The sequence below is a fragment of the Malaclemys terrapin genome, chromosome 2, assembly GCF_027887155.1.
Source record: "Malaclemys terrapin pileata isolate rMalTer1 chromosome 2, rMalTer1.hap1, whole genome shotgun sequence".
NCBI classification, from domain to species: domain Eukaryota; kingdom Metazoa; phylum Chordata; order Testudines; family Emydidae; genus Malaclemys; species Malaclemys terrapin.
In genome coordinates, this window is record NC_071506.1 from 134,025,163 (window position 1) to 134,313,520 (window position 288,358).

Consider the following 288,358-nt stretch of genomic DNA (forward strand, 5'->3'; position numbering starts at 1 on the left):
CAATCTGCACTGGCGGGTGGAATGGGCAGGATAATAACCCCTTTTAATTCTCATTTCCATGCGTCTGTTGCTTGAGTTCATGGGTGGATTTTGTGATGCTATGATAAGGTGCATGTCAAACACTTAAATAAGCCAAATATGAGAGGTAATGCTCCACCTTTCAACAGCTGCATTTTGCACTGAAGAATGACAGCATCAAGCAGTGATATAAAAGGTTTTTGTTGTTTTTTTTGCTGTCGCCAAAAAGAATGAAATGGAGTTTGCAATTACCTCATCTGGGGGTTTCATGCAGCATAGTTATATTCTGGACACTTCTCAGTGGATTTCTCCAGCCAGAGATGACTGGGGTGTAGAACAGCTATTGGTGTTGGGTGAGGTCCAAGGCCATGGCAGATTTGCACTGATGTATTTCTCACTTGCTACAAAGCAATTTAAACCCTATCACAGCTGCTTGGAATAGCAGCCATACTCAGGTGTGAAGATATACACATGGGTGATCGTGATCGCTGGTGTATTTTATTTCAAGTCAATATTGTTGCAAAACATATGTGTTGGCAGAGAAGCAAATGATATGTGAATGCAGATCTATCGATATAGAGAGAGCTAGAGAGAGGTAGAGATATATAGATATAAGCCATTTTAACTTCCTAGGAAACGTGCATGTAAACTGGAGACAAACATGCAAGTAGAATGATCAATATTAACAGTTAGGCCTAGAGCCTCAGCTGGTGTAAAATGACAGCTTGATTGACACATCTTTTCTTACTTGCTGTGACAAAGTGGGGGAGTTTCTTGTTTGTCTTGTTTTCGGTGGGGTTTCAATGGTTTGCATGCAGAGGGGGTGGGACTCAGTTTCCCTGGTGTTACTGGTTTAACGAGGTGAGGGGAGAAGGGAGTTTGTTGTTACAGAGGACTGGAGAGGGAACGTGGGACCCCAGCCAATGGCCTGCAGGATGGATACCCCAGCAACCGGACCCAGAGACCCAGCTCAGGAATCACAGCAGTTCTGGCCAGTGGGAGGACAATGACCTGCAGAGTGAGGAGCCAGTGACCTAACCAGCCGGTTCCAGCCAGAGGACAGAAGCAAGGAGAGGAGGCCCCGGTTTACGTCCCTGTTTACCTGGAGAGAAGACAATGGACAGAGGCAGAGCTTGGGGCTGGGGATCTCAGAAGCCCATCTGGGAAGCAGGGGGGCTCTGGGCTGGAGAGGGGGAGCAGGCAGAGCCCACATGGAGGCAGAGAGTCTGGGATGTGCTGGGCTGAGGGAGGCCAGGCCTGAGGCCCTGAGTTTTTCCTGTGCTGTGTTCAACTCTCAATAAAGCCTCCTGTTTTATGCTGGCTGAGAGTCACTCTGGTCTAGAGAACAGGGTTGCATCAATCCCTTCGGGGGTGGAGGCCCCGGGGGTCCAGAGCAAGTGGACTCCCTGAGGGGGCCCACGGCAAAGACAGACATGCGAAGGCTCAGAGATGCAGCTCCAGGAGGTGGAGGGGCCTGACCCCGAGAGAGAGAGTGGACCCCTGAGAAGGGCTGTCACACTGAAAGGGGCACCCCCCCACGGACCGCACGGGGCCAAGAGTGGGCATGATCTGTGAGTCCGTGACACTTGCTCTACCTCTATACTACAGTAACAGCTCCACTAGTGAAAATCAGCCCAGACTGTTGCATTTAATCAGCTGGATGTCATCAGACATCTCTCCATCTAGCACTCATGCTGAGACAGTTAATTTACAGATAAAGCCATGGAGGGATTATCATTCTAAAGTGAGAGCTGTGCTGTTGATTTAAAACACCAACAAGGTTTTACAGCACTAACAGAGTTTGTCTTAATCCACAGTTCTTGTCAACATACTGGGTCCATGTACCTAATGCCACCAAAGTGACAGAGTAGATGTGAACAGGAAATGTGCATAGGACATCTGACTGCTGCAGAGTGATCTTAAGTATGCATTTCACTTCGCTGTCAAAGTAAGAGGCCGCTGATCCATCACTTTATGAATTGTAAATCCAGTCATGACCTACCTTTCAGTTGTGTACTTTGACTTTGAGTGCTTTAAAGTTTGGACTGGAGAAGGCCGTTCCACCTTTGGAAAAACTGGGTTATGAGGTATTTTCAAATCCTAGGATTGCAGCATTCAGTCCCTGGGTTTCAATTTCAATGTGAGGGGTGTGTGTGTGTGTGTGTGTGTGTGTGTTTAGGATCAAGCTCTGCGGCCCAGATCTTTAACGAGAGTTAGGTGCTAAACTCTCATTGAGATTAATGGGAGCTAGGTGCCTAAATACCTTTGAGGTTCTGAGCCTTAATGCCTTGAAACAAGAAGGGGTGTCAAGAGGAGACTTATTTAGCTTATTATTATAAAGAAATGTTATCGGCATTATAAGCGATCCCAGGATCAGAGTAAAATGGATTCTCACCTCCCAGGGATCTACCAGGCTGTAGACCCTGGGATTTGCAGAAACCCGAGAACAGAGCTCCCAAAAGAAAGTGCAGCGTTCCTAACTCTATTCTATTAGGGAGCCTAGAGCCAGCTGGCACCAGTTCAGACGGGCTAGCTAAGAAACAAGCATGGCCAGGGAATCTGGAGCATAGGCTTATTTAGCAAATTCTCTAGGCACCCTCCAGCAACTGAGCTGCTGTGGCTGTAGGCACCTAGGTTAAATCTGCCCTCCCTCAGTGGAATGCCTCCAAGTATGGAGGAGGAGGAAACACCATATCTCCTCCCCAAGAGGGTGTAATTGACCCTATTTTGTATCAGCAGAAGTAAACTACGCCTCCTATGTTTAACATCTTATAGGATAAAATGTTACCACTGTTAACCACGTGCTATTCCCCGTCAGCATTACCGTCCCACACAATGACGTTAATGACAGGGTATTATACTCTCTGTGATACCCATGAAATGGCATTAGTGGCTTATTGCCTGTCATGGTGTTCAGAAGAATAATCCAGCACACTTACATTAGCTGTATACTGTATTACAGGAAAATATTTCATTTGGTTTCTTGGCCAACCCCACTGCAAACCCCTGGAATTTAAACACAGTCTTCAGAAATAGGATCAAAACTTGTGGCCACTGGATCTAATCAAGCCCCTGTCTTCTAGAATGTAAATTATATTTATTATTATTTTATATACTCTTCTTTCTTGTCACTTCCCTATATGGGGTCAGTGACTTTTACTATTTTTATATATTGATTATTATTTCTACTATTTACTAAAGCTGTTCAGAGTTGCGCACACACCCTGGCTGGTTCTTTAAAGTGTTGTTTAGAGCCTTCCATAATTGCACACCTAGAAAGAATATAAAAGTGATACTCTGATAGTAGACAGCCTTTTGCTCCTAGGGGACTGTCTCAAACCTAGTACCAGCCAGTAATGATAGGAATTCATTCCCAGCTCGACTCTTTGGTAGCATTCATGAAATATTCCTGCTATCTGCCCATGGCACACAATAGCTTAGTTTCCAGAGGGCCGTATTATTTTAGTTTAATTCAGGGGTAACTGGGTGAGATTTAATGGCCTGTGTTATACAGGAGCTCAGACTAGACAATCCCTTCTGGCTTTGAACTCTAGGAAAAAGTTCTAGGGGATCACTGTTCAGTTCCAAGTGGACAACTGTCTGTATCACAAAAGCTATCAATACAGTTTGACAGGCTTGTCTGAAGTATCAGCAGAGAGAATAAGGACGAACTGGGCCACAGAGACAAGCCCCTTTCTCACTAAAGAAGGTATGGCCTTGTGAGTAATGCAGGAGAAAAGGCTTTGTTCCTGCCTCTGCCACAGACATCTTGTATGATGTTGGACAAGTCACTTCCCCTTCTAGGACAGAGTCTCAGCTGATGTAAATTGGCTAGCTCCATGAAAGTCACCAGCAACGAAGGATCAGCCCTTCCCTGCCTCAGTTCCTTATCCACAAGATACTAACAATAAAGCATCTTTTCCTCCATTCTATGTCTATTTAAATTGTAGGCTCTTAAAAGCAGGTGCTGTCTTTTATTCTTTATGTATACTGCATCTAGCACAATGAAGCCTTGATGGCGGTTAGGGCCTCTAGGTATTAATGCAGTATAAATAATAATAAACTTGTAGAGTTGGTCCGTCTAGATCAGTTAAGACACAATGACAGCATAAGGAAAATCACACTGCTGCATCTGTTATTCCTATAAAGGAAGACTTCATTTTCCAAGGCTGTCAGTAAAGCACATTTTATGAGTAGTAAAATTCCCCCCCCCCCTTTTTTTTTTTTTTGGAGCATCTGAGGAAGTGGGTATTCACCCATGAAAGTTTATGCTCCAATACATCTGTTAGTCTTTAAGGTGCCACAGGACTCTTCGTTGCTTGTTTCTCTCAGTGACACAATGAGTGGAGCTGAAGGGAGCAGAATGAAGTACATGCCCTGTTCTCCTCCTTAGCCCTGTGCCCTGTGATCAGCCACTGTGTACCGAGAAAAGTGCATTGCAGATGACCCTGCACCTGGCTGGGCTGCTTCTGGGGAGGAACGTAGATTTCCTGGCTGCCTGGTGCTATTCACGCCTCGCAGCAGCCTGCACTGAATGCCCTGGCACAGGGGGAGAGGGAAAAGCTGGGTGCCCAGCAGCTCATCCCGAGTCACAGCTGCCTGGAAGGCTGCAGTCATGGGCCATGTTTCCCTCCTCTGCCTGTGCCTGCTATGCCTCCTGCCTGGGAGTCACTGTGATAGAGCTGCCTTCCCTGATGCAAGGGAGGGAGGAGAGCTGCAGTCCCTGGGCTTGGAATGAGGCAGGGCAACCCCCGGGGACATGGAGATGGCTGCATGTGGAATAGAAGGAGAAGGTGAAAGCTGTAGCCCTGGGCAGCGCCACTTGCCTGTGCATAATAAGGGAGGGTGTAGATGAAGAGAGACAACCCCTGTGATTGGGGGTGAGGTGGAGTGGGCTACAGCCCTTCCCCCCACACACACACACATGCCTGTGCATAATGCAGGGGCAATCTCTGTGCATTAAGGGGTGGACCTGGAGGGACCTACACCTCCCTTGCATCACAGGAGGTGTAAGGAGATGGAGAGAACTCTAGTCCCTGGGCATGGATGGGGAGGGCAGTTAGAGTGGGTTACAGCCCAGTGGGCAGCATCCTCTGCTTGTGACCCAGGGGGCTGTAGATGCAGAGAGAGCTGAGGGTGCCATCCTGAATGGTACCTCCTGCCCAGTCATCATGGTTTATGTGACTGGGGAGGGGGTTGGTCAGGAGGTGAGGATTGAGCAGCTGCCCCTGTGACAGGACTTAGGGGGGAGTGGGGAAGCATCACTCAGCTCTCCTGTGCCCTCCTCCCCGTCTGAAGCTGCTGCTGCTTGCTGCTGCAATGAGACCAGTTGCTGGCAAAAGTTCAACACTGCACCAACTTCCAAAGGAAAAGGGGGAGGGAGGAGGAGAGGTCCGCATAGAGGAGGAGCAACTGTGTCCCACGCTGCCCCTGGCCAGGAGCCCAGCTGCTGCAAGGGAGACGGGAGTGGGAGACAGCAAGCCTGCCCTGTTACCATTCAATGCCAACCCTGTCCCTTTGCACGGGGCTTGTGAACTTGGGGTCTCGATGCCTTTCTCACCTGCCCCAAGGAGCAAAATTCCCCTTGTGGTACCAAAGCTCATCCAGAGACGTTTCCCCCTTAGAACTGGTTTTATCCAAGAGATGAGGGATTTGGCTTCCACTTTAAGAGCTTTTGGCCCAAACGGTGTCTCTGCCCCAGGATTGCCAGCCCCCCATCTCTTGTGCCCAGTAACACCGGGTCATCTGATTCCTTGAGATACCCTGAGGATGGGGAGGGGGGTGGGGACCGTGCATATAAAGTAATTTAAAAAAGAGAGGAGAGGCAAGGGTTAAAAACCACAAAACCAGCAAGAGAAATAGAGAGAGGATGGAAAAATGTAACAGGCAGGGGGTCAAACCAGACATTGCAGGAAATAGGTGAAGGGGTAAGGAACAAACAGGGGGACCTTATACAAATCTTGTACCCCTTCTCCTTAGTTTCCTTTTGGCCCGGTTCTGCAACTCTTATGCTGAGCAGTGCTAACTGGTATGAGCAGCCCTGTTGAAATCAAGTAAGCGTTAGTCCCATGAGTAAGGGTTGAAGAAACTGGGTCTGCTCCTGTAATGGGAGTGGAGGGCCCTCAGCACCATGCAGGATCAAGCACACCATCTGTAACTGGCCTACTCACATTGTAAAGCACTGTGGGACATGAAGTTGTCTGCAAAGTTTCTCCTGGCCCACACTGGGCTGCTCTCTAAATAGGTGATGATCCCTTTCCCCACACAAGCCCCCTAAAATGTGCCTTACTTCTGGAGGGACTGGTTTGAATCTATCCATTGATGGGGCCCCCACTGGGCATCCCTTAATTGGTGAGTGCTTACATTCTAATCTATAAATGTTCTTATACCACGCTTCGTGTCAGAGTAGTCCCGCTGGCATCTGTCAGGAGTGCAGGCTGCTGCCCTGGCCTTCCCACTGTGGTCCTCACTTCTTGGGAATGAGAGCCCTGGAGTCTTCTCTGCTTCTCTCTGTGAGTAGGAGCTGGCTATGTGAGGGTAGGACAGGCTAGCTTTTCTGCAGTGCTCAGTTGTTAGTAGCCGGGGGAGTGTAGTGGTATCTTTGGGTAGTAACCTGGTATGGGGGCGTGTGGCAGCTTTGCTGCTGCTCTCAGGGGGCCAGGGCTGGATTAAGTTTGATGGGGGTCTGCAGCTGTTATAGTTCTGGAGGCCCCTCTGTGCATATTCAATTATTTCCCCGGGCTCTTTTATTGCCACCCCTGGCCGATGCCATAAATTACCTTAGTTATACCCATTCCCAGTTTTAAATGTGAGAGACCCATCCTAAAGCTGGATGGCAGTTAAACAAACAAACAAAAGCATTTTAATGTTGGCACATAACGAAGTAATGCACATAGTGATGCTAATTACCTAAGTGCCTGAGTATGGAATATATGTTTGGGGGGCCCTCAAAATATGAGGGCCCAGGCTACAGCCCCTAGAGCCCCTGCATTAATCTGGCCCTGGTGGGATGTGGTGGCTCCTTTGGTGGTCTCAGTGAGTAATGGCTGGGGAAGGGGAATGTGGCAGCCTCTCTTGTGCTGTGTGGCTGGGACAGAGTGCGTCCAGTTCTCTGGGGCTCCCAGTAAGTACTAGGGCATGGCAGGGGGTTGGGGGGGTAGGCATCAGTGTCTCTCCTTCAGCTCTCAGTAGGTGGAGATGGGGCAGTGGCTTGTGCAGACTCAGTCAGGGAAAATCGGTGGTGTCCTAGGATGCTCCCTCTTTGCCGCAGAATGATGCTGAGTCACTTCTGCAGCATCAGCTCCTCCCTTTGAGCTCCCCAGCCCTTCCTCCCCTCCAGCACTGAGGCTGATGGAAACAGCTCAGCTCCCTCTCTCCCCGCCCCCAGCTTTCTAACTCTCCTCTGCTGGGTGCCAGCTGAAGCAGCCTTTGCTTGAAAAGAAATTATTGCAGTAGCCACCATGAGGAGATGCTGAATCTATTCCCCCTTTGGTAACAGATCTTCCAGTTCCTCTAGGGAGCAGCAGTAATAGCTGATGAATCCAGTATGTGCTGCAGCAATTTTCTCCGTTAAAGAAGACCTCCTGGGCACTTAATCAGCAATGATCATGCAGCTTCAGGCAGGCAGTTCCTGGAAGAAAGGTTGGGAGGGGGGAGAAACCTGATTTCTTGTTTGTGCAGGAATAGGCAGCATTAAAACCCTGTGTTCTGTACTAAGGCTGCTACACAACCTCTCCCTCCTTAGGGATTGCTGCAGAGACATCTCAATAAAGTTATGCGTTGCACGCAACACACAGCTTTGGAGAGATGTTCCTGGGGAGAAGAGAAAGTGATACAAGAATCTAAATGCAGGATTGTGTCAGTTTCATGAGAGTTTGGGTTTGGGGTGGAACAGTTGCCGCATAAATATTGATGGATGACCGGGGGATGGGGTGGGGGGAAGTTCCAGCAGGGGGGGGAAGTTCCACTAGCTTTCTGTTCTTGTTTGTCCTTTCAGACTATTAATGGCATGTTTATGTCTGTGATAACAGATCTGAATGGAAGAAAGTTATTTATACGACACACTGGTCCCTATTCTCCCCAAAATCCAAGCACGATTAGAGCATTTTTTACTGTGAGTGGATCATTCATTGCCTTATATATATCTTACATCTCCATTATTTACTATCTTATAGCTGTACCTTCCATATTTTATTACAGACAGGGCTGGTAGCATCCCCTATTTTTAACGTTGCCCGACCCTTCCCCTTATGAAACCTGGTTTTCAATTGTTGATAATTTTGCCAAATTTTTAACCACTCAGGCTGAAATTTTACATGCCAGTTGTTTGTCTAAGGTTTGAATTTATTTGTGTATTTATTTTGGAAAATTTCAGCCAAAATAGTTCTTGTGTTTCTGAGAATGATTCTGGGCAAAAACACATTGTTTTGCTCATATTAAAAAAAAAATCTGGCCCCCTTTTCTTTGAAAATCTCTTGCATCCCCATTCTTTGGAACTGAGAATTGAAATGCAGCAGGGTGATCGCATTTGTGTCAGGTAGGTGCCTTTTGCCATCACCATAATTAACTATGAAATTCCAGGGAAATAATTAAATGCTTTGAGTGTTGTTTTTTTTAATTGTAGAGTGAACTAGTCAAATCCAATCTCACGATCTCCTTATTTCAGAGATTTTCAACAACTCAAAGGACCAAAATTGGTTAGACAAGTGATAATCTTGTTTCACTAAAGTAAAATATTCAGATGCATCAAGACAATACTATGCTGGTTTTGGGAGCTTCTTGGGGCAGGGACTTGTAGTACAATGGTGCCCTGATTTCTGATTCTGACCTCTGGGCATTATTACTATAATCTACTATTGTTACTACTACTAATAATAGTGTCACCCTTGGAGACTGGTTACCAGACTATGAGCCAGAATTTTCAAAACTGCTCAGCCCCTATAATCAGGGCCAGCTTTTCAGCAGAGTTCAGCTCTCCTTTAGCCATCTAACTAATTGGCCAGATTTTTGAAAGTACTCAGCACATTGGCTGCTGGGATTTTTTGAGAATCTGCCCGTAAGTGTCACAATGAGAATTTTCTGGGTGATGAGCTCTTTTGAAAATTGGTTCTGGGTGCTTGAAAATCTGGCCTTAGATGAAACATTGATAAGACATATCCCGGTGGGTAAAAACTCCCACTTCCTCAGCATATTTTAAAGAAACTCCTTGCCTATACACTGGGCCTTTCATGCCTCCTTTTGTAGATTTCTTTTTAGCTCAAACCATGTTTAGTTTGATTCCTTTATGACTATGCAGGTGTTAAATAATGAATGCATCATTTTCCTTTTGGGAAGACAGTTTTTATCAGTACCCAGAATGGGGGATTCATTTTGGCCAAGTTCTGCAGTGTTTATAAGTATCTATCAGTCTTCCTGTGTATAGCAGCTATCGATCATGTCTTTGTGGGAATAGTCCTTATAGGGATTACTCAAGGAATAGTCCTTCCAGGGATGAACAAGACTTTGCAGGATTTTGCCCTATCCGTTTATCTATCTGTCCCTCCCACTCGATCATTAAGCTATCTGAGCACAGTAAACTGCACTAGAACATTTGGTGCGAATGTCTATGAATCTTTTCTATTAGCTAATGGGCAGATCATTTCCAATGCACTTTGTCTTGCTGCAAATGGAGCATTAAGGCCTTGGCTCTTTTTAAGTATAGTAATTTATCAAAGAAATAGAATCAAAACTGAAAGAAAAGACTGCAAGGACTCTGTCCTGGTATTTCATTTTAGCATGTGGCTCCTTCGTTTGAATAAAACAGTAATAAAACATTGTCCTTATCTGGAGCCTTTCATCAGAAGATCTCAAAGCACATACCAAATATTACTGTTACAGTTATAGTCCTCTAGTATTGTCTGATGGGGAACTGAGGCACAGAGCGATTACGGGCCAGATGTTCGAGTGCTCAGTACCCACAATCAGGGCCAGATTTTCAAGAGCTCAATTCCCATTTAAGCTCCTAAGTAAGGGCAGAGTGTCAAAAGAGCCCAGTGCCTCCCAGCAAGCCCCGATTGGGACATTTATGGACAGATTTTCAAAAGAATCAGCATCCAATGTGCACCCAAAATGCTGGGCTCTGTTTCAAAATTTGGCTCTTATTTAGGTGCCTACATGGGAGCTGAGCTCTTTGGAAAATCAGGCCCCAATTGTGTTTGCTGAGCACTTAGAAAAACCTGGCCTGAATGGTGCAAGGTGACACCAAAAGTCTATGGGGGAAACAAGAACTGAAACTGGGTCTTGTGAGTTCTATACCCCATGCTTTACAGCGAAACCTATCATTTTTCAGGCCTTCTGAAAATAGGTGCATAGTGTTGCTCTCATGGAAATCAATGGGGGTGTGACTGGGTGGAGCAGCCCTGCACTGGTACTGCAGGGGTTAACCCTTCCTTCCTAGCAGAGGAAGCCACGCCCCTGAGGCTCTGCTGGGCATGCTCCAACTGGAGAACATGTATAAAAGCCTGCAGAGCTGCTCAGTCTGGGTGGCCTGCTGGAGGGGAAGGAGGGTTCCTAGGAGGAACAGCCTGCGTTCCAGGATCCGGAAGCCAGCCACGCGGGATGTGCCCCGACAGAGTACGTCACAGCAGGGGAACAGACCGGAGGATCCCTCGACATGGAGGACCTGGAGGTTATGGTAGGAAGTGACCCAGGGGAACTCTAGAGGAAAACGGCATTAGAGCCACACAGAGGCTCGGCATGTTTCGGGTGGATCCCCGCCGAGCCGGTGGCAAGGGGAACTTGCTACTACCAGGGTCCTGGGTCAGGACCCGGTGGAGAGGGTGGGTCTGTGTCCCCCTCCCCTCCCAGCCACCTCCCCCCATCCAGGCTGGGGGGAGTGGCCCAGCATGGGAATCATACGGACTCTGGTTGCTAGGCTGCATTACCCTGCCAGTGAGGGGTGATTATATGAACTCTGGCTGCTAGGCCACACTACCCTGCCTGAGAGAGGTGATTATATGGCCGTTGGGCCACACTGCCCTGGCGCTGGGGCGACTTCCATGGACTCTGGCCATTGAGCCACACTGCCCTGATGCTTGAAGTGAGCCACATGGACTCTGGCTGCTAGGCCACACTACCCCGCTTATGAGGAGGATTATATGGGCTCTGGCCACTGGGCCGCAGCGCTCTGACACTGGGAGAGATTTATATGGACTCCGGCCATTAAAGCACACTACCCTGACTAAGGGGTGATTGCGTGGAGGGAGGCCATTAGGCTGCATCGGGCCGCCCAGAGAGAGGCGAGCATGTGAACTTAGGAGTGGTGAGGTTCCAACACCGCATTTCCCTCCCGCCCCAAAGGGGCAGTAAGGGGCCAGGCCCGCCACAGGGGTTTGTCATCAATTTCAATGGGAGACATGAGACTGGGACGAGGACTTCCTTGTGTAGTCTCTTATGCAAATAAATTTGATTAATTAACCTTGCCCTTAGGAATTTGGTGGTTGCTCAAGTTTCTTTTAACAAGCTGCATCTTTATTGCAAGGGACAATCAACAATACACTATTGACCAAAAGCAGCCATAGCAATAACTTGCTTGTTGTCATCTGCAAAGATTATCGAGCAAAACATACCTTTTATCTCTGCCAGCCACTGCTCTGGGTACGTAAACCATCCCCATCAAAGGAACAATTTTCTCAACAAGGAACAGAATTGGACTTGTCATCCCATGCATAATAGGAATGAGCATATACCATGTGATCCCTGTAATAACTAGTAGTGCCCTGTTGTGGTCTGATTTCTTTTCCCTATGGGCGCCCCATCCTCTCTAGTGAGTATGGGATTTGCATCATGTGTATAACATATGATCAGTATGGTTCAATGCATGTTCTTGTCAAAGCAGCGCATGTTCTATGAATAGGTTAGGCACATATGTGCTCTGCATTGGGAAGAAATATATCAGTTCATACAGATCCTGAGCCAGATCCTCCATGACCACTGTACAGCACTGATATATTCTGCCCCTAAATGAGGTTCCACCACTGTGGGAGAATTAGCTCAATATAAGGGGGAATCTCCACTGATGTAAAGCCCATGTAAGCCTGCTGGAGGAAAAGGAGCATGGCTGGAAGGAAGAGAATATGGCCAGAATGCCCACGAGCTATGCTGGTCCATTTTTGGCCACACCATCTTAGCATAAGTTAAAACAGCCTTTAGACTGTGCCTAGGGGCTAGAAGAAGTGAGTGGAAGACAGGCCTTCTGGGTTGAACCTCCAGATTTGGGAGGGAGTCTTATGTGAGAACCACTAAAGAGCAGGAGACTGGAAGATAGGACCAGAAAATACCTGCAAGAGTCTCTAGTTTTTCTTCTGCATTGCTCATGCAGTATGCTCTTCTCTCCCCCACAAAACCTATACACAGCAAAACCAGAGCATAGCTCAAGAGTTCATGTGCTTAATGAACGAAGGGAGCCTTCAGAGGATTTGCATGTTACAGTGATTGCTTGCCTTAATTTTCACAGAACAGCTCTCCCTTCCTTTAGCAGTTTCATTTCTTTGTTTTCCCATTTTATGCATTCATTTAGCAAAGCACATGAGATGAGAACTTATTACTGGTGGGTGAGAGAGACAAGCTTTTGAGCTCCGAAACTTGTTTCTCTCAAAAGAAGTTGATCCAAATAAAAGGTAGTACCTCACCCACCTTCTCTCTCTAATATCCTGGGACCAACATGGCTACAACGACACTGCGTAAAACTTATCTTTTTTTAGGCTATGAGTTGAGGAATCTGTGTTTGCTAATGATGTTCTGCCACCCATCAAATGCTCTGAAACGCCAAGGTTCGTGAGCCCAAGACACATCCTTAAGTAACATTTGTATTTCTGAGCGGAAGGTGCACATGCAGAACAGTCTGTTCTAAGACTTGGTACAGTGAGTTTTTCTGTTCCTAAATGCTGGATCAAAGGCACGTTTGGGGGGGGGGGGGAATTGCTTAACCCAGGTCGTGATCCTGTTTTCCTCACACACTAAAAAATAATGGGAAGGAAAAGTCCCATTTGAAGTAATTTAAGATAAAGGAAAATAAATGACTGTAGCTTGTATAATCAGCTGCTGCCCCTTGGGGGTCTAAATGCAGCAGCAGCTTTTGCAAGGTTTGCAAAATATCCCGGGTAGGGGAGGGCAGGGTCCTGTCCTTAATGCTATGGTTCTTTGGAGGTTTGGTGGTGATTTATGGGCCAGCTCCTCAGATGGTGTAAGTGACTTCAGCGATGCTACACCGATTTGGAGATCTGGCTTTATATCCCCGTTTGGAGAGAATGCAAGAATCTCACATGAAGGCGATGAGGATCTTGCATGTAAGAGCTGTAGAAGTGTCCATAATAAAGCATGATGCTTTCATGAAATCTTGAGCAACTGATTCTTTTATCTCCCATGTGTGCTCCTTGCACCTTGGCTTATGTGAGTCATAGGGATTTCAGAGGATGGAACCTCACATGATTACATTCAATGGATTGAAATATCTCACTTACTTTGGATTCTGCTACCTTGGTATTGTTATGCTAGCCCCCTTCATTCAGGAGCCCGGAAAGCCCCTCAAGGTAATTTCCTTTAAAAATTTTGGGACAGATCCTCATCTGGCATAGGTGGACATAGCTGCATTGATGTAAACAGCCCTACTTCCATTTACATCAGCTGAGGATCTGGCCCATAATGTTTCAATACAAGATCAATTAAGATAAATCACGTGACTTTGTAGCCCAAGCACATAGCCACTTTCTGACAACACGGACTAAGGTCCTTATGACTCATACTGGTGGAAACTCTTCAAAGCTTAATGACATTTTTGGGCAGACAAGGAGGGAACATATTAAATTGCCATGAAATCCCCCCCCCCTTATATTTTTTGACCAGCTCAAATCATGCAGAGATGAGACAGAGCTATCAAGTTCCTTCTCACGTGGTGTCTGTCTGTCGCTTTCACTTATGTGTATAGATATGAAAGCTGTATATTTCTAATGTGTTCCTACCCCCATGAGCTTTTTAGTGGCTCTTACCTTCCCTGGTAGCTTCCCACTCCTTAAAGAGCATAAAACTCATTGGATCTATCTAGAAAAGATGATGGTCTGAATTAATTTCCATTGCAATGGGGACTTGTCTATACAAGGAAGTTAGTGCTTAGTAAGCGAGAGTGTGAACTGAAAGCACACTAGCTACTCTGCATATTAACTCACCATGTGGACACTTTCAGTGCCCTCAGACGCTTTAGCTAAATACACTTCCAAAATGCATTAAGTTAATGCACACAAAGGCTAGTGTGCACCAGCTATTGAGAACTTTTTCCCCATGTAGACTAGCCCTTAGCCTCTACACTGCAACTAAGAACCCATGGCTGGCCCGTGCCAGCTGACTTGGGCTCCCGGGGCTGTTTAATTGAGGTGTAGAAGTTTGGCCTGGGCTGTATGATCCTGCGAGGTGGATGGGCTCCAGAGATTGGGCTGCAACCCAAGTGTGAACGTCTACCCAGCAATTAAACCAGGTATCTAACTACCGTGTAGACATAACCTCTGTGCCTTGCCATCAGTAAAATGGGGATAATGGCACCTGGAGGGGGCGGTGGGGTGATGAAATGAAGGCCAGATAACCACCTAAGAAAGATAGAAGTCAATGGAAAGGACTCCACTGACTTCTTTGGCTTTGGATCAGGCCCTTCCGCAGCTGTGGGAGGAGAGGCAGACCAGTAACTGACGACTTTTTCCAAAATCCGGGGTTATTTCCAGGGTTCTGTATTTATCTTTCCTTTCCCAAAAAAAAAAAAAAAAAAGGAGCTTTATTTACATTTCCAGTCCCCCAGACATCCATTTTCATACTTGGACAGGAAAGAGGAGATAAAACCCACCTGAGGTGCAATTCACCCTTCTTCCTGCTCTCAGGCAGAATCATAAAATAATCTGCTGTCTGGCTTGCCATAATAAGATGTTCAGCAGAGAAAGACCCAGAGTTAAATGAAATTTAATCTGTATTTAGATTTATGCTGGGTTACTTGGGCTTGCAAAATACTCAACTCCTCACCCTCTGTCATTGCAACCCATACACCAGAGCCCCACTCAACCGGGATTATGTTTGAAAATTGTGGATGTTTGGGTCTGACGGGTTTAATTACAAGGCTCCTTCTGTATGAGGTAACTCTAGGGAATCATTCCTGCTCTCCCTCATGTCAGTGGGGTTTTTGGATTGAGAATGGATCCCAGGTGTTATGTGTGCTAAAGCATTTTGCAGGATGCAAATGGAGGAGTTTGTGGTGAATTTCAGTGGATCCTAGGGACCGAATGCAGCTGCCTTATAGAAAAGGAAGTTGTGTATCAAAGCCTTGGCAAAATGCACATGCTGCAGTAGAAGAGGTTGGTGCCCTGTTCTGTAGGATGCGAAACACCACTGACTCCTTAGCAACATCCACAGCCAGACCTTTAATAGGTTTTCAATGTGCATTGTTTCTTAGAAGTATAATGGCCACCATTTAGGATTGAACTCATGGAGCTAAGAGCACACAGCATGACTTAACAGATTTAATCCCCTGTTGGGCATAATAGCAGACTCATAGCCTCTGTAGATCAGGCACCCCTGAACAGGGGTTACACAGTTTCATCCTTAGGGCCAGCTCTTCTCCAGGAGGATGTGTTGGGGACAATTCATTATCAGACACAGTTGGGGAGGAACTCGGGGCAGAGAGGGGAGAGACTAGGAGGGAAGGGGTCTAGGGCGTGTGCGCGCTCGCTCTCTCTCTCTCTCTCTCTCTCTCTCTGGGAAAGGAACTATGAAGAAACTATAGGACTGGAGCTAGCCTTCTGGTGGGCCCTGAAGTAGGGGTGAGGCTGCAGAGAGGTAGCTCTAGTCTATGTGTTAGTGTTAAGGAAGAAGAACATCGATATGAGGAGAGCCCAGAGGGACTAAAAGTTCTTGCCTGGGGCAAGCAGAAGTAGCTTAAGTTACCTTTAGCTTCCTTTGGGGAGTTTTGAGTTCTGCTGGGGAGAAGCCAGGAACCTCCGTTCTCTGACAGAAGAGAGGGATTGAAGAAGAGCCCAGGAGAGGTGGAAGAGACCCTATTGATGTCCAGGGTGGTGCTGACTGCCCTTTACTTGGGACTTTGGTACTGTGGAATAGATGAGATGGCATGTGACCTGGCTGGAGGGCTGAGTCACCAGAAGAGCCAGACCACCACAGGGCGTGACTGGCTGTCAGAAGGGAGGCATCTGAGAGGAAGGTCCTTAAGTGCTGTGCCCAGCCAGGAGAGGGTGCTCCGGCTTGTAAATCACTCTCCTCCTGGGGGTGTGGACTGAGGGAAGGTCGAGTGGTACCAACACTGGCCACGTTGGACTAGCTGCTGTCACACATCTCTGCTAGATCAGAGTAAGGAAGGCAGGGGATAATGAGAAGGAGCAAATGGCTGGTGGAGAGGGGTCTCTGGAGCAGTACCGCTTGGGAGGGAAGGAGGCGTTACCAGGTGAGCCTATGGCACTGGTTGGGGTAAGAGCTGTGAGGTGAGTTGTTAGGGTGGGTACCGCTTACCATTGGTTTAAACAGCTAAAAATGGTACCTTATGCTACAACTCATAAGTCAGCTAGAAAATGTGCCTGCCAACACGTTAACACACACACAAACACACACAAGCTGATGTTTGTGTGGTTATTTTGTCCAATTCATCCTCCATTGCTGTGCTTTGAACCCTTCAAAGCAGCAGGAGCTGTGGGGGGCTTTGAAAAATGTTCCCTCCTAAATCTTTCACAATCAGACTCTTCCAGCAATTAGTTCATCTTCTCCAGGATCCCATGCATGGAAGTTGCTGCATTGTTGTTGTTTGTAGTTGGTTGGTGGGGTTTTATTTATTTACTTTGTTTGCTAACCCTACATCTAAGCAAACTACAGAGAAAAGGGAATTGTGTTGCAGATTTGCTGCTTTTCCTGGTAACCTGCTGTGAATTATTTATGCCGTCTCTTTGTCGTCCTGAAGGCTTCCCTTAAGGGAAAGGCATGAGTCTGCAGTTTCACTTATAGGCCTTGGTAGCATGGAGTGTGAAAAAGATGCATCAGCAGGGAGCAGAGTTAGTTACCACAGTCATTCTGAGGATAGGCTGCCCACCTCATGAGATACCTTGTATATTAAAATTCAGACCAGACTGTAGTGAGAGGAAAATGGCTGTAGTAGATCAGAGTGATTAGTTATTGGCTGAAAAGCACCCTGTTCTCCTGATTATACTTGTGTAAACCTGGTGTAACTGACTGAATAGCTGGGCAAGGCATTGATTCAGGCCTTGATTCAATAAGGTACTTAGGCATGTGCCTAAATAAACAGTAATACTTAGTACTTGATGAAGGAGGTCAGTATCATTCCCTTCATTTTACAAATGGGGAAACTGAGGTGCAGAGGTTTTTTTGGAAGGTTGCCCAGGAATAGCACTCTGCTCCCCTGGTCCAGTGCTCTATCCACTAGGCCACACTGCAATCCTGTTTTCAGTGGCACTGCTCACATATTTGCGGTTAGGTGTATGTTTAAGTATCTTGCTGAAATAGCTTCCGAACATCCCTGCTGCATCTTCCACCAGCTAGGTTCTTTGGGGCCTACTATGCCACTTCGAGCTGCCCCCCAAAGCAGGACAGCAGTGGAAGTCCCATACAGGAATGTCTACCCATATATTTAGAATAACGCCTCTTCTCTGTCTGCTGTACGATGTATCTTGCTAGCTACCTTTTCTGCCTTTTCCTGTGTACTTTAGCTTTTAATCTTTACAAACATTGGTGTCTGCAGAGACCCGGCCACTTTGTGTCTAGGTCATTAAGGCTATCACGTGTGCTCTGTGCTTGTGTAACACTGACAGACCCCGGTTGTTGGCGGGTGGGATCGAACATGGGATCTCTGGAGCTAAATGTATGAGCTAAAAGCCATATAGCCATTAGCTAAGGCTGTAGAGCAGACACATTAATCTCTCTCTAAGTGGTCTTGGTGCCACGAGATGGGACAGAGGGTTACACTTGCTCATGGCAACTTTCCTTTTGTTCTTGTCTTTGTTCTCTAACTCTAAGATGAAGACTGTTCTTCAAACACAGATGGATACTTGTGGTCAGAAGCATAACAAGTGTTCTGGTAATAATGATCAGACTGTACATTAACAAGAAAATTTGCCTCAGCTTCTCCTATGGCCACCACTTCTGTAGTATCTGAGCACTGCACAAGTAATGTATTTATCCTCACAACAGCCGTGTGAGGTAGGGAAGTGCTGCTATCCCCATTGTATAGATGGGGGAACTGGGTCACGGAGAGGCTTAGGTCAGATTTACAAAGGTGCTGAGGTACCTATCAGTGCCAGGTGAATTTAGTGAGTGAAGCCCCTCCCTCCCTTTGGCTTTCAAAGAGAACTAGGCACGTAACCTGCTTAGGTGCTTTTGTAAATCTCTCAGGATATCTACATCTTTAGGCACCTAAATACCTTCGTGGCTCTGGCCCTAAGTGACTACCTCATGGTGCCTGTGGGAGTGGTCCGTTCCCTACTGTCTCCCCAATCAAAGGCCTGGTCCCCACTAACCCCCCACTTCGGACTAAGGTATGCAAATTCAGCTACGTTAATAACGTAGTTGAATTCGAAGTACCTTAGTCCGAACTTACCGTGGGTCCAGACGCGGCAGGGAGGCTCCTCCGTCAATGCTGCGTACTCCTCTCGCCGAGCTGGAGTACCGGCATCGACGGCGAGCACTTCCGGGATTGATTTATCGCGTCTAAACCAGACGCTATAAATCGATCCCAGAACATCGATTGCCTGCCGCCAGACCCTCCGGTAAGTGTAGACGTACCCTTAGCCTCACAGCTTAACTACTAGACTTTCCTACCTTCTGAGGTGGAGACTTCCCAGTCACAAAAGGAACCAGTCTAGTACTGGCCTAATAGTTACACTGCCTGTATGACATATTTTGTTATGTATCTGTCTTTTAATGCCTGGATAAATGGTGCTAGTTGTGCATACTGCAGTGGTTTGAGCATTGGCCTGCTAAACCTGGGGTTGTGAGTTCAGTCCTTGAGGGGACCACTTAGGGATCTGAGGCAAAATCAGTACTTGGTCCTGTTAGTGAAGGCAGGGGACTGGACTCGATGACCTTTCAAGGTCCCTTCCAGTTCTAGGAGATAGGATATCTCCATTTATTTATTGTATTTAACAACTGACTCCAACGTCTGTGTATCTATGCTGGTATATTTGCTAGGTCAGTTACCAGTTTGTCATAAAAGTAAATCTTGTAGCTTCTCTGATATGCACCGCTGCGGCCACACTTTTTAAATTCAATCGAGGCAAGGGTATAGACACAATCTCTATTAAATCCTCTCCTTATAAGGAGATGATGGATGTCTGTGGCCATTACCTAATGCCATATGCTACCCTCAGTCATGTCCTCGGTACAATGTAAATTGCAAACAAAGGAGTAGTCAGGCACTGTTATCCTTTGTTCAAACAGACCAGCAGATTAGCATTGGGATGGGGGTGGGGGAGGGGAGAGAGAGATGATACAGGGCTATTGTGCCATAGAATCATGCAGTCAAACATCTTTCTCTTTAGCGGTTCATGCTACAAAGTATCCTGCTATGAAGTCAGACCATGTGTGGTGAGCCTAATCCTGCTCCCACTGAAGCCAGTGGTAACTTTGCTATTCATTTCAATAAAAGCAGCATCAGGCCCAATAACACTTTATCTGTGGTATTTTGCAAGCAGCCACTGCTGTAGTATCTAGCTATCGCTGCTGCTGTTCCTTCAGGATATGCAAAGCCAGCAATAACAATATAACTTCACACTAAACTTTGGGTCTGTACATACTACTATCCCTATTTTACAGATAGGTAAACTGAGGCACATCTCAATGATACTAAGGAATAGAACCCAGACATGCTGACTTTCAGTTCCTTGCTCCAACTACTAGCTGCTATTTCCTCCTGGAGGTGGCAATAGAATTTAGGGGCCCTGATTCCCTGTCCCACCTGCTCTAACTACTGGACACCACTCTCCACCCAGCCTCAAGTAGAGAACACAGGGGTCCTAATTACTAGGCCCCTGCTGTACTTTCTTGAGTATCCTGTTTCTCTGAAGAAAAGAAGCTTTGTTTTCTGTGACACAGACGTACACCACCATCCCAATATAGAATTTTATTTGGATGACCCTGCTCTGCATATTTATTTGAAAGAAACATTCAGTGCCTAGCACAATGTTGGTCCATGATTGGAGCTCTTGGGCGCTACCCTACAATAAATAATAAACAATAGCAGTAAAGAGAGAGGCTCTCTAATAATTCATTATCTACAATCTTTCTAAACTTGCAATTGCATTTAATATGGAAATCCATGCTGATTAGTCACTGAGCCCAATTTGATTAGCAGTGTGTTTGCCCAGAAAGCTTTCTTTTTTTCCTTCTATTACATTATTTCTGCCTGCCTCAGAGTGTGCTCATTGATTAGCAGTCCTGCTCAGAGCAAACGAATGAAAATTACGACAGAAAATGTAGATGTCTTGCAACTAATCAACAGGCTGGCTTCCAAATGTCGGCAGGTCATATTGCAAGGGCAACTGTTGCTCTGGGTTCAGCAGATGTGGCTGCAAACTGTACTCTTGAGCCCGAATGTGATTTTAAAAATAAAACTAGCCCTCTCGCACTCACATGTCCTGGATTAAAACAGTCTGCCCGTTCAGTCTCTCACTAGGATGCAATTGTTTAACTGCTCGTTTCTATAGCGGGAGGCTGGGCCATGTCTACACTAGCACTTATGTTGGCAAAACTTTTGTCACTCACTGTGAAAATACCCGCCGAGCAACATAAGTTTTGCCGGCATAAGTGCTCATGTGCACGGTGCTCAGGGCCGGCTCCAGGCACCAGTTTAACAAGCAGGTGCTTGGGGCGGCCAAGGGAGAGGGGCGGCATGTACGGCAATTTGGGGGCAGCAGGTCCCTCACTCCCTCTAGGAGCGAAGGACCTGCCGCCAAACTGCCGCCGCCGATCGTGGCTTCCCCCCCCCCCCAATTGCCACCGCCAGTCGCGATTGTGATCGGTGCTATGTCGGTGGGAGAGCGTCATGGAGCTGAGCCCAATTTGATTAGCAATAGATGGCGATTGGAGACGGCATAACCCGGCTACACAAGCGCTCTGACAGTGGCACAGCTGTATCGATGCCGCTGTAAGCTTGTAAGAGTAAACATGGCCTAGGATATCTCCTCACTATTCCGTTCCCTGTGTAAGTGAAAGAAACTAGGCATCTGAAGCCTCTGCTACCCATTCTTGATTAATTTCACTGGGCCGAGTTTGCATACGCTAGCAAAGCAATTAACTCTCATTCTTTCTCCTAGTTCCTCTCCTGCAGAAGCTAGCTGCAGGTGATATTGATTCAATGCAATCTTCACGGAAATGGGCAATTTAGTGAATAGTGGTTCTCTTGATATGTCATAAACGAGCTATTTCCTCTTGCTGCATTTACACAGGGGTACTTGTTACTCTAGATGGAATATCTTTATAATATGGGCATTATGATACTGCCTAGAAGTCCCAACTGATATTAGGACCCTATTGTGGTAGGTGTTGAATAGACATATAATCAGTCAATGCCCCAAAGAGCTTACCATCTAAAGTGATGAAATACAGAAAGCAGGGAAGTAGATTTTTCCCAAGATCACACAGCAATTTGATGGTAGAGTCAAAATAAAAAGTCGTGTCTTGTGGCCCATTTGTGTCCTATCCACTAGACTGCACTGTCTTCCTCATTACCTAGGGAGGTGGTGGAGTCTCCTTCCTTGAAGATTTTTAAGGCCCGGCTTGACAAAGCCCTGGCTGGGATGATTTAGTTGGGAATTGGTCCTGCTTTGAGCAGGGGGTTGGACTAGATGACCTCTTGAGGTCCCTTCCAACCCTGATATTCTATGATTGCAATTCACCCAAACGAAAAAGGAATGTATCCAAACCAGAAACAGATTCAGTTTCCAATTCTGGTCTCACTTACATTGGTTTAACTCCAAGGACTTCGGTGGAGTTTTTCTTGGTACAAGTCTTCATCTGAAGAGACTGGGAGCCTTTTCATTGACTTTCAGTGTGCTTTGAATCAGGTCATCACAACAACCTGCTTCACTGAAGTCAATGGGAGCTTTACCATTGATTCCAACAGCACAAGATCTGGCCCTGAGTGAGTGGAAAATCAGGCCAACGGTGTGAAGGCTTCTAAACCAAGATATGTTGTTAGTCCTGGGTAGCCCCCTGGATATTTAAATAACTGGTAATTCTGTTTGAAATGTTTTGTATTCAGTATATTGTTCCAATACTTGTTGATGCTCTTCATGGATCAGTGCATGTGGGGGAGTTTCACACGTACTTCTCCCTAGCTAATATTTACAGTATTTGTTCCTATATATGTGATAAGCCTTTTTTTATACTTCTGATGAAATGTCAAATGGCAGCAGGAATGAGGCTAGGAAACTTTACTTGAGTCCTGGAATCCTTTTCTAGAATCAAATTTTGAAGAAGCAGTTACTATGATCAAATCTTACCTGCTTGCTTATTGCTCGGTGAGTCAATGGATGTTTTGTATGGATAGATGCTAACAAGATTTACCCAGCTATCTTTCCCAAGATCATCTTATCTAACCTGCTACCAATATTCAAAAGCAGAACAGTCAGTGTCTGTGAGGCTTATAGCAATGAACAATGACCACAAAACATGACATACTTGAGCAGGGGTAGATAACAGCAAGTTGATTGTCCTTAAGTATCTAAGATATATCGGCAAGCCAAAAAACCCTTTAATCTACTGAAAATAACCTCTTCTTCTCTCCAGCTTATGATGTCAATGGCTCAGCCAATCCGGGTGTTGCTCATGTACCAGGCTGGAGTGATTGCAGGGTTCGGAGTGTTTGAGTGGATGACTAGCAACCAGGTACTCCTGAGTTGTATGCCAAGCTCTGACACAACTTCCTCTGGAGCCTTGGGCAAGTCACTTAGCCCCAAGGTTTGTCAGTTTTCCCCAACTGTACCAAGTAACTTGACTTGGGTTCTTCATGAGAGAAAAGAATCCTCTCTCCTAGGAGGCATACCCTACTTCAGCCTAATGGCACTTCTAAGGACATGCCTACATTTGAAGGGAAAGATGTGATCCTAGCATAGGTAGGCATACCTATGCTGGCTTTCATCTAGGTAGCACAGGTAGGGTGCAGTAGCAGGGGCCAGAGTATGTACCGGGATCCCCGATGGACTTGTACAAGCTCACATTGCCCCATCTTTGCTCTATAGTTACTCATACTAGCTAGATTAAAGATGGCATGGTTAGGTATACCTGTGCTATATTTGCATCTTCGCTTTTGTAGTGAAAATATACAGAAGCCACTAGGTGGAGAGAGGGAAAAACAGGAAGATCCATGAAGCAGGGAATGCTCCTACTCCTACACTTCCCCCATGGAGCTGGGCTCTGTACCATGTGTGCTTACCCCCACATGGCCTCCATAAATCCTGCTCTTCCCCTTGTGCAGCAGAATCCCAATAGCTCCCCTGCCATAGGACCCTCTCCACTCAAGAAAGGGGGCAGTGTTTTGCCCCCTACTTCAGATTATCCCCTTCTGTTACCAGTCCTCCAATATATTCCATGGATTCTGTGCACTACAGACCCATCTCCTCTCTTTATCATTAGTTAATCTATCCCTGAACACTTTCAATCCAATAATGTAATACCATGCAATTGGTCTGCATTTTTGATGACCATAAGTGAGAAAATGCCCCTCGCATATCAGAAGCTGGGGGGGGGTGGTGTACAGAATCTACAATAAATTACCAGCAAAAGTTATGGCAGATAAATAATTTTGTCTGTGACCAAATAGTGAAGATAGCTGGAACCTTTCTATAATGCCACTGTCTTTGGGGTTTCTTGCTAGCCTGATTTTAAAACACTTTAAATGAACTATACCTTAGATTCACTGGTCTTGGTCAGAACATCTGTGCATCATCCTTCTTTGACATGGCACTTAATCACATACGGGGGATTAACAGACTTTCCAGTTGATGTGCCACCACAAATCACGGCTCCTGAACTTTAGTTAAGGATTGTAGATGTAAGTAAGAGTTCCTGAGAAACGAGCTTAGAAAGCCAATCACATTTTGCAGCTTGAAAAGATGACTGCACAGTACATTGTAGATTTGTGGCTAAAGTCTTGGAAATGACTAAAGGTCAAAATTTTCAGTAGACTCTGATCGTGATTGCCCAACTTGAGATGGGGGGGGGGGTGAGGGGAGGAGCAGTTTTTTAACCACTAATCTACATTCCCAGAGCCAAGAATGGAACCCAGGAGTTCAGACTTGCAGGTTCCCTGCTCTGACCACTATATGTGTTTTTTTTTGTTTGTTTTTGTTTTTTTTTTTTAGGAGGGGCTACATCCTGTTCTACTCAGCTAGTGCTGAATGATTGGTGCTTCTGAAGATCAGGCTCAGGGTGTCTCAAGCTGGCTGCCTAGGAATGGAATCACCCCAAATTAGAAGCCACTTTTGAAAACAGTGGCTTTATCAGCCTCTGGGATTTATGTCAGACCCCAAATTAAGGGGTCTCAAACTGAGTACCCATAGCTAGCATAAGGTTGGGGGCATTGTGGAAACAGACTGGATGGTGGGAAGAAAGCCTTCTCTGGTCTAGGCTTGTCCAACCCTCTTCGTCAGAGGGAAAGCCCCTGTGATGTTGAGCCTTTGAGAAAGGGATAAAGGGAGATGAAATAGCTTAGCATCTCTGCCTCTTAAAATAAGAGTCTATGCATACAAAGTACTTGCCTCCTTGTTTATGCTCCATTCAATGCTCTACGGTGTCAGATGTTTTTCCTTTTCATTCTTCCCTCCCCAGTCATAAATCCCTGAAGGCCTAATCCCAGTTCCCTGCTCAAACTAGTAGACAGACCAGGAGTTGCCTGCAATGAGATCCTTGGGTCATCTGGCAAAGGTACAGATGGGGAAACTGAAGAGAGGGCTTGCATTCATTTTTCCTTTCCCACAGGTTCAGATTCCAATGTGAATACAAAATAATGCCTACACCCCATAATGTTCTTGTGTCATGCTTATGCCCAAAGGGTCCCTGTTGCTTGTGTTTGCAACCCTATTTTGACCACTCTCTCTTTTATATATTTTTAATTGCTTCAAGAAATAATTTGATATGTTATTGGGGAGTTCCTGCAATGAAGGCAGTATCAATTCTGTCTGCATGGCACAGCTACCCATTCAGCAGCTAATAAACTCCATAGGCCTCTCCCAGAATGCACCCAAGTAAAGGCTGAAGGCCAGATTCTTTGCTGCACCTCTCAGGAAAGGTGAGAACAGAGGTGGCTTAGCTCCAGGGCTGGCTACAGCTTTTTTGCCACCCCAAGCGGTGAGGGGGAAAAAAAAATAAAATAAAGCTGCAATCGGCGGCAGCTCTACTGCACCACTTCATTCTGCGGCAGCAATTTGGCGGCTGGTCCTTCCCTCCGAGAGGGACTGAGGGACCCGCTGCCGAATTGCCGCCACAGACCCGGACATGCCGCCCCTTTCCATTGGCCACCCCAAGCACCTGCTTCCTGAGCTGGTGCCTGGAGCTGGCCCTGCTTAGCTCCTACCAAATTCTGGACTGGCTCCTGGGGCTGCTCTAACTTACGCTGCCTGCAACAGCTCCCTGTGGAGCCACCAGGCAGCCAAGAGTAGCTGAGCTGCCAAACATTGTCCATGCTCCCTCATGTCCTAACTGTGGGGCTGTGAGTGGAGGGAGGTGTAGAGCCAGTAAATGCTCAGAGATCCACAGTCAGTGGGAGAGAAGTCTGGCAATGAGAGATCCCAGTCAGGGCCCCAGTGTGGTGGGAAAGGTACACATGTGTAGTAATAATGGAGATATCCCATCTCCTAGAACTGGAAGGGACCTTGAAAGGTCATCGAGTCCAGCCCCCTGCCTTCCTTAGCAGGACCAAGTACTGATTTTGCCCCAGATCCCCAAGTGGCCCCCTCAAGGATTGAACTCACAACCCTGGGTTTAGCAGGCCAATGCTCAAACCACTGAGCTATCCCTCCCCCTAATGAAGACAGCCTGGGCCCCAAAAAGCTTAGTCTAAACACTGGTGGGTTGGGTGAAGCTCGCACTGTCATGTCTGCATTGTATCAGCTCTTTGAAGCAGGAGGATCCAGGAGTCTAGACTGCCACGCTGGCAATCTCACAAAAACTTCTCTCTGCAGTAAGCACTTCCTATCTGAGAAGCTGCCGACTGAAATATCTCCTGGCCTTATCTATGGAAACTGTTTTGCTTTGAAACATAAAAGAATCCTGAATCTATCCAGCCCCCACATGTCCCAGTGGTTTCAGCTTAGGCATTGCGTCAATGATGTCTGTTTTCTTTTCCAACTCAGTGTTGAAGTTTGCTCCGAAGGGTTAAGCTTGCTGTTTGTCGACAGCATTGCAGCAAAGGGGATGAGGTATGTCTGAAGGGCAGAAATGATGTACTGCATCTTTAACAGGCCATGTCCAGCCCATTTGCTGCAGTCTCTACTGCAGTGAGGTTTTACGTAGGACTTGCACAGTGCAGTAGCTATAGCTGCTCTGTTAAGTCTCCCCATATACAGATTGCTGGAGAGAACTTTACCCAGAAATTCATGCTCTCCAAACTGTGACATAATGCTGGAATGGTCATTGGTCTGAAACAGTTAGTCTATCCAACTAAGGGATGCTCTTCATAGGGCGTATCACCAATCCATCCAATTAACCCCCAGTTTAGTTAGTGATTGCTCCACTTAGTCAAACTTTTGCAGGGGTACTGATGCTGTAAGTGTCACTGAGCAAAAAGGATCCCTTGTTCAGCTGTATACGTAGAGGGTTAGCTGGAGTTTTCAGTACTATATGGAACGACTATGATTTTTAGTCACTTTGTATAGTCATCAGACACACTGTGCTATGGCACTGCTGAATCCATTTTGCAAAAATTCCATTGAGCTCGTGTGAGCTGTTGAAGTTCCTTGCCATTGTTGTTAATCTCTCTAAGCTGCTGGTCATGGAAGACAGCAGTTTTTCACATTTAGTGCAGTAGTTGCTGAAATGTTTAAAAAACAGAGCGTTTGGATCTCTTTTCTCTGCTAACACAGCATAACTGAAGTGCTAGTGTTGCTTTACTAGGCAGGTGATGGTTCAATACCAGATGCATCCCTATTGATTACTTGTTAGCATGGTTCTTCAAGGTCTTCACTGGTTCCAGGAGTTTAGTGGTTTTTTAATGTACAAACATGTATCTGGAATTACAGTACCAGTTATAAATCTTGTAAAACTGTGCGTTCACTCTGCACTCCGGAGCTGTCCAAAAATCACACCGCTCTGTTTGTTTTAAGTAGCAAGAACCTAAAGTTTTCTCAAAGCAGCTTGTAGTTTATTACTTCACTGAGATGTGGCCTTATTAAAAGAAATGCTCTAATGCACCAAAATGCACGTAACCTTTCATTGGGGGATTTTTTTTTAACAGCTGTTTTGTTCATAATATACAACCCAGGGCTTGGGTTTGTGCCCACTGAGCGGAAGCTGATAGCAAATCTCACATTAACCTCACAGATTGTAGGACTGGGCCTTGATTGTAGATTTAGTAGCACCATTTACATGATTATGACCCTGACTCTGCCCAGCATGTGGAACCCCACTGAAATCAATAGGGCTCCATGGTGGTGTGAGGGTCCACCTCTATAGGGCTGTTTGCAAGTTTGGGTCAATGATCATATCAGGGCAGAAGCCATGTGCCCACTGTACTTTTGGACCTATATATAAATAAAACAGCAAGAATTCTGTGTCCTTCTATGTCACTAGAATTCCAAGCCCCATTTAGACTTCAAATCAAATGTTAGACTTGTAGGGGAAAGCAAAAGGAACTATAAAAAATATTATTTCATACAGGATTTTACAACCTATATACTCGCAGAGCCAGGCTTCAAAACTTCTTGAGTGATGTTAACTCTAGTATAAAGCAAACAGACCTAGGTGACATGGTTTGTTATCTTGAGTGAACAGTTCATACTGGTGCTGATTCGTCTGTTATGTTTGTAGTCCGCTGTATGAACTCTACTGCCATCAAGTGTCAGTCCATAGCAAGAGTGCAATTCCTGGTAGCGTCCACAAACAGATTTAAATTTTATTAGAGAATATTTAAAAAATAAATGATACAGAAAATTTGAAGCATCAGTTATTGGTCATTGGGGGTAACATACAGAGTATAGGAGGGATGTTAGTGTTTTGGGGTTGGGCAGCACACATTGTATATACTGACTGCAATGTCTACTTTGAATGACACCCTTGTTTCAAAGGCTACGGGGAGCAGCAGCATTGGGGACGTCCAAAAGCAAAACTAATTTAATCTACCCCGGAACATGAAAATCAGAAGCCTTGTAATCGGGATTTTCAACATAGATTCTGCAAGAACCTTAAACCTCTCCCTAACTGGGTAGTTAAAAATATCTGGCCACACCCTTGTCTGTGAATCAGCCCAACTCTACTGACTGCAGTGGATAAAATTGTTCGCTAACATTAAACTTTGTAGCCACACTGATTTACACCAGATGAAGATCTGGCTTTGTATCCTGGGCACCTTCTTTGTCTCGTAACCACAAGATTCAGTAATAGATTCTTCAGCAGGATTTTGAGATGTGACCTAAAAGCAAATATCAGATTTAAAACAACAACCCAAAACACCACAGCTACAAATCCCTGGTGCTTCTTCAAAAGAGAAATTATGGACCCTGCACTTAAAAAAATAATCAAAGAACAATAGCATCACTCCTCCTCCACCACTCCCTAAAAATCAATTCAGAAAAAGTCTAACTGCTTTCGGGCCAAATTTACATCAGCTGAGGATCTGGTCTAGAGACTTTGAATTACTTTAGAACTCATTCTCTTGGTCCCCAAAATGCTAGTTCTGCAGGTGAGGGATGAAGGAAAGTAAAGGACAGAGGACACTCTCTCTCTTGTGGGATGGAACTGTGGCTGCTTGAAGGTTATGATGACTGACAATGCCCTTTTCATCTCAGAGAAGCGATCGTGCCAAAGCAGCAGTAATTAGAGCGGAAGCAGCCTATCTGCCGGGTCTCCTGCATTTCCTTATCTGGTTGTTTTTGTCTCTTCTCACAGGGAGAGGAGGATCAGAGAATTCTAGCAATTAGAGGCTCATACTCATTACTCAGTGAATGGGAGAAAGGGCTGTAATATGGGCAATGGGAGTCAAAGCCTCAAATGGTGTAAATCAGCATAGCTCCAGTGACTTGAAGAGTTTGCACCAGCTGAGGATCTGGTCCTACATCAAGTGCCCAAACTCTTAACGTGCTGAACATCCTCAACTCCTTTTTGCAGTTGATTCTCCTTTCACTTACACTAGCAACTGTATAGTTCTCCATGTTCCTCCTTCTAACATGAGAATAAGCGAGTGGGGGCAGATCAGACTTGTTGATTGCAATGGGAGTAGTTTGCAAGAATTGCTCAGCCCCTTTTAGGAGTGGGTGCCTCACCCAATGCAGAATTATTCCTTACAGCACATACTCTCTAGCCACGGTGCTTGTCTCAAATGATGGGGCTTCCATCACTTTCCATTGTCTAATAGATTATGTCCCTCTCTACTGCCTGATTTTTTTTTTTTAATCTCATCAGTGTTTCCTTGACTGTAGCCCTGATTCATTGCTGCTTTACCCCAATGGGGGCACACAGGCAAAAAAGCTGGAACAACTGAGTGGTGACTCAGGTCCTGTGAATTTTCCTCTTCTACCTTAAAGGAAAGAGCTAAAAGCTCCTCCGCCCAGGCAGGCTGATCATGTGCCTCCTCGGCAGATTTGCCCCTTCCCTGCAATGCTGAAATCCAGCCATGAGTAAAGGGAAACATAGAACCGCCTGTGGTACACTGCAGCACTATGCTGAGCTGGGGGATTTGATCCGGGGGCCCCATCCTGCTCTAGTTGAAATCAGGAGGAATTTAGCCACCAAATTAAACAGTAATCAGGCCATTAATTGGTGTCTAGATTTAAATGTGCCACCCTAAAAAAGATTCAAAGACGGGAGAGTGTTAGTCCAGTGCTAGGCTGATTTACATCAGCTGAGGATCAGTGGAGCTCTGTTGCTTGCCATCTGAGGATCCGGCCTTCTATTTTGTTCTTTCCAATGCAGAGTTTGGTCCACTAATTAGATTTTAAAAAATAGTCTCCTCTAATTGTTTCACAGCCCAGTTTGCACAACTCTAAATGACCCAAAGTGTAAGGCAGCAGAGAACCAGGCCCATATAGATCATAGTTTAGTAGGTGATGCTGTCTGTATTAAAAGCTCTTCCACGTGTGAAATTACACTAATTGTTTTCACACAGCTTGAATAGTAAAAGGCTGCAGAAAATGACACCACATGTCCTGTCTCTATCTCCGACTGAGGAGGCAGTAAATCGTGTATAACAGACCAAATAACTTCATTAAAAGTGAGTGAAATGTTTTTGTTCATCTTTGCTGCAGAAGGTTTAGAGGAAGCCCTGGCCCTCCGTGAAGCATCTCTTTGCAGCAACTCACTATTCTGTGGGCCAGATCCTCAGCTCCTGCAACTTGGCACAGCCCCATTGATTTTAAAATGGAGCTCTGTTGATTTACACCAGCTGAGGATCTGGCCTTTTGGTTTTAAGGACCATCAGTGGCACAGTGCCTCTGCCATAAAATGGTCCAGGGATTTGCTCTCTGCAGTGAAGAAGGTTTTGGTCCTCCTAAGATGAGACTGTTCTCAGTGAGCATGGAAAGTCCTTTGTTTTCCTTGTTGATCTTAGAGTGACACCTAGGGTGTACAACATGTAATAGCTAGCTCTGCTAAACTTTGGCTGCTGAAACAGCCTTGTGGAAGTGCTTTGAATAAAGTGTATTTAAGCCACTGGGACCGACCAATCCACCGACTCTTGTGTTTTAACAAGTCTCATCTTAGACTTTTGATGTATTAGTCATTACTTCCCTTGAATCATATTTACTCTCTCCAATACAAACCTCCATGTTTACACAATAGGATTTTTCCACCCTCAATACTGCTCGACAAGCTCAATTTCTCTGAAGGGATGAAAAAGCTATCGGGGGCCCAACAGAGGCAGCATAAAGAGGCTTTAAAGGAGAAAGAAATGCCCCTTCTGCAGGGGGCCTATATAATCACTGTTGAACTGGTGTAAGGTTTCTCCACCAGCCCTTCTCCCAGCCACTGGTACAAGCGCCAAGAGGAAGATGGGGAGAGGGTGTGGCTGGAGTGTCACATGAGGGGCCTTGTGAAGAAAAGCATAAGTTAGAGCAGCTTCAAGGCTGCTCTAACTTACCCAAGGGGAAACAAGGTAGGCCCAGACTATGGGGATCACAAAGGTGTCTTAGAGTCACCTTTGCCCTACATCCCCAGCCCTTCCTCAAGGGCAGAAATGGAGGAACAGAGAATCAGGCTCACTATTTTTGGTAACCTTTACAGAGGAAAAACTACTCACTCATAGAATGCACATGTTGCATCATGTGACTGTCAGGCAGGCTAGAATCAGCTCTGTTTCCTGCTGGGGGGTGTGTGTGTGTGTGGGCAGGGGAGAATCAGGATTGAGAAGGATCTCTAAACTCTTATTTTCAGGATCACTTGTGGGGAGAGCCCATGGAGAAGATATGCTCCCTCTCAGGAAATGAGACACTATAGGGAAGTTTCTTTAAAAGTGAAAGCTTTCTCCATATCTGAGAGACTTTACTTACACAACACACTGAAAGCTGAAAACTGTTTTTTATCAGCTTCACTGGATGCTTCTAATGGCATCCTATTAAAAGTGGTTAGTGTCATTATTTTTTTCTCATCTGCAGTTCTCCTCTACATATTACAAAGAAATACAAAATAAATAGTCTTTTTTTCCTTTTGCCCCTCTAGAAAGAAAGGGAAATAAGTAAAATGTGTGCGGGGGAGGAGGGAAGGTGGGAATCTAAAGAAAATAATAGAAAGAAAGCATTAAAAACATAAGTGAAATCTTTCAGCCTATATATGTATTATTCATGTGCTCACTTGTTCCTGTGCAAATAAAGATTGTTTCATAAAAAGCACAGGACCCTACTTTTATAAATTACAGGAACAGCACATCATAAATCTTTGTCCTTTCATCTGAAGATCTCAAAGTTCTTCATCTGTGGATTAACGCAGACAACAACCCCACAAAATAGGTAGACTATTACTGTATTAGTCCTATTTTGTAGATGAGGAAACTGAGGCATGGAGCTGCTCTGTAGCACGTTTTCAGAAGCAGCCACTGATTCTGGGTGCACCACCATTAGTTGCCTGACTTGAGACAACTTGGGCTTCATTGTCAGAGGACCTGGGCGTCTGCAGAACCCATTGACCTTCAGCTCGAGATGTGGAGTGCTCAGCACTGTTTAAAACGTTGGGTCCCTTAAGGTTTCTCAAGGTAGGCACCCAAAAGCAGTGGCCAGTTTTGAAAATGTTGGATACTGTGTCCCGTGGAGAGTGAGTGATAGAACCAAGCCTAGAACTCAAGAGTCCTGAATCCAGTCCAGCATGCTAATCTTTAGGTATACAAAGTGAAATTCATCCCTGGTTTTAACACCCATAATTTCAATGGAGTTACACCAGGGTGACTTTGGTCCACTACCTCTGTATGATGTAGTGCTCAGTGCTGCAGCCATGTGAGTTTAGCCGATTACTTCAACAGAAGCTCAACTCCACACCTCAGGTGGAAAATTAAAAACTCCCAAGGGAATGCAGCTCAGCAGTCCTGCTTCTAACATACTCACTTCTGCTGGACGTATGATGGCCAGTTAACTGACATGGAGAATCGGTGGCTTAATGAAACTCCAGCAAGATGTACTCTACAGAATCAAGAGGAGACTCATCCAGAATAAAAAACAAAGGTAATAAAGCAGCAGCAGCAGAGGCTGGATGAATTGCTGAAGAAGATAAGCATGGCCTTACTGGGTCAGACCAATGGTCCATCTAGCCCAGGATCCTGTCTTCCAGCAGTGGCCAATGCCGGGTGCTTCAGAGGGAATGAACAGAACCGGGCAATTTTGATTGAACCAGTATCTGCTTCTGCAGTTGGAGGTTTAGGGACACCAAGAACATGGTGTTGCATCCCTGGCCATCTTGGCTAATAGACACTGATGGGCCTATCCTCTATGAACTCATCTACATTCTTTTTTTGAAGCCAGCTATACTTTTGGCCTTCAACATCCCATGGCAACAAGATCCACAGGTTGACTGTGAATTGTGTGAAGACGTACTTCCTTTTGTTTGTTTTTAAAGCTGCTGCCTATTAATTTCATTGGGTGACCTCTAGTTCTTGTTACATGAAGGGGTAAATAACACTTATTCACTTTCTCTGCATGAGTCATGATTTTTTAGACCTTTAGCATATCCCTCTGATTAGTCTCTTTCCAAGCTGAACAGTCCCAGTCTTTTTAATCTCTCAACATTTAGAAGCTGTTCATACCTCTAATCATTTTTGTTGCCCTTCTCTATACCTTTTCCAATTCTAATATCTCTTTTTGAGATAGGGCTACCAGAACTGCACTTAGTATTCAAGGTGTGGGCATACCAGGGATTGATACAGGGGCATTATGATATTTTTCTGTTTCACTATCTACCCTTTTCCTAATGGTTCCTAACATTGTTACCTTTTTTGACTGCTGCACATCGAGCAGATGTTTTCCCAAGATTGATCTAAATGACAAATGTAATTTCATGAACATGGGCCCAAAAATATTGCTGATTTCTTTGTTAAAATGTTGCCTGATTCTGCTGACCCTAACCTTGTGTAAATCAGGAGTCACTCCATTGAAGTTGCTGGAGTTACACTGATGTAAAACCAGTGTGAGAGCAGAATGAGGTCCAATGTAAAGTAGTTAGGAAATGAGTGTTCCTGGGGGTGCCTGGTACTGTTAAGTACCAACTCCCTCTCTGGACCAAGCTATTCCCAGTTCCCCAACATCTAGGGTAATGGTTGGGCCATTTTATATACGCTAAGGGTCATGGGCCTACTTGACTTGCTTATGCCAATGTCTTACAGGATACAGGCCTGTAGGTTCCTTGCGTTACTGCTAAGTAAAATAAAAGACGAGGCTAGCTGTATGGGCTACGCTATTATCTTCTTCTCTTTTGCTGTTTAGTGCTTTCCATCTCAAATTTAAACAAGCATTTTCTCAAAAAAACATGCTCTTAGGTTTTTGCTTATAGCATCAGGTAATAGAATATCTCAGTTTGGCTGTATGCCTTGATACTTCCTATTTTTAAGGAGAGAGGAGTCTGACCCATAAAACTTGTGGCCAGAAACTTCAAAGCTGAGATTTCAATTAATTTTACAGTCCATTTTCTGACCTCATTTAAATGGATGTGAATGCAGAAGTCTTGACTTACATTGATGTAAATGAGCTCAAAACACTACCTCAAGATTCTGAGTTTGATTCTCCTCTTACCTACACTGGTTGATGTCAGGAGTAACTCGACAAAAGACACTAGAATGACACGCATGCAAAACCCATATAAGATCAGAATCAGGCCATTTCAATTTTGTATGCACCTGAAACTGCCCCTCCTCACCATCCAAAAAAAAAAAGTTCCCTCCAGACTTTTGCCACACATTAAAAGTACTTTATGAAGAGAGACTACAGCAATTGTCCTTTGTTACAAGATACGTTCTTTTTCCCCACATCTACTTAGGCCATAGCTACTTAACACAGTAGTCCCCAAATTTTTGGGGAGTGGAGTGGCCCCCTTACCCCAGTCCACAGCCCCCTTACCCCCAAACTGGGGCCAGGAGCAGGGCCATGGCTCCAGGGCAAGGTGGGAGACGCACACAGGGGAAGGGTCCAAGGTTAGGGGCTGGGGCCGGGGCCAGGAAGAGAGCTGTGGCCGGGGGCTGAGGCTGGGGGTCGGAGCGGAGCTGCAGCCAGGCCACGGTGGGGGCCGGCAGCCAGGTGCGGAGCCAGGAGCTGAGGCTGTGGCTGGGGGTGGGCCAGAGCAGAGCTGGGGATGAGATGGGACTGGGTGGCGCTCCCTCCCCACCCCCATGAGGGCTAGCCTGGGCCTGCTGCACCCCGCCCCCCCAACATTCCTCTCTGCCCCCATAGGGGGACATGTCCCACAGTTTGGGGACCTCTGACTTAACAGGTGTAGTCCGCTCTCAAATGTCCTAACTGCCAGAATCAGATATTTGAAGATGGAAATCTGTAATGGAGACTTCCCAGGGGAGGGGAGAGAGGGAGTGGCTTTAAAAAAAAAAAAGGAATTATTGATTGCACTCCACTCAATGCAACTGTGACATCTACAAATTGTTGCTAAGAATGAGCGGAGGCTCATTTCCAGCCTTAGAAACATTGATTAAATCTGACCACATTACTCCCCTAGTGAGGACGCTTTCGGGAACAGGCTCTTCTAGCATTCAACATGAAAAAGATACATTAAATATAAAAGTCAATATTCCAGATTCAGCTTTGATGGACGGGCACCACAGGCATTGCAAGAGAGGGTCACACTAATATGCACTCTGCCGGTAACCAGTGATTCTTAATGAAGACATCTGACATTGCTTCCTATTTTTAATTCTTTCATATGATATAATGAGAGCAGAGAAAGCTGCTATCATTTGAACAAAAAGTGTGACTCTGGATCCTACAAGCTGCCTTTTGGTGATTTTTGTTACAGAGGTACAGGAGCCCCATTTTGCTAGGTGCTGTACAATATTTAGTAAAGGGCAGTCGATGACTCAAAGAGCTACAGTCTAAATAGTCAAGATGCACAAAGGATAGAAGGGAAACTGAAGCATGATGAGATGAAGTGACATGGTCACTTAGCAGGTCAGTGGCAGAGTCAGGAATGGAAGCCAGTTCTCCTGAATCTCAGTCCACGTTACAGGGTGGTAGTGTTACAATCCAAAGACAGGACAGTTTGAATTTAGGTGCAAATTTGTGGGGCTATATCTGGGTGGACTAAATGGCTTTTCCAAGGTGAGCTCTTTTACAGGCTGGCAGCATTTGCCTAAAATGCACTGTGCTGTTAGCAGTATTTATTCTGCCAGGGAACGTTCAATGAGTTTTGCTGTCTCGCGGAGGCAGATGCCTCCTTACATCATCCAGATATAAGGGAGCTGGGAGTGGCTCTCTCATGAGAGAGAGGATCTAGAATGTGGGCTGAACAATGCAGAGAGAGGAGCCTGAGGAGCAGCTAACACTGGTCTGATCTGATTGTTACATTATGTTATTGTTATTAAAGACAAGAAGGGGTGAATTTTTGACCCTACACAAAAAGAACAGAGTACTTGTGGCACCTTAGAGACTAACAAATTTATTTGAGCATAAGCTTTTGTGGGCTACAGCCCACTTCTTCGGATGCATAGAATGGAACATGTATTGAGGAGAGAGAGAGATATATAGAGAGAGATACACATACAGAGAGCATGAAAAGGTGGGAGTTGTCTTACCAACTCTGAGAGGCCAATTAAGTAAGAGAAAAAACTTTTGAAGTGATAATCAAGATAGCCCAGTACAGACAGTTTGATAGGAAGTGTGAGAATACTTACATGGGGAGATGGATTCAATGTTTGTAATGGCTCAGCCATTCCCAGTCTCTATTCAAGCCTAAGCTGATTGTATCTAGTTTGCATATCAATTGAAGTTCAGCAGTTTCTCGCTGGAGTCTGTTTTTGAAGCTTTTCTGTTGCAAAATTGCCACCCTCAGGTCTGTTACTGAGTGACCAGATAGGTTAAAGTGTTTTCCTACTGGTTTTTGAATGTTATGATTCCTGATGTCAGATTTGTGTCCATTTATTCTTTTGAGTAGAGACTGTCCGGTTTGGCCAATGTACATGGCAGAGGGGCATTGCTGGCACATGATGGCATATATCACATTGGTAGATGTGCAGGTGAACGAACCCCTGATGGCATGGCTGATGTGATTAGGTCCTATGATGATGTCACTTGAATAGATATGTGGACAGAGTTGGCATCAGGCTTTGTTGCAAGGATAGGTTCCTGGATCAGTGTTTTTGTTCAGTGGTGTGTGGTTGCTGGTGAGTATTTGCTTCAGGCTGGGAGGTTGTCTGTAAGTGAGGACAGGTCTGTCTCCCAAGATCTGTGAGAGTGAGGGATCATCTTTCAGGATAGGTTGTAGATCTTGATGATGCGCTGGAGAGGTTTTAGTTGGGGGCTGAAGGTGATAGCTAGTGGTATTCTGTTATTTTCTTTGTTGGGCCTGTGTTGTAGGAGGTGACTTCTGGGTACTCGTCTGGCTCTGTCAATCTGTTTTTTCACTTCAGCAGGTGGGTATTGTAGTTTTAAGAATGCTTAATAGAGATCTTGTAGGTGCTTGCCTCTGTCTGAGGGATTGGAGCAAATGCGGTTGTATCTTAGAGCTTGGTTGTAGACAATGGATCTTGTGGTGTGTCCTGGATGGAAGCTGGAGGCTTGTAGATAAGTATAGCAGTCAGTAGGTTTCCGGTATAGGGTGGTATTTATGTGACCATCGCTTATCAGCACTGTAGTGTCCAGGAAATGGACCGCTTGTGTGGATTGATCTAGGCTGAGGTTAATGGTGGGATGGAAATTATTGAAATCATGGTGGAATTCCTCAAGGGCTTCTTTTCCATGGGTCCAGATGATGATGATGTCATCAATGTAGCACAAGTAGAGTAGGGGCGTTAGGGGAAGAGAGCTAAGGAAGTGTTGTTCTAAGTCAGCCATAAAAATGTTGGCATAGTGTGGAGCCATGTGGGTACCCATAGCAATGCCGCTGACTTGAAGATATATATTGTCCCCAAATGTGAAATAGTTGTGAGTGAGGACAAAGTCACAAAGTTCAGCCACCAGGTTAGCTGTGACATTATCGGGGATACTGTTCCTGATAGCTTGTAGTCCATCTTTGTGTGGAATATTGGCTTCTACATCCATAGTGGCCAGGATGTGTTTTCTGGAAGATCACCGATGGATTGTAGTTTCCTCAGGAAGTCAGTGGTGTCTCGAAGATAGCTGGGAGTGCTGGTAGCTTAGAGCCCGAGGAGAGAGTCCACATAGCCAGACAATCCTGATATCAGGGTGTCAATGCCTGAGATGATGATGGCGTCCAGGATTTCCAGGTTTATGGATCTTGGGTAGCAAATAGAATACCTCTGGTTGGGGTTCTAGGCATGTGTCTGTACAGATTTGTTCCTGTGCTTTGTCAGGGAGTTTTTTTAGCAGATGGTATAGTTTCTTTAGGTAATCCTCAGTGGGATCAGAGGATAATGGCCTATAGAATGTGGTGTTAGAGAGCTGCCTCTTGGTCATATTCCAATTTATTCATGATGACGACAGCACCTCCTTTGTCAGCCTTTCTGATTATCATGTCAGTTGTTCCTGAGGCTGTAGATGGCATTGTGTTCAGCATGGCTGAGGTTATGGGGCAAGTGATGTTGATTTTCCACAATTTCAACCTTTGCACGTTGACGGAAGCAATCTATGTAGAAGTCTAGTCTGTTGTTTCAACCATCTGGAGGAGTCCACGCAGAATCCTTTTTTTTTTTTTTTTTTTTTTTTTTTTTTTTTTTTTTTTTGTAGTGCTGGTAGGGAGGATTCTGTGGGTTAGTATGCTGTTCAGGAGTATGTTGGAAATAGTCTTTGAGTTGGAGATGTTGAAAGTAGGATTCTAGGTCACCGCAGAACTGTATCATGTTCGTGGAATCCTAGAAATGTAGGGCTGGAAGGAACCTTGAGAAGTCATCAAGTCCAGGACCAAGTTAACCCAGGGTCACACCAAAGATGAACTGGGGCCTTTGAATGTAGCAGGGCTAAGGTGAAATTCTGGCCCTATAAAGTCAATGGCAAAACTCCTGTTAACTTCAATAGGGGCAGGATTTCATCCATATTCATTCACGAAGGGGAAGTCATGCCTGACTAACCTAATTGCCTTCTATGATGAGATAACTGGCTCTGTGGATGAGGGGAAAGCAGTGGATGTGTTATTCCTTGACTTTAGCAAAGCTTTTGATACGGTCTCCCACAGTATTCTTGCCGCCAAGTTAAAGAAGTATGGGCTGGATGAATGGACTGTAAGGTGGATAGAAAGCTGGCTAGATCGTCAGGCTCAACGGGTAGTGATCAATGGCTCCATGTCTAGTTGGCAGCCGGTTTCAAGCGGAGTGCCCCAAGGGTCGGTCCTGGGGCCAGTTTTGTTTAATATCTTTATTAATGATCTGGAGGATGGTGTGGACTGCACTCTCAGCAAGTTTGCAGATGACACTAAACTAGGAGGCGTGGTAGATACACTAGAGGGTAGGGATCGGATACAGAGGGACCTAGACAAATTAGAGGATTGGGCCGAAAAAAACCTGATGAGGTTCAACAAGGACAAGTGCAGAGTCCTGCACTTAGGACGGAAGAATCCCATGCACTGCTACAGACTAGGGACCGAATGGCTAGGTAGCAGTTCTGCAGAAAAGGACCTAGGAGTCACAGTGGACGAGAAGCTGGATGAGTCAACAGTGTGCTCTTGTTGCCAAGAAGGCTAACGGCATTTTGGGCTGTATAAGTAGGGGCATTGCCAGCAGATCGAGGAACGTGATCGTTCCCCTTTATTCGACATTGGTGAGGCCTCATCTGGAATACTGTGTCCAGTTTTGGGCCCCACACTACAAGAAGGATGTGGAAAAATTGGAAAGAGTCCAGTGAAGGGCAACAAAAATGATTAGGGGTCTGGAGCACATGACTTATGAGGAGAGGCTGAGGGAACTGGGATTGTTTAGTCTCCAGAAGAGAAGAATGAGGGGGGGATTTGATAGCAGCCTTCAACTACCTGAAGGGGGGTTCCAAAGAGGATGGAGCTCGGCTGTTCTCAGTGGTGGCAGATGACAGAACAAGGAGCAATGGTCTCAAGTTGCAGTGGGGGAGGTCCAGGTTGGATATCAGGAAAAACTATTTCACTAGGAGGGTGGTGAAACACTGGAATGCGTTACCTAGGGAGGTGGTGGAGTCTCCTTCCTTGGAGGTTTTTAAGGCCCGGCTTGACAAAGCCCTGGCTGGGATGATTTAGCTGGGAATTGGTCCTGCTTTGAGCAGGGGGTTGGACTAGATGACCTCTTGAGGTCCCTTCCAACTCTGATATTCTATGATTCATATTCTCTTATTGGGTGCTTGCAGAATAATTTTCTTCTGCATTTATTTATTCATACATATTAAAGCTAACTTCCATCAGTGGCCTTTTTGCTGTTTCACTTTTTGTGCATACAGAATGTTTATGTAATTAATAGTCTTTATCCTTTCTATTCCTTTGCAATCAAATGTCTCTAGAGCTGGGTGAAGTACGACACAACAGCACCATTAATTTCCTGATGAAAGAATAAACCTTGTTAACTAAGCTCTATTGTACCTCACTCGTTATAAAACCAGTTTTATTTCCCATAGTGAATGGACTAATGGAGGACGATATAAAATAATAAATCCCCTAATAAGTTGCCACTCAATATTGTTTTAGCCATGATAAATTGCTACCAGACATTTATCTGCACTCTAGTTATTCAGTGAGATAGGACGGGGTACCCAGGTATTTTCACAGTGTGAACTGTAATTTAACATAGACACCATCTTTTAGACACCACCTCTCCCATTCAGAATCATGCAGAACACTAGTCCTTCCATTCACGATTGGACAACATCCCTCGGGCTGCTACAACAGTTGCTTACATGGAAAAGTAATATTAGAAAATGAGTTAATGTGGTTTTGAGACACCTTAGCAGTTGGAAATTAGGGGAAAACAGAGCCATGTGACCAGCCAGCTCTCCATAGACTAATAATCAGGTGAAAAGACCCTATTCCCAACTAGCAGTTGTTATGGCCACTTTACCATAAACCAACAGTAACTGGAAACAGAGCCTAAATAAACCCGGCAACCATTAGCATTTTCTTTCTTTAGACTGTATATGTGATCTTTCTTAAGATTGCACCAAGTTTCAATCAAAGCAGACTTTTACCTATACAGGTATAGTGGGGAAATGAAATCTAGTTTTTAGAGCAGGGAATGGGATATCACAATTCTTGAGTTCTGTTCCAGGCCCTACAATATCCTTTACCCTGATTATTAAGGATGATTAATTATATTTTAATCCCCAGCTCAAAGGAGTTTGCAAGGCCATGCTAACCCTAGACCATTTTTCCTCTCCAAATGTGGGTTCACCTTTAAGAATCTGAGGATGGTAAGACCAGGATTTGATCCATTAAACGTAAATAGCAAAGAAGGAGATTTAGTGGAATTATGCCAATTGATACAAGTGGAGGATCTGGCCCCTTCAGTAGGATACTAATATTAATTAATAGTAAGTCAGGCTTTCAGCAGTACCTATTTCATAAGATGAAATGCTACATTTGCTGTTGGCCCAGGGGAACCTTTGTCATTGTATGTGGCAGCAGTAAATGGACTTGAGTAAATTTTAAAAGGAATTTTACAAGTGAGCTCTTTGAGCTGTCTAGCACTTGAGGGGTTGATTTCTCACTTTGTCTCACTTCAGTAATATTGGGTTTTTGGGCTTATGGGAGTGGGGCATCAGCTTTATGACGCTGAATTAGTGCAAATGAGTAATGGGGTATATTGTGCTGGGATTTGCAGCAGAAAAGATATGGAAGTCTCTTGTCAGAGTTAACGATACTGGGTTGCATCCTGCATTTCTTCCTCAGGCAAAACTAACACTGATGCTTGTGCCCTGCATACAGATCTAATTGCAGGACTGGAGCTTCAGTTTGCACTGATGGAAGTTGTGCTTGAATAAGGAGAGAGCTTGTCATCTGGATACAGCAGAGGTCAGAAATGAAGTTTCTGAGCTCTTTCCCTGATGTGGAGAGAGGAAAAAAAAGTGAAGCTTTAAAATTTTAATCAACTCATGAATGGAAATATAAAGCTGTTCAAAAGGCTAGTGCCAACAAATTAATCATTCAGAACCTGTTCATCTGAGTTAAAATACCCCAAAGCTGAGATGTTCAAAGTTGCCTTAAGAGTCTGGACTCCCAATTCCAATTAAATAAAAGGGAATTGGATTCTAACTCCTCTAGTCAGATCTGGAAACCCCTACCTACCCCCCTAAAGTAAGTAATGATAACTACCATTCATTTCTAGGATGTCTGTTGAGGAAGAGGGACAAAACTCTACCACAAACTATGTGTCCTATTCACCACCATGTTATATCTATATCTGCATTGAAGATGAGAGTTACACCCACATAAAATAGATTAATGCAATGGTGAATCCGCCTTGTTATTCTTTAGAAACATTGAAAGCTCTTTTTTAAACATATTGGATAGATTTTCCGCCTGATCCTTGAAGCTCTTACTCATATGAGTAATCCCATTAAACTTGATGTGACTACTCAGTTGAGTAATGACTAAGGCCCAGTCCTTCCATTGAACTCATTGGAAGTTAAGAGCCTAAATACCATTGATGATCTGAGCCTAGCTTCCTGAGCAAAAGCTACAGGATCAGGCATTTATTTCTGGTATACTTCAAAGCCTTAGATTTCAAAGCCAGTTAGGGATGTGGAAGCCTAATACCCATTCATTTGGGGAACTGATCATCCAAATACCTTTGAAAATCTTTCTTTTTTGCCACTTCAGTCAAGATGGCAACAGCCCAGGGGACGAATGGGTCTATTGCATGACACTCTGGCTTGCATTTTGTTTGTATAAACATGAAACTATATTAATGTAGTAATAATATGTGAAAATAAAACTGTACTATGCAATTGTTCTTAAGTGTCATTGATTTAGTTAGACAAAGGGTAACACTTTCAAAAATATCTAAGTGGCTTAAGCATTTAAGTCCCATTGACTTGTAGTTAGACTTAGGCTCATAAGGGACAGATTATTTTTAAGTATTTAGATGCCTATAGATACATGATTTCAATGGGAGTTAGGTGCCTACCCATTTCGGAAAATTGCATTGTGCCTATTGGCATCTTTAGGTACCTAAATACCTTTTTAAAACCTTGCCCTGGGTGCCTAAGTCACTTTTGAAAATATGATTTTTGGCTCTTCAGTCACTTGGATGCTTTTGAAAATTTGCCCCAAAGTAACTAAATTTTAAACTTTTTTAAAAACACCTTCCCCGCTGCTCACTTTATTGTCTGTCTTTATTTGACCACAATTTCACCTTTAGAATGAGTTCCTCAGTCTCCCCATGCAATGAGCATTAGTGAAAATTTTCTCTCCAGTCCTGTTCAAAGAGGTTTATGTCCTTAAGAAGCAATCAACCAATCAACCCATAATACAAGAACTAGGGGTCACCAAATGAAATTAATAGGCAGCAGGTTTAAAACAAATAAAAGGAAGTTCTCCTTCACACAGCGCACAGTCAACTTGTGGAACTCCTTACCTGAGGAGGTTGTGAAGGCTAGGACTATAACAGCGTTTAAAAGAGAACTGGATAAATTCATGGTGGTTAAGTCCATTAATGGCTATTAGCCAGGATGGGTAAGGAATGGTGTCCCTAGTCTCTGTTTGGCAGAGGGTGGAGATGGATGGCAGGAGAGAGATCACTTGATCATTACCTGTTAGGTTCACTCCCTCTGGGGCACCTGGCATTGGTCACTGTCGGTAGACAGGATACTGGGCTAGATGGACCTTTGGTCTGACCCAGTACGGCCGTTCTTATGTTCTTAATCTCTCCCATATATATAAAACAAGAAACCAATGAACATCCATTCCTCTTAATCCTTGTGTCACTGAGCTGTGCAATAGGGCTGCAGGTTTACACAAAGGTACTGCTGGTTTCTTCCACTGCATTCCTTCCTTCTATCAAAGCAGGCACACACAGGAAACTCTGAAATATAATCCCAAGAGACTGGCACCTTTACAAGGCATAATGTGATGCATTGTAGGTTACAGGGGTCATTAGTTATAATTCAGCTACTAAACTATTGCTCTGTGAACTTGCCATATATGCACTTGCAATTGTGTGTAAATCAAAAGACTGGATTACAGTGCATTTCAAATTTGGTGGTGTAGGTCCTCGGTTTAGCTAAAACAGATGTCTGTCCTTTCCCAGAGCTGAGCAGATGCTGAATTTTCTATGAGCAAGGGCTCAAATTGTTTTTTATGTGTGATACTGTGCAATGCTGCAAGACTAATACACCATATCTTATCGAGTTGAATTCCTTAGCAAAATTGTATACCTCTGCTCATATTTCCTTCTTTATTCTAGATACATTGCTGCTTCTAAGACTTATGTTTCAAGTTTACTGTAGTGAAATAAAGCTATATTTTATGGTGAAAGAATTAGCACCAGCCGCAGTATAAATCTGGGTTTAAATTACCAACCCCCCTTCAATGATGCCATCAAAGAAAATGACTCAAAATACCACCGGGAGGGATAGGGGAAGAAAAGAGAGAACAGCAGTTAAGGAAATTAAAATGGTAAGCCGTAAAATATATATCTTGAGTTCAGATTTAGACTGTTTTAAAAAAAAAAAAAGATTTTTGTTGTCGAAGAAAACACTATCTGAGAGAGAACTGTTGTGGAAACTTTAGCTAGGAACTCATAATGGTATGAAACAAGATTTGATGGTTACACTTTAAAAAAACAAAAAAAGCACACAGAGAGAAAGGACAGTCTTGTGATTAAGGCACTAGCCTGGGACTTAGGAGAACTGACTTCAGTTCCTAGCTGTGCTACAGACTTTGTGTGTCCTAGGGCAACAAGTCACTTAGACTCTCTATAATACATCCTTCTGGTTGATTATTATGCAAAATGGGGCTTTGCACCTTGCAAAATGGGGCCATGATCCCAGTCAGGATCTCCAGGTACTATTGTCAAATGACAAATAATTTAAGAACTAGAATCTAATAATAAAAAAATAATAGTTAAAGTTGATTTTTTCATGTGAAAAATCAAAATGGCAACAGCTAAACTCATATGTATAAGATATTATGCATGGAATGTAGTAACTAAGAGAGCCTGTATCATTATGTTTAGAAAAATAAATGTGAAATCAAGAGAGTTTGGAGACTCCACTCAGTGGATGTTGAGTGTTCTCAGTCCCCCCAGGAGGTGATCAGGAACTCGCAGGATCAGGGCCTTTATGGTATGAAGAATGCCTGGGAATCAAGATATTAACGGGCTAGAAATTGCAAACCAGATGCCTCTTTTAGACTTCTTCCTTTGTGTCTCGTGACCACTATTTGTCAACCAACTGCAATGTTGCAGTGAACTTCCACCTAGCTATTGTTGAAGTTTCCCTTCACTGTATCTGCACTTTGTGTAGGTCTGCTTAGGTCACCAAAACTTAAGCACGTATTCTGCCACCAATGGACTTAGAGGAAGGACCCTTCCTTCTTGTGATCCACAATAGATGATCTTGGGGATTTAAGAATCAGACACTGGCGGCTTCTTTTATCACGTAAAGAGAAACTCTTAACATAATAGGGTGCACAAATGTCCAGCCCTTGTTTTGCTATTCTTTTATTGGCAGAAGGCTGTTTTTATGGCAGGTTTGGATGATATAACCTGCCTTTGGTATCAACAAACTTCTAAAAAATAGATTCCCTTGAAGAAAAGATCACCTATCCAGACAGAAACTATGTCCAAATGGTCAGCAGGGTGATCTCCTAGTACAAATGGTGGGAAGACGTCTGTGATTTTCTTGGGATTGCTATTTACGTTAAATTATAGGACCTAGGGAAAAATGAGCATTGTCATTAAATGCCTGTTTTCTCTTCCTGCTATAAAATCCCAATGCAAATGAATGTGTAACTATCTTGGCACTATACAAATACTATAAGATTTATATAGACCCCTTGATCTATATATTCAGGTGAGATCAAATTTGCAGTAAGGGCGGTTTAGGTTGGACATTAGGAAAAACTTCCTAACTGTCAGGGCGGTTAAGCACTGGAATAAATTGCCTAGGGAGGTTGTGGAATCTCCATCACTGGAGATTTTTAAGAGCAGGTTGGACAAACACCTGTCAGGGATGGTCTAGATAATGCATAGTCCTGCTGTAAGTGCAGAGGACTGGACTAGATGACCTCTTGAGGTCCCTTCCAGTTCTATGAGTCTATGGATAGCTAGCTAGAACTATAGGCACAGGATAGAGCTGGGCAGAGAGGTAAGAGCTAACTAGAGCTATATATGCAGGTGAGATCTAGATATATCCATACACTCTGAATAGGTCTATATACACAGATGAGAGCTAGATACATGGATAGATAAGATAGGCATAGATTCACTCCCCACAGGCAATAAGGAGAGCAAAATGTTGTCGTTTAAAAAATGGGATCAGATAACCATTTGGAGGGTAAATGATTGAGAGCTTTAAACAGCTAACTACAAAGACAATATTTATCTCTATGAGCTTTCTGTTTTTTCCATCCCAAAGTGTCAAATATTTCTATGAACAAGAATAATTTCTTCATAAAAAATAAGACACCGTGGCCTTTTTATGACCAAAGAAAGCATACGTATGAAATCAGAAGATGCAAACCCACTAAATTATTACTGAGGAAATAGAAATGTTGGTTTCCTCTGTCCAAGAAAACAACCTCTATGTGAGCAGATATGCCAGGAAAACCTTGCAAAATATGCTTTGGATGCTGGCATCCTTGCAAATCTTCTGTGAACACACAATCTCCAGTACCAAGTTACTAAAGGGAGAGATGGGAAATCCATTTCTATGAGAATCTAGTCATCTCAGCTCAATGAGATTTTCATACTATGGCAACTAAGAAAAGCAAGAGGGGATTCAGACTAGGCCAAACCCCGGAGCTCCCTATGCACAAAGGGGCTTTAACCTGTAGGATGCTATACCACTGCCTGCCTTGGAAAAGATCCCAGAAGTATATTCCCCTACCTCCACGCATAAGGGAGCATTGAGGTTCTGATTCAAAGCCTGTTGAAGTCAATGGGATTCTTCCCGTAGACTTCAGTGGGCTTTAGATCAGGCCCCACATGCAGATCTGGGACAAAATCAATGGGTCTCTTCATTCCATGGATCCATTGGGCCAAAATCCAGCTACATGATAGGGGCTGTGAGCTTGTCTTCACTGAAGTTTTAGCTTGAGATATAACTCAACTGTTGCCCCTAACCCAGTTCCTGTCCACACATGCAAATCTCTAGTTTGCCTTAGGTTGTGCTTTAAACTTGAGCTGGCTGACCCAGGCGGGAGTGTGGGGTGAAGCTCGAGTGCTGCTAGTGCTCAGGCTAGTAATCCAGTGGGGTTGCAGCTACTCTGTGCTGCTAATACAATGGCTCTGTGGTGCTTCAGTATTAGAATCCTAGATGATTAGGGTTGGAAGAGATCTCAGGAGATCATCTAGTTCAGTCCCCTGCTCGAAGCAGGACCAACACCAACTAAATCATCCTCTAAGATAGACTCATAGATGTTTTGGAGGTAACTCCGGCTAACAATGAGATAAAGACAAGCCTTGTATCTGCTGCTCCAGCCCTTCTATGTTTTGAGTTCAACCTAATCACTCGGTGCTCAGCATTATTATTTAGTATTCTATGATGGTAGCACTGTGGTGGGCACTAAGGAAACACAGAGCAATCCCTGCTTCAGATAACTTGTGGTCCAAAAGACTGGGATCAGATAGGGGGAGAAGCTGGGCTTTGAAGGAGTCAGACCCTGGTAGAATGAAAGATTAATAGCTGTGGAAATTGTGGAAAAAGACCAAATGAAAGGTAAATACATCCTCAGCTGTAGAAAACAGGGGAGCTCCATTGACTCCAATGGAGCTACGCTGATGTACACCAGCTCAGGATCGGGCCGACTAGGTTTCCTTTGGGTATGTTTGACCATAATCTTTAGTGCTAATTTAACATTTCAGTAGAGACAACAGGCCACTAAATGATTTAACAGCATCTGAGATGGTTCTAAATTAACTGTGAAATCATGAGTTTCTTTAAACGGATGATACCAAAAGACAATATTGCCTGAAACCTAATGCAAGTGGGAGCTAAATCGCACTAGAGAAACATCTCTATAGCACTTTGATAATGCATGGTGCATCTGTTTTAGCAGCTTACTGGAGAGAGAAATTAGCACTGGTGTTCCAATGAGGTTCAGTATAAAGTAGCATTATTCTATAATTGTAGATTTCTGTCATGGGGTAGTAAAATGACCGGTAAAATGGATGTAACAATACCTTTATAAAGTGCTTGGAGATCCACAGATATGAGCTAAGTATTATTATATAAAGCAAATATGTACAGTAGAACATGTTGAAACACTGGTTTCTAATGTTCATTTTGCACAGGTCTGTTCGTATATTGCATTGTGTCAGCTTTTTATTATCTCTATCGCCACATTGTCAGGCCTAAGTCAGCTCCTGGCCTTCTCCGTCAAATACCTGTGAACCTCCAAAATGGCAGCCCGTGAATTAAAATTAAGGCAGGTTCAGCTGGTAACTTTAATGAGTGGATTCCATATGCTAGAATCAAAGCAACCAGAGATTTAAAAGAGCTGTTAGATCATCTAGACCATTCCCCACCCCTGCCAGTGCAGTTTGTTCCCTGCGGTATATTCCTTAGAGCTGTGCCAACATTAAATGACTCAAGTATTAGAGCTTCATCACTTTTTCTGGTAAGATTCCTTTTCAGCCTCTAATTGTAGAACACTGAGACATTAGCTTTCTAATTTAGCTGGTATCATATTAATTCCTAGCATCTGCTGTCCATGTTATTCTTTTCACCATGACCATTTCATAGTGCCATTACCCCCTCCAATGAAAGGATAGCCAAGCTCTGCCACATGGAGTGCTTATTATGCTCTGCATTTACAGTGAGACATACAGTGCTCCCAGCCTGTAAACTGGAATTTGATCTGACCTTACTGTGCTAGGTGTTGTACTAGCACAGAATAAGAGACAACCCCTGACCTGAAGAGTTTACAACCTAAATTCACAAGGTAGACAAAGGAAGCATTCTTTATACCTATTTTACAGATGTGGAACTGAGTGGTCAAGTGTCTCTCCCAAGGTCACATAAGAAGTTTGTGGCAGATTGAGGAACTAAACCCAGGTCTCTAGAGTCTGAGTCCCATGCCTTAGCCATAAAACCATCCTTTTTCTCTTCTGTTTCAGATCCTTTACTATTATAACTACTAGGTCTTGCACAATGATGTCAAACTTGTGGTTATTGTTGGAGCTGCTGCTAAGGCTTCCATAAACCTCTGAACAAATCTCCAAAAACCAAGGAGGCAGATGGAAAAGAGGAGAGACAGGAGAAGCCATGTAGATTGACAATGTCCAGCTCTGTTCTGCTAGCCTCTTGATCAGTTAACTTTTCTGTGGCCCAGTTTACCTGTCTGTATAATAGGTATAATAATATGAACTTGTCTTTAATGTTTGGGAAGAGCTTTGAAATCCTCAGAGGAAAGATCTCGTGGGCTAGATCCTGGTCATTTTTCTGTCTGCTTTGTATCACTTTGGCAATAAAAATCAGACTAAAAACCATCTTCACCAGCGCCTGTGTATTTCCTTGGCATGGAGGAATCCCCAGGATGCTTAGGGCTAGTGTAGCAACTCCTGTAACACCCCTTGCCATAGCATGGGGTTACAAGGATACAGGGGTTATGGGGCCAGAGGGAACTACTAAGTACAAACAATCCTTACCTATCATGACAGCCTTTTGGGAGGAGAGCTGCTACCAGCCAGTGCTCCTTAAAGAAGCCACGACACTGCCAATTGTGCACTTAAAGTACAGACTGTAAGGGGCTTTGTATTATATGGGCAACTATACCCACCCACCCCCCAAAAGTCTGGATTTTTCACACTTGTGCTGCTCTTTCCAATAGAAATTAAAAGATTAAAAAAACCTTAATATAAAAAACTGTTTTACATATACTTAAATTATGTAAATTCAGTAGAGTTCATAAGATACTAATTACAAAAATGTTTTTTGTATTGCTCTTCATGCTCAAACTCTTAGAATATTGTCATTACATCACCAAAACTGATATACATGTAGTACTTGCATAATTAACTGAATAGGAATCTGTTGTAACAATATCCTTGTTGAAATCATTTATTTCCATCCAACAGTGCCTGGTTGGAACCTGTGTAATTTTTTGTTTAATTCTTTATATATCTCATGCACCCTAGAATGTCACTTCAATGTTTGTCCATTGAATGGCATTTGCCTTTTCCTTCAGAGCTTTTGTTTTTTGCTCTGTTTTGTGACCCCTGAGACACTATCCGTTTCTGAAACTCTCTCTCTCCTGTTAGTTTCACTATATCCATTTGTTGTCCCACTTTGTTCTTCAGAAAACTCCTGTTATCTGGTCACCCTAGGGGGAGGTAGGTAAATAGTGAAATCTAAGGAATATTCTGTACATAGTATTAGTATCTTGCTGTTAGGAAGGAAAGACTGCAGTTGTGTTTATTCTTTAGCAAGACAAGCTGGGTGAGGTAACATCTTTTATTGGACCAACTTCTGTTGGTGAAAGAGACAAACTTTTGAGCTATATGGAGCTCTACTTCATATCTCTAATACCTTGGGAGACCAACAGGGTTACAACAACACTGCAAACAATGGAAGATATTTATTCTTTAGGATTTGTAGTTCTTAATTCTAACACAGTGGGGCACTAGAATCACACTCCTTCTGCCTTTTGGTTAAACTACAACAGTGCATTAGCTCAAGGGAGATAGCGCTATAGAGGCATTCCAAGGTATTGTACAGAGAGTTCTTTCCAAGGATTGGGATATTGTAAAAATTATGGGTTTAGACGAGGGCAGCGGTTGGCTTAATGGTTCAAAATGTTTAGAAATATGCTGCTCTTTCCAATAGAAATTAAAAGATTAAAAAAGCACGTAAATTTCCAGCGTGTATGAAAAGGCAACAGAAATAGCTGGCCACATTCTTCACTGACTTAGATTGACTACAATGTAATTGACTGGGAAGTAAATCCCCACAGAATTCAACCTTGACTTTTTATAATTTATATTTTAAAAAATCAGACTATCATAACAGTTGTTAGTCTTTTTTTTTTTTTTTTTTTTTAATATAAGTAATACAAAATTTGCCTTTTCGTATATGCTGGAAATTTACATGCTTTTTTATCTTTTAATTTCTATTGGAAAGAGCAGCACATTTCTAAACATTTTGAACCATTGAAGCCAACCACTGCCCTCATCTAAACCCATAATTTTACAGTATTCCAACCCTTGGAAAGAACTCTGTACAATACCTTGGTATCTATACAATACAAGTAGGTATCATTGTCCCCAGGCCCACGAGCGGCCATGAGTTGTCCATAGTCACAAAGCAAGTCAATGACTGAGCTGGGAGTAAACCCATGGCTCCCTGTCTCCTTTGTAGCTGGGCTATCTTGCAGGCAATGAGTTCCAGCCCTGCAATCAAACATTCAGGTAACGGAGATCTGACATACTGCCCACAACATTTACTATATCTGCCTTTTAGCTCAGTGATCCACTGGAAGAGAACAGTTTTGCTCCTGTAGAGAGGATCTTCTTGTTTCCAGAAGACAATGATTATAAAATTCCCCCTCAGCAAAAAAAAAAAAAAGAAAGCAAGAAAAATTAAAGTTGCACAGAAACTTTGAAAATCTGTCTGGAAAGGGTGCTGCGTATTAAGCTAGGTAAGTGTCTTTCTTGGGGACCATTAGGCCCTATTCAGAGGTGATGTAAATTCTATTATCTAAATACTTATATGGCCCCATCACAATAGTAACTGAAGAGCTTCAATATCTTTGAGGATCTGGGCCTACCTTTGATTGAAATCAATGGAAGTTAGGAACCTAAATTCCTTTGAGGAGCTGGGCCTGAATAGCTCAGAACCATTAATGAATATATGTTCACAACACCCCTGTAAGACAGACAGAGACTATTAATCCCCAGTTTTACAGGTGGGGAACTGAGACACAGAGAGATTGGGGGCTAGTTGTGGTTAAGGGGAGTTACAAAGGATCAACACCTCTTAAAATCAAACTCTAAAGTGCCTTGGGCTATGATCACACTGGGAACCAGGAGCTGAATGTAAATCTCCTTAGTCCCAATCCAGTATCTGACCATCCTTCTACATTGCTAAATTTAGTGTAGGTGGGCCAAATTTATCTCTGGTGTGACTTCAATCAGAATTTAGCTTACAGTTCTGTTGAGAGAATAGACTCCAGCTCACTCTTCCATAGCTATCTTGGTTAAACAGTGATATAACTTTTAAAAAAATTGAGCAGATATGACTAAAGACCCACAGGGAGCAAATGCATGAAGGAGATGTTACTTAAACAGAGTCACTTTTCTAAGCCAAAAAAACACCCTGAGAGGAAGGAGATCCATCTGAGACTGTTCACTGCGTACAGCATGGATGCTGATGAATCCTTACATTTAATGAAAAATTCACCAACTTTTCCTATTTCAGTAATAAAAACACCAATGCTAGTTACTGTTTATTAATCAGTTGTGTTTTGCTTTTGGTTTTCCACTTGCTGCCCAAATTTTTCCTTACCCCCATTGGAACACAGGGGCAGAATCTTAAACACCTTGAAAAAAGTTATCATTAAAATGTTTGACACCAGCATACACCCAAAGTTACCTAACACCCATGACGCTAGGTAGCAGTAGAGGGTTGAACATACTACACTTTGCGGGTCATTTAAAAAAAAAAAATCAGCTCCCACTTCGGCACCTAAGTAAGGGCCAGACTTTCAAAAGATCTCAGCACCCAGGCATATAGCCAGCATGCTGAGCTACATTGAAAATCTGGACACTTGGTTTGGTGCCTTTTTTGATAAGCTGAGCCCAACTGTGGGAACCGAGCCCTTTTCAAAATGGAGCCCTTGTTGTCTACAAGATATTTCTCTCTCCCTCTTCTGTTCTCTGACAGTACAGAAAGTCACTTCAAAGATAAAAGTGTAGTCTGTGTGATAAGAAACAGGGCCGCCTTACTCAGAAAGAAACAGACATTATCCACTATCTAAGTATATCCTAGGGAGGGGCATTGAAACTGAGTTGAATGTTTGCTCAAATGTAACACACTGCATCAGCGAGAAGAATGGTTAGCTTGAAGCATTGATCAAGGTTGTCTACTACTACAAGCACTTTTGGCCAGATTCTTGGTCCAGCACAGGAAAGCAAGAGTAAGACTGGCCTCCAGGAGCAATTGACAATTGCTCTTTCTCAGAACGGGGGATGTCAGGGGGTGGGGAAGACTGCTCTAAATTACACCAGGGGACATTTTGGATACCGGACAGAGCAGAAAGATCTGGAGTTAACGTTATTATTATTATCCCTTATCCCACTTTTGTCAGCTGCTTCAAGTCCAAGTCTAGCATGGTTGAGCATCTGACCGCATTGGCAAAGGATCTCAAAGCATTTTACAAAATGAAGCTTCCTAAGGTGGGATGGGTGAATCTTATGGAGTTCAAGGATTTGCAAAACCCTTCTACCTGCTCAGATTAGTTATGTACAGTAGGAGAAGGAAAGGTGTTCTACACACTTGATCTTCATCCATTCTCATAATTTCATACAATGCTCACATCCCATGGTAATGGACATGATCTTGTAAAGTGCTGTGCATTTCTGTGAGGATCTGGTCTGATGAATCTTTTAGGGCCAGAAACTATATGCTTTTAGGGACAAGGATATTGTCTTCTTACATATGCCATATGTCAACCACCTAGCACATAGTTGAGTTGGTGTTTATATAAAGAATAAATTATTTAACTAGTTCTGACTTGCATATCTTTTTTTCCTGTAATGTAAACCCTTGTCTCTTGCGCCAGCCATTAAACACACTCCATCTCCAAGCCCCTGGTAGGAGTTAGAACTAGTTCCATCTCTAAGCGTCAAACCATACTGCCTCTGACATTCATTGTTTTAGATGTGTTTGTCAGTGTAAAGGTATGGCCATCACAAAAATACTGTCAGCAGCTCTTGGAAACAAATGCAAGACATCTTTTTAGTGAAGAGCTTGGGTTTTCTAAAAGAAACTGGGTGTAACCTTGCAACACTTCACCACAGGATGACTAACTTACTGTGCATGTAAGAAACCCTTCAGCTACATATTTTTGACACAGTGGACCAGGTTTATTTAAAGATACAGTACAGCATACAGTGTTAGCAAGGACTGCAATAGTAAAAATGGTTCTTTATGCCTGAAATTGAGCTTCTGTCAAGCAGCGAATAAGCCATGTCTTGGGAGAAGAGGAAAGATATTATTTATTACAGTAGGACCTACAGGTCCCATTCAAGGTCAGGACCCTACTATGCAAGGCATAACCTGAGTAGTGGTGGGAGTGGCTAGCCGCTAGGCATATATACCCATGCAAGACCATAGGTACATATTCAGAGCAGCTCTCCTATCCCAGTGCTAGCTGGATGGGAGTTATTGCCAGGATGTCTCCTTGAGCTGGGAATCACACCCCCAGCTCCAAGGGTAAATGCACTATAAAGGTACATCCGCACTAGCCATTGTCCATGTGCGTGGTTGTGCCATAGCCTCCCATTGTCCACATTTATGTTATTTAAGAGAATGAGTTTCTTGGGTCCGTTTGAAATCCTGCACCCCACCCCCCCTATGATTTTCCACACTACAAATAAATGGTGGGCCTTTTTCAGCAGAAGCAGATAACCAGGTTTGGGGGATAAGTTTCAAACTAGCACAGATCTATGTGCAGGAGCAGGGCCTACACACAATGTAAAAAATAAATTGTGTGTTGAGCATTTGAAATTGGCTCATAGAAGGTCCCAAGTCTGTCCTAGCTGAAGTCAAAGGAGTTTTGCCATTCGCTTTAAGGGGAGCCTATAATTCTAGTTTTATTGTGCCTGCAAAAATGTGCTCTTGCAATTGTTTTTTCTACTGTTGGTAATAGTTTTATTGCAATGCTTTATTGATATCTGTTAAACTGAAGGGACTTTTAATTTAATTAAAATAGAAACTAAATAACGCTGCTAATGCTTGGAAACGTTCCCCCCATGGACTTGTTTCTCCGAGTAGGGTAAAAGGAGGGACTGGTAAGGGGCTCTTTCCCCACTGGCCTCTGCTTTTTTCAAAATCGTCTTCTCCGGTCTGTGGCTTGGCTCCCGTTTCCCAACTGCAGATCAACATCTTGCAAACGAATAAGGAGGGGAAAACGCTTCAGAGCCTCTGGAATAGATTCAGGCTGCGGTCATCACAGGGTTAACAGAGCTTGTCAGAAACAAATCTGTGCCTTGCTGGAAAGTTGCCCAAGTCTGGAGGGGACGGGTGTGTGTGTGTAGATCTGAGTAGGTGCCCGGAGGCTAGTGGGAGAGAGATGTAGCTCCGAGCCTAAGGAAAGGGGGTGTAGATCCGAGCCCGGGTTGGGTGCGGGGTGCTAGATCCGAGCCCGGGGTCAGAGGGTGCTAGATCCGAGATTGGGCTGGGTGGGTGGGTAGTGCCCAGGGAAAGGGGATGCTAGATCCGAGCCAAAGCTAGGTAGGGGTGCAAGATCCGCGTCCGAGCCCGGGGGAAGCGAGGGCTAGATCCGAGCCCGGGCTGGGGTGTGTGTGTGCTAGATCCGATCCCTGGGGCAGCGGGTGCTGGACCCGAGCCCGGCTCGGTGCGGCGCTCAGGGCTGAGGGGAGGGCGCGGAGCAGGTGATCGCTCCCGGGGCGGGGAGAGTCGCTGGGGCCGGGGGAGGCGGGGAGTTGTCCGGCTGCCGGGAAGTTCGCTGTAGAGCGGCGGGAGCGGAGCGGGGCCCCTAACATGGCGGAGCAGCCCGGGGCGTCCAGCCCGAGACAGCAGCGCCGGGGGCCGGGGGCAGAGGAGCTGCCGCTGCCGCGCTGAGCAGCCGCCGGGGGAGCGCCCGGCCGCCCGCCGCCAGCATGGCCCGCTGGATCCCCACCAAGCGGGAGAAGTACGGGGTCGGTGAGTCCCGGAGCCGCCCGGCGGCGGGGCACGCTGGGGAGACCCCCTGTGCGCCCCACTGCACCCCCTGCGCCCCACTGCATCCGCCACCCAAACACTCCCCACTGCCCAAACACTCCACCCTGCCCCTGTGCACCCCCTGCCCCACTGCGTCCCCCGCCCTACTGCACCCCTCTGCCCAAACACTCCACCCTGCCCCTGTCACCCACTACGCCCCTGCCCCACTGCACCCCCCTGCTGCAAACATTCCCCACTGCACCCCTGCCCAAACACTCCCCACTGCACCCCCTGCCCCACTGCACCCCCTGCCCAAACATTCTCCCCACCCCCTGCCCCACCCCACCCAAACATTCCTCTTCTGTCCCACTACGCCCCTGAGTCAAACATTCCCTCCCTGACCCTCTGCACCCCACTGCGCCCTCTACCCAAACACTCCCCCTGTCCCACTACACCCCCACCCAAATATTCCCCTTCTGCCTCACTGCACCCCCCACCCAAACACTCCCCCTGCCCCACTGCACCCGTGATCCAAACACTCTCCCGCTGCCCCACTGCATCCCCTGCCCCACTGAAACCCTCCACCCAAACATTCCCCATTGCGCCCCCTGCCCAAACACTCCCCCCTGCACCCGCTGCCCCTGGGGCCTCCCCTAGTGCTCTGTCCTTGGTGTATTGCCCCACTGAAACCCCCCACCCAAATACTCCTGCTCTACCCCACTGAAACCCCCAACCCAAACACTCTCGCTCTACCCCACTGAAACCCCCAACCCAAACATTCCCCCTCCGCCTCACTGCACTGCCCCTGGGGCTCCCCCAGTGCTCTGTCACGTGCCCTACTGTGCCCCCCCCTGCACTGCCCCCTGAGGCTCCCCCACCCCCAGTGCTCTGTCCTCGTGCCCTACTGCAATCCCACTGCACCCCTCCCCCCCCCACACACTGCCCCTGGGGCCTCCCCTAGTGCTCTGTCTTCATGCCCTACTGCAACCCCTCTACCCCACTATACCACCCTTCACTGCCCCCTGGGACTCCCCCACCCCCAGTGCTCTGTCCTCGTGCCCCACTGCAATCCTTCAGCCCCACTGCACCCCCGGCACTGCCCCTGGGGCTCCCCCACCCCCAGTGCTCTATCCTTGCTGTATTGCTCCTGCCTCACTGCACCCCCACAACCTAGCATTCCCCTCCGCCCCACCCAAACACTCCCCCTCCACCTCACTGCAACGACTCTGCCCCATTGCAATCCTCTTCCAACCCAAACACTCCCCCTCTGCCCCACTGCAACCCCCCACCCAAACACTCCCCCTCTGCCCCATTGCAACCCCTCTGCTGTCCCCTTCCAACCCTAACACTCCCTGACCACCCCACTGCAATCCCCAGCCCAAATTCCTTCTCTCACCCTGTTCAGGGCCTTTTGATTTCACCCCATCCACCCCCTCTAAATTCCCTCTTTGAATTCTTCTGACTGCATTTGAATTCCCTTCTCGGTACTCTTTGATTCCTACCCCACTTTGTCTTTGCCTGGAGGTTTCAGCTGCTCATATTCCCTGGGACTTTATTTAACTTCAAGCCCTTGGAGTTGGAAGGGGTAATCTGGCTCCAGTTTGGTTCTGTACTGCTCTGGTTATTGCAATAATGCACGTGTGTCTGCTGCCTTAGGACTGGCCCTGTTTTGGGGGGTAATGTTGACTTGATTCTGCCTCTAGGGCTGTCTCCAAAGGCTATCAGGATGGGGAATAGGGTGACCAGATAGCAAGTGTGAAAAATCGGGATGGGGGTGGGGGGTAATAGGAGCCTATATAGGAAAAAGCTTCAAATATCAGGACTGTCCCTATAAAATCTGGACATCTGGTCACCCTAATGGGGAAGGACGGGAGAGACAGCTGCAGTGACTGTGTTGCAGTGTCCAGCTTCCCTGCCCTCATGGGTTATAGGGAAGGGAATGGGGTACTGAGGACAGAGTATGGCTGTGCCGTGTTCTGGGGAGAGGAAGCTTTTGAGTGTGTTAAAGGGAAGTGGATACTGGGGAAGTGGGAGTGAAGAGATGAGCTGCAAAAGCTGAGGTTGTATCTGTTACCATCTGCCCTGCCTGTTTGCTGGCATTTAAAAATAATCATGAAATAATGATTTACTACTTCTTAGGACAAGCTTAGCACCTGCTGTGATGGTTCGTGAGTTCCCCCTTTTTGTGTGTGTGTGGAGAACGTGATAAATTGAAAGCCACAACTTTTGAGCCGGTGTAGAAAATACCCTTTAGAAAACAAAAGAGCGGCAGGCAGGAAACCACTAATGACACAAACCACCCTTCAAAGTTTGTTTGAGCAAGAGGGCGCTGCTTTTCCCCTGGGAAACTTGTTGAAGTGGGGGAAGGTTTTAAATTGGATGTTTGAAAAGTGCTAAGCACAGCTGCTGTTGGGATGCTGTTTGGCATAGTTCCGCCCACCAGGTAAAAGTGATCAAGGCCCTGATCCTGCGCTGATTTGCATGGGATATGGCATGCGCACTCACAAAAAGTCCCCATTGACTTCGAAAGGGCTCCACATGCGTGCTGGGGCTGGCCCACTGCACGATGAGGGCTGCAGCGTGGTTTTATGGCTTAACAAAGTTATTAAATGCAGCACTGTATTATCTAGCGTCTCCCTTGGTAACTTTTAGGGCGTGTAACATTTGCGCACCCTGAACTTTGTTTCTTTGTGTGCTGGCGATGACTTGGGCTCTCTCGTATGTCGGTATATTACATGGGTGGTGCGGAAGATCATGTCTGTGGATTACCAGGGTTGCTCTGAGTGCTGCCATCTGGCAGAATGTACAATAACTGGTATAATGATGCCTGGTTAACAAAATAATCCTCACCTAAACTGTTGGGACTAGATGGTGAGTTTAGGCACACTCCTGAGCAAGGCATGGCATGAGAGCTGCACTTCAGAAACAGCCTCGGGAGGTAGCGTGACTCAGACGCAATTCTTTCATGTTTCAGGGGTTAGTAATTTGCTGCTGCTGCTCTATGTTTCCCCAGAAGGCCGAGCTCACTGGCCTGTGAGTAGGTGGAGGGGAGCCTAGGTTTTGCCCATTCCTTGATCTCCTGACATAGGAGGAGTAAGCAGGTGCGCAGTGCACTTATTTCTGTGCCCAGACAGGTGTATGGGGGGAGAGGGGGGAAGGATTCTTATTTCCCCTTTACTTGGGCATGGAGTCCATAGAGTTCTGGCTTTTTTGTCTATTTCACTAGCACATTTAATAGGGTTAATTCATCCTTTCTTTAACAAGCTGATGTTTGATGCTTATACTTGGCATGAAGTAGTCCTAGTTCTCACTTTCAGATCTGGCTGGCTAATGGATTACAGAGGTGCATGTCAAGTGCTTTCCTCCTAGGCCCCAATCCTGCGCTTGCAGAACATGTTTAATTTTACTAATGGGATGTTTCATCCTAGGTGCTGACTTCGTGGGTGCTTGAGAGCTGGAGCACCCACAGAAAAAAATTAGTGGGTGCTTAGCACCGACCAGCAGCTAGCTAGCTCCCCCCTTTTACCCCCCCAACTCCTCCCACCTGCTGGTGGCCCCACCAATGAACTCCTCCTCCTCCCTGCCAGCACCTCCTGCCTGCCGTGATCAGCTGTTCCGCGGGGAGGGGGAGGAACGGAGAAGGGGCACGCTGGGGGAGGGGGTGGAACTGGGCAGGAAGAGGAAGGGCAGAGCAGAGGTGGGAAGGGGTGGGGCCTTGGGAGAAGGGGTGGAGTGTGGTGGGGCCTTGGGCTGAGTGGGGGTTGAGCACCTGCTGGGAAAGGAAGAAGCTGGCGCCTGTGTGTGTTGTGGTAGTAAAGATAAGCAGGTTTGCAAAATCTGGGCCTTTCATAATAAATGCTTAAGAGATTTTCTTTAATGCTTGTGATGGCACAAGCTGGAAGAGCTGGGAGAAGGGGCATTTAACTTTTTCTCCCACCAATATGCTCCCTGAGGATCCCAACCTTGAGGAGTCCCCTCTTATTGAGAGGATACTTTAATCAGGGCCAGCTCCAAGGTTTTGGCCGCCCCAAGCAGCCAAACCACAAAAAAAAAGCCGCGATTGCGATCTGCGGCGGAAGGTCCTTCGCTCCGAGCAGGAGTGAGGGACCGTCCGCTGAATTGCCGCCGAACAGCTGGACGTGCCGCCCCTCTCCGAAGTGGCCGCCCCAAGCACCTACTTGGTAAGCTGGTGCCTGGAGCCGGCCCTGACTTTAATACCCTTGGTAAGGCTGCCAACAAGGGTGCCTATTAGTGCTAATTATGCTGGCATTTGTGATGAGGAACTGAGCTGAGACCACCAGTTCACATCATTTAGGCTATTAGACAGTAACTATTTTCATTCACTACTTGTCCGGGCCATGTTCCAGCTGGTGGCTAAGCGAATGGATCAAAGTTGTGTGTGGTTGGGTTTTTTTTATTATTTTTTTTGGAGGATAGAATAGAAACATTATGGCTGGTAGAAAATAATCTGTGTTTTTGAAATTACCATAATGACGTTTGAGTGTATATCAAATGGGGTTCTGCACGTTTTAACAGCATTGTGAAGAGTTCCCCAAAAAGTAACAGTTGTGATCCAGTGTCATCCTTTGATTTTTGCAAATTTCAGTACACAAAGATTTGTTTCCTGGACTGTTGTGACCAGTCTCCTCTAGTGGTTTGGCAGAATAACCTCTTCTCTTTGGACTCGGGCTGTGAAGAGAGTGTCATTTGCAAAGTGTGTTTTAATGAGTGTATCTGTATTATGCAAATATGCAATGAGATTAGTTTGTTTGAAGTTGTATGGAAAGGAGTTGCCATTGACTCCCTGGGATTCTTAATGTAATGCGTTCATCATCTGATTGATTTAAAATGATTAATTTGTGACAAAGAAAGCCCCTAGCAGTATTCCTTTCTCTGCTGGCTCCTTTTATTAATCTTTGATCTATTAGTTCCACTAGATTTTGCCTACATTTACGTAGAGTGTTACCAGTCTGAGGTTCCTTAACTCGTCATTTTCTCTGGTACATCAAGCTTTTTGTTGAATAGGGGGTTTTAATTGGGGCTGTTAAGCGATTAAAAAAATTAATTGTGATTAATCGCACTGTTAAACAATAATAGAATACTATTTATTTAAATATTTTTGGGTGTTTTCTACATTTTCAAATATATTGATTTCAATTACAACACAGAATACAAAATGTACAGTGCTCACTTTATATTTATTTTTGATAAATATTTGCGCTGTAAAAAACAAAAGAAATAGTATTTTTCAATTTGCCTCATACAAGTACTGTAGTGCAATCTCTTCAACTTTCATGTTAAACTTACAAATGTAGAATTATGTACAAAAAATAACTGCATTCAAAAATAAAACAATGTAAAACTTTAAAGCCTACAAATCCACTCAGTCCTACTTCTTGTTTAGCCAGTCACTCAGACAAACAAGTTTGTTTACATTTGCAGGAGATACTGCTGCCCACTTCTTGTTTACAATGTCACCTGAAAGTGAGAACAGATGTTCTCATGGCACTGTTGTAGCTGGCGTTGCAAGATCTTTACATGCCAGATGCGCTAAAGATTCATATGTCCCTTCATGCTTCAACCACCATTCCAGAGGATGTGTCCATGATGATGGGTTCTACTCGATAATGACAAAGTAGTGCAGACCAACGCATGTTCATTTTCATCATCTGAGTCAGATGCCACCAGCAGAAGGTTGATTTTCTTTTTTTGATGGTTTGGGTTCTATAGTTTCCTCATTGGAGTGTTGCTCTTTTAAGACTTCTGAAAGCATGCTCCACACCTCGTCCCGCTCAGATTTTGGAAGGCACTTCAGATGCTTAAACCTTGGGTCGAGTGCTGTAGCTATCTTTAGAAATCTCACATTGGTACCTTCTTAGTGTTTTGTCAAATCTGCAGTGAAAGTGTTCTTAAAACGAACAACATGTACTGGGTCATCATCTGAGACTGCTATAATATGAAATACATGTCAGAATGTGGGTAAAACAGAGCAAGAGACATACTATTCTGCCACCAAGGAGTTCAGTCAAAATTTAATTAATGCATTATTTTTTTAACGAGTGTCATCAGCGTGGAAGCATGTCCTCTGGAATGGTAGCCGAACCACAAAGGGGCATACGAATGTTTTGCATATCTGGCACGTAAATACCTTGCAATGCCGGCTACAGAAGTGCCATGCGAATGCCTGTTCTCACTCTCAGGTGACATTGTAAATAAGAAGCCGACAGCATTATCACCCGTAAATGTAAACAAACTTGTTTGTCTTAGCGATTGGCTGAACAAGAAGTAGGACTGAGTGGACTTGTAGGCGCTAAAGTTTTACATTGTTTTGTTACATAACTGCACTCAAAAGCAAAACAATCTACATTTGTAAGTTGCACTTGTATGAGGTGAATTGAAAAATACTATTTCTTTTGTTGTTTTTACAGTGCAAATATTTGTAATAAAATAATAATATAAAGTGAGCAGTGTACACTTTGTATTCTGTATGGTAATTGAAATCAATGTATTTGAAAATGTAGAATAACATCCCAAAATAGTTAATAAATTTCAAGTGCTATTCTGTTTAACAATGTGATTAAAACTGCGATTAATTGCGATTAATTTTTTAATCATGTTTAATTTTTTTGAGTTAATCGCTGTAATTAATCAACAGCCCTCATTTTAATATCCTCAGTGCTGTCTCAAGAATCCAATTAAAGGGCCATGCTTGAGTTGCATCCATCCTTCCCATATTGCAGTAGGTGAGTCAATAGTATTGTTATGGACTCTCATTACCTGCGTAGAAACGAACTGTTCATTGTAGTGATTGAACTATAGTGATTGCTTTAAGAGTTAAGAGACAGTATGGGTCTGCATTTGGCCTTCAATGTCAGTATTTCACTTGGGTTGCAGAAAGGTTTTTCTTTAAATTGTCACACTATTTTCTTTCATTAATCATCTTTTACTTCTTGCAGTGACCCCGAGGTGATTGCTTAGTGATTTCGACACCAGGTCTGAAGTATGTTATCTAGACTCCCTGGTCCAAAGTACGTTCAGATCCCACCAGGTCATATTTAGAGGGATGAAGGGATGAGATCTGTAAATCTAGAATTATGCAGTTTACTGTGAGTGTGTATTAAACCCGTTTACAATTAATGTCTTGCAGGTGAGATTGTATTAACTGGGGGAGGGGGGGGCCCTCTTTCTGTTCTGCAGAGACTTCTTTGTCACTAAAGATTGTGAGTGTAAAAATTAGCATCTGTGCTAGTACCCCTGGCCAAAGCTTCCCCTTTCCTGTTCCCTACAACTATTTGATTATCTCAGTGAATGAGTTGGTGTCCTCCGGTGAGATTTGAGTGGACAGGTCTCCATATCACAAAATCACCAGCACATTAGGTACTAATAACCCCCTTCCTGGCACTGTTCTCTTGGGACCAAGCTGCCATTGCAGTAAGGGTGCATTACCGTAATTGTTTAATTCCACTCTCCCAAATCTGGCGTATCAGAAAAAATCGATTATGAAAAGAACTCTGAGATTGTAAATGAGCTCTTACTTATCTGCAGTAAACGGATTGTTTTTGTCATATGCCAAAAAGCATGACATATTTGTTGCCTTTGCAGTTATTTTTGCAGCAATGACGCATGAGTAACTTTACCAGTGAGAACAATGTCTCACATAAATGTCATGTTTTATCATTTCTTCTTGTCTAACTACTCAAAAGGTATAGGGCTGATATGCATATGGCTCATCATAATGGATATGTAGCTTTTCACTTCAAGGTCATCAGTTTGAATCCAGCTCATACTAGTAACTGTATTATCTGATGGCTTAGGCCCCAGTCATGCACAGACTTCTGCATGTGCTTAACTTTACACATGTGAGTAGTTCTATTGAAACTACTCGCATGCTTAAAGTTAAGCACATGCATGAGTCTGTGCAGGATCGGTGCTTCTGTGGTCTGTGTGAAATGAGTTGGTGGGTCTCAGAAGAGACAACCTGCATTAAGGCTTCTTTACCGTGTTATCACAACAGAAGGGCTATGATACCTTGATGGAACTTGAGTTTTAATTTTTTATAATTTTGTCACAAAATATCATTGTTTTTAAGCATTGTTAAAGATTTTAATCAATTTAAATTTTCACAGTTGTGAGTTTGAAGCATTTTTAAAAAATGTATTTTAATCTTTCACAATCATGGGAAATTATGGGGAGGTCAGACAATAATTCTTTAATGACAGTAGACACTGAGATTCAAAAAGTTAAAGCTTTATTAGAACACATGTCATTATCACATGTCAAAATATCCTAAGTAAATATTCCTCAATCAAACTCTAATAAGTTCTCAAGCAGCATTTTTCTTACTTTGCCTCTCTGTAAATTTCAGTTATCGATAGAAATATTTTTCATCAGTTTGTGTGTGTTCAGTGAAATCAACATTTACCAATGAAAATCTAATCCTTCAGAGCCTAATTATACCTTTGGGTAGGTAGCAGCCTTCAGTCTCCTGGGCTGTCAATCTAGCATCTTCAATTTTGATGTCTTCTTTTTAAATAGATATACCTTTGTAAAATGACAAATGATTACTTTTAATTGTTATCGGTGACCTATTAAACTTGCAATATTCTTACCTTCTAGAGGAGCCAGGGCTTGGACCTATGCTTCTTACAGAAGAGCAGGATTCATAATGCGGAATTACCATGTAGGCATTTGAGTTGCAATCAGTTGCATCATGTTATAGGAATGGCAGTAATTTTTCAAATGTAAACCCATGCCTGCCAACTACATTCATGATTTATGGGACCAGAAATGCACAGGGACAGAGGGTAAGAGAGCGCAGCAGAATGAGGTTTCATTCATTTTTATTTTAAGCAACATTTTGAGTTGTGATTACTTCTGATACGGATGGTCATCATGATTGGGCTATTGCTCAAACTGCATCTGGTTTCTGAAGAGTGGTCGGTGAGTGTGTGTTGTGCTTTGCATAAACCTGCACTATCATAGCATGTCCTGCTTTATTGTTAAAACTGTTCCACATTACTAAAAGTATCCCATCACTGAGGCTTTATTATTAGACAACAAAGTTCACTTTAGTTTTCAAGATTTGTTTAAACTTGTTGCATGCTTATAATAGATACTGGAATGTGCTAAGTGAAGGCCCCAATTCTGCAGCCGGATGCATGGCTGGGGCTTTAAATTGATATAAGGATCAGGCCATATGGATCCAACTGCAGGAGTGCATTCTAGGGGCTGATCATGCCATCCTGACCTGGGTAAAACTTCCCCTAACTGCAGTATGAGTAAGCATATCAAATTCTGAGGGCTTATCTGTATACAGAATTGCACTGGTTTAACTTACCAGTTTTAAATCAGCTTAGGGTATGTCTTCTTTACCAGCTGGATCGGCGGGCAGCGATCGATCCAGCGGGGATCAATTTATCGTGTCTAGTCTAGATGCGATAAATTGACCCCCCCAAGCGCTCTTCCGTTGACTTCTGTACTCCACCGCCATGAAAGGCGTAGGCAGAGTCGACGGGAGCGGCAGCAGTCGACTCACTGCGGTGAAGACACCACGATAAGTCGATCTAAGTACGTTGACTTTAGCTACGTTATTCACATAGCTGAAGTTACGTAACTCTAGATCGATTTTCCCCCCCCCTCCCCCCAAATGTAGACCAGGCCTTAGTTAAATTGGTGGAAAATACTGCATGGAGATTATTATTATTTCAGTTTAACCAAACTTGTTTCGATTTAGCTGAAATCGGTTAGTAGAAGGTTTAAGCTACACTGAACATAAGTCCTGGTCTACGCACAGAGTTGTATGGCTATATCTAATGGTGTGATTTCTTTTATACCAGTTTCACTAAACTGGGGCAACTTTTGTATGTGGACTCTCATATTGGTTTAGACCTGGTTTATATCGGTTTAGCTTGCGCTTGTAAATTTACAGATGCAAGCTAAACCACTATAATCCGTTTTAAACTGATATAAGAGAGTCCACACAGAAAATCAGCACCAGTTCAATTAAACTGATTTATGTTTAACCAATGCGAATTCTGTGTGCATACAAGCCTGAGTTATTCTTGAACTGGAAGAGAAGTGTCCACGTGCGTAGGGGGTTGCACCAATTTAACTAAACCAGTGCAAGACTGTGTGTAGACGAGGCCCAAGTCATTTTTGTGTGCATGAAATTGGGAAGCAGATCATGTTAAGTGCCTGTCTCTTTCTTTTGGGTCTGATCCTATTCCTCTTGCGGTTAGTTAAAAGGTTAGTCAAAGGCAGACCCTCCCCGCACCTCGGACTGTAATGGGAGCACGATGAAGCCCTGTTGTGTTTGCTGCTAGGTCTCTTGGCAAATTTTTTTTTAACACAGAGGTTTTCTTAAACACTCTCAACTGCATAATGACAGCCTGTTCAAAAACCACCTTAAACCTTCCTGCACTGGTTTTTACCACGTAATCATTCTGAAATGTACACTTCATGTTAATTGTTCTACTGGAACATGTGATTTCTTGCAAGCTCCCTGACTTAAGGATTTTCTCTCCCTCCTTCCCTCTTCTGGACGAAAAGGTATAATTTCCCAGTGGCTTTAAAACAACAAAAGTGAAACTGATCATATACTTCAGGATCTATGGCTGTACCTAAAGTATGAGTGATGCAGAAGTATTCTGTGTGTGCGATACACTGTTTGGATGAAATCTGTGTTGAATGGTTAAAAGGGCAGGTTTGTGTGCATGTGTCCAGGGAAAGGGATTTAAAAAAAGGGGGCCTGGAGGATGATATTGGAGAACCGAGTCTATGTGCATGGTTCTCTCATCTCTTATACAAGGGATTTTTAAAGACCATGTGCTTGCGTACCTCGGGTTGGCAGTTGACTGGAGCAGGGAACAGAAGAAGAATACAGTGGAGCAAGTTAAGTTTAACAGGACTGGATGGAGCAGACCAGCCCAAGCCTGGCTAATTCTTTTCAGGGAAGGAGTTGCTATGTTTTTCATGGGAAGGGAGGTGGGAGGCAGGGAGTAAGGTGGCCACTGAATCCTGCTTTTTTGACAGGGTGGGGGGAGGATGTGTGGGTGGCTTCTGAGGCATTGCTTTTTTAAGAAGAGGGGAGAAGGAGCCGAGGGATCAGGTTGAGAGGCGGGGATAAGAAGCTAAATGCCTCCTGCATGTCCAGGACAGCAACAGAGGGGCACTGCAAAGGCATGCGAGGCAAGAGTGGGTGAAGATGTGCCAGTGGAAATCAAATCTACCCGGCGACAGGAGTGTGGCATGTAGGTGTGTTTAACCCAGGTTAGTAGGCTGTGTCCTTGGGGGAGGAAGTGTTGGGGAAACTTTCCGAGCTCGGCTCTGCAGAACTGCCGCTGAGCCACCGATTTTCAAGGGTGGTTTCACCCATGGAGCAATTGCAGATATGGGCATTTAGGCTGGGATTTTCAAAGACGCTGAAGGAGATTAGGCACCAATCCAGTGAGAGCTGGAGGGCTTAACTCCCCTTTTGGCTCCTTTCAAATCCCAGCCATAGCCTCTGATCCAACATCTGAGAGGACCACTACTCTTGCTCTGTGTTCTCCTGTACCGTTTGCTTGTAGAATGTGTTTTAGATGTTCCTCCTTGCTGCCTAAACTGTAATTTCAAGTGCAAAGCAGCCCTCATTGCTGGAGAGGGGTCTTTTCTTTTCCAGCTCCTTTCCTTCCAGAGGGTTATTGTGCTCTCCTTTCTTTTCCTAAATTGCTTTCAATCCCCTCCACATGGCCAAATTATTACTTTTGTTACAGATGGTTTGGGTCTGGGGGTAAACTAGGACAAATAGCTGAGTTTGTTAGCTATCAGCTATGTATTAGGAAGATTATCTCAGCAGGGCTTACTTGCAATTGGAGGAGTGGACAGCAATGAGAACTGCATGGTTGCACAGAAACTTGGCCCCCCAAAGCTCTCCAGCAGCATATCAGATTACAGCCAGTATGTTACCAGAACTCTCACCGGCTGATCATGTCCTGATGGCATGACATCATGTCCCTTTCATGGGTGTTGCATATGTAACGTTGACAGATCCTGGTTGGCGGTGGGCGGGATTGAACCTGGGGCCTCTGGAGCTTAGTGCATGAGCCCCTATAACAGGGGTGGCCAATCTGTGGCTCTGGAGCCACATGTGGCTCTTCAGAAGTTAATATGCCTGGCACCGACTCCAGGGCTGGAGCTACAGGTGCCAACTTTCCAATGTGCCAGGGGGTGCTCACTGCTCAAACCCTGGCTCTGCCACAGGTCCTGCCTCCCCCCCCCCCCCCCCCCCGCCTCCTGCATACCACGAAACAGCTGATCGGGAGGTGTGGGGAGGGAGGGGGAGGCACTGATCAGCAGGGCTACTGGTAGGTGGGAGGCGCTGGGAGTGGGGTGGGGGAACTGATGTGGGACTGCTGACTTATTACTGTGGCTCTTTGGCAATGTACATTGGTAAATTCTGGCTCCTTCTCAGGCTCAGGTTGGCCACCCCTGCTCTACAGCATGAGCTAAAAGCCAATAGGTTGTTAGCTGAGGCTGTAGAGCAGACTCATTTTATCTCTCTCGTTAAGTGGTCTCGGTGCCACTAGATGGGACAGAGCACCACACCCTGGAGCTGTGTGGATTACACATATGCCATGGCAGTAGGTCAAAATAGGCAATATATAGTAGTATTAGTACCTATTGCATTACTCTTTTACTACCATTGCAGTCTACTTCGTTTGTAAGCCCTTTGAGGCAGGGACTATTTATTTGTTTGGTTATGTTTGTGCAGCACCTAGCGCAGTGGTCACCTGGTCTAGCACTGAGGTCACTTGGCACTGCTGCAATAGAAAAAAATAATAGCAGTAGAGTTCTTCATGTACAAGGGGTTTTAGTCTCATACTTGTATCCATTAGCTAAGACTAAACACAGCTCTGAAGCATAGTCTGATACACAGTTAATTTGTATTCATTTCCTGACAGCCAATTAATTCTTGATCTGCTTGGAGTGTCCATGGCAAAATGTGGAAAAGCAGAGCCAATGATGGACTTCAGCTTGTGACGAGTGAACAAATGAACTCATTTTCTTCTCTGCAGCTAGTAGCAACATTGGATTGTGGAGGCTTACCACATTCTTGCCCTGTATTGTGGCAGTGAAGGGAAAGAAAAAACATGTACAGTCATCCCTTTTAATTGATTGTTTCGGTTTGAGACAGACTTTCATTGTGTATAAGAGTATTAAGTAGTTTAGACTTCAGCATTGTAAGAGAGGCAGAGTTAGGTTACAATTAAAAATGTTTAAATTCCTTCCCTGTTGTTAACAACTGATATTATAGCTGCTAGAATTTTAATACTTGGGTCCTGATTTTCAGAGACTCTGAGCACCTCCCTTTGACTTTAATTGGAGTGTTACGTGCTCAGCAATTTTGGAAAATTAGGTCCTTAGTTTTTCATGATGCCTGTGTACCCTGTATGCTGCTTATTTATGTCACTTCACTTTGAAAATAGAAATATAGTCAGTTTCACTTCCTGGTTTTCTCACGCCAGCCCTCTGTTGCAATGTTTGGGTTGGAATCAATGCCCAGGGAAATATTTTAACTCTAGATCAAAACTGTTTTCATTGAAATTAAAAAGGTTTTATGTTTGGTAAAACTTCTTATAAATAGATGCCACTGAAGAAGTGACCGTCTTTGCACATATCAGTGGAACAATACAACCGCATATGCTCTTTCCTCCAACTGCATTACGAGTCACGCTGATTGGTTGCCACACTGACAGCAATACAAAACAACTTTTAAACAGGGAAAACTACGAAGGGTCTGATTCTTCACTGCTGGCCACAGAGCATTTTATCTCTGAGGTCTTATTTTTCTTTAATTTGGTTTTCTACAGTAAGTATTGTGTTAAAGTTCACTTGGTGAAGTTCAGTGTGCTTTGCTGGATGGCTGGGCCAAATTTGAGTGTGTGTGTGTGTGTGTGTGTGTGTGTGTATTGTGTGGGGGAAACTCCAAGAATAAAATGCTAAGATGACGCGTGATCAGAAAAAGTTTGAGAACCCTCTACCTAGGCATTTGTGCATAGGAGTAAAGCAGTTGAACTGTTCCACCAGTAGGAGGCGCCACAAAGTAACTGCATCCAAGACCTCTGTTTGGTTCTGGTTTCTCAAATACAGTAGAACCTCAGAGTTACGAACGCCTGGAGAATGGAGGTTGTAACTCTGAAGTGTCCATAACTTTGAACAAAACGTTATGGTGGTCCTTTCAATAGTTTAAAACTGAACATTGACTTAGTACAGTCAGTACTTTGAACCTTTACTATGCAGAAGAAAAATGCTGCTTTTAATTACCTTACTTTAAATGAAACAAGCAGAGAAACAGTTTTCTTACTTTGTCAAATTGTTTTAAAATGTTCCCTTTATGTTTTTAGTAGTTTGTTTAACACAGTACTGTACTGTTTGTTTTGTGTGTGTATGTGTTTCTCCTGCTGCCTCATTGCATACTTCGATTCCAAACGAGGTGTGTGGTTGACCGGTCAGTTCGTAACTCTGGTGTTCTTAACTCTGAGGTTCTACTGTATTATGTTTCTCAAGTAACAAAACAATAGTCAGGTCTCCCAAATGTGAACCTTTTAAGGGGAGATGTGTGAGGAAATCCTCCCTCTCCCATTTATGATTTATTCTTTTTATTATAATGTGTTTTTGAAGTATATATTAAGGACGTGGACAGGGCCAAACTCTTAATTTCTCTTTCTATTTAGTTAATGTCCACCTGTTAATCACCAAAAGCAGAATTCTTACTGTACTCAGTAAGAAATAGGTAGTTCTGCTTTTGTTGAGATTTGTTGGGATAGACGCCAAACCACTGACTGCGTATAACAGGAAGCATGATCTCTGTGTGTGTCACTGTCTCAGCCTAATAGTGCCCTTATTATCATAAGTGCCTCACAATCTTTAATATACACTTATAAAGTTTGCAGACGATACCAAGCTGCGAGGGGTTACAAGTGCTTCGGAGGATAGGATTAAAATTCCAAATGATCTGGACAAACTGGAAAATGGTGTGAACTAAGTGGGATGAAATTCAATAAAGACAAATGCAAAGTGCTCCACTTAGGAAGGAACAATCAGCTGCACACATACAAAATGGGAAACGACTGCCTGGGAAGGAGTACTGCGGAAAGGGAGGTGGGGGTCATAGTGGATCACAAGCTACATATGAGTCAATAGTGTAACGCTGTTGCAAAATAAGGAGGCATCATTCTGGGATGTATTAGCAGGAGTGTTGTAAGCAAGACACAAGAAATAATTCTTCGGCTCTACTCCATGCTGATTAGGCCTCAACTGGAGTATTGTGTCCAGTTCTGGGCGACACATTTCAGGAAAGATGTGAACAGGTTGGAGAAAGTCCAAAGAAGAGCAGCAAAAACAAGTAAAGGTCTAGAAAACATGACCTGTGAGGGAAGATTGTCTAGAGAAGAGAAGACTGAGGGGGGATATGATAACAGTTTTCAAGAACATAAAAGGTTGTTACAAGGAGGAGGGAGAAAAATGGTTCTCCTTAACCTCTGAGGACTGGACAAGAAGCAATGGGCTTAAATTGCAGCGAGGGCGGTTTAGATTGGACATTAGGAAAAACTTTCTAACGATCAGGGTGGTTAGGCACTGGAATAAATTGCCCAGGGAGGTTGTGGAATCTCTGTCATTGGAGATTTTTAAGAGCAGATTAGGCAAACACCTGTCAGGGGTGCTCTAGATAATACTTAGTCCTGCTATAAATGCAGGGGAGTGGACTAGATGACCTCTCGCGGTCCCTTCCAGTCCTGTGATTCTATGATATTTATTCTCATAGCACCCCTGTCAGGTACAGAAGTCTTCTGTCCCCATTTTACAGATGAGAGACTGAGAGGCAGAGAAACTTAGGCCTAGTCTATGCTAGAAAAAGTTTGCCTAGTGTCCTACTGTAGATGCAGTTTATACTGGGAGGGAAAAAGTGTTTTTACAGGTATAGCATATGCCAGTTCACTGAGCAAAATAATCTAAATTGGCAAAAGCACTTTTTTTGTTGGTATAACTGTTTTGCCTGCACAAAAATGTCACAGAAACATCACAGCTTAAGTGATGATATACCAGCAAAAATATCTAGTATAGACTTGGCTTAAGAGACTTGCTCCCACGGAAAGTCTGCGGTGGAGCAGGGAATTGAACCAGTGTCTCCTGAGTCCCAGACCAGTGCTTTAGCCACGGTCATGCTCTCTTGGGTAGGGATGGCTTTGATAGGTCCCATCTATGCTATGGGTACAGCTGGGCCATGGGGCCCAAATAGAACATGATCTGAAGGTAGGTCCTTAACTCCTGTTCCTGAAGTGTGTGAGGGCTTTGGACGTATCTTCTGCAGGGCAAGTCTTGGCTGTATTTGTAAACGTATTGTAGCTGTATCGGTCCCAGAATATTAGAGCGACAAGGTGGATGAGGTAATATCGTTTACTGGACCAACTTCTGTTGGTGAGGGAGACAAGTGTTTGACCTTACATAGAGCTCTTCTTTAGGTCAGGGAAACTTAGGGTGTCACAGCTAAATACAAGATGGAACAGATTGTTTAGCGTAAGTAGTCAACATACAACAGAGGGTCCTGTGGCACCTTTAAGACTAACAGAAGTATTGGGAGCATAAGCTTTCGTGGGTAAGAACCTCACTTCTTCAGATGCAAGTAATGGAAATCTCCAGAGGCAGGTATAAATCAGTATGGAGATAACGAGGTTAGTTCAATCAGGGAGGGTGAGGTGCTCTGCTAGCAGTTGAGGTCAATCAGGGAGGGTGAGGTGCTCTGCTAGCAGTTGAGGTCAACTGCTAGCAGAGCACCTCACCCTCCCTGATTGAACTAACCTCGTTATCTCCATACTGATTTATACCTGCCTCTGGAGATTTCCATTACTTGCATCTGAAGAAGTGAGGTTCTTACCCACGAAAGCTTATGCTCCCAGTACTTCTGTTAGTCTCAAAGGTGCCACAGGACCCTCTGTTGCTTTTTACAGATTCAGACTAACACGGCTACCCCTCTGATACTAGTCAACATACATTCACCTTGAACGGTCCCTTGAAATAGGTGTTTGACTTTTTACCTACGTGATAAGATTCCAGGATTGTCACTGTGTGTGTCACTCTGAAGCCGAGACTGTTTGTTTAGTCAGTGTGAAGTGATGTGCACAGCTGAGGTCTCTTTTTGTTTAGAATATCACCGTATTCAACCATCATTGGGATTGATGGCTGGTTGTCATCCAGTTTTTAAGTTCTCAGGTATTTTAGGCTTTTTTTTTTTTTTTAACACTTTATGAATTATGCCTATAGGATAAAACAGGCCTCCATCTAGCATTTTGTTTTTAAATTATAACCATTCAATAACTAAAAATCACCACACTGCTGATTCAGAAAAGCATGCAAAAGTGACAGGGCTGGGAATAAATTTAGTGTATGTTAATTTCTTATACTGGGATCTTTAGGAAATACACGAATGGTGCTGGCTGGAAAAAAAGAATCATGCATTTATTATAAAAACAAACAAAAATGTCCCCCTTTAAAAAAAAAAAATAATTTCAGGTGGTTCCACGATGGGTCAAAAGTGGGAGAAGGGGGAGGTTGGGAAAATTTAATAATTTTTTTTCTAATTTCAAAATTTGATCTCATTTTCAAAATTTGAAAAGTTTAATAAACGAGTTCTACACATGAGCTGTGTAACCCATAGTCCTAGCAAATAATTAGTTATTTGAGAATTGTCCCCTTATTGCCCAAGTGTTTAATTTGACATTTCTTTTGGTTAAAATTCCCTAGGAAAATATCCTTTTTAAGCAAACACATTAAGCTACAATCCCAGCTAAATTTATAACTGATTTAATCCAAAACCATAAACACATTTATTCTTTTGCTGACAGAACAAAGGCTGCATTTTTAGACCCACTGCTTTTAATTTATGGTTGAAATGCCTAAAATATTTTAAGGGTATCTGTGCCTTTGCCAGGAAACCTGCATTAATAGGACTGAAAAATAAAAATGAACTACTAGACAACTTTCTAGGTGGCCGGTTCTTGATCAGCTCCAAAGACTGAAGATGTTCAAATCCAGAGCTTTGGTTTGGATACATCCCAAATGCAATTTGCACTTCCAGTTTAAATGATAAAAGTATCTTTCTGGTATAATGCATACTGTATCGAGCAAGCTGATTTGCACATATTTAAGATGAAGTGCTTTTAAAAAATATAATTTACTTTAGTAATCTGTTAAAGGTTTTAGAAAGGTGGCCAAGAACTCACTCAAAACTTTTCTAAAGATGTAATAATTCTTCTGCAGAGTACATGGGATGTTATTCTTTCTTTATGTCCTTTCCTGCTTTCTAATCTTAGGAAGCATTGTTGCAAAGAAAACTGATCCCAATCTGGAAGGGAAAGTGCTAACTTTGTGCAAAAAGCTGGAACAAATGGTTCAGATAAAATTGAGATAAAAGTTTTCTGTTCATGGCAACCTTAAAGCTTTAATCTTTCTGTAACGATAATATATTGGTACTTTTAAATTCAGTGCTTGGTGCCTGTCTTGTATAGCACTAATACTTCTGCCATCCAGTAAATATAGATCTAGATATCAACTATCTTGTTCTGAAAGAGGTTTTATCTGCTGTTGGGATGGCTTAAATATTAGGGACCTAATTCTTATTTTACACTAAACCTGGTTTACACCACTCGGGCAACGTAAAGGGGTCTCAAAGTGAGTGTAAATGTAATTTACCAGAGTTGCGTAAAGCGGCCTCAGTGTAAATGAGAATCGGGTCCTAGGTTTGTAGTACCTAAAGCCTCGTTCTTCATTGCCTTACACCTTGTGTAGTCATGTGCATCTGTGCATTCTGGGTATGAAATCTGTCATTCCGACTCAGTGGTGGCACGCTTCCACTTTGCACAGGTGTAAAAAGCTGACGGATGTGCAAAGCAGTGAGGCATTAATGCCAATCAACTCATAGGAATCTCAGGATACCTCCCTCCATCATTCTGACAAAATAGGTCCACATGGGGTTCTTTCAGGTAACTTTAAAAACTGGTGTTCTGGGTGGGCATTGACATTCTCTTTGGCACTGTCCATAAGAGGTTGGACAACAGCAAGCTAGGTAGAGAAACTGACCAGAAGCCAGAGTCTGATTTCATTAAAGACACTGGCAAAACTCCTGCTGATTTCCATGATCGTGTGGCGGTGGAAGAGAGATCATATTGTGGATTAGAATGACTGAGCTAAAGTAAATCACTAGGATTTAACATATTTTTGTGAGATTAATACCTTTCAAGTTGGGTGTTTTACCTCTTTGAAATCTGAGCAGCAAATAGCCCTTCAGGGCATGGGGGAGAAAAGCACCTTGCAAACACAATAGTGCACTTTTACCTAATCAGTTCTATAAACCACCTGTCACTCTGGGATCTAGGTGCCATGCCTAGACTGTAGATGAGTGAGAGCTGTCCAGAGGGAACAGTCAGGTCTCATGTCCTGTTTGCAGGGAAGTTCACTATATCAGGGATGAGAGAGGAATCAGATGTCTCTGATGATAAATGAATAAAGAACGCACGTGGCATGTAGATTCTTTTGTGAATTTGGAGCTAATAAAAGACGCCAGCTTGATAGTCGTAGGATCTGAAGTCCTTTGTTTATCCTCAGAACAGGCATGCTGTGGGCAGTGACAGGGCATGCTGCTGTACACCCTCCTGCCAATGTGTCTCAATCCTGCCCTGAAGTGACCACCTCTAGGAGTGAAAAGGAGACTTCATTTTCATAAACCCGTTCGCACCTTCTGCTTTCTGCTGAGACTGCCAAAGGGGCATCAGTTGTGATGCAGATGCCAGCATCCATGGACAACTGGGCTGAGATCACTAGCTCATAGGCATTGAATGGTTATCAGGTGGTGGTAATAATTTAATGGCATTGACCAGAACTGAAACGGTCAATGGCCTTAGAAACTGCTTTTCACTGAGACGGATATTCCAGGATCCTATCTTCCCTTTTTATTTGTTTGCGCTCTGTTCAAAACACAAGCACAATTCATGTTGAATGCAGGGCAGATGTGGAGGACTGGTAATGTATCAAGAACAAAAGTTGGGGGACCACAGTGCCTCAGTGGGTTCTGACTGAGCTTGTAGACTATGTTATGCAACAGGGTCTTGTCTTAGCTTAGAAAGGAGATGAATAAGAGGGGACATAAGAATGGCCACACTGGGTCAGACCAAAGGTCTGTTTAGCCCAGTATCCTGTCTTCCAGCAGTGGCCAATGCCAGGTGCTCCAGAGGGAATGAACAGAACAGGGAATCATCAAGTGATCCATCCCCTGTCGCCCATTCCCAGCTTCTGGCAAACAGAGATTAGGGACACCATCCCTGCCCATCCTGGCTAATAGCCATTGATGGATCTATCCTCCATGAACTTATCTAGTTCTTTTTTGAACCCTGTTATAGTCTTGGCCTTCATAACATCCTCTGGCAAGGAGTTCCACAGGCTGACTGTGCGTTGTGTGATGAAATACTTCTTTGTGACATAAAAGTATATAAATGAATGCTCAGGGTAGATCAAGATCTTCTGCTCCCCCATCTCATAGCACAAGCACAGAGGGACATTCAATGAAATTAAAAGGACTTGAAGATTTTATCATAATTTTTACAAATTAATTAAATTGAAAAGTGGGAACTTCCAAATGAATAAAAGGAAATGCTCCTTCACCCAGTGAGTGATTAAACCATGGAACTCCTTGAGGCCAAGAACTTAGCAAGATTCCAAAAGGGATCAGATACTTACAGGGGTATCAAGAGTATCCAGAGTAGTTATAATTTGATCTGGATTTGGAATTTAAACACCCTCAAATTTCAGAGATGCAATTTATGATTTTGTTCCAGCGTTGACTCTGTGAAGCCCTCCAGATCAGCTGCCCTTAAAAATAAATAGAAATATTGTCCGTTGATTTAGTCCCCTTGGAAACCGGCAAGCTTAGGTTGTCCTGCTCTGTGGGTTCTATTCCCAGTTCTGCCACTAACTTGCTGTGTGAGTTTGGCCAAGTCACTTCCCCTTCTCTATGTCTCCATTTCCCATCTGTTGAATGGCTACGGTGAGAGTTGCTATCGCTTCAAAAGAAATTTGAGATCATTAGCTAGGAGCTTTTCAAAGACTCAAATGGGAGTTAGGCAGCCAACTCTTGTTCACTTTCAATGGGAGTTGGGTACCCAACAGCCGTCAGTACCTTTGAAAATCTCTCCCATGAGTGTGAAGACTTATTTATTAGTAGCACTGGCTCGAGCCTGGGAGCCAGTTGACTAGAGTCAATTTGAGCATCTCTAACTGTATACGCGTAGCGTTATTGAGTTAAGTGTGATGGCTGTGAGACCACACTAGTGTACAACGTTCAGCTGCGGAATATACCCAGCCAGTTGTTGCGTTTTGTAGGGTCTGTGGGCTGGAGCCCCATGATGGGCCTTTCGCACATCCAGCCTCCGCAGATTAGAAGAGCTGCTCAGACAACTCGCTTTCTTGACCATGTCAGTGCAGACGCGACGATCCCGCTGCACGATGACCTGCAGAACCCGCCGAAGACAAGATTAAAATCCCGCAACCCTCTATGGAACCGCATCAAGACCCTTACCCTCAACTTCGACAGTGAGGCTCAGTGGAGAGTCACATGGAGTGTTTTGACCGCTGAAAGCAAACAGCTTGTCGTTGACGCTGCCACGGAACCACCGGGTTTTGATTTATGTCAGTAAGACTGGTGCGGATTGAGTTACATCAGGGCATCTCCTGGGAGATGTGGACAAACCTTCTTTAAATGGAAAATGAGGCAATCCCCTGTATGTGACTGTGGTCATCAGGCACAAACGATGGAGCACGTCATGCCCGAGTGTCCCCTTCGTTTGGGCTTGAAGGACATTCTCCAGCTCACTGCTGCGGCAATGTGCTGGCTATCATACCTAGATAGAAATTGATAGTTGTTGCTACCTACCCAAGCCACGTGAAAGAAGACGCTTGAGCCCAGCATGGGGTATGTGGGACATGTACAGACTTCCAGGCATGCCTATCCTAAGCCTGCTTTACATTGTACATTCTCTACATTTTTAAGGTCAGGCTTGACAAAGCCCTGGCTGGGATGATTTAGTTGGTGTTGGTCCTGCTTTGAGCAGGGGGTTGGACTAGATGACCTCTTGAGGTCCCTTCCAACCCTGATATTCTATGATTCTATGGAAAGGATTTGACAGTATAGCAATACCGGCAAACCCTGCTAGTGGAGACAAAGCTTTTACCAGCAAAATAATTCTTTTGCCCAAACAAAATAACCTACACCCACCAAAAGCACTTCTCTGCTGGTATAACTACGTTTGCACCGGGCCTTTTGCCAGCATAGCTGTGTTGGTTAGGGGTGTAATTTCTTTCATGCTGCTGGCCAGCATAGCTATGCTAGCAAAACTTTGAAGAGTAGATGAGGCCCCAGTGTATTTCCCTTTTGGCTGGCACGTGCCCTGTTACTCCAGGCATGAGCTGAGAGTGCCAATGTGGAGAAATTATTTTGACTAAGTTTAAAATCCCTATTGGATTTTTAGAGTGCAAATAACAAAAGGAAATGGAGAACCTGGTAAAGAAGTACATAAAGCTATAATTATTTTTCCATATTACATGTCTGTAAAATAAAACACACAAATAAAACACACACACTTGCAGCTAGGCAGTATGACTCTTTTGTGCATCATTATGATACACATAAGTTAGAATGCAAGAAAATAATATAAGCAATTACTGTGCACATTATACTAGCAAAAATTTAAACCCAACAGCAAGCTGTGTCAGTGGGGGGCAGTTCAAATTACTGGGTGAAACTCTCTGGCTTGTATCAGCGGGGTAGCCGGGTTAGTCTGTATCCACAAAAACAACAAGGAGTCCGGTGGCACCTTAAAGACTAACAGATTTATTTGGGCATAAGCTTTCGTGGGCACTTCTTCAGATGCTTCTTCTCTGGCTTGTGTTATGCAGGAGATCAGACTAGATGATCATAAACCTTCTGATCTATGAAATTATTCAACTCTGTAGTTAGTGGGTGAAATTCTGGCTCCATTGAAGTCAGTGGGAATTTCAGTGGGGCCAGGATTTCATCCAGTGTAAGTGCAGTTACAATAATTACTGTCTGTCTATACTTGTGGTTTTGTTTTTTTGGCTGTTTCCCTACAATGGATTCTCTTGGCGCTCTGTTCTCGTGGCATAGTTGTGCGGGGGAGGGAAAGGGGCTGTAAAGTTCTTTTGTCTGGACAGGCCCTTGAGCTGCTTAAAACATGCATTTAGTGGCAGAATAGGAGGGATTTAAAGAAATCTCTCTGATTTGATCATAGTGCTAACTGTGCACGTAGTAACTGTGTTCAGAAATGTCACATAAACTGGTGAAAGCCACATGAGCTTTGGGGTGTCCAGTAATAGCAGCATTACACCTCATGGTCCACACTCTGCTCCCATTGACATCAAAGTAAATATGTAGACTCCAGCAAAGTCAGCGGCGTTACTCCAGCTTAATATCAATGTAAGTGAGATCAAAATCTGACCCATTGTTTTCAATAAGCAACCATAGCATTAACAGGGACTGTCTTTTTGTTCTGTGTTTGTACAGCGCCTGGCACAATAGGGTCCTGGTCCACGACTAAGGATCCTAGGCACTATGGTAATGCAAATAAACACTTGGCAATAAATAATTGAGAGGAACGATGACGAGCATGAATATTTTAGACATGGAAAGATGGAGACTATATTACTTTTTCCTGCATAATCAGTTTTGAGTCAACTCAGCTGCCCACCTCAGAGGGCCTGATTATAGTTCATTGAAATCAATGGAAAGGCTCCCATTAGCATCAGTGGGCTCTGGATCAGGTCCTGAGTTCTTGGTTTCTGAACAGATGCTGTTATGTAAGGCCAGGTGTACTCCCTGATTCTGCAGGTGTAGAATTTGCCACAGACTCGCCCCTTGCTTCAAAATCTAGAATTTGTTGTTGTTTTGGTCCATAAAATTGTGAAGAAAACCTTCCAAATGTGATGCAAGTGTAACACGTGCAATGTTTTTCTGAGTCTAAAGCTAACTTGAAACAATAGGTCTGAGACTGGTGTAAACTGTTTCCTTTAGCTCGGCAGTTTGTTTACTCTGAAACGTAATGGTGGCAGTTGGGCGAAGTGTTTAAGTATGTGAGTAGTCCAGTTCAAGTCAATGGAACCACTTGCTTAAAGTTAAGCAAATGCTGAACTACTTTGCTGAACTGGGGCCTTGAACGTCAGTATTATTAACTATTTCATGGCTGATCATTTTAGGATAAAAACCCAGCTGATGTGTTTGTTCCATGATCCCAAACCACAATGTTAAAAAAAATCTGACACACAACTCTTGTCTGGGCAATTTCAAAAGATTTCCCTCCAAACATCAAAAAGGCCTTGTCCCTATTAAGAATGGGCTCCTTGGGCAGTTCCTTATTTCTTTAAATGAAGCCACTGTTTTTTGGCTCCATCTTGGCAACAGGCAGCATACCAAGCGCTCTCCAAACGGGTCTCCCCAATGCAAATGCCAACTCTAGCTACATGGTCACTGCAGCATAAAGCACGTAGTTCTCTTTCCAGACAATAGTTCATGACTCTTCGGTTGAAAGATGTAATGAGACTAGGGCTGCTCAGTGCAAAGGCACTGAATGTGATTCTTTGTTCAGAGAAAGCAAAGCTCTGCCTTCTCCTATGAGATAGTGGTTAGGATAGAAACGCCTTCTGAGAAGCGGGGTGTGTTGTTTGGAAGCTGTTATCATGTTCTCTTGAAGGGGGCAGGAGGGAAGGGCTGGATATTTTGACCTAAATGAGAGATAATGGACCCTGCAGTAGTTGCATTTTGCAGCCAAGTAATCTACAGTTTAAACATGCTTAATCAAATTATTGGGTAACGAGGCTGTTTTGTTCTGTTTTGGATTATACACAGAAGGATACGTGAAAGTTTGTGCCTCCATAAATCTTATTGCCAGATGCTTTGGCTAAATTTAGTTGCTTTAAGAACATTTTATCCACTGTGGGTGAGAGGCATTGTTGTTGGTTTAATGGTTAAAACAGGACCATGAGTTAGGAGTCCTGGTTTTCTTCTGCAGCTCTGCTACAGATCAATTGTCCATGTCCTTCAACTGCCCTGGCTCAATTTCCCCATCTGTAGAAGAGAGAATAACACCCACCTTTGTAAAGTGTGTTGAGATTCTCATGTGAAAGGCACTATATGCATCCGAAGAAGTGGGCTGTAGTCCATGAAAGCTTATGCTCTAATAAATTTGTTAGTCTCTAAGGTGCCACAAGTACTCCTGTTCTTTTTGCGGATACAGACTAACACGGCTGCTACTCTGAAACCTATATAAATACAAAGTATTTACTTGTCTAGGCACATACCACTCATTGATGCAAAGCCCGTTAATATGTGGCCTTGCCATTGACTGGATTGTCACCTTTTTGATAAATGAATATTGTTGATATGGCATATATAGAACTGACACAATGATCCTGATCCTGCTTTCGTTGAAAGCAAAGACAAAGTTCCAGTTGATTTTAGTGGAAGCAAGGACAGGCCCAGTGATTTGCAAATGGTTGTGGTGTTAGTGTGGCAAATTAAGTCTTCTCCAGACCTCTTGGACAGAGTCTGGTACAAAGTGAGGTCTTGTGGGTTTTGGGTTTGTGTGTCTGTGTTCTTCTTTGGGTTTTCTGCTGCATGTGTGGCGCTGGTGATACCTGATCTTTCAAGTCCCACTGGCTGGTGCTTCGGAGATCAGGAATGTACTATGTTTCATCTTGTGGCCCACACACACGATGGAGCGTATGAGTAAAACCAGACCCGCTCCTCATCTCAAATATACCATCCCTGCCCAGTTGTACCACCACCATGTACCCGCCCTTGCCAAGTTGTGTGCACTCCTGGTAGACTACACTGACTTCCCGCTCATTTGTGGCTACAATTCAGGGCCTGGATACTTTGGAGAGCCCTGGATAAATACTGGCTATCTCCTTCGACTACAAGGATAACTCATGTATCCTGTCTCCAGGGATGATCAGTGTATGATGCTTCAGAAGAAAGCAACCCCTAATCTCTGCACATACTGCCTCTGCCAGTTGTGCAATGCTGTGTTTGTGGGAAATAGAATTCCTTCCTGATGCCTGCAAGGAATCAGCTTTTGCCCTGAAGCATGAGATTCATCTCCCTTTATCTTAGTCTTTATAACTACAGTTGCTGCTGTTGGTCATAAAATTATTCATTGTCCTCTTAAATCCAGATGCAGTGTTTGCCCCTTTGACCTGCCCTGTTAATGAATTCCCCAGGCTGGCTACACATTGCTGAAAACATATTGTCTTAAATTTACCTGCTGTTAATCAAATCTGGTGACCTCCTTATTCTCATGTAAATGAAACAAAGTGATGCATTGCTAATAATTATGCTCAAAAGATGCGATTATTAGAACAAGCCCAATTTCTCTCTCTCTGTAATGGCTAATACTTTTCCTTCTGTCTCTCTCAACTCAGATTAAATTTTCTAGACTTCAAGGTTAGTTTTGCACAACCATTTTCATTAGAGAAAACAAAGGAAAAGAACAGCTCTTCTAAGCTTCCAAGTTCCATAGAGGAAAGAATGCAACTGAGGCTTACTTATAAAAAAAGACAAATTTAACTTCAAATATTACTGCAGTTTGGGGGGCAAAAGTTGATGCACTTTTAAGTTGTACATGAAGGATTTGTATGTCTTCATGCCAGGAACATGTTTATTTGGTGGGTGCAGATTACTTTTTCTTTTAAGCCCCCTAAAGGTCAGTTTAAACACACACAATAAAAAGTCCAAACAGGCCATCTACAGCTATTTAAGCTGTCTTGGATGCAGCTGGCTCCAAGGAATAAGACGCCCCAGTTGCAAACAGTAAAGCTCCCAGGGAAAATATGCCAGCAATTTGTCTTTCATAACTTTGCACATAAGAGTTGGGTAGGAGATTTTATACACAGTGACTCTGTGCTCTTGTTTAATTCAATCGAGCAAAGCAAGACACTGTATATCTTGCCTATCTTTGGTGAATAGTGGTGGAAGTATGTTTTTTCTGCTCAAGGCCGTTACCTGGGGGGGGGTCTGAAACATTCCCCCTGTAGGGGAGGAGTCTTGCTGTCCTCTCCCTGCCACCTCCCCCCTCCCCCCCCCGGTATGCTCTTTAATGATGAAATTTAATTTAAACCAAATCTTAAAAAGGAGGATTGTGTAGAGCCCGCCCACCTCTGTTACACGCTCAACGTCTCTGACTGTTTTTGTTGGAAGCTAAAGCAGTTTCTTAGGGAGAAATGGTGACTTGCATTTATATTGTGCTTTTTAGTTTCACAGAAGCCCAAAGTACTTAAAAGCTATATGTAGCAATCACTTCACCCCCTTCACTGAAAAGCAGCCACCTTTGAGGTGGAACATTACACATCATTAAACAGTGTTTTAAGACAGAGAGCGGAGTAGCATCCAATTAAACCACAGGAGGAATTTCAGTTGGTAGAATATAATTAGGCAAGTTAGAATTTGGCCAGGATGCCCGGGTTTAATCTTCTAATTTTGTGAAAGTGCTATGGGATTATTAACGAGCGCAGACTGTTTGATTTTACATCACATCTGAAGAATGGCACCTCCAGTAGCCCTGTGCGCCCTAGCACTGCCTACTGGGATCTCTGTTCAGAAGTGACTAATGGGCAAGAATTCTATTCACCTGAATCATCCGCACCACTTCCTGCTGCACCTTGGGGTGTTTTGGAGCTGTCCATCCAAGTAATGGCCTGGCCCAATCCTTCCTAGCTTTAGTGATCTGGCAGATTTCCTGCAATGGACAGCATGACTGCAGGCAGTTCCTTTAGTCAGAATAGTACACGGTACTTTTATGAAAACTTTCAGAAGTACTTGGTCCCCCCTCCCACATCCTGAACCCCACGTTTCTGGCCCTGCCCCAGAGCCTGCACCCCCATTTAGAGCCGTAACCCCCTCCCGCACCCCAACACCCTGCCCCAGCCCAGTGAAAGTGAGTGAGGGTGGGGGAGAGCAAGCCACTCAAGGAGGGGGAATGTAGTGAGTGGGGATGGGGCCTCAGGGAAGGGGCAGGGCTAGGGTGTTTGGTTTTGTGTGATTGGAAAGTTGGCAGCCCTATCCAGGAGATCAGACTGGATGATCACAGTGGTCCCTTCTGTCCTTTGTATCTATGATTCTTTGCGGGGGGGGAACCTTAGTCAGTTGAAAATCTCCCCCAATAATGCATTCATTGGCGTTACACCTGGTGTGAGTGTGGCCCAGTATTGATCAACACTAACAAAGCAGCATAAGAAAATAAGTGTTTATGAACAAATGCCTATTTTAGGAACTGCAGGAAATTCACATAACCTGCCCACTCATTGCTGCATTATTTATAGCTCTACAGTATTTTAAAGAAAGTTAGTGTGTGATATAATTTCCGGTGTGGTAAGCCGTAGTCATTTGTTTATATTGGCTCCAAGCCAGGAAGTAATATACTTCGCCCTGACGGAAACGATAGGCATTTGATGTTGTGAATTTCCTGATGCAGCAATTGAAGATTTTTTTTTTTTAATTATGTTCAAAGGGCGCCCTTCGCATGCAAACCCTCTGAAGTAGGAGCCACTTTGCTAGAGTCAGCTGGTAACATTTGCCAGGTTAATGTCCCTCCTTGAAAATGCAGTGTACTTCCCTCCCACTGCTTCTGTACTTCACCTCTGCAATTCCTGGGAGTAGCTAGCCAAGAGACAACTGAAATCTAAATATGCCTTTGCTGCTCTGAGTTTAAAGTCTTAGACAAATGAGAAAGCTGCACTTGTGTAACTTAAGCTGTGAATTTAAACCAGTGTAGTTTAAAATGATGTAAAAGGCTATTTGTGCAATTAAAAGCCAATTCAAGTTACAATAGTGCAACTTTCTAGTCTAGACAAGGCCTCAGTGCCCATCATGACAGCTTTTCCCAGGTACAGTGCTAACTCTAGAAGGTTGCTGAGCAAGACTAGTGTAGGGACTGCCGGCTTGGGGTCTGATCCTGTTCCCATTGAAACTCAGTGACAGTATTTGCATTGAGTATCAGAGGGGTAGCTGTGTTAGTCTGAATCTGTAAAAAGCAACAGAGGGTCCTGTGGCACCTTTGAGACTAACAGAAGTACTTCTGTTAGTCTCAAAGGTGCCACAGGACCCTCTGTTGCTTTTTACAGTATTTGCATTGGCATTGCTTTAGTTAGAGATGTAGCTCATGGTGAATCACAAGCTTGCTTGTTAACATGTTCCCTACTCAGACACCAGCAACACTCACTCATGCCAGAGATGTGCTGGATCACTGGGTAGCAGCCACGCTCTGCGGTAGCAGGCCCAGGCAACAAATATGGAGCATTAGAATTGCCCCTGAAATGGAAAATCTTCGTCTTGCGTGTGCTTGACAAACTTGCTCTCCCACCCGCTTTCTGAAGGGTTAGTAAATAAGGGCATTTGTCGTATAATTGGTCCAGGAACAATACTTGTGTAACGATTTCCCTTCCCCTGCTCAGTGGCGTAGCCAGGTTCTAAGAGCAGGGGGAACAAACATTAAAAAGGTGCCCCCCCTTGGCTCCTCCTCTGGCCACGCCCCCTTGGCTCCTCCTCTGGCTGCTCCGCACCCCCCTCCCATGGCTCCTCCGGCCGTGCTGCCCCTACGGCCCCCTCCATGGCTCCTCCGGCCGTGGTGCGGCCATGCTGCACCCCCCCTTCAAGCCTGGGGTGCAGCAGCCCCCTCCCAGTTCCAGCTCCATGTGTGTGCAGAGAACAGAGGGGATTAGAGCCTGGATCAAGGTTACAGGGCCCAGCTCTGCTCGGGATTCTGACCCCTCACGGCTGGCCGGGAACGCAGCTCCTGGCGGGTCCGAGCCAGCTCCATTCACCTGTCTCCTTCCCCTTCCTCGCCGGAGGCCACCCGCGCGCCCCCCCGCCCCCGGCTCCTCCGGCCATGCCGTCAGGGCGGGCTCCAGGCACCAGCCTGGCAAGCAGGTTCTTGGGGCGGCTGTTCCAGAGACGGCCGGCACGTCCAGCTATTCGGCGGCACTTTGGTGGATGGTCCCTCACTCCCGCTCAGAGCGAAAGCCCTCCCGCCGAATTGCTGCCGCAGATCGCGATCGCGACTTTTTAAAATTTTTAATTGGCTGCTTGGGGCGGCCAAAATCCTGGAGCCGGCCCTGCGTGCCGTGCCGCCCCCGCAACCCCCCCCATAGCTCCGCTCCTCCAGCCATTCCATCCCCCCATGGCTCCTCCGGCCGTGCTGCCCCCTCCCCATGGCTCCTCCAGCTGTGCTGCCCCCCCCCTTGCCTGCAGGAGCCCAGCGCCGGCCCGGCAGGCCAAGCTTCAGAGCGGAGCGTGGGCCCCGCCCGCTGGCGCCATGGTAACCCCTAACTAAGGTGCCGCTTTTGGAAAATTTGCTGAGGGGAAGCGGCTGCTTCCCCTGCACCCCCCAGCTACACTACTGCCCCTGCTTGGGTCATTAGCAGGGTTTGAACGCAGGACCTTTAGCATCACAGCACAGAGCTCTGCCACTCCAGGTAGCTGCTAAGAAGTTAGTATGTTCTTATTCTTGAGTGGACCTGCTGCAGGAGGGAGATGTGACATGCACATTCCCAGTCTGTTACGCTCCGAATAGCTACTAGTCAGTAAAATCATTTGCAGTGCTCTTCCAAAAGGTTTGGCCAGTTGCAAGACATCAGATTGCAACATCTGCTTATCTTCATGCTCTCTTGCTCCACTTCACTTCCCACATGATTATATTTTTTCATCTCTCTCCCCCACTTCTAGCAATCTACAATTACGAGGCTGTCCAAGATGTGGAGCTCTCCTTGCAGGTTGGTGATACGGTTCACATTTTGGAGATGTATGAAGGTAAGTCCCAGACCACCACCTTTCTATTTGATAAAAGTTTAAATATCTGAAACAAGTTTTTTAAAATTATATCCCCCAAAACTAGAACATTTCAATGAAAAGTTTAGGAGAAATGATTTTGTTTTGTTTTGTTGCTTCTGAAATTTTGTGGAAAGTATTTACCACTTTCTGACCAGCTCTAGTAGGATACAAAACTTGGATCCAGATCCAAACTTCCAGTCAAAGTCTGGTGGTGTTTGGCCCATTAAAAAGATGGGACAGTTTTGAAGTTTGCATCCAGACTTTTCCAATCTGAAGAAGCTTGTCGCAGGCTTGTCTCTAGTTTTGAAGGAGTTGAAGTTATTCTCAACTCATGAAATACAAGGCGTATTACTCGTTTTGGCATGTGAGCAATCTTCATGTGCTACATATTTCTCTAACTTAAATGTCTTTGTGTGTAATGTGTGGTGATGTTTGAGAAAGTTCCTGTGTAATAATGGCGCTTTCTTACTCCAAATCTTGTTTCCCTGTCTCTCTCTGAGTTACATCTGCCCGCCATATTGACACATTGAAAGAATTTTACACATTCGGATCCCGGAGAGCTAGTGAATATGAATGCAAGCTGGATTCTGTTCTGCCTCAGACATCAACAAACTCAGGCCTTATCTACATGGGACATTACTGAATGGCAACCAAGTGCACTGTAAATTCATACCCTGGCTTGCCGCTCGAGTAACGTCCTGTGTAGACAAGCCCTTAGTTCCAGTCACAGGATCTTTCTTATCAATGGGATGATGTCATGGATTTTCAGACCCAAGGTGCTCTTTTCAGATCTGCCAGTTAGAAAAAATCACCATTTTTTCGATTTGTAAACTGAACTGAGACATCTTGAGGAAGAAGAGTTTCCAGAATCCCAGAATATATGTGGCACTTTATGGAGCCACTTGCAGCCCAATCAGCACACAGCTGCGGCCCATGTGACATCCTCAGGGCCATACAGGTAGTCTATATATTACGTGGGCTGCATCCACACCGCACAAGAGAGCTGCATATGCAGCCCACAATGGTAAATCGGTTGAGAACCGCTCCTGAGGGTTATTTTATGACTCCTATCACCATAGCATCTGAGCTCCTTGTGTTGTTATGCAATATTTGCTGGGTATTTGTCCCTTTTAAATACAAGGATGTTCTGTACAGCACATCACTAGCTATTAAAAACTGCTTTAAAAAACAGTGCAAATGAAAATTAATACTTAGATCTTATAATACTTAGCTGTTAAACAGGGCTGTCTAATATTCTGCTGGGAACAGAATAGAGCCAGCTATGTCCTGTAAAGAGTACACTTACCCATATCTCCATTTCATGATATCTCTGTTCTCTCCAAAAGCCAAAAAGGCCTTTCATGAATATAAATTGTCATCAGACTTCCGCAAACTGCATCTATTGCGGGCGGGGACATGTACAACTCCCCCCACTTTGGTATCTCCATTGAGCAGGACAAGTTGCTTGCTTAGCAATTTGCTGTTAGTGAGTTGGTCTCTTTCCACTTCTCTTTGACCTTGACACTGGAGACAGCCAGCCACCCTGATCTTACATGTCAAAGCAGATTATACTGCTGATGTGTATGTTAACAGTGATGTGTGTGGTAATGGAGGAGTGTGTTTGTAAAAAATAGTTTAATAAGCAATAGAGCCAACATACGAGCCAATTTTGCAAAGAGGAGAGAGGCTTAAAGCTAAAAACAGCCTTTTTTTGTGAAGCTGGGTGTATCCTGAACTTACAAAAAATAGCAATTTTACATGGTTGTTCAGTTTCCTCCTTAGCCAGCTGTTAACAGAGACATTGTCAAATAGAGTAAATTAGTCCTCATGTTGTCTGCCGTCTGGCTGAAACTGCACAATCAGGAATTTAAACTGAGAGTGGATTGCAAGTTCTTTGCGATAGGGCTTTTCATTCTGTGTTTGTACAGTGCCTTGCACAACGGGATCCTGATCCATGACTGGTGCTGCTGGGTGCTACAGGAACACAAATAATAATTTTATTGGAAAGATGGAGGGAAATCAGGCAAGGCATTTGTGAATTATAAAGGTTCCAAAAAAAAAAGAGGGGTGCAGGTGGCTCCTTGGGGAATTCTCTTACAGATGTGGGTACCTCTTCCTGCCTTCAGCTCCCCTCTGCCCCCCCAAAAAAGAGGTTTCAGCATAGAAACTCCAAATTTTCTTTTGTCTTTTGCTGTGGACACTCTTGCAGGTCTGTGTTTCCTTTCTCTCGTGACCTCAGCTTTGTGTGTCCTGGTTTCCAGATGTGTGGGGGTTGTTCTTTTGAGAACAGCAGTGTTCCTGCAAGAAATGTCTTTATTCCTCCTGTGTTAATGCTGCATCTGTACAAGCTGAACTCCAGCTTAACAGAGGCCTTTTTTTTTTTGGTCTGAAAATCACCAGCTTTATATAGGTGCACAAGTCTCAAGTTCTGTTTTCTCAGGATGATGGCTTCCCCAGAAAGGAAGCTCTGCCCTATAAAGTTTTTTCTCTGGGGCATATTAGTTACACCTCCAGTTTCCATCTGAGGGGTTGCTCTGAATCATGCAGAGGAGTGACATGAACCTGGCTTTCCCACATCCCAGTTGAGGGCCTTACCCCTAGACTAGAGTCAGTTTCTTTTTCTGGCCCAGTGAATATTGAATTATTTATACAAAGTGGAACAGCTCCAACACGAGATTGAGAGAGAGTCCGAGACAGTCTCTGCAGGCTGCTCGTCATGGCATTCACCAGGGATTTGGGACACTCAAGTTCGAGTCCCTGGATCCTGTTTTTTTGCACGCACAAAAATTATTATTATTATTTTTTTTTGGTTTTTTTTGTTTTTGAAAAAAATCTTCGTTTTGCTCCGCTTCGGAATGGAGACAAATGTTGAAACCCTGGCATTTTTCATGAAATGGAATTCTTGTTTTCCAGCCAGCCCTGGGGAGCACTTATACTGAGTTACCAGGACGTACACAGGGCAATTTTACCTGCAGATGTTTTTCTCCTCCTTCTCACATCTAGAAACAGGCCTCATATTTGCTCCTAATGTTGGTTCCCCCCGCTCCTAGTTTAAGGGATTGGAGCGGGGCTGTATTCTCTCCTCCTCCGTGTGCAGTGAAGGAGTCTTGATGTATTGGGCAACCGGAGTTTGAGAGCTCTTTGTATTCTCTGTGCATCTGGCTTCGCTCCGTCAGAAAGAGCTGAAATGCACAATTTGTTCTTCAGCTGTGAGACAGAAAGGTTGAAGCCTGCACTTGGCTTCTTTGTATAACAATAAATGTTATCTTAATCTCAGCTGGCGGGAGAGCTCCCAAGTCATAACACTGACCGAGCTAAGCGAGTCTAGATTGGAGCAGGCCCATGAAAAGACAGGGAGCTATGAAATGATCTAGAGGGTGATTATCTCAGACCAGAGGGCCTAGGTGCTATTCGCCCTGTGCAGAGGGCCTATACAATAAGGCCCTACTTATTAAACTCTGCTTGAGAAGGCTATATGGTGTTTAAGGCATTGTGAGGGATGTCTGCCCTGGGGTGAATTTCACCCATAAGAGACAAGTTATTGCCAGTAATTTAAAAAAAAAAAAAAGGATGGAAACTCATAAATGGGCCAGAATCTCTAGCTGGGAGATACCAATTCTCTGTAAAATTCTCTGCACTGGGAATTGCCTCAAGGGACAATTGACCCTAAAGGAAGGTCAGGGTACTAGAGTGATAGGTAAAACCTAAGGTCAGGCCCACCGATGCGGGGGAGAAAGGGGGCAATTGCCCAGGGGCCCGGGTGCTTTGGTAGTGGCAACAACTGGGAGCCCGGGCCCTATTAAATCGCCCAGGTGGGCCGCAGGGCGCCTAGGAGCATGAGACTGCTCCGGGCCCCGCGCTTTGGGGGATCCCACGGGCTGGCATGGGCTGTCCCTGAAGTGACAGATTCGTCACTTCTGCCCTGGGCCTCGTCCTCACCAGGGATGGCCCTGGCCCTGGGGCCTGGAATTTCTCTCGCAGGCCTGCCTAAGGGAAAGTAGTTATAGTGTGATTTCCCTCCCTCGGCATTTTCCTGTGGGAGAGGGCAGTGTTAAATTGTAGGTAGGACTCCCCTGGAAGTTGGCATAAACCCAAGCTAATCCCAGCCCCCTGTCTGGATGGTAAAGCAAAATCCCTGGCCTACCTCTACTTGTTTAGTGCTATTCGTGCCTTTAGGATCTGCTTGTAGGACCCTAAAATAGCCCGGTGGTTTGGGCACTTACCTCGGATGCAGGAAAGCCTGCTTTAACTCCCTGCTCTGAATTAGGCAGAGTCCTATGTGGTTTCCCCAGTCAACAGGCTATCAGCTATTCTGGATGGGTGTCTTTCTTTGGAACAATGTACCAAGAGTCATGGTGGATCCTGCATTATTTTTTAAATCCAGATTGGATGCTCTTCTAAATACATGGTCTAGGAGTTATTGTGAGGAAGTTCTGTGGCCTGTCCTACGCAAGAGGTCAGGCTAGATGATCACAGCAGTCCTTTCTGGCCTTGGAAACGCTGAATCCAGGAGCCAAAGTCCATTGCAGTTGATGGAAAGTCCCCTGTTGATGTCACTGACCTTCGGATGAGGTCCTTGTAGTCCAGCGTTGTGGTTTGTGTCCTTTTCCCCTTTACTAAATGGGTGTAGGAAATAACGATTTAGAAGTCCCAATTATGGCCATAGTGAGCCAGACTGGGTATTGTGAAGGGTTTCCTTTTCCTACAGTGGTAGAATCCAGCTGCAAGGTCAGAGTAATACTGTGACGTTGTGCAGTCTATATGGTTTTATAAAAAACTTGATAATAAGTCAATATAATGTAACTGAGATAGTTTTAGAGAAAATACGGTAATAAGTGAATGTAAGTAACTGGGATATGCCTCATGCAAAAGGTCTCTTGTAAGGTATCATTCCAAAGCTTATAATCTACTGAATGTGATCATCTGATTTGTATAAATGTACCACTCTTGTATCTAAAACTAGAAATATAAAATGTAACTCTGAGGGCCTATTGTAATTGTGTAAAGTGTGGACCATTAATGATGGTTTGGAATCTTGATGACTCCCATTGTCTGCAGATGGCTGTATTTACCTGTGAGTCTTCCTGTATATGTGTGTGCTGGCAAGTGAGTAATGAAGTCTTGCAGTGACATGTGATCATGTCACCTGAACTGGAATCCATCTTTAACCTGGTGCTTTTCCAGTGAGGGGGGGTGGAAACCCAGAGAGACAAAGAGTTCCCGCCTTATGCAAAAGATATATAAAGGGGGGAAGAGAACAGAGAAGGAGAGAAGCCATCATGAAGAATCCCCTAGCTACCACCTGAGCTGCAACAAGAGCTGTACCAGGGGAAAGAATTGTGCCCAGGCCTGGAAGGTGTCCAGTCTGAGAAAAACTTACTGAAACATCTCTGAGGGTGAGATTATCTGTATTTAGTTTGATTAGGCATAGATTTGCGCATTTTATTTTATTTTGCTTGGTGACTTACTTTGTTCTGTCTGTTACTACTTTGAACCACTTAAATCCTACTGTCTGTATTTAATAAAATCACTTTTTATTTAGTAATTTACTCAGAGTATGTATTAATACCTGGGGGAGCAAACAACTGTGCATATCTCTCTATCAGTGTTATAGAGGGCGAACAATTTATGAGTTTGCCCTGCATAAGCTTTATGCAGGGTAAAACGGATTTATCTGGGTTTAGACCCCATTGGGAGTTGGGCATCTGAGTGCTAAAGACAAGCACGCTACTGCGAGCTGTTTTCAGGTAAACTTGCAGCTTTGGGACAAGTGATTCAGACCCTGGGTCTGTGTCTGGAACCAGATGGGAGTGTCTGGCTCAGCAAGACAGGGTGCTGGAGTCCTGAGCTGGCAGGGAAAACAGAAGCAGGGGTAGTCTTGGCACATCGGGTGGCAGCTCCCAAGGGGGTTTCTGTGATCCAACCCGTCACAGTGGCGTAGTCGAGCAGGATCTGTGCACAGCTGATTGCTTTGAGATACTGGTAGTGATTTTAAGTGAGTTTTAAGTGTGGTGGCTGGAGAACAGACAAAGTGGTTACTGGTTTGTTATTTTCTGTTTGCTTATTTCGGGAAAGGGAAGTAGGGACAGAAAAGGAAGCAAAATAAGTAAGAATGAAGATCAAAAGAAGCTAAAACTACACAAGTTGCAAATTGCCCAGAAAGACGGAACAATGGGCGCTGGGAATGTCTCTGTTAACTAAGAAGCCCCTGAGCTGAGTGCATCTCAGTTTCAGTGAACTGCAGATGGGTGTGGCCCAACCTCTGTCTGTGCTGAAGCTGACTGGGGTGTCTAATTTAGCAAGACAGGAGTGGAGGGGTGCCTGTTCTGGCAGAAGGGTGTTCTCTGTGGTATCCCAGCTCATCAAGTGATGGTCTCAAGGGAAGACAAATGGAAATTGATGTACAATTTGCCTGGGGAAAGCCTGACCTGGAAAAAGAAAAGGCTGCCCACCAGCCTGGACTTAAGAGACAAAGCAATTAAGACCCAGAAGCATGACCTGGCTGTAATGGAGTGGAAGAGGTGCACAGAGACATGTATCCTGGAGCTGGAAGTTGGGGTCCTGGTGACTGCTGCGGTGGGAACAAACCCCAAGGACTCTAGCTGGAAGCAAACCCAACCTGAGTGAAAGGGGGGGGATTTTGCTGGCCAGCGAAAGGTCCCTCATAGCTGGAAGCTGTGAGCCTACAGCTGGGTCAGGGTCTCTTTCCCTTTTGGGGGACACAGGAGTGTCTGCCCCATAGGGGAGCCCAAAAACGAATTTTAGGTATACTGCCTCCGCCATGGTCAGTGTCCAAGTCTCTGGCAGTAAGTTCAGGAGGAGGGTGTGACGTTGCGCAGTCTATATGGTTTTATAAAAAACTTGATAATAAGTCAATATAATGTAACTGAGATAGTTTTAGAGAAAATACGGTAATAAGTGAATGTAAGTAACTGGGATATGCCTCATGCAAAAGGTCTCTTGTAAGGTATCATTCCAAAGCTTATAATCTACTGAATGTGATCATCTGATTTGTATAAATGTACCACTCTTGTATCTAAAACTAGAAATATAAAATGTAACTCTGAGGGCCTATTGTAATTGTAAAAAGAAGAACAGGAGTACTTGTGGCACCTTAGAGACTAACAAATTTATTAGAGCATATTGTGTAAAGTGTGGACCATTAATGATGGTTTGGAATCTTGATGACTCCCATTGTCTGCAGATGGCTGTATTTACCTGTGAGTCTTCCTGTATATGTGTGTGCTGGCAAGTGAGTAATGAAGTCTTGCAGTGACATGTGATCATGTCACCTGAACTGGAATCCATCTTTAACCTGGTGCTTTTCCAGTGAGGGGGGTGGAAACCCAGAGAGACAAAGAGTTCCCGCCTTATGCAAAAGATATATAAAGGGGGGAAGAGAACAGAGAAGGAGAGAAGCCATCATGAAGAATCCCCTAGCTACCACCTGAGCTGCAACAAGAGCTGTACCAGGGGAAAGAATTGTGCCCAGGCCTGGAAGGTGTCCAGTCTGAGAAAAACTTACTGAAACATCTCTGAGGGTGAGATTATCTGTATTTAGTTTGATTAGGCATAGATTTGCGCATTTTATTTTATTTTGCTTGGTGACTTACTTTGTTCTGTCTGTTACTACTTTGAACCACTTAAATCCTACTGTCTGTATTTAATAAAATCACTTTTTATTTAGTAATTTACTCAGAGTATGTATTAATACCTGGGGGAGCAAACAACTGTGCATATCTATCAGTGTTATAGAGGGCGAACAATTTATGAGTTTGCCCTGCATAAGCTTTATGCAGGGTAAAACGGATTTATCTGGGTTTAGACCCCATTGGGAGTTGGGCATCTGAGTGCTAAAGACAAGCACGCTACTGTGAGCTGTTTTCAGGTAAACTTGCAGCTTTCGGACAGGAGATTCAGACCCTGTCTGGAGCCAGACGGGAGTGTCCGGCTCAGCAAGACAGGGTGCTGGAGTCCTGAGCTGGCAGGGAAAACAGAAGCAGGGGTAGTCTTTGCACATCGGGTGGCAGCTCCCAAGGGGGTTTCTGTGATCCAACCCGTCACAAATACCATCTCAGATTGCTGGGCTACGTTGTGGCTGGGGTGACCAGACGTCCCAATAAAATTGGGACTGTCCCTATTTTGAGGAGTTTGTCCCACGTCCCAACCAGAGTATGGTGGGGACGCCATTAGTCCCGATATTTTGTTTCCTGGTCTTCGGCGGCAATTCAGCAGAGAGTCCTTCAGTCGCGGACAGTCTTCGGCAGTGGGTGCTTCTGTCTTGGCGGCAAGGTTTATTACCCACCGCTGAAATACAGCCAAAGGGCTCTACGTCAAATTGCCGCTGAACTCCCGGACGGGTGAGTGTAAAAAAAAAAAACGCTCCCCCTCTCCGGCGGTCCTGATATTTTCCCCTTAACATCTGGTCACCCTAGTTGTGGCCTTGTCCATGGTGGGGGTTTTGTCCAGTCACCGGCACCAGGGTAGCACACCAGTGCAAAAGTGATGGTCACTATCTTGGCTGATATACTGGGATTTGAACCAGGGATCTCGAGAGCTGATAGTACGGCATGAGCTGCTACAGCTTGAGCTAAGGGGCCCAGACTGTCTGGGCAGGAGCTGTAATAGACTGGATCAGCACAGAGGGGGACCTGCAATGCACCCTTACCAGTGGGTTACACAATCCCCTAATGTAGGCAGGACACTATTTATTGAAACTGAAATAATGCAAACTCTGGCTTATAGCACCTTGGGTCGTCTATACTAGAGGTTTGCCTTGGTGAAGCTACACAATTGGCTGCAGTCAGGGCAGATCCTCTGCATAGATGATGTCTAAATCGTTGCCAGTGGTTGCTTCGTTGCCTACGCTGAGACAAACCTTAAAGACCTTCTGTCGTGCCTTGCTCTGCCTGTAAGCAGGATTTAGCACAGGATGGTTTATTCATTAAACATGAAACATCTGGTCAGAACCAGTCTCCTTAGAATTTTCCTCCCGTTTAAAGGAAACACACGTGCTGCCATTTTTGAAATGTGCATCTTAGACAGTCTGGGGGTCTCGGATTTGGCACTCCATTGTAAATCGTGAAATAAGATTTTTCTTCATTGTTCCGTCTGGGTGATCTGGCTGCACAAGTGTGCGTGCTCTTTTTGTTGAACAACCTGCTCCCCCGATAACAAGACCAGGCAAAACCCAGCCTGTTGTTTGCCAAATGTTGGCCAGTAGATGTTTGTAATTGGGGAAATGTGCTTTACATTGCATAATCCACCAAATAGCAATAAAAAGACACTGCTTTGCATGTGCATCCTAACGCTGCCCCCTGGGTGAACCGTGCCTGTAGAACTTTTGCAGACTTCCTCAGAGTGAGATTTCACTTTAGCTCTGGGAATCTGTCCTAAGGGGGTGCAAATTCCAGTCCTGTTTGGAATCTCTTTTTCTAGCCTGTAACTTTTACCAGCTGTGGAAAATGGCAAAAACAGGGATGGAAGGGGAAAGAGTGCTCAGCTTTGGAGAGCTGGTCAAGGAAGCCTCATACAGGTGCAAATTATATTGCACTGTCTGCTTCTGTCTCAGACGTTGCTTTGATTGCCACAGGTGAATGAAGGAATCTCCTTCTCACTGCAGTGCAGTGGCTCACTGTGTGTTGCACTGCAGTGAAAAGAAAGGATGGTCTTGTGGATAAAGAAGTGAACAGGGACGGAGGAGTTCTGGGTTCTGTTCCCAACACTGCCCCAGTGTCTCTGTGTAACCTTGGGTGAGCCACTTACTCTGTGGGCTTCAGTTCCCCCTCTGCAAAATGGGCATAGTACATTTCTGCCCCCCCCCCCCACCACCACCACTTTGTCTGCTTCGCTTGTGTAGTTTGTAAGCTCTTTGGGGCAATGTCTGTATATGCATAGCACAACTGAGTTCCCGTCCTGTTTAGGATCTCTTAAGTGCTACTGTTACACAAATAAACCTAAACTTACAGCAACAAACAAATAAGCTTTTAGATGAGAGGTAAAAGAAAAAAAAATCTCATGGCACTTTTTGTAAGAGTCAGGCGGTTAACCCCTGTATCCTGCAAATTTCAACATTCTACCTCCTTAAATTTTCCAGTGGCATTTTCAACAGGGATGCCCTTATCCTTTTCGGCTTCTGTCATAAACTGTTACATGGTATTGCTGTGTGCTATTTAACAGCTGCCCTTTCGCACCCCAGGGGTGGCTGCATTTCAGTGGTGGGTGACATGAGTCCAATATATCTCATTTTATTATAGGGTCCTTTATGAGCTTTTGGGAGAAAAGGCACTTTCTGTATATAAAAGTATTTTTATCTTAGTCAGATACAACTATCCAAATGAATAACAAATGTCTGGACAGAGAAAGTGTGTGTATGAGAGAGAGAGAGAGAGAGCGAGACTGATGTTCTCTCCTTTCCCTTTAGTTCTGGCATGAAAATCCTCCCTTTCATCCTAAAATTTATCCGCTGTCATCCTTGCAAAGGGAATAAACTTGAGGGAAACTCTTAACTACTCTACCATTTGTCTGAAGCTTCTAGACTTGTATTTGGAAAAAAAAAAAAAAGAAACAGCTAAAATGACCATTGCCATGAGCACGTGTTCACTGCAAATGATGAATAAAGTTATTTTATGCAGTGTCACTAGCCATGTTGATCCCAGGATATTAGACACACCTGGCATTTTGCTGTGATGCTGGGAGTTCCTTTCCCAGGCCCGAAGAAGAGCTCTGTGTGGCTCAAAAGCTTGGCGCTCTCACCAACAGAAGTTGGTCCAATAAGATATTACCTCACCCACCTGGTCTTTTGAGTAATGTTACTGAAAGTTAGAACAGAATTCTGAAAAGCTCAGAGGATGCATTGGTTTCAAGGATGAGTGGAGAGCATGAAGAAGTGCTGGAATATCACTTTATGTAATAATTATATGTAACACTGCCCTTTCATTCCATGATTTCAAAGTGCTTTAGAAAGGTGGCTTAATATCACTATGTTCATTTTACATATGGGGAAACTGAGACATGGAAGGGTTAAGGACTTGAGCCAGAGCAAACTGGAATTGCTGGAAAGAGTCTCATTGAGTTCATTGGGCTTTGGCTCAGGCCATAAATAGCTCATACTAGGCTGTTCAGTTAATTATTGATGAAGCTAAGAATAGAATCTAAATCTCCTCATTCCCAATCCAGTACTTTATCCATTGGACCATGCTTAATGTATAATCCTGTTTTTATCCAGTGAAAGGAGTGGTACCTTGCCCCACACGCCCCAGAGTTTCTGGAATACAGAGGATTTTGTAACCAAACTTGATTGATCTTATAACTACTAGAGAAATGGGCCAGACTTGCAAAATCTGGACTTCTCTAAAGTTTGGGGGTGGGGGCAGGGTGAGCACATCCAGGATTTTGGCTGGGACCTATCTCTGCCAAGTATAAAAATGGTTCCACAAATGCTTTTCAACCCTCTTCCCTTTGTTTTGTCACCTACTAATCCCCTACCCTCTTGTTGATTTCTTTGCTGGCTGGGTTATCTGTATGTATATCGGAGTGTAAGCTCCATGAGGCAATGACTTTGTCTGCCCTGATGCCTCTGAGCACCACTCATGCCCTGTAGATAATAAATACCACTCCAGCTCCCCTAAGAAACGATAGCAACATTTGTGCGTAACTTTTAAATGTCAATGCAAGCAACAACCAAAACAAATCAAAATACCAAAGAGCTGTGTGCCAGAAAGTTAGTTAAGATGAGAGCTGAGGAAACAGAATCTTTTGACCTTTGGAATAGTTATTTTAGGGGTAAAGTAGCATTAAGAAAAATGCAAATTTGCCCATCATATTGCAGAAATGTGAAGCTGGAGACAATGTTTGCAGGTCAATGTTTAAAATAAACCCAGTTCTGTACTTGTAAGGACACTGTTGTTGTTGTTTTTATTACATTATCTCCTGGCGATCACCATAAATGGACAAGACAAAGGGTGGGAGACAAAAAGTACTAGTCTTTCCAGTTGGGAAACAGGCACACAGTGTGAAATGATTTGCCCAAGACATCTGTGTTCGAGCTGGGAATAGAACGCAGATCTCCTGAGTCTCAGGCCAATATCTTAACCACAAGACTGTCCTTCCTCTGCAGTGATTTAAATTTCCCACTTGCTAAGTAAGGCTCACTTGAGAGCAGCAGGACAAAATACACTCATTCATTCATACACTTGCCTTCCAGTCACCTTGAAATTAAAATGTTGGCTGAACCCCAAGTTCTAAAGAGGGAAGAAATGTTCTTCTAAAAGTGACAGACTTCTGGTCTGCAAGAACCACAGCTATTACTCTGAAACTGATACTTCCATGGAACTTGTCACAAAGGCAGTAAATTGGAATAATATCTCTATCTAGGACAAATAATTTGTTGGTGGTTTTTTCCCTTCTCTCATAAAAGTAAAGACCCTTTACTAATTTCTCTTTCAGCCTTCCTTCACAGAAGGATTTCACATTGGTTCATGGACACCAGGGAAAGGAATGTGTAAACATAAGACTCAAGCATCATCTACATAGAGAATTGGGTTAACACCCATGAAAGAAGAAGGATGGTGTTAGGGTTAAGGCCATGGCGTCAAAAGATTCAATTTCCAGCTCTGCCACAGACTTCCTATGTGATCTTGGGGATGTCATTTTATCTTTCTATGACTGTTCCCGATCTATAAAATGGGCATAATACTTGTGTTCTCTATCCCTTTGTCTGTCTTGTCTCTTTAGACTGTCAGCTCTGTGGGGCAAGGAATCTTTTTTGCTACATTTATGTACAGCCCCTAGCACAAAGGGGCCCCAATCTCAATTGCTACCATAATAGACATAATAAGTACTGCAGCTGCTGAAGCACAGTTCCAGCTAAAGGAGCAGGCCCACTGTGTCATTTCTTAGTAGGAAAAGCCACTCTTCTTTCAAGTTCAGCCTTATTTTAAGGCCCATTCCACTGGCCTTGTTCTCACTGGTGGTACCATTGGCGTCAATGGGACATCTGAAGTGAGCAAAGCCAACAGGATTTGGCTCATGGATTATATTTGGTAAGAACAATGTGTGTTGCTAATAGCTTTGCATGTTTAATTCCTGTATGTGAAGAGTCATGGTATTTCTGTTGTTCCTTGGCAGGTTGGTACAGAGGATACACCCTCAGGAATAAATTGAAAAAGGTACAACATTATATTTTTCAATAATAGATATTTTTGTTACATTTTGCCAGGCCGTATCCAGCGCTGTAATGCCCTGTATTCCTGTGGTCATTTCTACCTTAGTACAATGCATACCTCCTGATTGGGATATCCTTTTCTCTAGCAATAAAAGCGAATAGCTATGAGCCAAATGTTTGAGAATCATTAACTTGGCAGAATATACTGTGGATGCATTTGAAAAGTTTATTGCAGTTCTGTAAGTATCACTGGTCCTACCAGTACTTCTCATTTTAAGCATAGGGAATACTGCTTGAACTGGGAGAATCAACTTTTAAGTATGCCCTTATATAGCAAGCCCACTGTTTAGTCACTGAGTCCTGTACCTGCCTTCTAACAGTGACTGTCTATGATAATGGGTTACCCTCAAAAGGTTCAGGGTTCAGAGTTCAAATAAGCATCCATGTATCTCTGGACATTATCCAAACACCTTGACCTTGCAAAACTAGTGTTGGAAACCTCACTAGAACATGGTTTCCTATGAGAATCCCAGCACCGTGACCTTTGCATTTGGTTACCGTGGTGGGAGAGGGCCTTTGATGCTGACAGCCCATCCTGGGCTTCATTCTGCAAAGTGGTGAGCAGTTCCCCTCCCTCCCCCCCCCCCACTGACTTCAGCCAGTATTGCAAATCCTCACACCTTTCAGGAACAAACTCCCCCTGCAGTCGGAAGGGGGAAAAAGACTGGAGCCAAAGCAAATTGCTCTGGATTGTATTTATCTTTGGACAGCCATTCATCAGCATATCTGAAACCCTTTTAAACTGCTCTGCTTTTCCTTTTGATTCGAGCTTTCTGGAGAAGACCATGTGAAAGCACTATTTTAATGGAAATTTAGATGTCATTTATTACCAGGCCTTGTTATTTGGCGTGAGGATAAAATTTGGTTGGGCTGCAAATTGAAGAAGCAAAGAGCAACTCTGCAGACGATTATTGATCTGAGAGGGATATATAGGGGGCGGGTGAATCCTGACATTTTTATGAAACCAGCCGGGCTGCTGTTGAGAAAACAGAAGCTGAGCTAAGTGGAAATGGGAGGTAAATCAAAAATTCAGCTGCAGTTTTCATTTTATATGCTTCATGAAAGATTGTTCAAAAAAATCCAGTTCCCGTGGAACATTTGGTATTTATTGTCCAGAGAGCTAGGCCCATGGAGGTGGGAATGGTCAGCAGCTAGCAGGATGAAGCCTATGCCGAATATATGTTATGTAGAATCATAGAGTTTAAGGCCAGAAGGGACCACCAGGCCTATCAGAGGTCAGCCACACCACCTGGCACCTGCACGCTAAACCCAGCAAAACTGAAATGAGACCAAAGGATGACAACCCACAGGAGACAAGGCTGTTATGTGCCACAGGCAGAGAATAGGAGGACCAAGGTGTATCGGTGCCGGAGGCCCATGCAATGGCAGGGGAATAATTAAGTTAGATAGACCCAGCTATCCTGGCAAGTGACCTGCATTCACAGGCTGCAGAGGAACGTTAACTCCTCCCCCCCAACCCCTGGTCACTGCTGATCTGGGGGAAAATTCCTTCTGGACCCCACATCTGGTGATCAGTTAGACTGATGGGAGCAAAAGGCAGCCAGCTAAGTATCGCAGAGAGAAAAAGCTCAGTGCCACCTCAGAGCTCAGGCCCCAGTTGCATTATGATGAAATTAGCAGTATTGCCAGCATCATGCATACAAAAAAACATGGGATCGGTTTAAAAATCATGAATTAAAAAAAAAAAAAGAAAGTGGTTCTTTTTCTTTGTCTTCTGGTTTGTGAGTCTTTAGGGTGACTTGCTTCACATTTTCACGCTTTTCTTCACAACCACAAGGGCTAGAAACTTTTTTTTTTTTTAATGAAAGTTAGGGTTCTCATGCAATCTCTTCCTGCAGCTGGGGCTTTAAGGAAATCATCAAATGTTGTGAGACTCATGATAAAAACCCAATGCTCTGCAACATGGAGTTAACTTTCTCTCACTGAAACATCCATGTGTAAGAAAAGGCGTGTGTAATTGACTCTTGCAGTTGGCTTTATTGTCTTTAAATGGGCTTTGTTAGCAAAGTCCCATCATGTCAACAGTGGGGTTTTTATATGTTGATTCTGTAACCAGATGCCACATTTAGGGTGGAGTTTAACTGGACTCTCATTTCCTTGGTGTTGAATTAGGGCTAGTCTATACTGGCAACATTAAAGCGCTTTAACATGGCTTGTGTGGTCGTGGTGCAGTGCTCTAAAAAACCCATCTCCACGAGGGGCATAGCTACCAGCGCTGGTGCACTGTCTACACTGGTGCTTTACAGCGCTGAAACTTGCTGCGCTCGGGGGTGCGGGTGTATGTTTTTTCACACCCCTGAGCGAGAAAGTTGCAGCGCTGTAAAGTGCCAGTGTAGACAAGCCCTTTAATCACACAGTGAAACATCACTGGAACGTAGATTCATTTATTATGTTTTTAGTGGAATTTAGTGGAGCCTCTGGCTATGGAATCCTGTTCTTTTCCATATGATCCTCTTCTGATTTCTCTTGACTTATGAGAACAGTGGTAACTTTAGGCACTGTTTATCAATGCCTCCAGGTCTACCGTACTCTGTGTTTGTAACCTATGCTATCTAGATTAAAGCTAACACAGATATGCCTACTCAGGCTACAATCACACATTTGCTTGCAGTTTAGACATAAACAATTTAGCTTAGCATACAGTTAGTATCTCATAAATGGGAAACGTCTTTCAGTCATCATTTAGCCCTCTAGGTTCTATGTTTTCTTTATTTAGGGCCTGCAAAGGCAGGGCTAGAGCACAGAAAAGGAAGGCAGGATTCCTAGGTTCTGTTCCCAGCTTGGCTGCAGGCTCACTGCATGACCATGAGCAGCCCACCTAGGCAGAGTTTTTTTAGAAGTGTCTCCTAATTTTGGGAGCTTCTGCTTTTGGGTGCCCAGTTCGAGACTTCTAAGGGGCTTTTCTACAGAAGTACTGAGCACCCTCAGATCTCATGGAAGTCCAGCAGGAGCTGTGGGCTTTTGAGTTTGGGCAGCCAAAAACTGAGGGTCGTAAAAATTAGTGGATACTCTTGAACTTTTTGGTCTTAGCCTCTTGGTGTGTCAGTTTTTCCAATCTGTAAAATGGGGATAATGCCTGCGTGGCCAGAGTGTCCTGAGGCTTAATTAATGCTTGTAAAGCACTTTGAGATCCTGGAATGAAAGGTGCTTTGGAAGTCCAAAGTGTGTATTATTATTAATCTGTTTTACTATACCAGGGAAAACACTCCGTTATTATTAATCTATATATAAAACTGTCACAGGAGCTGATTCTAAGGGGTTCTTCCTTCTATATATAGCACTAAAAAGGATTTACCTTAAGGGAGACAACACCAGAATCCAGAATTCTGTTGCAGCCTCTGCCACTGAGTTGCTATATGACCTTGAGCAAGTGACTTAACGCCTCCCTCCCTCCATTTTACCCATCTCTGTAAAGCCATTTGAAAGCAACAGATAAAATTGTCTATAAGTGCACAGTACTGTATTATTATTATTGCCAATTTGTTTTTCCTGGGATTTATTAAGTTTATATTAGAGCTGACATAATACCAACATAAAAGAAGACGCACTGATCTCAACATATATTGTACTAGAGTTGTTTTTTATTGTATTGAATTTTGGAAAAGTTTATTTGACCTGTGCCCTGGAGCTCAGCTGATCACATTCTTCTATTTTTCCCCTCCTTGTTGCTGAATGATGTATCAAATATTACAACATGATTTCCCTTTCTCTCTCTTTTAGGGCATTTTTCCCAAAACTTACATTCATTTAAAAGACGCAACTGTGGAAGACCGAGGGTAGGTTGGAGACAATCTTGAGATGTCATGTGGTTGGCAGACGTGATTGGATGCCATTTCATAAAAGAGCTTACATAATGGAGGTGCAGCTCGTCATAGGTGCAGTCGATGTTTTTGCATAGCAAGTGCTATAACCCCCATGTAGACTCTTGGATCAGAATAATTTCTATTTTCGCCAAAATGTTATACATCCCAAATTGGACAGTGCATAGAAGCAAAATATCCCACTTGCAAAGACAAGAGTGAAATCTGCTAGACATGTATATGGCAAAGCAAGTCAGTCAACTTACATTTGGGTCTTCTGGGGACTGCTGTGTTCATAACATACACACAACTCACAGCCAAGTGGCCATCAGAAAAGTGTGAATTCTTTCCTGTCCTGGAAAACATCTTAGGTAATCATTCCCAATCTAATTCTTACAGTTGATTCTCTGATCAGTATGAATGGGGGGACCCACCAGCAGCAGCAATAGGAAGTGACTTTAGAAGGAATTTTTTAATCCATATAGCCAAGTAATCACTGCAAGCAATGATCCCTCAAACTGGAAAACTGTGAATAGAATAGACACGTCCATTCAGCATTACATTTCTGGAGGAGATGCATGGGGATTAAAAATTAAGACTTAAAAAACCCCTTGAAACATATTTGCATTAAAAATGGGAAAAGAATACTCATAATTGAGAAAAACCCCAGAGCCACTTAGAAGCCTTAGCTTCTTAGTGTGATCATTTATTAAATGTATCAGTTATCTTTTAAAATGCATCTCTAAGATTTAAATGCCTTGCAAAGCTGCAGTTCTGCGGTGGTTTGACCCCCCCATTCCCCGTGCATTTTTAAAAACTGCTGCAAACTTTCTCCACAGTGTTACTCTTGCACTTTCGGGTGCAATTCTGCTCTGACTTAGCGGTTGTTTAAGTTAGGGGCTCAGGTACGATGGTGATGAGCATGATGTAAGAACCTACATAGAATAGAATCAGTTCATTAAAATTGAATTCTGCCAAGCTGAGAAATAACTACATTGTTTTTAAATCACACCTTTTGTTATTTTTGTGCAAGTCTGGTGTAGATGCTGCTAATAAGAGTGTACACAGAGGTGTGTACTGGTTTAATTAAACTGATTTAAAAACCAGTTAAAGTTGAACAAAAGCAACCTTCCTGTATAGACAAGGCCTCTGTTTTTGGGTATTGGGAGGTATTTGGTATTTTGGTATTTTACACACATTTGCACATCAGTCACCAGACATTCTGGTCTGAGATAGGAAAGTTGGGATTACCACACTAGATCAGAGTCAGTGTTCATCTAGTCTCTGACAATGGCCAATACCAATGCCTCAGAGGCAGGTGTAAGAACCTTGTGGGTGTGTAGGCTAATCTGCCCCCTATATGCATCTCTCTCCCGGATCTCTCATATCTAGAGATTGCTTAAACCCTGAAGCTTCAGGTTTCATATCTCTTCCAAAATTTTTGTCATCATTACCTAAGATGTCTCTGGATATTCGGTTTTGAATCTTAAGTTCTTGGCCTCATTGACTTCCTGTGGCAGTGAGTTCCACAGTCATCTTACATGTTGTATGAAAAAAACATTTTACTCGTTTTGAATCTGCCACCTTTCAATTTCATTACATGCCCCTTTGTGGTTTTTCCTCTCTCCAGACAACATGAAACAGTGATTCCAAGTGAACTGCCTCTTGTTCAAGAACTCACTTCCACACTGAGGGAGTGGGCAGTTATCTGGCACAAGCTGTATGTGGTGAGTATTTGTTTCTTCCTTTGTTGGTGTTTGGTCCAGGGAGAGGGGAGAAAAGGGCAGGATCTCTACTCCACCCAGGACAGTGTGTTTAAACAGAAGTATGCAGAAGATTTTGAAAGGACCTCGCATATCCCCATCTTGTGCCCATGCACCCAGCAGCTGATGTTCATTTTTAACACATATGCTTTTTACGAACAGGGCCCCAGAGCTCAGTTCTGCCTGTAGGGTGTTTGCTCTGGGAATCAGCCCCATTTTATTCTAACATGTATTTTCCACTGACTGGTACATCTTCCCATCTGATGTTTGCTAGTGTGATTTCCAGAGCTGCAAACAGTGATGTGATTAGAAACAAAATGGTATAAGTGCTAGGCCAGACACAGGGGGCTGTGATTCAGGATTTCTGGGCTCTGTTGTGCTCCTAACTCATTGTGTGATCTTGAGTGAGTCACTGATGCAGCAAAGCACATCAGCATGTGCATAAGCCCCATTGACTTCAGTTAATGAGTGAGTTAAGCACCCGTTGAATCATGGCCTATAATTTCCCTATGCTTCCATTGCTCAATCTATAAAATGAGCATAATATTGAACTAACTCAAGTATATTGAGACTTGGTATTTGCAAAGCATTTGGAACTTGTACATTGCCTTATACCTAAAAATCTCTCAGTATCATTGTTATAATAAGGAGCGGAAGAAGGAGTAGTGACTTACTGCTGTTTAAAAGGTGGATGAGCAAAGGATAGGCCTTGTAGGACTAAGGTTCTGTCTACTCTACAAAATGGTACTTCTCTTGAATAATTGAGTTAGAAGACATGACGTGCACCATGGTCAGCGTTGACCAGGACAAGCCATAATCAACATCGTGTCAGCTGGTTGGGACTGCTTGTGTGAGTCACTCTTCACAACGTGAATAAGGGTTCCTGTAGTGCCTACAATGTCTGTCTGATTTAGTGACAGAGCACAGGAGTCAAGACCTGAAGCCTAGTACTGACTCTGCCACTGGCTTTCTATGCATGTTTTGGCAAATTGCTTAATCTTGCTTGGCTTCAGAGATGGGGATAATATTTCTTAGCTACCTTTGCAGAATGCTTTGAGATCTCTGAAAAGCCGGTGAAGTGTTATGTGCGTGAGCATGTGTGCTGGTGCTTTGGGTGCAGCAGCACTCCCTGGCTTGAAGTGGTTTCCATTATATACAGAGTTTACAGTTTGGTTCAATGGCTCTCAGCACCCCCACTATACAAATTGTTCCAGTGCCCCTGTGCATGAGAGGAGTATATGTGTGTATTTATATAAAAGCACAAAGTATACATACATACCTATAAATTATAAATACTTCTGGTGTTGCCTTTTCCAGAACAGGCACAATCTCTGATCTGATCTTTCTCTCCCTGGGGAAATATGCCATCAAGATTGTTGGTGAAATTAGATTCAGAAACTTCCAGGTGCAGTAGAAGGAAGAGCCGTCTCACTAATAATATTCTATTTCTCAGACAGCTCTGTTTACTTTTCCTAGCTCCCTTGATCTTTCTGTCTTCTGTATCCTGAAGGCAAGATAATAAAATATTTTCACTGAGTCTCAATCCAGTGCTTACTGTGCTCTGCAAACAATTGTTCCAGGCAATGGCCAGTACATATTAATTTGTTCATCGGACTGACTTTTGGTGGTGGTTTATCTTTGGTGGAAGGATTAGCTGCTTTAGAAGCACCCTGTATCTTTGTTTCCTGCCTGACAGGGCCATGCTCAAGGCCAGCCTAACCGTCCCTGACTTTCATGTGGAGCAAGGCACAGGCTTCTCTGCTAGCAGCTAGCACGGGATGTCATTTATTTTCTCCTCATGCTGGGCCAGCCACTATCTCCACTAATTTTAACTCAAGTTAATCCCATCACGTTATCTTGTGCTGATGCATATTAGCTCTGAGTCTGCTGGGGAAAGCAGATGAATAGGAGGAAGTGAACTATATGGGCTCAGCGTTATCCCTGGGGGAATTCCACTGAAATCGATGGTGTTCCCCATCGGATAAACTTATCCCCAAGGGATAAACTTGATCCATTATTTATAATCATATCGTCTTTCATCTTTATCCTCTTCTCTGCAACATCTGAAGCCATTCAAGAAAGGGAATTTTCTCGCTGTTGGGTAGAGAAACTGGAAGCATTATGCCATGACAATACTAAGGGCACATCTGCACTACCCGCCGGATCGCAGGTAGTGATCGATTTATCGTTGTCTAGTGTACACACGATAAAATCGATCCCTGATCGCTCTGCCGTCGATTCCGGAACTCCCACCGTGGCGAGAGGTGGAAGCGGAGTCAACGGGGAAACGGCAGTGGTCGACTCACCGCCGTCCTCACGGCCAGGTAAATCGACCTAAGATATGCCGACTTCAGCTACGCTATTCGCGTAGCTTAAGTTGTGTATCTTAGGTCGACCCCCCCCTCTCTAGTGTAGACCTAGCCTAAGACTGCTACTTGATCCTCCATGCACACCTTACAAGGTGCAAATGTGGGTTTCAACATGAAGCAGGTGTAAGCTGCTAAAGCGTCCTGAACAGTCTTTTTGCAAGAGAAATAACTTCTACAATTCTCCCACAGCATGGTTTCTGGCGTGCTACATGCCTCGGATTGCATGTGACCTTCCTGCATTCTCAGTTCAAATTGCCCCACTTGCATGGATGCCATTTATTCCTTGTTTTGACTAGCAGATTAAATAATCAGAGCTCCACGAGATTTGTTGAAGTCTAAGCACCATTGACTGGCACTTGCTCTGAGCCACAATATCTTGCCTTAAGCCTGGATAGAACTGGCAGAGTGCACAGACCATTCTGCAAAAAGATCCCAACTCCATACTGTCTCCTTCCTCTTACTGTAGACGAAATGAGGGAGAGGGAAAGGTCAGCCAAAGACAGCGTTCCCAAGCAATGCAGGGCGACAGCTTCAGTGTTCCAGTGGCTAAGATAAGAGGCTCGGGTCCAAAGACCTGCACTTTCTTCCTGGCTGCACTGCTGACTTATTATGTGGATCACTTCCCCTCTTCCTGCCTCAGTTTCCCCACCTAAGAAATGGGATGATGATGCTTGCCCCTCCTCCTTAAAGCACTTGGAGATCTCCAGATGAAAAAATGTTATATAAAGGCTACGTGTTAAGTATTTTTATAGATCCATTGGGTGCCACATAATGACATCTCTGATTTTCACCATAGATAAATCTGGGTTGTTTTAGAGTAGACTTAGCAGTTCCAGCTGAGATTGGGGCCCCTTTGGGCTCTGAGCTGTACACACAGAGAGTAAGAGAGAGCTCCTGCCCTAAAGAGCTTCTACCCAGACAAGTCAGGCAAAGGATGGGAGGGGAACCAGAGGTACCAGAGTGGGGAAGTGACTTATCCAAGATCATGCAGTAAATAGGTCATTGGCAGAGCAGGGATTGGATTCTTTGTCTCTCAAGTCTCTGTCCAGTGCCTTAGCCTTTGCACAAAGCTGCCTCTGAAAAGTTAGTAAATCTAGGCTACTTGTGAAGTTGGTCGTTTTGCCGAGTTAGGTTGAAATGCTGACTCGAAGAAAAACAATTGAGAGTTCAGAATGAATTACCCTTTCTTCCAAAGTGGAGTGTTAAAGCAGATTATAAATTCTGGAGCTTAATTTTTCTTCAGTCAATGGTTACTTCAGGCTGCACAGTATGTGCTCTGAGACTGTAATTAAGATGAGAGAATAGTTTTAAATTAGCTCCAAACATTTTTCTTAGCCAGAGTAAGTTTGTCCTATTGAAAAATTTCACCCAGCCATAAGTGCATTTTGTTTGTGGTCCACAGAACCACAAGAATTTTTTCCACCCTCTTAGTTTAATGAGAGGCGAGATGTGATGCAATTGCTGTGTAAAGCGAGTGTTTTGTTCCTGGCTTGTTCCCTTAAAACCTTTCAGGTTCTAGCCTCAGAATTTGTTTTTCCTAAGAGCAGAAATACTTCCTCTTCTATGTGACTTTACTATGTCATTGTCGTTCTTAAAATAGTCTTAGAAAACGTTGTGGTTTGTAATGGATGCAAATTTATACTCCCTGCAGTATAAAAAAACTCAAAGGGAGGCAGGAGGAAGATGGGGAGAGAAGGGAAATGGAGAAGAAAAAGGGGGGATTTTTCTCTTTGGCAGCATTTCATTTCACTGCTGTAATTTCTGTAAATTACAGCACGAATTGCACCATAGTGTCCATTGCAGAGCATCTACCAAGACTGAAAATGAATCCAGCCTCTGAATGGCGCATGGGAATCTAGCAAGCATTGATTGTCAGTGTTGCAAATCTAGTTTCTTTTAGGGTTGTGGAACAGAGTAACAGGGCGAGTGAAACGCTGAGTAATGTTTAGCACAGCAAAGCTCTGCTCGGTTATATTGTTGTAGATCCCTGCCTCAGTCAAGGGCACAGTTTGTAAATGGCAAGTGTGATTCTGGGGCACACACAGAACTAATAAATCTCCTGAAAAGTACAGAGGATCCTCACCTTCGGTTGAATTCAGTGGCAACTGAGGGTGCACAGAACAGGGCAGATCTAGGACTCTCCTAGTGCTAGCGGGGAATTTTTTTTTCTGTGCAAAAAATGGGTTTCATGGAAAATATTTTTTTAAAAATATTTTGGGTAAAAACAAAGTTGTTTTCAGTTTCTGATTGTCAGAAATTGTCTGATTTTGCAGATAGGGGGTTGTTTTTTCTGTGAAAACCTGAAATGTTATAAAAAACAGACATTTCCCGTGGAGTTTTTTTTCAACAACAACAGCCACCATCACCCTTTTCCATGTGGAAAAACAAGTGTAACGGAAAATGTTTGACTGGCTCTAGCCCAGTTCGTAATTAAAACAGGACCACAATCATTCCAGGAGCTGTGGAAAGGAGACACATGAAGAGAATTCAAGCTCTGGTTTAAAAATAGTTTGTACAGGTAGTCCTCGACTTTACGACATTCGAGTTACGATGAACGGCACTTACGACATTTATAAATCATGTTTCGACTTTACAACGCTCGATCCGACATTATTCCTATGGGAAATTCGAGTTATGACGTTTTCGACTTAAGACATGATTTTCAGGAACCAATTATGTCATAAGTCCGAGGACTGCCTGTATTGCATTTAGCGCGGTAAGCTCCTGCATCCCAAGCTTTTAGCATTCTTTGATCATTAGTAGGTGTACATACATTGTATCGCTTCCTGTTTGTCCACCATTGAAATTGAAACGTTTGCCATTGACTTAAATGGGAGCCAGATCAGGCTCTTTTTATTCCTTTTGTGAGAAGCATATGTTTCCATTGCTTCTAGGTGGGTTAGGTTTTTTTAAGCTGTTGCCTTTGTACAAGATCTATTTCATGCCAACAGCCCATAGAATGTCTCATCAATCACGTCAACTGGGCTAAGATCAGTGCAAGATCTTGCTTTACTTCAACCTATTTACTCAAAGTATATCAAAGTACTGATATATTGGAGCACATATCAATATAGGAATGGCTCTTTTTGGCACTGGAGTGCGAATAGACATTCTCTCTGCATGGGCATTGGGAAATGGTACTCAGGATTTTCTCTAGAAGAAGTGTTTTTATGTGTACCTTTTGAGTTCATCCAGATAAGTTTCCGGAGGGTCTTTCACATAGAGAAATCCTATATTATCCACCCTGTTTTTGATATTTGTTGAAAACACACATTGGAAAAATGCAAGGTGAATATAGCTGTCCAGATAAGGAACTGAAATGAGTTCTGTTTTTGGCTTTGACGCAGACTTCCTGTGTGACCTTGGGCAAATTGCTTAATCTCTCCTTGCCTCGGGCCCCAATCTGTGTAACAGAATTAATAATGCTTCCTGACATCATGGGCGTTTTGTGAACTCCTACCCTTCACCCCCAGTAGCCCTGAACTGGAGCATGTGCAGGTTGCACTGAGGAGATGATTTATGTGCAGTGTGGTCAGGGCTAAGAGCTGTGAGAGTCTGACACTTGGTCGACAGAGTCTTCAGAGATGTTTGTGAGACACTGATCAGCTCCATAGTAAATCCTGTAAATAAATAAAATGCAACATCTTGCTGTATTCACATGTGGTCTCTGGTCACCAATAGCAACCTTTGTCTTGTAGTTGGGATTTAATATTTGTGTGTATCAATGCTGCTGACTATAGTAATATAGAAAACAGTTTTAGACAAAGCAAATACAGTAGTTTATATCCTTCCTCTTCTTTCAGAGAGGGACAGAGTAGAGAAATTATTTTTAAAAAAGGGGATGGGGGGGGTTCCTGCTATGTAGGGACAGTTGTGCATAGCTAAGTACTAATGGTATTAATTACAAGAATGTGTCTCTCTTTGAAACTGTTGTCATTTGCAGCTTTTTGCCCATACTAAGACCAGATTTCAGACATTGATACCTAAATAGTATGCTCTAATTATACATTCATAATCAGGTTGGCAATCAGGAATATAGCTGCCCATTTTATGTCCCTGGTTGGTGATAGGGACGCAATTTTAAACTGTCCATATTTGGAAATTGTGCCCACAGTACATATAGATAGAGATGGATTTAAGCCACATGTTTTGGATCTAGTTAGCAAAGACCCCAATGTTTGTAGTGTTTGGATCTGGAGTATTGGTTTAGCTCTTTATAAAAGGTAGGACCATATGCAAAATTCCAACCCAGGTTTAAATTTCAAACAACCTGAATTTCAGAAGTGTCGGGATCTGGCGCTTTGATTGTCTATTAACGAGTGGTTTGATCTTGGCGGTGGCTCAGCAAAGAGGCATCAGACGAGAACTCTTTGCGCATGTTTTAGTGCATGTCCTGGGGGAGTCATTGACTGTGTTAGACTTGAGAGTAGTCCGTCTAGAATAATTTAAGGAATGTAAAGTTGAAAAGTGTTCTCCAAAATCACATGGTGCAGTTGCTTTCCCTATCATGGGGGAGTTAATGTTTATATGAATTAATTGCGCAGGAGGTTAGAAATGACTATCTGCCACCATAATGCTTGTTATCCAGAGCTCTGCAGTCTTGCTTCATGTGGCTATGCATGGAATAATTAGAAGTGCTAAGGTACATTGTCACATTATTGAAACCAAAGAGTATGTATTTAGAAAGTACTTGCTCATTTGATGGGTTGTAGGCCTTGTTTAGGGTTTATTAAACTCTGGCAACAGGTATTTTAAAGAAATCATTGGCGACTGAAGAAATCAAACAATACAGACTTGATGTTAGCAGTCTTTAGATTAGCTGGCATTGACATCTGCTCTGAATTTGGCTTGATACCTTTATGTTCAGTGTTTAATATTAACCATTAAAGTTTGCGCTCCTGTACCCATTTGTATGACACCAATCTTAAATCTTATGGGTACAGAGAACCTGGGAGCAGATGCCTTTTCCAAGCTGCTCTAAAACAAAGTCCCTACACCCCTTTCCAGGGGTTCATTAACAATAGCATAACAAAGTTCATCTCAAGCCTTTTCCCAGGTATGACTGCACTTGGAGTTCCTCCCTCAGGACTGCTCAGCTCACACTCTAGATCCCCTCTTTCTAGAGAGCCACTCCTACCTCTCATATATCAATGTGTGTAATGAGCCACCTGATTCAGTGAACCAGAAGAACCCACTTAACCCTTTCTCAGCAGGATCAGTCCCTGGTAACAGGGTGGTGTGTAGCGGACTAACACTGTAAGCCTGTTAAAGAGACATTTCAGATTTTGTCTTGGTAAATTAAATCTAGTGTCTAGATATTTCTGATATGTTGCCTTGGACAGCAGGCTGTGCCTGATGCTTAGTATAAATCAGGAACTTGCCATAATTCATCTGGCTGATTGTGCAATATTGGGGATGGGGGTGGGGTGGGGGGGGGAGAATTCCTTCCTGAGCCCTGTGAGCGATCCGTTTGAGAATCATGAGACTTAATTATTCATCCTACTCAGCACTGCTTCAAATGTTGTAATGGGTTATAAAATTCTCCACCCCTTTTTAAGTACATCTACACCTGTGGCTCTGGCTCCCTTGTAGGAGCAACGTGTCATGTACATTATGAGGCACAAGTGCCTGCCCAATTTAATCTGGGGTGGAACCAGAAAAGGGGCATGCGAAATAGTCTCATTAATTAATTTGGGTTGGGGAGAGCTTCACAGAGTCATTTGTTTTAATAACATGCTGAGTCAGTATTTTAGAATTTTACATGCTGTTTTGTAATGAAAAATTAAAATGTATCTACTGTAGGAAACTCAAGAGAAAAAATTGCCACTTTTGGGAAGCTCGTGGGGGAAACTTACTTAGATTATAAGGTCTTTTTGCTGTGTTTGTACAAGCGCCTAGCATGATATTTGTTCTGGTCCATGACCGGGACTCCTAGCTGCTACCACAATACAAATAATAGAAAATAACAAAGTTATTAATATTTATTTGCATTGTGGGGATACTAGAGGAATAGATTAAGCCAAAACCCCATTGTGCTAAGCACTGTACATACCTACATAAATGATAATTGGTGTCCCAAAGTGCTTGCAATTGTGGCCCCGATCTTTAGGTAGACTGCTGCACCCACACACTGATACTTTCACTTCGGCAAGTCTCTCCATGGGGCAAAAAGTCTGTTTGTGGGCTATCAAATCCGAGTCTCCAAATGCAATGCCATGAGTGCTATGCTAATGCAATGTCCCAGAAATTGGTGTGGGTTTTTTGTCGTTGTGTTTTGGATGGATTTTGAGAGTTGGAGTGGAATGGGGTTATGGACAGGACCAAAAGAGCAGACTGCCATGGAAATGAAGCACAGGGACTCAATTCAGTTAGTGTTCTGACTTTAAAATGTAGTTGCCGATATTGTGTAAACAGAGATGGAGGCCGGGGTTCTAATTAATCACATAGTGTTTCACTCAGGCAATAAGATAAAAGGAACCTTTTTGTTTATAATACCAACGAGATGGAAGAGTTGTTGAGGCTGGTGCAAGGAGGGCAGTAAGTAAGAATTAATATGATTAAATTTAGGACAAGACACATTCAGCCTAAATGTTATCTATGTTGTAATAGAATAATTCCTAATAGCATCAGAGCTGAGATTTTAGTAATGTGCAGATGCCCTGAACAAGGTCCAATATGCTGAGTGCTGTACAAACACGTAATGAGAGTCAGTCCCCATTGCAAAGAGCTTGCAGTCTAAATAGACCAGACAGACAGAGTGGCACTGGAAAGAGATCGGGAAGTGGCTTACCCAGAGTCACACAGCAGGTCAGTGGCAGCAGCAAAGATACAACCCAGGTCTTGTGAATCCTCATCCAGTGCTTTGTCCGCTAGACCATACTGCCTGTTTAGTCTAATCTAATCAAATTCTGTCCATTCCATATTTAAAAAGCACCCATCACATAACAATTTGGGGGCTGGAATGTATTTCCTAAGGAACTGGTGGAAGCCTCATTGCTTGTAGCATTTAAAAAAAACTGGAGAGTAGAAGATGTAAGAAACAATCGTGCAGTGACACTGGGAGGTATAATAAGTTTCCTAGCAGGTGTTTTCTATGGTTAGATGTGGATTTGATGATGGTTTCTATTGAGTCACCTTTTGGAAGACTTCTTGAGCTCGTGGTTTTTAGCACACAACCAGCCTGAAATTATGATCCCTTTTTCTCCTTTAGGACAACAGGATGACACAATTTCGGCATTTACAACAAATGACCTATTGCCTGATAGAATGGAGATCACAGATACTCTCTGGGACCCTTCCCAAAGATGAGTTGGCAGAACTCAAGAAGAAGGTCACTGCTAAAATTGACTACGGCAACAGGTAAACCCCACTCAATGTTCTACATAGAATCAAGCTCCCAGCTGATGGTCTGAAACTAGGATTCCTGGACAGGCAGTTGGTTTGTGTAATCAGTATTAACCTGGTAGCAACAGCAGCTATCAATGGAGGCAGCATCTCTAAAAATAAAGTCATGGTTTCTTACCTGAGATGATAATTGCATTGCAAAGACTTACTGGCACTTCATTAACTCCTCAGAGTTTCAGTCTAAGTATTAAAAGAAAATCCTCTTATCTGCTGAATTTAGCAGATAGCTCACAGATTTTGCACCCAACCAAGCAACTCTTATTTGTACTAGTTGTTCTGTTAACCTCACTATTAATGACTTGTGTAAGTAAAGGCTGAAAAATTGGGCCCTTCACTGGTTCTGTTACTTTAGTGCTGCCTGAATTTGGTTAGGATAAGAGGCAGTGGATAGGATCCTGGGAATTGGGAAGCCTGAATTCCATTCCTGGCTCTGCCACTGACCTCTTGTGTGTGGCTTTGGAAAGTTTGTTTCCCCTTTTATCTGTCATGTCTATTGAGCTTGCAAGCTTTTCCGGGCAGGGGCTGTCTCCTACTGTGTGTGTGTGTGTGTGTGTGTGTGTGTGTACAATGCCTAGCATAATGAGGTTGTGATCTTGGTTAGGGTCTGAAGGTACTATCGTATCGCTAACAATAAAATGGAGTCTGGATCCTCTGTTTTGGGGTTAGTGAAGCCAGATGACACTTGTCATCTGTTCATCTTCCCAGCTGTCACAGAGATGGACTCTCCATTGGTTCTTTAAACAAATCCCTCCATTTTTAAAAAAAAAGTTGCATGAACATCTTCTGTTCCATTTCCGTGCCAACATTAAAAAGACTCTTGAAATCGCATTTGCTTCCAACTTATTGCCAATTATTCTCCCTTTTCACCTGTAACATGGATGCTGCCCAGGATCTTAGGGCTGGATCTGGTGGTGCGAGATGACAATGGAAACATCCTGGACCCAGATGAAACCAGCACGATTGCTCTCTTTAAGTCCCATGAGATGGCATCCAAAAGGATCGATGAAAGGATCCAAGAGGAGAAGGTATGTCCCTGCTTGTTTGTGGCCTTACCCCCATGAAGTCACCTGTACTCTCTGTCTGTGTGTATGTCAGCTGATTTTTTGGTTAAGGGAGGTTATGCTGTCATAGTGGTGTTCTATTTGGCATCAAAGCTAAACTGAATTCCACTGTGCTTTCATTAAAAACAAAAAAGGGGGAAATCCATTTAATGAGGACTGGGCATCCGGCGCTCCTTGGCAGCTTTGAAATTCTGAGATATAACGTAGCTTGCTCCTACCTTCCAAGTTTTGGCATCAGGTGCACATTCAATAGTAACTGTATGGAATCATCTTTTCAACAGCATTTTAATGGATTAGGAGCCTGTGTCATTGACTTCCAGCCTATATTCTTTCTAAGATTGCCCTTCCTTGTTCAATGGCTTTCAATGAGACTTAGGCACCAAAGTGCCACATGAGCACTTTTGGATATTTAATTTAACCAGACGCATTCTTCTTTTTCCTCCTCTGGTTAAAGACATTCAAGTTGTGATGTATTTGTTGTTCTTGTAAACGTATATGTATGTTACATGTATACAATATGAATCACTTTGGTTACCCCACAGTTTCAGGACACAGACATTCCTGTGGTGCAACATGGGTTCATAGAATATCAGGGTTGGAAGGGACCTCGGGAGATCATCTAGTCCAACCCCCTGCTCAAAGCAGGACCAATCCCCAATTAAATCATCCAACAGATTTTTGCCCCATATCCCTAAGTGGCCCCCTCAAGGGTTGAACTCACAACCCTGGGTTTAGCAGGCCAATGCTCAAACCACTGAGCTATCCCTGCCCCATCAGTCCTCCTATCCCACTGAATGAATCAACCATCAGTCCTGTCTAGAAATTAGTTGAATCCTTAAGGAGACCCAGCACTAAGCTTTATCCCATATGAAGCCTCTGTTCTTTCTAAGGAGACCCCTTCATGTTCATTTGATCTTTCTCTGCAGTCTCTGCAACAGAATTTAGATCTCCGAGGACAGCCAGTATTCAACACAACACACACTTACAGTCTGTACGTGAACTTCAAGAACTTCGTCTGCAACATTGGTGAAGATGCAGAGTTGTTCATGAGCCTCTATGATCCTGACCAGTCGAAACTGATCAGGTAGGTTGCTGCTGAATCGGAAAGTTCCCTCTTGCTCTGTGGTGATTGTGGTGCCCCATAATCTGGCGCTGCAAAGAGGGCCGTAAGGGAGGAGTTGTTTAGGGTGGTTTTCATCTTTAGTCTTTTGTTCTTTCTTTTGGTTACTCCATCAACAGTGACTTGGGTAAGAATTATTTTATCTCAAATGAGGCCTAAAGCCACGGTCTTGAGCCCATGTGATACTTAAAAATCCCACAACACTTGTTAAAGGGGTAAGTATATTCACCCCAGTACCTTAGTCAAATTCCAGCTTGTCCCTTTAAATTCTTCTTATCTTATATCCCCCTGCAGTTTCCTTTTGGACTGAATATATTTTCTTCACTACTTCCCTTAAACTGTGTTTATAGGTTTGGTGTGTTCTGGTAAACAGCTGCCTCTCTACACCCCAGAGGTGGCTGCATTTCACCAGTGGGCGAAGTGACTTTCATGTTTTTGAAAATTTTACCTAGTATACATGAATTGCAGAGGTTTATTTTATTTTATTTTATTTATAGTGAAAATTACCTGGTTCGTTGGGGCAGTAATGGGATGCCGAAGGAAATTGAGAAACTTAATAATCTCCAAGCGATCTTTACAGTAAGTCCTGTTGTGTTTGCAGCTTGGAAATTCTCCAATGCTTAGTCATCCACTGTAATATTTATTATTATTATTTACTGCTTCTCTTGGAGAAGCTCCTAGAGTCTCCAATCAAAACCAGTCCTGTATAAATACCAAAACTATTATTCTCCCTTTCCCTTTTTTAACGAGTGCTGTATAAACATGACAGTTATCTTGTATTCTATGGAAGGAAGCTTTTGTATCTGGCAAATGCTGATTTACTTGGCAAGATGACCTGGGTCAACCAGTATGTTACCAAACAAACAGGAAAGTTACGTGCAGTGTAAGTGCCACATCAAAGATAAGCCCTTGCTTTATATTCCTCGCCACATAAATCTAGTTTGCCAGGATTTTCAAAGTGATTAGTAATTTTGGGTGACTCCGTGTTTGGCTGCCCAACTGAAACATTGTAATTAAAGGGGTCTGATTTTGAAAGAGTGCAGCGTACAGTGCCCTTTGAAAATCAGGACCCTTTCAAGATGTCTTAAGTTGGGCACTCTTTGCAAATCGTGAGGGCCATGGCAGGTGTTCTTGGTGTGCAAGAACCATACAGACAAAGGCTTTTGTAATCCTTAGCAGAGTAGCAAAGTGGCGAGCTTGATCAGCAAAGTACAGAAGAGGTGACATCTGATATGTTGCTCCTCATTTTAAAACACAAGAGTATTAGTGACACTAGAGTTAATTTTTAAAATGAGAAGTTGCACCTTCCAAAAATGCATGGATACTGATTATGTTCATTAGACATTTGCTCAGGGAAATGGTGTATGCATGCAAACAATTGAGCTGCGTCCACAATTATTTTGCCAGCAGAAAGTTTTCCATGCTTTTTGCTTGGACAGTTAAGGTTCTACGGACAAGCTGGGGTGTCTGCATTTGAAAATGTGCCCCATCATGGTTTTTTTTAATATCTGTAAGGGTATATATTTTTTCCAAAGGCCACATTTTAAAGGTATTTTGGCACCTAAAGATGCAGGTAGGCACTTTTGGAAATCCTACTGAACGTCTAGCTGCATTTTTAGGCACCAAAATAGATTTAAAAATGGGGTCCTAGGTGCCTTGTTTGTTGTTTTCAATTGAATTCTCCTATTTAGGAGGAATTGAGTTTGAGTGCATTGTTGGTTCTGCTCTTTGGTGGGGTTTCTGTGTCAATATTTTGCTCTTAGTTCTGAGTTTGTACAGGATTAGTGAGCTAGCTGGCTGGATTGTATAAAATCACTTGTAACCAGCAGTTCATGAAAGAATAACACTTCAATGTAATCATTTGTGGCATGTTCAGACTAGAAACAAGAGTGGCACAAGCTAACTGTCCTGTCATCAGTAGATAGTGCTTTAGTAATAACATTACTTACCATTGTTTCCAGGACTGGTGCTGGGAAGTCTTATTGAAGGACAGCGTGTTGTTAAGAAGTTGCTATGTGTTAAAATTGTCAGGCGCGTGCCATATATTTGCCTTAAAGGCCCTTTTATAAGTGAGATTGTTTTCTTTCTTTCTTTCTTAGAAATGTATTTCCTAGCTTAAATGTGTTTGTCCTTGTCAGATGGCTGGGAAGTGATGAACATTGGCAAATGTCTTTTTGTTTTTTCTACGTTCACAAAGCAACTGGGTTTAATTTTCTCTATTTTAAATGGTTTCTGCTGTTTCTCTAGGACCTGAGCAGCTCTGACCTGATCAGGCCCAAAATCAGCTTGGTGTGTCAAATTGTGAGAGTGGGGCACATGGAGCTAAAAGATGGGAAGAAACACACCGGTGGGCTCCGGAGACCATTTGGGGTGGCAGGTATGAGATGCCGAGCTGCAGAATGCATTAACTGAGAGCGACCATGGTCCAGGGGCTAGGACACTGGCTTGGGAATCTATCCCTGGTCCTGTCATTGAACTTCGGAAAGTCAATTCACTTCTCGCTGCCTGTTTCCCCATCTGTAAAATGGGTATAATAATACTGACCACCCACCTTCGTTAAACCTTTTGAGATTTACAGAGGAAAAAGTTCTCTCTGATAGCTACATATTACTACTGTTTGCTACTTATTATGCCCTCCATGCTTAAACTGCCCAGTTTAAGTCCCCTGAAGCAATGGTGTCCCAGTCGATTTTCAGATCCTTATCACAGTGTCATTTCAAGGCTTGGATTTTCAAAGGAGCCTTAAAGAGCTAGGTGCCTGGTTCCCATTGAGTTAGGCACCTAACTCCCTTGGACTGCTTTGAAAATCTCGATCTGAAAACACAGGGGAAAATTAAAATTAAACTTTGAAGTAAACAGAATGTGAAATTTAAAGGTAAATTCTTTGCTTTGATCAGATCTTTGTAAATCCCATCCATTCTTATAGGGAAGAATATTCATGCCTAATGCTATAGGCTGGATCTATGAGAAAAGCTGTGTGTGGAATTTGCTTTACCTGCTAAGAGGATGAGAACACTGAAGGCTGGAACTATGTCAATCAATCAGATTAACAAGGCAAATAGGACAATTGACTGACTGAAGAGAGAGTTGAGAAAACTATTATTCGTCTTCTAGGAGGGGAATAAGTATTTTCTGCTTCCACTTGGCTTTTGGAAAGTAGATTGATTTCCTTGAAGGGATCAATAAACAATGTGCAAAGCAAAATTCTACTTAGACCTTGTTTACACCTGGGAAATTTTGGCAAAATTTTCCCATCATTGCAAATGCTGAACTTGCTCCACCAGTGAGAACAACATTGTGAAAAAACTAGTATGGATGGGTTGGTGCTTATGGTTCCAATGCTGTGTCAGCCAGATCTGCTTGGTGCTTAAAAGAACCAGTGGCCCTTTAGGTCTCCCAGATTTGTTACCACTAGTGTAGCTAAACTAGAATTAGCATCTGTTGGGCAAGACATTTTTTATTTTTCTTTCCTTAACAGTCACTTAGCAGAGGTATAAAATGGTCTTTGTTAAACTTGTCTCATTGCAGTAATGGACATTACTGATATCATACATGGGAAGGTGGATGATGAGGAAAAGCAACACTTTATTCCTTTTCAGCAGTAAGTATTGGACATCAGGGTGAGTCACGGAGCTGTATGAATCAGAACAGATAGTCTTTAGAGAATGGCAATGTCTGTATGGGAGTTTTGGGGTGTATCAAAAAGGCCTATACAGACACATTGGTTAATTGTAGAGTCTGACCCTTTTGAAAGAAAAAAATCTCCAGTCATGTAAAGCCCAAAGTTTGCAGCAGAATGATTGACTCGAGTGTCATCAGTAAAAACCTCATCAGCATGATTTATGCTTTGTGACAGGGAAAACAACGACTGGAAGGGGGATGGCTGGTGGGGTGGTATCATAGCACTAGATTTGAAGTAGACAGACTCCCTGAAATCACACGTTCAAATTATAGAAGAATCAACTGAGGCCAGGTCTACGCTATGGGGTTAAGTCTACCCATGTAGCTGGAGTCAACGTAGCTTAGGTTGACTTATTGCAGTGTCTATACGCACTTGGTTGACGGGAGAAACTCCCCCGTCGACTTATCTTACGCTGCTCGTTCCGGTGGAGTACCGGAGTCAACGGAAGAGTGATCTGCAGTCAATTTATCGGGTCTTTACTAGACCTGCTAAATCGATCCCCGGTGGATCGATGGCCGCAGTGGGGATCCCTGGTAAGTGTAGACATAACCTGAGTCCAATGCACGTTAGTGGGTGGGTTCCTATAGACAAGACTTCGAAAATCAGAGGCATCATCTACTGTGCATGCGCATTGGGGGTGGGATTTTCAAAAGCAAGTAAATGATTGGGAGCACAAATCCAACTGAATTTCCCTTGCTTTCACCTCTGTGCATCATCTGTCTAAGGGTGGAGTAGGAGGAATTGGGTAAAGAGGCTAGAAGTCGGGGATGAAATGATTCCTGGCTGCATGGTTACAATTTCTGGTTTGGAGAGGAGATTCAAGCCCCAGAACCGCGCCTTTCTAGTTAGACTGGCTCTTTGATGGCACTGTTAACTTGTTCAGCATGTTACAGTAATGAAAATGAAGCTTGTTTGGGTAAGCTGAACTATGTTATTACAATCCTAAATATAGCAGTTTGTTTGGTTCAGCCAGCATGTCATTACGAGGGACTCAGTGGAGAATTTTTTATTCCTTTCATCACCTGTTTATGAGACTAGAAAAATTGCCCCAAAGGGTGTTTTTCCTTTCCACAATAACGTGGATTTAAACTGTTTTTTGTCTGTCTTCGCTGCAGGGACATTGTAATTAGAGATTAGCTCATGATGCAGAGTTTGGATCCAAATATAGGCTCTTCCAAAGTTTGGGGGTTCATATCTGGGTGCGGTGGGGTGGAGAGGGAGGCTTGTTAAAGGCTTTGGCTTGTTAAAGACCATAGGGGCCAGATCCAAAGGTCAGAGATGTTTGGATCCAGGACTTTCTTGGCCTTCAGTCTGCCTGCACCCCATCTTCTGTTGTTCCATTTATCAGAATCGCAATGGAAACCTACATCAGGCAGCGACAGCTAATCATGTCTCCTCTAATGACTTCCCATGTGATCGGCGAGAATGAGCCTCTGACTTCGGTCTTCAACAAAGTCATCGCTGCAAAGGAAGTGAATCATAAAGGGCAAGGTACATACGTTGGACAAGGAGACAGCTTCACAACCTGGGGCAGGGGAAAGGCTCCCTCTCTTACAAAGGAACTGAATTACTTGTGAAGGTTCAGAGATCAAGGCCACTGGAGTCTGTTGCTTCCATTGGGCCGGACTGTGAAATGCTGCTATCCCATCACCAGAGATTGAACCAGGAACGTCCAAAGCTAAAAGCATGAGCTTCATAAGCTCCCTAGCTGGGCTATAACAGACTCATATCGTCTGTGGATTGGGCAAGGAGCTGGACTGTAACAGACTCACCAGTGGGTTATTCCATCCTTACGCAAAACAGAAGACTTGTCCATTTCTCCCACTAAACTAGTTTGCCACCAATGTTGTAGTTACCTTGGTAAACTACGCTCCATAGCTTACATCTCCTTTTATCCCACCCCACCCAACCCCTCTGTTTCTCCTAAATGATTTGGATGTGGCTGAGACCTTATGGTTTGGGTTCTGCCACCTTTGCTCAAATTAAATAGTATCTTACTCCAGTGACAGTTCCACTGAAATCACTGGATCTACTTACGGAATTAGGTAATAGTCAGCCATGAGTAAGGCTATGTCCTCACTACGGGGGGAGGGGGGGGAGTGTCGATTTAAGATACGCAAATTCAGCTACGCAAATAGCGTAGCTGAATTCAACATATCGGAGCCGACTTACCCCGCTGTGAGGACGGCGGCAAATCGACCTCCGCGGCTCCCCCGTCGACGGCGCTTACTCCTACCTCTGCTGGTGGAGTAGAAGCGTCGATTCGGGGATCGATTGTCGTGTCCCGACGAGACACGATAATTCGATCCCTGAGAGATCGATTTCTACCCGCCGATTCAGGCGGGTAGTGTAGACGTAGCCTAAGTGTTGGAGAATCAGGCCCGGTGGAAACCTGGGGTTGTGTAATTTAGCTGTGTGTTTGAGATACTACATTATATATATCAGACAAGAAAATAGTCATTAGTTTTCCCTCCTTAAGCCCAGGGTTAATGGTCATACTATAGATATTGCACTTGTACCAGTAAACATTTATTAAGTACCATATTTTTTCTTAGGCCTCTGGGTCTCCCTGAAGCTGTTACCTGGAGACTTAGCCCAGGTTCAGAAGGATTTTTCTCACCTTGTCGACAGATCGACTGCAGTGGCTCGCAAAATGGGATTCCCTGAGATTATTCTGCCTGGTAGGTACTTTATCTTCATGAGCACAAACTCTGACTTGCTACCGTGCTTGTGAAGGACATAAGAAGACACAGAGATCCTGGATTTACCTGTTGTGCAGAGCTCTGTTCCATAGTTGGTTGAAAAGTGTGTGTTGTTTTCCACTAAAATTTTCAAATAAGATTAAAATGTTTCTGTTTTGTCAAAAACTTTCAGCAGAATTTCAGTTTCATCCAAAAAGTGAAATTTTTCAGTTTTGTTTCTGTTATATTTTATTTAAGGAAACCTGAAAAATGTCAATGAATGGAATTTTTTGTAAGAACGTTTCCATTTAGTCAAAAAGCCATCTTTCATCGTGACATTTTCCCCCACCTGCACTATTGAATTCACATAGGGAGGAATTCACCCTGTCAGATAGGAAAGAGAAATACAAAAGGTATGAACTTGGTCATGGCATAATGGAATATGAAGCTCCTTTGTCCTTTATTCATGAGTCCATTTGTGATGATAAACAGAGGTGGTGTGTGGAAGTCATGCATGTAAGGATTATTAGCAGGAAGATTGGTACATGATAGAGTCTGATCCAAAAACTGAGGTGAAGATGAGACCAGTAGTTCAATCTAGAGCTCCCTTGATATCATTCAAGGACATGAAATAACATGGCCAAAGTCCCATGCTGGGGTGTGAAATGTTAGCCCTGTAACTTCCCCCAGCTGGCTGTCCATGAAAAGCGGCTCACTGGGAGTCTCTTAATGTTTCAGGTGATGTTCGAAATGACATCTACATCACTCTGATACAAGGGGAGTTTGACAAAGGGAAGAAGAAGACTCCCAAGAATGTAGAGGTCACCATGTCTGTGCATGATGAAGATGGCAACCTCTTGGAGGTAGGGTGGACCTGCTTGGATGGTGGGTGACAAAGATGTTGCTTTATGCATGTAGTGGGCTGCTGCAGGATCTCCAGCTGAGATGGCCCTTATGGAGATCCTATGTGCAAGGACTGTGTGATGGTTCAGTTAAGGTAATTCTAGGGGACCTCTGTGATTGCATTGCTGGGAAAAGCAATAGAAAATGTGATGGACATGCCTGTATTGATTGAAGGATGGATTAGATGACATAATGGATTTTTTCCACCTCAAACATGAACAGGAGGCATAGGCTATAGGTAAGGTGAGTGCAGTGCAGTGAGGTGGTTAGAGCATGGTTCTGGGAATCAGGGCTCCTGGGTTCTGTTCTTACCTCTGCTACTTTTATTTTTCTTCCTCCAAACTTGAGCCTTAAGGTTCAGTTAGTTATGTAGAAAACTCAACTGCTGGAGCACAGCTAAAGGTTGCACACCTTGGCAGCAGGAGTCTAGATTGTAGTCTTGACAGTAATTTACCAAAATAAACAGGTGTCTCACAGAGGCCTCTGCATGCTGAGCTTTAGTCCTCGGTATAACCCTAGATTATTCCAATCTCTTATCCAATGAATTTTAGGGCTCAGTCCTATTGAACTTACACATTAATATTGATGTAAGGAAATCTTTGAAGGTTAGGAGTAAAATTTTCTAAAATCACCAAAATGACTTAGATGGCTAAGTCCATTTTCAAAAGTGATTTAGGCTCCTAAGTCACTAAGTCACTTTTGAAAATGGGACTTAGGCTCCTAAGTCACTTAGATGCTTTTGAACATTTTACCCTAGGTATTTTTTCCTGACTTTATTTGCTCTTCACCTTCTGCTCATCTTTTTCCCCAAAGAAAGCTATCCATCCAGGCGCTGGTTATGAAGGGATCTCCGAATACAAGTCTGTTGTTTACTATCAAGTCAAGCAGCCTTGTTGGTATGAAACCGTAAAGGTGAGTGTGTGCATTTTACAGTCCTGCTCCCTTCACATGGAGCCTAAAGAATAGGACTAATCAACAAACCTTGAATCAGCAGAGGACATGTAGAGTAGCATGTTGTCCTATGTGGTCTAGAGAGACAGTGTTGTCTGGTCTTTCAGCAAACAGGACTCTGGTCCACTTTCAGCTGCAGCTGAAGGATTTCAGATGCAGCTAAAGGATTTGCTAGAAAAGGTATCATCGCTGGATCTGTTGTGTGCTTCTAAAAACCATCTGCACCCTTGCTGTAGACAGAAGCAGAGTATCTTTGCGATAACTGAAGGGTTTAACTGCTAATCTGAATTGGATGGGGGGGGGGGTCTCTGAAATGGAAAGAACAGGCCTGCTTTTCTGCACTTGGAATCCTGGTAAAATAAATCTGCACCCTTGCTGTAGACAGAAGCAGAGTATCTTTGCGATAACTGAAGGGTTTAACTGCTAATCTGAATTGGATGGGGGGGAGGGGGGGTCTCTGAAATGGAAAGAACAGGCCTGCTTTTCTGCACTTGGAATCCTGGTAAAATAAAACCTCAAAAGGCCCTTCCATTTACTTCCTAAACGTTTTTCGTGATGGAAGAGAGAGAGGGTCCTGGATTCCAGACGTTATTGAAGCTCTGATTGATTGCATAACCCTGGCCAAGCCAACTGGCCACCTGTACTTCTATAAGATGCTGCATCTGAGAAGAGCTTTCCCACTAACATAAAGTACAAATGCATATATATTTGTGCATGTATGTGTATATACACATGCGCACACACATGCAGAGTAATTTAAATACCTAGGTACCAATGGATTCAGGACTGAATGGCTTTAGCAAATGCTTTCATGAAGATAGTGCAAAGTGGATTGGGGGTAAAGTTTTCAAAAGAGCCTAAAGGAGTTAAATGCTCAAATCTCATTCAGTTTCAATGGCATTTGCCTGTTGAATTCCCTGTGATCCTTTGAAGATCTTAAACAGAACTAGAGATGAGTTGTCAAATGTAGGGCCAGGGACAAGAACTCCTGGATTCTCTCTCTAACTTTTCCACTGATGTGTTACATTGGGTAAGGTACTTCATTTCTATCTATGCTTTTCCCATCTGCAAAATGGTTATAAGACTTTGGGGTGAGGGGTTGGAGCATGTTATGAGACTTGCTTTGATAGTGTTTGTAAAATATTTTGTGTTCCTCCTAATCAGAGGTATATGAGAAGCCCTAATTATTGTTCTATTTGACCCCTCACGTAATGTTCAGGTGTCTATTGCAATTGAAGAGGTCAGTCGTTGCCATCTGAGGTTTACGGTCCGTCACCGATCATCACAGGAATGTAAGTACTTGAAGCGGAGACCAGGTTTCCTTCCCTCCCCCCATGTATATTGTGAACTTTGTAGCCTAGATATGTTTCTGAATGTCCCGCAAAGATGGAACCAGCATTTGGCCTTCCTCCTAACTGTAGTCTGCTGGGAAGGGGATGGTTCAGAGTTTGGCATTGGCATGGACAAGCAAGGGAATGCTTTCTGATGAGCCCCCTCAACTTAATGGGTGAGCAAAACGGGGGCTGCTATTCTAAGAAAACAGGCTTTTCCCACTGGATTTCCAGCACTTTTGCTTCTGATTCTGGTTGGAAATCCCGCAGCAGCCGCCTTTCTTGGTGTATTTCGGCATTTCCACTCCCTGATTGGAAGCAAGAAATGGGAATGACACATGCAAACAGGGGTGGGGGGGGGAATAGGTTTTTTTGGTCTATAAAAATGGGAAACAGGACTGCCTGTCTTTGGTGCCGAGGAGCTGAACTACTCATTTTATTTTTAAGTCATTTACAAAAGTCAGTGCCGGAATGCGCTGTGACTCGGGTCTTGATGGCCTCGTTGCAGGAGGACTTTAGGTCAAATTCATGAGAGGCTAATAAGAAAGTTAAATAGCCAGAAATCTCATGAAGCTATTTCAGAGCAGTGGGCGGCCCCATGAGATCAGATCAATAGCCTGAGAAACTGATCCAAAAAGGGCGGTAAGACACTGTAACAGAGCCTCCTTGGTCCTGCTACTGTCTCGGTCAACAAACCACGCAGAGACCCTAGTGCTGGTTCAACACCCTGTGCAGTTTATTTATGCATAAATAAATATGCATATTTATGCATATTTCACAACATACCTAGTGCCTTTTCAAGCAGGAGGAGAGCAATCTCTCTCCCCCTCGCATTGCCTGCTTTCCCCCTTTTCACTTCCTTCCTGTGCCTATTTGTGGGCTCTGGCTAATGGCTTCATTAGCCTTTCTGCCCTGCCCCACCTACAAATTAGGCACAGGTCTGCCTCATCAGTTCCAATCTGCTATGCCTGATTGGAGCTGCTGTGAACAGAGTGCTGACTCAGGGTTTCCTATCTAGCACTCTGTCACAGACACAAATCCATAGAGTTAAATGCAAGATGTGGTGCCAGATTTGCAAAGATAGAGGCAGTAGGTACGAAGTCAGAAATGCATGCATTTGCATTCACAATTCCTATGATTACATGTACAAGTGATTATAAGCTGCTTGGGGCAGAGACCATCTCTTTGTTCTGTATTGGTACAGTGCCTAGCAAAATGGGGCCATGGGCTATGACCAGAGCTCCTAGCTATTGGAATACAAATAACAAAGACATTAACATTTAAGGCTGTGATTCGCAAAACTGCCTAAGTGATTTGAGTGCTCAATTATCATTAAAATTAGGCCTCTTTGGAAAATGTCAGCCTAAACCTCTATGCAGAATTGCTCTGTAGGGATGCAAATTGCAGTGCCTTTCTTCTTGCATCTACCCATTGAAAATTTGGATATGATGAGGCATTAACAGGGAAGCGTTCCCATCTTATTGTAAAAATGGTCTAATGTGCCTCGAGGTGTGTTGCAATGAAACCGTGCTTTTTAAACAGAAGTTATTACTCTTGCTTTGTTCCTTAGTAGCAGCAAGTCACAAAGAACCTTCCCGTGGTTTGGGAGCTGGGAGATAATCCAAGAGACAGACTAGAGGCCCCTCTTAGTGAAGGTTATGTTCTTTCTCTTTGCAGCCAGGGATAAATCGGAGAGAGCTTTCGGGGTGGCCTTTGTGAAACTGATGAATGCGGATGGAACAACTCTGCAGGATGGCAAACACAATTTAGTCGTTTACAAGGTAGTTTGGGGGAAAAATCCTGTGGTTGTGCAATTCTTGTACTAGTTGAAACATCTTTCCCAGCCATATGTGTAGTCTCCTGGTAACACAAGCCTTTCTTTACTCTGTTAACCGCCAGAGTCTGAGAACCAGTGACACACTAATTTGTAGTCATGATAAGCCGCCATTAAATAAGGTTGCACTGGGCAGACCTCTGATCACTTTGACACAGGTCTGATACATTCTTGTTGTAGCTTGAGAATCCATTTTGCTTGTTTGCTATATTTGGCCCCGTAACCCAGACAGCCTATAGAGAATGGGCATGGAGTCACGTCTTTTCCCTTTCTGCCTTTAGGAGGAGCTGTCTTTGACCAGGGGAGAGATACCGTGTTTTCAGGCACAGTAACAGAAAGTTAACCACTGCAGAGAACCACAAGGGTATTAAAGTGATAGTAAAACCTCTCTAATCTACACATTATAATCTGCACTGGCAAAGTGGCAGTCGCTTCCTATCCTCCAGCAAAGATTTAATAGCGACTCATGAAGTGAAATCTCCCAGTACCGGGATGTCATTAGTGTTTTATAATGTAGATAAGTGGACCCCAACGCGGTGCCTGCTGGGGCATCTATGTGTGCCCGCCTACTGACAAGGGAGCACCCCGCTGCCGAGGAGCGCAGCCGCCGAACAAGCAGCCGCCGAAATGCTGCCGAGAAGCGGCAACGTCAAGAAGCATCGCCGCTGAAATGCCGCTGCTTTTCGGCGGCATTTCGGCAGTGACGCCTCTTGATAACGCTGCTTCTTGGTGGCATTTCGGCAGCTGCTTGTCTGGCTGCCGCGCTCTTCGGCGGCTAGTCGTCAGGCGCCTGCCACACTGAAAAGGTTGGAGATCACTGATGTAGATAATACTACAGTACATTTATGAAGTGCATTGCTACCATGTTAACTTACATTTTATCCTATCTAATGATACCATGGATCAGAGAGAGAGAAACTCATATTTCAGGGTGTAAACAAAGCCACCTGAAGCCTTGGGAAGGTTTCCCAAGTGGGCAGGTTATGCCATTGTGGGTTTCTTGTTCCTTCATTTGAAGCATCTGATACTGGCCACTGTCAGAGATGGGATACTGGACTGGATGGGCCACTGGTCTGTTCCTGTATTCCTGAGAATAACTATAGATAAATTACAACACAGAGAGAGGAAACCTGGTCCGGTGGTTAGGGAACTAGCCTTAGACTTGGGAGATGCGGGTACAAGCTCCTGTTTTGGGGGGAAATCACTTAGTATCTCTGTGCTTCAGTTCCCCATCTGTCAAATGGGGGTGACAGCACTTTCCTACCCCACGGGGTGTTGAGAAGATAAATACATTAGAAGATTGCAGGGTGCTCAGATACTCTGAGGATGGAGGCCAGATAAGTGCCTTGGATAGAATGTGACTTTTCCATGCATAGTTTAAAAAGAATTCCAGTCCATAGCAGATGTAAAAACTGCCGAAAAAACATGCAGTCTGCTGCTGTGTTGGAGAGCATTTGTAGCTAATGAGTCTGCCTGCCTCCTATGTGGACAGGGGCAAGATGGAGTATTCTCAGTATCTGAAATCATCCTCCCCAACTATGTTCTATCAACAGGGCGATAACAAGAAAATGGAAGACGCTAAATTCTACTTAACTCTTCCTGGCACAAAAGTAGAGGAGGAGAAGGTCGGCCCACCAGGCAAAAACCTGCACCACTCGTCCAACTTCACGCCCACTAAAGACAGCACGAAGGACAGCTTCCAGATCGCCACTCTTATCTGCTCCACCAAACTGACCCAGAACGGTAGGTCTGGCACTAGCAGCGGGGTGGGCGCTATGCGGTGCTGGGAGAACTGTCTGCCAGGTGAACGAGGCCCTCCCCCCGTACACGAAGACTCTCTTAGACACTATTAGGTTAGAGGCTACTTTAACCTACACCTTCCTGTTAGGGGGTTAGCAAGTAGAGCGACTCTCTTCTGGTCCTCCAGTGTGAATCATAGAAATGTGGGGCTGGAAGGGGTCTCGAGAAGTTGTCAAGTCCAGCACTGTATGCTGAGGCAGGACCAAGTAAACCTAGACCATCCCAGACAGGTGTTTGTCCAACCTGTATTTAAATACCTCCAACGATGGGGATTCCACTACAACCCTTGGAAGCCTGTTCCAGAGCTTAACTACCCATGAAGTTAGAAAGTTTATCCTAATATCTAACCTACATCTCCCCTGGTGCAGATTAAACCCATTTGTCCTACCCTTCAGTGTACGTGGCGAACAATTGATCAGTCCTCTTTATTACAGCACTGTATGTATTTGTAGGCGGTTATCAGGTTCCCCCATCAGTTGTCTTCTCTCAAAACTAAACATGTCCAGTTTTTGTAACCATTCCTCATAGGTCAGGGTTTCTAACCTTTGCTCATTTTTGTTGCTTTCTTCTGGAATCTTTCCATTTTTTCCACATCTTTCCTAGAGTGTAGTGTCCAGACCTGGACACAGCACTCCAGGCTTCACCCCAGGGACAATTACCTCTTATGCGTGACACTCCAGTTAATTCACTCCAGAATATTTGCCTTTTTCATGGCTGCAACAACACTGTTGACTTGTCTTCAATTTGTGATCCACTATAACTACCAGATCCTTTTCAGCAGTACCACCTCCTAGCCAGTTATTCCCCATTTTGTAGCTGTGCATTTGATTTGTCCTTCCTAAATGAAGTATTTTGTACTTGTCTCCATTGAATTTCATCTTGTTGAATTCAGCCCAGTTCTCTAATTTGTCAAGGTCATTTTGAATTCTCATCCTGTCCTCTAATGTGCTTGCAACCCCTCCCAGCTTGGTGTTATCTGCACATTCTATAGGTATTCAATTGGAGACAGAGCCAAAATCAGTGGCGATGGGCAAAATATGTGTAGGGGTAGGTCACATATTAGTAAGTGACTCTGAGACTGTCAGTTTAAATCTAGAAGGGGAATCAACATACTATGTGGTTTTGGGGTGGAGAGAGTGTAAATTATGCCAACTCAGACTTCCTTTAGACTCTAAATTTGGCCTTCTGTGTCTTGATTGCATATTATATGTCTGCTCTTCCTTTAAAAGGTAGTGATCAAGTTTATTTGCAGACAGTGGTTGAGATCTTCAGAGCAGTCTAGGGGATTTACATACACATCTACTGGTGGTTTTCGTGGAAGTTGTGTCTAAATCCCCTAGACTGTTTTGAAAATCTCAACCACAACCTGTCACTAAATTTGATGTTCCTGGATGGTCCAGAGCTGTGATCAATGAAGCCCACAGCTTAACTTGCTTCCTAAAAGAGGCTTAAAGTGTAGCTTTAAGAAGCATTCTGAAAACTCTGAAGTAAACGTAAGAACATTTGTCAGTCAAGTCATTCAGTATGATGGTGTCCTCTCTTAAGTACGTGAGAAGTCTGCAAAATCGCATGTTTCATGTGCTAGGATTTAAAATCCATAGGTGTGCCTCTAAGAGCAAGGGCAATTCTGGCAAAATCGAAACAGCCATTACAAAGTAGTATGACTCATTTCCTATAAGCTGATACTAAAAATAAGCACCGTTTCCATTTCTTTATTGGTCTGCAGCCATTAGGGTAAATCGGCTCTGGTGTTCTTTGTGATCTGTCACTAATTGTCATTGTTCTGTCCTTGGTAGTTGACCTGCTGGGTTTGTTGAACTGGCGTTCTAACTCTCAGCACATAGCGCACAACCTAAAGAAGCTAATGGACGTGGAAGGAGGAGAAATTGTAAAGGTACAAGATCACATCTTTTGTTGGTGTACATAGAGATTTACATCCCAATCTTGCAAACACATAGACATGTGCTTAACTTTTAAACCTTGACTACTACTTATTATTATTTATTATTAACCGTATTATTTGTATGACCATAGAGCCTAGGAACCCTGGTCATGTACTAGAACCCCACTGTGCTAGACGCTATAGAAACAGAGAACAAAAGGACAGTCCTTGCTCCAATCTAAGTATAAGACAGAGACAACATGTGGATACAGATATACGGGGAGCACAAGGAAACAATGAGACGGGACTGGTCCGCATGATAGGCAGTGATCTTGACATTCCAGTGGGTGTGCTAACTTGCTTAAAATGTGCAGGCTCATTTACTGGTGTGCAGTTACTGAAAAGTCCAGAGGTAGCGTGGACAGTAATGAGTTATAGGGGGCATTACGTTCATAGCAAATACATAGAGCTGGAAACAAAGCCTAAATATTCTTTCTGGAAAGTTGCAACAGAACACTACTTTGTTTGCAGGATTGGGGCTGTAGGGAGAATTCAATACAAGTTCTTGCAAAATATGATAATCAGGAAAACCCTGATATTTTTTTATTTATTTTCGGTAGCATCTAGGTGGCCCCAGTCACTAGGTGCTATACAGACACACAAGAAAAAGACAGTCTGTGCTACAAATAACTTATTGCCTGAGTCTGAGTGGCTTGAGAACTTTAGCTGAAAATTGGAATTTCCAGGAAAATGAAATTCTGATTTTGAGAGACTTATTTTTTTTAACTTTGGATAATCACTATGTCGGCTCACTGGGGTTGTGAAACTGGGGGTTCGCTTTGAAGGTCAGTTGAAAATTGTCTTACTTGCTGAGCTACTCAGGTGAAGGTGGCGTGTTTGTAAAATCAGGACTCCTGGTGATTGCCAAAGGAATGTTGTGCTTGGAAGGCTTGTCCGTGATCCTTTGGCACAGAGCACAAGGTTGACCTGCTCCGCTGCAAGCAGGGGCTGTGTAAGGGCAAAGTTAGGGGTAAGACCCTTTGTAGAGCCAGCCACTCCTGTACTCTCACACTGTGCCAGATAAAAAGGGGGCAGGGCATGGCAGATATGGGCTTACGTGTGATCTTCACGCTGGAGAGTCGCTCACCCAGTACTTCTTATTGATCTTGCGCCTGCTACTAGGAAGGAGCAGCTTGGCAGACATGTACCCGCATGCACAGTGCGTGGTTGGGCTCCCCTGCATCCCCGGTCCTGCTGATCCCTTTTTACCTGTTTGTATACATGCAGCGTTCACACTTCTGCTGGGCTGGATCAAGCCCTTTCTGTTTTCCCTAAGCTCCTGGGCGGAAAGGGAGGATTCCTGAGCAGCATTGAAACAGAAATAACCTCTGTTTCTGATCCCCATTATCTTCTCGCTCTAGTTTTTACAAGACACACTTGATGCACTTTTCAACATAATGATGGAGATGTCAGACAATGAAACCTATGACTTCCTTGTGTTCGATGCACTGGTGAGTGGTTGTTATCTGCATATCCCAAAGCACCTTTATTTCAGCCATTTCTTCAGCCTGTCTTCTTGTTCTGGTTCCTATTGCTTCCACTGGACAATTGATTGGTGTCTCAGTCCATGAGAAATATGAAATTATATTTAAATGTGGTTTATACTAGTCAGGAGTCATTGGGTGCTAATGTAGAGCAAGGATAGGAGATCTACCATGGCCATTTCCATGAATATAATGAGAATAGGGATTAGGGTGACCAGATGTCCCATTTTTATAGGGACAGTCCCATTTTTTGGACTTTTTCTTATATAGGTGCCTATTACCCCCCCCACCCCCTGTCCAGTTTTTTCACAGTTGCTATCTGGTCACCCTAATAGGGATTGACATGTACATAATGCCTAGCTCCTTACATATAGCACTTTTCATCTGTGCATCTCAAAGCACTTTACACAGAAGGAAAGTAGTAGTATCCTCCAATAGACTGAACATACGGAGAGGAAGTGAATTCCTCAAGGTCGCACGGCAGGTCAGTGGCAGAGTTGGAAATAGACCCAACATCTCCTGAGTCCCAGTCCAGCTCCTGTCTATTGGGTAATAGTGTCTCTCAACAAGAGAGCATTTTGTACAAAGATCCCAGTAAAACATCCAGCAGACGTTACAAAGAGATTGCATGGAACAAGGAAGCAACTGTTTAATAGAGCTCAGCAATAGAATATGACAGTTTAGAAAAGAAAGTGAAGATCACTGTATCCAGCTGAAACTGGGGGGAATTTAGGGAGGCAGGGTGCAATTACTCAAGCCACAGTTTTAGCAAAGTAGCAGGATTAGGAGCCCTATGGACATAAAGTGTAAGGGGATCTTTAATGACTCCAGATGTTCAGAGCCTCACTTTTGAGCCTCATCTGAAAAACAGTGCCTCTAGCAGCATTCTGCCTCGCTAACCTCCGCTACAGAAATATTGCCATACGGAGTCTGCGTTAGCGTCACTTACCAAATCACCAGTGCTACTTCATGCAGCAGCTGACTTTACCGTTATAGTTCCCCATCTGTCCACTGAGTAGGCCTAACGTTGTCTAACTTCTGTGATAGGGTATGCTCACCCTCCAAGGCGAGATGGCCATTATCAGCAGATACGGAACACCATGTATAACATTAAAGCTGAGCAGATAAAGCATAAACAACCAGCAAAACAAAATGGCACATGATGAGAATAAATTGCAGGACAGTTAGTTGAAAGTCATGCAGTTCAGTGCTTCTGTTCCCTTCTGTGTTTTTGGCAGGTATTTATTATTTCTCTGATCGGAGACATCAAGTTCCAGCATTTTAACCCTGTACTTGAAACTTATATTTACAAGCACTTCAGCACCACCCTGGCTTATGTGTAAGTATCAGTAACCACAAACCTAGCTATCACAGTGATCTCTTGCTACTGCATAGACTAGATGTGGTGTAGGAGATCAAGGTAGCATAGAGATTAAGGTGTGTGGGTGGGAGAGCGAGGGTGTATAAACCCATGTGTTCCCACTCTGAGATCATCTTGAGAATAGAAGAAAATTATAATTATTTACTGCAGAAATGATGCATGATTGAAATAATTAATTTTAATCGTAGAAAAGCATTTCTACCTTTGTAAACAGACAGTCAAGCGACTAGTCCCGGTGTCCAGTTCAGCTGGAATCCTGTCTCTTAGAATTATAAAAGCCAGCCCCCTTTTTGCTTCACCAGCTGCCAAGGGACTCTGCATTGCCTGGAACTCTTGAAGCTCTTTGAACGGTTGCCTTCTCCTCCTCTGCTCTTGCTGTACAATCACTGGCAGCAGAGGGTTATTTTTCCCCCCCCTAGCTTGCGGAGGATTCATCATCCTCACTGCTCCTTACTAAAAATAAACCTTTTTTATGTCTGATTTATGGATGGGCTGCCTCTCAGCTGCGTTGTTACCTGGCCTCGCTTTCCAGCTTGGCTCTACAGTGCGACATCCCCATGATGCCAAGCGGACTAGAGAATTATACAGTGCTCGCCATACACTCTGTGTGCCAAAGGGTTTGACAAACAATGAGCTAGATCCTGGCAGTGCAGCGAGTGAGGTAGGCGAAGGCAGGGGCTGCTGTGCACTCAGCAATCCCTCACATAGACCCTGGGTTGCTCGGAGCTTGGTTAATCAGGAGGAAAAGGTGTTTGCTTGAATGTTATTTTCCCACATGCCTGTTTGTTGTTTTGGAAAAGTGCAATGAGATCTTGAACTTCTACCTAGACAGTGACCAGAGACTAAATAGTAAAGATGCACTGATACACCTTCTGTCCAAGGATCTCAAAGCACTTTATAAATTAAGTCTCAGGAACCCTGCTCTTCTATTAAAGGGGCCATTACCCCTTTGTACATATAGGTAAACTGACGTCCGCAGCAACTAAGCATCTGATTTTCAGAATTAATGGGCTTCCCAAATTCTTCATTAAATCTGCCCAGGCTCAACACTTTGAAATAACAGGCCACAAAGTTTGAATTTTCGAAAGGACTTCGCATCCATGTTTGGGGCCAGATTCTGGGAGCTGCTGGGTGCTGAGCACTTTTGAAAATCTGCTCCCATGTGGTTTGCCCAAGGCCCCAGAATGACTCAGCGGCAGAGCTGTGACTAGAATCCAGGAGCTCTTACTCCCGGTCCCTAGCTTTCTAACCACTAGGCCATAGGCCCTTTCTGGCATAAGGGAGCCTGGTTTAGCTTCTCCTGTAACTACACCTGTGTTTGTTCTCCTCTTCTTTTCCTTTCCTAAGGAAACTCACCAGAGTACTGAACTATTACATACAAAATGCAGATGACTCCAGCAAGACAGAATTGCTGTTCGCTGCCCTGAAAGCCTTGAAGTATCTGTTCCGATTCATCGTCCAGTCACGGGTACTGTACCTGAGGTGAGGCAGACCCTCCAGACTGTGCAAAATATCCACAGAGGGTACAAACTGGCATCGTTCCAGCCAAGAGAGCCTGCTTCCGATTTTCCCCAGCAGAGGATGCCCCTAGTTATTGAGAAAAGACATCTATAGCTGTCTTTTATCCAGGACTGTAGAGAGGTCTGTGTGTGCGGGTGGAGATATTGATCAGAACAAGGGAAAACAACTTAGAACGCTTTCCTTGGGGGTGAAATTCTTTCTAATCATTCACATCTTACATAAGCTGCATTTGGCAATACAGATAAGGAGCCTAAACTTGTTTTTTGGTTTTTTTTCAAATGGCTTCCTTTTTTAAGAAGCTTCCTCATCTTAAGGGACTTTGGGGGGTATTTCTGCTAGGTTCTGTGAAGACCCAAATTGATTTAAAAAAACCTGAAGGGGAACTCTGAACAATCTTTAGTGGTGAGAGAGAAATCCCCTTCTATATTAATCCATTCAACGGAAATGTTTGCACATTATGGAGGATGCCTGATTCTGCTCCCATTGAGCTCTTTGCAGCAGACATTAAAATGCACTGTCAGCTACTTGAGATCATTTTGTATGTTGCCTCACGCAATGGGGTCCTTGTCCAGGACTAGAGCTGCTAGCCACTAAGATAATACTAATAATAATGAATAGTATTTGTCACAGTTCAGGACAACTGCACCTGTATTCTCCCCCTGTGGGCTTAAGAGTTTCTGGCTGCCAGCCGTCCCCTGTCTTGGGTGTGTCTCTCTCTCCGGACTGGTTTTTTTTTCAGGATGCACAGTTCCCTGCCTACACTGTGATATTCCTAGCAAGTCAGACTGCCTAAACAGGCCAGCATCTGCGCTTTGCTTACTATGAACAGAGTAATGACCCACAGTTACATGTTACCACACAGCTCTTTCTATGCAAGCACATTTATTCTTAAGGTAGAAGCAATAATGAGAAAACTTATTAAAAACAATTAAAGAACCTGAACAATGCTAAAAGGCTCAACTTTGGTCTCCGCCAACTCCAACCTCGGACTCTGGTAGGTGTCAATCCTTCAAAAACCCACAACTGCATTTTCCCTGTGGTTATAAGTTCATAACTGTCTCAGATCTGGAACCAGAACCCAGGCTGGGCAGTTCAGCAGTTTCTTTATACAATGTAGGCCTTTGATATCCAGTCTCTGGGAAGAGGTAATCAGCAGACAATCACCTCTCCTCAGGATGTAGCTTTGGAAGGCAGGGTTTTTGCAGAACCAGAGGTGAGGAATGTGCAGTAAGGTCTCCTAAGTATTCCTCAGAGAGTCCACTTTTGTCTGGCACCTTTTCAATATAGTCCTCCCAGCCTCACACCACATCTTCCCCATAGAGAGGTTATATATAATCCTAGCCCACAATAATACATAAACTTTGCATTTAATATAATGGACTCCAAAGATACTTAAACTTAATAAATAAGGATATGCAGGGAATTCCCATCACTGTCACAGTATGTGCCAGATTGCAATGTGTGTCTCATAGCCCCAAACCGTTATTCACACAATTCTCAGCAACCATTCAGGACTGTTTTCTCCTCTTAGTCCTTAAAAGCCAACATAGAATGAGCTGGATTCTCTTCTGGCTCGGGCATCATCAACAGAATTTGTAAACTATGCTTAAATGTCAAAGTTGGTGATTGTTGAAGCCAGAAAGGACCCAGCTTGACTCTCAGATTCCAGGCGGAGTTTGAGTCAGTTGTGGATAGAAAAAAAAACCCTACTTTTTGCTGTTAAATTTAACAGATTTAATCTGGAAATCATTGATACAATAAATCTAGAATCCCACACAGCTACTTTTACTGTCACTTTTCATAGCAAAAGAGCACTTTAAGAGGTTGCTCTGAAGGATAAAATGTATTTAAGCCATTGTGGCACTATTCATCGCTCTGGCCTAAATTGGTATGTATCGCCAATGTGCTCTTTTTCAGGTTTTATGGGAAAGTCGAAGATGGGGATGAGTTTAACAATGCAGTCCGCAAGTTGTTTTTCTCCTTCAATGTCCTCATGGACCGACCACTAGAGGAGGCTGTCAAGATTAAGGTTGGTCTAAAGCCTATTTTGAATGGTGTTACACATCTATTCTGGGGACAAGTAATCAGTATTAAAGCCCCCAAAGTGTAACAAGTATTAATCTGAGCTCTTTAAGCTTTGCACAACTGTGACGTATGCTAAAATATTGGCATTGAAATGCAGCCACTTCTGGGGTCGAGGCTGACACCCCAGCCCGCCTGTAACAGTGTCGTAGAGAGGACAACAGTTTGGCCAGTGACACCCGGGCTTATGAATGATTCAGACAGCAAATGATATGGAAACAAATGTAACAAATGTAGAGAAGGAAAGTAATGAAAGACCAACAAGCTTTTGCCTGTGTCTTAACTTGTTCTGCTTTCTTGTTTGTCTTGCGTGAATTTTACTTGGGGCCCTCTGAGTGAGTGAGGAACAGACAAGCCATGCAATAAGGCTTACTTGCTGCTTTCTTCTTTATAATACCTCTGGCCAAAATGCATTAATCGCTTTCCGCCGGAAGGATTGATTCTAGTTAAAAGAGCTTTCACATGTGAGTGTCTGATCTGTAAAAACCACTCTCTCCAATGCCTGTGTGGTGAGGGGCCGTTCTTCCTGCAGCACGGAACTTCTTGTTCCCACCACCAAAAGCAGATGGGGAGACTGCCCCTCTACAGCAAACCCTGGGGAGACTTTCAGTAGCTGTCACACACAGGCACTCAGATGCTGCTGTGATGAACCAGAGGTGCCTAGACAGCTTGTTCTTGGCATTGTTCACGGACATACTAAACAGAGAGCACCAAACTGTGCCTCTAAGGCGCAGTGCAAAGGGAGCACTTGGGTGTATTCTGCATCAGGGAGAATGTTTCCTAGAACTCCCTGATTACACTGCCAGAGGGGGGTCATTTGCTGCTCCTCTTTTAAGGTGTACAGCATACCTTAAACCCCCCCTCCCACACACATGGGATTGGCTAGCGCATGCTCCTCCTTACACCAGTCTCAACAAGTTGTTCTTAAGAGTGGGGACAAATGAGCTGCAATTGAGCACAGGGTCTGTGATTCTTATGGGGGCTGTGTATGATGGAAGGTAGTGTGGAGTCCAAGCCCCACCTGACTTTCTGACCATATAAGGGCTGGCTACAGTCCAGTCCAAAGAGTTTTAAATGAGCGAAAATCGGACACCATTGTCTTTTTCTTAAGTTTTTTAAAGCTTGTGGCTAGGCCAATGCTGTGAGGAGGAGGGCTTTATTTTTAAACTCTTCCCCCCCAAAGTGTAAAAAAACATTTCACATGTCTCTGCTTGCCTGCCCAATGCATTTTGATTTTTTCAAGAAGCCCAGTCCCTAGGACAGCAGTGTGTTCACAACCAGAAAGTCAAAAATAAGGCATTGGCTCGAAGTCTTTCATGCAGCATCCTTTCAGCTCTGATCTCCGGAGGTGCAGATGCTGAGGCTTAAATTAGATCACAAACCAGCTCGCTGCAGGGGTCTGCATCTTTGCTTTTGCCCAAACCAGATACTACCACTGGTGATGTGAGCCTCTTCCAATGATGTCGAGCAGCAAGTCCTCAGACTTGTTCTCTTTTACAACGAATGGATTAATCTAACCCAACCTCCTTGTGTGTGTGTGTGTATGTGTGTTTTTTTTCCTACAGGGCGCAGCTTTAAAATACTTACCAAGCATCATAAATGACGTCAAACTGGTATTTGATCCGGTTGAGCTCAGGTGATTGTGTTAAGCATATTTGTTGTCTAAACCTACTAAATATGCATCTTTTGGGGGGGAAGTTGGAAACTGTCCTAAAGCATACAGTTCTAATAATTAATAACGTGATGTTGCACAAGCTGCATGATTGAATGTAAACGTTTCCTTGGAAGGGTTTAGAGGAAGCCACATAATGGTTTTAGAGCTGCAGCCCAAAGGAATTAGTGTGTTTCAGCTGAATTTTCCTCTGAGTTCTGAGGCTTTCTTCAAACTGGAAATTCAAGGGCTACAAAACCATATGGATGAAACCCAGTGACTATGATTCCACGAACCCTGGATCATTAGATCTCAGGTTGCCAAGGCCCAATGGGTGACAAAGGCCAGACAGGAGGGATACAAACAATTTATTCATGCACAAAACTTAAAATGAGGTGAATTTCTTTTCCTCGGTGTAAATAGCTTTCCCTGCTTGAGTTCAGGAGCCTTATTTCGTTGTAAGTAATTTGCAAATAATGGTGAGAGGACACCAAATGTATGTGGAATGTAATTCACTGTGGGACTAAAATGAGTGATTGCCCTTGAAGCGGGGGATATATTTGGGTGATTATGCTCGCAGTGATCAAAATGGCCAAGTTTCCCATAACAAGGGCTCATTGAGATGATGTGATTAAGACACGTCAGTTTCATAGCCAGTGGCACGCAAAGGGGTGATGTGGCCAGCATCGTGTCTGGCCACCTTTGACTGTCCTAACCTGATGGGTCAAGTACCCATTTTGCAGCTGGGTGAACTGGAAGGGGCCTTTCAGCATGAGACTCGAACCCACAACCTTCAGGATTGTAGGCAAGAACCTTAGCTACTCAGCTACTGCTGCACCTCGTATGTTATCTAGCAGCCTTGCAAAATCCTATTTGCTTAGAGAGACTTAAATTTTATTTTTATTTCTGGCAAGGAAGTTAGATCTATATTTTCTGAAAATGGTCAGGAAGAGCAAATAGGTTCTGTGCCTGGGCTGATGAATTTTCATGAAAACTTGTTGTAAAGTGAGGTTAATTATCTGAGCAGTATAAACCTGCTGATTCTGATCACTGTTCCGTTTATTTTAAGTTCTTTAGTGAGCTTCCTGAAACCATATAACATGAGACTTCATTTTGGTTTACCTTGAGACTGTTCTCAACGCAATGGCACAACTGCTTGATATAACGCGGTAAAGCAGTGCTCCGGGGGGGTGGGATTGCGCACTCCGGCGGATCAAAGCAAGTTTGATATAACGCGGTTTCACCTATAACGCGGTATGATTTTTTGGCTCCCGAGGACAGCATTATATCAAAGTAGAGGTGTATTACGTGGAACAAAGTCAGCAGAATTCTCTGGGTGAAAATACTGACCATCTGTCTACCTTGTGCTTTGCATTCTAGCATCCTCTTCAGCAAATTTATCCAAAGTATCCCTGACAACCAGTTAGTTCGGCAGAAACTCAATTGCATGACCAAGGTAGTGGACAGTGATCTGTTCAAACAATCCGGTGAGTAGCCTATTGAGATCCCCAGAAACTGCAGGAAATGCACCTTCTCAAACAAATACTTGTCTGTAAAGTTCACGTCTCTCTTTTAAATGTCTCCTTCAAATCCCTCCTTAAAATTCTCCTTCACTGTGATGCCTACAAAAAAACTTGGCAACAGCGAGGTTGTTGGTGTGCTTAGGCCATTGCCTATATGCTGACCAATGCTGTCTCATAGGCCTGACTGCAACCGCCTGCTTCTCTTTTGCATTTAGATATTTTCATTTGTTGATCTCAAAGCCCTTTATAAAGGTGCGTGTGAGGAGGTCTCCTCATCCCCACCCTGCCGATGGAGAAACAAGCTCAGAGAAGTGAAGTGATTTGCCCGAGGTCATGCAGTAAGCCAGTAGCAGAGCCTGATTAGAACTCAGGTTGCCTGAGTCAGCTCTGAGCTCTAACCACTTGACTGCACTGCCAACCCCCCCTTTACCAGGATGAGACTATATGGTGCCTTTGACAAAGGCTCATGGGTAAATTTCTAAAGCCAACGCATCAAGGTGTACAAAGAAACTAGGACAGAATATCTCAAGAAGTGGAGTCTCTTGTTGTTCTTGAATCTTTCTCCTTCTTCTCCTTCTCTTCTTTGGTTCCTGCAGTCCTGTGAAAAGTGTCCATATCTGTGTACAAAGACACAATCTGTTGTCTCTTGTCTTATACTTAGATTGTAAGTTCTTTTGGGGGTAGGGACTAATTTTATGTTCTGTTTATATTGCACCTGGTACACTGGGATGCTGGTCCGTGGCAGAAGCTCTTAGTCACTACCGCAATACCGATAATAAAAATTACAGTAAGGCCCCTGCTCGATTTTAGTTTTGGTGTTGGTCTCAGGATAAGGATAATTTATTTTGGGTTCATTGGTAAGTTTTTGGTTTCCCTATTCCCTAAGCGTAGCAAAGAGCAGTAGTTAGAAGATGGTGAGATAATGGATCCCTTATGCTGGGCATATTGAGTCAAGCCCTAAGATCGTCACTAAGGACTATGCATCATAACTCTTTGCTCTTATACGTAGAAGCAGTACAGTCTCTCTCCAGGACTTTAAAACACAGATGCAGATACCAGGGTTTCTAGAATGGCAAAAACATGACCACACATTGCTGAAAAGGCAGCCATTAAGTAACAGGCAGCAATAAAAATCGAGCCACTTATTAGGAACGTAAATATGGATTTAGGTGCCTAATTTTAGATACCCAGGTTTGAAAATTGTGGCTTTAAACTCTCTCTGCTTCAGTTTCTGAATCTGTAAAATGAGGATAATAACGTTTACTCTTCTTTGAAAAGCCTTTTGAGAGCTACAGATGAAAAGCCCTAGGTGTGTGCTAGGTGTTACTATGGTGTGTAGAGGTTATAATCCCGAGTATGACTGCAGCCAGTATAGGTTTTCCTTTATCTCAAAGGAGTCTGTGCATCTGTGATTAACGATACTGGATTCTGTTCATGCCAACTTTTATCCAGGCTGCATAGTTTCCAGATTAGCTGGTGACTGTGCTGTGTACAGCCATCATTTGTTATGGACATCATATCTATCTTAGGTACTTATCTGGCCCCCATTACCAGAGTAGAGGGGAGCGCGTCACAGTCTTTAATGTGTTATTCCTTGCAACATCCATGTGAGGTAGAGAAGTGCCATTATCCCCATTTAATAGATGGGGGAACTGAGGCAGAGAGAGACTACAGGTAAAAATTTCAAAAGCGCCTGAATCCCATTTTCAAAAGTGACTTAAGCCCAGATTTTCAAAGATATTCAGGCATCTAACCTGCTTTGGTGCTTTTGAAAATCCCACTAAGCTCCTATTTGCCTCTTTAGTTGCCTATATAAGAACTAGATATTATTATTAAATAACTTTGAAAAATCTGGCTCTAAATCACTTTTGAAAATGGGATTTAGTCGCCTAAATGCCTGTGTCACTTTTGAAAATTTTACCCATAGACCTTACTTAAGGTCATGCAGGAAGTCAAGCCGGGCAGGCAATCAAACTTGGGGTCTCCCAAGTACTATGTTAGTGCCCTAGCCATGGGACCATCTAATATATATATCAAGAGAAATCTCTCTAGTGCAATCTCTCTAATTAGAAGAGAGGCAATTTGTGCTGTCTTCTACCTATTAGAACCACTGTGACATGATTTTAATTTTGGTGACTGAGTCAGAGTGAGGAGCACAAAGTTTTATTTTTGTGGTCACTTATACTTGGCTCTGAAGATTATTCTTAGGCCATTGTGTTGCATTGTTCCGTTTCTTCATTTCTCAGAATGCAGAGATGCTCTCCTGCCTCTACTAATAGATCAGCTAAGTGGCCAACTGGATGACAATTCAAACAAGCCAGATCATGAGGCCTGTTCTCAGCTCCTCAGTAACATTCTAGAAGTGCTTGACCGGAAGGATGTGGTGAGTATGGGCTCTAGTCTAACGTCGTCCTCACTGTTGGGATTACACTGGTGTAGGTCAGAGGAGGAACAAAGCCTTCTTAAGTGCACCTGCCAGAACCAGTCTTTATAGAGTTAATGAGACCAGATGTTCACAGAAGTTTTTTCACATTGGATATTGGCATAAGACGTTTGAGTCTAATTAAAGATAAATCAGACATATCAAAAATGAACCTAAGACATTCTAGGACAGAACAGGGGAAGGTATGGTCAGGTCATCCCCAGAGAGGTGATCCCCTTCTGTTGCAACACTTGTAGGGGGTATAGAAAAAAGGGGCTCAAGTTAGAGCTGCCCTCAAGCTGCTCTAGCCTGCTCTGGGGGCCAGTCCAGCTCCAACATAGGGAAGATGCTCCTGAGAATCCCTTTGCTGGGTCCTGGACTGGTGCAGAGATTTATTCCCCCGCCCCTTCTCGGAGTCTAAAACTACTTTCTATTTAAATGAATTTCTGTTGGGCAAAGAGTCTCCTTTTCTAGTGTCTTCTGACAATAAATAGCCACAGTCAGCCTGGCCCTTCCCTACAACAAATCTCTCTGTAGAATAGACCACACTGAGATTAATCTAAAACAGCCCGTGCTTCTTTAATCTCTTCAGGGGCCCACTGCAGTTCACATCCAGCTGATCATGGAGCGCCTGCTGAGGAGAATAAACCGGACGGTGATTGGAATGAACAGACAGTCTCTGCACATTGTGAGAGCCTTTTGCCTGCTTCTGTTCTTTGCTTTCTACCCCTTGCTCTGACGCTTCAGCAGATTGGAGCTTTCCATCAGTCTGTCCTGCTATGGACTGCAAATTGTGCTGGTGCATTACAAAATCTCTGTCCTGTTTCCTGTGCCCTGGTGGGGTCTATGGGGAGTGAGGGGAGGCCTGCCCCAGCCCTATTCAAATTGGGCCTGGATGGCTGTAGAAAGAGATAATGGGACACAGAACTCTCTCTGCTAAGGCACCATTTTTAATCAAGTCTGGGCCAGTAGTGACTGCAAGTCGTTATTGTTTGGTGACTCTTCGGTAACTTGTTTGTGCAGCATGCTTGGGTCTCTGTCCAGTTCCTAATAGTCAGGCAGCCACATTGTAGAAACGCTAATTAATTTGGTTCTGATGTTGAATGGAGCCAGATGCTGATGTACCCTCGACCCTATAGATGTCCTCTCCAAGTCTGGGGCGAAGTAGGTTGGTAGGAAAACAAGAGGAGGTTTGCACTGTTGTGGCTTGCCCTATACTTGGTCTGTGGATGGATAGAGAACTCCAGGGCTGCCAATCCAGCACTAAATTCACTTTATAAGAAGAGGCTTTGACATTGGCAAATGGTTTCCATCAAATATGTTTATAATGAAGACTTGGAGGGTACTGTTTAAAATGGATGTAGGAGAGTTCTGCTTTTCAAACTTAACCCCCTTGTAGTTTCAGCAATACTTGCACTAGTGATCAGATATGAAGGTAAGACATTCCTGTCTGGGTAAGAGTATTTTTTTTATTTTTTACCAAGCTGTTAGTGTCTCAGTAGCTCAGAGAGTGACAGCCCAGATTTTTTTTTAAAGCTGCTACTTGCATTTATAGGAAACAAAATTATTTCATTTTAATCTCTCACCGTAAAAGTTTATTTTTGCAAATTCCAGGCCTTGAAGGGATAAAGTCTGTCCCATCTCCTTTCCTCAGACTTAAAACTTAAACCCTATGAGAGGTGATGTCCAGATTAATATGTAGGTATCACCCCACTGCAGATGGTACTGATCTTGGTGGGGGGAGGGAAGGGAAACAATCACTTTAAGTGACCTTAGTACATGCATTCTTAGACCCCAAGTTAGCAAAATATTTAAACGGATGCCTGACTTAAAGCACATGTGTGGTCTCTTTGAAGTCAAGACTATTCATGTGACTAAAATTAGGCACATGCTCCAGAACTGTGCTGAATTGGGGCCTTAGTGCAGAAAGATAATTGACCAAGTGCCTTTTTTGTCTTTTCCATTGCAGGGTAGTTTTGTAGCCTGCATGACAGCCATCCTGAGACAGATGGATGATTTCCACTATAACCACTACATCAGCACTTTCAAAACCAGACAGGACATTATCGTAAGTCAGCTTGGCCCAGGCTGCAGCCCAGTCCATGTAGCATCTCCCTCTAATTTTATCCTATCCAGCTCTTATATTCAGTTCAGGCTCTTGCACCCATAACTAAGGAGTATGAGTACCTAATATTGCAAGTGTTAGTGAAACATTCACTTCACCCCAGCTGGATACAGCACTGCTGGCTGTTTGCTGACTCAGCAAAGCATCGGACTAGATTGTCACATGGGGTGAAAACAAATCTTTAATGACCCTCTAAACCTGTGTAATTGAAGAGCTGGGAGGAAGAAGATAGAAAGATTGAATGAGGATGACAGGAAAAGCAGAAGAGTTCATTTTCCCCTTCCTTTCTCTTCTCTATCCATGTGTTCTTCCCTCTCTTTTTTTTCATTCTTTCATTTAGAGCTCAGTTAAGAGCTTGGATTCCCCTTCTGTTTGTCTGGCCTGATGGAAAAAGCTGACAAGCTTGGGGCAGTATCTCTACTAATTTCCAAAAACACGCCTGTGTGTTTATTAATAGAGCCATAGGGTATCTTGGCTGCAAAATCTGAAAGCATGCAAATTTCGATCAGGTTTCTGAAAAGCTCAACTGTTGTTGCAAACTTTTGTGGGTAGCGATTATCTCTTTGTGATGGGTTTGTACAGCACCTAGTGCAGAGGATTCCATGATTTGAAGCCCCAGAGGGTACACCTATATTGGAATAAGGCGGATGGCACGGCTGTGGCTGGCCCAGGTCAGCTGACTCGGGCTCGTGAAGTTAGAGCAGCGGAGCTGTAAAGTTCTTTGTAGCTGTTCAGGCTCAGGCTGGAGTGTCCTCAAGGGTGGGTGTCAAGCATCCTTAGCCAGCATTGCATATCCATCCTCTGTGTTAAACCATGTACAATTCATGATCTTCATGTGGTTTGAGTCCAAAACCCAGGTGAAACAACACTTTTGCTCTTTGTTCTTTGAGCCCCTTAGGACCTGAAACTCCAAGTAAAGTCTAAGTTTCACTCCCCCGCCCCCATGCAGCTCAAAACCAGAGACAGTATTGCACAAGCTTCTGTGGTGTGACACTACTCTAATTGGTAGTCACAGTTCCTGATTGCTTGTCTCTGCCTGTAGCTGTGCAGAACAGCATAGTGAACTGGAATACAGGCGTGGGTAGACTTTGCAGTTCTGTGATTCTGTATTAGGTATTGTAAAATATCTGTAAACCACTATGAATGGCAGGATGCTGCCTTTGCTTCCCTGGCTGATTATAATTGCATGTGATCTGTTAAGCAACATAACCACCTGCAGGAGACAGATATTTCTGCAACTTCACTGCCTAGACTGAAAAAGCCACTCAACTGAATGATCATAGACTCATAGAAGATTAGGATTGGAAGAGACCTCAGGAGGTTATCTAGTCCAACTCCCTGCTCAAAGCAGGACCAACACCAACTAAATCATCCCGGCCAGGGCATTGTCAACCCGGGCCTTACAAACTTCTAAGGATGGAGATTCCACCACCTCCCTAGGTAACCCATTCCAGTGCTTCTCCACCCTCCTAGTGAAATAGTTTTCCTTAATATCCAACCTAGACCTCCCGCACTGCAACTTGAGACCATTGTTTCTTGTTCTGTCATCTGCCACCACTGAGAACAGCTGAACTCCATCCTCTTTGGAACCCCCCTTCAGGTCACTGAAGACTGCTGTCAAATCCCCGTCAAGAGTTCAAATAAAACTCATTTGAGTTAGTAACTCACCTGAAAGATTTCTGAATAAGTATGCACGGTAAAACCTAAACACCTTGGAGGTTTTGCTAGGGCTCATAAAATATGTAGTAGCCTTTTTCAAATGAATCAGTGGAGTGAATATGATCAGAGTCGGCTAGAAATGTTGTGGAAGAGCAGGAGTGCTAGGTGACAAAGCTAATGGAATTGGGACAACGTTTCTGTTGAAGAACTTTACTTCAGGACAACTTCACTATTCAGGAAGAGTGCTTAAGCAGAGTGAGGTCAATGGTTAAAGTTAGGCACGTGCTTAATGATTTTTCCTAAAACAGGATATAGGCTTCAATCTTTGAAGCTATCATTGGTGCTTCTCATTCACTCCACGGTTCAGAGCCTTCTGAATCATGCATTTAAATGTTGCTCTTACATTTTCAATGCATGTACAGCTTGTGCATGTGAGACAAACCAGGAAGGTGAATTATATAAAAACAAAGCTGGTACAAGAATACAACTTCAGGAGACACAGGTTCAATATGTAAATTTGGAATCTAACTGTTATGATCCCTAAAACGTATAGAAATATGTCCATTAAATTATTTTTAAAATAATACCAATGGCATCATGATTTATTTACCATTTTTTAAAAAAATAAGCATCCCCTTGTGGCATTTTCAGCCCAGACATTGCAACGTTGCTTCATCAGGTTAACATGGTTAGTAGTTAATTCTAGTCTTCATGGTGCCCCATGTCAAGCCTAAACCTTTCCCTCAAGCTCTGATTTAATAATGCTTAGAGGATTTCTACTGTGGCAGCACCAGTGTCCATTTCTCTCTCTGCATCAGTGTCACTTTCCAATTCTTTAGTGCACACTATTCAACTCAGCAGCACATTTCTTTGCTAGTGACCTTTGGAAAGTGGTGACTTCTCTGGTGTGTGCGTGTCTGGTGCTTGAATGTGAATGTTACCTCTTAGAGCAGAAGAGAACCTATGAATGTTTGAACCTCTGGAGATGGAGGTTCTTTCTTAGTCTAAAGTTAGATTTTGTCAGTATCGCTTGCACAATTCCCACTCTTCATACTGCAACTCGGCAGAAAAGCCTCATCTAGACTAGGACTTAGGTGTGATGGCTTTAACTTGACCAGTTTAGCTCTTGTTATAGACTGCAGGTCTTGTCTACACTGGATATCTTCTAACATCAGACCTCATCTAGCAAAGGCCTAAATGGCTGGGGAATGACAACCCCCTCTATAATCTATGTATATAACGAATAAGGCAGCAGCCCTATGTAATGTCATTCATACATTTGAAGGGAAGTATTGGGTCGAAAGACTTTAAACACCTATTTTGCTTTTTAATGCTCCCTACGCATCTAGAGATTGACTTCAAACAATAACAGATTTAATTGCATTAATTAAATAGATTGGGGGGTGGGTTCCTCCTGTAATTTGATGGATGAGATTTCAGACATAATTTAGTTACGGTGATATATGCCATAATAAAAGATGCATTTCAAAAGGCCAGCATATTGATCTGTGATCAATGGAATCTGCAGCCCCACAAGTTTGCATCCCCCACAATGTTTCCATCTGTTTATGGACTAACTTTCTTAGACCTTGCATGTGGCATATTTTTGTACAGGACTTCCTGATGGAAACCTTCATCATGTTTAAGGATCTGATCGGAAAGAATGTCTATGCGAATGACTGGATGGTGATGAACATGATGCAGAGCAGGTAAACAGCCTCTACCAGAGGTTGCTATTGGTTGAAAGCTCATGTGATTTCTGCAGAACTTGTTGGCTCTGGGACTGAGGAGTAAATTGAGTATATACTTCCTTTAAAAGTTCATATTGGTTTAAGTTAGCTTTGACTAAAGTCCTATTGGCTGGACATTTTTTTTTTTGATGACTTATGAGCCTGCAAACTCTTTCTTCTTCTGTCAAAAGGAGTGTTTGCAAAACTGAAAGCTTTCCCCCCAGTGATTGTATTTCCCTGCCAGAGGTGCCTGCTTCAATCTGAGAAGCCTCTTTATTTCAAATCTGGGGGGGAGATGCATCATCACTTGGGAAACTTAAAGGTAAACTGGACAAAAGAGGATGATCGTGCATGTAGGGTGCTAGCCCGTTACCCGGGAAACCCAGTTCATTTCTCTCCTGTGCCACAGACTTCCTGTGTGATCTTGAGCAAGTCACTTAGCCTCTCTGTTCTTCAGTTCCCCATCTGTACAATGGGGTTAATAGCACTTTCCTACCTTATAGGGGTGTTGTGAGGGTAAATACATTAAAGACTGTGAGTAATTCAGATACCACAGTAATAAGGGTCATGGAAGCATCTAAGAGAGACAAAACACTAGTAAATATCCTGTGTGGAACAACACAGCATTGGTATGGGGACTGGATGACCTAATAGAGCTTTTCATTTGTAACTTCCCTAAATCAGGGATACTTCTGTTGAGAAACAGAAATAACCTTCACCTCCCACTGAGTACAGAGGATTTTGGGGAAAGAGAAGGATTATAGTAGAAGAGCTGAACCTTTGAGGTCACCGGTTCGTGCCTCCTCTGAGCCGTACATTCAGGCATGTGCTGTTTCTACTTCCATGGATGCCTCCTTATCTGTGTTTACTTTTCCAGGGTTTTCCTCCGAGCAGTGAACCAATTTACCTCTGTGCTCAACCGATTCTTTCTGGATCAAGCAAGCTTCGAACTTCAGGTGAGGATAAATTTAGTTCTGGATTGTCCTGACCACTTTGGAACTAAGCAAGTTCAGAGAGGTGATGGGTGCCCTCAGCTCCCAATGACACCAGTTTTGTTACTGATATTAATGAGGGTGTTATTGTTTGGTCCTCTTGGCGGAAAAGTAGCATGAATGGGAAATTTCTAGCCCGAGATGCTACTTGTACCATGGGCTTGTGCTCAGCCAATGATCTGCGGAGCATGATCTATGCTCATTCTGCAAGTTATATAGCAGGGATGTGCTAAAGCGGGAGTGTGAAAGTCTCTCTTTCCACCCTTTACTTTTGTGTTAGGTTGACTATCGTTTACTGGCACTTTGGAGAGATTTGATGGCAAACCCCTCTTTTGAGGAGGCATGGTCTTGTGGTTAATGCCCTGGACTGGGACACAGGAGATCTGTTCAATTCCTAGTCCTGCCACAGACTCCCGAGTGTGACCTTGGGCAAGTCATTTAAACTCTCTGCTACCTCCATTCCCTGTCTGTGATATGGGGATAATACTTCACTATCCTCACAGAGACACTGTGGCGCCCAAGTCGTAGACTAGCAACCCAGTGTGCTAGGCACTCTATAAACACAGAACAAAAAGATGGTCTCTGCTCCAAAGAGCTTACAATCCAAGTATATGATGAGAGACAACAGGTGGAACTAGACAGATGGAAGAGCTCAAGAAAACAAGGAGACAGTATTGGTCAGCATGATAGGCCATGGTCTTAGCACACCGGCAACCTAACTGTTACATTTTTCATGGGCATCAGGGCAAAGGAGAGTTTTAAGGAGGGATTTGGTGTATCTAGATTCATAAATAGTCTTCTGGGTGAGCATTTTAAATAGATCACACCAAAAGGAACAAAGTTTGTTGGTGCAGTTTGTGTAACTCTTAGTCAGCTTTTACACCTGTTGACCTCCTGTGGGAATTTATTTTTCCCATTCATTGAAATTGTGTTTCCTCATTAATACCTGACAGAGAATCTGCAGCACTGGTGACTAAGTAGCTCTATTGTGCTGTGTGTTTTGTGTTTTTCCTTTCTTTAATCGGATTTTTTTCCCCCACAGCTCTGGAACAATTACTTCCACTTGGCAGTAGCTTTTCTCACTCACGAATCCCTCCAGCTGGAGAACTTCTCACAGGCCAAACGCAACAAAATTGTCAAGAAGTAAGTTCACATTTAAATGTGATCAGGTCGTCTTACTCTTGGAAAATAAGCCCCGTCTTTATATTGTGCTCATCTAGCGAGGCACACCTGATACAATCCATGGATATGTCTGTACTGCAATCACAGTGTGTGACTACAGCTCCTGTTGACATACCTGGGCTGTTTTTAATCTGGTTAGCTCGGGTACCAGAGCAGTGAATCTGTGGCAACATGGGCTTCAGTGCAGACTAGCCACCCGAGTAATTACACAGGGCTCTGGGTGGGCTTGTACATCCTGTGCTGAAGCTGTTGGTTGCAGTGTAGACATATGTGAATGTGGGCTCTCTGTGACAGAACAGTTAGTGGTAGGTGCAGACAATGGGCTCTGCATGTTTGGGTTGAGTTTAAACACGTGAGTGGTTTGGCTCATTTTAAAACAGAGGTTGTTGCTTCTTTAAGGTCCAAGATAGGAGGTTTTCCTCCACCGTGGTCCTTAAAGTAAGAAATTACTGGCTTCCCCAGCTGTAATGCAGGACAAGTGAGCAATAACCAGCACATTCCTCCAGCATCCAGACCTCATCTTCTCATAGCTCCATTCCCTGCAGTCTCAGTATTGCCAATCCCGAGCCTTCAAAAATCCTGAGTCAGGCCCCCAAAAATCATGACATGGGTTTAAAAATTTTAAGTTTTTTTTTTTTTAATAATTTTGGCAGGTTTTCTTTTTTCTTTGCCTCTTGATTTCTTTTCCTTTAGGGCACACTCATTTTATGTTTTCAAGCTTTCCTCTGCAGTCATGAGGCTTAGAAACTTTTTTTTTTAAATGGAAGCTGAGTTCTCCTGCAATCTCTTGATTCCAGCAGCTGAGGCTTGGAAAACCCCCCCACAAAACATTGCAAGATTCTGAATAAAATTACGAGAGCTGGCTAAACTGCAGTCTTACTCTCCAGCCTACTGTCAGAAATGCTCATGGTCAACGTGCTAACCCACCCTTCCCTCCTGGCAGGGTGCATTCACTCTTTTGGGGGTGCATTTTAACCCACTTCTTGCCAGAATAGAAACAAAGGACTGGAAAGGGACCTGCTGGGTCATTGAGTCCAGTCCCCTCGTGTCGCAGGGAACCTTGCCATATCCAGTGGATGCTGGTTATTTGCAATCCTAATAGTAACAACTTTGTTAATAGCAGCGTTTTGCCAGCACCAGTCCCGTCCCATTGACTATTAATGGGATTTGGATATTGGCAATAAACGGCATGCCTGTTCGAGAACTTTTTTTTTTTTTTTTTGGGGGGGGGGGGGGAAGAAAAGCCCTGGTCGCTTGCAGGTTTGTGGAGCTGCAGCCAGGAAAGGAGGTGCGGGGACGTTCCTTCCTTGGCTGCAGTGGCCAGGGGATCCACCACCAGCACAGGAGGTAAGGGGCTGTGGTATCCCTGGGAGCCCCTGCTGGAGTCCCAGTGCTGTGTGTTGAGAGGGGAGGCTGCGGGCATGGTAGCAGCGGGGAAGCACATCCCAGTACTTCCTCCCCTGGCTGCAGCCCCACAAACCTGCCTTCCACTTGTTGGCAACTGAGAGAATAGCAACTATTTGCTGGGAACCAAGAGGTTGCAAATAAGGGGAATCCACTGCAATCCCATTTATAAAATTATCAAGCGCCTTCTTAAAACTAGTTAGGTTTCTTGGCCCTACTCCTGCCATTGGTCGGCTGTTGTAGAACCTCATTCCTCTGTTGGTCAGAAACCTTCTTCTAATTTCCAGCCTAAACTTATTCATGGTCGTCTTATCCCCATTTGTTCTTGGGCCAACATAATCCTTCATTTCAAATAGCTCTTCTCCCTTCCTTGTGTTTACCCCCCCTGAAGATGTCTGATGTCCACTCACCTCTTGGCAGATGGATGGTAGGGAGGAGCTTGGCCTTCAGGCCTTGAACTCTTTACCCTAGATGCCCAGTATTCAGGGCTACGTTTTTAAAAAGGGCAGGCTAGTCGATTATACAGCTGAGCTGTTAAATTTCCCTGGCAGCTTAACAAGGCTAATTTCAATGCATGCGGATTTTTTTTACCTTCTTCTCTCATTTAATATTTTTTCCCTTTCTAGATATGGGGACATGAGGAAAGAGATTGGCTTCAAAATAAGGGATATGTGGTATAACCTGGGTGAGTTCCCTATCTGTACAGTTCACAATAGTGTGTATGATCCTCATCCAAACCTGGATTTCAGTTCTTCTGTGAGATGGGGCTCTGCAGCGCATCCGCCTTGTGCCTGCTAGCTCTTGCGTGCTGCCAGAGTTCCACGGAACCTGTGGACCCTCTGGATTAGCTCTCCCCTTCTGGGACTATGTGACAGTGAAAGCAAGTAACACACCGACTTTGCCAAGGAATTTCTAAACCTGTCACACTTTACTCACAGACAAAGCACAAGAGAGAGACAGATCTATGGAAAAACACAACCTGCATGCAAATCCCTGCCTCAGTTTCCTTACCCCTCTGAGAGCCTTTTAGTTTTTGGTCAGCGTCTTATAGGGAATGCAGGAGCCTTCTTCCTCGCCTCCTCTTCCTCCTGCACAACCTTGCCTTCTTCTGATCTCATTTCTCTTGATGGAGAGACTCTCACATTTTAACAGCAGATTTGAATCACTTTGTCTCTCCCCGTCCTTCTGTTGTTGTTTTTTAACTTCTCCACTACTCTGAGCTGCCACCTCCTCCAGCCCCAGTTAAAAGCAATTAGCAATTCATTTGCTTTTGGCTGGTAGCGCCCATTGTGCTGCTAGGGCAAGATTATTCAATTGTCAATGGTCCTTAAGGACTGTCCTGCTCAGGGGCAGACACCCAGGTGCTGGTCCCCTTTCCCTTAATACCAGAGGCTGGTGCACAGATACAATCCTACAATCCAGTCAGTAGTGTTAATTCCCACAAACAGATTCCCAAACTTTCACACCATACAAAGGTTGAGAGTGAGATTTTCAAAAGAGACTCAGTGATTTAGGAGCACAAATGGCAACGGGACATAAAACTGCACCATTAATGGGTGTCACCCACTTGGAGAACTTCAATTATACTGAATGTGTGCACTGTCTTCTCATTACCTTTGTATGACTAATGTGCTCCCAGATGTGCTTTCAAGCAGCTGCGTTCCACTGAGCAGAGGCTGGGTCTCACCTTCTCTCTGTTACAGGCCCCCATAAGATCAAGTTCATCCCATCGATGGTGGGTCCAATCCTGGAGGTGACCCTGATACCTGAGCCTGAGCTGCGGAAAGCTGCCATCCCCATCTTCTTTGACATGATGCAGTGCGAGTTCAACTTCAGTGGGAACAGAAACTTCCATATGGTGAGGGACCGTGGAATCATTGGCACTGATGTTTCATGCTGTGTGGTGGGCAAGTAGGAAAAAAACAAATAAAAGAGTTCCCTTTAAAAAAAGGCACACACCCATCACAAAGCACTGTGGGAAGTCTATTGCAAAGTTATAAAATAAATTGCAAGTTTATGTGGCAAAGGTAGCAGGAAACTGCAAGTTTGGAGTCTTGTGTTCTGTTACTGACTGTGTTGCTGTGAAGCCTTGGGCAAGTCACTTAACTTCTCTGTGCCTCGGTTTCCACATCTGTAAAAATAGGGGAATACCCATTGCACAATTGCGAAGGGCTTTGAGATCCTTGGATCAAAAGGTGCATTATAAACTAATATCTCCTGTTTATCTTTATAGTGTTGTTGTTTATTTGTATTAACACCTAGTCATAGACCAGAGCCCCATTGAGCTTGGTGCTGTTCAAGCAACAGAACCAAAAGATGGTCCTTGCCCCCAGGGTCTTGCAACCTACATAGCAATAATTCTCTGAGGGTAACTTCTTGGCTGCAAATATTAAGTTGTTATGATCATATGGAGCAGTTAACATCCTTAATAACCTCCTCAAAAAAACTTTAGCCCTCACAACACCCCCATGAGTATCCATATCCCCCACTTTATTGTGGCTGTGGTACAGAGAGGGGAAGTGACTTGCTTGAGGTTACCCAATGTCCGGGGCAGAACCGGGACTCGAACATGGGTCTCCGACACACAACCCTGGGCTAATTCCACTGGACTTCTCAATGTATTGCTAGCCTGAAAATGCAGGTAGGGAAGGAAGAAAAAGAGGTTCTTTGCTTAGTGCCCAGTTATCCCTTCAACTCCAGCAACTGCCACTCAGAACTTTTCTTCCCACATTTCTCAGGGGATGCCAGTCATTAGCATCACAGCCAGTAGGCAGGGGACACTCTAGTGACACTGTGGTGGTTCCTCTCCCTGGAGACATTTGAAATCATCCATCCAGGAGGCAGCCTCCTTGGCGTTCTGCCTTTCAGACACATGAGACTGTTGTCACAATGTGATGCATGTGTCCCTTAGCGCTGTACCAACCCTTTTCTGCTTGGATCTCAGTTTAAATACTCAGAGGGGATCTTATTTTCCTCTGGGTCATCAGCCTTTGGCATTGTCTGCCCCGAGATATACTTGGATTGCTGGAGTGTATGGGAATTGCTTGAATGCTATGGGATGTTGGGGCATGAATGTTTAATACTGGTTATAGACACACCCTGGAATCTTGGGGCTTGAATGCTTACTCCTGGTGATACTGGGATGCTGGTTTCAAGAACACCAGTGGTAGCCTCGGGTATGAATCGGATTATATGCTTGATCAGGGTCACTCCTGCTCACACAGACACAAAATCAACCTGATCATCAAATCTGTGGCTGGCAAGAAATTTCCTCCTCCACCATATTAGCAGGGGTCTTGATGGGGGCTTTCCTCTTTCTCAGGAGAGAATAGGGAATCATCCATTAGGATCAGGGAGATATATCTCAGATGATCAATTTCCTGTGACTTCTGGTTTGAGCAGGGGAGCTGTTCACATTTCCTGGCTCCTTCCCTGTCTTCTCTGTCTTTTCCTTGGGTAAAATCATCCTCCAGTTTGGCCAATTAGATCAGTACCCCATCATGGGACAATTCAGTAATTCCTCCTGTAAAAACATCTGGGCTTCATTCCAAGTGCTCAGGATTTGTTCCCATTTTGAATTTTTGTGTGTGTGTGTTTTTTTTTTTTTTTAGCTTGAAAATGAGTTGATAACCAAACTGGACCAGGAAGTGGAAGGGGGCCGAGGGGACGAGCAATACAAGGCCTTGCTGGAGAAACTGTAAGTGTTTGAAACACACTCGGAAGAACACTAAGAAACGCTAATTCGCTACTTCAGATGAGTGAGTAACATAGAGAAAGTGCAACCCACAATGATCTTAATATGAATTGGCTACTGCCAAGACAGACTGATTGGCTTAAAAGTATAACTTTTTGTTGTTGTTTGCATTACAGCAGCACCTACAGGCTCCAAATGAGATCAGGGAGCCCTTGTGTTAGGTGCTGTACAGCTAGCTTTCTGATGAGCAAAGCAGAGAAGCGAAAAGCCTCTATAATGAAGCTCCATGTGTCTCCATTAGAGCCTTTTGGCCCAGTGACTTAGGAATGACGGTAATAAAGTTCTGTTGGCAGTAGAAGCACTGTCCAGAACTTTAACGGAATCTCTCTTCGCTTCTGTATTTCTCTGTTCTTTCCTCGGGCGATATGCCTGCAGCCTGCTGGAGCACTGCCGGAAGCACAAATACCTGTCGAGTTCTGGAGAAGTGTTTGCTTTGCTGGTCAGCAGCCTGCTAGAAAATCTCTTGGACTACAGGACCATCATGCACGATGAAAGCAAGGAGAACCGTATGAGCTGCACTGTCAACGTGCTGGTAGGAGGGGGAGGGCTCTGGTGCTAATTGACTGACTTGCTTTTAACATTATAATCATTGGACAGACCTGGTATTTCCAGAGTGCAGGTGCCAGGCTTAGCTTGCACCTGAGATTCACCCTGAAAAATGAGTCATTCCTGACTCTCCAGGAAAAAACAGGAGAACATGAAAGGTGGGAATCCTTAAGATCAGATTAAATATCTTTCTAAAAGACGTATTTTAATCAAGCCTTTGGGAGAAATTCTACAGCCTGCAAATCCAGGAGGTCAGACTAGATGATCATAGTGGTCCCTTAGGCCATGTCTACACTTAGAAGCTTACAGCGGTGCAGCTGTACCGATACACCCGTGCCACTGTAAAAGTTCTCATGTGTAGCCGTGTTATGCCGATGGTACCTCTACCAGAGCTTGGGTACTCAGAAACCGCAGTGATCATAGAAAATTATAGGTTGAGGGAAGATAACCAAATGTTTTGAACCTTGAAAAAAGATTCAGGATCAAATGTTGGTCTCTTAACCTCATTTGAACTGGATCATCTGTTCTTACTAACATTATTTGCAGGGATTGAAATGTTCTAATATGCCACTTTATTACTCTGTTTCTAGCTAAAGTTGGGCACAAAGCAAACTGTCAGCGACAAGCAGCTGCAAACTTTAGAGGGGTTTGTCATCCAAACTCAGATACAGATTTCATGGCTAACCCCCATTTCCATAATACAGCAAGCCCTGGATTCCTGATTGTCAGAAACCGAGGCGAGGATGGGGAGGCCCAGTAGGTGCAGCCAAAGGTCAGAGCTGGAATCAGGAATCAAGAGCAGGGCTGGAACAAGGCAGGAGTAGGTCTTGGAGCGAGGCTGGAGCTGGCTGCACCTGTGGAGTCTGTCACGATGAGGCAGAGGAGAGTTCTAAGTCATGAAGCAACATTGAGAAGACTTAGCTGCTGTTTGTCCTGTGAAGCTTATATATGTGCTCTGAGAGTCACCTGACCAGCTCTTGGCTTGTGGATTGGCTGGGGCCTATCGCAAGAATGACTCATCCCTGCATGTGCCTTAGTTCAGGGACGACTCTTCACCTGGCACTTATCACTCCCAAGTTGATAGGGGTTAGAATTTAAGCTTGGCTTCTTGACCCTCTCTCAGCTGCCAGTCTCTTTATGGGTTACAGAAGTGTGCCTGAGATCCCACATGTCTTACAGAGAGGAAGGTGCTTAGGCCATTAGCCTAGGACTTGGGAAATCTACATTCAATTCATCTGCCACATATTACTTGCATGATCTTGGCCAAGTCACTTAGCCTCTCTGTGCCTCAGTTCCCCATCTAGGGATAATAGCACTTCCCCAGTGAGGTAGGGTGTTGTGAGGATGAATACTTTGAAGATTGTGAGGTGCTCAGATACTGTGGTAATGGAGGTCAGATAAGTACCGAAAATTGATAGCCCTAAAAAGGTAATTTGCCTGACGCACTGTGAATTCAGTCGTTTTTACACCAGCTTGATAACACTGTTATTTTCTTGGCAGAATTTTTATAAGGAGAAGAAACGGGAGGACATATACATCAGGCAAGTTGGCTGCCTTCAGAATTGCATATAGAAATGTTTTATTCTCACTGCTTTTGGGTGTGTCAGTACAGGAGCCTTCCGATCAAATCCCCGTTTGCTTCTCATTCGTCTAGGTATCTGTATAAACTCCGGGATCTACACAGAGACTGTGAGAACTTCACAGAGGCAGCATACACTCTGCTTCTCCACGCAGAACTCCTTAAGGTGACTCATTAGAGGCAATTTTAGTATTTTTACAGGGTTTGGGGAATTTCAGGTTGACAAGGAAGACCAAACAATGCAGAATAATAAATCTGTGTGATTTTTTAACCTGAAGAGGCTGTCAAGGATCCAAAAAGTTTTGTAAGTTGCACATCAGGTATAAACTGGGTAGAAAACAGGTAGGTGATGAAAGCAGCAGAGTAATGTAACTTGGTATGCAATCCTGCAAATCTTTGTTTGGGCAGTGTGGTCTAGTGGGTAGAGCACTGGACTGGGAATCAGAAGATTTGTGTCCTATTACTAGCTCCATCACTGCTGTGTGATTTTACCAAGACACTTCACTTCTCTGCATGCCTGTTCCCCATCTTTAAACTGGGAATAATGATCATAGAAACATAGGACAGGAAGGGACCTGGTCATCTTGTCCATCCCCCTCTACTGAGCAGGACCAAGTATACCTAGTGCATCCCTGACAAGTGTTTGTCTAATCTGTTCTTAAATACCTACAATGACGGAGATTCCACAGCCTCCCTCGGTACCCTGTTCCAGTTCTTTTAACTATCCTTAGAGCTAGAATGTTTTCATAGACTAGTGGGACTGGAAGGGACCTTGAGAGGTCATCTAGTCCAGTCCCTTGCACTCAAGGCAGGACTAACTATTATCTAGACCATCCCTAATATCCGAACTGAATCTCCCTTGCTGCAAACTGAGCCAGTTACTTCTTGCTTGATGGTTGGAGGACATGGAGAACAATTGATCACCTTCATGATACAGACCTTCCTTTCCAAAGTGCTCTGAGATCCACTGATGGGTAGTGGATTTTTTATTTTAGTAGTCCTATTGGCTTCAGTATGACTGCTCATGTGACTAAGGGGTTGAGGATCAGAACACTGGTGTGAAAAATGAGTGTTACTTACCATTAATTGGGCACTCTGTGGGTATGGAATTCAACCCTGGCGTAGAAAAGTGCCAGGTTGCACCTATCAACACCAGTGCTGAGTTTCTTTCCAGGACTGTTGGAGATGGTCCAGGGGTAAAATAAAGTATATTGGGCATCCAGGGTACCGCTTAATCATAAAGTTAATTTCTCTTGCTGTCATGCCCCCTTCCTCCTACTTGTGTATCAATGAGGCCTTGTCTACACACAGATGTGCCCTGATTTAATTAAACTGGTGCAAATTTCAGTGTGGATACTCTTATTTTGGATTCAGAATGGCTTTTTGTTGTTTAGCTTGAACTTGTGCGAAAAAATCCTGTCTTGAATTGAAATAAGAACTTCCATACAGCCATTTGGGTTTTGATTCATTTAAAATGATACCTTAAATTAAAATTCAAGGAGCAGTGCTGCGTGTAGGTAAGGAATTATGTCCATTTCACACACGCATCTGAATGTCAATTGTTTATGCAAGTTACACAACTTTGTCACGTAGGCCTGATTTCCCCCCCCCACACACACGCATGCACACACAAACACACTTGCTTTGGTTTAACTAAAGGTGTGATTTTTATACCAGTTTAGTTAAACCAGTGCAACTTTTGTGTGCGGACACTCTTACATCTATTTAAACCTCGCTTATGTCCATTTAGTTTGCATCAGTAAATGTATAGGTGCTTAACCTGTATAACCAGTTTCAAACTGATATAAGAGCATCCCCAAAGGAGTTTGCACGAGTTTAACTAAGGGCTTGGCTACACTTGCAAGTTAAAGCACATTAAAGCAACCCCGGGCGCCCTAACTCCTGAGGTGTCCACACTGGCAAGGCACGTAGAGCGCCTGGACTCTGCAGCTGGAGCGCTCCTGGTAATTTACCTCCATCAGAAGCATAATGCTTGCTGTGCCCCGGCTGAAATGTCCAGGTGTCAGTATGGACGGGATGTTGCATTACTGCGCTGTGATTGATATCTGGAAACATCCCTTAATCCCCTGAAGTCAAGTGGCCACTCTTGTCATTGTTTTGAAATCAGCTGCAGGCATGAGGATATCCCCTTTCAAAGCTCCGTTTCTGACAGCCAGCTGCTTATCTGCTATGAGACAAAGCAAACCATTAGTGTGGAATGCTGCTGTTGTGAGTGGCGGGGGGGGAGGTCTGCTGCTGACTGAACTTACAAGCCAGCATGCTGACACACTCTCAGCCCCCCCAAAACACAGTCTCTCCCCCCACATACACACCACACACTCCCTGTCACACTCCACCCCCCATCCCCCCATTTGAAAAGCACATTGCAGCCACTTGCACACTGGGATAGCTACCACAATGCACTGCTCTTTATGGCGTTGCAAGAGCTACTAATGTGGCCATGCCCGTGAGCTTGCAGCTGACAGTGTAAACACATGGCAGTATTTTCCCTGCTGCGGTCTCTGAAGGCTGGTTTAACTCTGTGCTCTACATCTGCAAGTGTATCCAAGCCCTTGATTGGTTTTTAAACTGATCTAAGTTAAACCAGTGTAACTTTTGTGTGTAGACAAAGTCTTACTCCTGTTTTCTGACCATTTATTCCTGCAGTGTAACTTATACCTCCCCTTGCATTGCTGCTGAATTTGGTTCAGACACATCCACAGGAGTTGAACCCGCTCACATTTGGCTGAACACATGCCAGTTGTTTTCAACCGTTTTTCCCTTTTCCCAGTGGTCCGATAAGCCGTGTGCTCCCCATCTGCTGCAGAGGGACAGCTACTATGTTTATTCACAACAGGAACTCAAGGAAAAACTCTACCAAGAAATCATCTCTTTCTTCGACAAGGGCAAAGTGAGTCTCTCTGCAGAGCTTGAGTGGCTCTTACAAACAAATTGATCTGGAAAGAAAGGGAAAGATGATAATGTAATAGGCCTGTGTAGAAATCAAAAAGCTAGGATTTTTTCAACGGATTCAATTGACTTTCAGTGGGAATTGGGCACTTAACTCCCTTAGACTCCTTTGAAAATCCAGTGCCCCCCTGTGAGTCAAAGGTCTCATCCTGCATTATGCTGAGCATCCTCAACTCGAGAGCTGGCAGACTATCGGGGTGGGGGGTCATTACCATTGTTTGTCGTGTCTGTCTTTTTCTTTTTCCCTGGACGAACATTTGTATCAAAATTTCGAATGGTGGGGGGGAAAATTGGTCGATTGTACTGAGCTCCCATTAGCTGAATTCTTAACAGACGGCTCCCCCATTCCTTCCCCTGGTGAGCGTAACTGCCCTGGAAGAGTGGTTTCAGTGCGGGTGGCTGATCTTCAGGGTGTGTGCTGAGAAGAGGATTTGACCAGTAATATTTACAAGAAAATGCCTCATTGGTAAGAAGCTAAAAGACTCAGGCCTGAGGCAGCATGGTCCAGTGGACCACTAGACATGAATCAGAAGACCTGGGCTCCTTTGTCTTCCTATCTGACCTTGGGCATGTCGCTTCTTCTCTCAGTGCCTCTGTTTCCCCATCAGGGCTAGTGATACTGACCCTTGGTTGTAAATCACTTTGAGATCTACAGATGAAAAGTGCGATAGAATGATCATGAACATAGTCAGAAATATAGTCCGTAGGGTGTGAAGCTCTCTGGAATGGCCGATGTTTTAACAAAAAACAATGTGTAGTCAGCAAAATTTCTTATTTACCTATGGTAGGTAATACATGCTTTTATAATTTTTATTATTGTTTTGTTTCTTTCCTGGAGATGTGGGAGAAAGCAATCCAGCTAAGCAAAGAGTTGGCTGACATGTACGAGAACCAAGTCTTTGATTACGAGGGGCTTAGTAACCTTTTGGTAAGGTCCCTTTTTCTAGCTTGGGTTGGGCTGCTGCATGTTTAAATGGACGTTGCTGGGTAGTTCAGGCCCAAAATATCGGTTTTTATTTGTTTAAAGATTTTTTGAAAGCTTAATATTAAAGAGGAATATTTTCATATCTGTTTTTTAAAACTTTCTTTTGCCATTAACATACATGAACAGAATATACCATAGTTTAAATTATACAGGTGTTTTACCCTCCTTTACACTAATAAATTAACATTTTCGTACAAGTATAATACATTTTGCTCATAACTTTAAAACTGTTTCTATATATCTCACTAGCTTATTCTTGCCGTAGCATCTGGCAAGCCACACTCATGGACAGGACCCCATTGTGCCTACACAGGACAAAGAGATAGGTCCCTGTCCCAGAAAGCTTACTGTCTTCTTTAACCTGCAAAGATATAACCAGCGGCTGTTTGTGTCCCTGCTCAACTTCTGCTTATGCCTGGATGTTTGACACCATTTTGTTTGGGCAGCCTCATATCATGTTTATTTTGTAATATCTGTGAAGACAGTGCAGTCACAAAAATTGCAGCATTGATCTAGTGCATGAGAACCAGGAAGTGACATTGACTATGACCAAAACCAGTCCCTATGTCAGTGAAGTACAAAAGAGTGCTAACACAGGATAAGCAAACATTAAATTGATGTTTTTTTTACAATTCTTTTGGATTTAACAGTATAAGTAATATTTCATAGACGTGTTGCTAACAGTACAGGGTGAGAAAACAACTTTGTAAATATGCCTGACAATGTCTCTGTGAGCTCAGAAAAGAACACATCAAGGGTTTTCTTTTCCTTTTCCCCCAGAAAAAACGAGCCAAGTTTTATGAGAATATTATGAAGGCGATGAGACCTCAGCCAGAGTATTTTGCTGTTGGGTATTATGGGATGGGTTTCCCCTCATTCCTCCGGGTAAGAATCCTGCATGTGCTCAGACATTATAGTTAAGGGTTCTACAGGAAACCCTAGAGATGAGATATCAGAGCTTTCTCCAGGATTTTGATGCCAAATGCCTATGAATTGACCATCTAAATCACTTAAGTGGTATGAAAATCTCACTCTAAATGGAAATGGCCTGAATTCTCAATTACACTCAGGCCCCTTTACTCTAGTATAAATGAGAATTCAGGACAGTTTGTTGCCCCTAGTCTGCTGGGTGATTCATGTGATCTTATATGGACTTAGAGGGAATCTTTCATATGTTTATGTGCTCTCCACAGTGTCTTAACTGCTTATCCTGGTGATCTTCATTGTGAGAGTGGGCTTTATCTTGTAAATAATCGACCCCATGTGCCTCCAGACTGAATCAGTCTAATTCAAAGATATGGGTCACTTCACTTCAGAATGTTAGTGAGACTCTGTCCCTCCCCGATGCACTGGAATGCAAAGATGCTTCCTGTTCGGGGTCATAGGCGCCTACTTCCCCTTTGCCCAGTGGGTGCTCGACCCCCGCCCCGGCTCCGCCTCTTCTCGCCCCTGCACTGCCCTCGCCCCACCCCCATTCCACCCCCTTCCCCCAAGTCCCTGCCTTTTCTCCACCTCCTCCCCTGAGCGTGCCATGTCCCCGCTCCCCCCACTCCCTCCCGGAAAGTCCAAAGAGCCGCCAAACAGCTGTTAAGTGGCGGGGTGGTGGGAAGCGGTGGGAGGGAGGAGCAGGGACATGGCACACTCTAGGAAGGATGGGGCGGCAAGGAGGCGGCGGAGGGAGCTTGGCTGCCGGTGGGTGCAGAGCACCCGCTAATTTTTCCCCATGGGTGCTCCAGCCCCGGAGCACCCATGGAGTCGGCGCCTATGTTCAGGGTTGCATTAGTGCTGGATCCGCACTGGCTATCATTTGTAAAGCCAGCCACCATGAGTCAGAGGCGCAGGGTGCAACGTGCTCTGAAATGTTCCAGCCAATGTATTTTAAAAAGAGAAGTGGGGTGGTTGACACAAACATTTACATTTCACACTGGGATGCCTTTGAAGCTATTTGCCCTAAATGGAAACCAAGCTTATTAATACCAATTACCTGGGGTGGAACTGGACGGCATAGGGTATTGCCAATGGGAGACTTTCATTTCTAGGTCACCACTTTGAATCCAGCTCGTTGATCAAAAGTCATCACTGGTGGCCTGTGTGTAATGAGTTGGTGTCAGTCCAGGACTTAATGGCCACATTGCAGAACCACTGAGACAGTTGGCCACGTGGTCAGCAGTGTCTGCGAGAGGCTAGAGATGGAATGGATCATGGACTTGCACATGCTTTCTTACCTTTAAAGGGTTCCCTCCAGCTGAGACATGCCAAGCTCTGTTGGGGAAGCTTGTCCTGCTGATGTCTATCAAATCTAGTTAATCAGAAAGTCTCCAGATGTGTCAATCTGAAATTCCCTGGCTTGAACCATGGTCACCTAAGCTTTTGGGGAGTAGTTTATCCACTAGACCATGTGTGATGGAGGGATTAGTGGGTGAGGTTCTCCAGCCTATATTATGCATGTGATCAGACTAGAAGGTCAGATTTGATGACAACTGTAATCATCTAATCTATTAATCAATGAATTCATGAGTAAAACACATTTTGGCATAAATTTAAACCACCCAGATTGCACCCCTAGTTGCGTCTAATTCTCATTTCTTCTTGCTGCCCACAGAATAAAATCTTTATCTACCGTGGCAAGGAGTATGAACGGCGGGAAGACTTCAACCTGAAATTGCTGACCCAGTTTCCAAACGCTGAGAAGATGACCAGCACTACCCCTCCAGGAGAGGAGATCAAGTCTTCCCCTAAACAGTGTATCTTTTAGCTGTTGTTTGGTTTGACATATTCAAGCCCTACTTCCTCTGCTTGAGGTGGCAGAATCTGCCATGCTGGTACTTTTTCTGCACAACATATAATTAGACTGCAGAACTCATTGTTACAGTATGTCTTTGAGGTCAAGGACTTAGCAAAATTTAAAGAAGGATCAGACTTCTATATGGATGACATAGAAATAGAATAATTACAATGCTAAAAAATGAATAGGGATATAAAACCTCATGCTTCAGAGTTTAAACCAGTCAGAAGTTAGGATGACACTTCTGTGGGGGTAAGATTATCCCCCAGCTACCCACTCTGGGGTTTCTTGCACCTTCCTAGCAAGTGGCGCTGCCCACTATTGGAGACAAGACACTGGGCTAGATGGACCATGGGTCTGATCCATTTCTGGCATACAAGGGGTGAAAGTGGGGTACAAAGAGGTGCCATATCTCATCTCTTCTGGACAGTGCAATTTATTGGCAGTCATGAGGAATCTGATTATTTCCTCCCAGAAATTGATACTTTTACTTTTAATTTTTATAATCATTATAAGTGCTGATGAAAGGTGCCAGGTTCATAGCCCCAGAGATTGATTTCTGATTCTCCGCCTCTCTTTATGCTGGAGTAATTCAGTGAACAACAGCAGCATAAAACTGGTGTGACAGAGTGGAGAATCAGGCTCAAGACTTCTCTTTGCTAACTGTAAGGGTGATTAACAAATGCCCAAGGGAAGTGGTGGATTCTCTTGGTGTTTTCAAGACCCAGATGCCTTTCTGGAAGTTGTGTTTTAGTCAAACACAAATTACTGGGCTCAGCGCAGAGATAGCTTAATGAAATTCTCTGGCCTTTGTCAGACAGGAAGTCAGACCGATGCTTCCTTCTGTCCTTAAAAATCTGTGAAGTTCTCCACAGCAAAGACAGAGCTCAGGCAGCTTCGCCTGCACACATCAACCCGGCCAGCTATCCACTTAAAAAAATTCATTCAAGACCAAACTTGGTATCAAAATTGCTTCCTTCATTTCTGCTGTTTCAGCTGTTTCCTTTGCATCTGTTTGTGTTTGCATTAACATTTTGGCCAGGGATAGGCCTGAGCTGCACAACGTGGATGCAGATGTGAACTCTTCCCAAAGTTCGGGGATGTTTGGGTGCAGGGCTTTGGCTTGGTCCATTATAAGAAGGAGCAGCTGCATTGTTTGGATCTGGTATAGGTCCATTTCTGGCTCTTATTAAATCCATTTGAAAGGACAGGCAGTACTATTGCTCCAAGTACACTGTTACCACAGACAGGTTGATGATTCTGTGGGTAGTTCAATGTCAAGCTTTTTTTATTATTATATTTTAAATCCTGTTTCTTTCAGGCCCTTTAAAATTTTTAACAGAAGCCATATCACCCCTCTCTCTCTCTCTCTCTCTCTCTCTCTCTCTCTCTCTCTCCAATAAAATAACATCTTGCCCTTTTATGGTTGTTTCACGAAAGGAACTCGGTGTGTTGCAGACGTTCATTAAACCTTGCAACGCCTCAGTGAGATAAGGAATATATAGGGAATTAAATCAACCACCGTTGAAATGCAGCCAATTCTGGGGAGCAGCGAAGCAGCTGATCAACAGCAATATTAGATGACTGGACCAGGTTGTGTGTGTCTTCCTTTTCATTCAGGGTTTTACTTTTGGGGTGTCTTCAGTAGAACAGAACAATGGCCCCAAATACTGCAGTAACACTAATATAAAGTGTTGTGTTTTAGACCACTATTGTAGACCACGGTATTATTATTTATTTAATCTCTATCATAGCTCACCAGTGCAAGAGCTGGGGTTAGAAACACCTCTTCAGTGATTTAAGAAAAAAACAGCCTACGTTTGTTAGGTAGCTTTATCAAAGTCTGTTTTCTGGCTGAGAGCTTTGAAGTGGGCTCCTTATTGTTCAATGTTCTACATGGGTCGGCAACCTTTCAGAAGTGGTGTGCCGCGTCTTCATTTATTCACTCTAATTTAAGGTTTCACGTGCCAGTCATACGTTTTAATGTTTTTAGAAGGTCTCTTTCTATAAGTCTATAATACATAACTCAACTATTGTTGTATGTAAAGTAAATAAGGTTTTTAAAGTATTTAAGATGCTTCATTTAAAATTAAATTAAAATGCAGAGCCCTCCAGGCTGGTGGCCAGGACCCGGACAGTGTGAGTGCCACTGAAAATCAGCTCGCGTGCCGCCTTTGGCACACATGCCATAGGTTGCCTACCCCTGTACTACAAGGTCTTGAAGTAAGTATGTAACACCCCACTCTCCTCCAAAACACACATGCCTCTATGGAGTTGGGACTAGAAGCCTGTACTCTTAGAGTAAGTCTACACTGCAGCTCAGAGCGCGCCTCCTGGCCCAGGTGGACACAATCTCTTATTAGGAGAGATCAAGCTATCATGCTAAAAGTAGCAGTGTGGCTGTTGCAGCTTGGGCTGGAGCTCCCAGGGGGTGGGTTGGGCTTGAGAGCCTGAGCTCCAGCCCGAGCCACAATGTCCACACTGCTATTTTTAGCACCATCGCTTGAGTGCCACTGCCACAAGTCTGTCTACCCAGGCTGGGAAGCTCACTCCCAGCCGAACTGTAGACAAACTCTGTATCTCCAAAGCACATGTCTGTAACACTCAAGGGAAACTCCATTAGCTGGCGGTAGTAGCGGCAGATTCCTTCGGCTCTTTGTGTACCAGTTCTTAGAGGGTGATGCGCGCACACGCTAATACACTAGGTCTTGTTAATGAACAGTATACATTCTTTAAATGTCATGACAACAGTGCAGGGGACACGCGGCTTGTTCAGAAATCTGACACTGAAGAAAACGAGAAGGATTTTCCCTTCCTTCTTTTATTCTCCCCGCAGATATCCTGGCGTTTTCCATCCTTAACAGGAACATCTCAGATGTGCAGTGCTTTATAGTGAAGCCTGTGATGAACCTGCCACCCAACTATAAAGACAAGCCTGTTCCGGAGCAGATCTTAAAGTAACTTCCTTTCCTTTTCTTGTTCTCTCTTAGGAAAGCTGAGGGGGTTATCAAGGGCACCAACCCCAATTTAGCCGCCTGAGCTGTGGTTTTCCTAGACATAAGCGTGGAAAACTTAAAAGCTCCACATTTGCCACTGGCCAGTGATTATGATGCCAGAATATTTCCATTTCAAAGCATAGGTATCTGGGGAAGAGATGAATGTTGAGTTTTTAATGGAGTTCATTGCGTTTCCCTGAGCTCAGCCAGCATAATCCCCCTGTATGAATTCACTCGCCGCTGGTTCTAAACTAACCATGTTTAAACATGGCTGTGTACAGCCCCAAAGCCTTCCAGTCCTAGCTGCCCTATTATTTTATTTATTGTATTACCATAGCCCCTAGTGGTTTCAGTTGAAATTGGGTGCCTATTGTTCTACATGCTGTACAGTGAGAGATGGTCCCTGCCCTAAAAAGTTTGTATTCTAAATAAACAAGATGAAGAGAGAGGATGGAAGGGGAAACAGAGACAGGGAGGTAAAGTGACTTGCCCAAGGTTACACAACTGGTTATTGGCAGAATTGTAGCAAGAGAGGGTCTTGGTCTCCTACAGGAACCCCAGTGGTAGCTAGTGGCATTCATCCTGCAGGACAAGTGGGAATTCCAAAGTTCCTTGATTACTATATAGTTGTGATATAATGGGGGGGGGGGGTGAGGAGTTGTCCTGCCCACATAGGCCAGAAGATTGTGTTTACAAACATGTAAGCATAGGTGCCGACTCCATTGGTGCTCCGGAGCTGGAGCACCCACGGGGAAAAATTGGTGGGTGCTCTGCACCCACCGGCAGCCAAGCTCCTCCCCAGCTCACCTCCGCCCCTGAGCGCGCCACGTCCCCGCTTTTCCTCCCATGCTTGCCACCACAAATCAGCTGTTCCGTGGCATAACAAGCTGTGGGAGGGAGGGGGGAGGAGCGGGAACGCAGTGTGCTCAGAAGAGGAGGCAGGGAAGGGGCGGGGATTTGGGGAAGGGGCCCAATAGGGGCAGTAAGGGGGCGGATTTGGGGCGGGGACTTTGGGGAAGGGGTTGGAATGGGGGCGGGGAAGGGGTGGAGTCCGGGCGGGGGGGCATGAGCACCCACCGGTGTTAGGAGAAGTTGGCACCTATGCCTGTAAGAGCTGTGTTTTAAATCTGGTAGGCACAGGACTTCCACCCCCACCTTGGCAGCAGGACCCACCTGGTGGGGAGAGCTGCTACTTAATCTCCTGACCAGTAATGGCATTGCAGGGCAGAATAGAGGATACTCACAGCTTGATCCTCATCTCTCTGGGGCTAAGGTACAGGTAGAATGTGGCTTTTTGCAGTGTGCACGGGGAGAATAAATTGTAGACCATGGCTGGGCCACAACCATGTTTCAACATAGCTATTTTTGGAAAAGAACAAAAGGAGGAGGAGAAACCCCACCATTTATTGTGTCCTTCCTTAGCTACTACAGAGCCAATGAGGTGCAGCAGTTCACACATTCCCGGCCATTTAGGAAAGGAGAAAAAGATCCGGAGAATGAATTTGCGGTGAGTCCTTCACTTTCTGTTCAAAACGCCTCGATTCTTTAAGCAGTGGGGCAATTTCTCTTTGTGCATTGCCTTTCTCTTCCTTTCAAAGGGCCCTGTCACCTTGGTACCTATCTAAGCACCAAACAGTGATATGAAAATCAACAGATCTAGAACGTGTTCCTCATCTCCCCAGTTGTAGCAATGGGATTTGATTATTTAAATGTGGGAGAAACCAAGAGCTGGGCCTGGTACCGTGAAATGAACACGGAGCTGGGGGTCCTACCACTTGGAATTCTCTTACCCAGTAGCCCAAGATGGGACTCCAGCAGCATCCCTGTGGAGTGCAAATGTGTGATTGGAGTTTGTGGTGGGTGTGATTATGTATGAGGGAGTCAGACCCAAACCCATAATAAAGCATCAGCACTTTGAATTTAATCCAGCAATGGAGGTGGGAATTTCAGTAGTTTATGGAGCCTGAGTGTAGCATGTTTGCATCTATTTCTGTTGCTTTTGAGAAGAGCTGTTGCTGCTATGTAGTGGCTATGCTCAATGTCACGCATTGCCTCAATGTGTTGTATCCCCCTCTAGGGGCTGGTCCACATAGAGGATAACAACCTATTATTGCTACTAGCTAATGGACTTACTCCGTTAGCTTTAATGGTAGGAGGCTGTGCTTTGCTGCTGAACGGCCTGGGTTCTAGCCCTGTTGTTGACCTGTCATGATCACGTGGAAGTCATTAAATCAGCCCAGTAGGTCTAGAGGTGCTGGAAGCCTGGCTTTGAGCCCTAAAACATGTGGGAGTTGAATTGCAATGTTTTCCTTATGACTTGGCCTTTTTAATTCCCCGACCAGACCATGTGGATTGAAAGAACGACTTACACAACCGCCTACACATTCCCAGGCATCCTCAAGTGGTTTGAAGCCAAACAGATTACAATGGTGAGTCGTTGGAAGAGGTGGATTCCAGTAAAGGGACTTGACATGTCAATATCTGGTCAACATTAGGCTTTTGCCAGGCTGGATCAGACCTTTGGCCCATCGTGTCTGATGTGCTGACTCCCGCAATGGCCAACACCTCATATTACACAGGAAGGCAACCCCCCTACCTTTTATAATGCACCTGGCTATTTGAACAGTGAAAAAGGGAACCCCACCAAACGCAAAATAAGTCCCGGGATAATTGTACAGTGCTATTTCAAACCCACGGCGCATAGTGGTAGGGAAGGGCCCAGTTCACCAAAAACACGTTTTGTGTGCTTCAGTCCCATTGAAATCATGGTGATTTAAATAAGTGCTTCAAGTTAACCACACATTTAAGTGCATTGCTGAATTTGGGTCCAGTCCCAGATTTCTGTAGGTTATTGGCATGAGAAACGGTCTTTCTTAAAGATATGGTGAATGGGGCCCCTGTACAAGTAGAAAGCATGAACCCTCTGTGTGTCAGGTTCCGGGCTGTTTTTTAATGTGTCCAGCACTTCGTGCCTTCATTGCGCATTATCACACATTTGTCCCTCTCTGGCAAGTTGAAAGCTACATGGGGCAGGGGACAGTCTTAGACAGAAACAGTTGTTGGGTCTCCTGCTCTTTCGGGGGCCCCGTGGTTCTAGACTGACTTGAGAACACACAGGTTATCCTGATCGTCCCCTCTCTCCAACATACCCTGGCAGCAGATCCCACAGGGTGGGGAGAGCTGCTGCCTAATCTCCCACTCCAGCAATGGTATTGCAGGGCTTGAGTGGGAGACACACGCAGCTTGATCCTCATCGCCCCTACTGGCAGTAGCATCAGATCAGGAGGAAATAACTCTGAATGACTGATCTCTGCTCTCCCATTGACAGCAGGACACACATAGAAAGGAAGGGGGGAAAGCTGCTGCCCAATCTCCAACTCCTGCAGGACTGGAAGGGAGGTGGTACTTGTACCAACCTCCCATTCTAGCAGCAGAATTGGATCAGGAAGCCGCTCGGAATCCTCTTTTCTGCTCTGCTCTTCCCCTGCTCTTGGTTTGAGGCCCAGCCCTGTGCTAGGATGTGCGAAAATTCATGGGCAGGATGGCGGGAGTTTCTGGAGAGGGTCAGCGAGGGATTTCTCAGTCTTCTCTTTGTTACCGTTCAGGAGGAGATCAGCCCTTTGAAGAATGCCATCGAAACCATGGAGCTGACCAATGAGAAGATCAGCAACAGCGTCCAACAGCACGCCTGGGACCGGGCCCTGCCTGTGCACCCGCTCTCCATGCTGTTGAATGGCATTGTGGACCCTGCAGTCATGGGGGGATACACCAACTATGAAAAGGTCAGCTGGCTCCCTGTAGGGCTCATCTCTTGTCTAAGGTGTTGACTTCGGAAGGATGATCTTGCAGCTAAAGCACTGACCTGGGGCTCTGGGTTTAATTCCTAGCTACTACACAGCCTTTGGGCAAGTCGCTAAAGGCATTTAGGTGCTTAACAGGATTTTCAAAAGTGGGTGCCCAAGTAGCTTTTAAAAATCTGGCCCTTAATCTTTCAATGCCTAAATTGCCCATCTGTAAAATGAGGATACTACTACTTCTTTTCTTTCTCTCACCACTGTTCTAATCTGTTTAGATTCTAAGAACAATAGAAAGAACAAAGGAAAGCAGAGGAAGGATGGTCCTGTGGTTAGGGTGCTAGTCTGGGAATGGAGAGAAATGGGTTCAGTCCCCTTCTCTGCCACAAACTTGGGCAAATCACATAGTTGCTCTGTGCCTCAGTTCTCCATCTGTATAATGGGAACAACGATACTTCCCTACATCACAGGGATGTTGCGAGGATAAATACATAAAAGATAGTGAGGTGCTGTGGTGATGGAGACCAGATAAGTGTGTGTGGTGTAGGTCTATCCTTAAAAATTAGAATGACTTAGCTATGGTGCTCAGGGCTGTGAAAATCTTCATTCCGTAATTAGGTCAACCTAATCCCTGGTGTAGAGACAGCTAGGTTGATAGAAGAATTCTTCCATCAACTTAGCTACCACCTTTTGGAAAGGTGGATCAACTACATCAATGGAAAAACCCCTTCTATCAATACAGAAAGCACCTACGCTACAGCAATATAGAGTAGAGTAGACATAGATAAAAGTAAATTATGTCTCAGTTTTAATAATGTAAAGTGATGATAGGAAGACAGGGATTTTTTTTATAATCACTGTCTAGTGTCAATATATATTTTGTCTTGATAGCGTGACAGCAAAGAGCAGTCGAATCAGAATGAAAACACAATATGTCCCTTCGCAGTTTGTGCCTTTTTTTGGCATGGTATATATCTCCCTTGTTAATTATGCTGAGCTGAAGACATTTATTACTCCGGTCTCTGGCCACATTGCAGAGTCCTGAATAATGCCATCTCTGGCATGAAATGTAATGGTGGTTTTCATAGCTTCAGTGTGTGATGCTGGAAACGTGTTTGATTTTTAAAAGGTGTCATGATCAAACAAAATGAGCCACAAACATTAAAGGGACTTATGTCAGATTTAACCCTGGTGTGAATCCCCTGATTCCATAGCGTGCACACTCCACCAAGGATGAATTTGACTAAGTATTTTCCCATTTTATGAATTAAAGTTGACGTAAAGTTTAGAATTATGAAAATGGGAAAGCATTTAAAACAAGGAAACTCTAGGTATTTGTAACCACATCTGGAAATACTCACAACTGGTTCATATTTTCCTACTTCAACTAAGGATCAGCAGAGAGAGAGTTTGGCATTTGTGGGCGGCCTGAATCCTGAGCTTTAATTGAGTCATTGTAGCTGGAAGCCAAAAGTCTCCATTGTACCATGGGCGTGCTTTCTTCCTCTAATAATTAAACTCTTCCAAGAAAAGTACTTTGGGCCCAGCCCTGCAGTTCTCTCTCAGGCTACTCAGCTGTTGACCTCAGTGGGAGTTTAGGCTTTGTAGAACCATACTCCATTGGCCCACAAACACCTGTACATAAAATCCAGTTAACAGAATGCTATTTTAAAAGTGGATGGAAAGCTAACAAGTATTTTACCTGGAAAATGTTCTTAAACATTACTTATCCTGTGAACTGTGATTGTAGGGAAGTTTGAGACTACATTCAGACACAAACCATGTGAATTGGTGGGATTTTAGTCCTGTTTTAAGGATCCAGATCAGGAAATGACATAAGAACATGCTTATCTTTAAGCATGAACTTAAATTCCATTGGCTTCAGCATGTGGTTAAAGCTAAGCACATACTTAAGTGCTTTCTTGAGTTACAGGTGTTTTACTGAACCAGGGGCCTTAGTGGAAGGCTCAATACAGTCTTAACTGTGGAATTGCTACTGTTGCTTCCATAACAAAACCCCATATAATTGCTCTGCTGGGGAATCAGTTCCACATGTGCACTTGGATTCCTCAGCGTAGGATACCCCAGGCACAAGGGTGACTTATTAACCTTTTTGAGGTTGGAATTTAAAATTGTGCGTTTGGATACAACTTTGAGGGATTGCATGGGTGTACTTTGTTGCTTGTATGTTGGAATTTGAAGAGACTTTGTTACTGAGATGAGGATTGTTTTGGAGTATTCTGCCTTTTGGGTGGTAGGTCAGGTGAACGGACGTTACTCTGGATATTAATGTTGCACATAGCGCAGGTCAAATGCTGAGGGGGAAAAAAGGGGAAATCAATGACATTTTTGTGCTAATGTATTACCTTTTTTATTTTTCCAACTGAAATCTTGAAAATCAAAAATATTAAACCAAGTGGTTGTACTTTAGCAAATTTCAGTGGAGAAAAAGTGGGAAAACACTTGAGGGGGAAAAAAAGCATTTTTCTTACAGTTTTTGAGAGAAAAAATCTTAGCTCTTAATTTATATTTAAAAAGAAGAAGAAGAAGAAGAAAGTTCTATCATCTGTAACATCACACTAGTTAAGAGACCTGGGAATCTTATTGAAAGAAAGTATTTCACTAAGGGTAAGGACCCTGTCTTAAACTTCAGAGGGGTAGCTGTGTTAGTCTGGATCTGTAAAAAGTGACAGAGAGTCCTGTGGCACCTTATAGACTAACAGACATATTGGAGCATAAGTGGGTGACGAAGTGGGTATTCACCCACGAAAGCTTATGCTCCAATACGTCTGTTAGTCTATAAGGTACCACAGGACTCCGTGTCTTAAACTGGTTGGTCTGAAACAGATCTTTGTTGCTTGCTACTGGCGTTCTTCAGGGTAAAAGCCAGCTATAAAGAAAATATAATGTTTTTATGCCTTGTGCTTTCCTCTTTGCTGTCAGGCCTTTTTTACGGAGAAGTATATCCAAGAACATCCTGAAGATCAAGATCAAATTGAACTACTTAAGCAATTAATTGCCTTACAGGTACCATATTGGGAGGGGGAGAGAGAGGGAGGGAGAATTGCCACATTGTATGTGTGTGTGAGAGATGTTGATACAATATTTTGGAACAACACAAAGAAGAGAAGTGTTATAAGAACACAGTTGCAATGCCTATACAATAGTCCCTTATTTGAAAAAGTTCTATGCTATTCTTATTTAGTGGTCCAAAACACTGCAGTCGTACTGTGGCACAAGCTAACTTCCTCTAGACCCTAGTGGAAATTTAGCCTTGATTAGAACCACATGGCTAGGCCTACAAATACCTGTACATCCAGTCCAGTTAACAGAACGCAGAATACAAATACATGTATATAATATAAAAATAGACTGAAGTAGGTCAGAACTGAATTTTAAAACTAGATGAAAAAATATCAAGTATTGTACCTGTATTGTAGAAAATGCTGTTAAATTTTGTTTTCCTCTGAACAGTACTGTAGTGCTTTGGACTATTATTCTGAAATATGATGGGTAGATTTTTCTCACTACCCTAAACAGTTGCTCATCCCCTTTTCCTTTTTATTATTTATGTATTTCGCTTCTTTACCCCACCTTTTTTTTTTCTTCATAATTCTGACCGTTGAAAAGTCATGCAGCCTGCCCTGCTCAGTATATAACAATGAAAATAGATAAGGAAGTTGTAATGAAAATTCCATTGCAGTAGGATGCCAACTTGCTCCCATATATTTCCATGTAATGAAGCCAGGTTAAAGCTACTTTACAGTTGTATTGCTTTGGAGACTGAGTGCTCTCCCCACACTTTACATACCCCATGCTACACACATACACGATAGTGTGAACATAGGGGATTTGGAAGGAAAGAGAGAGAAATGCCTTCTCAACCCCTGCAGCACTCAGCTTGCACTCTGGAGCATGAGAATTGATTTGCTTGCTTGCTTTCTTGCTGATAGCATTAGTTCATAGTATTTTGCGCCTTCTTTTAGATGCCTTTGCTGGCTGAAGGGATTAGGATTCATGGTGAGAAACTGACTGAGCAGCTGAAGCCCCTGCATGACAGACTGACAACGTGCTTCAAAGAGCTGAAGAAGAAAGTAGAGAAGCTCTATGGTGTGATAACTCTGGTAAACATGATTTGTTCATTTAGTGCAGTGTCTTAAAGAAACAGCCCCGAGTTACCCGCCCCTTGTGAGCAGCATTTCCCTGCTCCTCACAGCTTTTATTTAATATCGTCTGCAGCCTTCCTCCCTGACGGAGAGGAAGCAGAGCAGGTCAGGCTCGGTGGTATTGCCCTACATCATGTCTTCCACGCTGAGACGGCTGTCTGTCACCTCTGTGACTTCCTCTGTGGTATCTACGTCCTCCACCTCATCTGACAGCACCTCCTCCAGGCCAGGATCTGACGGGTTAGTGACTGGCCCTTTCAAAAATGTCAGACATTTATGGGGAGTGGGATTCACTTTTGCTCTTGGAGGTTATTTTAATATCCCCTTCTCAAGGGATGCGGCTTTGTAACTTTCTTTTGCTTTTAAAACGAAGTTTCATCTAACCAGCAAATAATAATACTTAGGTCTTACAGAGCACTTTTCATCAGTAGATCTCAAAGGGCGTTAGAATGGGGATCAATGTCATTATCCCCATTTTACAGATGGGAAACTGAGGCACAGAGCGGGGGAGAGATTTATCCACAGTCACCCAGCAAGCTAGTGGCAGAGCTGGGCATTGAACCCAGGTCTCCTGAGTCCCAGTCTGGTGTACCCTATCTGTAATTCTGCCAAATGATGTGGGTAATATTACAGTGAAACCACAGCATTTCTGTTCTCCTAAGAGAATCACTGAACCCTGGAAGACAGAGAGATAAACATTGTATGAGGTCTGTAGTCCAATGGTTCCCAAATTGTGGCCTGCAGAGAGTTAGATGGTCAGATGGTGCTAGCTCAGCTGCCGTGTTTCCAGCTGGAAAACGGTACGGAAGGGAATTGCAATCCTTTCCTGATGTTACCGTTCCGCGTACGCATTTGCAGCTGTGTTACCGCAGGGCCTAGATGCCTTGCCCGCGGTCACAGAGCAGATCAGTGACAAAGCTAGGAAGAGACCCACAGGTTTTCCTGACTCTCAGGCCAGGGACTTATTCACTGGACAACACTTCCTTCAATGCACAATACAGTGCAATTTCTAAGGTGCCCAAATAACTTAAGCGCACAAGTCCCTTTGAAAGTCTTGTGCTCCTAACTCACTTTTGCACAATTACCCTCGTGCACACTAAAAAGTGATGGCCTTCTCACTAAAGGGCTAATGCTTCTTGCTTTGTCTCTGTCCTGACTGCAGATCCATTCTCGAGCCTCTCTTGGAGAGAAGGCTGTCGACGACCTCCAAGGCTGAAGAGCTGCCTGTCAAGGAAGACGCCGATAACCGGATTAACAAATTCAAGCGGAAGGATTGGAGTATTAGCAAGTCTCAGGTTATTGTGGAGAAGGAGCCAGAAGCTGAACTGACTTCCAAAACGGTAACAATAATAGTAGTAATAATAAAATCCACGGTGGGGGTTTCTAGTTCTTCTTTCTCCTTCAGCCTTGTTTGTCACTGGGATCTTCACTCAATACTGGGAGGGCTTCGAATACCAAAAGCCCTGGTCAGCTAAATAATTACTTGCCTGCTGTTTTGGAAAACTTGTTTCAGGAGCCACAGTGTGGCTTTGATTTAAAGTAGAAACTTGCAGTCCCAGGCGCTGAAGGTGTCACTGGGGGAGTGCTCAGCACTCTCTTCTCTCACAGACGCCCAGGACTGCTTCAAGTACTCAGCGCCACGCAGGATTGGGCCCTTGGTAGTCAAACAGGCAGCTGCTATCTAGCCATTCAAAAAAATCCAGCTGGAGGGCCAGATCCTCAGCATGGCTCCATTGGAGTCCAATGTACAGTAGCTGAGGATTTGGCCTGCGATTTAGGAATTGAGAAGGGACGATCTAGTGGTTAGGACACTAGGGCTTGACAGAGGGGCAGCTCTGGCACAGAACTGTGACTTTGGACAAGTCATTTAGAGCCTTGTTTTTAAAGGTATTTGGGTGCCTTACTCCCATTGATTTCAATAGGAATTAGAAGCCTGGCTGGCTCGTGCCCTGAGGGAGGGTCTGCAAAACTGGTCTACATGCAGCTCTGGGGTTGAATATGTGTTGAATTAGGGCAGGGATAGGCAACCTATGGCACGAGTGCCGAAGGCAGCACGCGAGCTGATTTTCAGTGGCACTCACACTGCCCGGGTCCTGGCCACCGGTCCGGGGGGGGGGGGCTCTGCATTTTAATTTAAGTTTTAAATTAAGCTTCTTAAACATTTTAAAAATCTTATTTATTTTACATACAACAATAGTTTAGTTATATGTTATAGACTTATAGAAAGAGACCTTCTAAAAACATTAAAATGTATTACTGGCACACGACACCTTAAATCAGAATGAATAAATGAAGACTCGGCACACCACTTCTGAAAGGCTGCCGACCCCTGAATTAGGGCCTGATCTGATGCCATTGAAGTGCTACTGTTGATTTCAATGGGAGTGGAATCCAGGGCTTAATCCATAGGTTGAGCTGTCAGCTACTCTTTACTTTAGACCCTGATTAAGCAGAGCACTTAAGCATATAGAAGATGATCAGGGAGAAAAGTCTGGCAGGTGACTTGGCTGTTGATTAATGCCCCACTGTACTACAGGTTGCTAAGAAAGGCAGAGAAGAATTCTTAGTAGAATCTGTACCTCTCAGGGTAAATTCCCCATATGATTGGCTCAGTGAAACACATGGGGCTTTGGGGTTGTATTTGTCTTACTACATTGCAAAATACACAGATGTTGATTTGGAGATGGATTTGTAGGGAAGTCAAGAGTCTGTTCCGGGACTGACTAGTCCAGCCCAGGATTTAGGGAGACTCTGGTGTGACAGTGGGCAGCACTGGCTGTATAAATTGATCTGAAAGCTAGAGACCCACAGGCTTGGCCGGTGTGCAGCAGCCTCGATAGTTCTCTCTTATATTCATTATGCCCAAGTCCTGTCTCTTCTACACAGTGAAAAACACACCAGCGTTCAGTGGTGAAAGAAGGGGGCTAATGCAATAGATCTCCACAAAGAACACATTGTGTTCTATAATCTATGTAAACACTGCCAATTTCTCCTGACCAGTAATGAAGTGTCATCTAGAAATGGACCAAAATATTGTATAGGCTGGATTTTCAATATCTGTGTCAAACGACAGCTATGTTTCGCTATTGGAGGGGGCAATGTTTAACATAAGAGGAACTGGACAGGGACAGACTCTCTAAATGGAGCTGTCCAAGGCACCATCACCGCAGAAAGCCAAGAGCAAGTTAAATAAGATGTTAGTCTATCCATCTAGATACTCCTCCAGCTCCCATCTCTGTAGTATTTGAGCGCCTTACGACCATTATTGAATATTCCCTCGTGGCATTGCTGTGAAGTAATACCACTATCATTATCCCCATTTCACAAACTGGGCAACTGAGGCAAAGAGGCTAAGATTTTCAAATAAACCTAAGGGAATTAGGCACCCAACTCCCAATCTGGGTGTCTAACTTCTTTAGGCACCTTTGAAAATCTCAGCCAGAGAGGCCAAGCGACTTGACCAAGGCCACACCAGAAGTTTGTGGCATGGTTGAGAATTGCGTCTAGTTCTCCCAAGTTCCAAACCACTAGGACTCCATGAGCAAGACCCATCCTTCCTTAGTTGGAATAAGAGAGGGATTGGTTCTGCAAAATGCAGTCTCTTGGACTGAATGACCCAAACGGTCTCTTCTGGTCCTGGTACTGATTACCTGAATCATTTTTCTTTGCCTTCTCTCAGGAGCTGCTCCTTGCAAAAGTGTCCATAGAATGGGTAGGCCAAATGCAACTATTTTCCACCCTGAATTCCTTCCCTGATATCAGATGCCTGTTCCTTCCTTAACTGATATAATGAAATCTTTGTGAGCAATGCTATCCAGTTAGTAAGGTCCCCATTGAAAATTTGACCAGCAGTGCTAGCATCATAGTGTCACAGGAGTTACAGCATTTGCCTTTTGACATTGCTTAGCCAGTTCTGTGCTTGCATTCTTATGTTTCACCTGAATGCACCTTTCGGTCCTGTACATGGCTCTTCTGGAACATGCTGATCCCTTCTTGACAGGTCTGGTTATTCCCTGCGTGCGCAGCCACCTCGCCGACTTCAAAAGGTTTTGTTTACTCTGTGTTTTCCCTCAGAGCACATCAGAAAAAGCACAGAGGCCAAAGAGTCTTCAGATAGGAGACAGCAGACTGACACTGCTTCAGGCTTCCTCACTCCAGCAGTCAATCCCACTCACTCCACCCCCGATCACTCCAAAAACCCCAAGAACCCACAGTAAGTCCTGTTGCACTGTAGCTTGCTTTCCACTTCCTTCTGGGCAGTGTCTATGGTAATAGAATATATCAGCGGTTCTCAAGCTGTGGGTTGGGACCCCAAAGTGGGTCACAACCCCATTTTAATGGGGTCGCCAGGGCTGGCATTTGACTTCCTGGGGCCGGGGCCAAAGCCAAACCCTGAGCCCCATAGCCCAAGTCCCACCACACAGGGTCAAATCCAAAGCCCGAGGGCTTCAGAGCTGGGTGGCGGGGCTCAGGTTACAGGCCTCCTGTCTGGGGCAGAAGCCTTTGGGCTTCAGTTTGGGCCCCACCAGGCTTTGAAATTGGCCCCACACCCAGGGCAGCGGGGCTAGGGTGGGCTCAGGCTTCAGTCCCCACTCCTGGGGTCGCGTAGTAATTTTTGTTGTCCGAAGCCGGTCACGGTGCAGTGAAGTTTGAGAACCCCTGGAATACAGGCAGTCCTCAGACTTACGACACAATTGGTTCCTGAAACATCGGCACTCGAACATCCACTCCATTGCAGGACCGAGCATCGTAAAAGTCTAAACCAATTGTCGTAAGTCTAATCCAGGTGTCAGTTCAGAAGCGTCGTAAGTGCCATTCATCGTAAAGTCGAGGACTGCCTGTATACCATGTTTTAGTAGCGATAGCCCTAGAGCTATAATGGCAGCTTCAGACCCAGGGAGAAAATCTGGTAGGAAAAAGTGTATTGAAAGAGACCCTGACTTTTACCATTCGCCTTATGGACTTTCTCTCTGTGTTACCAAAGGGGATAAAATAACACTTCTTAATTGTATGCAGTCCATTAAATTGAAATTAAACTTCTTCCACAAATAGTTGTTTTTAACCTACTGGACCTGGCTTCATCCAGGCTTTTCAACAAATGGTGTGAACGGATATTACTAGCTAAATTTCTGAGTGAAATGCCAGTGCACTTATTTGTGGGCACCTGGGAAACGAGAAACTATCTCTGCAAATCAGGCCCATTGTCTCTAGTATGATAGAGCATGTTCGATTTATAGGGCCTAGTGCTTTTTTTCACTATAAATATGGAGTGGCCCCAGTGAAGTCAGTGGGGTTAGCGAGAGCCGAATGAATCCAGGACACTTTTTGAACAGGTCTCTGGCTAAAGTCTTGGGTGTCTGTAACTCCCAGCTCCATATGTGGCAAAACGTTTTATAAGGAGACATAAATTGCTGCTGAAATCTCAGCTGGCAAATTAAAAATGTTTCACCTGTCGAAGAAGGATTTTATCTTAATAGATAAGGAAAGTGAGACACTTATGGAGTGCGTCCCTTACATAGACAAATATGGGATTTGGTTGGTTCAGATGTAAGCTTTGGGATGTGGGTGTGTGTGGGTGTGCACGCACACACACACACACACACACACACACACACACACACGAACGATACAGATTTAGCAAAAGTCTCATCAGAGAAGATGCCCCTGTTCTTATTTTGGTGATCTCTGCCATGTTTTAAAAGGACACTGTGGGTGAGGGAATATCTTTTATTGGACCCACTTCTGTTGGTGAGAGAGATGAGCTTTCGAACCACACAGAGCTCTTAAAGCTTGTCTCTCTCACCAACAGAAGTGGGTCCAATAAAAGATATTACCTCACCCACCTTGTCTTTCTAATATCCTGAGACCGACACAACTACAACTACATGTTTTAAAGGATAGAGGTTCACATTTGGGGCCCGATTCTCTTCCCTCTCTTACACAGATACAAATCAGGAAAGTCCACTGAAACCAGTAGAGTTACCCTAGTGTAAAATTGGCATGAACAGAGAATTAGATCCTTATGTATTTTAGATGGTGAGAGATTGGATTATAGAAGCAGCTTGGGTCTGTGAGTTAGGATGGTATTCATGAGAGACCCGGAACACCGTTTTCAGAAATAAACTGCAAGAGCTAATATGTTGAGCTCTACAAAATCAGTGAAGGGAATCCAAAAACTTGATTTAAGTAGAGAACCCAGATTATTTTAATTGTTATTAGTAGCGGGACAATTTCTCAGGAAATTTTTTAGAAGTTTGGATATTTATTTACCCCATCAGTCAGAGTTAACTTCAAAGTGAATGCTGAGGTTAAAGCCTGAGTGGAAAGGAAACCCCTCTGAACATTTCAGATGTGATAATGGATTCAATTTTCTGTTCCCCCAGGCATGCCTTGTTCACATGGGTTTAGAATCACGTTACGAATATAGAAATCTTCTGGATCTTTTCAAGTTAGGGGAATTACAACTGGGATTTTACTTTGACCCATCTGTTCAGGTTCATCTGCTAAAATGGTTGGGGACCTGTTAGTAGATTTAAAACAAAACAAAACATAGTAATAATTTTCCTTTCAAAATTACATGTGGTCAATGCCATTTCCCTCCCCCATCCCACCCTCAATTCAGTCTTCTTTGACTTAAGTATCTTTTTTACTGTTTCTAGGTTTTCCCTCATTGCAGACAGATGGATTGGCAACTGCTAACTTCCAGAGCACCCCACCTCCGCCTCCACCCAAGAGCAAACCCTATGAGAATAGCAACTCCAGGAACTCTTTGGAGGTAGGGAAATTGGAACTGACACTTTTTTGGAAGCTGGCTCTTGAGAAAGCCGCACCAGTGGAACTTTCCCGGTTGCTCTTAAGGTGGTGCTACTTGAAACTTGTCTGATCAGTTTACTGGTTTGCTTCCTGAAACCACAAGAGAGCAAGAAGTTTTCCGCTCGATGAGAAGGCAATCTAGCCAGTCCCCTTCTTCAGCTGAAAAGAAGAAGGGCAAAATCTGCTGTATCCAATATTTTGTGTTTTCTTGTTATTGAAAACACAAACTAACAGGATGATCTGGGAGTTCAATAATTATAGTCAGGGTGTAAATATCACAGTACTCTCCGCTACTGAAAAAAAGAAGAAACAGGGAGAACTTCTAGGCCAAGATTTTCAGAAGTGATTAATGATTTCTGGATGCCCAACTTTAAGACACCGGGAAGGAGCCTGATTTTCCCAGTGTGGATGCTTTTCACTTTCTTAAAACCAAGGCCCCTGATATTAAAATTGACCAAGATAATTTTCTAGTCTTCATAAGTCATCATCTCATTGTGGTATCATATTATCTTCAATGTATATTACTGTAGTGCCTTTTATTGGAAAGCATCTGAAAGTGCTTCACAAGGCTAGCATGCTAATATCAATACTAAGGATCCTTTCATCCTGCACTGAAATGCAACCTCCTCTGGAGTGAAACACAGCAGCTGTTTAACAATGCATAGCAACCTTGAATCATAGGGTTGGAAGGGACCTCAGGAGGTCATCTAGTCCAACCCCCTGCTCAAAGCAGGACCAATCCCCAGACAGATTTTTACCCCAGTTCACTAAATGGCCCCCTCAAGGATTGAACTCACAATCCTGGGTTTAGCAGGCCAATGCTCAAACCACTGAGCTATCCTTGAATATCCCTTTGGAACAGAAAGGGAAGAACGCCCTAACCAAAGCTGCAGAGAAAGTTTAGAGAGGGATAGTGTAATAACCTGAGTTGGAATTTGGCCAGTAATACTGAGTTTTTAATATCATCATTCTTTATTTAAAAAAAAATGAAAATGGGACATTTTCAGCTCTGTCTACTCCATGAGCTGGGGTGGGCTTCCTGTGCCCATGTGCACATACTCACACTCGCTTGATGCAGCCACAGTAGCGATAGTGCAGGCACGACTGAGCTGTGCTGAATACATATCCACTGGTTTCAGGTGGTTGTACTTGGCACGAATCAGCCATGTCTCTGCTACTGCTACCCATGCTGCCGTGGCTACACAGCTGTTTATACTCCTGCTAGCTTGATGAGAGCTAGGAATATGAGTACACCAGCAGGGGAATCACTCCCCTAGCTCATAGTGTAGAAGTAGCCTTGGAGGCCACAGTGGCTCTGGCCTTAGTTTTACATTAATTCCAAATGACGGCACCTCTCGCAGGCCTGGGACGTACCCCAACATCATACCATGGGACTGTTTCAGTTCTGACCTACAATCCCCCCAAAACATGTCCTGCTAGGGATGCTTTAGAGGTCTCCTCTGCAAATCCTGACCTAGTGTGACTTGACATAGCTTGAGACATGGGGCAGCATTGCTGCACGAGGTGGTCTGACTGCAGGAAACATACGAGTGCCGTGGATGTGCTGGGAGTTATTGTGCAAGAGGATTAATGAAGAGCTCCCTTTCCCTGAGCCTTATAAGAAAACGGATTATTAACATGCTGTTGCTACGTTGTCATTGACCTTGGTCTGGAGCCAGACGGGACTGACGCAGAGAGCCGTAAGGAGAGACTGTAAAAGTATTTTCACCGGAGGGTTTCTGCACATTGCTTTTTAAGTCATAAAGCCCCCACCTAACCCTTCCTTTATTTTCTCTAACTAGTTTTGAAATCCAGGAAGTTTAGGCTGAGCAAGGGGAGAGCACATGGCCTCTTGCTCACCCAGCCTTCTTTCAGATCTTGCTTATTCCAATGTGCCCCTTAATAGCTGATGTACATTGGTTAAAGTAGCTGAAGGGAAAAATCCAAAGAACCCAAGAAAGAGTGCAAATTTGTGCAAAACCAAGGGGTGCTCTTTAAAATCCCATTCCTTGTGCAGGAAGGGTGTGACTTTTGTACTGGAACTCGTGGCCTGATTCACTGATTCCTTGCACCATGTGCAGTCATTTACACCATTGCAAAGAGATGTAAATGCTACCATTCTGACGGGGTAGCATTTTACACCAACTTGGCCCTCACTGCACCTGTGTAAATGATTACACAAGTTGCAGCTCAATGGAAAATCAGGCCCTCGGTGTTACTCAATGGAGTTCACCCATCAGGACAGGTGGTATTTCAAGGCTCCAGCACTGTAGGAAAGGAGTATTGTCCCCATTTTACAGATGGGAAAACTGTGGCACACAGGCTTGCTGAAACTCAGACAGCGAGTCAGAGGAGAACCCAAATGTAGTGATTCTCAGACTTGTGTTCCATCATCTGATGCTGAGAAGTTCGATTTGGAGTGGAATTGGAGGATTTGATCCTGAAATAAATAGCAGGGAATGCAGCACCATCTAGATGTCTGTCGCCTGGTTCTTACCCCATGGTTATGTGTTTTATCTTTCCAGGTTGCCCCACCACTGCCCAGCAGACGTGAAGTCAAACCTCCCCCTCCGCCTCCGAAAGCAAGAAAATCCAGCGTCGTCTCTTCGGAGCAGGGATTGCAATAAGGATTCCCTCTGCATATCCAATAACACCTTGAGAGAAATGGGCTGCTTTTCTTTTACTGTCACTCTGGGTCTTTCCAGCCCTAAAGACTGGTGATCCCATCTTCCATTCCCTTCCCTGGGAGTTTCCCCCAGGTAATTCCAAAATAAGCCACTTGAACTGTATATATTTTGCATTCCCAACCCTCTGATTTTCCTTGCACCCATTAAGTCACTAAGCCTGATGGGGAACTTTGAGCTTTAAAATGGAGGCAGTGTTACCAGAAATCTGAGGCTCATCCCCCAAAAGAGCTTGTCTGTACTGGTGGTGGTTCCACAAGTGTAACTGCATCAGCGCAAACCCCTCGTGCATGTGTGCCATGCTAGTGTGAAAAGGATTTGCAGCAGCACTTAATCAGAGGTCAGCCACGTCAATGCAAAACACTCCTTATACTGCCCCAGCATGTTTGCATTACAGGTTTATACCTATGCAGCTGCACCAGTGGGGCGGAGGGTCAAGGGGGGAGTAAGAGAGCCCTGATTTGCATGGAATGGACCAGATTACAGCCATTCCCATCTGTGAAATGCAGCCCCTGGAGACGACAGGTACTAACATGTGATGTTCTGCCTCAATTCAAGCGGCCTCACAAGGTTCTGATTGTGTCCTGAGACCTGCTGCGAGCAAAAATGATCCTCCTCTGCAGGGCCCTGACGTCTCTGCTGGTCACTCCTGTGTATTAAAGACGAGGGCAGGTTGCTCACACTTGGGCCAACAATGGTGGTAGCTCACTCCCAGGGGAGAGTTTGGGTTCGCCAACCCCGCCTCAGACCTTTGCTTTTGATTCTTGTTTGAATACTGCAAAGCAGCTGATGCTCCGCCGGTGTTGCCTACCTGCTCAGCCTGTGTGCTCACGGGACGCAATAGGCTACGACATCTTTTTTTTTTTTTTTTTAATAACTGAACAATGGTGCAAAAAAGTCCTCTCTTCCCTGGTACGCGTTGCTTTAGCATGAACAGGTTGCAATTATCATTATGGGCAGCTCATCAAGAGGGACTGAGGTTATGTCTGCATTGTGAGAAAAGACCCACGGCACAGCCGCAGCTGGCCCGGGTCAGCTGACTCAAGCTCATGGGGCTTGGGCTGCGGGGCTATAAGATTACAGTGCAGACGTTCAGGCTGGTGCTGGAGCCTGGGCTCTGGGACCCCACAAGACGAGAGGGTTTCGGAGCCTGGGCTCCCAAGCTTCTACACTGTTGACCTTAGCAAGTGTGAAAAATCAAGAAACTTTTTTTTTTCCACATGGCAGGGGGTTAGTTGTGTACATAAGACAAAGTCCCTAATATCAAGATGTTTGGTCACCCTAGTTGACCTAGGCCCTGAGACTTGGTTTTTATCGCAGTATAGATGTACATCTGAATCTCATAAACCAAGTTCAATAACCATTAGCCTTTCAAATCCCAGTTGAACTCTTGGCCTTCCAATCCACGCACTCACAAGCACGCCCCCTCTTACTGCACCCTGTTGTTGCAACTCTTCTTGTGCCTTTTGTCCTGTGCCTTTTGTCTGGGAGCTTCCATTGTGTTCTGCACACAAAACACTTGGCCTAACTTTTAACAATCACTAAATTCAAATGAGTCACACCTAGGTCTGAGAGGGACATGAAAGACTGGACAGTACACCCTGAAGTTTCTGGTTTCTTGGGTTGCTCCAGTTCCTGATGGGCTGTGTTTGGTGAATATGACAATTATGCTGTTTAGGGATATTTTATAGAATCAGTTCTAATTCTTCTCTCTTAATTACTTATTCCTTTCTTCTGTTGTTTTCAGTGTGTGGCAGCAGCATTCTGTTTAATAAGTTTACACTGCCTGATAGTCAATCTAAATTTTCCCTTCTATAACTTCATCCCCTGACTCCTATTTATACCGCCACTTGCCACCCTAAATAATTCCTTTCCCTGCTTGGTGTTAACATCCTTCAAAAGCATGTAGACCAGTTTTGCGGTCCCTCCCTTAGGGCGTGATCCAGAGACTGCTGGAGTCAATGGGCATCTTTCCATTGAATTTAGCGGGCTTTGGATCAGGCCCTTAGTCCAAATAGGTAGGTCATTATCATAACTCTTGTAATCTTGTTTCATAAATCAATCCCTCCAGGACCCTGCTCATTTTCATCGCCCATAGTTTTCTGGTCACGTGATGATCTGAATAGGTGAGGTCAATTTAAAAATGTGTGCTTGTTCTTTTTAGCCCTGCAAAACAAATGAAAGAACTAGGTGGCCTATATTCTGCATTCCCTTTCTCTGTCTAGGTTTGTATATTATGATCATCACCAAAGTATCTTAAGGTATGTCTACACTGCAGTAAAAAGTCCGTGGCACCCAGACTCAGAACCCGGGTCAGTTGACTTGACCTCCCAGGGCTTGGGCTGCAGGACTAAAAATATCAGTGCAGCTGGTTGGGCTGGGGCACTAGCCCGAGCCCAGACTTTGAGGTCCTCCCGGTTGTGGGGCCTCAAAGCCTGGACTCCAGATCGAGCCCAGTCATCTACACTGCAATTGTATAGCCCCACAGCTCAAGCAGCTATGACCTGAGTTTTTATTGCAATGTAAACCATACTCTGTGTGACTGAATCAAAAACCTTTCTGCTAAGTTCTGATTGCTGAATCCTTATGCCTCTAGTGATGATTTTGGTTCAGCCCTGTCCTAGCAGTGGATCCACCTGCAAACATGGTGGCAATTCAGATTTGGATCCAAACTTTGCAAGTGGAGCAGAGCTTTGGTTCAGGACCCTCTCTAATTAGAAGGCCAGATCCTCAGGTGGTTTTAAATCATGTAGAGCCACTGAAAACACTGCTGAGGATGTGGCCTGCAATATTCAAAACATTTATCATATTTTAAACATAGGCCATTCCAACATAATTTCTCCTGCTATTGCTATACAAACTAGTTTCATTACCTCATTGAAAAACAAAAGGCCTTTAAGCCTAATAAAGCACTGTCCAATAGTATAGCAATCTTATTGTAATTATTTTTATTCAGACTGGAACAATCCAATCTTTTGTAATATGTTTCTTTGGTGTCTGTTTGGATGAAAATAGAAACATGGAGAAGCTGCATTCACGGTGCTGCCTGTATGGCTCCATAAACAGATTGCATTCATTAAAGGCTCCTATCAGATTCACATCACAAAACAAGTTGGAGACATTTTAGAAGTCACACTGCAGTCACATCACATATGCCTAAAGCTGTGTTCGCTATAGTGCACACACAACTGTCTTTTGGGCAGCTGCCTTCTCCAGGGAAAGCTTTGAAAACCTTTTTGAACATCTTGACCATATTCCACCTCCGCATCCAATCCCCAGAGCATCATAGAGATTGTCAGTTCCACATTACATTCCTGGACATAGATATTGCTTGACTTGAAAACCTCAGGGTTTTCTTTTTTTGTACCCACCTTTTCCTGCCATCCCGGATACACACACGCACACAATCCTGAAATCCTTACTCAAAACTCTCACTGAAGTCCATGAGAATTTTGTCTGAGTGAGGAGTGTAGGGTCTGGTACAAGTGAATAGTGTGTGTGCATATTTCACCTCGTATTAATTCAGTCAGTTTTCCAATCCTTCACCAATCAGTCAGTATCAGCCACGTACTTACTTAATTTCCTTGCAAAAGAGGGAATATTCCGAGCACGAAATGGATGCAATGGTAAATTTCCTCTCGCTCTTAATATCAGGCAGAAAGCATGAATGTTTGCAAGAACTACAGCTAGTGGCTTTTTCCACCATGAGTAAGAGAGCTAGGCAGGGATATTGCAGTAGTCTGGCTTATCTCTAGTTTTATTTCTCTCTGTTTTGATCTACTCCATTAACCTTTACTCGCTGGTATATTTTGTGTGCTTGCCAACTATATGTAAAAGGAGAAATGGGCCTGATCAGAAAAGCCCAGATTTGAACAACCCTGAAATTTGGAAAGAACATTGCAGCCTTAACTCTAGAATGAACCAAACTCAAAACCTCAATCCAGACACCCCCGAATTTTGGGTCCAAATCTGATCTTTAGCAACATCCTGACATTTCCTTCTTCCACCTGTGTTTTAAATTCCTGTTCTTTCCCATTTTTCAGCCTTGTTACAGAGGGGATTGATGGACAAAGTACCTGGTATATAAGGGATTAAAACGCTCTCTTTGCCATCCAGAGATAGCTGCTAGCAGTTACGATTATCAGCAGTTACTTTCCCTCCTGCTTGTAACTCAACAGTACTAACACCTGAGTTACCAAGCAGCTAAACTAATCACCTAAGACTAACACAGATAGGAGAGCTGTAGGAAGCTCTGTCGATTGCCTCTGAACTTCAAGAAGCCCCAGGCGCTCTTTTTTTTTGTGGAGCTGTGGCTGATACAAGCCACATTTTAATTCTTGGCCTTCATTAGGGGTTGAGCTCTTAAGCAGATTGCTCCCCGGCACCAACTTGCCTGACAACTTCCTCACAGTTTGCCTTGATGAGCTGGCTGCACAATTCAGGCTTTTCTTCTTGCTGGCTTATCGTCTGGCCAGTTTGAGATTGTTCTAGTTTAGACCTCACTTCTACAGGAGGGGGGATAGGGCAGCTGTCGCATAAGGAGGATGTAGAGGATTTGAGAGGTCCTGTGTGTTCCCTTCATCTTTAAACTCTCACCTATACTTGGGGGAGTTTTTATTTGCTATGTCTTCAATCGGTCTCTAACTTGGGTTAGCCTCTCCTACCCCCTTTCTTTTCATTGGGTGGAAAACATGCTCATGAATGGAAGTTTGTTTCCTTAGAAGTGTATTGCTGACTGGAGTGCAGTGCTCAAGGGGTCAGATCCTCAGCTGGTATAAATCAGATTGTCTCTATTGAAGACAAGTGGCAAAATTTTCAAGTATCAAAGTGATTTAGGAGCCTTGTTCCCATTTTCAGAAGTAGGGTGACCAGATGTCCCGATTTTATAGGGACGATCCCGATTTTTGGGTCTTTTTCTTATATAGGCTCCTATTACCCCGTCCTGATTTTTCACATTTGCTGTCTGGTCACCCTATTCGGAAGAGACCTTAACTGCCAGATTTTTAAAGGTATTTAGGCATCTAAGGATTAAATCTATGGGAGCTAAGTACCTTGGCACTTCTGACAATCCCACTAGATACCTATCTGTATCACTAGGCTCCTTAATAGCTTTGAAAATCTGGCCCTCAGAAACCAAAGTCATTGAAAGTAAATGGGACTTAAGCACCTAAATCCATTTTGAAAATGGGAATTTGGCTTCTAAATTCTTGGAACGCTTTTGAAAATTTTACCCAGTCTCTCCCAAGGACAAGCCCCACCATGATGTAATCAGTCCATGGCAGAAATGAAAGCTTACTTCTGTGCTGACCATTACCATTTAAAAAAAACCAAACCTGGAAACCAAAAATCCAGTCTGCACTGAAAAAATATTTAGGTAATCCCACATCCTAGCTACGCTCTTCAAAACGAGTGTTATGTTTCAATTCCCAGAACCTTTTAAATCATGATTGGAGGCTTTCTTAAAAGATCTACTTTAGTTCGGACAGGAATTATTTTAGGGAAGTTCCCTGGCCTGCATTATACAGGAGTGCTGACTAGATGATCACAATGTTCCCTTCTGGCCTTGGAATCTGCTAGTCTAGTCACATTTTTTCCACTGAGAAATTTGCGCAACCTTTGCTTTTTGAGTGCTTTTAATTTAATAATTTGTAATGCCAGGATAAATTTGATTTAAAGTATTACAGGTTCTTATCCATGTCTGGGGGAGAAATGGGCAGTTTTCCCGTTCAGTGGATTATTAGATTAGGAAAGGAGGTTGACTCAAGTGAAAACTGTTCTGGGAGCAGCAGTGGCAGACCAGGCAGCCGTGCCTATCGAGGACTTGTTGAAAATTTGCATCTAATAAACTTCCCTACTTGTGCCTGCCAGCATACCTTCCACAAATGAACCATGAGTTAGACTTGTAGTGATAATGTAGGATTCATTGCTCCAGATTTACTGTCCTTATTTATTTTTATAATTGTAAATGGAAATATTAAAAAGACTGATATGTCTGTAATTTAACTGTATTTTTATTTTTTTGGTAGTGAAAACATTCCTGAATATTGCTGGTTCCCTTTTTCAATCCCAGCTGTTTGTTAAAAGCTGCTCTATCATATATATCACTGTTTTCATTTCCAGCAACAGCTGTAGACCAAACTCTGTAATTGCCCAGCAAGAACCGCCCTCTAAGATTCCAGGGAAACCTGAAAACACCTGAGTAACATGGCCGAACGGATCTCCTGACATTAAAGGGAGTGACTTTCAAAAGCACACACCCAGTGTTGACCTAACTCGGGCCAGGTCTACTCTACACACTTCAGTGTAACTACGTCGCTCAGGGGCGTGAAAAATCCACATCCCTGAGTGATGAAGTTATACCGGCCGTATAGACAGCACTGTGTCAGTAGGAGTGTTTCTCCTGCCAACATAGCTACCATGGCTGGCAGAGGTGGAGTAACTAAGCTGATGCGTGAGCTCTCGCTCCTGTTGGCTTAGAACATCTTCACAGTGCTACCGAGGCGTAGCTGCACCGTTGGTAGTGTAGACTTGCCCTCAGCTTCTATGAAGTCCCACTGGCTTCCACTGTCTATGTAAACTCTCCTATTACAGAATATAACATCCTAATGAGAACTGAGTTAGGCCAGTACTGCAGGCTTTGGAAAATCCCATCCCTAAAAATCATAATGCCACATACTGTTAACGTGTACAGATAATATTGGCTTAATCTATCTTCCTGTATGTGTTAATTGATAATGTTGGTATTATGACAATTTAATACCATCAGTAGGGGATATGCTCCTCTTGAATGCTGGGGAAACTTACTTTTATGTTGTGGCATAGCTTCCTGCCTAACATGACCGGTTTCATTCCTTGGAGGTACTTGACTTATTTAAGTTTTTAAAACCACTGTGGGCTGGAAGTAGCTTCATAGCCCCCTGCAGCCGACTCACCCATCCATACAGCTTCTAAACTGGTTCTGAAGAAAGGGCCAGAGCCAAGCTTTGGAAAAGGGATTCTGCACCTGTGACTAAATAGCATATTATTTACTGAGACTGTAAAGCCAGCTGTACAAATGTACGTGTTTTGAAAACAGCGTGTTTACTGTTGTAAAGTTTGTAAATATTTTTTTAAATAAATGTAGATTGAGTAAACCAGGAAAAAACACCCTAAATGTCTTCCATGCATGGACTATTGAAATGCAAGTGAAATTGTGTGTTGTTTAATAGTAGCTAACTTACATGTATTAGACTAACGTCCAGAGGCCCCAACAAACATTACGGGCCCATTTTGCTAGACACTGTTTGTACAGGTGAAAAGTCACACAGCAGATCAGTGGCAAGTAGAAGCCAAGTCTCTTGAATCCCGGTGCATTGCCCCAAGCGGTCATTTATCTTATGCCAGAGCTAATACTCTACCCAAAAAAATATTTCCAACATCTGTATATGGTTTTTGTATTTGAACATTTATGCACATGACACTGTTATCCAAACAGAGGTCAGACCTTAGAGCTAAATCATTGCTTTGAAATGTTACAGTAACGGGTCCTTTGTTCCATTTGCCTTCATGAATTCAGATCTTCTTTCGCCCTGCGTCTCCTTCAATCAGACTTGCCTGTAACACACATTGTATGATTTTTTTTTTAAAGAGGAAAAATTACTTGGTTTGGAATTTTAAGGCCAGGTGAAATACTAAAATATTCTGCATGGAGGGTCTCCATCAGGAAGAGGGCTAGACCTGCATAAATCTGAACTAAGCGGATCTCTGCCACCCGCTTATGTAGGTGCTAGTGCAGTACACCATAACTTACATTTATAATAGTTCCTTTCATCCCACTCCTCCATCTAACACAGGGATTCTCAAACTGGGGGTCAGGACCCTTTGGGGTCGCAAGCTCTCAGCCTCCACCCCAAACCCTGCTTTGCTTCCAGCATTTATAAGGGTGTTTAAATATATTAAAAAGTGTTTTTAATTTATGGGGGGGGAGGGGTAGCAAGCCTCTGAGTGCAATGTGAAAGGGGTCACCAGTACAAAAGTTTGAGAACCACTGATCTAGCAGTTTGCCCGCCCCTGAAATGCAGCTGTTTCTGGAGTGCAACACAGTGACTGTTGAACAATGAATAGCAACAACAGTTTAGGACAAGTAGTGAGGAAATGTAGTCATTTGAAGTATCAATATGTTAAGTGTCCCTATACAAATGTAGCCTTTGACCAGAATACCAGAGCTAACATCTTACTTTCTGCTATGGCATATCTCAGGACTATCACAGCACCATTTCCTGCAGTATCTAGTCTGCCATTCAGGTACTGACGTACCTTGCCACATCTATTGTTCTTGTAGCCTGAGATTCTATTGATCTAGTCTAGGGAAATATACTGTCTGTCTTTCTCCCAACTATACTAGGTAAGTACTTTATAGGGCTCCCATTACTATGGTATGCAAGCACCTCACAATCGTTAAGGTATTTATTCTCAACTCTCCTGTGAGGTAGGAAAATGTGGTTATCCCCATTTTACAGAGACACTAAGCCCCAGATTTTTAAAGGTATATAGGTGCGTAGTGGGATTTTCAAAAGAGCCTACATGTCTAATTCCCATAGAAAGTCCCACTAGGTGCCTGGCTGCTTCCATAGAGCCAGATTTTAAAGGAATTTAGGCACCTAAGTGGCTCGCCAAAGCTCACATAGGAAGTCTGTGGCAGAGCATGGAGTTGAATCCCATTCTGATTCTCATGCTAACCCACGAACCACTGGCCTATCCTTCCGTCTCACTCTGCTCTGTAAATGTAGGGTCTAGAGAATAAATTCTGGTATCAATGCAACTAATTGACCACCTCAGAGATCAGCTATTTAATCTCAGAGCAGTGGTCCGCAAACTTTTTATCTTGCATCCCCCACTTACCCCTATCCGTACCCTCCCCCCGTACTTTGGGGACCTCTGGCAAAGAGATTGCTCTACCCTTCAGCCTATAGATGTATTTCCTCTGGGAAACCATTGAGATTAGCCTCCCTGAAAGCATCCCCCCCCCTCTGGACACATTCATTTTTGTGTGGATCACCTTGTTTTCCACAGGTTGGTTGCATAACATCCCTGTAGCAACTACAACAATCGGTTACATGGAAAAGTTATATAGGGAAAAGATTGAACGTATTTTCAGTATCATTCAGCAGCTGGAAATGAGGAGCCAGCAACAAATGACCAGCCAGCTCACTGCAGCCCGTAGCAAGTGGGCCTTGGATAATTGGTGGTCCACGGGCCACAGCGTGTAGGACTACAGGAGAAGCAGATACATAGTAGTTATTACCCCAGGCATAAATTCTTAAGCTTCTGCATTAAACTCTTCTTTCATCATATCATGTAACAATGCAAATATATTTTGAAAGTAATTGGAGGTTGGCAATCCTGAAAATCCAATTAGTGAGCCTTCAGCTATGAGAAAGAAAGGAAAGGACTTCCTCCTACATGGGTAAGAAGCATTCAAATGACTCACTGCCTGCTCTTTCCACTTCCCCGATAAAGGTTTTCATAGGAGAAAGATCATTGTGTTAATACTTTCAGAAATTATTATTCATTATTCGTATCGGAGTAGAGACTAGGAGGCCCAGCCATGGGCCAGGACCCCATTGTGCAAGGTGCTGTACAAAACCCCTGCCCCAAAGAGTTCACAATTAAAGTAATTTGAACATACAGTTTGCATTTGAAGTCCAAGCATACTTATGAACACATCTGCATTGTCAGAGTTTGGCCCATATGTTCTGCAAACCCCTGAGTACTGCAACTTTCCAGAGCTGTCTCCTAGCCGAGGTTTGCTTTTGTTCAGTCGGTTGAAGGTGAGACTTAGCAGTGGGTAAATAGGAAAGACAAGCTTTTCAAACAGGACTAGTGATTTTGGATGCCTCAGTATTTAGGTGCCTGCCCTGAAACATCGCAAAAGGGTCTGATTTTCAGACAGTGCTGAGCATCTGTCTCATTTAAAGTGCGGTTGGACACATGAAAATGGAGGCACCCAAAACCCCTGGTCATGTCGGAAAACCTTTGCCCAAAATTCTAGGTTGGACACTAGACTTCTCTGCACTTGCTTGTGGGGGCTCTGCTGGTCTGTTCGTTAAGGTTCTGCTATTTTTGCTTTGGAGCTTGTACCGGAATAGAGACTCCACAGTCAGGGCACACTAGGGGGAGCAGCAGCCATATGGCCTGATCCTTCGGCTGGCAGAGTTATTCTGTGGGATTAACAAACTGTGAATGCTGCATAGAATTAGGATGAAGGTAAAATTTATCTGACTTTGATTTTATTTTTGCATTTGGTGCAGAGGCAGAACCAGCATTGCTAAGCACCAACACCCCCCAAAAAGTGGTCCTTTGAGTTTCCATCACAATAAATCAAAGCTTTACTTACCAGAGCTCCCTTCAGACCACCGAGCATGGAGCGCTGATGTGGGCCAGTGCATTCAAAATGCTGCAGTTCACCTATTTTTTCCATTTCACTAGCAATCTGAATTGGAAGAGGATACAAATCTCATGGAAAGAGAATCTTCTGCTAGAGGACCACTCTACTATGCTAGACGGACATGCTTTTCTACTTCACAAATTCACCATTCTCCCTCCCCCTGCATAGAACTAGTGTTATCCCACTTTTGTTACAGTAAATTTCAGAAATGCTCATGAAAGTAGAGATGAATCAGAGAGGTTAGAAGACTCCAACAAATGGAAATGGTGGACAGAGGCTTTCAGCTCTGGTTACTAGTTTGAATCCAAGTGCATGGTCAACATATGACAGTACCTATTGGGTTCCGGAATCAACATATGACAGTAGAGGGGCAGTTACCCTCTCCTGAGAGAAAAGGCTAAGCTGATTGGGAAACAGCCACAGCTGGGGCCATGCCTGACCCTGTTAGAAGGGCTCAGGGAGGAGCTGGATCAGTCTCTCTCTAGCTGTGGAGAGAGAAAGACCTAGCTGCTGGGGAGAAAAGGGTACCTGGACAAAGCCGGGGAGCTCCAGTCTGGCAACTCCCCAGGCTGAGGCCTTGGTTAAGGCCTATGCAGGTACTGGGGCTGGGAGGTGCATCCCAGAGATAGGCAGAGGCAGCTGGTCTGACCTCCTTGCCAATGATGAGTGGCCATAACAGACTGCAGTCTGCCCCAGTGAGCGGGGGCTAGAGGAGGATGACTGTCAGTAGCCACTGAGGCAAGGTGGGGCTAGAGGGTTGGGGGTTCCCCTGGGAGGGGAGACCCAGACTGTAGGTTACTGCTGGAGGCAGAACCCTGAGGTAAAGGGGCATGAGGCGGGACATGGGGCCAGCGGTAGGTGAGATACTGGCCTGCAGAGGGCACGCTATACACTGGAAAAGAGCTAATTCCCAGACGACCAGCAGGAGGCGCTGCACTGGTGAGTCTTTGCTTTGCTACAGTGACCAATTACCAGAGGGCAGCTGTTCCTTGTCCTCCCTGAGCTCAAGTGGAGTGAGTGTTGCCATAACAAAATAGCTGATTGGAACCTTAGCTGACAATATAGCAGAGAAGTTATTGACTGGCTGAAACTTGAAACCATATTTCCCTCTCATTCTTAGAGGTGTTCCCTCCCGTCAAACATGAGATGCTCAGATTTTAAAATAAAATGGACAGCAGTTCTTACACAGCTAGGGGAAGCTGCAACTGTCTCTCTTCTATGGCTAGAATTGGGTTTCCAGGGCTGTCAAGCTGGCCTCTTTCACTTCAATGAAATTTTTTAAATTTTCCAAAAAGTTTTGAAAATTCATTAGCTGTCCCATGTCACCTAAAGGACGTCTGCACTGCAATTATCCACCCGCAGCTGGCCAGCGTGAGCTAGATCCCGCTCAGGCTGCAGGGCTATAGAACTGCAATGTAGACAGCTGGGCTCAGGTGTCTATACTGCAGTTGTATAGCCCCACAGCCCTTCCGCTAATGAGAATCAGTGGTTGATTAACTGCAGTGTAGACATACCTTTAGATTCTAAGGCTGCTCTTCTGCTCGCATCCCCCGGAGGGCATGTGGGGAAAGGTACAATGAATTAAGTGTCATTTTAAAACCAAAAACCTACCTCTTGGAATGATTCTACCAGATTTTCAGCATCCCGCTTTCCTCCCGGTTGCAGGCCATAAGACCAGTGTTGAGCCAAGCAAATCTCCACAGACAGAATAAACATGAGGAACCTTACAAAGAGCTTCCTGGTCTTCTCCATTCTACCAGAAAGCAAAACATGAATGCAAAAATAGTACAGGGACTGAACAAAGACGGTGGGTACTCTATAAAAAGACAAATTGCACCTATACTTGCAAAAAGCTGCTGAGAATCCATTGGTCACAAATCCCCCATGCACCCCACACCCGATTATTCAATAATCAGTTTATTACATTCAGGTTATGCTCAATTCTGTTACTACAAAATCATGACAGTGTTTGTATTTCTGGAATGCATCTTAAATTCTGGCCTGCTGCACCTGAAATCCAGCTGTAGCTCAAGCTATTTCTAAAAAGGCTGGATGTGTTTAACTCCAGGATTTAGGGTTAGCCCACCTGCAAAATTTGAACACCTCCCCAGAGTTTCAGGAGCATTCAGATCCCAGGGTTTTGGTGCAGGCCCACAACTGATCCATTTGATTTAATCAGTTTCTGTTCTAGTACCTCAGTCCTTGAAAAATGCTCTGCAGTCTTTCCTAGTCAAGTAGCTTGGGACACTGAGCATCCAAAATTTAATGCATGGTCTGGTTCAAGTACATTACCTGCTTGATGAGAGGCGCTGCTGAATGAATAATCCCAACTCTGCTTCTTCGGAATATATCCTACATGTTGTACCTGCCAGCTTGCTTTTTATATACACGTATCTTCCCAACCTTCCTAATACTGACGCTTTCCCTGCAGGTGACAATTTAATTGTCTCATGTGGACTGCAATTTTGTTCTTACAATTTGCTATAGCGTACCAGAAGTGAAGCACATAATTGAAACACCCCAGGTGTAGCTATTAAATTCAGCTGAGTGTTGTCACTAAGAGCCATAAACAGTCTTTATTTTAAGAAGCCATAAATCAGAGGGTCCCTAGGGAAAAATCCTCATTTTTCTTATCAATGGCTCTTAATTATTTTAAATAGAAAGTACATCCTGGGTAAGTTTGGAGTTGTTGAGATGCAACAGTTTAAATGTACAAGGAATTCAGTTTGTTAAAGGCCAAGCATCTCTGTACATCAGACCTCAGGGGCCACATTTTACAAAGTGCTCAGCTTCCATTTAGGCACCCAAACAAGCAGCCAGATTTGCAAAAGTGCTCAGTCCATTGAGTGCCCCCTGGGGGCGGAGATACTTTGAAAATCTGCCCCTTTTGAAAATGTGGTCAATATTTTTAAGTGCTTTGAGATTCTTGGTTCTCTAAAGTTCAAAGTATAATTTAGATGATTCAGTAGACCACTATATTACTTAGATTGGGGCCTGGGCCGTCTTTTTGTTCTGTGTTTCCACAACACTTACCACTATGGGGTGCTAGTCCATAACTTGGGGCTCCCAGGTACTATGTAATAACAAACAATATTGGTGTCTTTAAGCAGTGACCCTTACACCTTTTGGAGGTGAAAGGCATTGCAGACTATAAATATGCTGATAGACGCCTATAAAGAGGGGTGAAACTCAAACTTAGCTGCACAAATCTGAATTTTTATCCAGCTGTTTGCTCCCATGCATTCCATTTTGATGTAAGTAGTGAAATACCCACTCCATCCTGTTTAGTAGCCCATTCACAGTCCTCCTAGCCCCTTTCTGATTAATGGATTAAAAAATAATTTGATAAAGATTAAAGTATTTTAAGGAGGATTTAGTTACTTTGGGAAAAGCAATTTTCTGTCCTAATGTAACATCTCAGCAGGAAGGGCTAACACATGACTCCTGCTGATACAACTAATCAAGCTGTTAAAATGGTTTATTAAGCAAAATAATACGTAGGGGTAAGTTACATAACATAGGAAAGGACTTGCAGTTTTTGTTTATTTCTTGTGTTATAGAATTCAAACCCTTTCCTCAAATCAATAACAGATAGGCTTTGCAGACACACAGGGCCAGATTTCCAAGTGCCCTGCCAACACAATTGGAGCCAGATTTTCAAAAGTGTTCAGGACCTACCAGTTCCTATAGTGATCCAGGGGCCAAGTCCTGAAAAACCCTGGCCCCCAGTTACAATGCCTAAAAGGGAGCTGAGTGCTCTTGAAAGTTTGCGCCGCATTTTTCAAGGTCTGGTCATTAATGCTTTTAGTACAAAACCTAATTTGCCTTTCACTTGCAAGTAAGACTTTTTCCAGCTTATATTTTCACAACTTTACTCAATTAAAAAACAAGACTCCGTATAAACATTTTATACTATTTATTGATGCAGCCAGTTTACATTAGGCTAGAACCTGCATTCTCAGAACATGCCATTTTTGGCTATTCCTGCAGTCTTGTCACAGACAAAGATGTACCTTAAACGTGTTTGCAAGTGAACAATGCCTTCTGCTGTGAGTATTCAAGTGACTATCAGTGAAAGTTTAAATAGAATTTATACACACTGATTATGAAAATAGATATCTCCCATATAATATTCTACCTCTGCCAGCTACAAAAATGACAAAAATAATTCATTTAATTAAGTACGTTTCTCCAGCTATACCCGCCCTTCTTCCTTCAATGCATGTACATTACTCCACTGTTAAGGAAAGTGGTACATTAAGAAATGACCCTATATTTATAATGCAACTTTTTGCCATGAAGATAAGTGTTGTCCAATAAGTCAAAAGGCCTAAGAGCCTGACGAATCCCAATTCTGCTCCAATTGGCTATGTGACCTCGAGCCCAAGAAGGTCACGTGACATGATGAAGTCAAACCCAATACAGCCCCATTCCCCCCGTCATGTACTTTTTGGGAGCTCATCTTTCCTAGGAAAATAAATGGTTTTGCTGTAACCATTAAGACCACACCACCTTCCTTGTATAGAGGACGGTAGATCTGCACTTCTACAGCTAAAAAAGCGACCCACTGAAGTAGCGGTGACAATTTAGATCACGGTTAACAATGGCAAGCTCTGCAAGTTTAACATCATGCTACCTTTGTTCCTATCTTCCAGTAAGATTGGTTTTAACTTTGGGATATTTTAAGTTTGTGAGGTAAGTATTCTTGATGCACCCAGTTTTATTTGGTATAAAAAGTCTGTGCTTGTTTGATTGTGTACAGAATAATCACAGAGACATATGAGAGGGTCTCAACTGGTGTTACAGTGGAAACAGCTTCTTGAGTGAAATTAGGGTGACCAGATAGCAAGTATGAAAAATGGGGACAGAGGCGGGGGGGTAATAGGAGCCTATATAAGAAAAAGCCCCCAAAATTAGGACTGTCCCTATAAAAATCAGGACATCTGGTCACCCTAAGTGAAATTCATTGCTGGATGGAGATCCCATAAGGCTTTCTGCACTACAGAAACTCCATAGTTCCCTGTGCACTAACAGATAGAGAGGGGTAAAGGAAAGGAGTTTTGCCTCAGGGAATTGGCTCCCATGGTTGCTCTGAATAGGCCCAACACGAAGCACGGGGGAAGGTCCGTGCTATCCATGGTTTCAGTGTACAGAATGCTTGCATAGCATATGTTCAGGGGCAACACTGGCCATTCCATACACAGCAGTAGTGACCATGGAGAGAGAGGCTGGGCATCAGGCACTGTGTCTACTTTGCTGGAGGAATAAACGGTCTTCCCCTTCCCAATCCACACTTAATTTCCTGTTTTAAAAACAAACAAACAAAAAAAACGCCACATGCACTTAGGCTTGGGCCTAGAAGGGACACGTATAAGCTAGATAGATTTTTCACTTGTCAGCACTCCACACTGACATTGAAAGGACTAAATAAGTAGTATGCGTCTTGGAACATGCTCCTTTAAGTTCTGATTATAACAAAGCTCTGCTGTGCATGAAGATTTTCTAGTGAAGATAGAGTTGCAAAGATGCTTCCACTGTATATTTCAGAAGTTGGCTGAACTAATTGAATTGCATACCTAAATTCAAGCTACTACCAGGCAGTGTTACCTGTGATTACTTATTTAAATGCTGTCACTCCCCCCACCCACCCCCCAAAAGAAAGTACCTAGAAAAAATGTTTTGGGAACTCTGTCCCCACCACATTCATCATTTAATATGCTGTGCATGAATAAAGAAACTAACTGTAGATATACTAATGCTAATTGTAAACCTGAACATTTCTGCTACTGTATGTGACTAACATTTCATATATTTATATTGCAGATACAAATGTAATAAATATAATTGCATATATTGTGCTTTATAAATTAAAGTCCTAAAAATGCATTCCAAAATGAGGTGATGCTAAAACAAGACTATTTTAAAAAAATACATAACATTCTGGTTCTAAAAACTAGCCCACTTCCCTATCTCCATTCAAAAGGTAGCAACAATGTCTATTCCTACACCTATTAAATAAAAGCCCCCTCCCCCCAAAAGTGACCAGAGGTGTTTCCTTAGGCACTACTGAGGATATAAGTTATTGTCTAATAAATGGTATGTCTGGATTATAAAGGGAGTGGGTAGAGAAAGAAAGTCACGATAAATGTTTTCGTTTCTTCCTCTTCAGCAAGTATTCTTCCAGTCAACTGTGCCAGGTCCTATCTGACACTCTGAGACATGTGTAAAGGCGTCAGCATCTCTTCAAAGATAGCTCCTTTTACGTTAGAGCCTCTCAAGTTAGCTTCCTGTAGATCACAACCCGATAAGTCACAATTCTAAAGGATATAAAAGAAAAGCCTCTCAGGTTAAGCGTAGAAAGAAATCCTTTTATGAGAGTTTAAGTTAATATAAAAGTACTCCCAGCTTCTGCAGAATGGTAGTTAGAGCAAGCTAGAATTAGTTGGACGCTATGATATTACCCTAAATTAGCTACTCCTGGTAAACTATTTCAGATTGAGACTTTGGTTGCTTACCACAAGCAGCTACAGTCAAATTTATTTTTAGTGAAGGAATTTGATAAGATACAATATAAATACCTCATCTCAAACTAGCATCCTTTAAGGCATTTGAACCACATTGAACAAAGCTGATGGAAATAAGAATGGTTGCCGTGCCAGCAGACATAACTGCGGGGCATATCAGCAATTTCCTCCATCTTAACAGTTTTATAGTGCTTGTGAACATACCAATTAAGAGAAGTAATTTTTCTACAATAGACACTTAAGGCATATTGCATGACCTCTAACAGCAAGGCAGGCTTGCCCATGCGACCCTGCTGAATGTGGCATGATTCTCCCCAGTAAAGTCAATAGCAAAGCTCCAACTGTCTTCAATGAGTGCATGATCTAACACTAAAAGTTAAGTGTAATGAAATCTCCATACACATTCAGATCTGTGTGTCACTTTGGAAGAAAGGCCAAAAATCTTTTGGCAAGCTGAAAAAACTACGGTTTGAAGTCCTTATTCCCCAGCCTCTAGGGCAAGTGTGAAGTAAGATCAAAAGTACTGACAGACTGAGATAGGGGCATTTGGGGCAATAAAAGGACAAATAAAAGAAAACTGACAGCTGCTATACTTAAAATCAGTGTCTCTTCATTGCTCCCAGTTTAAAGTATCCTTGTATTCCCTTTAATAGATAACCCAGCTGAAAGGAATTAACCTTGCTAAGGCCCTCTATCAATGCTGATGTCTAATAATTCTACTTGCAGCTTAGTTAAACAAGTTACTGTGTAAGAAACAAAAAAACATTACTCACTTCTAAGTCAGTTCCTGCCAGAGTTGCTCCTCGGAGGTTACAGTTTTTCAGCTTTGCATTTTTCAAAGTTGCAACTCTTAGATTAATTCCCGTCATCTGACTTCCTTCCATGTCAACACCTTTCAGGTTAGCACCTAAAATACACAAACAATAGGTCAACAACAACAACAAAAAATACTCAAGGGTGAAATTCACACAGCCAATCCCCTGCACAAAGCTAGGGTAATCATGGGTTTTTGGGACTTGCCCAAACTCAAAGCAAGACATGGCAGAAACAAGACTAGAACTCAGGAGCTCCTGCCTTCCAGTACCATGCTCTCAATTCACTAGACAAAGCCTCCTCTCAAAGATAAGTCTGAAACTCTGCCATGTACCATTTAACATAAGTCACAGCATCGCTTGCACTTTTATGTCTGTATGACTCCCAAAGCAAGTGGATACCAGAGAGAGAGAGAGAGAGAGAGAGAGAGAGAGAGAGACTATTTTTGTTACCTTCCAAGTTAGCTTTAAGGCCAGAGGGATCTTCAAAATTACATCCTTTCAGTGATGCCCCTTCTGCATTGGAACAGAGCATCTTTACACCTTGTAGGTTTGCACACTGGTAAAGAAAAATGTACATGTTATCAGTAAGATTCTACACACAGCTCAGAGAACTGCAGAGACCAAAAGGTAAGAACAGCTTGTCAGATCAGATCATTTATCTTAGGCTATGGCTACACTACAGAGCTTGCAGCAGTAAGTTCTGTAAATTCTCTAGTGTAACTGCTCCAAGCCGATGGGAGAGAGCTCTCCCATCGACTTAATTAATCTACCCCCAACAAGCAGCGGTAGCAGCTCTCCCGCTGAGATAACACTGTCCACGCTGGTGCTTAGATTGGTGTAACTTCTGTCACTCAAAAGGGTGGCTTATTCACACCCCTAAGCAGCATAAGTTATACCGACTTAAGTGGTAGCTTAGACATAGCCTTATAATAAGGCATTGAAACCCATTATGGCACAGCATATCGTGCCATCTAAGGAGGAGGAGTGAAAGCTTATAACACTGTTCCCCTGCCAACCTCCTAGAATGGTGAGTAGTGCAATAGCACACAGCAGCTCTTCAAGAGACCCAACGTAAGCTCAAGACCTAAAGCTCTATTTACTTTAGGCCTATGCTTCCATAGAAATGGATCTGGGGAGGGAAGGAAATTAAAACTTTGGGATGAACTATAAACTTATCAGGCACTAAAAACTATGCAAAGTCGGTCAGATCAAGTCTGTGTGTAATCAAACATTTTAAATAAGAGTTGTAAAGTGATCTATACATTCAAGAGCTTGAAAAAGGTTTTTAAAACAAATGTGGCTACTTTGTATTTGTTCCCAATATTGCTCTTCTAGACTATGTAACACTGAACAGCTCAGCCTTTCCCAAGACACAATTCTCACATCAAGCACTGATCCAGAGAGGTCAGCTCGTTCAAGATTTGCACAGCAAAGGTTGGCATGGGCTAGGTTGCAGCGGCTTAAGTTAGCCATCTTGAAGTTTATGTATCGAAGATCTAACCGAGAGAGATCTGCACCACTGAAATTTAGACCCTACAAACAAACAAACAAACAAACAAACAGAAGTTGAAGATGAGGTTTAGTCCAGTGGCCTAAGCACAAAACTGAGTCAGAAGCTTCAGAGTTCTAATCGCAGCCCTAACACCCTCCCTCTCTGTGACCTCTGACACAATCTTTCTGACTCAGTTTCCCATTTCTAAGATATAAATATTATTTTCATCAGAGAGGTATTGGAGCATTGGCTTATGTAAGAAGTGTTACAAATAAAATTTGTTTATTTATAAAACACTGAAGCCCTAGACATTTACTATTACAATCTGCTTGAAAAACTTTATAATTCTATTTCATCTGCACACATCTTTTTTTTTTCTTGTGCATATAAAATAAAACATTAGACGCTTACCTTCATTTTGTCTTATTCACCTCTACCCCAATATAACGCTGTCCTCGGGAGCCAAAAAAAAATCTTACCGTGTTATAGGTGAAACCACGTTATATCGAACTTGCTTTGATCTGCTGGAGTGCGCAGCCCCGTCCCCCCCCCGGAGCACTGCTTTACCACGTTATATCCGAATTCATGTTATATTGGGTCACGTTATATCGGGGTAGAGGTGTACTTAAATTCAGACCTTAAATATGTTCTCAGACAGGTGAATTTATGTAAGGAGCTTACAACATTACACAAAGGCTAACCAGTGTTCTCAGTCCCTTAAATCGAAGAAAAATATACGCAAGTACACCTTCTGCTCCATAGAGAGCTAATGAAATGTAAATGCAAAACCTCATACATTGTCCTCAGTTATGTTAGTTCGTTTTGCATTTAAATAGGGAACTGATTAGTTCGATGAATGGCTGCTACATGAAACCTTCAACCTAAAATAATAAAAGACAAAAAGCAAAATGGAAGGGCTTTTTTTTCCCTGCATGATTGGTTCTGGATCAGCCATATCTTTGAATCAAAACCTCCTGTCTCACATTTAAAAGGAATTAAAAGGGAAAAAAGGAAAAATCCACACACATGGCTTGGACTTCACATCACTAATTGTCACATGAGATGTAGGGCATTTTACTATTGGACTCTAGTTCAAAGCAATGTCTGTATTATACCTGACAGCGCAGTTCAGACTTAGTTGGGGTTGCCAGCAGAAATCGGACAAATTCCTTCCGGGATATAGGAGAATGATCCTCAGCTGGCTGAGAATTCTGCAAGAGAGTTGCATCAAAGAGTTTAAAACTAATATTTATAGAAGTGAGAGCTAAAATTGCTTTTTAAAAAACCCAAGATGTACAGTTAAACACAATACAAAAGTTACCTTAATAGCTACTTCCAGATGTTCAATCAATGAATCAATACCAAAAAATCTGGCTTCTTCCAAAACACCTAATAAAAGAAAAAGTTACTTGGCTATTTAGAAAATAAGGGCCCTTTCCTGAATGATGCCAAGCCCCCTCCTACGCTGGGATATGAGGAAGTTTAAAACCTCCCAAGACGTGCAAGATCTGTCCCCAGGATTGCAAGTGCATAAATTCAATTCCCCCCACCCCACTTAATCTTAACTCTCAGGAAGATAAAAACCATCTCCAAGAAATACATAATACAACTGTCAACCATATACATTAATTAGATGTAATTGGGGTAGAGGAAAGGAGACTTTATCCACAGATTAAAGGGAAAATCATCCATCAATTTAGTAATGGTGTTTTTCCAATACAAGCAGTGTAAAAGATCTGGAGTACATGCAGGTTAAGGAATCAAACCAAGAATTATAGTAATAGGTTAGGGCATGCCAAGAATCCTTACAACCCTCAAGTTGAATAAGTACGAATATTTTATTTTCATTCAACTGTAAATCACAGAATTAAACTTAATCAATAACAAATGTACCAAAGTTTTTAAAACATCTACAACCCCTCAGATATACATATACAACTCTTATTGACGCCATTAGATGTACCTAGGGGCAGAGTTTAACCTTTGAGGTTGAATAAATTTTAGGGATGTCATACAGATAATACACACCTAGCAAATTAATGCCATCATTTACAATGAGCTGCCCATGACGCAAATAGTTCAGAATTGGTTCGAAGTATTCTGGACTGCGATCAATTAGGAATGCTCCCCTGTGATCCTGCTTATTCCCCCAGGCATCTGTTTGCATACAAAAAAATATGCATTGTATTAAATTTGATCCAGTGATAACTTTTCATATTCAGATTACTACTGCCACACAGTATCCTCACACCACTCAAAGTAACAGATTGTAATGAGTTAAATAAAAGATTGACTTGAAAGGGACACAATTTGGAAGAGAACGGAAACTTTAAAAAAAAAAAAAAAAGGGGGGGGGGGGGGGACAATTGTGAATCCAAAACACAATTTATGTTAGAGCAGTCCCCAACCTTTTTCGTCTGGTGGGCACCAGACGACGAGCCACGGAGGACCGTGGCGGCGGACGAGCATCCGCCGAAATGCCACCGACAAGTGGCAACGTCAATAGGCGTTGCCGCCAAAATGCCGTCGACAAGCAGCGTCGTCCACAGGCATCGCCGCCGATTTTCAGCGGCATTCCGGCGGCGACGCCTCTGGACGACACTGCTTGTTGGTGGCATTTCGGCAGATGCTTGTCTGCCGGCCAGTATGCGGGTGCACTTAGATGCCCCGGTGGGTGCCATGGCACCCGTGGGCACCGGGTTGGGGACCCCTGTGTTAGAGCGCAAGAACCAGCAGGTGAATCAATATAAATCGAAGCAGAACTGGACTGTTTTAGTTTTACTGGAGTATGGAGTGTATTTTTGTCTCTTGAACAGTGCTGGCACATTGATTGCATTAATTGAAACAATGGTCAAATCAGGGTGAGATGCAACTAAAAGCATTCATAAGTATTACTAGTTGTAATTTACGTTTTCAAGATGTCATACAAACTTTAAGCACAACTGGTGAAATGCAAAGCATTCTAAGTTCTGTTTTGGTACTCTAACATATACACATAAGGCGGGGGTGTCTTTAAAAAAAAATTAACAGTGTTTCTGCTAACTTCAAGGAATAAGTCTATTTTAAAATACCAACCTTTATCTTTAAACATATGGGCCAGCATACTGTCAGGTTCTTTATTAACTAAAGTGCTCCTGGAAAACAAAGCAAACTCAATTTATCTTTAGCTTGTCTAGCTCAAGAGGTACATTACAACAAATCAAGAATTTCCTGTACCTATAGTTATCAAAGTGATGAGATTGAGACATCTCTCTAAATTACAATGCTGTACCAGACCTATTTTCATAACATGTATAGTGTATTAGGTCAAATTTATTCTCAAAAGACATCTTACAAGGAGAGAGCTTATTTGATGGATTTAAAAAACTACAGTAGAGAAGATTCCAAGTATAATTTTCCAGCAAGTTTTTAATACTATCTGAAAACGGTTTTAAATCAGTAATAGTGACCAATAAGATAACTGCACAGAAATATTTTCTCCTAAATAAGTGATTTTTTTTCAATGTTTTTTTATTTGCCCTCTGAAGACTCACCAAGTGAACATACAGTGGTTAATGTAATTATCAGTATCGACTCACGGAAGTCTAAAGTTCTTTGAAAACAAAAATTAAAGTTATATTCCCACCGTGTAGTTGTAAAGTATCGGCCTCCAACATTTAGTGTTAACCAATCCGTGTGCGACCCTGTTAGTTCTTCATGAAATTTTACGTCTGTCTGAGGATCTACATTGATGAAATGTACAAAGTGATCTTTAGTCAAATATATTTCTGAATAACCCCACATAAGATACCTCTTCTGAAAACTGTTTGCACACTGGTGAAAAGAATTTCATATATATTTTACATCTACTTCAAATCTGTTTCTTCATAAGGCAAAACGTTAGTCAACCCCCCCCCCCCCCACACACACACACACTTACCAATGAATGGCTCCCCTTCGCAAACAAACAAAACATCATCATCCCTGGGGGAAAAAGAAAAAAAAAGTACTTTTGTATAAAAAGCCATTAGTCCAGGATTAACCCTTTCCCAATCAGTTTGAGGCAATGGAAATTGATTATCATTTACTTAGAGACTTAGCATCCAATTCTGATCTCCCATTGATTTTATAAGTGTAACACTTAATTTCAATGGAGATACTCGCAATTTACACCAATGTAAGCCAGGCAAGAATCAAGTCCTCTGTTACTTAGCAAGTTTAGTTCAGTTCATTAGTTGTATCTCCTGTAAAATGTATAGTATCTGTTCTCTCTTGTGTGAAGTAAATACAGTCTTACCATTTTAAATGCCCAATCCTCCAACCCTCACACATGTAATTCACAGATGGAAGGGCTGACAGATTAAGCCACATACATGCGCCGTGCATTGGTATCCCTTTAGTATGCACATTTCTGTATAACAATTCAAATAGGTGTTGAATGTCATGACATTCAACTTATACAAGCAGTTTAATTTCTCCTCAAAATTAAAACAAAACAACACAACACTTTGGCTATGATATCACAGCATTTCTGTTTTGGCAAATTAAAACACAAGATGACCTGCAGATAGGAGAATGCTAAAGGGGGAAAATGTTAAAACTCTCTTGCTTCAGGGCATAAAATGACTACAAACAAGGTTCAGGATGGAATCCACAGAGTCATGCAGCATTTCATAATTGACCAGGGGCATTTGTGATGGGATTTGCTTTCTTCTAAAGCATCAGGTATTGACCACTGTTAGAGGCAGGTTATTAAAGTCTAGTTATTGAAGATCCAGGAGGACAGCCCTAAGTTTTCTAACCAGTATCTACACAAACTGCTTTTTGAATGGCTTCTATAGCACTTTCTTCATATATTTTCATACAACAGCATATCAGTATCCATATCAATTAAGTTAGCTTTTTAAACATTACCTAATCAATGCGATATCATCAATGAGTCCACCTTTCCCATTGTATACACTGGTCGCTTTTATTCCAAGCTTATTACTAGCCACAGACAGCAAATCTGATAATGTCCCATAAACAGCCACCACCTATAAACAAAAGACAGGTAATTTAGTGCTGCAGATACCGTATGTGAATAATTTTTCTGGACAGTTAAACTACTGTTTTTAAAAAGAACACCACACATTAGCTACATTTAATATGAAGGGGGAAAAAAACAACAAGCCCCCATGCCACAATCTAATGGCCCTCTCTAATGAGTTGAAACAGTTTTAAAGTTTGCTTTGGTTATGTCTTTATAATAACTAAGAAATACCTTGAGCATTAAAGGATTTTTTAAAAACATCTTTTATTGAATGTACGATTATTAGAATCCTACTCTATCTAGTAGGACTTAAGCCTCTTATTTTAAATCCCTCTAATTCTCTCTCCATTCTACTGCTCATGAAATTACTGCAAAATTTCTTTAAAACAAAACATACAGAAAGTCCCCAAGAATAAACAGCCAAGGGCGTGGGGGGGAAGCCTCCAGAGTATCAAAGAGTTTACAATTGGGAACATAAGAAATGACATGCCAGATCAGGCCAGTGATACATCAAGCCAGTACCAGATGCTCAAAGGGAAAGTTCAATAAACTAGTGAGCAATTTGGAACAACCTACTCACGAGCATTTCCTAACCCCCATCACACAGTAGTTGATTTGTGGCCTAAATCTTGAGGGTTTATATCCCTTATAAAAATATATATTAACTTAATTTTAGATGTTCTCATTGTCCATATAAATGTGCAAGCCTTTCTTGAATCCTAAGCTCTTGGTCTCAACAGTATCTTGTAGCAACAAGTTCAAGAGATTAATTACACATTGTGTAAAAACAAAAATAAGAATCTGTGGACAGGTAATAATAAGCTCTCAAAAATAGCATAACCCTTAAGCAAACTGGCACTATGCTCTATCATTCAAAAGATCTCTATTTTTTGTACCAAAAGAGAAACTAGTTTGTTGATGTGTTTCACAACATGGACACTGATTTTTCTTTTTAAATTACCAGGCATAGCCAAATATCAGCCCATGATCCAAAGACAGTATATGGAATTGAACAGTGTAGCCTGTGGTCATTCATCTGTAATAAGCATGTCCCATGGAGACCACAGGTCACTCCATGCCTTGCTCCATCTTTTTTGCACTGATTACAGCCATCCTTATTTGTCTGCTTAGACAAATAACGATGGCTGTAATCAGCGCAAAACAGGTTCAGGAAAGTTGACAGTTAACTACATGTAAATTCTGTAGCAGCACCATCTCCCTCAGCAAAATTCCTCCTCCCATCATAAAGTGACCAACTACTTTATGCCACACATTAGTTATTGGGGGTGGAAGCATAAATAATAAAGTGATAAGGATGACCAGGAGATCTGCCTTTGGCTCTGTGTATTGCCGCAGGCGAATAACTTTTGTATGTCAGTTTGCCCATATGCAAAGTAGGAAGTCTATTACTTGCTTACCTCTCCGGGAGGAATAGCCAGTTATGCCTTGTGCAGCGTGCTGACCACATGAATTGCTATACAAGTACCAAAATTTTAGAAATGCAAGGTACTGTTAGACAAAACACAATGCTGACATAGTTCCTCCCACCTTGATTTGTTTTCACTAAGTTACTGTTTAAATATTCTGAAGCCAAGTAGTGCAATAACCAATTATTGATGTCACACTCATCAATGAGAGCACCAGTGCAGCCATTTACTGCAGTCATAACCAAACTTCTGACTTTGGCAGATGTACCATATGTATAAAACCTAGCAGAAACCACAGTGATCCAATTGTTCCCATTTGTCAAATGTTAAGACTGGGAGTGCTATCATAACCAACCCTAGCAACAGATTGGAATAGCAGAAACAGAATCAACTCTGTTAGTGGCATTTACTCAAAAAAAAAAAAAAAAAAATTGGAGCATTAAAATGCTGTAATAGCTGTGGATTTCTTTTCCATTCTATTTCTCCATCTCCCCTTTCCCAGTCACTTGAAATGTCAGGTGTTTAATGATATCAGGGCCTTGAGAAGGTCCCTGAAGTCAGAATCTCCACAAAATGCCGACTGGGAGAACTGAGTACTGCTCAAGGTACAAGACAAGCACCAATTTTGTTGTGTGTCAGAACAAGCTTAGCCAGTTCCAAACCAATGCATTATTTATGGTCTCAGTGCCTCTTCCTAATCACCACACTGCCTATTTTTGTTAGGATGAGAAAAAAGAGAACGGAAAGAGCTGTCAAAAAATGAGGAGGGTGAGGGGAAATCTACTATATAATTGATCCTCACTGGACTGAGACCAAAAAACCTCACCCTAATAAAATCTAAAAATATGGTGAAGGACAAAAGAAATGTGCAGGTGCGTGTGCAGGAGGGGAGGGTGAAGGGCAGACAATAAATGAAGTTTCAAGAAAGCAGAAAAGGAAACAAATGGTGACATTTATAAGACTACTGCTTTTATGTGCATAAATGGAGAAAACATGAAGATAGCTGCTGAAAGAATATTAGATGCACATTATTGTAGAAGCACTTCTTGCTGCAATATCTTCGTACTGGTCAATTTATACAGCCCTACTGGCCTTGGGTAAGAAAGCAGCAATTTAATAACCTTTCCCACAGGACCGGGGCTGCCAGGCATCCTGCTGCTCACAGAGAAAGTCAACTAAGGGTTTCAAGGAGGGGATGATGGGCCAAACTAAGCCCCAATGTAAGTGAGCTTAACTCCACTGAAATCAAATGACTTGAACCTGGTTACTCCAGGACTGAATTTGGTAAAGTGGCAATAAGCAGTGAAAGGACCACCAATATTGCAAGTGTTTTTATATACTGATTGTTTATTTAGTTGAAAACTAAATATTGCTCATTTGTTGTTCCAGAGCTCTCTAACATTGCTTTCCATTGCAGCAGTGAATACTAAGTCAGTCCTGTCATTCCAGTTAAATAACTCATGAGCTATAGATCTAAGGCAGAATGGGAAAAGGAGCTATGTTTAGTAAGACCTAGAAAGACCAGGTGGGTGAGGTAATATCTTTTATTGGAACAACTTTTGTTGGTGAAAGAGACAAGCTTTTGAGCTTACACACAGCTCTTCTTCAGATCTTGGAAAGGTACTTAGAGTGTCACAGCTAAAGACAAGGTGGAACAGATTTTAATACCTGATGGTGGTCATCATTTCTTTTTAAGATTTGTACACCGGCTAAGCCTGGAGAACTGAGCCACTCTCCTCCTTCAGAGATTATTTCAGAAGACTCAGACAGTGAGTAAAGTTTAAGATCATTTGTTAGCAGAGAACTGAAAGTTTAGATATATCATGGTAGTTGGAAAAGGAAAAAGACAGGCCATCACAGAGTCCATTATTGAAAGTGCATGCATATCTCCCCACCCCCCAATAGAGGAAATATCTCACATTAAACCAACACTACATTAAATTTTGGGCTAAAGGCCAATCCAGCCTTAGATGGCTATTTATAAAAACAGAACCATAAGCAGCCTGCAGACTTTAATTTACAGACCTGTCACTGCAAACTAGAAGGAACAGAGCAGGACCTGCATTAACAATGACAATGTGAATGTGACTTTAACCACATGGAACCATGACTCGAGCAAGGAATTCCTAGTCTCTTTGAAATTCTCCCCCCCCATCAAAAGAAAAGTTAGTGAATACTTTACATATGCTCACTCTTAATGAGCTCAATCCCATGGACTTCCATAGAAGTAGGACTAGGCCATAACAGAGAGGATCAGTGGAAAATTGGGCAAATGCAGATGTTCTTGAAAGAGGCTAGCCCCAGATACTGAATTACTATATTCTACCCATAGAACTGGTATAGGATGGACAGCAATGCAAAGTTCCCCCATCCTGTCCTGCCCATGTGTCCCAAACCTATCCTAGAGGGACCCACTCTAGAGAATGAAAGGATAATTCAGTCTCCAAGCCATGAAAAGGAATTGCTGCAGATGAGGCTGAAGTTTATTACACATAACAAGTACATAGTAATAGATCCTTAACAAAGTGCACCGAAAATCTCTATAAATGTCATTCATTTCTTAATTTTAATAGTGTAACATCTTATTCTTAACACTATAAAAATTATTGAATAAAACTTAAAAAAGCTTGAACTTCCTTGTTTGAGAGAGAGAAGGAAAGAGGGATCGTGTATTGGAGGCAGGGAGAAGAAAATTAAGGGTCTAATAACAATTAGAGATTTCACCAGAGGTTGAAGGCAATTCCCTGGTGTGTATAATAGAAGGATATTCATAGAACAATTCCCTTCAGGTAAATATGATTCATACACAGACACTATTAAGTTTATATATTGTCTTAAGAAGTTTAATTGCTGTTTTGGTTATAACGCCTCTGCAGGGCCAGAGATTTTAGAAGTAAAAGAACTATTACTATGACTATTATATACTAGTATTACAATCAGACTACACTGGGAGACCGAGGGAAATTTTTCAAAACATGAGTACCCCAGATATATACCCGTAGATTTATTGCAACATGTCTACCCACACAACACAGCAGTATTTCCCCTCCCCCCCACACACACACCTCAACAGCTACAAACAAGTTAGCAGGACTTAAGTCATTCACACAAAATTTGTGCATACCGACTGCTGTGCCTGAAAAAGAAAAAAAAAAATCCACCTTTATAGACAGATTTGAAAACCCTTCCTGCACCATCAGCAACCCCGAGCCGCGGGGGCCGGGCCCGGAGCCGGAGCCAAGCCGCGGGGGCCGGGCCCGGAGCCGGAGCCGAGCCGCGGGAGCCGGGCCCGGAGCCGGAGCCGGGGTGCCGGGCCGGAGCCAAGCCGAGCAGGCCGGACCGGCGCCCCGGGGCCGGAGGTGCTCGGCCGGGACTGAACTGGGCCACGCCGCGCCTCCCCGGAGCCCTTCTCACACCCCCCACCACCCCAGCTTACCTGGTGCTGCCTGCCCACCCCTGCTTCTTTTCAGACTTCCCGCGAACCTCTGATTCGCGGGAAGCAGGGGCGGGGGAGGAGCAGGGGGGCGGAGCGTTCAGGGGAGGGGAAGAGGGGGAAGTGAGCTGGGGGCGGGGTGGAGAGCTGCGGCGCGGGGCCCTCTTGGCACGGGGCCCAATTCAGCCAAATCGGCTGAATCGGCCTAAAGCCGGCCCTGGATCTCAACCCAGAATTCCAATGGGCCGAGGAGACTGCGGGAACTATGGGATAGCTACCCACAGTGCAACGGTCCGGAAATCGACGCTAGCCCCGGTACATGGAAGCACACCACCGAATTAATGTGCTTAGTGTGGCTGCATACATTAGACTTTATACAATCTGTTTCCAAAATTCGAATTATATAAATTCGGATTAAACCTGTAGTGTAGACATACCCTTATAAAGTTTGACCTCAAAAGTCACATGGTTTTCCCTCGACTCTTTCTTTTATATGGAAATGTAGACTTTAACTCAAAGTTTTTGATAGAGACTCATGGATTCAATAATATACTTATTATTTAAATGTTTTAAGATATAATAATAAATTTAGGTCTTACGTTTTGTATTACATTCAGATTTCATTTTAAACAGGTATATATTTTTGAAAAGAAACACATAATTTGAAGTAAAATAAAATCAAATTTAAATTAAAAAAAAAATCCTGATTTTTATCCATCCTGTTACTTACATTGCATCAGAGAAAGATGTATCATGTACTGGTATTTAAGTTGCACCAGTATAATTTACAACACCTGGACCCACTACCCAGCCAAATTAACATGATGCCTGCAAGAGCACCCACAACCCATGCACAAGGATTTACACTGTGAGTAGGGCTGCCAACTTTCATTGGATGAATTCCTGGAGATTTCATCACGAGACATCATCTTAAACCAGGGGTAGGCAACCTATGGCACGTGTGCCGAAGGCGGCACAGGAGCTGATTTTCAGTGGCTCTCACACTGCTCGGGTCCTGGCTCTGCATTTTAATTTAATTTTAAACAAAGCTTCTTAAACATTTTAAAAACCTTATTTACTTTACATACAACAATAGTTGAGTTATATATTATAGATTTATAGAAAGAGACCTTCTAAAAACGTTAAAATGTATTACTGGCACGTGAAACCTTAAATTAGAGTGAATAAATGAAGACTCGGCACACCACTTCTGAAAGGTTGCCGACCCCTGTCTTAAACTAAAAATTAAACTTTAATTCCTGGAGACTTCAGGACAGTCCTGGAGGGTTGTCCTGGTAACCCTAACTGTAAGTCATTTGTACCTGCAAAAATTCACCTCCACAAACCTGTGACACCCACAAAAATAAATACATACAACCACAGAGCATTCAGTGTTCACATACGCACAGGGCACCAGTGGCATCCCCTCCCTATTTCCCCTCCTAGCCCCGCTACCCCTGACAGCTCCACTGTCCTTCACCCCCCCATACCCTTCATAGTCCCCCCCTCCCCCCAAATACCCTTTATAGTCTCCCTAAATACCCTTCATACTCCCCCCTCCCCCAATACCTTTCATACTCCACCCCCTCCCCAAGCTCCACCCTTAACTCCCCCTCAAATTCCCGTCCCCCAAATCTCTCCTGCCCTCGAGCTCCGCCTCCAAGCCGCCTCCCCCCGCATCTCCCCAGGGTCAGATCCCTCCTTCCACCTCCCCCAGCCCCACCCACTTCACCTCAGAACCCCTCTCCCTTTGCCAGCCCCCCCTCACCTTCCCGTTCTTGGGGGTGCCATTAACGAACAGGGTGACCCGCCTCATGCTACCAGCGCTCCTGAGGCCACGGTACGTCGCCGCCAAACCCGGAAGCCAGCACCTCTGACTGACATAGCCGGGCCCCAATCGGAGACCCACTCCCACTCCTCTTGCCCAATGGGAGGCAGACAAGGGAGGGGCGTTCCTCCATGTAGGTGTGGAGGTTAGGCAGGGAGGATTGACAGGGGTGAACGTTCTGCTTCGAGGGGTGGGGTCCCGGTTTTGGCCAATCAGAGCTCTAAGAGCAAGGGGGCTTGAGAAGGGCAGGGCGTCACTCGTGATGGCCAAACAGCATGAAAAATTACTCCTTAGACTTCTGATTGGCTAGCGTGTGTCACGTGAGTCTGGACCGGCCGTTTAATGGGCTGTATTTCAAAAGTAATACGCTATCCAATCGCGTCGAAGCTGTGTTTCCTGCGCGCTGCCGGGACTCGCTGCAGGCAAAATAGTCCTGTCCCTCGCAGAGGTTCTCAGAGATTATCTGAGCCACTAAAGTTGCCGGAGGTGGCCTTCTTCCTGCCACCCCACTGGTTGGGATGGCATGTGCGCAGGTTGATGTGCCTAGGAGGGAGGGTGGCTCTCGGTGCGGGGCGGGTTGACCTTGCGGAGGAATACGCATGTGCAGGGCTTGGAATGAGTTTGAATGAAGAGGCGGGTCCAGCCCATCAGCCGTAGTTTTCCCCTCGGTCGGATCGTCCAGGATTCGGGAACCGCTGTGGGTGAGGTGGGGGATATGAGAGGGGGGCGGGTGCTGGGGGGATCGAGGGAGGATAGGGGAGGGAGGGGGAAATGAGCGAGGGTGGGGGGTAGAGGGGGATGGGGGGAGGGGTGTATGAGAGAGGAGGGGGTATTGTAGAAATTGAGAAAATGCCCATGGAAACAACTGGATCTATATGCCGGGGGGGGGAGGGGGTGTTTGATAGACCCTTGGGCACTGGGGCTCTTCTCCGCTGCCCCTCCCGGAGCCGTCTCGCCTTCCCCGCAGGGCCTTTTTGTCAGCTGCTGCGACACCCTCCAGTGACACCACTGAGAACCAGTGCAGTCTAGTTGCCTTTCTCTTTGCGGCCCCCACTGCACCTCCTGTGGGTGGGGGGAGGAACGTGCACAGCAGGTGTGAAGCTTCTAGCGTGCCTGCCCAACAAACGTTCCCTTCGCCTCTTTTCTACCCATCCCCGTCACCTTCCGTTTCTTTGTTGCCCAGTCATAGGCCAGACACCTCCTGTACCCCCAAAAGCTTCCAATCTAACTTCAGATGTTAGCACAACAAAGGGGACAATAAAACAATTGGAAGTAGGTACGTGGAAGGAAGGACCGGATTGTGTGGTTGTCAAGCAAACCCACGTGCACAGCATGGTACAGCAGGCTTTTTTTCTTTAAAAGCATCTGTTATTTTTAAAGTAGCGACCTACCCTTAATACTCGGCCATCTCGGCTTTTTCCCTACATTACTTATTCCATGTACCAAAGCAGTCTTCCGCTTTTCAAAGTGGGAGGGGCTGCTTTGATAATGAAGGGCTGTAACATTAGTTAGTTTGCAATGTTCTTGTAATAATAGTCAGTCACATTGTGACATAGCTTAATTAAGCATTGTTGTGATGCTATAGACTTGTGCTATACTGGGCTTGATTTTGGGTTGGTTGTTTGTTTATTTTATTGTTCTGTTTAACTTGACACTATCTTGGGTGGTAAAATGTTTTCTTTTTATTTAAATAAGCAAACTGATTTGTCCTGTTATGCTTTAGATGAACATTATCCCAGAAGTTGGAGATTTCCCTAATGAATGTGCTAGCTGGTACTCACTTTCTTGTTAGTGTGGTGGTGTCAATATCTGCCAAAAGATAATAGGGATTCTAGACTGTGCAGTGCAAGTTTTAGTAGTGCAGCCAGCCCTTTTACAATGTATGACTGGTTGAACTCCCAATAGATCTTGAAGTCAGTGGGAGTTGTGGGTGCTCTGCACTTCTGTAAAATCAGACCAAACTACAGACTTAAGTTAACTTTAGGCATTCACTTTTTGAAAATCTTGGCCAAGTGTATGTTCGAATGCTTAATTGTGTATGTGTGGGAGAAGACATTTAACTCTCAATCATACATTGAAATAAATGCATCTAGTATTCAGTGTGTGATAAGTGCCACAAATTAAGCTTCAGAGCTTATCTATATCTATAGTTCTACACGCTTAAGTCTAATTTTTATTTAAATGTGACTAAACTAAATGCAAGATCTGTGACTCGAGATTTCAAAGTCTCAAAAATATCTAAGTAGTGACATTTATATAAACCAGAACTCTACTGCACATTAAAATTGTCACTTTTTAGTATTAACACAAAAAACTATACACACAAGGGGTAAGATTTAAAAAAGATTGGGAGGGGGCTTGAAAGTTCTGACTTTGGTGATTTGGAAATCTCCACCCTAGTATTGCATTAGCATAGTTTTTGTGTGTGTGTGTGTTTATTATAGACCTTCACATACTTCAGAATACTGTGCATATAATATCTGATATTTACAATAAACTTCAGAGCTAACATTTCATACTTGCCTCCATAGGAAGGACAGCTGCATCTTCTAACAACTTTACAATGTCTGCATGTTGTGGCTGTTGCTTTTACAAAAAAACATAAACATGTTCTTACTGACAGAGCTGTGATTACGAGAGAACAACAAGGCTGATTGTATTTTTTGGAAGCTCAGAATACAGCACTGACTATGCGCAGACAATCTAAACAAATTATAAACACCGTTGCTGACGTCAAAGAAAATATGGAAGGAATTATTGAAGAAGATAGAGAGATTTCTTCTATGCCTGTTTCAAAAGACAAGATTGTCAGAGTGGATGAATCAAAAAGCACAAAGGTTTCAGAAATGGAAAATTTAAATGGCAGGAGCCCCACAAATGTGCAGAAACCCAGAGTGAAATGCAATAAATATGTGGGGAGAAAATCCTATCAGAATAGTAAGGATGATAGTAAACTGACAGTTAATGAAAGCCTTTCTGTTAAACAAACAGGAAACTTCCTTGAAACTTCCTTGTCCTTTTTGACATTAGACAAACTGCAAAGTCCTTTTTCAGAAGGCAGACCTACATTTTTGGGTGCTGCAAGCTATCTGACACCAAACAAAAGTGAAGCAGATGTAAAACCTAATTGTGGAACATCGGAGAAACTAATGAAGAAACCTATTGATTTTGCTAGTGTAACAATAGCTGAATTTGGGATTACTCCAGAGTCTTTTACTGCTAAGCCATCTGTAGGTAAGGGTTGATAAGGTGACTCTAAAAATGAAAATTTCAAAATATTGTGCTTCATATGTGAGTGAGAACACATCTGGTATCTTGCATAATTTATATTCCCTTAAATATTTAATGGTGGACATGAATCCATCTCCAGAAGATTTCAGGGCATTTGAGACCACTTTTAAATGAAAAATGCTCTTAAATTGGATTGAAATGTGGTGGGTGGAAGCTGTCAGGAGAACTTATTTGAAATCTGAGGTCTTAATTTATGATGAAATCCATCTATTTAAAAAATTTAAAACAAAACAAAGTTGTTATAAAAATCCCAAGATTGCTGACGTAGCTGGAAATACTGTTGAAATAGGCAACAGAATTGGCTTCTCACAGACCCAAAAGATTAAAATTTTTGAAGGTGCCTTCAAGTCTGACTGTTTATATTGCCGGATCTCACTTACAGCTCATCAAACCAAAATGATACTGTAATAGATAAACAGCGTAAGACACCCATAATGCAGATATGCTGAGTTCAATATAAAATATTGATATGACCATGTAAAATGGCAAAATGATTTATTTTCTGAATGGTTTATCTGATTGGGTGGATGTCCGTTTCATTCACAGAGTGATAAGACATAATGGGCATTTCTGGTAATAACAGATACAGGTTTTATAAGCAGTGAGTTGGAAATAGTGCAGGAGAGAGAAATCGTGAGGAATTGGCCAACATTCACCGTACTTGGCATATAGAGTAATTTCCTATTAATCATATGTTTTCTTGGGTAGGGGGGAAATACTCTGACTTCCTAAAGCTGTGTTCAGCCAATATGAGATCATGGGAATAGGATCAGCTGGAGGGAAATTTTGCAAAAGTAACACAGGGAACTTTCTTCATCCCATGTGCTTTGTAGTCAAATTTTGATGTTTCTGTCAGTGGCACAGACTCATAAGTACAACTAAGTGTGCAATTTCACAATCAGTAGGTAGGGCTTCTTGAAATCCAAATTATGATCATTTTACACTGTGGTAAAGTAATGGTGATTGTACCACAGCACAGCCTTTTATATATTTTAGCTACATTAACATTACAATTTTCCACTGTCTCTGTTTAAAGGCACAAAAGTGCAAAGCAGGATGTTAAACATGTTTAGTAACCTATCTAGGGACCGGCAATATGGTTCCCCCAGGGAAACACAGTGTTAGGCCTCAGTTTCGGGACGTGTGGGTTGTTGTGTCGTCGTCCCCCGCCCCCAATGCTAGAGAGCTGAGGGAGGGTAGTCTTTCATGGCATCATTCTCTCCCACTCTTAGCTCCAAACCCTGTGGAAATTCCAGCAGAACTTTCCATGAAAGCTTATGTTGATCATTGCAGCATTAACTTTCTATCTCCTGGGTCTTGTACTCTGGAGAAGTGTTGAGTGTAAGAACGTTCATGTTGCCAAAGAAAGGGAGACCAAAGATTGATTTGAGGAAGTTTTTCCTTTAAGCCTTTTTGTTTTTACTTTCTGTGAAGACCTTTTCTTGGTCTCCCTAACTTTCTGCATCGCAGTACAGTTTGCCAGATTCCTCTTTTGTATCCAGAGAGGAAACTGTTTTGTGCTTTCTGGAGAGAAAGGTTTCAAATGCTTACTGTTTTATTCTTCCTTCTAATGAAGACAACATTGCAAATATAAAACTTTGTATAACACCTACATTTTTGTAATAGAAGCAATTTCCCTGATATTTTAAGACTTGTAAGTGTTCTCCTGAAGCTTCATTGTGTTTTTCTTCTTGCATTGTTTTCATTTCAGGGAAATGCATGGCTTTAAAACTTAGGCGCAGATCTACAATTGGAGTACGGGGTTCCCCTGAAAATAATAGCCTTATTCGATACCTTGCCCAACAAAGGAGGAACAGAACCGAAGACCCTTTCACAAAGGTGGGAATTTTTTTCAGAGTTGTGCAATATGGCTAGTGGAGGAAATCAGTTTCAGATATTTCCCATCTTGAATGAATGCGACAATGTTCACCATTTCACTTTTATAGTCAAAAGCTTTTTCTAGTTTCGATTTTGAATAGGAAGAAAATCAGATTAAGGATATGTCTACACTACCGTCTTTGTTGACCTATGTTAGGTTGACTTATCACCACAGTAATTACTGTGGTGGCTGATGTCCACAGTACCCACCTGTTGGTAGTCCGTGTCCTCACCAGGAGCGCTTCCACAACTGAAGAGGGACAGTGAGGGGGGCTGAGAACCAGAGCTCTCAGCTTGGAGCCCAGCTGCCTGTTGGGCTTCTCGCCTCCTACCGGGTAGCAGGGTGGGGAGGGAAGCCTCCTGGGGCTTCAGGCCTCTAGCGGGGAGATCCACACCTGGAGCTCAAGCTGGGAGCCAGGAGCTGGGCTTCTGAATGTGAGGGCTCCAGCAGAGCTGTGAAATTGACAAGCTAGCAAACAGCCGATGTAAGGCACACAGTGTCTATGCAGACACTTCATCGTCCTAACATGGAGGTGAAGTTATGTCGGTGTAGAAGGGCACTTACATTGGTGGGCGCAAGGCTGTAGTGTGTACACTGACATAATTAGGTTGACGTAAACTGTCTTATGTCAAACTGAGTGTAGTGTAGACCAGGCCTAACCTGGACTGAAGGAAAGAGAAGGCAAGTCTGAAGGAAGAAAACAAAAATAGAAGTAACAATGGACTTACTTATGATACTTAACACTTTTCCTACTGAGAATTGTGGGGAGCTAAAATTGACGCCAACTGCCTCCAATAGATGTATTTTAGTAACTCATATTATTATTTATTGAAAAAGAGTTAGCTTAAAAGAATGTGAAGGTAAAGCTACACTTCTAAAACTGTTAACACTCTCTTCATTCCTCCTTGTTCTCCCATACCCCACCCCAGGGTTTGCTAGCTATTTCCTTGTATATTTGTTACTCAAGTAATGTTAATGAACCTCATTTTAAAAAAATCTTTGAAGAAAACATGTTAGATGAGGGCTACTTAAAAACTTTGCTTTAGAAAAGACTGAGGCTGTTTTTACAGCTTAATCTTTACAGCCCATTTGTTAAACTTCCTCAAAGTGTGTACATATGTTTGAGTTATTGGATTGAAAGACGTTGTTCTGTATTGGAATATTAAAACAAATTTAAATACTGCAAAGGTTGAGAATAGATTGTAGAAACCTAAAGGTAAAAAATATTACAGTGATGTTGTAATTATCTCAAAACCAACATTACAAACCCAGGATATTCTGAATTAAGGTTACGTTTAGAATAAATCGGAACATGTTAAGGTATGAAGATGCACATATAAGTTGCCCAAAAAATCTCAACTCTGCCCTGCAATAACAGTAAAATTACGACAAAGGCATTTTAGTGGGTGTGGTCCCAATTATATTAGACTGACTTGAAAGAATCATTCACTTTTTTCCATATTTTTTCCTCTCCTAGTGTCACTACAGGGCTAGATGCCTTACGTGGGTGTGTCATACTTTTACATTTTTGGTGTACATATAGCTCCTGAATTTCTTGGATTTGTAATGTTTGGTTTTTGCAATAATTACTAAGTATTAAGACTGTTCAAAGCATATTTTTAAAAATGCACAAATATTAAATTTCTTAATTAACCCAGTTTTTAATTACTTTTAACTCCTAGATGAAGTAATGGATCTTAAAGTCTCAGATAATTCATTCTGTATTTAAAGTGCTGTTAGTTTGGGAAAGGCTAATTTTTTTCATACATAAGAGGCTGGATTCCTGTTTTAAGCGCAAAACAAAACTCCGCCTTAATTATGGAGTCACAAACGTTTCTATAATTATGTAACTATCTGTTAATATTCTGTAATATCACTTTAAGTTATAGTTGCTTTTTACATATGTTCAGTTCATGCTTTTACATCATAAAGTGCCTGTGTGCATCATAAGGGTCTGACCATATTGAAGACCTGGGGTCCAGATTTAATTTCACTGGACTATCACTCTAACATGTCACTGAAGTCAAATTTTTAACTGTCCATTTTTTCTTTCCTCTTCTTCTGAGGTATAACTGGAGGTTGATTTCTTATGGGGATTTAATATTCAGGAGTTCTAGATGGTTTTTTGTTTTTTATAAAATGTCAGTGTTGTATGTAGTTATATCTAAAATATAGAAAGATGCTGTTACTCCTACAATTTAGTTTACATGAATGTGAATGGGGCGGGCAGAGGCAAACTGCTTTGGAGGGACAAGTGTAGGAGAGAGAGTCAAACTGTATTGTTGTGTAGTAGTATATTTGAGATTAATCCCTTTTCTACATTTTTCATCATAGAACTCAGGGACAGTATCCAAGTGAAACCCAAGGCCATTTTAAAATGCAATTATTTGTCTCTTTGATTAAGTTTGTGCCGTTGTGTTAACATACTTATTCCTCTTCAGCATTTGTAAGTTTCAACTTTTTAAAGAGCATAAATGGATTATTTTTTTCATTTCCTAGCAGGCCAGCCCTTTTAAACATCAAAATGTTGGCTCGTTAAAGGATAAAATATCTGCCTTCCAATCATCTTTTCAATCAGCGCAAGAGGACGAAGAGAGGGCTTGCTTTCCTGGGCTCTCGCAGGAGGAGAGAGTGTCCCAGGCAGCAGGTTATTGTAAGTAATCTATATCTGTAACCAAAAAATGTCAATAATGTTGATGGTAATTTAATTTTGGTCTGAATAGAAACCATAAATGATCGTTCTATTTTAATAACCCAGTTTCAAGATGAATCTTGAATCATGGTTTCACGGAATAAAAAGGTAAACTAACTGAAAGGTCCAGTGTGTTTATCTGTTGCCTAAGTGACTTTTCTGATAAAATTTTAGAAAGTAAAAAAACTATGTAGTACTATTCTGACTATGGTGAGTATACTTTTTGGACAGTTAATCAGACTTCTTGTCTTTTGCTTTTCATTGAATGTGTTTTTATTATCTGCCCCTCTTTCATAATGAATTCATCAATCTAGAGACTGAAATCAAGTTACTATTTGCAAATTTTGCATTGGTCCTTACATTTCTGGTAACCGTTCCAATTGTGTGAAGATTTGGTGTCCAGTACCTTCTTCAAAAATGCAGTAGTATTTGGAATTTACATTTTATTTCTTTGATATATAATTAACGTACTCAAATGATGAAAGAACTCCAAATTATTGATAAGTTGCCCTATCCGCTAAGGCCTCTAAGCCATCCAATAGGAAAAGGAAATTAACAAATGTTGCACATGAAAAGTTAATGTGGCTCAATGGTAAGTATAGAAAAGATGCCAGAAAATACATTGCTATATTCTACTTTATTACTTACCTGAGCCCTTTATACTACTGCTTTCCCATACCATCCACAAAATAATCATCTAGTTTTGGTTGTTTGCGTTATTTAAAACCCCCAAGAAAATGAAAATAAGTAATATAGTACTACTTGCAAAATAGAATTCAAAAGATGTTCTTAATTTTGTCTGATTAGAGAGACTTCTAGCTTATCTTATGCAGTGAAGGGATGTAAATGATCTACATGGAAAACCTAAGGTTTATTTGTTTTATTAACTTACAAATGCAGCTCAGAACAAATCACCTTTTACAAAACAGCATGAACAGTTGCAGTTGAGTGAAGAGTTAGCATCTGAACGCAAGAGAGTTGCGTATAGGGAAAACTGGAAAGAAAAATTAACTAATGGTGATAAAACTCCAGCCAGTATCCAGGTATGCAAGATTGTTTCTCCATCAGAGGAGGTGCCCATCACTGAAACTACTACTGCTACAATTTCAAAGGTATGTGTATATCTTTAAGGAGGTGAGGGGAATTAATTATGAAATTGCATCAGCAGATCCCTCTTGTAGGAATTAAATTCACATAGTGAGCAGTGGAACTGCTGATGGAGCAAAAATCTGTTGGGGGGTACTGGTGCATTGACTACATTGAAATTTAGCCCCACCTCTGTCATCCTTAGTTCCTCTTCTGTCACCAGCAATTATGGGCCTGATACCACAGTGTGGATTTTTTTTTTTTTTTTTTTTCAATTTTCTACATGCGTAGGCTTAAAATATGTTTGGCTACTGTAAAGTCTTCTAATAGACAATGTTATCTTTTGTCTTGTAATCACACACAGGTTTAATTAAAACTTCCCTTTACAGAAATGAATATTATTTTAATTTTGTAACTTACTACATTTGGCATCTGTAGATTTCTTGTACATAGGTCAAATCACACTTCAAAGTTCTACATAAGGGTAGAGCTTGATGATAATGGTACAGAGCAATACCTCTTCATTGGAAACACCCTCCATGTGTGCTCTAGGTTCTGCCAGTTACAACTATGAGATTCATGTGGACAAATTTGAACATGTCGGTTAACTAATGTAGTCATTTAGAAGAGATGCAAAACAAAGGTTCTCCATGCCTCTCCTCCTCAAGGAAAAAGGCGTGTTATTGCCGCTGCACAAATAGGGGAAGGGGAAAGAAACCCTACTGGATGTAATACAAGTTCTACTTAAGATATACCATACATCAGAATTGCTAGTCCACTGGTCTATCTTGTCAGGTGTCCTGTCTGATAGTGGCCTCCACCAGAAGCTCCAGAGAAAGGTGCAAGTAACCTGCAACAAAAAAACGCTCTTAGGGAAGTTTCTTCCTAACCCGCATCAGTTAGTCGGTACTTTGTTCCCTGAAATATATTACTACTTTATTTTCCTTATTTTTATTCCCAACTAATGTACATGAGAAAAATCAGAGGTACATACATTTGAAATCCTCTTTTGAATTCTGATAAGCTTTTGGCCTTGCTGATATTTTGTGGCAATAAAGTCAACTAAAGAGACTAGTAATGTGATAATGAAAACTATATTCCTACAGAAGGAATATTACCTGACTCTTTAACATGCATTATATGCTCAAAGAAAAAGGGAAAAAGTCATAAGCAGGAGTTGCTATTAAAGTCACTATTTGCCAACAGTTACCTCACAGTCCTTGCCTACAGATAGGCAACTTATTAGTCTATTTGATCCTGTACTGACAGCCTTCCAAGTGAACTGCAAAGCCTTTTAATATTTTATCCTCGTCTTTCTTCTAAATGGGCCTCAGGCTTGTCTCCGGTTAAAATTTGGGGCTGGGGGTTGGTTTTGTTTTGATTTTGATTTACATTGGAAATATCAAGTCTTGCCTGCCTTCCCTGTGTGTGTGTGTGTGTGTGTGTGTGTTTTTGAGGACTGGAACTGAGCATTTGGAGAGAGAGAGAGAGGATGTTTAGTCAGAAAGCTTAACTTTTTTGGTTCTTGATTTATTTGCTGCTTAACTGAAACACTTAAGAGAGAAGCTTCTTTTTTTGTAAAAGATTCAGCACCCCATCCCTTCAGTTTAGGATTCAGAGCTCCAACTCTTGTCCTCCAGAAGCTCCTCTTTGTCTTTCCTTGATGATCAGAGGTGAAAAATAAGCATTTGAAACCACTCCTTTAAAAAGACTATTTAGACATAGAAACAAATTTCAGTGAGCACAAACAAAATACATTTTCTTTATGGTTCACTGCTAATAACTTTAAGTAACGAAGCTGCATTCAGGTTTTTGCTTTAAAAATATCCATTACTTTTTTTATATTTTTTGAACTGTTTTACTGTGTTTCCTTGCATATCAGTATTCTGGTAAAAAGAGCTATAATTTCCTTTTTTCTAGGAAATTCCCTGTACGCCACCAATTACTGAATCTGGAAGCTTATCTTTAGAGATTATTCCACTAACGGGCATCCCAAAGACACCACGCAGTAAGAAGATTCATCACTACTTTTGTTACTACTCTATTAGAAGCTTAAAAACTAAATATGCCTTATTAATTATGTTTCCATTTCACAAGCAGTGATGCTATCCCTTTATGATTAGGAGTTTCAAATACAACAGAAGTCAATATTGCTTTGTGCTGTATTACCAATGCTGGCAAAAAATGTGCCATGGATGATAAAGTACTATTCAATTGCTGCTGCAGAGAAGCTCAAATTAATCTGGTTCCCAGATTTATGCAGCTCTTTTTGCTATAAACTACAATATTTGGAAATGCTTCTTTTAAATGAGAATTTAATAGAAAATTAAATATTCTGTACCCCAACAAGAGTAATAGGAGATTCTCAAGAGTGTAGAAAAGAAAATAGTCTCATGTAAATGATTCTTTTGCTGTAATTTTTGATATTTATTAATAACTCTGAACTTGCTTTGTTTTTCTGAACCTCTAATGTTGTTACCTTTTAAAAAGCCTTTCTCTTCTAAAAAGCTTTATTTTATAACTAACAAGTATTACAACACATTACGAATTTACGTTCTAATAAGTTTCAATGCCTCTTCATTCATACTTTAATGTTTCCTTTCTTTAAGTACTGCAGCTCTAAAAGCTATTTTAATGAGGAGTTAAGTACTCATATAAAAACAGTTTTCCAACTCTCAAAATATTTAGTCCAACAATTTGGAATGTGTTTTGTAAAGTTTTATGTCACATAAATAGTAATTATTTGAAGCATTCCTTGAAATAGAAATATCATTAGACTCGAAGAAAGGTGAGATTATAATTAAGGAACTTTTATGATTAACATAGATTTCACATAAAAGTGTGATAATCCATCTCTCATTGACCACTTCCCTTAACTGCATGTTAAACCTCCAGAAAATAGGGAAGTATAACAGAAATGCTGACACAATCTTAATAGAAAAGAAAATAATTGCAGTACTATAGCAGCTATATTTTAAACACAGGAAATAAACTACCATATATGATATTGTATGGATTAACTCATGCATAATGCATCTCTAATGGAGACCACAACACCAAAAACCTAACTTCTGAGGAATTCACGCATTTAAGCAGCTTTTGAGACTAAGTAGCAGCATGCATGTATTGCAACAAATGTTAAATTTTTTAACATTACATCTAAAGCCCTTAAATCTTGATATTTGTATTCATTTTGAAGATATTACTTCTGAGTGCATCAGTGAGGAAGTTGGAGGTAATACTGGATCGCAGCTAAGCAGAAAGAAAGTTACCTTTGCAGAAGAACTGAGCTTGGAGATATTTGATGAAACCATGCCACCTGTTACGCCACCGCAAAAGGGAAACCTTCCATCCAGTGAACAATCACAGAACGGCTCCTCCTGCCTTCGATCTGTTCTGAAGAAAACACCAGTAAAACTACTGATGGAAAACGTGAAGGTTGGTGTATTGATCTCATCCATAAATATAAACTTGAAAACGTTAAAGAAGCATTACTGTATTCACTACTCAGTAACTTTTTTTTAACTGAACCATGTTTTCCAAGAAACATCTTTTTTGACTAATGGTATAACAAAATGCATTGGAAGTTGTATTAAACAGTTGTTAGGTTGTGAAAGGGGTATGTCTGTGACCTTTTTACATATACGAGGTTTGTCTGAATTTATTTTGAAAGTTTCAGGGGGCCTTCAACATGTACAGTACACATTCTAAAAAACAAGATTATCTAATGCTCAGTTTATGCTGATTACTAAGAATTATTTAAAGAAAATGACTTTCATTATCCTTTTTCAAAATTGAAACCTGGATAAATTAAACCTGAACAGGCAAGCGTTATAACAATAATAGGTATTACACTACTGTATTGATTAGACAGGAATAACACTGTTGATCTTAATAGGAACTCGTAAGCAATACTACTGGCATGGAAGGAAATGAACCTCTTTTATTCTCTGATCTCTCAAGAAGTTGTGAAGAACTGCAAACAGGTCAGAAATTTTTATATGTTTCTAAACTGGCATAATCTTTATTTCCCATTAATTAAAAGGAACACTGTCAAGTTGAACTTGATGCTGTTGCTACTGGTCACTTTGTTGCAGAACTTGAGGAAAGAGTGTAAGTAAGCAGTGCACAAATGTCCTCCTATTTCATGGGATAGGTAGTACAATGAACAAAGAAAAAGAGGAAACTGTCTATATGCAAAGTACTGTCAAATTCTCAAAGTGAATGGGGCGGGGGAAGGAAGACAATATCACTAATTCCTTTCTTTCAGCAATCTTTGCCATTATACAACAACAGGTACAAAACTTTAAGATGGAAACATGACTTCAAGTGGACAGTGCCCATTTCATATTTTTTTAGTAGTGAGAAGATGTAAGAAAACTGAATATTTAATGTACGGCAATATCCCTGGGATATAACTTTTAAAATACTTTCAAAGTTAAAATGGTTTTTGTGAAAAATTGGTCACGGTAGGTGTGACGTTGTGCAGTCTATATGGTTTTACAAAAACTTGATAATAAGTCAATATAATGTAACTGAGAAAGTTTTAGAGAAAATACTGTAATAAGTGAATGTAACGTAACTGGGATATGCCTCATGCAAAAGGTCTCTTGTAAGGTATCATTACAAAGCTTATAATCTACTGAGTATGATCATCTGATTTGTATAAATGTACCACTCTTGTATCTAAAACTAGAAATATAAAATGTAACTCTGAGGGCCTATTGTAATTGTGTAAAGTGTGGACCATTAATGATGGTTTGGAATCTTGATGACTCCCATTGTCTGCAGATGGCTGTATTTACCTGTGAGTCTTCCTGTATATGTGTGTGCTGGCAAGTGAGTAATGAAGTCTTGCAGTGACATGTGATCATGTCACCTGAACTGGAATCCATCTTTAACCTGGTGCTTTTCCAGTGAGGGGGGGGTGGAAAACCAGAGAGACAAAGAGTTCCTGCCTTATGCAAAAGATATATAAAGGGGGGAAGAGAACAGAGAGGGAGAGGAGCCATCATAAAGAATCCCCTAGCTACCACCTGAGCTGCAACAAGAGCTGTACCAGGGGAAAGAATTGTGCCCAGGCCTGGAAGATGTCCAGTCTGAGAAAAACTTACTGAAGCATCTCTGAGGGTGAGATTATCTGTATTCAGTTTGATTAGGCATAGATTTGCGCATTTTATTTTATTTTGCTTGGTGACTTACTTTGTTCTGTCTGTTACTACTTTGAACCACTTAAATCCTACTGTCTGTATTTAATAAAATCACTTTCTATTTAGTAATTTACTCAGAGTATGTATTGATACCTGGGGGAGCAAACAACTGTGCATATCTCTCTATCAGTGTTATAGAGGGCGAACAATTTATGAGTTTGCCCTGCATAAACTTTATGCAGGGTAAAACGGATTTATCTGGGTTTAGACCCCACTGGGAGTTGGGCATCTGAGTGCTAAAGACAAGCACACTACTGTGAGCTGTTTTCAGGTAAACTTGCAGCTTTGGGACAAGTGATTCAGACCCTGGGTCTGTGTTGGAGCCAGACGGGAGTGGCTGGCTCAGCAAGACAGGGTGCTGGAGTCCTGAGCTGGCAGGGAAAACAGAAGCAGGGGTAGTCTTTTGCACATCTGGTGGCAGCTCCCAGGGGTTTTTTGTGATCCAACCCGTCACAGTGGCATAGTCAAGCAGGATCTGTGCACAACCGATTGCTTTGAGATACTGGTAGTGATTTTAAGTGAGTTTTAAGTGTGGTGGCTGGAAAACGGACAAAGTAGTTACTGGTTTGTTATTTTCTGTTTGCTTATTTCGGTTGAAGGAAGTAGGGACAGAAAAGGAAGCAAAATAAAGTCTGAACACTGAGCTGAGTGCATCTCAGTTTCAGTGAACTGCAGAGGGGGTGTGGCCCAGCAGAAGAAAGCAGGAAAATGACTACCAGTGAAGCAGCTAACAAACTAGAGCTGGCTAGACTGGAAGCAAAAGAGAGAAAATGAACATAAGAGTGATGGAGAGGGAGGAGGCTGCCCACAAGAGAGTCATGGAGGCAGAGACCGTAAAGGTGGAGGCAGAGACAACTGCCCACGAGACAGCTAGGGAGGCCGAGAAGCATGAACTGGCTGTAATGGAGTCGAAGAGACAAAACCCTCCACCTGCTGGCTCCACTTCCCCAAAAATCCATAAATGGGAGCGACTGTGTCCACATTATGAGGAATCCAGCGATATTGCCTAATATTTCATCACCTTTGAGAGACTACGCACCCTCCGTGCCATCCCTGAAGATCAAAAGATGACCACATTGATAGCAAAATTGACTGGCAGAGCTCTGGCCATATTCAATAAGATGCATATTGATGATGCTTCAAACTATGGTAAATTTAAGGATCTGGTTTTGAAACCGTTTCAGTTTACACCTGAAACCTACAGGGTTAAATTCAGGAGTTTTAAGAGGGGATCTGGATTGAATAATGTGGCTTATGCCAATAAAATGAGAGATTTGGTGGGTGTGGGGGAGGCATTACAAGCTTCGAAGGGATATGTGATCTGGTTACTCAAGAACACTTCCTGAATATATAAATTTGTTAGTCTCTAAGGTGCCACAAGTACTCCTGTTCTTCTTTTTCCTGAATATGTGCAGTGATGATGTAAAACAGTATTTGTGGGACAAAAAGGTAAATGCAGTGGGTGAATTAGCTGCGTTTGCAGACTTTTATGAGCAAGCACAAGCTGCAATCAAACAAACCACTGGCAGAGGGGTACAGGGTCGGGGGAAAGCAGAATCACCGTTTTACTCCTGGGAAAATGGAGGCTGGGGGGTCACCTCCCCATTCCCTTGGTACTTGCCCCAAATTTCCTGTGCAAGCAGAAGAGCCCAAGAGGTGCTATTATAGTAAGTCCAGTGAGCACCTGAGGAATAGGTGTCCCTTGCTGAGTGGAAACAGGCAACAAGTAACACATGAAGCTGTGGCTTCTCAGAGCCAGGCTGTGGCCTCTTTCCACACAGGATTTGTACTAAAGCTTGCTTCCACATAACCAAGTAATGAGCATATGCATGTTAAAATCAATAGTGAAGTGCTTCTTGGATTGAGGGACACGGGTGCTGAGATTTCTGTGGTCAGGAGGGACCTGATCCAGGAGAAGGATTTGTTGCCAGGTAAAGTGGCAGAATTAGAGCGGGTAGGGGGTTGCAAAGTCCTTGCACCTTTAGCTAAATACACATGCAAACTCGGGATTTGCAGGCTGAACTAACTGTTGCAACGGCGGCACACAATTTTGCACCGATTCTACTGGGGAATGATTTCTTTAATGTGGCAGACTGTCCCATGGTTGGTTAGCAGTGAGAAGAAATCTTTGTGCTAAAAGCCCCGGAGGAGATGGGTGAAGTCACATGGACTGCTGAGGGAATAGGAGGGTGTCTCTTAGATTCCTCTGCAGCAGTAAAGGATGCAGCTTTGGGGGCAGGGATGGTTGTAGCCAGTTCCTGTAGCCCCGGGGCTCAAGGGAAGTTCCAAGAGGGAAGGGCTGGACGAAGCCAGCTCCTTTTCCATGATCATCTCCCCGGGGGAGGGGGATGTACCACCTTGTAACGGGGGCCTCCCCGGTTGCTGACTGCCGGGAAGTTACAGATCAGCAGGGGGCAGGACCTGCCCTGGGGTGCAGGGAGACTTGTGTCCTGAAGTTGGGGTCCTGGTGACCGCTGCAGTGGGAACAGACCCCAAGGACTCTGTAGCTGGGCGTCAGCCCAACCCGAGTGAAAGGGGGGGGGAGGGATTTTGCTGGCCAGTGAGAGGTCTGTCATAGCTGGTAGCTGTGAGCCCATAGCTGGAGCAGGGTCACCTTCCCTTTTGGGGGACACAAGAGGGTCTGACCCAGAGGGAAGCCCAGATGGGTGGGGGAGGGGGACAGAGTCCTACCCACTTTTTGTAGGAAAGGACTTTTCCCAGGAGGAGGGTGAAAAGTCTGCGTTTAAAATGCCAGCCCCCTCTCCTCTGGATCAGGTTTTAAGGGAAACCTGGGGGTCAGGTCTCCTGGAAGGGGGGAGTCCATCCAGCTAACCAGTTGGGAACAGAAAGTGGGGTGCCCAAAGGGGTCCAGAGTGCCCCATTGAAAGACCTTGTTCTTGCTACACTTGTAAGAGATAAAACTCTCTCTCCAAGACAGGGCGGGGGAAAATCTCTGCATGGGTGGAACTTCACAAGGGAGTGGGGTCCAGCCCAGAGAAATTCCAGAGGGAGGGGCCAAGGGCAGGCATGGTTGCAGTACAACCTTTCCTGGCCAAAGACCCAAACACATGACTGAATTAGAAGCCTTCCCCAAAGAGGCAGAAGAATCTGCATCGGAGTGTCTACCAGAGGGCACAGAGAACTGGGAAAATGCAATCGATGCTAAACAAGTCCAATTGAGTGAATGAAGCCTGTCTACCGTAGATTTGCTGTTAACCTTGTGTCTGGCTAATTCATCTGTGGGATAAAACAAAAGAATTCATACTAGTGGTAAACCCTTTAAAGATGTGGGACATACCTGATTTGTGGAAGAAACTGTTGTACATGCTGGGGGTGGTGACAAGACAGCCCCACCAGTATGTTACTTTTCAGCCCATACCTGTAAAAAGCAGCAAAAGCATAACAGGCCCATGCTGCTGTGTAGAAGGGGAAACTGAGGCACACCGCCTCATGGCATTGGTGGCTAAATGCCAAGACACTTCCACTTTAACAGATATTTCTGTCTGCATTCTGTTAGCAGTACTACACCCCAACCTGTTTTCAGGCATCTGGGGATCAGGAACCCCAAAACTGGCTAGGATCCTTAGGAATGACATATGGCTTAAAGGTACTGAACAGGAGTGTGACAAACAGGGATTTTACATGTACTGCCTCCACCATGGACAGTGTCCAAGTCTCTGGCAGTAAGCTCAGGGGGAGGGTATGATGGTATCTCCCATAAGGCTTTATGGAAATATGCTTAGAATGTGTTTTATGCTACATATGCCATGTAACATATCTCAAAGGTTATGATCTACTAAATGTATTAATCCTATTTGTATGCATGTATCATTTTTGTATCCGAAGTTCTGAATGTTGGCTGTGTACTGGCTTGATTTCTAAATAACCCTAAGGCTTGGCTACACTCAGGATTTCACAGCGCTGCTGCGGCAGCGCTGTGAAGCGCGAGTATAGTCACGCCGCCAGCGCAGTGAGAGAGCTCTTGCAGTGCTGTATGTACTCCACCTCTCCGAGGGGAGTAGCTTGCGGCGCTGCAGGCACTAATTACACTGGCGCTTCACAGTGCTGTACTCACTGCACTCGGGGGTGTTTTTTCACACCCCTGAGCGCAGCAAGTTGCAGCGCTGTACAGCGCCAGTGTAGCCAAAGCCTTAATAGAGCATTTGGTCAGTTCCTGGAGAAAGGAATGTTGAAATTAAGTACTTAATCAAGAAACGCTTAAAGGACAATTTTCAAAGTAGCAGCCCTGTTAGTCTGTATCCGCAAAAAGAACAGGAGTACTTGTGGCACCTTAGAGACTATATAAATTTGTTAGTCTCTAAGTTGCCACAAGTACTCCTGTTCCTTTTTAAAGGAAATGGATCTTGGAATGCTCCAATCCACATAAGAAGTCTACCTGAGGACATTCAAGGTAGCATGTAAACAATGGATGCCACTTGTAAAAACTGAGAGTCATGCATGGACATGACTTACCCAGGTGACTCCTAAACTCCATCTTGGAGCTGGACTTTGCATACGGGTGAGGAGGGAGTCTCCACCCAAAAGAGAGAGTCTATTTAAACACCTGGGAGACCCCGCCATTTTGTCTTCAGCTGGCTAAAGAGAGAGAATCTCCACTCCCCAGGATACTTGGAAGAAACTGGAACAAAGGGCAGTGACTGCAAGGGGTGTGAGTGATTGCTGGACCCAGGCTAAAAGGAGATTAATCTGTAAAGGGGAGCATTCTGGAACTGGTGAGGATCTTATCTGTATTCAGTTTGATTAGACCTAGATTGCGCATTTTATTTTATTTTGCTTGGTGACTTACTTTGATTTTATTAAATACAGAAAGTAGGATTTAAGTGGTTCCAAGTAGTAACAGACAGAACACTTTTTACTTATTTATTAACTCAGAGTATGTATTAATACCTGTCGGAGCAAACAACTGTGCATATCTCTCTATCCGTGTTATAGAGGGCAAACAATTTATGAGTTTGCCCTGTATAAGCTTTATACAGGATAAAATGGATTTATTTGGGTTTAGACCCCATTGGGAGTTGGGCATCTGAGTGATAGACCGGAACGCTTCTGTTAGCTGCTTTCAGGTAAACCTGCAGGTTTGGGGCAAGTAATTCAGACCCTGGGTCTTTGTTGGAGCAGACTGAAGTGTCTGGCTCAGCAAGACAGGGTGCTGGGGTCCCAAGCTGGCTGGGAAAGCGGGTGGGGAGTAGTCTTGGCACATCAGGTGGCAGCTCCCAGGGGGTTTCTGTGATCCAATCCATCACAGGTGGATCCAAAAATGTGCTTAGAGTGTGTGTGTGTGGGGGGGGGGGGGGTGTGTGTGGAGGAGCAGTGACACAACATCCCTTTATCTCTTTGCACCCAGAGCCAAGGTCCAGGTTGTTGTACAGAGGCACAGCTGAGTTATATGCAGCCCAGGCCACAATCTTGCCCCTAATTTATTAGTTGGTAAAGCACTGTGGATGAAAGGCACTATGTATGCAAGATTACTATAATGTGAAGTGTTTATGTAAGTGAACAATTTAGAAACATGAGCGGTTCTCCATACCACCCAACCAATATATCTCCCTTCTGTTCTGAAGTGACTATCTTTGATAGGTAGTAGTTTAGTTTAAAAGATGCTCATTGCAGTGGTGGTGGATGGATAACTGCCCTCCCAGGTTGGACTGAGACCCCGAGCATGCAGGCTACTGAACTGATGTAGGGTGATAACTAACTTTTGATATTGTTCTAACATTTTCACTATAACTATCATTTAACACTAACTTTCAAGCAATACTTGGATATGTCAGAACCTGGCAGTCCATCTTACCTGTTGAATAGCTTCTTCAGAGGGAACCTGATAAAAGAGTAACTCTGGGATTCCTTTTTTATAGTCAATAGTTTTCTATTTCTTCCTACCAAAAACCATAAAGCAATTCATCTTCAGTTATATTTGAGTTTCTTGTAAAACTAGGTCTCCTATATTTTTGTCTCCTTTTTCCATAGTTCCAAATCTGTAATACTGTAGATCCATACTGAAAAATCCTGTTGACTTCATTAGGAATTCTGTGCTTGAAATAATTGCCTGTTCAAGTCTCTAAATAAAATAAGAGAATTTAAAGTGAAATATTTCCATTAATTGCATTTGAGGTCACTATGAATTTAATATCTTTTGTTACAGATAGAAGCAATACTAAAACAATAGACACAACAGATGAGTACAGCTCTGAAAAGCCAATGAAGAGAAAGAAGGTTACTTTTGGAGAGGAGCTAAGCCCAGAAGTATTTGATAAAACCTTGCCTGCAAATACACCATTGCATAAAGGAGCGACCCCAATCAGTAACCCAGGCTCACAAAGCGATAACCCTTCCACAGTAATAAGTCCTATGAGAGAACCTTTATCCCAGCCAAATTTTGATGACTGTGATGGTGATGTGAGTTTGCTTTAACTTATTACAATGGCTACTTAATCTCTACAATCAGTTTTATCATTCCATTTTGTTCTTTTTTTAAAAAAATTTGAAATGTCAAATTAGTCCAGATTTTGACATCTTGGAATGGTTACTCTTTAAACATTAAATTGTTTGCTTCATTTGCCTTAGGCATCCTGCATAGCTGTTCTGCCTGCAGATTTGCCATTTGGAGTGAATTCTGTTACAATATTGGAAGTATGTCGTATTTAGCCTCATCTTGTTTCTTGGGCCTTTCATACTTTTTGTAGAGACATTATGAAACATGGTATGTGTGACAATTAGTAAGTTCTTTCATCCTGTAAAGAAAGGAAAATTCCATTAGGCCATTCATATGCCACTTTAAGCAGGTTTTTGAAATATTGAAAGACTGTGTGTGTGTGTGTGTGTGTGATTTTTAACATTTATTTTTGTATTTGTAAATACAGGAATATGTTAAGCCTCTTCAAGAGTCGGTAGCAGTCCCTGAGAATAGGAAAGGTAAAGTTGGGTTATAATATGGTTTCTTAATTTGTATATTTGATATCTCTTAGCATAAAGATGCCAAGGACACATGCTTACATTTGATATTGAACTATGTTTAATGCTGCTGTTTGATAAAACTTGAAAATAACTTTGGGATAAACAAGACACAATGTTGAAGCATCAGAAATGTTAATTTTTCACTGGCTCATAGGCCAACTCCATCTCACTGAAGCCTCAGAATTTGTGTGTGTGTGTGTGTGTGTGCCTGGTCGAAGTTGAATTTACTGCTTGTTTTTCATGTTTTAACTGAGTGCCTAGTGTGATCAGCATGTAAAAAATGTATGATGATGTGGTGGACATAAAGGCTTTATCAGCAAGCATTTAGGATTTGATTTCACATTCTGCCTAAAAGGTTCTTTTGGTTAGACCTACTCATTTATAGCCTGATCATGCACATTGAATCATTGGGAGCTTTGCCATTGATCCCGATTGGGTACCGGATCAATCTCTAGGACAATGTTAACTCCTGGTGAAATCTGGCTCTTTAACTGCGAGGTCCAACATGAACTGGGCTTAGTAACTTGGATATATCTGTTTGTTTTTTGGGGGGGTTTTGTTTTGAAGTCTGTATTAATATAGGGATTTTTACAATGTAAACAACAAACAAAAGCCAAAAACAAATTAAAACTCTAAAAAATCTTTGTCCTCCCTTTCCTTACCCCAAGCCCTTCAGTTTTTCTTGTACCTGCTTGTCATATTTTGATCTACGACTGTAAATTTTTTTTCAGGGAAAAGGCTGTCTTGTATGTTTGTTTAAGGGGCTTGGCATACTTTATACACTAAACAAATAAGAGTAATTTAAAAAAAGGTGAGACAAGGTGTATAGTGAGAGGAGATATACCTGAAATTTCCCAAGACAGGTATATCTGCTGTTCTTAGTTTAACCAAGATTCTTCTTTTCCAGTGTATTTAACAGAAATGAATTCCTTTGAAAACAAAAACTCTTGTGCCAGAATAACCCGGTCCTCTACTAAAAGAAAGGTAAGTATCTTTTAATATTTTCTTTTGGTAATTTTTATTGAACTTCCAAATAACTCAAATATTAACAACTTTTTGTATTGTTAGATGTTGGTGACAAATGATTGAGAACTTCCTTTAAATACTTTTAAAAATAAATATTGGTAAGGTTAACAAAACAGTGATACTTTCATAATTTTATTTTAAAAGTTGGTTTACTTTTTCCACACTCAGTCTTGCACAATTATAAACTCTTCTTGATAACTTTCAAATTTCATTCCTGTTCACTATATAATTTTTTTGATTGCTGTAAGATCTTCAGGATATATGTGTGCGTGGTAGGGTTAACATTTACAGTTAGGTCAGTATGCTGCAGGTAGTGATTGATTGGTGTTCCAGCTAGCAATATTAAAGAATGTGTTAACTTGCTGGCCCAGTAGTCTAATAGCAGCATGACACCAACTATTAGATATCAGGAACTTGTGGCTCGGAGCTTCTTGCACAGGATTCTAACATATTCCAATACTATCCCTTACTAGACTCACTGCATAGAGGTGTATAGCTCTAGTTACAGGTTGGGGCACTTTAATGAGGAAATAGGATAGGCCAGAAGACCAATCCACCCTCCTTAAAATAAATATTTAAAAAGGACAATATTTAACTGCATGGGGTGGGGGTAAAACTTTCTTCCCCGCTGCAATAATACTGCTATCATGACTTCTTCAGTTAATCAAGTGAAATAAACATAAGATTTATAACTTTGAGATTGTTATGGCTTCTGTACTCTTTTAAAAAGAATTGATGTTCCTCAACAGTATATCAACATTTCAGAAGAGACTGGTGTTACCATCTCGACAGATATAACGGCCAAAAATGCTCAAGATATTAAAAATCTAAGAAAGAGCAAGGTTCAAAGAGGAAAGGAAAACAAATCTGCCCCCAAAAGGATATCCGTAAGTAACCGCACACTGCAGTTGTGTGAATATCTCACTTAATTTTTCTTGTCCTAGATGACTACTGAAACTAGTTTTTCATGGATGTCTTCAATAATTACAAGATCTGCTCATAATGTTTTTTTGGCGGGTTTGTTTTTATGCCAGTGCCAACACACTTTTTTTAATCTTACAGGTGTCTCACTCTCCCTAATCCCTTCCTGTACCACTGGTGAAGCTGGGCCCAATAGCCTTTATATACCTATAACTTTTATACCATTTTCCTCAAGACCTCTTATGAGAGGCAGGGGAAACCTCGTACAACAGTATAGCACAGAAAGGACCCCGTAAGCTTTCTCTAAGATGTAACTCCCATACCAGTTATTGTATTCAACAATGAATAACTTTGGTCCAGTTACACCATATTTTCTTAAAATATTACCTAAATGTATGCTTCTCCCTATAAATAAACTGTTAGTTGATCTAGATTTATTGGAAAAACTTAAAAGGGATAATACTGTTTTTTCTAAACCTTTTCAGAAGGTAAAACTTAGAGGTTATGGAGGAAAAAGAGGAAAGAAAAAGGTAGAAAAATCCTTGTATGGTCAGAGAGAAGTAGCTTCCAAGAAACCTCTTTTGAGCCCAATTCCTGAGATCCCAGAGGTCTTCTCTTCTGCACCATCTTCTCCAAACTCACCTAAGACACACATTCTGCTCTTCTCAGGTAATAGTCTTTCTCCCTTTCAGACACTTTCACTTTTGATTTAATCAATGATAAAACTGTAAAAGCTGTTAACTTTCTTGCCTCTATGCATATATAAAAAGTCTAATAAATCTGACCTTTATCATCTTGTGAAGAAGAATCCTGGAGAAAGTGGGGGGGGGGGGAATCATACTTCAGTGATATGATCCAGGAAATCTATGGTGCTGTTACAAAGCCCCAGCTGGATAAAACTGCACTCTTACAATGTAGCAATTTAAATTGAAATTGTTACAAGAAGAGCCCATCAAATAAATGGGGTGATTGGGTAAGGCAGAAAATCCTTGAGGTGGTCAATCCTAAACTTTGTTTTTTGAGGGTTGGTTAGGTCCTCAACCTCAGGCTATCTTGTGTGATTTTTAGTTTACAGTAATTTTTTTAATGAATGGATTGACACAACTGAGGGACCATAGACGTACACTTCATCCATTACATTAAAGAAAAATGTTGGCCAGGTTATTCTGAAGACGTTGGAAGAATTTGAAATCTGCATGTTGTTAATCACTGATATGCCCAAAGGATGTTTTGATTAGCACACTTGCCAAATTATATCTATGTTTTTTGAGCTTTGGACAAACTCCTAATGGGATTTTAAAAAACAAAAAAAATTTTTAGTCTTAAGCATCTATGAACAAACTGGAAATCTTAGTTTCCCTGTCTACCTCTGTTTTAACATTTTACATATAGTGTAAGTCTGTGCACGCACACAAAGCTATGGTTCTCTAAAGAATGGGTTCTCAGGATTTTGGAATCCTGTGACCCCACATCATGTGACCTCAAAGTTAGTCTGTATAGATCTAGATCTGTTCCTCCTTTCTAAAAACTGCAACCACTACCTTCCAGTTTGTCTCCTGGTAATGAGGGTCAACTATTTTATAGATATTTTAGTTAAACTGATATTTCCGCCTCATGAATACGATCTTTTTATTTGAACACCAGCAATATGCTTCACAGTGCACAAAAGAGAAGACTTGTTTCCTGCTCTCGGGCGCTTAAGTTCTCAGACAAAACAGGCATGTTGCACAGGACGACCAAAAGATCAGTATCTCATAGTGCTGCAAAAATGTTATGGCTGGAAAGAAATAGTTAGGATTTTTTAAACTAAAAATTCATTAGTTGGTACTACAGTTGAGACTTGGGAAGTGTTCTGATTCATTTTGAAGGATTTGAAAGAAGAGAAGGTAATTGCTTGTCTTATCAGGACAGGAAGAAAGTTTCAGGCATGTGTATCATAAAAGGAAGTGCAAAGGAGGAGTGTGAAGGAAACAAATGGAATAGTAGAAGTGGGAAGCTTAGTGCACAGTACTAAAATTAATACAGTGAGGCATACAGAATATGAATTGTAATATTTAATTTTCAGGGGGGACCTTGTGACTATAATGCAATAGTAAGTTAAGCAGCTAGAAGAAAAGATAGACTGATTAGAAGCAGCATGGTGTCTTGACTACTGTAGCAGGCAGGTGGCCTGCTGCCATGTTGGTTATGATAGCTTGGAGCATGTCATCTGTTAATAAAATTCTCTTTCCGCCTTGAGAGGGAAGGGTTAATGCTTTCCTTCACCTGCATCCCTGGATCCTTTAAATTTTCCCAGTCAACCCAATGTGGAGTGATCTTTCCACTGGGAATTCTGATATTTTACCTCTCAAATCAACTTCAAGTAAACCCTAACTTAATGGGAAATGAAGAGGCATCTCAAATGCTAGTATCAAAGCCTGTTTTGGATTAGTGTTTCTGGGCAGCTCATAATTCTGCCCATGATTGAAACGATATTGCCTAGCTAGTCTTGATGCACGTTAACATGTCAGGCCGCCTCTGAAAGTATGCTGCTTCCCTATGCCTTTTATTAATTTGACTGAAGCCAGTCGGTCTCTTTCAAACTTTCCTATAAAATTCTGATTATTTGTAGAATGGTCTGACTAGAAAGACTGTATGCTTGGGTAGATGACCGGTGCGGAATAGCTTTGACAATAACTGCCAGTGTTAACTACTTGAAACTGCTGTTCTTTGGGAGGAGAGTGTAAAATACTGTGACGGTTTTACTTCTTTGTAATAAATTGAAACTCTTTTTGAAATTTACATTTACTTTCAGGTATTCTCTTGAGTATAAATTTGTGTCAATATAGCTTTTTTAAATTGTAAACTTTATATATCCTTTTAGATTATTCCAAATCCAGCAATGTACACATAGGATCTATGAATGAAGTCGCTGAACAGAAAAAAGTGGTTGGAAGAATCAAAAGGAAAGTGCCTATAACAAACAAACGTCCAAACACTAAAGAACTTGACATTGTAGAAGCCAGCAGCACCAGTGGCATTGAGTGTCAGTCATCAGACAGTGGCCCTGATCCTGCTTCAACCATTAATATTGAGGTGCTTAATATACAGGAAAACATTCAAACAGAAAATGAGCTGGGATCATCCTTAATGTCACTAGAACAGAAAGAGAGTGATGTTTGTGTGAATAATCAGACCAGTGAAGAAGACCGCAATAAGACCAGCTGTCAGCAGTCTGAGCCCAGTCTTATGAGAGAACACACTTCACCTATCATTGTAAAATCAAATTCTCTTTTGCCACTACTAAACGCTATTATGCAAGAAATTAAGAGCACTTTCCCACTTGATACATCTGACAACAAAGAACATGAAAAAGTGAGAGATGTCTTAATAGAAAATGAATGTGTACTGGAAAGTGATCATCCTTCAGGTAACTCAGAGATGCTAAATGAGCTAGAGTTCTTAAACCTGCACGACATCGGTGTAAGTGAAAATGCTCAAACTGGATGTTCTGTTACAGACTTTGCAAGAGAACGAACAGCTGACAGTGATGCTAGTCTTAAAAGGTTCAAAAGGCCTTCAAGAAAAGGCAGAAGCACTATGTACCTTTCTGAACTTGAGAATCTCCATTTTGAAGCATTTGGAAACAATCTCTCTAGTTCTTATTCTAATGAGCAAGAACCCCGAATAGAAAATGACTCAGAAATGTTTAGTGATCTACATTACTCTATAGAACAGTCCTTCTTGAAGGCGAATGAGGATCATGAAAAAAAGGTAAGACGGAGTATGAGGCTGCATAAAAATGCAGAAAATGAGGGACTTGCGTGGATTAAAATACCTACTGAGATTCACAAGAACTCTGTGTCAGATTCTGCTTGCAAATCGAGGAGGACGATGTCTGCATCCATCTTTAAAGAATCTGAGAACATTCATCAAAGACAAGAAAATTGGATCCAATTTTCAGCTTTGGGGAAAGAGAACAATGAATGTGTTCCTGTTGCAGGGGGTTCTTGCAAAACACGCAGGAGGAGCATGTGTGCATCCGCTTCCCAGGAAACCAAAAATATAACTCAAACACGGAAAAAGAGAAGGGCAAGCCTTGTGTACAATAATAAAAATTACCAAAAGGAGTCTGAAGTGGAAGTATCCTTTGAGAACCATCCTAATGCCTAGGCAGATTGGGCCATCCATTTTTTTTTTTCTTTTTTTTTTTTTTTTTAAGGTCAGTATTTGAATGTAGATTTTCTTTGGCTTCAATTCAGTTATCTGTATTTAAGTTTCACTTAAGTAATGCCCTATTTCTATTTCTCTGGTCACAGACATTTGTATAAGTATTCAGTTTATTTGTTCGTTTGCCAAGTAACCTAAATTGTCCTTTAGCTTGAGTTTCAAAATGCTTGGCGAAACAACTAAAGAAAAGCTAGCTCAGCATTGAGAGTACAGGTGTATTAGTCAGCAATGATGGGCAAACAAGGGTGAAGTTTTAATCTCTTGATGCTAGGAATCAGCACTTCCTATTTCTAGCAGAAATGGTACTGATCGCAAAGCAAAATGATGAAATATTTCTTATAAGAATACTGGGAGCTACAAGGATTGATTCATTGAAGCAGTAGTAAAAGCTGTAACAAAAGTAACTATCAAGAGAATAAATACACACTTAGATTATTTATTGGAAATATAAGGTGTTTCAGTCAGTTGAGGCAGAAGAACACACACGCCTCCTTCCTGTGGAAAGGATAGCCGTAGAAACTACTGAATTGTATCCCAAGATACATTTTGTTCCGTTGCTGTGACATTTACAGCCAAAGGAGAATAGTGTTTATAGAATAGTCTGCTTGTCTTAGGCACAAGACTTCTTTAAGAAGCAAGACCCAGTTGCTTGCTCACATTCTTTAGGATTCTTTATATTTAGATCTTTTCATATTTAGACCCACTTGGGGGGAAAAAAAATTACTCTAACTAAAATACATACTGTACTATGGAAGTCCAGGGTTTCAAATGTTCTGTTGCCTTGATTTTTTTGAGGCAGGAATTATGGTTGATTACACTTAGCCTTGTGGAAAGCACATAGCAGTATGTGTTTGCCCTTGAAACTTTGGAGTGGTTACTGGATAAGATACAGTTTATAGGCAGACTCCATATGCATATCCAGCTCACTGTGGTACAATCAGTAAGTGAAGTCTCTCATTCCTTCACTTGCATAGAGAAATGCCAGCAACCACACACGTGGCTCTCACCTGTTGTGGGAAAAGAGAACCAAAGCTTATGGATCAAAAAAAGCAATCTTGACAAACTGTTTAGGGGGGGTGGGAAATAATTCATTCTTGATGGTGTTGGGTCTTCTTGACAGAGCATGAGTCAAACCCTAATTCCATTGTATTTTGAAGCCTACCGTCAGTCTGTAAACACTGAGTTTGTCTTTACTAGTTGAGCTATGATGGCTTCAGGAATACCCTTCCAGCTGTAATTGTTTGAAGGACTGATATTTCCTATCTGCTGAATCCTGCTTTTATAAAAAATTACTTTTGAAATCCATGTAACTTTTTTTCCAGATTTCAAAAACAAGCTAACAAATAGAGATCCTCTACAACTAACATAACAGTGAAGAAAGCACCTGCTGGGGTGCAGACTTTTCCCATGTTCTGCAGAGACTTTGCTTTACCATCTTGGCACCAGCAAGTCTGGAGCTCCCATTGCTATGGACTTGTGTACTTTTTCATTCGCAACTAATTAAGAAATCCCAATTTCTGCAGAAGGATTGATTGTTAAGCGTGTTTAATCTTTACTGTATACAACACTTCCTGTTTTAATGTTTAAAGTTAAACTGCCTAGAAAAGAATATGAACATGTCCAGAAAATGAAGTACAGTACTGCATTATGGATGTTTTAAATATTCAGTGTATATGTACCCAATACAGTACTCAGTAGTTGACCTGCCATCTTCCTGTTTGCTTATTTCTAGTTTGAGCTATAGAATATAAAATGTTGAATATGGTCTACTTAACACAATCAGTATTGTTTTCATGTTTCATGCTGTACTACTTCAACTGTGAGGTGAAATATGCCAGCTGTAAAACAGTTTCTTAATATTGAAAAATCATCTCTGTTGTAAACCTGTTTGACCACTTTGAGCTGGAATAAAATTTCTTATGTACTTCTGGTAAAGTTAGAAAATCATATTGAAACACTGTCTGTCTTATCCTATCTGCAGAGACCAACTGCCAGTCTTTCAGAAAACAAGAACTACTCAAGCAACTTTGCAAGAAACTTCATCAAAAGATATCATTTGTGTTGTACTGTTGATTTCAGTGACAGTTCATCAGGACCCATCCACTTTTTTTTTTACTGTTTCATCAACCTTTTTTTCAAGTCTTCCATTAACTAAATGTTTGCACGTTTATCGGTTCTTGCTGTTCTCCACATTTTTGGAACTTGAACTCATTTCTCGAAGATAGAATATGCTCTCTCTAATGGGGGGAGGGATAGCTCAGTGGTTTGAGCATTGGCCTGCTCAATCCTTGAGAGGTTGTGAGCTCAATCCTTGAGAGGGCCATTTAGGGAACTGGGGGAAAAATCTGTCTGGGGATTGGTCCTGCTTTGAGCAGGGGGTTGGACTAGATGACCTCCTGAGGTCCCTTCCAACCCTGATATTCTGTGTTAACAAAATTAAATCTACCACAGTGAAAATTTTAGACTTTGGTTTAGAACAGGCCTACACAACATATGGGCCGCATGTGGCCCACGTGGGCTCACTGTACGGCCCGCGGGGGGTGGAGTAGTTGGGCTCTCTGTGCGGCCCGCTGGGGGTGAGTAGACAAGTGGGAGGGTGGGGCCAGCCAACGGCTAGCCGGATGGGCAGGGTGGTGAAGAGGCCAGTGTCAGGCTGGGGAGTGAGGGTGAGCCAGTGGCAGGGGGCGGGGGCAGCAGCAGAAAGTAAGAGGCCAGCGATGGGCAGGCAGGTGAGCTGGCGGGGGGAGGGGAGGAAGCGGGCGGGGGGGGCTGAGGAGGTGAGCCGTGGGGGGTTGAGGAGGCGGGCAGGTGGGCTCCCTGTGAGCTGCCGGTGGGGGAGGGAGGCTGAGGAGGCAAGCGGGGGGGTGAGGAGGCGAGCCAGGGGCGGGGGGGGTGAGGAGGCGGGCGGGGAAAGGGGGGGGCTTTATACCTGGCAGGGGCGTGAGGAGGCGAGCGGCGAGTTGGTGGCTGACCTGTTCTACTGATCTTGTCTCATAAAAATTGGTTCTTTTTGCTGCTTTTCTCTGGGCTAGGGGTTGTCCCAATGCTGTAAAGAGGGTGTTACCAAAGGAAAGTGCTTGCTTCTAACCCCCATCAGTATGTCTGCTTTTCTCTAGTCAACCCACTTGACAAGTTTAATTGTCCTTGGTCTGCAAAATGAACAGGAGTACTTGTGGCACCTTAGAGACTAACAAATTTATGAGAGCATAAGCTTTCGTGGACTACAGCCCACTTCTTCGGATGCATATAGAGTGGAATAAATATTGAGGAGAGATATATATATACACACACACACACACACACACACACACAGCATAAACAGGTGGCAGTTGTCTTACCAACTCTGAGAGGCCAATTAAGTAAGGGGGGGGAACTTTTGAAGTGATAATCAAGATTATCACTTCAAAAGTTTTTTTTTTTTTCCCCCTCCTTAATTGGCCTCTCAGAGTTGGTAAGACAACTGCCACCTGTTTATGCTCTGTGTGTGTGTGTGTGTGTGTGTGTGTATATATATATCTCCTCAATATTTATTCCACTCTATATGCATCCGAAGAAGTGGGCTGTAGTCCACGAAAGCTTATGCTCTCATAAATTTGTTAGTCTCTAAGGTGCCACAAGTACTCCTGTTCTTTTTGCGGATACAGACCAACACGGCTGCTATTCTGAAACCTGTCCTTCCCATCCTCTCTCCAAGGGTTGCAGCTGTCTGGAGGTGCCTGCCTTCCATGCCTTCTATTCACACCTCATTCATTCAACAGAGCAATTGATTACAAAGTGGGGGGGGGGGAAATCTTATTTTACTTCTAGCAAAAAGACACTTTTCTTTTACCTTAATCATACTACCTTAGGGGCCTGCTATAACATATTACCAAGGTTCAATACCGCTGTTTCGGCGGTGCGGTGCTGGGGAAGGCGGGTTTGTTTCTGCGGGGCGGGCGGCACTGGGGTGGGTGCGGGTGTTTCGGAGGGTGGGGGGTTTCAGCCCTCAGCTGATTGCTTTGGAGTAATATGGCCCTCGCTGCTTTACTAGTTGTGCAGGCCTGGTTTAGAAGATAGCATATTCAGTAAATTTTGTTGGAATAGCAATATCTTTGTTTTACCAGCAGAGAGCAGTGTGGCATGAATTTTGCACTGGAGTAGACATAGACAAACCAAACTTCTTTGTGAAAACTGTCATGGATTTAAAAAAAGTTTTAAACAGTTCCCAGACCAGAATACTGAAATGTCATAATTACTTGTTGGTTCAAAACAAACTGGTAATAGCAGCTAACTCTGGTACTCTGATTTTATACTTAATTAATTTTCTTGCCTATTTCATAGCTTGTGGGGTGGGGTTGGAAGAAATTATTTAAAGGTTAAAATAAAACTAAATTCATCTTATAATTAATAACATGAGATAGTAAACTCTGTGAAGAGCCCACGCCTCACCTTGTCTTGCAAGACTGGGTATTTCTATTGGTCTTGACTAAAATTGTACTTTTTCCTGGAATATATTTTTCACTAGGCACTTAAGACAGTTTGTTTTACACGGTGTATATGTTCCACTGCAGATATCTTACAGGAATAGGGTGAGCCTCTTTAGTCCAGTATTAAAGAATTTGTTCAGGTGCTGGGAACATCCTAATGTCTCTAAGTAAGGCTGGAGACAAACTCTCCTTGTGTGAAAGATGTATATCCCTTTTTCTTAAAAATAGGATATCTAAGTATAAATAGATTTTCTTTCCAGCATAGAACAGAAGCCCTTGAGGAATTTCACCATGATTTTAATAATTTCCATCCCACCATCAACCTCAGCCTAGATCAATCCACACAAGCGGTCCATTTCCTGGACACTACTGTGCTAATAAGCGATGGTCACATCAATACCACCCTATACCGGAAACCTACTGACCGCTACACTTACCTACATGCCTCCAGCTTCCATCCAGGACACACCAGACGATCCATTGTCTACAGCCAAGCTCTAAGATATAACCGCATTTGCTCCAATCCCTCGGATAGAGACAAGCACCTACAAGATCTCTATCAAGCTTTCCAGCATAATTACCCCCAGTGATTTGGTGGGGTGGGGGGGAAGGTGGGTGAGGAGAGAGACCTGGTTAAAACAATGTGTAAACAGGACCACGGTATGTTTTATCCATATCCTTGAATCCTATGTAAGATCTACAGTCACTTTTGCTATTGGACACAGCTCTGTTGCCCGCTGTGTGCAAATCTTTTTTTAACAAAGATGATATGCAGTATCACTTGCATGTCCATTGCTGAGTACCATTTACTTTGATTCATCCACCAGCTGCTTTAGCATTTAAACTTTTTTAGAAATCACTTGTCTTCCATATATGCGGTATTAACTAAAATTTTAAACTTCTGCCTAGTCAGAAATTGTTGTAAGAAAAAATAATGAACCAGAAGATGATTGAGGAAGACTGAGATTATAAATGGGATTTGCAGGGGTTATCTGAGGCTAGAGGTTAGAACCTGAAAAGAGGTGGAAGAAATTGTTGGGATGCAAGCAAGTGTAGTGAGAGTCACTAGGGGTAAGATAGAAGATAGGCCACACACTAGGAATAAGGATAATGAGACAGTTCTGGTGTGGGAGGGTCATTGGACTTTGGAGGAAAGCAGATATTCTGGAATAGGAGGCTTTTCACCCGTGGCGGGGGGGTGTGTGTGAGAGAGAGAGAGAGAGAATAAAAGAAAAAGGACTTGAAACTTGTGTCTCAGAAATGCATGCATATAAAACACTGCTCCTTTCACAAGGGAAAGTGTGTACCTAGACTCCTGGAGCTGTGTGAGAGCCACAGGGTGGTTACCAGGCTGCTGTGTAGGAACTGGAGCCAGGAATCCATCAAACTACCTGCATTTTTCACAAAGATGAACAATGAGATGGGGCTAAAATGTAATGTGGAAGGAGATTTGTGTTTCACATTCCTAAAATTGTGTTCATAAAGTTAAGTTTTAAAAGGATGATATAAAATTTGCATCTCTAACTTAGAGGCAGCCTCCTATAAGTGCTTCTTTATTGCATAACGGCTTAATAGGATCATAAGATAACATTTAGGTAGCATGGTCAGGGGGAAAGTAAACTAGGTTTTGGAGTCAAGATATTCTGGTTTGTAATCCTAGTTTTGCCACTTATTGTGGCCTTGTTGAGAGTAGGGTTTAAGTTGTCCTGTTAGGTCAAGTCAGCAACCTCAGGGCAGGTCTACACTACCTGCCTGAATCAGCGGGTAGAAATCGATCTCTCGGGAATCAAATTATCACGTCTCGTCGGGACGCGACAATCAACCCCAAATCGATGCTTCTACTCCACCAACGGAGGTAGGAGTAAGTGCTGTCGACGGGGAGCCGCAGAGGTCGATTTTTTTTTTTGCCGTCCTCACAGCGGGGTAAGTCGGCTCCAATACGTCGAATTCAGCTACGCTATTCGCGTATCTTAAATCGACTCCCCCCCCCCCCCCCGTAGTGAGGATGTAGCCTCAGTCTAACATCTACCACTCTATTCAAGACAACACAATCATGCTTTAGAATGTGCAAAACTGACAGAGTTAAAGCCTAGCCTAGGGTTTAACTTGATTAGTCAAGTACATTCTAAAGTCTGGTGCTTCATCTTGACTGGAATTGTAAAAGGTGTTCATTAGATTGAGCTCACGGACTTTGTGCCATCACAATTTAAAACCTTGTCTTGGCAAAGGCCGACGTTGCTTGTAAGCTCTTGGGGGCGGAGATGGTCTTTTGTTCTGTGTTTTTTCTTGTACAGCACCTAGTACAATGGGGATGCTGGTCTATGACTGAGGCCAGACCTACACTGGAAATGTGCCAGCTAGGAATGTGAAAGCTATGGTGGCAACTTCCACCCCCCACAGCTTATACCAGAGTCCTTTTGCTAGTATCTCTTCTGTCCTTTGGAGAGGTGGTTTAATGATCCCAGCAAAAGGAGTTCTTTGGCTGGTATAAACTACATCTATACTGGCAAAGCCTTTGTAGTACAGACGACTCCAGAGACTCCTAGGCACTACCACAGTATAAATGATTGTGGTTTTTGGCCAACCTATTTCACCTCTCTGCTTCACTTTCCCTAACTGTATAATGGGGATAGTTCTTCCCGGTCTCATAGAGATGTTGTGAAGATTACTTAGTGGTCGCATGATGTTCTATATAAATTCCTAGTACGTAGAATTAGATCACTTCAACAAGAGTAATAGCTAGAGTTAAGTACGTATTGCTGAATAATTACATTTATCAGCTTCTTATGTAATTGCTACGTAGTGGCTGATTTACAGGATATATATTTCCTGGAAATGTAATCATTATCTTGCCACTATATTATAATTACCAGGTCATTAGTCAACTAAGGAAGGAAAGAGTAGTTACATAATACTTGTCCCCTACGTTGTGAAGTGTTAAATCATAGTAAAATATTTGAAAACTACCTGTAGGGGATGCAATAAACAATGGGAATTTGTTGTTTTTCCTGAGTTTTTTGTACCGTACCATCAGAATGACATGAAGAAAAACACAAAGCATGAATTCCTACAAATTCATGCTTTCTGAAGTTCAAAGAGAAGGGTTGGAATCTTAATATAAATGTTCTGCTAATGGCAGTAAGAGTGAATTAGCTTATCTTTCCAGAAACTACACAAATCAGAATAAATTATCTAATTTACTCTTGATAGACTAGAAGTATGTTGTTTTCATGGCAGTACAACAGCTATTCCTTTTAACCTGCAAAAATAATTCTAAATTTTTTAATAAAGAGAAAATTAAGTGAAATGAATAACTTTGATCTAATTTACCGATAAATGATAGTAACAAACATCTACTGGTCTTTAACTGTATTGTAATCACAAGCTCCTTTTATGGACATTTTCTTTACATTACTTTTATTGTTGTAGTCCCCCTCCCCCTCATTTCTAAATACTTGATTATTTTAAAAATATGCTTTACTGCTCAAATGCTATGTATAAAATTTAATTGCACCTATTCATGGAGCAACTGACATTAGGCCAAATTTTCATGCTCTACTGCTCCCCCTGTTGGCCCTGCAACTGAAGATTCTGCCCAGTCTACCCAAAACTGAGTTGATAGCTGTGCTGATGCCAATCCACGTGTCAGGAGGTAAACAAATGGCATTATTTCCGCATCATTAGAAACATCTCAATGATATCTTGAACAGAATACTACAAAAGTAGTGAAATCTAATTTTCAAGCTTCTAGCAGGCTATTAAACAAGGGGAAAGGATGTTTTTGTTTCATAAAAACACTTGGAAAAGTGTAGTTGTGTCTTTTCTACTGGCACGTTTTTAAAGTAGGTAAGCAACATGTTTTGGACGAGGTAAGGTTGGATCTGATTGTGCTACAATCCCTGTGGGAAAGGTACAACTTCATCTTTGACACTCAGACAAGAAGGCTAATGTATTAGTTTTGTAATTAAGTCTTGTAAATTGTGCATAACAGAGCATTTAACTATTTTAACCAAGCTTTGGATGGGGAAGAAGAAAAAAAACTGTGTGCATTGGGAATGGAGGCATGGAACTTATTCCCTAACTCAAACCTGAAAAACCTGGTGTTAGTCTTGGGTGATTGCCCATGACCCTTTGACTCCCATCTTCCTGCCCCCTGCACGGATTTGGAACTGGTCAGCCATTTTTGTTTTTGGAAGGGAGAGGAGACAGATATAATGAATGGCTTTTATTGTGCAATATTTCAAAACCTTTTGACTGTATTCGGATGGGATGGAAAATGTTCTACCCTGTGCCGTAGCCAAAACAAACAAAACATATTCCCTAAACCTGGATGTGTGTTTCATTCAAACTGGCAGTAGTTAGAGCTTGACTCTCAACAAGAATTTAGTTTGACAATTTTTAGCCCTTGTTCAGCTGAATGACACAGCCAAAGAAAATACTTGGGGAAAAAATTAATATATTTACAGCTTGTAGGTGCCATTTATCTTTTTAGTACAGTGTGTAGTTTAAGAAACTCCATTAGTCGGCTTATATTTTAGATTTTTCTAATTTTTTTTTAATTAGTTTGTCTTATCAGAATACTGAGTCTGAAGGAAAATGTTTTATGTAGCTCCCACATGGGTGATAAATAGCCGAGACTCAAGGATTTAAAAGTTCAGGGGCTACCATGAAACTGGAATATTCTGCAGATCCAACAAACTAGCAGTAAATGTCCTTGATGGAAGCCTACCATAGACTAGCTTCCAACTCTGCTAAACTTTGGTTTAACTACCCTCTTTATAGCACAGCCTTACTGCTCTTTTCTGACATTGCAGATCAATTTAGTGATGAGGTTGTACTGTGTAATCAACATAATTCATGTAATGCAACATGTTTTATGACCTGAATAAACTATAGTTATTAACTTTTAATGTATAGGCACCCATGCCCAAAGGCCTCTGGGTGCCGTAACATTGCAGAATTAACCATAAATTACCAAAATAGGTACCATGCCTGACCGCCCACAACAAAATCTTATAAACCTGACATCCCACCCTCGAAGTAAAAATCCCTTTGAACAAATAAAATATGAGACTCTCTCTAAAGGTTCTTGCTAACTAAATGAAACACTTAAATAAATGAGCCCTGTGTTCTTTAATTATTATCTTGTAGATAAATGATGCAGATGAGGCAACTCTGAAAATCTGAAAGGGGAATTGTAAAAACAGATTGTGATCATGTAAAGAGAAGCATAATGGACTGAGCATAAAACTGGGGGCCAGGAACTCTAGAGTTTTATTCTCTGCTGGTGATGTGCTGGGTAGACTTGGGCAAAATCTCTAATTACTGTGTGCCTCAGTTTCCCCCTCATTGACTTGGGTACCAATAATCACAGATTCTGAGTGCAAGGCATGGATTTAATGCAGTCACACACTAAATCCGTTTGTCTTCAGTATAACTCATGTACCCTTTCCCCCTATTCTGCCCCAATCTGCCATAAATAACCCACTTACAGTCAACCAAATGCTTGACTAAAAGATGTATCTTGTTCCACATACGGAAGGTCAGTACCGCTGGGTTCCGGTAGTAAATAATACTTGCCTACCTCACCAAGGCTGTGTGGGAATTCATGTTTGTGCTGTTCTTTGATGTAAAGTGCTCTCAGTCTTGCAAAATTGTTGTGAAAACTTAATTAGGCAGGTACAAAACCTACTTACTGCTAATGAAAAAAGTAATTTTACTCTGCCATCAGAAAGAAATTTACTTGCCCCTGGTGTGTTATACAAGGAGACCTTTGCAAGATTAATATAAATGCTAGGAAATGTGCACAGCTCATTTTAGAGAGCCAATGCTTAGCTGTTTCATAGAGATGTGAATGGTGACTTGTCCTGGCCTCCTCTGTGAGGTGGAGCAGGTTTAAATGTGGGTCTAGCGAGGTTTAAATGTGAGAAAGAGATCCAAAAGGAGGGACAGGAGAAGAGGAAGCTTGTAAGGGTGTGGGACTAAATTCACCCATGCAATTTTTTTTCCCTATAGCTTTTTGGGTCTTGGTGGGAAGGCTAATGGAAGAACGGATTCAGAAGTGTAGTGGATAACTCATGTTGGTCTGAAATGAGGGTGGGATTGTTGAATAATATTTGAGTCTTGAATTCCATTTTTCTTTAATCCTTAGAGGAAATTGTACTTGTCCTCAGTAAATTACACTTGCTACCTTTCCACTTCAATGCTCTATACAAACACTAACTAAGCCTCGTGCCCCCTGCATGGAATGTTAATCCATTTTAAACTTGAGTAGAATAGCAAGCAGTGGTTAAATGACTTGACCAAGGCTACAAAAACACTAGTCAAAGCTAGGATGAAAGCTCAGCAGTTCATGAATCCCACTACTGTGCCCAGGCCCCTAAATTGTGTATAAGCCATGTATGCTCCTATTCAGTTTCTCCTCCACCCCGACAGGTGCCCTCCCCGCTTCCACCAGGTACGGCTTTCTCCCCACAACAAAAAGAGGCCCACCATGCCTACTTAAGGATCCCACAGCACTGCAACCCAACCCTTTCCACTTCTGTATGTTCTCTCCTACCTGCTTCCCCTCTGTCACTGGCCTGCCTCCCTAATTCTACCTTTTGCCAGTCATGTATGTACGCCTGTATCAACTTATTCCCTGCTGGGTTGCAAACTGATAATCCAAATAGCAAAATGGGGCAGTACGTAGCATGGCACAGACAAGACTGTGAGTCAGGAAGCGAATCAAAATTCTGCTGCCAGGACCCCTTTCTAATGCCTGGCATAATGCCCCTTAACAGAGCCACAGAACCCCTTAGTAACAACCAGAACTAAGGTGTTCAGTGCCTGCAACCCGGCCCTGTGGGTAAGGATGGAACAAAGTGATAAGCTGCAGGCAGAATAAATGTGTTTTCATATTGGGGCAGAGAAGAGCTGAAGCCTTAAATTCTTTCATTTTTGTTAATAAGGAAAACCCCCCTGCTCTGAAAGTTCCTTTCTCCATTCTGCTAACTTTAGAGATGTTTTGTTTCTGTATATTATAGCCTGCCTGCCTTCTGCTTTCAGTATCTAATGCAGTGCACTAGTATGACCATGCCAAAAGCTGTTTAAACAATATTAAGATGTTTTCTTCAAGCTTCTCCCTAGGAAGATACTCTCTTTCAAGAGGAATGTTTTCCCGAGAGCATTACATCATGAATTGGTTCAGTTCTTGCAGTAAGAAATTGGACCAAATGGTGGAGAAGATCTCCTGGGGAAACATACTTATGCTGTTAAGTATTCCCATTAGAAAACTTAGAAACTGCTTACATATTACTATTCTGTCTACATTTAGCCTTTCACCTTATTGCAGCTGAACAGGGTGTTTTTTTAAAGAAATTTGAACCCTTTTTGTCATCCCTCCTCCCCCCCAATATCATGTGAGCTTAACTGTGGCAATAGAGTCTAATACTTTTGACAGCAATAGTGAATCAAGGTGTATTTGTGTGTGTGTGTGTGTGAGAGAGAGAGAACTGTTAATGAGGTCGCAAGTATGAAAGCTTCCTTGGAAATGTTGAATTTGGCTTTTGTTTGAGCATTAAATGAGAGGAACTTTGGAGAAGACTGGAGGTTGGAAGGATTTGGGAGGATTTATGGGACAGCAGCCATATGAACAATGTCTTCCCTAGAATTGTATTGGATTTCCTCATGTTTATGAAATGGTTCCACGTGAAAGATGGGATACTTGATAACGTATCATTTTATCAGTAAAAATCACAGAACATTTTTGCCAGCAAGAAATATGATCTCACTGCATTTCAATAAAAACTTAGAATTGGGGGGAGGAGGACAATGGACTCCATGTGATATGCAAGTTTTACTTTGTGAAACTGTTATAAGTCAGGGTGCCTTGTAGTTTCATAAAGCTCGGCATTGTGCTTGCAGCAAAGGCAATTAAAAACCCAAAGGCACTTTAAAAAAGCAACCAATTTTAAGAGATTTAATTCAACTATGTGGGTAAAATAGATCAGGACGATTCCTATTTCAGCCTGCACAGCTACTAAAATACAAGAGCAAAGCTATCAATCATCAGAATAGCTTACAGGAAATCAACCCAACAGTAAACTCTAGGATATGACCCTGTTTCGTAGCAATTGCTGACCAGATCGAACAGACCAGAGAGACGGAACTACACTCATGCTAGGAGAGGAGCCCTCCAGAGCGTGTCAGAGTGACACTGATGTGCTAGTGAAAGCTCATGTAAATACCCACATCCATTCCATGGCTGAAGATAGAACTTTAGCTCCAGCGTGAATACCTGGCACCTTCTAACCGGCCCTAAATTCACTTTAGAATGTGACTGCATTCTTCTCCAACAACTTCATACGATACACAATTATAGAGGCATAGGGCTTCGCCTATGCTTTCTAACTGCTCCTTGTATTAATATTTTGCATCTATGTTGATGTAAAGAATAGGTAAAAAAAATTGCAGGCAAGCTTTTAGTGTTCATAACCAGAAGGGCCATTAACCTGGACCAGCTGTTGAGGAATTGGCACCAAAACTGTGGACTAGCAATTGGCACAGAGTTTTAGAAAATGTCTGCCTATCTATAATATTAAATATAAATTAATTACAAGGTGCATATTATCTTTTTTTTTTTTAACTAGTTTCAGATTATGGAATTGTCCAAAAACAAAAAAGGAAAAGTAATATTGTAGGAAGAGACTATAGCCCTGATCTGAAGCCCATTCAAGTCAATGGAGAGACTCCTATTTTGCATCAGGCCTTATGTTAGTATTTAATTATCAACAATAAGGGCAAAATGTTCTTGCAGGATCAGCACTTTGCCCCAGAGCCTCAACAGTATTTTGGCGCCGACTCCCACTGGGAGTCTTTGAGGGTCTGGGCCTATCATCCATAGTGTGAATCGATGTTGAACACGTATATGAAGGGAATGATTGTGGAAGGTATCTCATGGACATCCTTGGAGACTCTTTTTCGTCCACAAAACAAGGAGAGGGGGTGGGCCAGGGCAGTGCAAGCTTTGCCCCTCCTCTCCCTCTGCCACCGTTTTCCAATGTTCCTCACACTTGAGCCTGCAGGGTCACCTCTGAGGCAAGAAGGGAATTTAATCCACATGGCTTATTCAGTCTCAGGTCGAGCTGACAAGTTACACTAGGGGTTTTTATGATGTGGGCACTTCTCCATAAGGAACCAAGCTGAACCCATTCATTTTGTATATTCTGCGTTGGGGCTGTGCATGGAATGTGCGCTGGACATATCCATTGGAATTCCATATACAGAAGATGCAGGAGAAATCCATGCAGGATAACAGAATTCCTTTAATATGGAGACTGGGAAATTGCCTACAGTTTGAGAGAGCCTGTGTCCTTCAGAGTTCGTACATCTTGGGTGAAATCTTGGCTGCATTGAAGTCTAAGAAACTTTTGCTGTTGACATCAGTGGAGCTAGAATTTCAACTATGGTATTTTTAAGTAATACATTTTAATTGAAAAAGTCTCCTCTTCAGCAACCCTCTTCTCCTTGTTTTGCAGTTTGTGTATCAAAAAATACATCTACTGAATAATTCAGAACAGCCATGAATATTTAGCAGAAACTGGTTATTTAATTGATAGCTGTTTCATGAATGGTAAAAAGATGCCCAAGAGAAAATTCCTCCTTTCTTATCCATTTCTCCACTACTGAGCAAACTTAAAATTATTGTTGCTCACAACTATAAACTGCTTACACCAAATAGTCCCCCACTTGATTAAGATGGATGGTAGTTGTATTTAGAGCAATAATAATTAAGGCTCTGGTGGTGAGCAAGAAAATAACAAATGAATCTAATAAAAGCTTAAGGAGACACACTTAAATTGAAAAGCATTTTTAAAACATAAACCTTAATTTGGTTACTACTAACTCCAGGATAACTAAACCTGAAAGATTATTGAAGACTACATTACTTTTCATCATATATATATATATGATAAGTAATGTGTGTGTGTGTGTATGTATGTATATGTATACTTCGCATTTCATTCACAGTACTTAGTGATGTAGGGTCTCTCTAGTTCTGTGCACCAACAATTTTATACATTTGTTTTGTAATGGAGAAACTGACCCCCCACACACACTCCCACCCCCACCCCAAAAAGGCAAAAGAAATGTATAACTATCTGAATCTTCCAATAAAGAACAGATGGCACCTTTTCTTTGATTATTAACTACATTTAACAAGTGCTATAATAGCAAGTCTTCTGTATGCCAACCCCACAGCTGCTTTCTATTGCAGAAAAATTTCATTTTTTTTTTTACAGATTTAAATTTTTTTATTAAAGCTAATGTTAAAATTTAATGTTAAAGCCTGTTAATACACAGGTTAAGGAAAGTGTGTGAACATCTAGGTATAAATGCTTAAATGATCCAAAAGTACAATTGGTTTAAAAGTCATAAAATACATATAGTACATCATCTGCAATATCCCAATTTAAGGTTAAAAATTTGAATAATAGTTTTATTACATCTTGATCTTTTCTATCTTCTACCACATATTGGAAATATATTTTCTAAATAAGCTAAGGAAAGCTATTTGGTATAATATAATACAATGTAATATAACTAGAATATAATAGAATTAAAGCAGTGGATGGAGAGTCCTGGGGTGGTTGCATTGGTTCCAGCCTGACTTGTGACCGTGGGCAAGTCATTTCATTTCTCTGTGTCCTTCAGCTTCCCCCTCTGTAAAACAGGTTAATAATCTCTATATTATATGGGCGTTGAGAGGCTTAATTAACGGTTTGCACAACACTTTGAGATCCGTGGATGAAAGGGGCTGTAAATGCAAATGAATGTTTATTGGGTTTAACTTTTGGGGTGGGGGGCTTTTTTTTTTTTTATTGCAATATTGTCTCTGTCCACAAAGACGGAAGTGAAGCAGTTAATCTCTGCCGTTCAAGTGGGTTAATGGCATGGCTGTTGAGGTGTGACTGACAGAAAGAGCCCAAATGATTTAAGGGTGGCACTGCTTTTAGAAGAGAGAGGTGACTTGTTCAGCTTTTTAAAGTCCTTAAGATAATGTCTTTTATATCTATGATTGATTTATTTGATATTTATGCAGTTGGCAGTGGGATTTGAAATATAACATAAGCACTTCCTGAGATGTCAGTACTCCAATGTTAGTGGTCTGAACAAGGATGTAATTCATATCTGCAGGTGCTTACTCTGGTATCAAACACTTCAATAACATCATGCTTGTGGAATCCGGCACTCCCCAGTGTCCCATTTGTATCCTGATATGCCCACGTCTTTCCTATGTGTGTTTTTCTTTCTTAAGGAGCTCTCATTTCCTTCAATAGGATATGTTTTATTTCATCCTTTTTCCTGCATTTACTCATACTAATGTCACCGCATTCACTGGTAATAGCGAGGTTTGGAAATAACCCGTGTATCCATGAAAACACTGGGGCTGAAATTTAATGCCTGGGATGCTTTATTAAGGAAGAATGGATATTTAAGAGAAGGGAGGTAATAGCTTCTTTCTGGATTCTAATTTGATCTAACAAGGAGGAAAGTGCATCCAGAAGGCTCACATGCAACATGCATTCATGTTCTCTTAGGCAGTGTTTGAAGAGCTCTGGGTGAAAGTGTTCTGGGCTTGGTGGCTTTTATGCAAAGGAATGGAAATTGGACACTGTCAGGTGATGGAAAAGAGCAAGTTCCTGGCAGAAAAAAGACCCTACATGCTCTGGGGACTTCTTCCCAGGCTTTCTGATAGGGATTAGTATGACAGGAATGAGCAGAACACAGAATTTGAAGTCAGGGTATTGGGTTTAGTACTATCTCTTGGAGAGAAGTGATATGTAGTGGTCAGAACAGGGGACTGGGATCCAGGATTCCTGTGGGTTTTTTTTTTTTTTTTTTAGTCTTGGCTCTTCCACTGATTAACCATATAATCTGGGGGATGTGACTTGTCCTTTTCATGTCACGATCTTATTCTAACCCTGGTCCTTTTCCCTTCTCTGATTTTACTCTGTTTAACAAGTCTGACTTTAGGTTGTACGCTCTTCAAAACAGGGACCGTCTGTATTTGATCTGTGAAGCACCATTGCATAGTTGTGGGCACGTGAGCTAATACTCATTTTGTAAAATTAGCAGTTCGGTCATTCTTAGCTCTTAGCACTTTTTTCATCTTCCCACTGCTTTGAAGACATCTATCAATCTTCACAACCCTCCTGTGAGAGAGGGAAGAATTATCCCCATTTCACAGGCTGGGGAAATTGAGGCATAAGCAGGCTAGGTGGTTGATTACAGATAGAGTCAATGGCAGTAGGGTTAGTGCTCAGAAGTTTCTTGGATTAGGAAGCATGCTTGTAAAGCAGTTTGAAACCCTTGGATTCAATGCACTGTACTGTTTAGTGGGTGGAACTCTTTGCCTTGTGTCATTAGAATAACATGGTTTGGTCAGCATGAGGAGTGTACTTTTATTGACTGCTTTAATAAGACAACATATTTCCTATTCCTTTTGGAACTTCCCTCTCCTCAGATGGCAAATCTCCCAACATCTGCTAGGAACTGTATCTTTTCCCAGCAAGGCAGGCGAGCAATACTGGAGTCCCTACTTGGTGCTCCTTTATCTTAGGGAATCATGCAAGCAGTAATCTGCCAGTGTAGTTCACCTGGTAAATCAACATTGCTGCGGTAACATAGCACAAGGAGGAAGAAGCTATAGAAGACGGTGTCTAGCTTGGAATCGGAGTGGTCCCTTTCAAAGATGCATGAACGCTACAAATACACTCTGCTTTAGTGCCTGGTTCAATATACATGTTTGTTCTAGGCATGAAACTACAGCAGTATTTGGTAATTAATCTTGAGTGGGTGGGGCCACCCCAGTTTATGACTGAAGTGGACTGTACTTATTCACTTTCACATGATCTAGTATTTATACTCCAGTTGAGATTCGAGGCCCAAATCAGGATTGGGGCCCAAGTCCTCGATGCTTGGTACAAACACAGGATTCCATGCCTGTACGTTATAGCCACTGAAACGTCTGACAAAACAGGATAGAATGAAGTTCCTTTCTACTGCAAACACACACCGTCATACCACTTCAGCTAAAAAGAATCCCTTTAGGTGTCAGCCACAGAGGGCCTGAACATACAACTGTTTGTTTTCATAACGCAGAGGGCAATGGCACAGTTATGGTATTGTGCCCATTTTACAGATGGGTAAAGGGAGGGAGATTGAGAAGTGAGGCTTGAGGGGCATAATCTACCAAGGTTGGTGAGATTTAGAAAACCTCAGCTGGAAGGTGCAGAAGTGTGAAGTATTAATGTTATTTCATTTTCACAGTTTATAAACAGCAAGGATGCAAGTTCCTGTTTACAGTCAGGGAAACTGCTTGTGGGGGCAGCTGCAAGTCACACTGGCCAGTGGCAACTAGCCAGTTTGAAAAAACATTAGGCCTAAGCCTCCATCCCCCTCCAACTTTGCCTGCCATAGATAAAATTTAATTTTGGCAAACCATTATTGCGATTTGCTATCCTGAGCAAAATATTCATCTGTCCCACTCCTCCAATCCACACTTTGTTTTTGAAATGGTTCCTTCTCTAAATCAACTTGGAAAATAGGTACCAGACCATGCTACCAGCAGCTGGGGACAGGAAATCCATGACATTAGCCCTATTGTATAAAGTCCCCTTCCAACAGAAGAATCCAGTTCATTTCCTCTCTGGGGCAGGTGGAACAACTCTGTCTGGCTGAGTCACAGTTTAAACTGTTTTTATTCCTCTTTCTTTTTAAGCTTCTTCTTGCTGTTTGTTTGTTCTTTTTTAAATTGCCAGAAATTTAGTCAATCTCTCCAGAGAAGCAAACATGAGTTGTATTTAGTGCTTCAACTATAAACAGCCTTTAACCATTTGGAAGGAGAATTTTGTCTTAGTTACTTTCAATCTGAATGGGCTTATTTCTGGTGAAAGGAAACAAGCAAATAAAAAGAGAACAGAAGTAAAGTCTCCTTGAGACTATAGACTGTATGTTTCCTTTACAATAGGCTGCATGAACACCACATATTAAAATGGCTCCATGTCTCTGCAGGTAGCAGCTTTCTTCGAGAGTTAATGGTGCACTACACAGAGGGGAGGGAAATAGGTGTAACAGTTACCTAGCAAAATCCTCCCAGACAGTGGTTGGCATCAATCAAACAGCAGTAAATGTTTACAGCTACATGTATTAATATCTGACTGATAGATCCAAAAAGCGAATCTCCAGCCCCTAACTCCCAATTTAGGGAAATTCAGGTGTAAATATAACATTGTGATTAACCCCTTTAGAATAGGGCTCAGTCACCACCCACTAAAATCCACTTCTTCCCTTACAGCTTTAAGGCATACAGGCCTGCATCTAACCTGTGCACTTGGGCCCATCCCAGCTTCTAATACAGGAGAAAAATAGTACAGAGCAAAAGGAAAATAAAGACATCTGAACAACAAACAGCTGAGTCTCCTATGGCTGCAGTCCAGACTCAGGTGCCTTAGATTTCAGCTTCTAAATTACTTGATTACTTGTCCCCTCCCCAGGGCTGATTCAAGCAAATCTAGACTCTGTCCTTAGATCTAAGGGAGAAAAGCTAGTTTATGACTCTCTCCCCAGGCTCCTACCCTGTGTCAGACTGAGGCAATTAATTCCACAGCAAGGAAGGTGAAAGAAATAAGGAAGATGCCTAGAATGGCTGAGAGTGTGATAGGAGGTAAGGGACTTATGGATGGAGATTTAGCAGGAGGAACCTGCAGCATGCTTCACTCTGGGCTATGGTAAAGTAGGTGATAACCTAACTCTTTATAGGAGGTCAAATTATCCCCACAGCACAAAGTAATTCCTATTCCAAACTGTGAAATTCTGACCACTGGCAGCAAACATACCATTAGCATTTCAGCCTGTGCTTAGTGAGATGGGATTCTATGACCCTGGGTTCCCCAAGTGGCAGAAGGTTTGAGAGCATTGCCACACCTAGCCTTCCTCTGTCTCAGCTTCTCCTTGTGAAATTCATGCTGCAACTCCGCTGAATGCTTTTTAACACAAGTACTTGCTCTGGTGCTCATGGCTATAACCTTTGACTCTCAAAAAGATCTCTTCTGACTACATATCCTCCAAAGCAGACACAACTCTCCTAATGCCCAAATCCAAAACAGCTGAGTTAGCTTAATGCTCCCTTGCAATTTTAGTGTATGGGCTGGTTATGCTAGGGGGGGAACCAGTTACCCTTGCTACCATCTGGTAAGAAGGAGCAAGCAAGTCCTTCTTTGGCTTTCTGTGCAAACAAATATCTTTTACAAAGTAGTTTAATTTATGCTCTGCTGAGAATATTTATTCACCCTTATGGGAAACACTGGTATAGTGCTAGCTAGACTCATCTTGGCTACATGGGGGCTCTAGATCAGTTGTTTTCAAACTTTTTTTCTGGGGACCCAGTTGAAGAAAACTGTTGATGCTGGTGACCCAACAGAGCTGGGGATGAGGGGTTTGGGGTGTGGCAGGGGCTCAGGCTGGGGCAGAGGGTTGGGGTGTAGGGTGAGGCTGAGAATGAGGGGTTCAGGATGTGGGAGGGGGTTCTGGGGTGTGGGAGGGGGTCAGGGCTCTGGGCTGGGGGTGCAGGCTCTGGGGTGGGACTGGAGATGAGGGGTTTGGTGTGCAGGAAGGAGTTCTGGGTTGGGGGGAGGCTCAGGGCTGGGCATGGGGTTGGGGCGAGGGCCTACCTCCTGCTGGCTTCCTGCCTGTCCAGGCACCGCATACCAAGCTGTGCCCTGGAAGCGGCCAGCAGCAGGTCTGGCTCCTAGGCAGAGGCGCACAAGTGACTCCCACCCACAGGCACCATCCTCCCACTGCTCCCATTGGCCAGGAGTGCAGAGCCGGTGCTCGGGGCGGGGGCAGCACGGAGCCCCGTGGTCCCCCTACCTAGAAGCTGGCCGCTTCCGAGGTGCAGCGCAGTGTCAGAACAGGTAGGGACTAGCCTGGCTTAGCTGGGTAGCACCGCCGACGGAACTTTTAACGTCTCGGTCAGCGGTGCTGACCAGAGCTGGTAGGGTATCTGGGTGCTGAGCAAGGCGACCCAGTGCATTACATGCCGTGACCCAGTACTGGGCTGCGACCCAAACTTTGAAAAACACTGCTCTAGATGAATGACGATTTGCTCCCCTTTCTTCTAATCTCTCCTTAATGGCTTGCCTCTTTTTGTTATACCAACAATTAAATCCCTGAGATTCTTGCTCTCCCCTGGAATCTGCAGGAAAAAGGCTTGAGTCCCTCACGAAGTCTGAATTCAACCTTCTCCAGAATTTGGATCTGGGGGTTCAGTTTAGTCCATGATGTGGATCGGGGGCCAGGTGCAAACTCCAGATCCAGCCTTTGGGAGTGTCTGGAAATGGTCCCAATGTAGAGCAATAGCCAAGCCCAGAGTTTGGTTCTGAAATGTAGGGGTGTTTGGAGCCAGAGTTTTGCTGTGGGACCCTCTCTGTTTCCTATCTATTGGGAAGAAAGAGGCAGGAAAGACTGTCCAATGGCTGGGGCACCAGCCTAAGCCTTGAGAGATTTAGGTTCAATGCCCCGCTCTGCCACATATTTCCTATGTGACCTTGAGCAAGTTACTTAGGCCTAGATCCTCAGATCCCCATCTGTAAAGTGCAGATAACAGTACTCCCCTGCCGGGAATGCTGTGAGCATAAATACTCTACTGGCATGTATTGAAGTGCATATAGTTAAGCAGATGCATAAATCTTTGCAGGATCAGGGCCTTACACGTGGGCTTACTCACAGAGCATAACGTCAAGCATGTGCATAAGTCTTTGTGGATCAAGGCCTTAGACACAGGGCAGGGACTGTCTCTCAGGTGTTTGTACAGTGCCTAGCACAATGGAGCCCTGTCATGGTTGGGGCCTTGAGCCTCTCCTGTAATACATAGAATAACAAATATAAATGGGTGCAAGGTATCTGCCTGTGCAGATCCAATTGACTTAAATTGCAAAGGTAGAAATAATCTTTGTGTGGGAGGTGGCAGGGGGTAAGTTATTCAAAGCAGAAGAGATCTCAGGGAACCCAGCTTTGCTTCGTTCTCATGAAGAAGCTTTGAATACGATGGGGGAAAGCATTGGGAGTAATTATCCAAAATGGGTGGCATAAATCCGAACAGGAAGTAATACATCAGTTTTAAAGCTACTCATTTCAAACTGTGAGTTAGATTTATTTGACCTGCATTTGGGAGCAAATATTAATGAAAGGGCGAAGGCAGCTTATGGCTCTTTCAGTTCTTTCATTTCCCACTAGATATCTCTGGTGTAAGAACTAATTATGAATGTTCCTGATTTAATTTGGAAAAAAAATTGGATGAAGTTTTTTTAATTTCTTTTAAGGTCCGGTGTTATTGTGCAGTGTCTGAAGTTAACGCTGGATCTTTCTTCAGTAACTACTCCAGCCTGGAGTCCAACGAGGCCACTTAGAACCCATGCAATTAATGGATATGATTATTTTTTAATAAGGATTTGTCCAAGGCTTCTAAGAATTGAAACTTTTTTCCTAGCTCCTAGGCTGCTACACGTTACAAACTCGCACCCATCTATGATAGTAATGCATCCTTGGTAGCCTCTGAAATTTCTCTGTCTGTTTATTCCGCACCATGTTAGCATGTTATATTTGAACTTGGATCTCATCTCTGCTTTGTTCTGTTCAACCAGCATTAGTGGTCTTTACAAGAATCCAGATCTTGAGTAATTCTAAGTGCCTGATTCTGCCATTGGGTGTGGAATCCTTGCCTGGCTTATTGCTCCCCTGAAGTTAATAGGGCTCCACACAGATGCAAGGGCCCACCCATGTGGATCCAGTTGCAAGACAGAGGCCTTACTCATCCTAGAAGTACAGGATTCCTGTAGACATCATCTGCTGCTTGCTTGCTGATGAGAAAGCAGCAGAAAAGCCCCCAGTGAGGAAGAGCCTTGGGGAACAATGGTTGCACTGAGATTTGTTTATTGTAGAGTCACCGACCCTGTTTGCACTTTATTTAAAGTAAGTTGCATTAAATCACATTTTTTTTTTCTTTTTTTTAGCAGGGACCCCAACTCGATGGCACTCCAGTGCCCAGTAAATATTCGACTCCACACCATCCGTCGGAGAGCTCCATAGAGCTTATGCGTCACACAGTTTGCTGCCCGTGATGGAGGTTTAAGGTAGGTAACATTTAAGGACTGCAGAGTTCAACTGTATTGCACAGAGCACTGGCTTTTTGCAGGATTCCTGTAGCTATGCCACCTCAAGCTGTGATCCAATTGGATCTTGCAAGATAACATAGGACTGGAAGGGACCTCCTTGGTCATTGAGTCCAGTCCCTGCTAATGCAGATCATACGATCCCCTTCATAAACGTATCACGCTCAAGCTTAAAACTAGTTAGCTTGTTTCCTTCTACTACTCCCATTGGGAGACTCTTCCAGAACCTCACTCCTAAGATGGTTAGAAATCTTCTAATGTCCAACCAAAGTTTATCTCTGGCTAGTTTGTTCTTGTGCCAATATTGTCCTCGAGCTTAAACAACTCTTCTTCCTCTCTGGCATTTAATCCTCATTGTATTTAGAGTCATAGAGTTTAAGGCTACAAGCAACCACCAGATCATCTAGTCTAATTTTCTGTATATCACAGGCCACCAGCACCCATAGAGAGCTATTAGATCGTCCTCCACCTTTGTCTTGCTTTGCTAAACGAGCCAAGTTCCTTTAGTCTCCTCTCATAACATAAGAAAGTTTCTCCATTCCCCTGTATGTTAGTAACATCTTAGTAACGCTTCTCCGTAGGATCTGGAAGGATCCGTGGTAGGGTTGGAGACCACAAAGGAGCACCTAACCATTCTAGGGAATAGTGCTGATTTACTAGGTGGTGTTCTTCCTCCAGAATCTATGAGGGCTGGTCACCACATTTTCATTGAAAAGGTTTTTTGGATGGAAAAAATGGCTTTTCAAATTATTGGAATGTTTAGTCGATATGTTGCTTTGCTTTGAATGTAATCGAAATAAAACATATTTGCATTCCTCCCGTTTCCAAAAGTCGTGGGGGACAGGGCAAAAGGAGGAGGATGGAAACCAGCCCCCCTCCCCTCCCCCCAAAAATTCCTATCAAATGGAAATATTTTTTCATGATGAAAAATGAGGAACATACCATGGAAAAATTTGGAAGGAACAAAAATCCTTCATTCCCCACCCTCATTTCCTTTTAAACTTGTCACGGAAAATGCTTCATGTTTTTCTGCCAGCCCTAGTCAATACTGAACCAGTACTGAGGGGCATTCTGCTGCAAGAGAGAGCCAGCTTTTAAAATTAAAAGTAAAATGGAGATCCTAACTAGCTGTGCTCTATAGACATCCCATGGCACTTTTGGCAAGGGTAACCTTTGTGTCCTGGCTAAATTCCAGCTGAAGTAATTACAATCTACATATCTAAATATGCCCCTCACCCAGCAGTTTCAAATGCATATGGTATTGTTCTATTATCTGATTAGAATAGTGCCCAAAGGCACTTGGCAGGGTTGGGGATCCTCTCTGCTAAGTGCCATCTTGGCAACCTAAGTGTATGCGGTCCCTGCTCCCAAAAGGATCCTATCGAAGGGCCCAATCCTGCAGCGACCTCTGCGTGGAACCAGCTTCAGGAGCGAAGGCCTTATTTGAAACAAGATGCAACCAGAGTGTGTGCCAAGCAATCGGAAGGAAGGTGGGATGGGCTGAAATGGCTTTGTAGTGTGGTTGCAACAGTAGCGTATCTGACTCCAGATCAGATGGTTGCATGCTATTAAACTGCTGCTGTGTTCCACAACTGTGGCGGGTGAAGTTATCCTGATTTATTACTTCCACACTCGATGCGGGCTGGGCTTGTGAAGTATAGGGTATGTCGATACTGTAATCACTGGTGTAGACATACCCTAGCTAGCTCAGGTACCAGAGTGGGGAAGTTGTGGCAGCATGTGCTTTTGTATGGGCTGGCTGTACAAGCCTGCCCAGAACCCTGGGTAGGCACTTGGAACACTAGCCTGTAGTGAAGCCCTGTCTGCCACAGCTCGGTACCAAGTTAGCTAGATTCAAGCTAGTTCAGGATGTCTACTTAGGCTGCAGTCACACCCCACGCAATGGAGACATACCCACAGTTGACGTTTGTGAGCATTGCTCTTAGAGAACGTTGGGTGAAGGGAACAAGAGAAGAGCAAAGTGTTATTACGATTGCTCAACACATTTACATTTGGACAAAATGTGTCATTTTCAGGTTATGAAAAGCATTTTAGGCCTCAATTCAGCGAAGCAGGGTTTCTCAAGCTGGGGTCTGTGAGGGTGCTCGCAGGGGTCCACGAGTCATGTCCAGTGCCACTGGCCCCGCTGATCAACTCCACTCCTTCCCTCCCAGTGCCTCATGCACGCTGCAGAATAGCTGTTCTGCAGCATGCAGGAGGTGGTAGGAGGGAGGGGGAGGAGTGGGGATGGGATGAGCTCAGGGAGGGGGTGGAAAGAGGTGGGGAAGAAGAGGGGCGGGGTGGAGCGTGGGGCAGGAAGAGGTCGGGTGGGGCTTTGGGGGAAGGGATGGAGTTGGGGTGGGGCCTGGGGCTGAGAGGGGGACTGGCTTGGGAGTCTGCCAAAAATTTTAACTCAAAATGGGGGTCCTCGGGTTGCTACAGTTTGAGAACTGCTGCAGCAAAGCATTTAAGCACATGTTTATGTTAAGTGCTTTGCTGACTGGGAATGGACTTAAGCATGTGCATATGTGCTTTGCTGAATCAGGAACCTTAAAAATGTTAGGGGGAAAGTCTTCCCTCATTATGTAGTTGCATATCTTGCGGTAGTGGGTCCATTAGAAATGTGGGGCTAGATTTTTTCCAAAGAGCTCAGCAACCAGTTAGGCACCTAAATCAGAAGCCAGATTTTTATTTTTAAGGTTTAACGCAGTTCCCATTGTGGCCAGATTTTCAGAAGTGCTCAGTACCCGCCAGGGATCCAATGTACCGAGCTTAGTGACATCTAGCCCAGAAGATCCACTTGCTCTGAAGCTTGGGCAAATGAAATTCAAGATGAGAGCAAATTGAGCAATCAGAGAAATGTCACCATTTCTTTTGAACCACAGTTTTCTCCTGTTGAATTATTACGGCTGGGCAATTGCTATTTAGTGGCTTTGTGGCTGATTGAAATCGCTTGCATTGGCCTTTCTGGTACATGTGGTAGAGCCTATGGTCAGGGTCTATTAAGCCATTTTGGTTTGAATTGTTGCATATACATTTTTTGCATAGATTTTTTTTTTTAAAGAGCTATAATTTAACTTTCAGTGTTTTTAAATGAAACCAGAACCTTTGGTTGCAGTCGGCATATGCTAGGTAGTCCATGGAGGGCAATTATTAATTTCACAGTGGACACCCTTTCTTATGGTGATTGGCAGGTTTTTTTTTATTATTTATTATTACTGTGCCTTTTATTTAAAGCATTGTTAGATGTCTGTGTCTCAATACACCTGCTGTGTCAGTGATGACCCTGTTTAATGGTGTATCTATCTCAGCAGAGTGTGGCTAAGCTTAGGAAGGGACTGGAGAGGACAGCGGTACAGCTGTCATGTTTGCACATCTCTGTGTTCTGCTAGAGGAAGTGTTGTCTAATGGTTAAAGCATGAGACTGGCTATCTTAGTGCTTGGCTTCTACCTATGGCTCTGTGACCTCAGGCAGGTTGTTTAACTTCTATATGCCCAAGTTTCCCCATTTTACAAATGGGAATGACAATCCTAGCTGCTTTTGTAAAGCGTGTGATGAGCAGCTCCGAAGAGCCCATTGTTGTATCCCTGATACTTGGCAGAGCCGTTCAGAGGACTGTTTCCACAGTCCCACAAGCGCACTGTATGTCACACACTGTTGAAGTGATTCCTGAGGGTTGAAGGCAGGTAGGGATTGGATCCTAATTCACTAGTATTTGAGATCTTCAGATGAATGATGCTAGTGATGTTGCTTATCAGTGCTATATGCTGTCTTAACTCTGAACAGAAGACCTGTTGCTGTGCAGAGTAAGCAATGACATACCCTGCTGTAGCAACTTGAGGCTTTAGTGCTTTTTAGATGTCTCTGAGAGCCAGTATTCAGCCCAAGACAGCTCCTAGAGCAGTGATACTCCAACTTCAGTGGGTCAGGAGCCAAATTAGCGATCAGCATCACCCAAAGAGCCACAGTTGTGTGAATTCATTGTTTCATTTCCTATAGTACTATTAGGAACGTCAGAATGGACACACTGGGTCAGACCAAAGGTCCACCTAGCCTAGTATCCTGTCTACCGACAGTGGACAATGCCAGGTGACCCAGAGGGAATGAACCTAACAGGTAATCATCAAGTGATCCATATTAAAACAGTATGGTGGAGGTAATATTTAGTTATTTGTTGTGAGAATAATATATATCTATACATTAATAACAGTGCAAGTTGGTAACTTCATTGTTTAACAACATAGTAAAAACATCCTGATTGGCTAATAACTTAGATTGTTGATAATTAAATCTCAGTGTTTTAATATCATTTGCTTTAAAGAGCTGCAGGAGGTCCATTAAAGAGCCACTTGCGGCTCACGAGCCGCAGTCTGAGTGTCACTCTCCTAGAGAAAAGCTGAAATGATGCAGCAAGGAATTAAGGGTGAGCTTTTCAAAAGCACTTGGCATTAGCCTGACTCGGTTCCCACTGAAATTCATAGCAAAACTCCCATTGACTTAAATGGGAGCTGACTTTAGACCAAGAGTGAGACTGTGTGAAGATCCCATCCTAATGGCTGAGTCACTTCCCTTGTGTGTGGCTCAGTTAAAGCATCGGTAAAATGATTGGAACACTGGAGTTTTCAGCTGTTTTTTTTACAAACCCTAATCGTGGTCCTGGGGCTCTTTGGTGTTAGATTAGGGGGTGTTGGGCTTCCTTCTGCAGCTAAAACCAGTATGAAACTCTCTGGTCTTGTGGATATGTGATTTTTATTTTATTTTTTTAACTTGACCCTTGACAGGTTGATCTGAGTCCTTGGTTGTGGTTTTGGGGTCTGAAGCCAAAATTCAAACAAAACCAAGGGCTTATGAAACACCAGTGATGACACCAGCCTCACCTAAAAGGCACATTCTACTATATTGTGTTGTCATTAGCTACAAAATCCACGTCTAGATCCACATTTCGACACCCACCCTTCCAACGGAAAAGCTCATTAAAGTCAATGGCTCAAGTCCATAGTTTGGGGGTATTTGGATCTGGCCTAGCTTTAAAATGTTAATCCAGGATCTGATATTTCACCATGTGAGCCTTGGAGGGCAGGGGTTTCGAATCCGGGGGTTTGGTTTTGCCTGATACAGCCATCAGTGGAGAGTCAGGAAATTCAGATCTGCATTCAAACTCCAAGACTCCGTAAGTTCACGGGAGAGGTGTGACTGGTTATGGAGCATAGAAGATTAGGGTTCGAAGAGACCTCAGGAGGTCATCTAGTCCAACCCCCTGCTCAAAGCAGGACCACCCCCAACTAAATCATCCCAGCCAGAGCTTTGTCAAGCCGGGCCTTAAAAACCTCTAAGGATGGAGATTCCACCACCTCCTTAGGTAACCCATTCTAGTGCTTCACCACCCTCCTAGTGAAATAGTGTTTCCTAATATCCAGCCTAGACCTCCCCACTGCAACTTGAGATCATTGCTTCTTGTTCGGTCATCTGCCGCCACTGAGAACAGCCGCACTCCATCCTCTTTGGAACCGCCCTTCAGGTAGTTGAAGGCTGCTATCAAAATCCCCCTTCACTCTTCTCTTCTGCAGACTAAATAAGACCAGTTCCCTCAGCCTCTCCTTATAAGTCGTGTGCCCCAGTCACCTAATCATTTTTGTTGCTCTACGCTGGACTCTTTCCAATTTGTCCACATCCTTTCTGTAGTGGGGGGGGGGAGGAGGGGTAAAACTGGACACAATACTCCACATGTGCCCTCACCAGTGCCGAATAGAGGGGAATAATCATCTCCCTTGATCTGCTGACAATGCTCCTACTAATGCAGCCCAATATGCCATTAGCCTTCTTGGCAACAAGGGCACACTGTTGACTCATATCCAGCTTCTCGTCCACTGTAACCCCTAGGTCCTTTTCTGCAGAAGTGCTGCCTAGCCACTTGGTCCCTAGTCTGTAGCTGTGCATGGGATTCTTCCGTCCTAAGTGCAGGACTCTGCACTTGTCCTTGTTGAACCTCATCAGATTTCTTTTGGCCCAATCCTCCGATTTTGTTTGGCAGTTTGGTTTTGATCCATTTCTATTCACTTAAGGAAGGGATTTCTAAGGGTTAGGTGCCAGTTCACATTGATTTTCAGTGAGAGATGCACACTAACTCCGTTAAGCCCCGTATCCTTAATTAGCTTGACCAGGCGCTGGTAATGATTCTGTTTTCAACTACAGAGAAGATGTTGGAATTGTTAAGGGAGACTCTGACTTACACTCTGGGCAAAAAGACCCTTCTTAATTTTCATCTTTACGGCTAGTCAGAAAGATATATACTCTCCAAATAATAGCAGTTTCCTCGTGCTGGAGTTATAGTGGCTTTGTGATACAATAAACAGCACCCTGTCATAAGTCTTGTATAAAAAATGGCCTGACATTTCTTTAAAAGTAAAGAGAAACACTACTGCAGGAATGACCTTTGTGCAAGGTCACAGATGTTTTGCATGGTGGGGGAAGCTATGGTCGCATACTTATGCACCACGATATATTGCTTACTTTTCACAAAGTGTTTTCCTGAGAAATTACAGTACATTAAAAAATGTCGGGTGAGCTCCATTCAGTCCTTTAATGCTAGTTTTTTAAATGATACAAAACAGAAAAAATATTGCTGGCTGGATTCACCCCCTTCCCTTCACTCCTCCCTCCCTCCCCAACCCTTCCACATCTTTAAATGTCTAGCATCGCAGATTGGATACAAGTTTGGAGAACAGCAATGGAGTAGGTCCTCAAAAGGTTTGGAATTCAGCTTAGGTTTGGATAAGTACCCCAAAGTTTGGACGCTTACCAGAACATCTGCAAAACTGAGCTGGAAATCTTGTCATGGTGGTTTTCTGATTAAATTTCTGGTGTTTTCCAGCATGTGCATTGCTCACCCGTGGAATTCATTGCCACAAGATGTTAGCAAAGCTATGAGCTGAGTAGGTTTAAGAACTGGATTAGACATGTATGGGCCTGATCCTCAGCTGATGTTAATTGACATAGCTCAGTTAAGGGAGCTAGTTCAGTTGAAACAACGAGGAGTCCTTGTGGCACCTTAGAGACTAAGGGTATGTCTACACTACCAGCCGGATCGGCAGGCAGCGATCAATCCAGCGGGGGTCAATTTATCGTGTCTAGTCTAGATGCGATAAATCAACCTCTGAGCACTCTCCCATCAACTCCTGTACTCCAGCTTGGCGAGAGGTGCGGGCAGAGTCGATGGGGGAGCAGCAGCAGTTGACACACCGCAGTGAAGACACCATGGTGTAGACCAGACCTAACAAATTTGGGCATAAGCTTTCGTGGTCTAAAGTTTATGGAGTACTCCAATCTATACCAGCTGAGGATTTGTCCCCTATTTGTATTATAAGAATATGAACTGCAACTGCATTAGCTAGGATGAAAATATACAAGGGATATCTCCACTCATGGTTCAGGGCACAGACTGGGCATTAACTGGGGTGAGGAGAAAATTCCCCCAAGGATGTGTTGTTACAGAATGGTCTGTTCTCTAAAGATACCTGTGAGTTAGCTCATGAGTACAAGAGCAGCAGAGCTACGTGAACTCTGAAAGAATCTCAGAAACCCCTCAAGATGTAACAAACCAAGTGCCCACACACTCTTGGGTAGCTCACTAATCAGCAAAGAGCCATTGGTCCAATCTTTCCCATCAGAGAGAGTCACCAAGCATGTGCCATCAGGTGAAAGAGGGATGGATTTGAATCTGGATAGTTATGATTACTTATTTGTGTTACAATACCACCTACAGTCCCCGCTGAGGTTAGGACATCATTGAGGTTGGCCCGGTGTGGACTTATAGTAACGGAGAGTCCCTTTCCCAAATAGTAGAGTTGGGCAAACATTTTCAGCCAAAACCATTTTTTTGGGGGGCGCAAAAAATGCGGATTTGGGTTGATCAAAATGTTTTACAAATTTGAGTTGAATTTTTTCAGTTGTACTCTGCCCAAAAAAAATTTCTGAATTTTTTTAAATTCAACTTTTTGATATATTTTTTTTTTAAATTCACAACCATTTTTTTTATATTGACCTCATTTCATTTTAAAAAAATAAGGCTTAAAATAGCTCAAATTAAATGCTTTGTTTGAACTAAAATGAATGTTTTTGTTTTATTTTATTTTATTACTTTTTCAGTTCACCGAAAATGTCAGGAATTTTTTTTTTTTATTTTGGGTTAAACCAAAACTATGATTTGTTTTCAGAGCAGCCAGCCAGCTCTGCCAAAGACCCACATTCACAACTTGCTAATCTCTGGATAACACAGCAGGAAAGGGGAGTATGTGACATAGTAATGGTCAAGCTATTTTGCACATCTGTAGGTACAAATGCAAGTTAGATCTCGCAAATACCCTGTAGCTGGTGCTATCCGCTAGGATTTGGGGAGTTGGACACCTAACTGCCTTGGGCTCCTTTTGAAAAGCCCAGCCACCCTCCCAGACTGGGACATGGATGGGATAAGACCCACACTTTCAAAAGTGGCTCTAATTTTGGGTGCCTCCGTTCTGGGGTGTCCGGATGTAGGGCTCATCTGCATGAACAGTTAGTTTGCAGTAAGCTTGGACATGAGTCTCGCTGTCCACGTGTACCCTGCTGATGTGCATTAACAGTTTGTTAGAGCACATCAGTAAGGAGAGGAGTACTTGTGGCACCTTAGAGACTAACAAATTTATTAGAGCATAAGCTTTCGTGGACTACAGCCCACTTCTTCGGATGCAGACTAACACGGCTGCTACTCTGAAATCAGTAAGGGGCGCACTGTCAGCCAGTCTAGCTTTAACTTGCAGCCATTGGATCGTGTTAGACCTTTCTCTGCTAGATTGAAGAGCCCATTATCAAATATTTGTTCTCCACATAGATACTTCTAGTCTGTCATCAAGCTGCCCCTTAACTTTCTCTCTGTTAAGCTAAATAGCTTGAAATCCTAGAGCTTATCACTATAAGGTGGGTTGTCTAAGGATTCCTCATTGTTAATCATTCTTGTGATTCTTCTCTTTGCATAGACAAGCCCTTAGGTGCCTAGGTCCAGCTTTGCCAACACCTGGCAGCTCCCATTATTCTCTCGTGAACTGCGCACTTGTAAAAATCCAGCCGGATTGATTTAGGGTCCTAAAATTAGAGCTGTTGGTTGCTGAATTTAAAAATCTGGCCCCACTAGCCTCTCTGCAGGTACTGAGCACCTTCAACTCCCATTGACTTCAGGTAGGCATCCAAAACTAGAGGCCGTTCTAGAAAATTTGCCCCCTAAGTGACTTGCTCGAGACTGATGATATTTAACTTTTCTACACAGTGCTCTTCATCTGGAGATCTGCGAGCTGGAGATGTCCACAATGCAGCTGGAGGTGCAATTTCCAGCTAACGTACATGTGCACGTGCTAATTTTGACTGAGCTAGAGCACTAAAAATAGCCTGTAGCCACGGGGGTATGGGCAGCAGCAAGGGCCAGCTGCCTGAGTACATACCTAGGGTCTCGGCTAGGGCTGTGTTTGGAAAGTTAGCTCATGCGGCAGTCCAGGCCGCCGTGGCCACACTGCGTTTTAGTGCGCTAGCTCAATCAAACAGGCTATTACCTGTCCTGCTGCTGCATAGATGTACTCCAAGTGATTTACAAAGCAAAGTCAGGATTATTATCTCCATTCTACAGATGGAGAAAATGAGGCCCAGAGAGACGAAGTGATACGTCGTCCCAGGGATCAGTCTCAGCAGTCGTCCGTCATTGTCCCCTGCTTTAGCTATCCAGGCTCCCTCTTGCACGTCGGCGACTTGAAATGGGTTGGCAGACACAGACACGTCCTGTTTAACAGAACTAGTTGAGAATCCCAGCACTTGGCATTGCATAAATTACCCTAAACACTTTCATCCCCGAGCAAACTCTAATGGGAGAGTAAGAACCAGAAGGCAACTTGAATTGCCACTGACAAGGACAAAAACAGATTTGTAGCTGGGTTTTTAATCTATGTTAATTTAATGCCATTTTAAACTGTCCAATTAGAGGTTGCACTCTTGACAGCAGTGTTTGATGCATGCAGTTGCAAAGCAAACCCTTTGTTTACCATTTGGCAGTAGAATATACCCTCTGCCCCCCATTTTATCTTTTAAATTAATTTAAAAAACACTAATTTTGATCCAAGCTCCTCTTTATCTAGTTTTTTTCAGTCAATAAGAAAATTCCTCTTTATCTTTAAAACAAACACCAGGCAGCTAATAATGTGACAGGACAGTAGCTGGGAGGTAATCCTCTTGAAAAGCTTACAGAATTTTATCCAGAAGGGGACTCCGAACTGGTATTGCTCTGACTTTGACATGTTCAGTTGTTGTCCACTAGATGGCAACAGACAGCTACATACAGAGATTTCCATTCTCATTTCAACCGCAGTCTTCGGGTTAGGTGCTTTCACGTTGTCTTTAGTTACTTTATTTAAAGGTACAGTATCTGGCAACCTTTGCTGCCTTGAACTCTATGGAGAGCTGTCTGATACATGTACAAAGTGCTTCCTTTGTTTAAATAGACAGTGTCAAATGTTGTCTTCTCTTACTTGAAAACCTCTTTGGAAGTTTGCATCTGGAATACATTTCCTTATGGGTATTTCCCCCTACTTTCCATCATGCATGTAGCATTGTTTGTTGCATGGATGGGACTGTTGTCTAATGACTGGAGTCAGAGTATTTGGTTTGCATTCCTGCCTCTATCATTGATGTGCTGTGTGAACTTGGGCAAGTCACTAAACACACCCGTGCCTCAGTTTCCCATCTGTAGACTAGGGATGATACTGACCCGCCTTTGTGAAATGCTTTGAGGTCTGCGGATGAAAGGTGCTACGTAAGTGGTATTATTTATTATGGTTTGAGCTTGTTTTTTAAAGCACATATATGTGTTTGAATGATAGATGCTACCTAAGTATAGTGGTGTAGTCTTGGAAATTGAAAACATGAACTATGTAGTTTCCCCCTGCAAGAGCATAACAAGAACACCTTTGCTCAGGCATGTATATCTTCCAAGATGCTCTGTCACGAGAGCCAACAGAGTATTTCATTTTTGTCTTCAGGGGAATTAAAGAACTGTTCACTGGAGAGTAAAAGCTGTCTGTGAGACGATTCTGTAATGTAGGCTTGAGACCATTCTCTCCCATCCAGTGCTCTACAGAAGTACGGGGCAGGAGTCGCAAATGCCACCTAATGCAGTGATGATTTGCAATGGAGCCTATCTTGTGGTTTTCATTATTTAGACTGAGCTGTGTGCTGTCACTTTAAAAACAATAGACGTTCGGAGTGGGGGGAAAATAGTCTTGAATAATTAGACTGGAGAGCACCAAGGGACATGGCAGATGAATCTTCCACTGAAAGAATGGCTGAATATTTAAACAGAACATGCACAGCTGGTGATCTCGTTCTTCACCATGAAGCCAAAACCTGCTCACCTTATTCAAAGGAGAAGACCCGTCGATTCCTAGACAATGAAGAATCTGAACACGATTTGGCCTGTGTAGAGGTACCAGATATCTACTAGCTGTGTACTTACTTAAATATGAGCTACACTGCAATCCTACAGTGGAGTTAACCAAGGTAGAGGCACTGGGCAGTTCAGAGGCTTTGTTTAGGGTGTTATAAAATCTTTTTCCATCACCCATTTGAATCCAGCCAAGACCATGGGCCAAGATTTTCAAAAAGTTACTATTGAATTTTGGGTGCTTCAAAGAGCCTTATCTCCAGAAGCAGCTGAGCACCCATTGGCTGAAAATCAGGCTGCTTTAGTGTGTCTCAAGCTGGGCACCCAGAATCATGAGCTATTTTTTTTAAATCTCCTCCACAGTGGGCAAAAGTTGCCACTGTCAGATAGCAGGTCATTGGCACGTGTGAGATGTGTTGATGGGGCTCAGCCTAGTTCCTAGTAGATGCACATCTACATCAGAAAACCACCACTATAGGTGACACTTATTGGAGACCTTGGGCTGAATGGGCCATGTTTTCACCCCTAAATGTGGTGTTTCTAGAAGATGTTTCAGGTATAGTAGTGGGGTACCTTCCACCTTCGCTACCCATGCGGCATCCTTCTTCTATGTCCAAACAGAGATTTCCTTCCTCCAAGACACTTAGTTGACCACTCACCAGCCTTAAATAAAGGATTGCTCTTTACAGTACAGTGGATGCAAGCACACTGTAGTTACAGTGTAGTTACACTGTTGGTATGCATTTTGATGCATGCAATTACTACGTAGCTACGTTAAGCATGTCACTGAGAGCGAATTAAGTGTAAATACAGTGTAGTTAATGAACCCATGTTCAAGTTCTACATGTATTAAAAATGAAAGCAAAGGGGGTAATAACAAGTAGTTATGTAATACAATTAACCTTCCAGTTAAATGAATGAGTGGTAATTACCTATCAAAAAAGCATGACAACAGTGTAATTACACCGGATTTGTGGTGTAGTTAGTCACTGTATTATCAAGTGTAACCCAAATACACTCTGTGAAATCAACAAAATAAGATTCTTATCTCATTTGAAGCCAGTTAGCTTTCATTATTAATAATAAGCATTGGCACTGAGTGGATTGGGGCTACAAAGTAGAGCTAAAAAAATCATTTGCCACAAGTAGCTTATTTCATTTAAATTTCATATATATATTTTTTTGATCCCTGAATTCTCAGATACATTTGCCAGTTGAACTTATTTTTTAAAACAAATAACTCTTGGTTCTCGCGTCTTCATGAATTCATTATAGGTATTTGCAGCTTGTGCCATGTTTGGTGAGTTACATTAATGATGTGGTTTTGTTTCTGTTGCCTTATTGGATGATTTGATTTTTGAAATCACCAGAGCAGTGCAAATGGCCAAGTATATATTTTACAGTTGAAGATCAGCTTTGAAAGTCCTGTTTAGGGTGCAGTTCACCCCGGGACGAGAGCCAGCCTGGGCCTAAGCACCAGCTGAATTCCACTTACGTCTCAAAATTGTGCATGAAGTTTTTTATAGCTGATATGGTAAATGATTATTGTATATTAACTAGCGGAGATCCTGTCCTATGCATTGTTGCAACGTAACAGTTTTTTGTTTCAATGGAGAATCATTCTGACCAGTTTATTATAAGAATAATTAAAGTTTTTGAAATTTGTTTCAGTAGGTATATACATTTGTGTGGAATTGGGTATAAATAAACAGAGTTTACCACAAGATAAAGAATAAACTGATTTTCAGTTAAGTAGGGCCTGAACCTGGGCATCTTCCACTCCAGAACCAGGGAGGTTGCTCTGTGTGTTGCAGGATTGGGCCCATGATCTGATTTTGGATTTCTCTCTTGCTGTATCCTTTTCTGTTTCCTTCTCCTCCAGCTGCTGACATCACTGACACCTAGAGCAAGTCTGTGTAAAGGAGCCCAAGTCTCCTATGTACTGTAGGTGTTAGTGATATTATCAATGGCTGCAGGCGAGACCCTGGAACCTGAACGTAGGGCTTGGCAGAGGGAAAGCATTTTCAGGTCACCTTTTAATAATTAAAAGTACGAAGCAAGTGAGCAAAGGTAACACAAGCGAACCCATTCTGCCATGTGAGCCCTGGGTACTTGGTGCGGACGCAACAACCTTAACTTGGCCCCCTGCACTGCAGCACATATGGTCTCTTAGCAGAAGCTCACACATAATAACGTGACACGCTGGGAAAATATTTTGTTGCAAATATGAGCAAAGCATCTTTGTGCCTCATGGATAATTAGTGGTAGATTATGTTTTTCAGAGAGGCTAGGTCTACAGCTGCCTCTGTGTTCTTATGGTTAATACTAATCAAAATCCGTCACCGACTTATTGCCCTCTTCCACTTTGTCTATCGTCTCTAATTAGATTGTAAGCTCTTTGGGGCAGGGACTGTCTCTCATTATGTGTTTATACAATAGGGCCTCAATGTGTCACCTTAATACTTACTACTGCTACTACTACTAATAATTGCACTTAGAATTTATACCAGCTTAGTCAGGGCTGGCCCAAAGGTAATGCCCAAAACTAGCAAAATGAGAAGATTGGTCATATGTCAAAAGCACAAGACTAGGAGTCAGGACTCCTGAGTTCTCTTCCTACATCTGACTAACTAACTCGTATGAACTTGGGTGAGACACTTCTCTTCTTCGGACCTCAGTTTTCCTCTCCGTAAGATGGTGAAATGTGATGCGTAAGAGCAACATTTTATTGGTGATGATCCTGGATCGGAATGTTTATGTTGTAGCAGGAACGGGAATCTAGTTCTGGATTTCACACCTTTATCACCTAAACCTCTTTATTTCGAGTCCCAAATACTGGGGAACTGGAAATCTGCTCTCAGATCTGGTTTTTGCAGCTTGACCCCGTGTTTTCCCAGAGCCAGGTGAGCAATCTGGATGCAGTATTTGATCTTCGGCTTGGCAGGGGCTGAGCAACTGCTGGGGGAACTCGCAGATTTGGTGAACCTGGAGTTGCTCAGTAGCGACCCCTTTGGCTCATACAGTTGCTCTATAGGGATTTCCATTCAAACCTCTTCTGGCTGTGGAGCCTGGGACCATGACTTGGGATCTGAGGAGCATGAACAACTACAGGGATTAGGTGTTCTGTACCTAACCAGAGCAGTCTGAAGGGTAGAAAATAAACTCAGCCAGTTGGGACCCTGGATTTATCACCCACATGCTGTATTGTCTACATGCACAGAAGGGGATTTGTTAGCGTTGCCGTTTACCTACGTGGCGCTGAGAAGTGTGATACTGTGGAACATATGGGCTGCAATATCACGGCAGAATAGCCTTGTGAGGGATGACATGGCTCTGAATTTTCTTGCTTTTTGTCAGTTTTGAATGGATGCTGTTAACAGAATTTAAGTCTGACATTTAGATCTTTGTGGCTTAAAGAAAAAAGGATTTACCGAGCCTGGTTTTTGAAGAAATTTTTTTTTTCACCTTAATTTTATTTCAATGAGAACAATTAAAAAAAAAAATTACCTTGAAGCGCTGTGAACCCAGGCAGCACATACTAGTCCAAGAGAGCCTGAAAATGAAACTGACTCGAAAGGGATATTAACATAGTAAAACTGGGCTTTCTTCCTTCCCCAAGCTGAATGAACTGCAAAGGGTCAATACGTGGCCAAATCCTGGGAGGTGCTGAGCAGCCTTAACACTCATTTACCATTAGTGGGAGTTAATGGTGCTCAGTACATTGCAGGATTAGGCCCATGCTATGTAAAAGAAGAAATGCACTCTGTGTGTGATTTATCCTATTCATCTAGGGCCTGATCCAATGGAATAATTTAAAAGTCTCTCGTGTGCTTTGGATTGGGCCTTACAAGTGTAAATAGTAAGTCATTTTGTTTTAAAGAGTGTTCTATTGTTAGTATCTAGAAGGGCCTGATTTTGCACTACTGCAGTCAATGGGAGCTTAGCAATTCCCCTAAAATTCCCATGTAACCCCAACACTGTTCAGTCACTCCCTCCCACACCCGCACCCCTGAACCGGTAATAAAGCCGTGCTGCAGCTGGACCCAACTCTGTCTCTTATTCCGAGGATTTGTCTTCACATGCCTTTTGCATTATTGTAACCGACAAGTCTAAGACACTGTCTAATGTTAATTCTGTTCATTGCTGCCAATTATAATCAGAGCTAGTCAAAATAAACAAATTAAACAAATAAACATGTCAAAACATCTCAGTTGTAGAGAAATTAAGCCAATTCCAAACTCTATCAGTGCTGATAACTGATATGCTGCATATTGTAAAATGTTCCATCATATCTTTCACCTTTTGTTGGGGAAAGGAAAGAAAAGGTGGGTCACTTTAGAATTACAATTCAGCTCTGCTCTAGTAAGGAGTCTGCAACTGAAACCAAATCAAACCCAAATGTTTCCCCCTCCCCAGCGCCTTCACCCAGCCTAATGATAATCTGCTGTATGTTTAAAAAAAAAAAAAAAAAAAAAAAAAAAAGGCATTTAAAAGTAGTTGATTCTTGGTTGTCACGGTGCCAGGACACTAAATCGCTGTAAGATTTGGACAAGATTCAGGTGAAAATATACCAAATGCGGTTATACACTTCAATATAAAACACACTGCCCAGTCTGAAATGTTAAACTATGATGCAATTAAATTAGAAGGCACTATAGGTCTGAAAGAGGAATATATTAAAATATGTTTTTGCTACATGTAAGGGGTATCTTAGCCTGGATTGTTAAGAATTGGTGGTGATGGGAGGAACAATTTTTTTTTTTTTTTTTTTTTTTTTTTTTTTTTAGTGGTATGTTAACCTTAAAAATATGTTCTGAAGTTAAAGGAAAAAGCTGTCGCTTTAGACAGGTGGTTCTTGTAAAGAGGTGATCTTTTAAAGTGCAGTCTTACAATGTCAAAACCAACGTCTCCGCAGAGATAAAGCTATAATGCAGGTGATTGCTGGGACTCTTCTGTTGTCTGTCGCATATTTTTTAAAATCTACGTTTCAAGCCTTGGGTTTAAGAGTTGTCTCAGTTTGGGGAAGGGTTTTTTTCAGTTGCATTTTCTTTATCTGAGACCCATGCATCAAGTATTGCTTTCAGATAGTCAGACGTGGATCCCTGAAATAGAAGGAGTAGAAACTAAATGCCTTATTTTTCAAACGCTTATTACTCTGAGCGGAGCTTGTTACTGTGAATCATCCGAGAACGCTTATTCTAGTAAGTGTTGGGCCCTAAATTCAATAGAGACAGATCCTCAGCTGGTATAGCCTGGTGTAACTCTATTGAGGATCTGGCTCAAACTCTTTTTAAAAGTGGAATGATGCCTTTTTTAAAAAGAGAGAGAGAGAGAAAGAGAAAGTCGCTTGACAACCATGAAATTTTTACCAGCCCGTTAACTAAATTTATTTGCCCATCTTAAAGTAATGGTGGAAAAGCAGCTATTCAAGAAAAGCTAAGTTTGCCCAAAGTGGGGAGAATTTTGCAAGGCAGTTTGAAGAGCATGTGAATCCTGCTTGAAATGTACGGAGGACTCTTATTATTGAGCTGCTTTTTCCTTCATTGTCATCTTTCCCCCCACCATGTTTTTAATGTACATCGGGTCTGGGGAGAAAAGGAACAGTGTGCCTTTGAAATGTTGTTTGCTGAAGACAGTATATAGAATCTTGGTTATTAACAGCCTCTCACAAGACAGTTATTTTTGGAGTGGCCTCTGAGGAGGCAACCTCTTGGAATCGAACTCATTTATTCTGCGTTTCACTGTCCTGCCATTTCCTGCAGAGAGAGGGGAAAAGTGAAACCACATGTTTTGAGGAGCGAGCGTAGGAAACCCCACCGAAGACAAATGACTGCTCCTCTCCCCTGGCAATTAGTCAAACCCGGGCTGCGTGCCAGCCCAGGTGTTCCCGACTGTGTATAAATTTGCCAAAGAACAATGAAAATAGCAGCTGATTGTGCTGACAGATTCTTCTGGTAATTTCCTGTTGTTTGGCATCTTCAGGTTACTTTCCCACAATTATGGATCCTGATGAAGTCAGGGGCCTTCAAATCTACTTTCAAACTGGAAACTGAGAGAGAAACTCTCTCTCTCACATACACTATGTTCTCCTCCCCCTTCACTCTTCCCCCAGTTTCCAGATGTTTTAATTTAATCCCCTTTGCAAAATACATATTTTAATGAGCCTGCATTTAAAAAAACTATTTGCACCTGCATCATATAGAGTTTCTTGGCAACCACGCCACAGCTTTTGCCAGGATCCATGCTTGTTCTGCTCCTTAAACCTACCACTTGGAAGGATTTCCTCTTGTACCTTCCATTATCTTCTAAATCAAGGCTACTCTAGCAGCACTCCCTAATGGGACTCAGAGCCTTGAGCCAACCACAGGGGGTGGGTGGGTGGAGAGTGAGTGTGGTTTGACAGACTCAAACGCTGACAGCATGGTGTTGTTAAAAGAGGGGCTCCTTCAGATGCCAGCCACTGATTTGGGATATGGGGGAAGATGTCTGTCCCTAAAGAGATCCAAGTTTTATTATCTGGGAGAGGGGGTCGGGGGAGGAGAGAGAGAGAGAAGGTGGTGGGGGGAGATTTCTCAGTCATATTAAAGCTTTGCGTTATCCACTCTATCTGGAAGTTATAAATACTCATTTGAGTTGGAACATAGCTGGACAGGCAGCAAGGGGCATTATCTCCCAAAGAAAGGGAGAACAGAAAGAGTGTGTGTGAGAGAGAGAGATGCTCATGGCATGGCCACAGAGAAGTTATATTTAAAAAAGTTGGAGGGCTGCAACATTTCACTGCTTTTATTCATAGAATCCAGAACAATACCCTGCAGTAACCAAAACAGAATGTGACAAAGCAGGCTGCTCTCTAAGACAGCGAGGCACAACTCACCCTCACCTTGTTCCAGATTGATTCTGATCACATGCTTCCCTACAGAGCCCCTTGGCCTGCAAGGACAACTGGGCCTGCCCCCTTGACACACACTCGAAAAGTGATAGATTGTAATTCCAACGGAGTCCTCAACATACCACAGCATATGTGTTCTGTCTAATGCTGCCGATACATGTTTGCTTCTTGTTAGGGGGGTAAAAAAATCAACTGTAAAAAGGTGAATGTTGTTTTTAAAATCATTTGCAAATGTTCTAGAGTGATAATTCCTTAGTATAAAATGCAATGACAGGTGCTGTGTAAACATAAATGTCTTACCCTGACTAGGGGACCACTGCAGTACGTTTTCTACCTTTTTCCTCAAGAGGGTCAGATTTCCCATCACTGTGTGGGGCTGGTGGAGTATAATTAGAGCTGGTCAAATATTTCCTATGGAAACATTTGGGGTTTGTTTCTGGACAGAAAATTGGATTTTGAACTAAATGAAATTTTTGTGGACTATTTCGACTGTTGGAAAACTGAAAACCAAACATTTTCAGTTTTGAATTTTTTGACAAAGTAAAAATGCTCTACCAAAAATTTCAATGGAACCATATTCCACCCCCCCTCCCCCCACACACACACATTTTCACTGAAATTTTCCAAATGGTGAGCCAGGGCATTTCCAGCCAGCTCCAAATATAATCGGTATATCTTGTGTAACCAGCTGGTAAAGTGTCTGTCCCCCTTTAGTGGATGGTCTACATAGAGGATAAAACTCACCTACTACTAGCTAATAGTTACTCTTTTAGCTTAAGTGGTAGAGGTCTATACTTTGGCATTGAAGGTCTGAGATTCAGATCCTGCTCACAATTTGTGATGGGGTCATCACAACTGAATGGGTGATAATTGGTGTTATGTATGGTAATCCCATGTATGTGTGTGTTCCTGAGCGAGTCAGAAAATGTTGTGAAATTCTGCCCCTACACCCCCAATCCCACCTGTGGTGTTTTTGTTTTTTTTTTTTTTTTTTTTCAAATCAAAAGTTTGTTTTAGTGGAAATTTTCTTTCCAGCTCTAGTGTTGCCTTCTGTTCAGTTCCCTAAAATTAGATCGAAAGTCCGCTCTCACTTATGCAAATCCACACTGCCTGCATCACAGTAATTATCTTCCTAAAGCAGCAGTGAGCCATGCAGGTTTGTGAAGCACTTTGAAGATGAAAAGCCCTCTGCGACTTGTCTTAGTAAGAGCACCAAAAAAGTGCCACCATGGCTCAACAACAAAGTAAAAGCAGTGGTTAGAGGCAAAAAGGCATCCTTTAAAAATTGGAAGTTAAATCCTACTGAGGAAAATAGAAAGGAGCATAAACTCTGTCAAGTCAAGAATGAAACTATAATTAGGCAGGCCCAAAAAGAATTTGAAGAGCAACTAGCCAAAGGCTCAAAAACTAGTAGCAATTTTTTTTTTTTAAATACATCAGAAGCAGGAAGCCTGCCAACCAGCCAGTGGGGCCACTGGACGATCAAAGTGCTAAAGGAACACTCAAGGAAGATAGATCATTGCGGAGAAGCTAAATGAATTCTTTGCATCGGTCTTCACTGCAAAGGATGTGAGGGAGATTCTTACACCTAAGCCATTCTTTTTAGGTGACAAATCTGAGGAACTGTCCCATATTTAGGTGTCAACAGAGGAGGTTTTGGAACAAATTGATAAATTAAACAGTAATAAATCACCAGGACCAGATGGTATTCACCTAAGAGTTCTGTAGGAACTCATATGAAATTGCAGAACTACTAACTGTGGTATGTAACATTGGAAAACATAATCTCAACTCTACCTATAAAATGATGGGGTCTAAATTAGCTGTTACCACTCAAGAAAGAGATCTTGGAGTCATTGTGGATAGTTCTCTGAAAACATCCACTCAATGTACAGTGGTAGTCAAAAAAGCAAACAGAATGTTGGGAATCATTAAGAAAGGGATAGATAACAAGACAGAAAATATCATATTGCTTTTATAGAAATCCGTGGTCCGCCCACATCTGGAATACTGCATGCAGATGTGGTTGCCCCATCTCAAAAAAGGTGTATTGGAATTGGAAAAGGTTCAAAAAAGGGCAACAATTATTAGGGGTATGGAACAACTGTCCTATGAGGAGAGATTAATGAGACTGAGACTTTTCAGCTTGGAAAAGAGATGATTAAGGAGGGATATGATATAGGTCTATAAACTCATGACTGTGTGGAGAAAGTAAATA

General features: G+C 43.1%; 4 protein-coding genes across 8 annotated transcripts; 2 read left to right on the forward strand and 2 right to left on the reverse strand.

Moving 5' to 3' along the window:
- Positions 1-55,633: 55,633 nt before the first annotated feature.
- DOCK5 (dedicator of cytokinesis 5) lies at positions 55,634-189,358 on the forward strand. Of its 2 annotated transcripts, XM_054017363.1 has the most exons (52): positions 55,634-55,835; positions 86,650-86,733; positions 99,883-99,923; positions 103,721-103,776; positions 105,431-105,527; positions 115,143-115,291; positions 116,226-116,361; positions 117,324-117,481; positions 118,015-118,096; positions 119,765-119,894; positions 121,046-121,118; positions 122,548-122,690; positions 123,755-123,880; positions 124,619-124,743; positions 125,597-125,695; positions 126,954-127,026; positions 128,743-128,846; positions 130,453-130,642; positions 132,496-132,593; positions 134,003-134,092; positions 135,364-135,464; positions 136,854-136,988; positions 138,945-139,056; positions 140,675-140,745; positions 142,141-142,247; positions 144,530-144,666; positions 145,298-145,393; positions 146,675-146,773; positions 150,104-150,198; positions 151,097-151,175; positions 152,254-152,354; positions 154,424-154,482; positions 155,501-155,655; positions 157,409-157,494; positions 157,927-158,083; positions 159,598-159,638; positions 159,752-159,842; positions 162,468-162,587; positions 163,485-163,574; positions 164,412-164,516; positions 166,234-166,375; positions 169,292-169,373; positions 170,835-170,919; positions 171,755-171,841; positions 173,018-173,194; positions 176,150-176,233; positions 177,193-177,330; positions 177,446-177,612; positions 178,535-178,712; positions 181,447-181,585; positions 184,032-184,147; positions 186,711-189,358. In XM_054017363.1, the coding sequence occupies exons 1-52, from the start codon at positions 55,793-55,795 to the stop codon at positions 186,810-186,812; spliced, it is 5,631 nt and encodes a 1,876-aa protein (XP_053873338.1). In that variant the 5' UTR covers positions 55,634-55,792; the 3' UTR covers positions 186,813-189,358. The 2 variants fall into 2 exon arrangements, with proteins under 2 accessions (XP_053873338.1, XP_053873339.1); XM_054017364.1 differs by lacking the exons at positions 171,755-171,841; positions 173,018-173,194; positions 176,150-176,233; ... (4 more) ...; positions 184,032-184,147; positions 186,711-189,358 and having other exon boundaries at positions 166,234-166,373.
- Positions 189,359-194,292: 4,934 nt separating this feature from the next.
- On the reverse strand, positions 194,293-201,121 carry GNRH1 (gonadotropin releasing hormone 1). 2 transcript variants are annotated; one of them, XM_054017376.1, is made up of 4 exons: positions 199,588-201,121; positions 198,907-199,048; positions 197,245-197,340; positions 194,293-194,462 (listed from the first exon to the last, which is right to left on the reverse strand). In XM_054017376.1, exons 2-4 carry the CDS (start codon positions 199,045-199,047, stop codon positions 194,421-194,423), a joined length of 279 nt encoding a protein of 92 aa, XP_053873351.1. In that variant the 5' UTR covers position 199,048; positions 199,588-201,121; the 3' UTR covers positions 194,293-194,420. The 2 variants fall into 2 exon arrangements, with proteins under 2 accessions (XP_053873351.1, XP_053873350.1); XM_054017375.1 differs by having other exon boundaries at positions 198,907-201,121.
- Positions 201,122-201,196: 75 nt separating this feature from the next.
- Positions 201,197-217,872, reverse strand: KCTD9 (potassium channel tetramerization domain containing 9). The gene is made up of 12 exons (XM_054017374.1): positions 217,766-217,872; positions 211,020-211,141; positions 210,046-210,089; positions 209,752-209,848; positions 209,202-209,260; positions 208,155-208,283; positions 207,448-207,515; positions 207,242-207,337; positions 206,018-206,167; positions 205,085-205,190; positions 204,593-204,726; positions 201,197-203,612 (listed from the first exon to the last, which is right to left on the reverse strand). The coding sequence occupies exons 1-12, from the start codon at positions 217,811-217,813 to the stop codon at positions 203,496-203,498; spliced, it is 1,170 nt and encodes a 389-aa protein (XP_053873349.1). The 5' UTR covers positions 217,814-217,872; the 3' UTR covers positions 201,197-203,495.
- Positions 217,873-218,462: 590 nt separating this feature from the next.
- On the forward strand, positions 218,463-247,038 carry CDCA2 (cell division cycle associated 2). Of its 3 annotated transcripts, none has more exons than XM_054017365.1 (14): positions 218,463-218,526; positions 220,357-221,059; positions 222,828-222,955; positions 225,495-225,648; positions 226,588-226,799; positions 228,694-228,781; positions 229,973-230,211; positions 230,672-230,759; positions 238,147-238,400; positions 238,865-238,916; positions 239,866-239,942; positions 240,734-240,871; positions 241,391-241,574; positions 243,769-247,038. In XM_054017365.1, exons 2-14 carry the CDS (start codon positions 220,516-220,518, stop codon positions 245,055-245,057), a joined length of 3,447 nt encoding a protein of 1,148 aa, XP_053873340.1. In that variant the 5' UTR covers positions 218,463-218,526; positions 220,357-220,515; the 3' UTR covers positions 245,058-247,038. The 3 variants fall into 3 exon arrangements, with proteins under 3 accessions (XP_053873340.1, XP_053873342.1, XP_053873341.1); XM_054017367.1 differs by having other exon boundaries at positions 225,498-225,648; XM_054017366.1 differs by having other exon boundaries at positions 218,463-218,522.
- The last annotated feature ends 41,320 nt before the right edge of the window (positions 247,039-288,358 follow it).

Coding starts and splice junctions, on each gene's coding strand:
- DOCK5 (XM_054017363.1), top strand. CDS start 55,793: ATGGCCCGCTGGATCCCCACCAAGCGGGAGAAGTACGGGGTCG. Junction 155,656..157,408: donor GGAACAGAAACTTCCATATG/GTGAGGGACCGT, acceptor TTTTTTTTTTAG/CTTGAAAATGAGTTGATAAC. Junction 157,495..157,926: donor AAGGCCTTGCTGGAGAAACT/GTAAGTGTTTGA, acceptor ATATGCCTGCAG/CCTGCTGGAGCACTGCCGGA.
- CDCA2 (XM_054017365.1), top strand. CDS start 220,516: ATGCGCAGACAATCTAAACAAATTATAAACACCGTTGCTGACGTCAAA. Junction 225,649..226,587: donor GTCCCAGGCAGCAGGTTATT/GTAAGTAATCTA, acceptor TTACAAATGCAG/CTCAGAACAAATCACCTTTT. Junction 239,943..240,733: donor GGTCCTCTACTAAAAGAAAG/GTAAGTATCTTT, acceptor GTTCCTCAACAG/TATATCAACATTTCAGAAGA.
- GNRH1 (XM_054017376.1), bottom strand. CDS start 199,047: ATGGAGAAGACCAGGAAGCTCTTTGTAAGGTTCCTCATGTTTATTCTG. Junction 197,341..198,906: donor TGGTAGAATCATTCCAAGAG/GTAGGTTTTTGG, acceptor CTTCCAATTCAG/ATTGCTAGTGAAATGGAAAA. Junction 194,463..197,244: donor GTGGTCTGAAGGGAGCTCTG/GTAAGTAAAGCT, acceptor TGTGTGTTACAG/GCAAGTCTGATTGAAGGAGA.
- KCTD9 (XM_054017374.1), bottom strand. CDS start 217,813: ATGAGGCGGGTCACCCTGTTCGTTAATGGCACCCCCAAGAACGGGAAG. Junction 209,261..209,751: donor CGATACTTTACAACTACACG/GTGGGAATATAA, acceptor TTTGTTTTCCAG/GAGCACTTTAGTTAATAAAG. Junction 207,516..208,154: donor TGATGGCATTAATTTGCTAG/GTGTGTATTATC, acceptor TTCTTTTATTAG/GTGTTTTGGAAGAAGCCAGA.